Source organism: Schistocerca americana, chromosome X (assembly GCF_021461395.2).
Source record: "Schistocerca americana isolate TAMUIC-IGC-003095 chromosome X, iqSchAmer2.1, whole genome shotgun sequence".
NCBI lineage: Eukaryota > Metazoa > Arthropoda > Insecta > Orthoptera > Acrididae > Schistocerca > Schistocerca americana.
The window spans coordinates 527,123,243-527,411,600 of record NC_060130.1 but is presented as its reverse complement, the minus strand read 5'-3'; the positions used below and the strand labels follow the sequence as shown (position 1 = coordinate 527,411,600).

At 41.5% G+C, this 288,358-nt stretch overlaps 1 protein-coding gene across 1 annotated transcript; it reads left to right on the top strand.

Moving 5' to 3' along the window:
• The first annotated feature begins 73,249 nt into the window (after positions 1–73,249).
• LOC124556819 lies at positions 73,250–211,369 on the top strand. The gene is made up of 6 exons (XM_047130834.1): positions 73,250–73,280; positions 73,367–73,488; positions 84,981–85,101; positions 85,181–85,262; positions 195,881–195,931; positions 210,716–211,369. Exons 2-6 carry the CDS (start codon positions 73,404–73,406, stop codon positions 211,082–211,084), a joined length of 708 nt encoding a protein of 235 aa, XP_046986790.1. The 5' UTR covers positions 73,250–73,280; positions 73,367–73,403; the 3' UTR covers positions 211,085–211,369.
• Positions 211,370–288,358: the final 76,989 nt, after the last annotated feature.

The following is a 288,358-nucleotide window of genomic DNA, read 5'->3' as shown; positions in this document are numbered from 1 at the left end:
TTTAGGGATTTTCTAAATGGTAAGTTTACGAATCTGAAGGTGTGAGTGATATGTGAAATGTTTTCGTATTCATATTCGATTGGTGGCGCAGTGGGATCTCTATTTGTAATCTTACACCTCCCCGTAGGATTTCTTATTCACTTTCTAATGAATGTCGGTATGATTCCGTTAACAACGGTGATTGTGCAGGTCTTTTGCTGTTAACCGTAGCAAGTGTCACAAGATATGGTGTGAAACAATAGCACGTATTGGCATATAGCATTTCTCCAAGCTTGCTTATTTGTATGATAAGTGAGCTATTGCCGACAATCGTCGAAAGATTTATTCAAATATGTGGGGTTTTTGATTTTATGAAGTTTCCTCCGAAATATTTCAGACAAAGTGAGGACTTCGAGCATTTTATATGAAGTGGCAATATGGCAGGAAAATTGAACAATTTGTGCGCTAAACAGTGTATACTACAAAATACTTCACACCATACATCTACGTGTTACAATAAAATTGCCCCTGAAACTGTACAAATTGTTTCCAAACTGTGATATTTTAACCCCAGTTTCGGCAAAAAATTCTAACAAACTGTAACAAATTGCTCCGAAACTGTAAACAAGATGATTAACCTTAGCACAGTCCGCATGGGAAACGACCTTAGATGATGATACTGAGGGTACTGACACATTCTGCATGGTCCCAAGTTTACAATTCGTTGGTGAATCATGATGGTGATCTACGATTTCATGAGTAACGTCAGATCCAAGATAGTGATCCAACATAGTGGACTTGCAAATTTTGTGCAGCCTCTAAAGTTGCCATTTCAGAACAGTTCGTATAGTTTCCATGGCGCTGTAGTCACCTTCCTCCAGTAATCATCACAGCGTCCAGCTTTACTAACTATAAAATCAAATCGCCACTTGCGCTCTGTACACCATGATGTAAGGTTGATTATCATCATGAAGTGATGTCAGATGTCCACCACCTCCAGACAGAGATAACATAAACTTTTGGATGTAAGTACTAACCCATTCCTCTCTGAATGGTTATTATTGTTATCCAGTATGGCGTGTATGTATGTTACTCCAGGCTCTTTTATTTCTCCTTCAGCTAAACTGCTCCCTGACGTAGACACTGCACTGCCTGATACAACTGAGCAGCAGTAGAAATCAGGCAAGTGTACAGATACTCTCAGCTGAGTCATTTCAGAATAGTGTCAGTCGGCACTACTCATCAACTGACTGACAATGGATCAAAGCGTACTAACGTCAGGTTAGTACGCTTGGTCACACCCTGTTTACCGCATACCGCGCACTGCGTGACTCACGCTCGCGGTTTAATGAAGCGTGAGTTATTACGTTGTCATCAAATCACTGCAGGATATGGCGTCATAAGATAGATAAATGCATGAATCTAAATAGATACTTACTTATGTAAACGGACCCAAACGGACACTGGTGTGAAGGCAGGCTTCTTTGACGATTGTGTCTATACTGCGAATTTTTCGGAGGAAATTAATTAAGACTTAGAGATTAGATTTTGTCCTTTTGATATTTACCTACGTAGCTCATTTGTGCTTACATACTCTATCATTGTATAGATGTATTAAGTTTATCATTCATTTACTTAGCGGTGCCCCCGACGCGACGACGCTTGGATCAAAGTATTATTACTTACTCTTTGGAGGATTTTGTGTTGATTTCAGCCGTTTAAGTTTTATTTTATGTTTTTTAAACTTTATATTTTGTTTTTTTAGTAGGCACGGTAAGATCGACACTATACCCTCACATTCACACAAACACTTTCCGGGACGAAACACGGAAATGCGACACCAGATCTTGCTTTGTTAAAATCTGCGTATTCTGACAATAAATGTATTTTCATATATATTATCACAGTTGCAAGATTTTCGCGATTAATATGGCACGTGCGGTTTTGGTTTCAACCTAAAATTGTTATTCCGACTTTTTTTGTTTTGTTTTGTAAATAAACGTGATTACATTCAGTTCAGTGTTACTTTAGGCTTTGTGATTTTCAAAGCCGGGCGCTGTGGCCGAGCGGTTGTAGGCGCTTCAGTCCGGAACCGCGCTGCTGCTACGGTCGCAGGTTCGAATCCTGCCTCTGGTACAGGAATCACCTTCCACGGACCGAAACCTGAATGATCAACCGACCTGGCCAGTGGTGGAAAGTAGTACGCTAGAGCTACTGAACACGACAGACACTGACGACAGCAAGATGGCAGTTGATTCACTTATCGTACCGACCAAAGCATTTGTCCCGGCGAGGCGTGAGTCAGTGCCATCTTCTGACAATGAAGGCCACGTATGCAAACAGCGATGACCGAAATGCCGAAAGCGCCGTCGTCGGACCGTGTCGGGACACGTGTCGGAACACGGCGGTTCCCATTCGGACGGGAGAGAACAAGTGGCCACTCAAAAAGCCAACCGCGAGGCTAAGGCCGTTTCCACTAACTCCAACCTTGCAGAACAGACGGAGAAACATGCAGCGTTCGACTACCAGCCCCTTGAAATAAACAGTGAGCAGTAGGAATGTACCAGTGCTGGGAGCGATGTGGCTCGATCCCTTCCTGTAAAACATGCCGAGCCTATAGAGCATGAACAGACATCCGCGTCCGCCTCGTTTGAGAGACCCAAGATCCCGATCCGGAGCTACCTGATGCACCGCCGGATCATGCAGCATAAGCAGCACAACGAGAACCGCGTTCGGCGGGGGTGACATCACTTCCGGTGTTCGCTTCTCTCCAACATCGACATGGATAACCTCGCCCAACCAACGCGTTGCCAGGCTTACCGCCTGGCGACAATGAATACCAGCATGTTAAGTTCTCCTGTCAAGATCCAATTTTGGAAAGAATTAATACGAGTAACTGGAGTTGATTTTGCTTTCCTGCAAGAAGTGAAAACGACCGCACTCCCGAACTTTTATGGTTAAGCAACATACGTGACGCCCGATGGCGTTGCAGACACCGGAATGGCAATATTAGCGCGTGATGGTATTGAAGTTTCTGACGCCACGTATCTTCCCTCTGCTCGGGGAATAGCACTTACGGTGCTCAACACCCGATTCATTAATGTTTACTCGTCGTCGGGTACCACCAGACATCACGACCGCTCCGGATTCTACTCCACGGATGTCGCCCCGCTTTTCTTCGGACGGAACGAAAACAGCGTCTTCGCCGGTGATTTTAATTGCGTACTTCACCCACGCTATATGCCCTTTCCGGAACTGTGTGCGACGATCCAAGAACTTCACTTGTGCGACACGTGGGAAGAAGTTCACGGTAATCGCCCTCTCCACACTCATCTTACCAGTCATTCGTCCAGGTGACTAGATAGCATATATATGTCGCAAGGCCTCACAGAAGGAGTGGTGGCCGCCGAACTATGGCCTCACGCCTTTTCTGATCATAGTGTCTAATTCTGCACTATACATCTCCTCCCCCAACAAGTCTGGCGCAGCAATGGCTTTTGAAAGCTTAATATAACTCACCTCCAGAACCTGGATTGCCGTCGGCAAGTTGAAGCAACGTGGACTGACTGTGAATACCGTCACCCCCGATAAACCTTGACTCTGGAGTGGTGGTTCCGCTGTGCCAAACCGGCGATTCGCAGGACACTTACGCAGTTTGGCAAAGATGTGGCTGCGTGGCATCAGCAGACCCTAGACTTCTACTACGCGGCACTCAGGGACCTCGATACCTTACCCCCTTCACCAGGGAGACAGCATGACCAACGCAGAATGAAGGTTCACATACTATCATTAACCAAGCACCTACTAGAAGGTGCCGTAGTCCGCTCGCGACGACACGACAGAACGGCCGCAGAGGAACCCACTATGGACCACGTTGTGGCGGATATGCGCCGACATAGCCAATCACACAACTCAGGACACAAGACGGTCGCTCCTGTACGACCCAAGCAACCATAGTAAAAGCGATGGAGGATCATTTTCGTCATCTTTACCAGGAAAGAACCGTAGATGACGAAGTCACTACAGAAGTGTTACAGCAGGTAACACGTACTATCGATGAGGCTACAGTGAATGCACTAACGGAGGAAGTCTCACTAGAAGAAGTCGAAGACGCCCTGGACTAAGGTGCGGCCAAGAAGTCTACTGGGCCTGATGGACTGCCAATCGAATTCTACCGGACCTTCCGTGCCATCATGATGCCTCATTGGGTTATAATGTACCGCGAACTTATGTCCCCAGACTGTGTTGTGCCGCCAACGTTTGTAGAAGGACTTCTCATATCGGTACACAAGCTTGGTGGAGGGCGATCAATTAACGACTATCGGCCACTCACAATGCTGAACGCCGACTGCAAAATTTTCGCCAGGCTTATGGCGGTCCGTATTAAGACGACTTTGCTGATGAGTCTTAAAAGCACTTACTTTAGTTCAAAAAGGGGTCCCCTACTCAGGAACACTCATCTTCAATAATTTGCCACCAAACATACAAAATTTAGTTACAAATAAAGATCAGTTTAAAAGGAGCCTGGAAGACTTACTAGTGGCCAACTCCTTCTACTCCATTGACGAATTTTTTAATAGAAACGAATGATGTATTGGATATATTCATACTATTAGTAATGTTATTTCAGCTTAAAAAAATTGACATGTTCTAAATCCACGAGGATCTCCTCAGCACGGATCTATGGAACGAAAAACTAATCTAATCTAATCTAATCTCGCCCCAGTACCGACGTCGCAGGGGGGACAAGCCAACATACACATGGCCACCGGTAACTGCAGGGACTTAATAGCGATCGCCTCTGCATGCCGTCTGAGAGCGGCGATCGTCTCCATCGATTTCAGTCACGCCTTTGATAGAGGGCACAATAACTATCTTCTACGAGTGATGGACCGTATGGGATTTCCCCCTGCCCTCATTGACACACTCTGGCGTCTTTGGACCGCAGCCAACTCACACGTCCAGGTCAATGGAAGGACGGTAGGACCAGTACCCATTAACACGTCTCTAACACAAAGTTGTCCACTTTCTCCGTACCTATATGTAGTCGCACTCGAGCCACTCCTCGTGGGGCCTTAACCACAGGCTATCAGGCATCACGCTCCGGGACGCCACCTTTCGCTATAGGGTATACACTGACGACCTGCTACTGCTGGTTCGTTCCAATGATGAAGTTCAAAGCGTACTAACCTGGATCGAGCGATACGGACAGCCTGCAGGCAGTCTTCCGAACATCAACAAGTCAGCGGCGTTGGATATTGGACGTGGTCTCGGACCGGAAATCCTCGATCCCCTCCCACCAGTTTCTGATCTGCGATATTTGGGAATCACGTTCACGAAGGATGTACACAAAACAACTGCAGCAAACTATAGACGGTTACTACGAATCACACACGCCATGGTGCGCCAGAACCTGCTCTGGGACTTCAATCAACTACAACGTGCTGAATATTTGTACCTCTACATGGCATCAAAACTCAACCATGTGGCACAAGTCCTCCCACTACCGATGCAGATAGGTCGCCGGCTTCAGGCGGCTTTCAGTTACTATATTTCCGCAGGTCATATATTTAAAGTACGATACGACGCTCTCACCATCCCAGTGCACAAGGGGTGGGCGGGGGGGGGGGGGCTAAGATTGGTCAACTTCAGGGCAAGAGTAGCTGCCCTTCACATGAGCAACATGTGGAATCGATGGAGAAGATCCTTCATTCTTGAATACAGCTATGTAAGCTCAAACTTCCCCGCCACACGTCCACCAAAGGCAAAAGATTTTTATACCAACCTTCTGCGGGCTGTTCCACATAACGTGGTGGAAACCAAGTACCTTACAGTTCATTGGTCAAGAGTGTGGAAAACGATACACCACAACTTTCTGTCTACCACAGTACGTTCGAAGTGGTATCAGATCGTCAACAAACAATATGCAACACGACAGCGGCTTAACGCTATTGAACTAACAGACTCTCCTTAAGGCCCAGATTGTCACTTCTTGGACACCGATGAACATCGTTTTAGATGCGTGTCATCGTCCGGAGTTTGTAGACTACCACAGGAGATATTAGCTTGTTACCTCCGGGTCACGCCTGATGTGATTGACCCTGAGACCCTCCTCTGTCCAGATGAATCTTATTTTCCTGCCGCAAAATATCTTGCGCTTACATGGTTCAAGGGACTTATCGTCGCCTATATCTTTAGCGACGGAGAGAAAGAGCAGCTTAATTACTGGTGGTTCCCAAAAAATGCTCACAGTGCCCTCAAACGCACACCGAGATACCGTACGCTCTCCCAAAATTATTTTCGCAGCGTTTTCGTTAACCCCCCACTCAGTTGGGGAGTGCCAAGCTGCGGTTAATGTTCTGTGCCGCATCACACTTATGGCTGAACGTCCTGCCTTCTCAGTAATGCGAGGAGAACGAGACTGGCTAATTCATGGATTGCTGTTTTCCTCGAGGCACTAGTGAAGCAGAATGCCTCCGTTGCAGATACCCTTCAAAAGTGCTGTTGAAGACATCAGATACCGATGGCGATAGCGATGTACGAAATGGAGCCCGTTACGTTTACTGAAGAACTTTTTTTCGTTGGAATTGCATTAGTGATTTACATTTTTTTGTGTGTATTCTTTGAATGCCACCTTTGTTGTTGTAACATTCAGTTTCTAGAATCATCATTTGTACCCATTTCCTAAATGTCATCATGCAAAAAAACACACAAAAGTGGTAACACAAAAAAGTGGTAATCGCAAATATAAAAATTTAAAAAAATGGTAAGGGTTACCGCTCGCGATAAGTGGGGAATCCGGGTTCGAGTCCCGGTCCGGAAGAGATTTCCGTTGTCATCATTCCATTCTACCTTATGCACAGTTCTGAACTCATTTAATGTATTTCGAAAGAATAATGTTAACCATAATTTTAAGTTGGGCTGTTGCTGTCCGTAAGTTTCAAAGGATCACTGTAGAAAAAGTTGTCGTTTACTTAGGTAAAAGTACTTTTGTAAAATGTTAAACTCACGTGGCCTTAAGTCACGTAAAATGCCTGCAGGCTGTTGCTATTTGTTAATTCAATCACAGAAAGCTGCTTAATCATCCTGATCATAGATCCGCTTTAGCAGAATGGAAAAAACTGACAAGCAGTACATGAGTACTTTAATTTTGTACAAAGCGTCGTACTTCATTTCTTAAAAATATTTGTAGATTTCGAATACTTAGCAACACTCCCTTCAAGTTACTATTAGTAATTAAAATGCATTGAACACTGCCATCGTCCTTTAAGATTGTCACTTACGCGATTTACGTGTTTCTTTTTTTTCAAAAAATTGGTTCAAATGGCGCTGAGCACTATGGGACTTAACATCTATGGTCATCAGTCCCCTAGAACTTAGAACTACTTAAACCTAACTAACCTAAGGACAGCACACAACACCCAGCCATCACGAGGCAGAGAAAATCCCTGACCCCGCCGGGAATCGAACCCGGGAACCCGGGCGTGGGAAGCGAGAACGCTACCGCACGACCACGAGATGCGGGCGTGAAAGATTTCTCAAATGCTAAATTTAAAGTTTCAGCTTTCGATTTGCTGTCTTCCGTTGCCAGGCCAGACTGATCAGTGAGTGACTGGATGGAAGCCTTCGACCCGCTTACCGATTTTACGTAAGACCACAATTTCCTTGGGTTTTCAGCAAGATCTTTTGCTGAGGTATGACGGTGGTAGTGGTTGAATGCTTCGCGCATCGCTCTTTTTACAGCAACACGAATCTCTACTAATTTTTGCCTGTCCTCATTCTCCCAGTCTTTCTTGTACCGCGAGTGCAACTGCCTTTGCTTCCTGAGCATTCTCCGAATTGCGCTATTAAACCATGGTGGGTCTTTTCCGTACGTAAGACACTTTTTCGGCACATACTTATCCAATGCGTGATTTACAATGTGTTTAAAATTTGCCCATAATTCTTCCACGTCCAACGTACCGGAAGTAAATGAAGCCGATTCATTTACTAAGTGGGATGCTAACAACTGCTTAACTGCTCTTTCTAGTAAGAATACTCTCCTAGCCTTCCTGACCGACTTTTTAACTTTCGTAACCATAGTCGTAATGAAAACATCATGATCACTAATCCCGGTCTCAGCACTGACACCGTCGATGAGGTCTGGTCTGTTCGTGGCTACCAGATCTAAAATATTTCCATTACGCGTTGGCTGTCGATTTAGCTGCTCAAGACAGTTTTCGGATAATATGTTAAAAAGTAATTCACACGACGGCTTGTCTGTACCACCTGTAATGAATCCATAGACATCCCAGTCTATACTAGGTAGGTTGAAGTCGCCTCCGACTAATATATCATGATCTGGGTACTACTGCGATACAGAATGTAGACTCCCTTTGAATGATTCTAGAACTGTCACGGTGGAACCTGGTTGCCGGTAATAACACCCCACAATTAACTTTATTTCCCCTAGCCCTGTTAAACGTGTCCAGATAACTTCACAATCACACTCTACTTCGACCTCAGTGGACACAATATTTTTGTCAGCTCCAATGAAGACACCACGTCCTAGGGACTGAGGACCTTAGCAGTTAAGTCCCATAAGATTTCACACACATTTAATTTTTTGAACACCACCTCCTGCGGTGTCAAATCTGTCTCTCCGATACACGTTCCAACCCTCACTAAATATTTCAGAACTTTCTATCTCAGGGTTCAGCCAGGTCTCTGTCCCGAGAATAATTTGCGCGCCACACGCTTCCTGGAGGGCAGTAAATTCAGGAACTTTATTCCGAACACTCTGAAAATTTACTGCTAATATCTTGATAGCTGAAGTGTCTTTAGACTGAGCGCGTCCTGATTTCCCTGCCTGCACGTCGACTGGTGCCCCATGTGCACGCCACAAGTACTCTGCTACCCGAGTAGCCGCTTCCTTTGTGTAGTGCACCCCTGACCTATCTAGGGGCGTGCTACAATTCCCAACCCAAGAGCGCAAGTCCAGAAATCTGCAGCCAAGACCGTCGCAGAGTCGACGAAGCCTCTGGTTGAGACCCTCCACTCGGCTACAAACCAAAGGACCCAGATCCACTCTGGGAACTATGCTGCAAATAGAGAGCTCTGCTTGCACCCGGCGTGCGAAGCTAGCGGTCTTCACCAAATCCGCCAGCCGCCTGTACGAACTGAGGATCGCCTCAGAACCCAAGCAACAGGCATCGCTGGTGCCGACGTGAGCAACTACTTACAGACGACTGCACCCCGTACGCTCGATAGCCGCAGGCAAGGCCGCCTCCACATCTCGGATGAGGCCCTCCGGCAGACAAACCGAGTGCACGTTGGATTTCTTTCCAGCCCTGCACGCTATGTGGCTACTTGTCATTTCGGATCATCGGAGGTCTCTATGAATAAAGATTCCTTGGGCCATATTTAAAGACTAGTGAGGTGTTACGAACACTGGGACATTGTCAAGATACTCAAAAGCATGAAGAGCTACAGAGGATTGGGCGGCGGAAGAAGTTTTTATCAACAGGTAACCCAACGACATCTGAGATACTTCACTTCGCCAAATTTGTCTTCAATTTTTTCCACAAAAAAATAAAGACTTTCTGGCGTTGAATGTGTCGTCGTCCGTCCCAGAACAGACCAATAGTGGGGAAAGTCCTTCACTCCAAGCCGGCCAGCGTGGCCCTCCTCCCAGAATATAAGCAGGGAAGGGAAGGCTGCAGGGTCATACGAAGCAGCATTCAATGATCCATTACCAATCAAAGGGATGGCCATAGACGAACGACCAGATTTTTGGAACTTGGTATGCTTCATGAGCAAAGCATTCGCCATGATAACACCGACTCCAACCAGGGGATCTCACTATTGGCACCTACCAGCCACTGCAAGGGCCGTCTGACACTGGTCAGAAGCTTGAAAGCTGTGCAGTGTTAATGACTGACAGGTGTAGTGAGATCAGAGCTTCACGTATGTGATGTAAGCCCATAGTGCTTTCGAGATAATTAATGATCACCTTCACAAGCTTGACTGGATTTAGATCATGTGTATAATGTTGCCTTTTGTTCATTTCTGATAGCTTTACGGATATATAGTCCAGACTCTCTAAAGAATGTATTAGACCAGCAGGGGAAGCTCAAGGAGAGCATTATTGCCATCCCAGAAATTCGATGGACAGGGAGTGGGGTATTGGTAAAGAAAGAGGGCGCTATGCTCTATAGCTATGATGATAACATACATGACTTTGGTACAGGTTTCCTTGTTCATAAAGATCTGAAACACTGGGTGATGAAATTTACACCCATTAATCCAACGATATCAGTAATTAGAATTAAGGGAATTTCCTTTAATTATAGTATAATTAATTGACATGCACCAACAGAAGAACCTATTGAAGACCTAAAAGATGATATCTATGATGCCCTTGAAAAAGCTTGTGATAAGTGTCCAAGGAATGGCATCAAGATTGTGCTGCGTGATTTAAATGCACAACTTGGAAGAGAAGACATGTTCCAGCACGTAATTGGAGCCCATAGTAAACATGGATCCACTAATAGTGGAATAAGATTGATACTCTTGGCAGCCTCCCGGAATATGATAGTGGGATATACCGGGTTTCCCCGTAAGTAGATACACAATGGCACATGGAAGTCACCTGATAGTGGATCGATCAATTAAATTGATCGTGTAACGATAGACCAGAGGCATAATCTAACTTGTTGGGTGTTCGAACCTTTCGTGGCCCTAATGTGGATTCAGATCATTTTCTTGTAATGGCCAAGATAAGAGCAAGGATACCACATGCTCAGAAAGAAAGACATACTACACTACTGGCCATTGAAATTGCTACACCACGAAGATGACATGCTACAGACGCGAAATTTAACCGACAGGAAGATGATGCTGTGATATGCAGATGATTACCTTTTCAGAGTACTCACACAAGGTTGGCGCCGGTGGCGACACCTACAACATGCTGACATGAGGAAAGTTTCCAACCGATTTCTCATACACAAACAGCAGTTGACGGGCGTTGCCTGGTGAAACATTGTTGTGATGCCTCGTGTAAGGAGGAGAAATACGTACCATCACGTTTCCGACTTTGATAAAGGTCGAATTGTAGCCTATCGCGATTGCGGTTTATCGTATCGCGACATTGCTGCTCGCGTTGGTCGAGATCCAATGACTGTTAGCAGAATATGGAATCGGTGGGTTCAGGAGGGTAATACGGAACGCCGTGCTGGATCCCAACGGCCTTGTATCACTAGCAGTCGAGATGTCAGGCATCTTACCCGCATTGCTGTAACGGATCGTGCAGCCACGTCTCGATCCCTAAGTCAACAGATGGGGACGTTTGCAAGACAACAACCATCTGCACGAACAGTTCACGACGTTTGCAGCAGCATGGACTATCAGCTAGGAGACCATGGCTGCGGTTACTCTTGACGCTGCATCACAGACAGGAGCGCCTGCGATGGTGTACACAACGACGAACCTGGATGCACGAACGGCAAAACGTCATTTTTTCGGATGAATCCAGGTTCTGTTTACAGCATCATGATGGTCGCATCCGTGTTTGGCGACATCGCGGTGAACGCACATTGGAAGCGTGTATTCGTCATCGCCATACTGGCGTGATGGTATGGGGTGCCATTGGTTACACGTCTCGGTCACCTCTTGTTCGCATTGACGCCATTTTGAACAGTGGACGTTACATTTCAAATGTGTTACGACCCGTGGCCCCACCCTTCATTCGATCCCTGCGAATCCCTACATTTCAGCAGTACAATGCACGACCGCATGTTACAGGTACTGTACGGGCCTTTTTGGATACAGAAAATGTTCGACTGCTGCCTGGCCAGCGCATTCTCCAGATCTCTCACCACTTGAAAACGTCTGGTCAATGGTGGCCGAGCAACTGGCTCGTCACAATACGCCAGTCACTACTCTTGATGAACTGTGGTATCGTGTTGAAGCTACATGGGCAGCTGTACCTGTACACGCCATCCAAGCTCTGTTGGACTCAATGCCCAAGCAAGGCCGTTATTACGGCCAGAGGTGGTTGTTCTGGGTACTGATTTCTCAGGATCTATGCACCCAAATTGCGTGAAAATGTGATCACATGTCAGTTCTAGTATAATATATTTGTCCAATGAATACCCGTTTATCAACTGCATTTCTTCTTGGTGTAGCCATTTTAATGGCCAGTAGTGTATAAAAGAACAGTACAATGTTGCAGCACTGCAACTAACAGAAACTTACGAATCGTATTGTCAGAAAGTTTCTCAGGACCAAGAACAATAAATAATGCGAGACAGTAACGACATAGAACAAAAATGGCTGACTATAAAAAGAGTTATAGACATTTCAGCTAAGGAAGCACTAGGGTTAGAGAGAAAATCAATAAGGCCCACATGGTTTGATGAAGAGTGTAAGAGACTGATGAAAAGAACACTGCATGCCAAAAGACATTACAAGCGAACTTCACAAGAAGCTTGGTGGAGTCTTACCGAGAGAAAACGAGGATCGAAAAGATGACACACCGAAGAAAGAAAAGGGAATGGACTAAGGCTGAAATAGAATGAACGAACTGTTCAAGAAGAAGAATGACACAGGGAAGTTCTTCATAAAAGTAAACAATGCTAGAATACAATTTGCTCCAATAACCTGCTTGATTAGAGATGAAGAAGGAAGCATAATATGTGAGGGTAAACAGACTTTGGACAGATGGCGAAGATACTTTAATGACCTGCTGAATCGAGTGATAGAGCCAGCAGAGGATATCTCTAATGATGGCCTAGGTGACCTAGGGTTAGAGGACGTTAAAAAAGCTTTAATGAAACTGAAGAATAACAATCATTCCTTCAGAATTGCAAAAATTTGGAGGGGAAACATTAGGGCAGTCTCTGTTTGAACTTATCACTCTAATATGGAAACAGGAAAGGATACCAGATGAATGTAATGAAGAAATAACATGTCCCATACATAAAAAGAGCGACCGAATGGAGTGTAGAAACCACCGTGGAATCAGCCTCTAGAACCTGGGGTACAAGGTGTTATCTAATATTATCTTTGATCGGCTACTCCGATATGTGAATAAAGAAACTGGAATATACCAAAGCGAATTTCGACGAGGAAGGTCAACAATAGACCAGATTTTCAATCTGCGCTAAATTTTGGAGAAAACTGTTGAATATAGAACTGGGACAAATCACCTCTTTATTGACGTTAAGACTTCATACGGCACCATCAACAGAATGCAGTTGTTTCACGCCTTACAGGAGATGGGGATGCATGGAAAGCTCCTGAGAATGGTTAAAATGATTATGTCTGACGTAAGAAGCTGAATTCGAGTTCAAGGAAATTATTCAGGCCCTGGAAATAAAAAATGGGCTACGTCAAGTAGATACGCTAGCATAATTATTATTTAATGTAGCACTCGAAAAGGTGATTAGGGAAGCAGGCCAACAGACCAGACCTTCTACTCGTCAGTGCAGATTTTATCATACGCAGGTGACGTAGACATCATAGCACGCACAGTACCAGCACTGAAAGAAGCTTTTACAGCCTTAAGCCAAGCAAGTAAGAAGATGAGTCTTATGATAAATGAAGAAACTATAGGGCATATGACATCGGTGGTGACGTGGAAAAGACAGCTTCCCTGACTCATGGCACCAACGTATACTTTGTTGAGCTGTTCTGGCGTCATGATCGACCACACCTTGATGGAGCTGTGAGGTGAATCAATGTGGGGTTAGGGATGGCTCTGAGGACAGCCAACTTTGCTTATGTTTCTCTGGGACTATCAACAGATGGGGTTTCACTAGGCATGGCCTACATCTAAACAGGACTGGGAAGGAAAGATTGGTACAGCTGATTCATGAAAGTATAGAGGGAGGATCTCGGGCAACTCATAATCGAATACCTGTTGTCACTGGTAGGAAAAGTAGGTCTTTTTTAGAATAAATCCAGACAACAGGTTCCCCTGCTTGAAGAGTATCTCCAGCAGTTTAAAATACATTGAAACACTCACTCACAAGACAGATTTTAACACTTCAAACATCGCATATACCAGATGTCACAAAGAAAAACAAACCATTGGGAAGAGTGACATGGGGCATTTCACAGACTTAACAATCCTCCATCAAAACATGCAATCAATAAAAAATAAAATGCAACTATTAGAAGTGGAGCTACAATCTTTGAACTGCTCAGTAGTTTGAATTACTGAGCACTGGCGTAGAGACACAGATATCCACCATGTAGTATTATCATTACATGAAAGGGCAAACCCTTACTACAGAACTAATTCAAAGGGGTGGAGGATCATGTATCTATATCAGGAAAGGAACACAGTTCGAATCAAGACATGACCTCTACATCTACCTACATCTACATCCATACCCCGCAAGCCACCTGACGGTGTGTGGCGGAGGGTACCTTGAGTACCTCTATCGGTTCTCCCTTCTATTTCAGTCTCGTATTGTTCGTGGAAAGAAGGATTGTCGGTACGCTTCTGTGTGGGCTCTAATCTCTCTGATTTTATTCTCATGGTCTCTTCGCGAGATATACGTAGGAGGGAGCAATATACTGCTTGACTCTTCGGTGAAGGTATGTTCTCGAAACTTTAACAAAAGCCTGTACCGAGCTACTGAGCGTCTCTCCTGCAGAGTCTTCCGCTGGAGTTTATCTATCATCTCCGTAACGCTTTCGCGATTACTAAATGATCCTGTAACGAAGCGCGCTGCTCTCCGTTGGATCTTCTCTATCTCTTCTATCAACCCTATCTGATACGGATCCCACACTGCTGAGCAGTATTCAAGCAGTGGGCGAACAAGCGTACTGTAACGTACTTCCTTTGTTTTCGGATTGCATTTCCTTAGGATTCTTCCAATGAAACTCAGTCTGGCATCTGCTTTACCGACGATCAACTTTATATGATCATTCCATTTTAAATCACTCCTAATGCGTACTCCCAGATAATTTATGGAATTAACAGCTTCCAGTTGCTGACCTGCTATTTTGTAGCTAAATGATAAGGGCTCTATCTTTCTATGTATTCGCAGCACATTACACTTGTCTACATTCAGATTCAATTGCCATTCCCTGCACCATGCGTCAATTCGCTGCAGATCCTCCTACATTTCAGTACATTTTTCCATTGTTACAACCTCTCGATACACCACTGCATCATCTGCAAAATGCCTCAGTGAACTTCCGATGTCATCCACAAGATCATTTATGTATATTGTGAATAGCAGCGGTCCTATGACACTCCCCTGCGGCACACCCGAAATCACTCTTACTTCGGAAGACTTCTCTCCATTGAGAATGACATCCTGCGTTCTGTTATCTAGTAACTCTTCAATCCAATCACACAATTGGTCTGATAGTCCATATGCTCTTACTTTGTTCATTAAACGACCGTGGGGAACTGTATCGAACGCCTTGCGGAAGTCAAGAAACACGGCATGTACCTGTGAACCAGTGTCTATGGCCCTTTGAGTCTCGTGGACGAATAGGGCGAGCTGGGTTTCACACGACCGTCTTTTTCGAAACCCATGCTGATTCCTACAGAGTAGATTTCTAGTCTCCAGAAAAGTCATTATACTCGAACATAATACGTGTTCCAAAATTCTACAACTGATCGACGTTAGAGATATAGTTCTGCACATCTGTTCGACGTCCCTTCTTGAAAACGGGGATGACCTGTTACCTTTTCCAATCCTTTGGAACGCTACGCTCTTCTAGAGACCTACGGTACACCGCTGCAAGAAGGGGGGCAAGTTCCTTCGCGTACTCTGTGTAAACCTCAAAGGGGTGGAGACTTAGATGAAGTATCAATGTGTGTACCGAAACAGCACATAGGGATTATGCAAGGCCTCCACAACCTCAGTACAGTAAGTGAAGACACACGCTTTGTAATATCAGCTTTGAATTAACAGGGCTTGATATCACCAACAAATTAATCGCTTTGTGTGTGTACAGATCTCCCAGTTGTAGTGTGGACACTTTTTTCAATAAATTAACAAAAATTCTAGATAAAGCCTCGAGTACAAAGGTCAACATAATTCTGTGTGGGGACATTAACATCAACACTAATATCATAAATGAATCCAGCAGCATTTTCATTAACGTCCTTCAAAGTTTTGGTATGTCCCTATTGGTCAATAGTGCAACAAGGGTTACTTCAATGACTGTATCAGTAATTGACCATGTGGCCACAAATATAGGCAGGGAAAAACGTGATGTCGCCGTAAAAGTTCTTGGACAATCAGAACATCTCTGTCAAATACCAACAGTAAAATCAGACATCGAATCTTTCCCTAAACTACAAGCCTACAAACGACATCTATCAGAAATCAAAATAAGAGAGTTTTCAAAAGAACTAGAAAAACAAAGCTGGGATTACGTGTATAAGGAAATCAATGTGAATATGAAATTCTCTAAATTCCCCACATTGCATAAATTGAAGTTTGAAAAGGCATTTCCAAAAGTATGCATGTCTGTATCAACATCTCACAAAAACGGATGGATAACAGCAGGTATTAAGAAGTCCTCCCAAACACTTAAAAACTTCAGTTCCATAAAAAAGATTCACAACGATCCAGAATTCTTAAATTTCTATCATAGACAGAAAAAGATCTATAGTAAGGTGCAGACTGCTGCAAAAACGTCATTTAATGACAAAATAGTATATAGTGCAGAGAATAAAAGCAAAGCAGTCCGGAATGTTATAAAAAAGGGAACCAGGGAAAGGCAAACAAGTGCAGAATGACATACTGCTAAGGGAGGGGGATAAGGTAGTAAATGATCCACAACACTAAGCAAACTATGCAAAAGAGCATTTTTCAAGTATTGCAGAGAAGTTACAGCAAAAATTCCCCAAAACAAATATAACACCTGTAAATAATGTTGCACTAAACACAATGATGTTACTTCCAACCACAGAGAATGAAGCCAACAAAACGTTTCAAAAACTAAAAATTAAAACGTCAGTATACTTAGATGAGGTACCAATGTGTGTACTGAAACAGTGCATAGGGATTACGCAAGGCCTCTTAACAAATATAATAAATGAATCCTTCACATCAGGGACATTTCCAGAGCAGTTAAAACAGGCAAGAGTTGTACCTTCGCTTAAGAAAGGTAATGCAGAAGACAGAAAATTACCGGCCCATTTCCCTGCTGTCACCATTCTCAAAAATAATAGAAGCAATTATGAAAGACAGATTAATGAATTACCTGAATAAATACAATCTTTTAAGCGAATCGCTGTTGGGTTTCCGAAGTGGCAAAAATACGGAGTCAGCCATAGTAGAATTCACAAAAGTTTTACTTGATGCTCTTCATAAAGATGAGTGTGTCACAAGAATAGTTTTGGGTCTTTCTAATGCTTTTCATACAGTTGACCACAACATTCTATTACATAAATTAGAAGCATTAGGAATAGGAGGGGTAGCTAATGACCGGTTTCAATTATACCTAGTAGATAGGGTACAAAGAGTAGAGATAACACATACTTCAAATAGATATAAACATTTAGTAAAACTCTTATCAGAACCAAAATACATTAATATAGGGGTTCCACAAGGCAGCATATTAGGACCAATACTATTCCAGATATACGTCAATGACTTTCCCAGTAGTGTTACTCATGGTGAAAAAATTCTCTTCGATGATGACAGCAATATTATAGTCACTGAGAAAACAAGAGAACTCCTTGCTGAGAAAGCAAATGAAACTCTCAAGGAAGTTTATGATTGGTCATTAAGCAATAAAGTGACATTGAACATAAAGAAAACTAATGCATGAATTTCAGTTTGAAGAGGAAAAATAACTATGTTAAATTAAATGTAGATGGCATCTCTATAGACTGTGTAACAGATGGAAAGTTCCTAGGAGTGAGTATTGATTCTCAGTTGAAGTGGTGTGAATACGCAAATGTACTTCCAAACAGAATGTGATCAGCATGTTATGCCCTTAGAAACCTATCAGCAGTGTGTAACATGCAGTGTCTTTTAGTTACATATTATTCGTATGTACACTCAATTCTTAGCTATGGCATTCTTTTCTGGGGAACAAAGGCACAAAATATGAATACAATTTTCAAAATCCAGAAAAGAGCCATAAGAGTAATAACCAAAAATACTAGTCAAGCTCATTGTAATGATTTGTTCAAAACAATGGCGATTTTAACTGCTCCATGTGAATACATTTATCAGTCAGTTGTACACATCAAAATTAATATTGGTAATTACTGCACAAACAGCTCTGTCCATGACCATGCAACAAGAGATAGACTCAACTTACATCAACCAATAAAAATAAATATAAAACTCAAAACAGCATTTTCAACCAAGGCATAAAACTGTACAATAAATTACCAAAGGGATTAAAGAAATTGCAAAAATACACTTATTTAAAAGGGCAGCTAAAAATACCTGTTATGCAATACATTTTATACATTGAAGGATTACTTAGATAAAACAGAGTAGGGGATTGATAAAAAATACAAATAAATAATAATACTGGTTATAAAACATCCAACATTCCACATAACACCTTAACTTTATGTTTTTTCTTCTTTTTTCCTTTCTAGAAATACAGGGTTATTACAAATGATTGAAGCGATTTCACAGCTCTACAATAACTTTATTATTTGAGATATTTTCACAATGCTTTGCACACACATACAAAAACTCAAAAAGTTTTTTTAGGCATTCACAAATGTTCGATATGTGCCCCCTTAGTGATTCGGCAGACATCAAGCCGATAATCAAGTTCCTCCCACACTCGGCGCAGCATGTCCCCTTCAATGAGTTTGAAAGCATCGTTGATTCGAGTTCGCAGTTCTGGCACGTTTCTTGGTAGAGAAGGTTTAAACACTGAATCTTTCACATAACCCCACAGAAAGAAATCGCATGGGGTTAAGTCGGGAGAGCGTGGAGGCCATGACATGAATTGTTGATCATGATCTCCACCACGACCGATCCATCGGTTTTCCAATCTCCTGTTTAAGAAATGCTTCTGCTTTAGCCTTTTCCATAAGATTTTCCAAACCGTCGGCTGTGGTACGTTTAGCTCCCTGCTTGCTTTATTCGTCGACTCCCGCGGGCTACGCATGAAACTTGCCCACACGCGTTCAACCATTTCTTCGCTCACTGCAGGCCGACCCGTTGATTTCCCCTTACAGAGGCATCCAGAAGCTTTAAACTGCGCATACCATCGCCGAATGGAGTTAGTGGATATTTGTTGAACTTCGTCCTGAAGTGTCGTTGCACTGTTATGATTGACTGATGTGAGTGCATTTCAAGCACGACATACACTTTCTCGGCTCCTGTCGCCATTTTGTCTCACTGCGCTCTCGAGCGCTCTGGCGGCAGAAACCTGAAGTGCGGCTTCAGCCGAACAAAACTTTATGAGTTTTTCTACGTATCTGTAGTGTGTCGTGACCATATGTCAATGAATGGAGCTACAGTGAATTTATGAAATCGCTTCAATCATTTGTAATAGCCCTGTACTTACCCTCAAGCTAGGCATAGCACAGTACTAACACATCTCCCTCTTTCTGAGTTCAACATCTCACTAATTGTGGTGGGATGCTGAGTCAGTTTTTCAGGATAGCTAATGAGAAGGTGCGGTACAGAAAATGATCCAGAGATCACCAGTGTGTGTGTGTGTGTGTGTGTGTGTGTGTGTGTGTGTGTATGTATGTGTGTGTGTGTGTGTGTGTGTGTGTGTGTGTAGTGAGTGAAGTGCTATGAAACAATGTGGGTATAGTGTATGCGGTGACTGATAGCGAGATATGAGTGAACAGTGCGGCCTTATATTTTTAATAGTTATTTGTAAAAAAAAGTACTGTATACCAGGAGTAAATCTAATAATTGTCGCTAACTAGAAGTCTTTAAATATATGTGTATATGAATTAGCTTATTTTAAATTGGTCTAAACTTGTAAACAGTTTTGCACGTCCTATATCCCTGTAAAAAGAGATCTGTGGATGAATAAAGCTACTACAACAACAACAACTACTACTAAATACATGGCCTGTTGGAAAGCATATCAACCCAATATGCTGCCAACTTTGTGTAAATGTATACACATTTGAAAGTGTTGATAGCTTCAGGTATCTTGGTTGCACAGTCACTTGTTTTAATGACATATCGACTGAAATTAAGATTAGGCCGATATCAGCAATATGGCATATTTCGCCTTGAGTAATTTATTTCAGTCAAGACTCTTCAGCTGCTCAAAAAATTCACTATTTCTAAAACCCGTGTTAGATCAGTTCTCGCCGCGCGGGATTAGCCGAGCAGTCTAAGGCGCTGCAGTCATGGACTGTGCGGCTGGTCCCGGCGGAGGTTCGAGCCCTCTCTCGGGCATGGGTGTGTGTGTTTGTCCTTAGGATAATTTAGGTTGAGTAGTGTGTAAGCTTAGGGACTGATGACCTTAGCAGTTAAGTCCCATAAGATTTCACACACATTTGAACATTTTTTTGAGATCAGTTCTCACTTACGCTTCGGAAACATGGTCCTTGACGGAAACCGATGCAAGGCTGCTAAATGTATTTGAGAGGGAAGTTTTGAAGAGAATAATTGGTGCTTTGTATGACAGAACAATGGAGGAAAAGGTACAATGCAGAATTCTACATTATATATGCCGATGCTCCTGTAACTAAAATCATACTATCAGGAAGGATAAGATGGGCAGGTCATGTGGCAAGATATTGGAAATTTGGAAGTTTATCGTAAGATCTTATGGGACCACACTGCTGAGGTCATCGGTCCCTAAGCCTACGCAGTAGTTAATCTAACTTAAACTAACGTACGCTATGGACAACACACACACCCATGCCCGAGGGAGGACTCGAATCTCCGACGGGGGGAGCCGCACGGCCATATGGCAGGAATGTGGGAGTCTGAGGTGATAAAGATTATTCTCTTTGGAGCTCCAGAAGGACAAGGAAGGCGAGGTCGACCTCGAGCAAGTTGGCTGGATGGAGCGGAAGAAGACCTACGGAAGCTCGGATGTAGAAAGTGGAGGAGGGTAGCACGTAACTTTGACAGATGGCGGAAGCTCGTTGGGAAGGCCAAGGTTCATCCTGGACTGTAGCACCACAGAAGAAGAAGAAAAAGAAGAAGTGCGGTGTTGTTTGACACAGTTTGGTCTCAGGTTTCAGATTTTGGCGCCATGGTTAGACATTTGACAGTTACGGCACTTGGTTGGGCTTTTGGTGATCCGTAAGTTTCAACTTCGACTTGGTAGTGAAGGAGTGATGTGAGTTCCTATATACGTTTCGCATCTTTTGTGTGTGTATGTGTGTGTGTGTGTGTGTGTGTGTGTGAAACCTTATGGGACTTAACTGCTAAGGTCTTCAGTCCCTAAGCTTACACACTACTTAACCTAAATTATCCTAAGGACAAACACACACACCCATGCCCATGAGAGGACTCGAACCTCCGCCGGGACCAGCAGCACAGTCCAGGACTGCAGCGCCTTGGACCGCTCGGCTAATCCTGCACAGCGCATCTTTTGTGTTTTCCAGGTGTATTTGGAAGTTAGTTGAGGTATTTTCTCAGTGCTGCCTTCATCTAGGATTGAAAGCTGTGCAGTATTAATGGCTGACAGGTCTAGCGAGATCAGAGCTTCAAATATGAGATTAAAGCCTATAGTGCTTTGGAGACCATTAATGATCACCTTCACAAGCTTGACTGGGCTTAGATCAAGTGTATAATTTTGCCTTTTCTTCATTTCTGATGGCTTTACAGCTCTCTCCGAAGTTGGATGAACCGTTTACAGCCGAAATATTAGCACAGGGTAAAGGTTGGTCACGACAACAAACTCGCTGTTTTATGGACCAAGTAACAGGAATTCTTTAAATTGATGCCGTACTGATATTGAACACTTGTGACTATATTTCATAACAGGTGCTTATTGTTACATCATTCAAAATTTCGGACTGCGGTCAAATGCAGGTGGAATGGTATTCCACCAAGTGGTCAACGAGTGATTATAATTGTTCCTGATGTAAGGATCAGAATTTCCGCAGATTCTCTGAAAGATCTTTTTCTAGCGTCTTTCTGCATATGATGTCGTTGATACCATCTATAAATAGTTTTGTAATGATTCCTAAACATTTGTACATTTTATATCTACATTTGTAACAGGACATCAGCACAATTTCAAGATTTATCAAGCCTCAGCCGATGGTGCCAACTGTATTCTTTGTCAGAGAACAGCCCAGAAACTGTAGTTATTCTTTAAAAGTCAGTATTCTGTCGCCTGATCGCAGCTGTAATAAAAAGATAACTGTCACTAGATAGACCAGTTTGAGCAATTTCTTTGTGTAAGAAGTAGAACCTGTGTTCCAGTTCCTTTAACGATGGAAAAATGTGTGAAGACATCTAGGAAATGTGTGAAGATATTTACGAAATGTAAAATAATGGCACCTTTCATTAGGCTTAGTATTTATAAACGGTTGACTACTTCTACTAAAAGATCGGTATTTAAAGTATGTATTTATGGGAACAGGTAGTAACGCAGAAAGTTATTACGAGATAACATTCGTTGCAGTAAGACACGCAGCCGTCTAGTAACGTGGCTGCAGGATGGCTATGTTGTCTCTTTTTTTTCCGCACTGCTCACAGCACAGCTGACGCTGCCGGCCGTGAGAAATGCATAGCGTAAATAACAGTCAGTTGATACGAAGATTCATATCCCCTACGAATCTAAATAATCCATATTAGTTATTATCCGATTTCGTTCAAATTTGATACACAGCCTTATTAATGGAATGATGCTGTTAAAATTTCAGATTTTTATTTATTATAGGCCCAGAGATAAAGAGAATTACCTAAAAGCCCTAAAACCTACGCTTGTTTTTTAAAACCAAGTTAGATTGACTTTCATTATCATTTGAAGCCATTACAAAGTTGTCAGTGCACAAAAATCAATTAATTACAATTTTCTTTTTAAAACTTTAGTCACTTTGCGTTACGTAATACAAAAATCGCTCAAAATTATTATTTGATTATATTTTGTTGCGTAAGTGCGTAAGAATGATTGAGAGAGTGTATGTGGGACATAAGTTAAAATTTAATATTTTATTTTACGTAAAACCTTGTACCAACGAACCGTGGGAAAGTTATGTTGCAACCAGGATTCAGATGACATATATCTGAGTGAGCATACTTTTGTACAAAAGCAGCCAGAATGGCCATTAGAGGCGAAATAAGTTTATTTATCAATTTTAAGAATATTTCGCACTTTGCTAATCTTGAATAAACCAAACACAAGAAATTGAAGTTTTGCTGACATTAATTACTATCAAATTAGTGATTGGATAAGTCAAGATTTGGCACGAGAATGATCAGAGAGGAACGTTCTGATTTGTCGTTTAGATCAACAGCCAATCAGAATTAAGCTGTTTCCATGCGAGTAGAGGAGTGGGCAGAGAGGATAGTGCCTCGAGAGAGTCGCTTGCTAGCCGGTGACGGATAACACGATGTAAGATCGCTCCTTAATAATACTCTGTAAGATGAGGAAATAGTGAGCTAATTACGGTTCGAACATATCGTGACTGAATCGACTGGAGTTACGAACATTTTAATGAAAGTTCGGTGTTTCTAAGTTAAATGGCTCGAGAGATATGAGAGTGTGAACTTTCTGGTCATAGTAACACCTCCACGTGGCGTGTTTCGTGCTCTGTACGGAATATTTTGGCGAGCACTTCTCACAAAGAAGACAACTAAAACGACCAAACGTTTTACCCGCGAATAGTTGTGGGTCTGTGACTGGTAGAACGTGCAGATTAGTCAGGTCGGACTTGCTAAAATTCTGGCTGCTTCTTCGAGTGAATGTTTGTTATACAGACAGTGAACTTTCAATGATAAGGTTTCACCATATCAAATACGGACTTGATAGCCGTTTCATGTGTTTCAATATGAATAAAAAACAGAGTTAATCTAATTTCAAACGATTTTCTGCAAGCGGACTGAATATCCCGAACGCCAGATTTTTTAATCATGAACTTTCAGGAACTGACTTTCAACTAGAGTTACGCGGCCCCTGTGTGGTAGGTATTAAGTAGTGGTTTCATCATCGCTGCTTTACACTGCCTAGCACGTATCTGCCACCACAGAGTGAAGGGACAGCGGCAAAAATCCTATCGAGGTAGGTGGACTGAACGACAGCGGTAACAACAATAAAGATGACTGACCCCGCTTCTCCGTAAGGTTCCTGGAAACAAAAAGAACTGCTCTCGAAAAGTATTTCACTTCAGGCATCGAAAGTAAACTTCTGCAAGTTAAAAAGTCACAGAAAAGATACGAGACCAATGCAGTAGATGAACTGAAAAACATATTCTATCACCATTAGCTATTCAGATTCATTAGGATTTTGGACTACGGTTTCACATCATGCTGTAACGGAACATGTCAGACGGTAAATCTCTACTGGTATCCACTTAGAAAACATTCCAAAACATCCACATTTTGATGGACTCACCAAAAGGACTGTATATCAGCTTACAGTTCAGATAGAGGAAAGTAGGGTAAAGTGGTCAGGGCGTAAAAAGTGACCATTTCGTATCTTTCGTCCTGAACAGTGCTGCTGTCTGCTGAAAGGTGTTAAAATTAGTCCTAATACACATCTTCACTGTTGACAGTGTTCTGTTATGTTTTAGCAAAAAAATTTCTGATTTTCAGCTGTCTGATGTCAGGCAAATCATTTATATTATTCTTGTTGCCTAACTTAAAATCAGAGTAATACTGGCATCAAGATGCCTAGAAAATGTGTACATACAGGGGACAATGCTGCAATGGAAAATGCTGTTGAGGGCGAAAAGAACAACAACATGCCTTCTTTTACAGTAGCGAAAAAATTTTATGCTCCACGTAATACACTGAAAAAGGAGGATTCTACGAAAAAATGGAGATGCAGTAGGTGGTAAAAACATTGTGCAAGTTTACAAAGAGTACTCGAATAACCATAAAAGCAAGAAGGCCAAGAAGAGCAGTGTTCGAAGTCTACACCCCATTCGCGTTACTTCAGCCGAAATAGGGTTACTGCTCACTTTCGGAGTATGTATGTCTGCAATGACAACGTTACCGGATTTGGTTGGGAGAAGTGGCTACTACAAAGGGCTTCAGAAAAATGGATATAAGTCCTATTTGTTACACATTTTTACTTGAAAATATTTAGTGTGTTATCTGATGATATGTAGATCCCAAATATGTAAGCTGTAAGATTGTATCAGTGCATTCCTTTATCCTCAGAGCGGACAATTTACCCCACCTTTCACTTCTGATTCCCTATTTTCGGGCTACCACTTCCATTAGCAAGTCCTCTCCAGCGTATCTGTTTCTCTGTCTCTCATGTCACTGAAAAGTCTGATTTTACCTTATGTATTCCTGCACACATGGGCTGTATTTCCTGTGCGTTAATCATTCACCATGTTTATTGATGACAGGTTGTACAATGCTGTCACGATCTTTAGCAAAAAGGATTATCTTTCATGCCGTTTTTCCCGGTCTGTTCACTGAACATAAACCGTAATGTTTTTTTCTGAGGTTTCAATGGCCTATAAAATTTCTCTACACAAGGAATTTTAAAATATTTCAAATGTGACATAAGACTGGTTTTCTGTCATTCTACTACTTTATAGATGTTCTTTCACGTCCTACAGACAGTATGATACAATGACCCGAAGTTTCTTAGACGAATGACTAGTAGTGTATATTATATTAAGAAAACTGATTCAAAGATGATGTAACTTATTTAGAAATATTTCTAATGTAGTGCCCGTTCTACATTACAAATATTGTATAGAATAATTGCAAACTTCATCCCAATGAACATTATTGAAACTTTCTCTTCCGTCTTTCATTACACGGTCATTCAACAAGGTAACTGTTTTTTCGTATGTGTTTTTAAAATGAACGCGAAGTTATGTTATGCAACGCTAATAAGTTTGTGTCATTATCTGAGAATAGATTTACCGTATGATAGGTATGTGTTTGTTTGACTTCTGCTCGTTCTGCAAATTTATGATTCACATTACAGAGTGTAAACATAACTTTTTAATACATACCACAGGGTGGCGTACAGAAAGTGGAGACAAACAGTTTGAAATGGGAGAATTGTGCTCTACCATAGCGGGAAAATACGACAAAAATGGTTCAAATGGCTCTGAGCACTATGGGACTTAACTACTGTGGACATCAGTCCCCTAGAACTTAGAACTACTTAAACCTAACTAACCTAAGGACATCACACACATCCATGCCCGAGGCAGGATTCGAACCTGCGACAGTAGTGGTCACGCGGTTCCAGTCTGTAGCGCCTATAACCGCACGGCCACTCCGGCCGGCGGAAAATACGCCAACTAGGCCCATAGAAACACCACCTAAACTAGAGCTCAAGGGCTTCGTGCGAGATTTACAGTTTTCTCTGGTTCTCCTCTAGTAAACTGTTAGTCCTAGAGAAAAAATGAGTAGGATTTCTTGTAGGAAAATTAATGTGGTTTAATTATGTACTGAGATACACTATTGCTACAAGCCGCGGTTTTAGAGTTATTCAAGAAAAACGTACCAAAGTCACCGTCAAACGCATCCCCGTCCCCACACTTACTCCCTCCGTTCACCAGTAAGGATTTTTAGTATGAGGCTCAGGCTACCCTTTCTGTTACTGTCGAGAACTTAGTGGCTGCACAGATTATTTCCACATTAGACTTTTTTGTGTTCATTGAGTGGGCTAGTGGTTAATAGGCAATTTCGTTGATATTGCTATTTAAACTTTCCCGTCACAGTAATGAGAAGAATAGGACTTTTTTAACGTTGGTTGCAAAGTAATTACATTTATAGTTCGATCTAAACTGAACTACATGCACTGTAGTGTCATAGTAAGAAGGTCAGAAGAAACTAAATAATTTGTTAATTTTATGCTGTTAAAATTCACGAAATATGTACAGAAAAGTAATTTTTACAATTTGTAAGCACACAATTAAGCCGACAGCGTAATAATCCAAGACCAAGAAAGATCGAATAGTCTAAGGGAAATAATTCGTGTAAACGCAAATTTTTGGGCTGTGGTGGAAGGGACGACCATGAACAACATGCACTATGTGATCAAAAGTATCCGGACACCTAGCTGAATATGACTTAAAAGTTTGTGGCACCCTCCATCGGTAGTGCTGGGTTTCAGTATGGTGTTGTCCCACCCATAGCCTTGATGACAGCTTCCTCTCTCGCAGGCATACGTTCAACCAGATGCTGGAAGGTTCCTTGGGGAGTGGTAGCCCATTCTTCACCGAGTACTGCACTAAGTAGAGGTATCGATGTCGGTCGGTGAGGCCTGGCACGAAGTCGGCGTTCTAAAACATCCCAAAGGTGTTCTATAGGATTCGGGTCAGGACCCTCTGCACGCCAATCCATTACAGGGATTTTACTGTCGTGTAACCACACCGCCACAGGCCGTGCATTGTAAACAGGTGCTCGATCGTGTTGGAAGTTGCAATCGCCATCCCCGAATTGCTCTTCAACACTGGGAAGCAAGAAGGTGCTTAAAACATCAGTGTAGGCCTGTGCTCTGATAGTGCCACGCAAAACAACAAGGGGTGCCAGCCCCCTCCATGAAAAACATGACCATGCCATAACACCACCGCCTCTGAATTTTACTATCGTCACTACACACGCTGGCACATGACTTTCACTGGGCATTCGCTGTACCCACACCCACCCATCGGATCGCCACAATGTATATCGTGTGTACTCCAGACAACGTTTTCCACTGTTCAATCGTCCAATGTTTACGCTCCTCACACCATGCGAGGAGTCGTTTGGCATTTACCGGCGTGATGTGTGGCTTGTGAGCAGCCGCTCGACCATGAAATACAAAGTTTTCGCACCTCCCGCCTAACTGTCATAGTACTTGCAGAGGATCCTGATGCAGTTTGTATTTCCTGTCTGATGGTCTGGATATATATCTGCCTATTACACATTACGGTTTCAGGCTCTGTTTCCGGCTGATACTGAACTTCAGCCGGACATGGCTGCTTGTCCTGTTCCAGAGGGTGCCCCTCAGTCTGCAAGATCCGGGTGGTCGCAGAGGGTGGGCTTACTGGTAGTTGGGAGCTCCAACGTCAGGAGCGTAATGGGGCCACTTAGGGATATGGCAGCAAGAGAGGGGAAGAAAACCAATGTGCACTCCGTATGCATACCGGGGGGAGTCATTCCAGATGTGGAAAGGGTCCTTCTGGATGCCATGAAGGGTACAGGGTGCACCCATCTGCAGGTGGTCGCTCATGCCGGCACCAATGATGTGTGTCGCTATGGATCGGAGGAAATACTCTCTGGCTTCCGGCAGCTAACTGATTTGGTGAAGACTGTCAGTTTCGCTAGTGGGATGAAAGCAGAGCTCACCATCTGCACCATCGTCGACAGGACTGACTGCGGGCCTTTGGTACAGAGCCGAGTGGGGGGTCTGAATCAGAGGCTGAGACCATTCTGCGACCATGTGGGCCGCAGATTCCTCGACTTGGGCCATAGGGTGGTGGGGTTTCGGGTTCCGCTAGGGTAGGTCAGGAGTCCACTACACACAGCAGGCAGCTACACGGGTAGCAGGGGTTGTGTGGCGTGGACTGGGCGGTTTTTTAGGTTAGATGGCCTCGGGCAAGTACAGAAAGGGCAACAGCCTCAAAGGTTGCGGGCCAAAGGCAGGACATAAGGGGACCAAGCAGCAATCGGTATTGTAATTGAAACTGTCAAAGCTGCGTTGGTAAAGTACCAGAACTTCAAGCGCTGACAGAAAGCACCGAAGCTTAGATGGTTATAGGTACGGAAAGCTGCCTGAAGCCAGAGATAAATTCTGCCGGAATTTTTACAAAGGCACAGACGGTGTTTAGAGAGGATACATTGCATGCAACCGGTGGTGGCATGTTTGTCGCTGTTAGTAGTAGTTAATCCTGTAGTGAAGTAGAAGTGGATAGTTCCTGTGAATTATTATAGGTGGAGGTTACACTCAACAACCGAGCTAGGTTAATAATTGGCTCCATTTACCGAACTCCAGACTCAGTAGCATTAGTGGCAGAACAACTGAGAGAAAATCTTGAATACATTTCACATAAGTGTTCTCAGTATGTTATAGTGTTAGGTGGAGATTTCAATTTACCAGATACAGATTAGGACACTCAGATGTTCAGGACGGGTGGTAGGGACAGAGCATCGAGTGACATAAGTAGGGGGACAAGGGGCATGTCACCCGACTCTCCATTGTTGTCAAATTTATTCGAGATGGCGGCGATGACGTCATCCAAGATGGCGCCATGTAGACTTGGCAACAGTGCATGACGTCATGCAAGATGGCGGTTTTTGGTGTGAGAAAAGTCCAATTGTGCTACATCCACTAACCTAACTGTCAGAAAAAATGGTGGGAAGTTTGAATTTTGGTGGGAAAATAGTCCAGTTCTACTACGGCCATTAACCTAAGCATCCAGAAGAAAAAATGGTGGGATGTTTGAATTCCAACAGGATAATGCATGCAAAGACTGTACTTGTCAATATTATTATTATTATTGATTAACATTCATTATCATTCAATATCATTCATTATCATTTATTAACATTCATTATCATTCATAATCATTCATTATCATCCATTATTATTTATTATCATTCATTATCATTTATTATTATAGGCCTACCTCCAGGAGAAAATATCGCCAAATTCAAATTCCAACACGACATTCTCTCGAAAACTGTACTTCTATGTATTATTATCATTTATTATTAATTCAAGATGTCCGATTTTCTCAGTGAGAAAGCCATTCTCCTTACATCCATAACAAAAATCTATCGCAAGTTCAAATCCCCAACACCACAATTGATCACATGTACAAGCTTTCTCCATCACTTACCTTGTTTTTCACTGGTAGCCTATCAGAATTGTGTCAAATAACAAACTGCATTTATAGTAACGTAATTCACATCCTTTGATTTTGCAGGGGTGGAAGGGACTAAAGACTTTATTTCAAGCAGTACGGTCATCACTTGTTCTCCAACACAGTCAGCACACACATCTTTGATATCGCAGTGCAGTCACCACGACGTCCGCACTCCAACTGAATTAGTTCAAATCCTCGCCACCCCCTGGCCAGCGCGCGGAGACAATGCCTACGCCTGTCACGTGAGGCGGCCAGCGCACCAGGTAGACAGCGAGCGACGCCTTGTCTTCTCACGACGTGCATTCGTCGCCGCCACACGTTTCCCACCAAAATTGACTCCCTCAGAGCTGAATCACACAACGGTCGGCCGTTTCCCTGCAACACTTCCGGCACCACGTTCAAACCTGTCTATGCCGTCCTCACACAGCCGTTCGCCACATGTCCCTGTGCGAGCGAGAACGCAGTGCTACACTTTTGGCGGCAAAGTTTGCTCGACAGTGGAATCCGCCATGTCTGTATAACATCACCTTTGGACCGCACTAGAACGCCCGCTAATAGACTCGCTCTCGTGCGGCGTAATAACTGTACAATTGCTGCGCTGCCACCCCGCTTACGTCACACCCCCTCCATACACACGACAGACATAGCCTTCTGTAAATACCTGGAAAATGACTCTTTATTTCAGACATTACGGTCATGCAGGTGTGTCCCAACTGACTTCTCCATGCTCACACAGTGAAACTCCAGAGCGCAGCTGACGTACGCGCGGCCGGCTGAGCCCGCTCCCTGGCCGGCTGACGTCAAGCAATTTACAGTACCCGCCCAGCCCCCATGACCAGCACGCCAGGTAGACAGTGGCACCTGAGGGCCTCGCCCATGAGCACTTAACACCGGACACAATGTTTCCTGTCGACCGCGTGCCGTACAAGGGATACGTTTGGCGCCAGAGTTTGACCAACAGTGGAATGCACCATGACCATCTAACAGCGCATTTGCTCGTCGTGAGAACGCTCGCTAATTCACTCTCACCACCCCGCTATATTAAATAATTCGATTTACAATTTCATACACATATTCAAACGTCTTCAACTCCCTAATATCAACTACTTTTCGAGGACCAGAACACCACCCCCGCCTCCTCTTAGGAACCAGCGCCAAGTTTGAAATCAGCCAGTAAACAAAGCTCTTGCGCTTCCGCCACCAACCTAAGAAAATTGTTTCAAACTAAGCCACCAGCACTCATCCTCTTCCTACACGTTTCTGGTAAATGGACCCACACTGCACTACATTCACGAATTTACTTTATTTAAGAATGGAGTATATATATTACGCCGACATGTCCCACATCATACAGACCAGCAAAACACTCCTACATAACTCATTTATCATGTTCTAGACACACGCTTGCTAATTGTAAACAGTTAAAAATAACTCATAGCACAGCCTACAGACATGCGAACCGCTCGTAAATAATGCAAAACATTTACCTCCAAATAGCCAAACAACTGCTAATTTTCGCAAATAATTTCAGTGCATAGGCCGATGGAAGGAAGATTGAGTGTAATTTATTTATTTGCTACATATCTTCTTCAAACTTTTACTTCTCATAGGTTTCGATATGTAAGGCTGACATAAGGCAGTTTCTGAACTACACTTGGCAATACAACCACACCCATCAAGATATTCATTACAATCCCGACCTGTAACTCCTCTACAGATAAATTTGTCCAGTTATTTGTCTACTCACACACATTCTGATCAGATTGCCGTTATTGCGCAAAAACTGCTCAGACTGAAGTGTGCTGCTCGGGGAAGTAAGGAAGGGCTGTACTCTATTTATTTGGAGCCCTTTTTTTTAGTCGTGGAGTATACTTGTCACAAAACACCCGCACTGATCCCACTGTGGTCATCTGGCACAGGCCACAAACACGTAAACAACTCCTAATTTCACCGCACAATACCAAACAGCTCTTAAGTAATGCAGTACACAATATCAGCAGACGAGCTGTGTACTCTTAAACTCTCCAAATATAGCACCGCACAGTGCACAGACATACTCGCAAAATAGTGCAACAGACGCGCCCAAACACCACCAGCTATGAAACCGACCAAAAGTCTCTGCTCGGCCCTCCCCAAATAAGACCTCAACACAGTCGTATTCGCACCTATCACCAGAGAAATTGATACCCCCTATGTGCCTTAGATTACGCTCCAAGGTAGGCCGCGCGCGCGTGCGGTTGGCGGGAAGGGGATTCCAGAGACTCCAGCCAAATCCATCTTACCAGCGCGCCCTCCTCACAGCCGACACGTGTGAAAGCTGCATTGTTCTTCTCATGTACACCGCCGGCGTCTCAGGTCTGGATCTGCCTTCACGTCTATTCTCAGAATAGCTCATAGCTCGTTGATATACTCGATTAACGCAGCCGGGTAAACATTTACTACTCGCAGGCAACCGAGATGGTGACGGAAAAACCAAATCACACTGATCTGCGCTGCAGGCGCGTGTAATCATTGAGAACACTATTTATTTTTTTCGAACAACTTATTTAACCATACAGTGTATCTATCACGCTATCACAAAACACCAATCCTAGATGCGCCCTGGGCCATGTTGCACAGCCCACAGACACGCACCCAATCATAATTTCATTACACACGATAGCAAACTGCTACTAAATAATACGCTCAGTACTCGTAAACTATCCTAATAACGCACAGCAGAGCCTGCAGATCCGCTCGCAACATAACTCAGCAGGCGTGCGCAGGTACCCCCCACTCCGCACCCTGCCCACAGGATCGTGAAGTCACCCATCCGTCTGATTTCAGACCATTCACAGCCCCTGCTCGGCTTCCGAAAGCGTGAGTCGGCGCGGTCAATGCGCTCGTCATTAGTCAAAGCACACACATATGTCCGTCCAGGAATGCTATCCATCACAACCCCGAGCCGCTACCACCGAACGTGGGTGAAAGTCAACTTTATATCAACGTATCATAATTATCAAAGCGCAGACTCCATACGTTAGATACATCATAGCAGCACATGTCTTTACCTCCTATGACCCTGTAGCACACTGCGCATTGCTCCTCACACGACATTATACGGCCCTTTAATTAAACATAACTACACATCCCTGCTCTCGCTTCGTCGCGTGACCAGCCATCTAAAACCTTCTCAATATTATTCTTACTTTACAACATTTTTTTTTTTTAAATAAGATCTGATTTACACCTCCCACCGCCCCTAACCTCACACCTGTCCCACAATCAACATACACAAACGTCCTCAACCCTATCTTGACAGTCATATATCACCCCACAAACCATGTCAATCAATCAATTTGCCATTCTCATTCCCTCTTTTCGAATTACAAACGTAGCCTCTATCTAAACACCAATCAACTCATCTTTCTCGCACTTTCAATAGTAAAATTAATTTTACACACACCCAGAAATACCAAACGCAATTAAAGAGTCAGACTTTTATACAGAGCATCAAGCACATATGACAATATTCAAAGCCTGGTCCATATTTACCACCTCCACCTTGAATGAAATATTAGTACCATTGCCTTAACATTCTGCCAGCACTCGATTTGTACCTATTTTCTCCCCTCTTAACTGTTGTCACTAGCAGTCGAATATCACTATCTATAGATTACATAAATTTCCACATAAAAAAAATCTCGCCCCGCTGTTTAGAGACTCCTAAATCCGAACACATAGCATCATTCAACTATCACTTGCTCTTAACTAATAACTCATTCATCAGGTCTGGGGGCAAGGTCACCCCTTTCTTTCTTTCTATCTTTCTTTCAGCAGCAGACAGCTATTTTTTTACAGTGGTAGCTAAATTGCGCCACAACTTAGCATCACCATTCGCTAAACCTATCTTCAAATACGTAAACACACTTACTCAATTACACAGCGGTTCCATTGAGGACATGACCTTCAATATTACAGTTCTTAATCCAATAACCACCGAAACAAGCACTAAATGCTCAAACTAATCCCATAGCGCCTTACAAAGCGAGTGTCAAAGCCACATACCTGTCCATCTAAACAGCCGTCCACTCACCCCAGGACCAGAATGCTGAAGTGGGCCCTCCCTATACCTGCTCTCCAGCTATTGTCTAACGACATACAGTGCACAAATAGATTCCTGAATAGTGCAAATCTCTATCTCCCCCTCACATCTCCAACAGGACATGTAAACAGTGTGACCCCCAGCTAGCGAACCCGACATCATTCACCTTTTGCTGACAATATCCACTCACAAATCTTAAACATTCTCATATATAAAACCATATTCACTCCTGCCAAAACTCACTTAATAATAAAAATGCATTCTCCCTTTCTAAGCATAGATCAGTATGCATTTATCTTCACCCATCTGATCTCTGCAATTAAAGTCGGAGAAAGACATATCTGTTACTTTTGCAACCTGTCTATTAACAGAACGATCTCAGTTACTACAACAGGACCTTGTTTTGAACTATCGCCGGAAATGCGCGCAACGTTGTACGCCTCAAACTAGGTACAAGTACAACAGATCTTCAACACCCTATCATCTTTATCCTCTTCCATCAAACAGTGAAAAAGTCACGAAGGCACCAATGCGATCCACCTCCAGCGCAGACCAACGGAATTCACAATACCTCCCCGAATAACTCAGAGAGCGACCATCCAAGAATTCCTAACAGCTCGCCAAGTCCGACACCTCAAACTGCAGATGCCTATATGAACAACATCACATTAAATATATAAATATAAATTGCCAAGTGTAGTGCATTACTGGAGTTCAGAAACCACCTTATGTCAGCCTTACATATCGAAACCTATGAGAAGTAAAAGTTTGAAAAAGATATGTAGCAGATAAATAAAGTACACTCGTTCTTCCATCCATCGGCCTATGCACTGAAATTATTTGCGAAAATTAGCAGTTGTTTGGCTATTTGAAGGTAAATGTTTTACATTATTTACGAGTGGTTCACATGTCTGTAGGCTGTGCTATGAGTTATTTTTAACTGTTTACAATTAGCAAGCGTGTGTCTAGAACATGATAAATGAGTTATGTAGGAGTGTTTTGCAGGTCCGTATGATGTGCGACATGTCGGCGTGATATATATACTCCATTCCTAAATAAAGTAAATTCGTGAATGTAGTGCAGTGTGGGTCCATTTACCAGAAACGTGTAGGAAGAGGTTGAGTGCTGGTGGCTTAGTTTGAAACAATTTTCTTAGGTTGGTGGCGGAAGCGCAAGTGAGCTTTGTTTACTGGCTGATTTCAAACTTGGCGCTGGTTCCTAGGAGGAGGTGGGGGTGGTGTTCTGGTCCTCGAAAAGTAGTTGATATTAGGGAGTTGAAGACGTTTGAATATGTATATGAAATTGTAAATCGAATTATTTAATATAGCGGGGTGGTGAGAGTGAATTAGCGAGCGTTCTCACGACGAGCAAATGCGCTGTTAGATGGTCATGGTACATTCCATTGTTGGTCAAACTCTGGCGCCAAACGTATCCCTTGTACGGCACGCGGTCGACAGGAAACTTTGTGTCCGGTGGTAAGTGCTAGCGGGCACGGCCGACCGTTTGTGGGGGGACCCTCAGGCGCCACTCACCGCCGCATGGAATTATTTAACATAGCAAGGTGGTGAGAGTAAATTAGCGAGCGTTCTCGCGACGAGCAAACGTGCACTGCATGCCGTCAACAGCAAACATCGTGTTCATTGTTAAGTGCTCGCCGGCGGGGCCCTCAGGCGCCACTGGCTACCTGGCGCGCTGGCCGTGGGGGCTGGGCGGGCACTGTAAACTGCTTGACGTCAGCCGGCCAGGGAGCGGGCTCAGCCGGCCGCGCGTACATCAGCTGCGCTCTGGAGTTTCGCTGTGTGAGCATGGAGAAGTCAGTTGGGACACACCTGCATGACCGTGATGTCTGAAATAAAGAGTCATTTTCCAGGTATTTACAGAAGGCTATGTCTGTCGTGTGTATGGAGGGTGTGTGACGCAAGCGGGGCGGCGGCGCAGCGATCGTGCAGTTATTACGTGCGTGAGTGTGAGTCAGTTAGCGTGCGGTCTAGTGCGGTCCAAAGGTGCTGTTATATCGTCGTGGCAGATTCCACTGTCGAGCAAACTTTGCCGCCAAAAGTGTAGCACTGCGTTCTCGTTCGCACAGGGACATGTGGCGAACGGCTGCGTGAGGTCGGCATCGACAGGTTTGAACGTGGTGCCGGAAGTGTTGCAAGGAAACGGCCGACCGTTGTGTGATTCAGCTCTGAGGGAGTCAATTTTGGTGGGAAACGTGTGGCGGCGACGAATGCACGTGGTGAGCGGACAAGGCGCCACTCACAGTCTACCTGGCGCGCTTGCTGCCTCACGTGACAGGCGTAGGCAGTGTCTCCGCGCGGTGACCAGGGGGTGGCGAGGATTTGAACTAACTCAGTTGGAGTGTGGACGTCGTGGTGACTGCACTGCGATATCAAAGATGTGTGTGCTGACTGTGTTGGAGAACAAGTGATGACCGTACTGCTTGAAATAAAGTCTTCAGTCCCTTCCCCCCCTGCCAAATCAAAGGACGTGAATTACGTTACTATAAGTGCAGTTTATTATTTGATGCGATTATCATAGGCTACCAGTGAAAAAAAAAGATAAGTGACGGAGAAAGCTCGTACATGTGATCAATTATGGTGTTGGGGATTTGAACTTGTGATAGATTTTTGTTATGGATGTAAGGAGAATGGCTTTCTCATCGAGAAAATCGGACATCTTGAATTAATAATAAATGATAATAATACATAGAAGTAGAGTTTTCGAGGGAATATCGTGTTGGAATTTGAATTTAGCGCGATTTTCTAGTGGAGGTATGCCTATAATAATAAATGATAATGAATGATAATAAATGAAAATGAATGATAATGAATGACAATGAATGATAATGAATGTTAATAAATGATAATGAATGTTGATGAATCATAATCAATAATAATAATACAGACAAGTATGGTCTTTGCATGCATTATCCTGTTGGAATTCAAACTTCCCGCCATTTTTTCTTCTGGAAGCTTAGGTTAGTGGACGTAGCACAACTGGACTATTTTCCCACCAAAATTCAAACTTCCCGCCACTTTTTCTAAAGGTTAGGTTAGTGGAGATAGCACAATTGGTCTATTTTCTCGCCATAATTCAAACTTCCCTCCATTTTTTCTGAAGATTAGGTTAGTGGATGTAGCACAATTGGACTATTCTCCCGCCAAAATCCGCCATCGTGGATGATGTCATGTGCTGTTGCCAAGTTTACATGCCGCCATCTTGGATGACGTCATCGCCGCCATCTTGAATAAATTTGGCAACAATGGTGAGTGGGGTGTCACGCCCCTTGACCCCTTACTATTATACTGAGTGCACTATCCGAAAATTACCTCGAGCAATTAAACAGAGAACCGACTCATGGAGATAACATCTTGGACCTACTGATAACAAACAGACCCGAACTTTTCGACTCTCTAAGCGCTGAACAGGGAATCAGTGATCATAAGGCCGTTGCAGCATCCCTGAATATGGAAGTAAATAGGAATATAAAAAAGGGGAGGAAGGTTTATCTGTTTAGCAAGAGTAATGGAAGGCAAATTTCAGACTACCTAACAGATCAAAACGAAAATTTCTGTTCCGACACTGAAACTGTTGAGTGTTCACGGAAAAAGTTCAAGGCAATCGTAAAATGCGTTTTAGACCGGTATGTGCCGAGTAAAACTGTGAGGGACGGGAAAAATCCACCGTGGTTCAACAACAAAGTTAGGAAACTACTGCGAAAGCAAAGAGAGCTTCACTGCAAGTTTAAACGCAGCCAAAACCTCTCAGACAAATAGAAGCTAAACGATATCAAAGTTAGCGTAAGGAGGGCTATGCGTGAAGCTTTCAGTGAATTCGAAAGTAAAATTCTATGTATCGACTTGACAGAAAATCCTAGGAATTTCTGGTCTTACGTTAAATCAGTAAGTGGCTCGAAACAGCATATCCAAACACTCAGGGATGATGATGGCATTGAAGCAGAGGATGACACGCGTAAAACTGAAATACTAAACACCTTTTTCCAAAGCTGTTTCACAGAGGAAGACCGCACTGCAGTTCCTTCTCTAAATCCTTGCACAAACGGAAAAATGGCTAACATGGAAATAAGTGTCCAAGGAATAGAAAAGCAACTGAAATCACTCAACAGAGGAAAGTACACTGGACCTGACGGGATACCAATTCGATTCTACACAGAGTACGTGAAAGAATTGGCTCGTGTACCGCGAGTCTCTAGAGGAACGGAAGGTTTCAAATGATTGGAAAAGAGCACAGGTAATTCCAGTCTGCAAGAAGGGTCGTCGAGCAGATGCACAAAGCTATAGACCTATATCTCTGACATCGATCTGTTGTAGAATTTTAGAACATGTTTTTTGCTCGCGTATCATGTCATTTCTGGAAACCCAGAATCTACTCTTTAGGAATCAACATGGATTCTGGAAACAGCGATCGTGTGAGACCCAATTCGCTTTATTTGTTCATGAGACCCAGGAAATATTAGATACAGGCTCCCAGGTAGATCCCATTTTCCTTTACTTGCGGAAGGCGTTCGATTCTGTTCCGTACTGTCGCCTAATAAACAAAGTAAGAGCCTACGGAATATCAGACCAGCTGTGTGGCTGGCTTGAAGAGTTTTTAGCAAACAGAACACAGCATGTTATTCTCAATGGAGAGACGTCTACAGACGTTAAAGTAACCTCTGGCGACCCACAGGGGAGTGTTATGGGACCATTGCTTTCACATTATACACTCCTGGAAATGGAAAAAAGAACACATTGACACCGGTGTATCAGACCCACCATACTTGCTCCGGACACTGCGAGAGGGCTGTACAAGCAATGATCACACGCACGGCACAGCGGACACACCAGGAACCGCGGTGTTGGCCGTCGAATGGCGCTAGCTGCGCAGCATTTGTGCACCGCCGCCGTCAGTGTCAGCCAGATTGCCGTGGCATACGGAGCTCCATCGTTGTCTTTAACACTGGTAGCATGCCGCGACAGCGTGGACGTGAACCGTATGTGCAGTTGACGGACTTTGAGCGAGGGCGTATAGTGGGCATGCGGGAGGCCGGGTGGACGTACCGCCGAATTGCTCAACACGTGGGGCGTGAGGTCTCCACAGTACATCGATGTTGTCGCCAGTGGTCGGCGGAAGGTGCACGTGCCCGTCGACCTGGGACCGGACCGCAGCGACGCACGGATGCACGCCAAGACCGTAGGATCCTACGCAGTGCCGTAGGGGACCGCACCGCCACTTCCCAGCAAATTAGGGACACTGTTGCTCCTGGGGTATCGGCGAGGACCATTCGCAACCGTCTCCATGAAGCTGGGCTACGGTCCCGCACACCGTTAGGCCGTCTTCCGCTCACGCCCCAATATCGTGCAGCCCGCCTCCAGTGGTGTCGCGACAGGCGTGAATGGAGGGACGAATGGAGACGTGTCGTCTTCAGCGATGAGAGTCGCTTCAGCCTTGGTGCCAATGATGGTCGTATGCGTGTTTGGCGCCGTGCAGGTGAGCGCCACAATCAGGACTGCATACGACCGAGGCACACAGGGCCAACACCCGGCATCATGGTGTGGGGAGCGATCTCCTACACTGGCCGTACACCACTGGTGATCGTCGAGGGGACACTGAATAGTGCACGGTACATCCAAACCGTCATCGAACCCATCGTTCTACCATTCCTAGACCGGCAAGGGAACTTGCTGTTCCAACAGGACAATGCACGTCCGCATGTATCCCGTGCCACCCAACGTGCTCTAGAAGGTGTAAGTCAACTACCCTGGACAGCAAGATCTCCGGATCTGTCCCCCATTGAGCATGTTTGGGACTGGATGAAGCGTCGTCTCACGCGGTCTGCACGTCCAGCACGAACGCTGGTCCAACTGAGGCGCCAGGTGGAAATGGCATGGCAAGCCGTTCCACAGGACTACATCCATCATCTCTACGATCGTCTCCATGGGAGAATAGCAGCCTGCATTGCTGCGAAAGGTGGATATACACTGTACTAGTGCCGACATTGTGCATGCTCTGTTGCCTGTGTCTATGTGCCTGTGGTTCTGTCAGTGTGATCATGTGATGTATCTGACCCCAGGAATGTGTCAATAAAGTTTCCCCTTCCTGGGACAATGAATTCACGGTGTTCTTATTTCAATTTCCAGGAGTGTATATAAATGACCTAGTAGATAGTGTCGGAAGTTCCATGCGGCTTTTCGCGGATGATGCTGTAGTATACAGAGAAGTTGCAGCATTAGAAAATTGTAGCGAAATGCAGGAAGATCTGCAGCGGATAGGCACTTGGTGCAGGGAGTGGCATCTGACCCTTAACATAGACAAATGTAATGTATTGCGATTACATAGAAAGAAGGATTCTTTATTGTATGATTATATGATAGCGGAACTTAACACTAGTAGCAGTTCCTTCTGTAAAATGTCTGGAAGTATGCATGCGGAACGATTTGAAGTGGAATGATCATATAAAATTAATTGTTGGTGAGGCGGGTGCCCGGTTGAGATTCGTTGGGAGAGTCCTTAGAAAATGTAGTCCATCAACAAAGGAGGTGGCTTACAAAACACTCGTTCGACCTATACTTGAGTATTGCTCATCAGTGTGGGATCCATAGCAGGTCGGGTTGACAGAGGAGATAGAGAAGATCCAAAGAAGAGCGGCGCGTTTCGTCACAGGGTTATTTGGTAAGCTTGATAGTGTTACGGAGATGTTTAACAAACTCAAGTGGCACACTCTGCAAGGGAGGCGCTCTGCATCGCGGTGTAGCTTGCTGTTCAGGTTTCGAGAGGGTGCGTTTCTGGATGAGGTATCGAATATATTGCTTTCCCCTACTTATACCTCCCGAGGAGATCACGAGTGTAAAATTAGGGAGATTCGAGCGAGCACGGAGGCTTTCCGGCAGTCGTTCTTCCCGCGAACCATACGCGATTGGAACAGGAAAGGGAGGTAATGACAGTGGCACGTAAAGCGCCCTCCTCCACACACCGTTGGGTGGCTTGCGGAATATAAACGTAGATATAGGTGTAGATGTAGATGTACGATCGTCTTTAACTGTCTGCGGTCTCTGTCAGTCAACAGACGAGGTCGGCCTTTAGGCTTTTGTGCTGTACGTGTCCCTTCACGTTTCCACTTCACTATCACATCGGCAACAATGGACCTATGGATGTTTAGGAGTGTGAAAATCTCGCGTACAGACGTATGACTCAAGTGACGCCCAAACACTTGACACGTTCGAAGTCCGTGAGTTCCGCGGAGCGTCCCATTCCGCTTTCTCACGATGTCTAATGATTACTGAGGTCTCTGATATGGAGTTACTGCCAGTAGGTGTTAGCACAGTGCAACTAATACGGAAAAACCTATGTTTCTGGAGGCGTCTGGGTACTTTTTATCACATTGTGTACTAAAAGTTCTCACCAGAGGGGTGGGGGGGGGGGGGGGGGGGGGACGTACGAATCGGTGGATTCCGTTACTAGCCAAGGTTGTCATCAACTATCCAGTCGAATTTTTAAGCTCACTGGAAACGGACTGCTGCCTCACTGTCTCCGATTTAAAGTCGTATAGAAATCATAATGTTGCGAAATTTCAACCAACCACTTCTTTTTATCGGCATCCATCTTGCGGCAAAGAAACTGTTCAGCAATGTCATTGAAGCAATAATTTCCAATGGAAGTTACAAAGGAGAAGACTTTTGGATACCACGCATCTCAATGATTCCAGCGACATGCCATTTCACTTTAAACGCCTACAGTTTCTGGTACAGCATGCATACGCAATGACAGTGTACAAATCACAAGGGCTGTCATTGAGTGTTCGCGGCATTAACCTCGAAAATCCATAATTCTCACATGATCAATTGTATGTGGTCTGTTTCCATATCAGAAAATCATCAGCTTTGTTTTTTTATGTGCCAAACAACTAATAAAAATGTCGTATTCATAATGCATTGCAGAGAACGAAATGGTAATGTCACAGCAAACCATGCAAAACAAAGCATATCTTTGTTTTTCATTGTTTACTTGAACATGGACCTTGCAATCGAAATTCAAATGTACATAAAACACAGTTAGATTAACTATGATTTCAAATTTAATATAAGGAAATAAATCATTTGGTTGATACGAAGTTCTGAATTAACTGAGACTTAAATTCTGGAACAAAAACACCTGGTTCCACATTGATCACACTCCAGGCAGATCACACATTTCCAGCATTTCAGTGTAGTAATGCAGATAGAATTCATCTCGCACGTAAAATTTCCTATTTGCAAACTTTTGAATGTGTTCCTCATCAAACTTAATATCCACTACCACACAGTCTTTAACAGATATAATGATCAGTCAAAAACACGTTTTTCCCTCATTTTTCACTTTGTTTCCATATTTCCGATAGCTTTTCACAGATTCACAAAATAATCAGATAAAAGTATTGAAATTTGGATAGGACAACGTCTGTTGGGTCAGCTAGTCATTGAATAAAGATAGGGCACGTAAAGACACTAATGCCAGAGAGGATGTAGCAAACACACATAAGGTTGGAGATAGTAGTGATTGCAGAGGCAGTACTATCGGCCGGCCGTAGTGGCCGAGCCGTTCTAGGCGCTTCAGTCTGGAACCGTGCGACCGCTACGGTCGCATGTTCGAATCCTGCCTTGGGCATGGATGTGTGTGATGTCCTTAGGTTAGTTAGGTTTAATTAGTTCTAAGTTCTAGGGGACTGATGACCTCAGAAGTTAAGTCCCATAGTGCTCAGAACCATTTTGCAGTACTATCCTCTGTGCATACTCTTTATTACAGGTACTCTACGTCTGAAGTGTAAAAAGACAGGCGCTAGGCCGTTCAGGGCAGACGATCACAAGGCAGTGTGGCTCTAATGCACAGGGCACACCCTCTGGACCCCTCGGAAGTGGCCTCTTTCAGAGCATAGCAGCGAGCTTTGAACAGACAGTTGGACTGGTACAGGACACGCCATTGTCCGACATCAGACAATGCGGCTAAATTCATCTACAGTGGTATAAATACGTACTACGCACTCTTTCTGCTGGCCCTGCCCACAAACGGCATGTGCGTTTGTAAATTGATGAGAAAAAACACCCAATGGTTTGAAGGAATCCGGAGAATCAATCTTCCACCGTTCACGAGTATGGGCTGCGGAGGGAGACAACGTCTTAGAAAGCTAACGAGAAAACACTGCCCGCTGAAATGTGGTAACGGTGCAGGTGACTCTCCTAGGTAAACCTAAGAGAACAGAACCTATTGTTTTGTATTCCCACAAAAGTGAAATCGCATCGGCAGGAAGAAAAAGACTTCTCGTTGAGTGGAAAAACACACTAAAGAAGTAGATTAGAGGAGGTGTCAATACGGAGATAACGGAGGGATGAACACAACCTTTTAAAGTTTATGCTGTTGGCAGATTTTGGCGGGAAAGCCGGATATTGGTCAGAAGTGAAAAGAAGCGCGAAAGAGTTAGGAACAGCGCAGTCCGTGAGCGCAGTGTACACATGCCGAGGGAGGAAAGCAGAAAAAACAGGCTGGAGATACAGGAGACACAGCTGAACTAGATTTTTTAGGAGTCGGTGGGTGAACGCGAAAACAGCAAGATCAGAGGCACGTAGAAATATAGTCAGATTCTGTTTTAAAATTTGGTGGAAGAACACAGATGGGAGGTAGTGATTAGGGTAGATTAACATTCGAGCAGGGGGGGCAGAGGTCAGCGGGATACATACCCAATGGCACTGGCAGCGACGCACCATGAGTTCTACGGGTCGATGGCGGATGATGCTGCAGCATCATGCACAGAACAGAAAGGCTGAACGGTCTGTTAGTTTGAAGAGAAACCGTGGCCTCCGTAATGGTCATTCTGCACAAATAATACCCTTATCTTCATTCACTGTCAGTTCAGCGTCATAAAATAACTCCTTACCTACTATACAGTTTTACGTGTCTCTGAATTGTAGGCCACGGCATATCTTCATTAAAGTGCTCACTCGTCACCAAATGTAGCCAACACATAATGATGACTGTTAACCCACGATCACAGACATTAGGACTCACAGACGCCTAGAAGTTGGAGTCACAAATAATTTGTTTTTGGGGAAGTGTGCTTCCCTAGGATTCACAGTACCTATAGCATCAGCAGGTCTAGACGTGCCTTCATTGTTGGCACATGCATTGGACTGATCGTTTCACACTCAGTCCACGTCAAACCCTCGAGCCAGTCTTGCAGACCACATGTCTGTGTTTATGTGACATTTTAGTTCCAGCAAAATGTTGCTTTTTTTTAATATGATGGACGCCTTTGTCACTGACGATCTGAAATTTGCTGGAATGATCAGGAAATCTTTGAGGACTACATTAACAACTATGATGCAAATAGTGACGTCAGTAGTGACTGTGATACTGATACAACTCGTAGCCACCATTGATAGCTAACATTCAGGCCTTTTATTTGTTGATTGTATTTTAACTTTTAATGTTACCCTTATGAATATTGATTTTTAATGTGTTAGAAGAGCATATTTAGCAGTTTGATAAGTTGAATAAATTTAGTAATGGAGCCTAATTATAAAATTGGATTTTGTAACTAGGCTTTTAATATTTTTCTTCCTATTTCCGTTCAATCGATTTTTTTTTCAGTTAAAAACTATTTGTAATTTGAAACTTCCTGACAGATTAAAACTGTGTGCCAGATATAGACTCGAACTCGGGACCTTTGCTTTTCGCGGGTAAGTGCTCTACCATCTGAGATACCCAAGCATGACTCACGACCCGTTCTCACGGCTTCAATTCTGACAGTACCTCGTTTCCTACCTTCCAAACTTCACAGAAGCTCTTCTGAGAACCTTGCCCGAGAAAGGCCAAAGTCCCGATTTCGATTCTCGGTCCGGCACACAGTTTTAACCTGCCAGGAAGTTTCATAACAGCGCACACTCCGCTGCAAAGTGAAAATCTCATTCTATTTGTAATTTGTCATATACCTTCTCCTGTTGCTACTATTAGTAACATTTAAAAAAAAATGTGAGTAATTCATCCTAAATTGTTGGATCTGTAAGAGCACATATCTCTGGTTGCGTTATTAAAAACGATGTCTATCATTATTAATTAATGTGAAATGTAGTCTAGTAAATAATTAAGATGAGATTTTGAATCTAAATTGTTAATCCTTGCAAAATACCACGTTATTACTGGAATAACTACTAAATATTGTGATTGTTGTTTTTAATCACACAGCTGTTAAATCCTCTGTCATAGTAAAGAGTTAGAGAAGAATTAAAGAGAAAAGAGACCACATTCAGGGTATATTACCGCTAGTCGTTACCACCAGATCGGGTTATCCAAAAGCCATTGCATAATTTCATTAATCAGCATTTTACTGTGAGGAGAGTTCCTTTATGAGGGTCAGGCTATGGAAACCTCTCCACGGTAGAAGTTACTCCGTCAGTGGGTGCAATCTCACATTTGGCATACCCTGCTCTATTCGGTACCATGTGATATTTTTATCACATTCAGAACAAATTAGGTATGTATTGATTAATGCTACCAAAATGTTGGGCAATTGGAAATAAAGTGTTTCCTAATAAGACAGAACTGCAAGAGCGAATTTAATAGTTCGAAACTTCTTTCGACTTATACTTCAGTGTGTTTACACACCGAAGCGCCAAAAAAATTGGTATAGGTATGCAAATTCAAATACAGAGATATGTACAATGGCAGGTTACCAAGATTTAAGTGAGTCTGAAAGTGATATTATAGTTGGCGCCCGAGCGATGGGAAACAGCATTTCCAAGGTAGCGAGGAAGTGGGAATTTTCCCGTACGATGATTTCAGGAGTGTACCGTGAATATCAGCAATCCGATAAAACATCAAATCTCTGACATCGCTGAGGCCGGATAAAGTTCCTGCAAGACTGGGACCAACGATGACTAAAGAGAATCATTCAACATGACAGAAGTGCAAGCTTCCCACAAATTGCTGCAGATTTCAATACTGGGCTATCAACATGTGTCAGCGTGCGAATAATTCAACGAACCATCATCTATATGGGCTTTCAGAGCCGAAGGTCCACTAGTGTACCCTTGATGACTGCACAACACAAAGCTTTACGCCACTCTTGGGGCCCGCATCTCGTGGTCGTGCGGTAGCGTTCTCGCTTCCCACGCCCGGGTTCCCGGGTTCGATTCCCGGGATTTTCTCTGCCTCGTGATGGCTGGGTGTTGTGTGCTGTCCTTAGGTTAGTTAGGTTTAAGTAGTTCTAAGTTCTAGGGGACTGATGACCATAGCTGTTAAGTCCCATAGTGCTCAGAGCCGTAGTGCTCAGAGCCACGCTTGGGCCAGTCATCACCGACATTGGACTGTTGATGACTGCAAACATGTTGCCTGCCCGGTTGAGTGTCTTGTTTCAAATTGTATCCAGCGGGTGGTCGTGTACGGGTATGGAGACAACCTCATGAATCCATGGCCCCTTCATGTCAGCAGGGGACTGTGCAAGCTAGTGGAGGCTCTGTAATATTGTGGGGTGTGTGCAGTTGGAGTGATATGGGACGCCTAATACGTTTCTGACAGGTGACACGTACGTAAGCATCCTGTCTGATCAACTGCATCCATTCATGTCCATTGTGCATTCGACGGACTTGGGCAATTCCACCGGGACAAAACGACACCCCACACGTCCAGAATTGCTACAGAATGATTCCAGTAACACTCTTCTGAGTTTAAACACTTCCGATGGCCACCAAACTCCCCAGACATGAACATGCTGTTTAGAAGAGATCTCTACCCCCTCGTACTCTTACGGATTTATGGGCAGCCCTGCAGGATTCATGGTGTCCCTTCCCCACAGAGCTACTAAAGACGTTAGTCTAGTCCATGCCACGTCGTGTTGCAGCACTTCTGCGTGCTCAAGGGGCCCTCCACGATATTAGGCAGGTGTACTAGTTTCTTTGGCTCTTCATTGTGTATGTATATGTTGGTCATGGTGGCAACACCATTTGTTGACTGGAATATGGCAATGACCACCGTTGTTGCATTTTCAAAGAATATATGTAATAGATGCGTAAGGAGGATAGGAAAATATGAAGCGATCATATTAGTCATTAATCAGTGCCATTAAAAGTATATAGAGAGGTTCCGGGGAATAATGCAACAAATGCTTAAAACTACGGGTATGGATGATGCAACAGAAAGAATCAACCAGTGAGGCAAGTATCAAACTTTACCAGTCCACGAAGGCCACATCGCGTCTGAAGAAACGATAGCGCTCATTCCAGTGGTGCGGACATTTTACATCACATGAGTCACAACACGGAAGATGGGGTAATACGAATGATCAACGGAGGAACAACTACAGTGGCAATCAGATCAGCGAGAATATGGACTAGAGACGAGAAGGGAACGAACGTGCACGACCACTACAGTAAGCCGAAATTATGAAACCATACAAACCTGACCGTCATCAGAACAATAACTCGCGGGGTCCCAAACAAAAGACTGGACAGACCTGTGGGTCAACCCGGAATGGAAAAGGAGATAAATTTTATCGCGCGTGAAGACCTGTGACAAGAACGGACCTGTGGATCAGACTGGAATGGAAAAGGAGATAAAACATATCGCACATAAAGTTCTATGAGAAGGGTTGGCAAAGGAGAGAAAGGTTACAGAGGCGAAGAACATACATCCAGTAACATCGGGCTTAGCTCCCGTGACAGTTTTGAAGAATAACGCATCAGCAGACAAAATCAGAAATAATCGATTTTCCGCAGAGGCTAAATCAAAGACATAGGGGATTAATCGAAACAGCACTTAAAGATATAAGAACATCGGTGACAAAGCGGAAAGGGAGGATGGATAATAGCGTGAAGGTGCAGAATGATGAAGTCGGCCGAAATCTTTTAGTACGATCACATAGGCTACCACACAAACCAAAGGTGGTATGCCACAAATTCTTTCCACTATATTTTAGACCACTGAAGATGTGACACATATATACGTCAATGTCTAGGAAGTGGAGACGATCAAGACAGACAGATATGAGGTAAACTGCTTATCAGCAATGTGAAACCTTTCAGAGAGCAGCTTGAGAATGAGAATCGAACATGTGGAAGATGAACAGAGTGACACAATAGGGTAAAATGTAGGCATAAGATAGTGAGACTTGTGACCGTAAATGGTAATAGATGAATATTTGAATGGCGACGTGAAGAGTGAGAAGAATAACTGTATGGTACAGTGTAGCTTCGGAAATCTAATAACAGTAAGGAGCAGTCAGTAGAGAGAGTCAGTCTGACTCAGAAAGAACTACGTTGTACATAAGGTAATTAAATGGTAAGAGAACTACCTGAGCCGAAAAGAGGTTGGACTAATCGAGTGAAATTGGTAGGCTCACGATAGTAATTATGCTTAGAACTGGGTTGACGCATTCCGAAGTGAAAATGAGATGGTGCGTTTGTATATTTAGGAGATGATGTTTATGTGTATCCACACCATGGGAGCGTAAAGACGTGAAAAATATAGGAAACTGTAGACCCACATTGAGAGCATGTGTGGTTGAGGATGAAAGAGGGAAGAAACATATGTGTATAGGCTTAAGACGCATCAAAATATTTATGAGGTAGGGAACAAATGGGTTTCCTGAAGAGTAGTTGCGGGAAGAGAAAGATAGACGAAAAAGTAGACTTATGAGGAGTTCGAATGAATGTAATTCGAAAAAAATGAATGTAGAACAGGTGAGGAGTTCTTACGAGTTAGAAACTTGAATATGTTTGTTATGTTATGTGAGTATAATAGCCTTATGTATGCCGATGAGGAAAAGAGGAGTGGAGGTGGAAGAAGAAAGTGGATACACTATACTCGAATCCACCGATGGCCATGACGTAATTTAAAGAGGACATCCTAAAATACCCACTAGGGAATACAGGTCATTGTACAGGCCAATCAGTTAATTACAGAGAGGAACCCCTGCAAACCCACACCATTAAGAGTAACTTCAAGTAATGTGATACTGTTGTTGTTTTCTGTTGAAAGTTTTCACAGGAATGAGGTAGTTACACCAGTACGTTGACACTGAAAAAGGGGCAGGCCTGTAAAAACTATCTGGGGTAGAATCAAAATGACGGGTGCTGAGGATACAAAATTTGTGCTGAAGGGGAGATACAACTGACAAGTAAAGGAGAGAAAAGCCAAGCTTGGCAAGTAAGGGTAGTTTTTTCAGGTGATGGTACAACATTGTCACGGGGTTATGACTGGTAGAAATAGTAACAAAAAAGAGATAAAGAGTGAGCCACTAATATGATATGCCTGTGAAGGGACTGGTATGCAAACAAATAACATATGATGCTAATGCATGACGTCAAAAAACATAATTAAACCAATTAAATGGCATTTATGATTGCGTGAGGGGCATGAGTGTGTGAATACCGATGTAGATCAAATTGAAAATAGTGGTGTAGATACCACAAACAGGTACTTTAAAAACGAGCTTTGTGACAGCATATGGCTACTCTGTACATTAAATATGATATGGTGCTGATAAAATGGAAATTAAAACCATGCAAAAGCGTCTTACTATGGTAATTAATATTCTGCTTATAAACTGAAAACCTGTAAATGTAGCTTTAGATAATGAACTATTAATGGTTAAAATAGGGTTCCTGAGTGACGAGCAGAGAGAAGTTGGCAAGGGCCCCTTTGGAACAGGCACAGTATGGCATAGCAGGCACGAGGGCTTGCGGGGTGGCACCCACTGCCCTGGAAGCGACATGCAAGATGGCTGTCGTCCTAATCTTAGGGCGACCACCCATTGAACGATTCTAAATGGCAGCGTAACGAGGTCAGGCGGCGACGTTTTTGTGCGACTACCAGCCCGTTGGCATCAGCTGAGCCAATGCCACAACAAGGAGAATCAGCAGCCCTCTTGGGACCTGAGCGGGATGTGGCAGGTCGCCAGTCCAGTGAGGTAAACGGGTGGTCACATCACAACAAGCACTCGCACCTGACCAAAGGCAAATGAAACCACCTGAAGCAGCAGATACAAGGCAGCAACTTTGTCATGACAGCAGAATAACTATGACGAAATGAGGCAGCCCTTCCCTCTGAGGAGGACATCCATCGGCCAGACTGCAAGCCAAATAGTACCAGGATGCTTGTAACATATATAGGTTTTCTCTTATTGAGAATTCCCACTCACTTTCGACTGTACAATGCGGCTTTGAAGAGCGACCCATATTTTCTGTGGAGGGACTTGCTCTACTTAGAGCCCTACATTACCTTGCAGCATTTGCACAGCAGAAAACAAAAACAAGGACGAGTTAAAGAGTGTATTGTTACACCATGGATGGACTTCCTACACATATACTGGTACTCCGTCCACGAGATGCCGCACAGGGATACATAAATACCTGGACTAGTACCCCTGCCCGCCACATGTTTGCTGAAGTGCAGGGCGAAGGACGTCCGACGTCGAGAAGGTTCACTACTGTGAAGGAAGGATGACTGCTATAGTCTGTCTGTAAACTCATAAGCGAGCAACAGAGATCCCACTATGTCCACCCAGTTACGTCACAAGACGCTTCTGCAGGCTGTTTCACAAAGTTGTACCGGCCCTTACGCGGCGTGTACTTTAAATCTGTGGAGACGAAGGGTAAAGACACGTCCAGGTAGCATTTTTTTAGATGAATGTGCTAACACTATATTAACATTATAGACGAAATTATGCTGTCGTAGGAACAGAAGTAAAGATTCATACTGGGTGGCCAGAAACAGTCTGAAAAGTTTGTAAGGGTTCTACAGGGGAGGTTGCACTGAGAAATAATTGTTAAAAAAATTGATACGTTCAACGTTTCCGAGTTGTTTAGTATACAGCACCGAATTACTGTTCATGTGAAGGCATGCTCGTCTACCATCCGTTACCAAAATGTTGGTTATATTCCGATAGAATTTTGAACCCCATATAGTACTATTAGTCTGTAGGATTTAAGGCTTATTCTTACTTTGTATTGCTACTAAGCGGTAGACGTTTGCTTTCAAGAGGTGCACTGGATCGCAACATCTCTTGCTACGAGTGGAATGTTTAAACAGTAACGAGAAATTTGTAATTTCGCATGTTATATTTGTCCCATTCGCACCAATTTTTTGTCATTGTGGTGGTAAACATGCAGGAAAAGTATCTGTACGATCTTATGAATATTGAATATTTAATCTATTGTCAACTGTCAGAAACGTACATGTGTTTTGGTAGTATCAACCGTTAATTATTTTGTATAAAAATTAGTTAGAGAATGTGTATTAAATTTTGTTCAAGGAATGGAGTAAAGTACATCAAAGTCTTAGAAGCGTTAAATATTGCTTTTAGTGAGTCTGTTACGAGCAAAACAAGGGTTTGCAAGTGGTATAAGCGTTTCAAAGAAGGCTATGTGCACGTTGAAGGTGACGAGTACCCTGGACGTCCTAGCACACCAACCGATGAAGTCGTGGGATTAGTGACAGAAAAGACCATGAAAGATCGCCAAATCGCAATCAGAGAAGTCGGTATTGATGTTGGCGTCAAGCAATCCATAAAAAAGTCTGTATTTGCAGCGGAGGAATTCGTAGTTTTCGCACCACAAAAATGTACCTGCTCACATTTCTTTGCGTGTTCTGAAATTTTCGCCCAAAAACAATATATTAATGATGTCCTAACCTCCATATTCACTCCACATGTTTTTTCAGAAATACTAAGAGAATTTTAAATATATTATTTATTTATTTATTTATTATATTAACTTAACAAGCATGTTGTTGTTGTGGTCTTCAGTCCAGCCACTAGTTTGATGCAGCCCTCCATGCTACTCTATCCTGCGCAAGCTTCGTCATCTCCAAGTAACTACTGCGACCTACATCCTTCTGAATCTGCTCAGTGTATTAATCTCCTGGTCTCCCAATGTGATTTCTATACTCCACGCTGCCCTCCAATATTAAATTGCTTATCCTTGGAAGCCTCAGAACATGACCTACCAACCGACCGCTACTTCTAGTCAAGTTGTGCCACAAATTCCTCTTCTCCCCAATTCTATTCAGTACCTCCTCATTAGTTACGTGAGCTACCCATCTAATATTCGGCATTCTTCTGTAGGACCACATTTCGAAAGCTTCTATTCTCTTCTTGTTTAAACTATTTATCGTCTATGTTTCACTTCCATAGAAGGCTACACTCCATACAAACACTTTCAGAAAGGACTTCCTGCCACTTAAATCTATATTCGATGTTAACAAAGTTCTCTTCTTCAGAAATGATTTCCTTGCCATTGCTATTCCACATTTTATATCCTTTCTACTTCGATCACCATCAGGTATTTTACCCTCATATAGCAAAACTCATCTACTACTTTAAGTGTCTCATTTCCTAATTTAATTCCCTCAGCATCACCTGATTTAATTTGACTACATGCCATTATCATCGTTTTGCTTTTGTTGATGTTCATCTTATATCCTCCTTTCAAGACATTGTCCACGGAAGTTCAACTGCTCTTCCAGGTACATTTCTATCTCTGACAGAATTACAATGTTGTCGACAAACCGTCAAGTTTTTATTTCTTCTTTATGGATTTTAATACCTACTCCAAATTTTTCTTTTGGTTCCTTTACTGCTTGCTCAAAACACAGACCGAATAACATCGGGGAAGGGCTACAACTTTGTGTCACACCCTTCCCAACCACTGCTTCCCTTTCATGCCCCTCGACTCTTATAACTGCCATCTGGTTTCTGTACAAATTATAAATAGCCTTTCGCTCCCTGTATTTTATCCCTGCCACCTTCAGAATTTGAAAGAGAGTATTCCAATCAACTTTGCAAAAGCCTTCTCTAAGTATACAAATGCTAGAAACCTAGGTCTGCCTTTAATTAATGTATCTTCTAAGATAAATCGTAGGATCAGTATTGCCTCACATGTTCCATCATATCTACGGAATCCAAACTGGTCCTTCCCGTGGTCGGCTTCTACCAGTTTTTACATTCTGTAAACAATTCGTGTTATTATTCTGCAGCCGTGAACTGATAGTTCGGTAAATTTCGCACCTGTCAACATCCGCTTTCTTTGGGATTGGAATTATTATATTCTTGAAGTCTCAGGATATTTCGCCTGTCTCCTATATCTTACTCACCAGATGGTAGAGTTTTGTCAGGACTGGCTCTCCCAAGGCTATCAGTAGTTATAATGGAATTTTGTCTACTCCCGGAGCCTTGTTTCGACTTAGGTCTTTCAGTATCATATCTCCCATTTCATCTTCATCTACGTCCTGTTCCATTTCCATAATATCGCCCTGAAGTAATTCGCTCTTGTAAAGAGCTTTCCCTTCTTTGCTTTGAACTGGTTTTCCATCTGAGCTCTTGATATTCATACAAGTGCTCCTCTTTTCTCCAAAGGTTTCTTTAATTTTCCTGTAGGCAGTATCCACCTTACCCCTAGCGATATATGCCTCTACATACTTATATTTTTCCTCTAGCCATCCCTGATTAGCCATTTTGCACTTACTGTCGATCTCATTTTTTAGACGTTTATATTCTTGTTTGCCTACTTCATTTACTGCTTTTTTATATTTTCTCATTTCATCAATTAAATTTAGTATCCCTTCTGTTACCCAACGATTTCTACTAGCCCTCGTCTTTTTACCTAGTTGATCCTCTGCTGTCTTTACTATTTCGTCTGTCAAAGCTACCAATTCTTCCTCTACTGTATTTCTTTCCACTGTTCATCTCAATCGATCCCTAATGCTCTGTCTGAAACTCTCTACAACCTCTGGTTCTTTCAGTTTATATAGATTCCATCTCCTTGAATTCCCACCTTTCGCAATTTTTTCAGTTTTAATCTGCAGTTCATAACCAATAGATTGTGGCCAGAGTCCGCATCTAACAATTTAAAACCTAGTTCCTAAATTTCTGTCTTGACAGTATATAATCTGTCTGAAACCTTCCACTGTCTCCAGGCCCCTTCCACATATACAATTTTCTTTCATTATTTTTAAACCAAGTGTTGGCTATGACTAAGTTGTGCTCTGTGCAAAATTCTACCAGGCGGCTTCCTCTTTCATTCCTTATCCCCATTCCATATTCACCTACAACTTTTCCTTCTCTTCCTCTTCCTACTATCGAATTCCAGTCGCCCATGACTATTAAATTTTCGTCTCCCTTCACTATCTCAATAATTTCTTTTACCTCATCATACATTTCTTCAATCTCTTCGTTGTCTGTGGAGCTAGCTGGCATATAAACTTGTACTACTGTGGTAAGCGTGAGTTTCGTGTCTGTCTTGGCTACAATCATCCGCTCACTACGTTGTTCGTAGCAGCTTACCCGCCCTCCTATTTTTGTTTTTTTTATTCATTGCTAAACCTACTCCTGCATTACCCCTATTTGATTTGGCATTTATAACCCAGTATTCACCTGACCAGAAGGATTGTTCCTCCTGCCACCGAACTTCACTAATTACCACCATATCTAACTTTAACTTATCGATTTTCCTTTTTAAATTTTCTAACCTACCTGGCCGATTAAGGGATCTGACATTCCACGCTCTGATCCGTAGAATGCCAGTTTTCTTTCTCCTGATAACGATGTCCTCCTGAGTAGTCCCCGCCCGGAGATCCGAATGGGGGACTACTTCACCTCCGGAATATTTTACCCAAGAGGAGGCCATCATCATTTAACCAAACAGAAAAGCCGATTGCCCTCAGGGAAAAAGCATAGATGAGATTTAAACGCGTCGCTGAGAGGACTAAAAGCTGTCTCAAAGATAGAGATTCAGAAGTGTTTTGAGTTTAGAAAGAGTGTGTAATATGTAATGGGGAATATTTTGAAGTGAATAACATTGATGTAGACTCATAAATAGAGTCAGAATTATCTCGAATATTCACCATAATAATCCTGTTGCTTCCACTAACATTGCCCTCGATGCTGTCACTGCCAGGATCGAGACATTTTCTAAAAGTAATTTTGCTGTTCTCCCACGTTTCGTCGACATGAAAGAACTTTCCACCTTGTTCTCATAACTGCCATACTTATATCGAGTGTTTTGAATCGACAATCAAGTAAATCAGTTCTCTCTACTAAAACATTTCTTTTACTTGCGGATCTCTTCCAGAGAAGTCCCATTCGATGCAGTGTCTTGTGCAAAACAAATTTCTGGCAAGGAAAATTGATAAAAAATTGGAAATTTGTTGTAAGGACTATGGGACCAAACTGCTGAGGTCATCGGTCCCTAGGCTTACACACTACTTAATCTAACCTACGCTAAGGACAACACACACACCCAGATTGTTGCTATGGGATAAAAATAAGTAATATAAAATAAATTTTGAATGATGCTCTACCACTAACTCTAGTAGGTTTATTGGGACACATGTTATTCTATACACCTCCCTGACCACTACAGTCTTATATCGTCTGGGGAACACACGCAGTGTTATAACATTTCACTACAAAAATACGAGATCCAGTTGTTTACACCTTGTTAGAATAAAATTTTGAGGGCTGTCGTCACATATTGTCACAGTTAATAATATGTAAAAACTCTAATATGGATTCAATGGAGAGTTGACTGACCACGAGGTACACCGTTTAACGTCAAACTACGCAGCTCTCTGTAACGCTACATTGCTACCGCGTCGTGCACGGAACAGAAAGGCGCACGACCCGTTAGGGCGGGCGCACGTGAGACATTACTGTCGTGCAACCATTTCGTCTTCGTTGCTCTCCTGTTGCTTCGGTTTTTGAGAGCTAGCACACGATGAGCAACTCTTTCCTGACAGCGTATCCATTTTCAAAGGTTTCTATAGTGCTGTCGACCAGTGCACAGAGATGGATTGTTTTGATACTGCAGGATCTGTGCTCTTATCATTCGACAAAGGACAAAACAACAGAAAAGGAAGTTTAGGATTAACCCGCTTATGTCTGAAAGACTAAATAAATGTAAATTCACTTTAATATTTCAAGAGCTAAGGTGTTACCCACAGAAATTCTTCAGTTATATCCGTATGAGTTCAAATGGTTCAAATGGCTCTGAGCACTATGGGACTTAACATCTGAGGTCATCAGTCCCCTACAACTTAGAACTACATAAACCTAACTAACCTAAGGACATCACACACATCCATGTCCGAGGCAAGATTCGAGCCTGCACCGTAGCGCTCGCGAGGTTCCAGACTGAAGCACCTAGAACCGCTCGGCCACAGCGGCCGGCTCCGCATGAGTGTAACGTCATTTGACGAGCTAGTCACAATTCTGGCACCTGCCATCACCTACCAAAATACAAATATGCGAATAGCGATTACACCAAAAGAGAGGCTTGGTGTTACACTACGGTAGGTTGCATGAAATTACATATTCTTTATGTAGCTTGATATTGTTTATTGTTTGAGAAAACCAGTTAATAACAGTAATCGTTACATTTTGTATAAAATATATTCAAAGCAAATGACTGAAACGGCAGAAAATGAGTGCAGGTGTAAAGTTGCGTGTAGTTACATCGTACATAGTTTCTGATCCATCTGCAGGCACCGAAAAATTAGTCAGGTATGAGTTTACACTGTCGCAATCATGAGGAGAAGTAAGGGCGGTGTATGAGCTGTTTCCAGCAGTAGGTTGATTGACAGACGTAGATGTTGCAGTAAACACTCGCATAGGGGTGGAGAAGCTAAAATACCGAACGCCACCATTGAAACTATCACATGTGTCATTTGGTAGACACGTGTTCTGGAAACGTCTTATTACCTGAAGAATATAAATTTGTGCATCGGTCATTCGGTGTGCGGGTACTGCTTTCAGCATAGGTACAAGAGACAATGCAAAATGTGTTGCAGGGTCATTCACTGATAAATCAGTTTCTTTCTTCTCTCGAAGTATATCGAGCAAAGTTTCTTCGTAACTCTTCTTCTTCTTCTTCTGTTTCTTCTTCTCCTTCTTATCTGGATTGAGGGAGGTATGTGGAGAACGAACAATGGATGGCCTTTGATCGATCTGTTTCCTCAGGTTCCTCATCGCTTACTACTGGTTCGGCATTTCCACTCGTTTCACGACCTTCTACGGTTGGTAGGAGAAATAAAAGTTGATCGTAAAATTTGCACTTTCGGCGCTTTCCGTCTTGCCCAATTTTTGCTCACGCAATTCTCCTGCAAAGCATGTTCTTAGATTTTTCGATCTTCGTTGCACCAGCGTTCCTAGGAAACAAAGACAATACATTGAAACGCTTGACATTGTTGTGGATTTTAATTTATTTTCATGAAATAAAAATGAAAACTATTATAATACAATTACTTTAAATCATTTACGAAACTTCATAAATTATTATAACTTCTTTTCAGGTATTTAGCAACTGGATGAAGTTTCAACGATCCTTCATACAACTACTTGAGTGGTGCTAGCACAATCAGCAAAATAGTGAAAGCAACACGCACTAAAAAATATGCAATGTTTTGCAACCTATGATTATGCCAGAGAAATGTGAAGAAGAGTGATTGCACATTGCTAAACAATTCTATAAAAATACCCATTTCCCCAGCATCATATGTGCTATAGACGGAAAACATATTCGAAAGACACAAACTCAAAGTTCTGGCTCAGATTTTTTTTAAAAATGGTTCAAATGGCTCTGAGCACTATGGGACTTAACTTCTGAGGTCATCAGTCCCCTAGAACTTAGAACTACTTAAACCTAACTAACATAAGGACATCACACACACCCATGCCCGAGGCAGGATTCGAACCGGCGACCGTAGTGGTCACGCGGTTCCAGACTTTAGCGCCTAGAACCGCTCGACCACCCCGGCCGGCAGAATCTTTTTTTTTTAATTAAAAAAATTATTTTCTGTGGTGTTGATGGCACGGGTCGATGCGGAATGTCAATTTGTCTTCATAGATGTTGGTGCAAATGGAGCAGCAGGTGATTCATCAGTTTTTAATAATTCGAATATGGGCAAAAAGCTGCAACGTAACCTTCTGAACATACCGAATGACCGAACATTGCCTAACGATCCAGAAGGTAAACTAATGCCTTTTTATTTGGTTGCTGATGAAGCTTTTGGTTTATCGAGGCACATTCTGAGCCCATCTGGTAAAAAAACGCTAACCCTATTATAGAAAATTTTCAACAGTAGGGATACAACTACTCTTCGTATGGTTGAATGCACATTTGGCATACTGGCGAACAAATGGCGTATTTTCCATAGACCTCTTGATGTTACCATCGATTTCTGCGATACGATAATCAAAGTATTTTGTGTGATCCACAATTTTGTGTGCAGAAGAGATGGAATCAGCTTTACAGATATAGCTTATGAATGTCCACTGCAGAGTATAGACACACTGAACACCAGGCTAGAACGATATCTGCTGTCAATATACGTAGCTATTTTGCAACCTATTTTATGTACCCTGGAGGATCTGTCCCATTATAGTACGATGGACTCTGGTTTCACTACGACTCGACAATATTGAAAAACTTAGTTGTTCTGTCCACAAAACATTATTAAGAAGTGTGATATAATAACATTGTTAAAATATGTCAATAAAAGCAACTTTTTAAAATAAAAACTTACCTGCTTCCTTTTTTTTTGTACTGTCCCCAGATCGTACTCCACACGTTTACACATACTTCCTCCCATAGTTTGCTTTTCAAATTAGCGTCAGAATAATCTTTTAAGGTTTTATTGAACAATGCAGGCCTCTTCTCTACTTCATTTATGAGCAGTTTACTATCGATGTTTTCATTCCTCACAACAGCCATTTTACGAACTTCAAAGTTTCCAACTGCTCACAACAGAGACGGCACTACGTAGTCGCACGTGTGGGCGCGCACGTATAACCTGTGGAAGGGGAGACAGGACGGAGACAGTTGCGTCGCAATTCTGTCGGCGGCCAGAGCAACTGAAAAGTTGTGTCGCTACCGCGTCGCTCCGTGTGCGCTCTTACATATTATTGTACAGAATCTGTGGAAAAGACGAGACAGTTGCACGACAAAGTGTCCCCCGTGTGCGCGCGCCCTTAGTTGGACGAGAAGCGGCGGCCTCTGTAGTGGTCGTTTTGCCACAGTGCTAACATTATCTCCATTCACTGTCCGGTCATCGGCCATGCAATCACTGCTTTCCTACCATACAACTTTGAATGACAGATCGCGGCATAGCGTCCTTGAACTGCTAACTCGTCACCAAACCTTGCCAACATGTAACGATCATTGTCAACGTGAACTGTTGTCTAGTAATTAAGATGAAATTGTGAATCATAATTGTTAATCTTCGAAAAATTTAACGATACTACTGGAATAAATTCTTTAGTCTTTGAAAAATATAACGTTATTACTGGAATAAATTCTACTTACTGTAATAGATTACTTTGATTTCATAGCTATTAAATCCTCTGTCATAGTAAACGGTTACAGAGGGGTTACAGGGACCACTCTCAGGATACATTGATTAGGGTCCTTAACACCAGAGCGCGTTATTCAAAATCGATTGTGTAACCTTATTAATTAGTATTGTACCTTGAGAAGAAATCTGTTGCGGGCTCAGACACTTCAGGTCCGGCTATGGAAACCTATCTAATGCAAAAGTTTCTTAATCGGGGGGGGGGGGGGGAGGGGGGGGGAGTAGGGCTTCGCACCCTCAGTAGTCTTTTCCTTTTTCCTTGCTTAATCATCATAATTTTAACTTAGCATCTTATAACCCTGTCCTAAAATCTAAATTATGTTTCTTTTGTTTTGCGATTTTCTGGACATCCTGGCGTTATGTATATTTCCATGGAAAAAGCTCATGAGTACCCTTTTCTCTTCTCCACTGCGTTCTGCACTAGTTAATCTCGACTCATATTATGGAGGAGGCGGTTTCAAATCATCCTACGGCTATCCAGTTCTAGGTTTATTTGTGGTTTCCCTACACTGCTTAAGCGATGGCTCCTCTGAATACGGCAAAGCCGCCTTTCATCGCCATACTTGTCCTTTATGAACTTGTGGTCTATCTCTAATGGCCTGTCATGTGATTAATCCTAATCTTCGCCGGCCGAAGTGGCCGTGCGGTTAAAGGCGCTGCAGTCTGGAACCGCAAGACCGCTACGGTCGCAGGTTCGAATCCTGCCTCGGGCATGGATGTTTGTGATGTCTTTAGGTTAGTTAGGTTTAACTAGTTCTAAGTTCTAGGGGACTGATGACCACAGCAGTTAAGTCCCATAGTGCTCAGAGCCAGCCAATCCTAATCTTCCTTCCTTCCTCTCACAATGAAATCACATTCTACATGTAGGACATTTTAAAGAGTTTCTATTTGGTGTACATTCTGTTTATGATCACCATAAAGCTCTATTGTATAACTGAACATACGTTATATCAGTGACTTACAATTTTTGACGGAGACAGAATGTGTGAAAACAGCGTGCCTATTCAAGAATCTGCCTCAACTTCTCATTCTGAGTAATCAACTTACGACTCGAAAATAACGTCAGTCAGTCTATTGTGAGTACGACGTTTATCGTGTAAATTATGCCCCTTTAACGGGAGTCGTTACGTTTCGTTACAGCGAGAACTTGAGTCACAAGACGGCTATAAGCGACGGCTGACTGTTGCGAAACTATGCACGGGTGGAGAGTGGTACATATACGGGTTGCGGTAGTCTGTTGGCAGCAGTGCGTAAGCAGAGAGGTGGAAGTCGGTGCTGCGCATCCGTCGAAAGAGCGATGGTTCGAGTTACGTTCTCTTTCGCAGTCTTTGCTGTGCTCTGTGAGTAAATATGAAACAAGGGGAAAAAATTCAAAGCTTGAATAGTGATTAATATTTCTTGTCTGCGAACAGATGCGTTGCAAATATACATCGTAAAATATGAATGGGTTAACGAGATATTTTTCTTTCGTTGTGCTTGACTATCAGAGCATTGTTGTCATTTTGTGCTTTTTCGGGAAAGTTTTTCACTGTCGTTTGTTTTTAAAAAAAGACACGTTTAGAAGAAAATTTATGTCAGTTTGAGAGATTTCACCGACAGCTTTTTTCCTCTTAGATATGTTGTTACGCGTATTTGAAGACTTGGTATACACAATGAAACTAATAGCTAGATACACGTATGGTATGGTGGTAATCAAAATAATTACTAGATAATTGTTACCTACGAATAGCTACTGAATGACGTAAGCAAGTAGAATATCCTAATTATAGCACGTCTTTTATTTGAAAATGCAAGTTTTCAACTCCCTTTCAGTGCACTAAAATTTTCTCGAGTTTCTTGCCGTGTCATTTCGCAGTGTGTCCGTCAAGTTTCGGAAGCATATACTCTACTTCCATGTTCTGGCTTCTTCCCAATACAAGTCGCTGACACATCGCGGCAAGAAACTCGAGGTGATTCTGTCATCTTGTATATTTTAGGCAGTAAAGAAAAAGCAGTATTATATCTTATTACAACTTGCATTTAGTCAGTCATCGCTAACTGTTTCTTTCCGAAGTTACATCACAACTTAGGACATTTAGCGCCACTACGGGAAAGTTGCAGATACAGTTCTGTGTTTAGGTAGATACATCAACGGGTTCACTTAGCAGTCTAAAGGCAGCAAGATTTTAAATAAATATTTTAACGACTAGCAAAATTCTTGTTGGTAACGTATTGGCCACGTAACTAACAAGGTGATGTAGCTCTGATACTTAGATTATGATTTAATTCTGGTGCGATTTGTGTATTCTACGAATGGATTTCGTCTCATTTCCGGTTACGATTCTTTTGTTTTTAGGACGATATGTTTCCATATATGAATATGGACGGCTAGGGACGGAACTCATGTTCCGACCGGGGAGGGATGGCGAATGTAGTTGACCATGTCAACCCCGGAATTTTAGTTGAGTCATTCACGGAAGCCAAAGTGAATCTAAATCTCGATCGCCCTCCTCCCCAATGAACGTCCAGTATTTCACCACAGCGACAACTAGCTTGGTATTTTTTGACAGTAAGACTACTTTCAGTGGCATTATGCCGAGTGTTATGGAGAAACATTTCATAATGAGAGTTCAGTAACTGCTACAGATTAACGAGGAACCAGTTTGCAACTAAGCCGCAATAATTCAGATACATAGAAAATAAAAGCTACCATTACACACAAGTATACGTGCAGAAAATTCCTCAGGCGTTCTTATGCTCTAAAAGATTCAATTGCCAGTATAATTACTTTTAATAGCAACAGAGCGTCGGAGTTATTAGCACTGTTACAGATAATAGTGCATCATACGCACGTTTTGGGGTAGCCTTTCTCCATATTAACTTCTGTCCAAACGCTTAATGTAATTCCTCATAGTTGACGAACGATATACTGTACGTACATCATATGCATCAAACCACTCGTTGGGAAAATCTCTATCGCATAACACAATGTTTCTGAATTTACCTCACGAATTTAGTTAATTATAAAGAAATGTGTATTACATGTGGAGAAAATGTTGGCAACGATGATATCTCTGAAATTACAAGTGGCTGAGCCAATCACATACTCTGATTCATAAGTCGTCGTCATGGGGTGTCGTCTAGACCAGTGATTTTTAGAATTTTTCCTCTGGGCCCCCTTCAACAGCCTATTTTATTAATGAAAATAGTCATTTTTTTACTTTCTTTTTCTTATTCTCTGTTTTAGAAAATCGGTTTAGAGACATTTTACTCAAAGGAAACAAAATTAAATGACTTACTACAAGGAAAATACGGAACAATTGTTTATATTTGTCACACTTTGAGTTTTTCAAAAACTATGAAATGAATAATATTTCAGCACAGGATTATAAAAAGCATTAAAAATCTAAATTACAAACTTCAGTGTGATGGATAAACTTCCTTTTGAGAAGAAAGTTTCTCAACACGGGGTGTAATAATAGAAACAACCACTCGAAATTGATTGCATTTTCGCTGAGCATTGGGAATTCCAAGACGCTAACAATGACACATCATTATAGTGAATTATAACAAGTGAGATCAATAAATTGTTCCTGCTCTTTTATATTTAGACATGAAAGTCCATGGGGAATTTATGAACGGATTTTTAATCAAATTAAATTGATCAAAATCGTCGCTGAAATACGTTCCAAATTGAACTTTTAGTGCTGCAAGATAATGAAAGAGACAGACTTTTATCTCCACGGGAAGCATTGGTTTACCTGTGTTCTCTAACAGTGACGCTAGAGTAGGGAACATATTTAGCATTCCACTTTCCATTCGGTTTTGCCACAGCTCTAATTTCATCATGAATGCCTTCATTTTTTCATTCCAAGATAGTACAGTTCCTTGATAACGTTGAACTAAAGCGTTAAGAATATTTAGTTTCTCAAAAATGTCAGTGACGTAAGCTATTTTCAATAGAAAATCTCCGTTGCTGGAACAGTCTGCCAGAGGACGACTTTTTTCTCCTTTAAGAAACAGAATACCCAGTCCTCACTTCAGACATTCTTGTTATTACTTTAATCCTTCAAAGCCATAAATCATTACTAAAAAAAGTGTGTTCAGCATCCATCTCCTCACATAGCACTTTAAAAATTTATAGACTTTGCCTAAACAATATTAACTGCTTCCATAACCGTTTGTAGCATTTCGTGACGTGCCTCCCGATGTATGCTGCAGTGAGTCATGACTGCATCAGGAGGTACAGCTTTAGCTTTCGCTTGCAGTCGATCATTAATTCCAGACACTGAGCGAGCTCCATCTCCATAATCGATTGCACACATTGCATGATATCCCGATTTTATTAAAACGAAGTACTGGTCATGTGAAAAAGGCTTTGAACCGCAACTGCTCACAGAAAGGCAATTCTTCTCGAACGTTAAACTCAGTAACGAAATGAAAATAAGCAATCAAATGAGTATCGTAATGAATGTCTGTCGCTTTGTCCACTTGAAGTGCTAGTAAATCATCAGAAATGTCTAAATTTCTCTACTCACGGTGTCATTAGAGACAGGAATACGTTTCAAGTGTTGACCAAATAAGTCACCAAACATTGTTGTACTATATCAATCGCTGATGGTAAAACTAGGGTTTCTACGTCCGTGTGTGGTTTCTTGCACGTATGAGTTCTATGCGAAATTTGGTAGGAGGCTAAAAGGGCCTCAGATATCACATTCGTCGTTTTAACAAAGTTCTTCTGAGTTGACAATGAAACATTTAGCTTCCTGGTAGGAAATTATTTTGGTTTTCCCTTTAATTCAGGATGTTTGGTTTCAAGACGTCTCTTTCACTTACTAGGCTTCATGCTGTCAACAGTTAAACACGTGAAACAAATTACACACTACGGATTTTCTTCGCCATGTATTGTAATTTTCGTGAAGTCTAGCAGTAACTAGATTAGTTCTCATCAGACCTTCTCATTTTCGCCTTTGGAATATCTCCCTCCCCTCCACCACTTGATCTACCATTGGTGCCTTCATGTCTGTCGCTAACCAAGAAACGCTTCGTACTGTGGTCAAGTCTTCCTCGTGAAGTCTGAAAGATTGTAAGGATACGTCGAGATACACGAGCCAAAGTTTGCACTGCGCGCGTTAGTCAAGGATACAGTCACAGAGCAGCTAACAAAGGGTGATTTCTCCAATGTCCGACGTCACCGAACTCACCAGACCATTTCAAACTATGCTAAAAGTACGATCGCGGTTTCACTGTCGCAGAGTGCCTCTGGCGTAACACAACGGACGAAATTCAATCCAGATCAACGGCATCTTCTTTCCATATCCTCAGCTTATTTTCCCCCTAAATTGTCACCAATGCCAGGGCTCTCCGGCATTGTTCGTTACTAATTTTTTTTATACCTCACACTCTTGCACGCCATTTGCATGTCCCCTGGGGGTCGCACCCCACAGCTTGAGAACCAGGGGTTCTCAAACTTTTTCCGTCGTGCATCACTTCCGAATCATAAACTACTTTGCAACCCCCCACCCAACCCCATTTTTTCTGTCCTCAGCACTTCTCATACTTCACTCAAAAACAGTCCACGATATCCATTTACTTCTAATTACTGCAACTGTAGGTTACAACAACAACGATATAAGAAAGGGTCCTGTTGGCATATCAGAATTAAACATTTTAATTATCGTATGTTTGTATTACTCAGAGGTAGTGAAAGTTAAGAATTCCAACCAGTTTATAAACAACCATATCTGCATGTGCAGTTATTGGAATTGAGAAACATGTGTATTAAATCACATGCTTTTGTTTACCAATTAGTTCACAAATTAGTTAGTTAAAGTTCAACGGTTTCCATCTATACAGTTTTTAATTCATTTAGATTCTTTTAGTATTAAAAAGATCATACGTACAAATGACGACAGGATAATAGTTAACGTTTAAATGCCAATTTATAAACATTTATACTCTAACTGATCATACAGAAAGGAAATAAACAAAAGTAGAAGCGCACACCGTTCAAGATTCCGTAAGTTTTTGACATTTAGACACATATTGTGATTGGTGCGCTTGAATTTATGAAGGTAGCAGATCCAAGTTTGGTTGAGTCTTTGAAACAGCAATTCGCAAATCTCCTTCCAGCTGCAGTCGAGGCAGATATTTCGTCTTGATTAACGCCATTGCGGAATATGTCGAGTCACATAAGTAAGCTAATGCCAAGGGTAATACCACGTCCACTGCCAAATATTCAAATGTGTGTGAAATCTTATGGGAGTTAACTGCTAAGGTCATCAGTCCCTAAGCTTACACACTACTTAACCTAAATTATCCTAAGGACAAACACACACACCCATGCCCGAGGGAGGACTCGAACCTTCGCCGGGACCAGCCGCATAGTCCAGGACTGCAGCGTCCACTGCCCATCCTGCCAGAATGGGATATTCATTCCGTGTCTGCTCCCAAAAATTTTCGAGAGACTTGCATTTAAATTAATTCCGAAGCGTTCCATCATTTGAGATGTCTATTTGCTCTTCCTGTTCTACTGCTGACAAATGGCCTGTTATGATCGTATCGAACGGATTGTGGATCCAATGTAACTGAGATGAAAGTCTTGGAAATTAATCCTCGAGTTGTTAAGGAAGGTTCTAGAGATGTACCGGTACTGCGCCAGTTCTACTACTTTTACCCTCTACCAGATCATTTTCCTTCACACAATTCTTCAGATAAGAAAACGTGTTTTAGCTACCCTACTCCATCTGGGTTTTCCGAAATCCAAGTTTTCTCTTAAACGCAAACTCGCTTCTAAAGAGATTACTATTTCGGTCTTAAAGTGATACGTTAAGATTATTCAGTGTATAGAAACCGTCAGCCAAGTAGCACAATATTAGAACCCATTTTTCATCCACAAACAGAGCCGCGAGTGTAGGAATGATATTCAATAGGAAAAGACGAAGTTCATCCTTCAGCTCCACAACGCAACAAATGTAGAGTTTTACCACGAGTCAAGCAACGTATCTCCGTGTGCAATAGAAGCGAATCATGAGTAGAGCCCATCTACTTGCAGAGAATGAAAAATAGCCTATTGTTCCGCACCAAATTTACAACATTGACTGACTGACTGCGTTGTTTAAAACTTGGTCTTCCGGGTATACTACTTACGAAGTCAATGCTTCCTTGTGTATCATGCAATGTCTGAATTTTACAGAAGGTGTAACAGCTCATGCTCTTGCCATGAACCCTTGTTTAGTTCCAGTAAATGATGCACCTCGGTCGGTACGTATATCCATTCCATTTGTCGATGGCAGATTATTGTGAGCAAAAAAAAGGAATTCATAACAAAGAAAACATCTTCACCTGTAGTCCTTCCTTCCAGAGCTTTACAAAATAGAAATTCATCGTGCATTTCCTTTCCATAATAGTAGCTTACAAAAACAAGAATTTCGAGCTATCATGAAGTCGTGGCAGCAATTGATCTTTTTCATGTCAGAGGCTATTGCATCAATATGACGAAGCACTGTCATCTGAGAGTGGTATCAACTTCAGACTCTCGCCAAACCTTTCTCCATATGTGATCTCGCACATTTAAACGGCTGCGAGAAGAAGTACTTTCTCACCTTACTGTGTGGTCATTTCGATTTTGCAGTTAAGTAGGACGTCGGTCCCCCCCATGAACCATGGACCTTGCCGTTGATGGGGAGGCTTGCGTGCCTCAGCGATACAGATGGCCGTACCGTAGGTGCAACCACAACGGAGGGGTATCTGTTGAGAGGCCAGACAAACATGTGGTTCCTGAAGAGGGGCAGCAGCCTTTTCAGTAGTTGCAGGGGCAACAGTCTGGATGATTGACTGATCTGGCCTTGTAACATTAACCAAAACGGCCTTGCTGTGCTGGTACAGCGAACGGCTGAAAGCAAGGGGAAACTACAGCCGTAATTTTTCCCGAGGACATGCAGCTTTACTGTATGATTAAATGATGATGGCGTCCTCTTGGGTAAAATATTCCGGAGGTAAAATAGTCCCCCATTCGGATCTCCGGGCGGGAACTACTCAAGAGGACGTCGTTATCAGGAGAAAGAAAACTGGCATTCTACGGATCGGAGCGTGGAATGTCAGATCCCTTAATCGGGCTGGTAGGTTAGAAAATTTAAAAAGGGAAATGTATAGGTTAAAGTTAGATATAGTGGGAATTAGTGAAGTTCGGTGGCAGGAGGAACAAGACTTTTGGTCAGGTGATTACAGGGTTATAAATACAAAATCAAATAGGGGTAATGCAGGAGTAGGTTTAATAATGAATAAAAAAATAGGAGTGCGGGTTAGCTACTACAAACAGCATAGTGAACGCATTATTGTGGCCAAGATAGACACAAAGACCATGCCTACTACAGTAGTAAAAGTTAATATGCCACCTAGCTCTGCAGATGATGAAGAAATTGATGAAATGTATGACGAGATAAAAGAAATTATTCAGGTAGTGAAGGGAGACGAAAATTTAATAGTCATGGGTGACTGGAATTCGTCAGTAGGAAAAGGGAGAGAAGGAAACATAGTAGGTGAATATGGATTGGGGGGGAAGAAATGAAAGAGGAAGCCGCCTTGTAGAATTTTGCACAGAGCATAACTTAATCATAGCTAACACTTGGTTCAAGAATCATAAAAGAAGGTTGTATACCTGGAAGAATCCTGGAGATACTAAAAGGTATCAGATAGATTATAGAATGGTAAGACAGAGATTTAGGAACCAGGTTTTAAATTGTAAGACATTTCCAGGGGCAGATGTGGATTCTGACCACAATCTATTGGTTATGAACTGCAGATTGAAACTGAAGAAACTGCAAAAAGGTGGGAATTTAAGGAGATGGGACCTGGATAAACTGAAAGAACCAGAGGTTGTAGTGAGTTTCAGGGAGAGCATAAGGGAACAATTGACAGGAATGGGGGAAAGAAATGCAGTAGAAGAAGAATGGGTAGCTCTGAGGGATGAAGTAGTGAAGGCAGCAGAGGATCAAGTAGGTAAAAAGACGAGGGCTAGTAGAAACCCTTGGGTAACAGAAGAAATATTGAATTTAACTGATGAAAGGAGAAAATATTAAAATGCAGTAAATGAAGCAGGTGAAACGGAATACAAACGTCTCAAAAATGAGATCGACAGGAAGTGCAAATGGCTAAGCAGGGATGGCTAGAGGACAAATGTAAGGATGTAGAGGCTTATCTCACTACGGGTAGGATAGTTACTGCCTACAGGAAAACTAAAGAGACCTTTGGAGAGAAGAAAACCACTTGTATGAATATCAAGAGCTCAGATGGCAACCCAGTTCTAAGCAAAGAAGGGAAGGCAGAAAGGTGGAAGGAGTATATAGAGGGTTTATAGAAGGGCGATGTACTTGAGGACAATATTATGGAAATGGAAGAGGATGTAGGTGAAGATTAAATGGGAGATAAGATACTGCGTGAAGAGTTTGACAGAGCACTGAAAGACCTGAGTCGAAACAAGGCCCCGGGAGTAGACAACATTCCATTAGAACTACTGATGGCCTTGGGAGAGCCAGTCATGACAAAACTGGTGAGCAAGATGTATGAGACAGGCGAAATACCCACAGACGTCGAGAGGAATATAATAATTCCAATCCCAAAGAAAGCAGGTGTTGACAGATGTGAAAATTACCGAACTATCAGTTTAATAAGTCACAGCTGCAAAATACTAACGCGAATTCTTTACAGACGAATGGAAAAACTGGTAGAAGCGGACCTCGGGGAAGATCAGTTTGGATTCCGTAGAAATGTTGGAACACGTGAGGCAATACTAACCTTACGACTTATCTTAGAAGAAAGATTAAGAAAAGGCAAACCTACGTTTCTAGCATTTGTAGACTTAGAGAAAGCTTTTGACAACGTTAACGGGAATACTCTCTTTCAAATTCTGTACGTGGCAGGGGTAAAATACAGGGAGCGAAAGGCTATTTACAATTTGTACAAAAACGAGATGGCAGTTATAAGAGTCGAGGGGCATGAAAGGGAAGCAGTGGTTGGGAAAGGAGTGAGACAAGGTTGTAGCCTCTCCCCGATGTTATTCAATCTGTATATTGAGCAAGCAGTAAAGGAAACAAAAGAAAAATTCGGAGTAGGTATTAAAATTCATGGAGAAGAAGTAAAAACTTTGAGGTTCGCCAATGATATTGTAATTCTGTCAGAGACAGCAAAGGACTTGGAAGAGCAGTTGAAGGGAATGGACAGTGTCTTGAAAGGAGGATATAAGAAGAACATCAACAAAAGCAAAACGAGGATAATGGAATGTAGTCAAATTAAATCGGGTGATGCTGAGGGGATTAGATTAGGAAATGAGACACTTAAAGTAGTAAAGGAGTTTTGCTATTTAGGGAGCAAAATAACTGATGATGGTCGAAGTAGAGAGGATATAAAATGTAAACTGGCAATGGCAAGGAAATCGTTTGTGAAGAAGAGAAATTTGTTAACATCGAGTATAGATTTAAGTGTCAGGAAGTCGTTTCTGAAAGTATTTGTATGGAGTGTAGCCATGTATGGAAGTGAAACATGGACGATAACCAGTTTGGACAAGAAGAGACTAGAAGCTTTTGAAATGCGGTGCTACAGAAGAATGCTGAAGATAAAGTGGGTAGATCACGTAACTAATGAGGAGGTATTGAATAGGATTGGGGAGAAGAGAAGTTTGTGGCACAACTTGACTAGAAGAAGGGATCGGTTGGTAGGACATGTTTTGAGGCATCAAGGGATCACAAATTTAGCATTGGAGGGCAGCGTGGAGGGTAAAAATCGTAGAGGGAGACCAAGAGATGAATACACTAAGCAGATTCAGAAGGATGTAGGTTGCAGTAGGTACTGGGAGATGAAGAAGCTTGCGCAGGATAGAGTAGCATGGAGAGCTGCATCAAACCAGTCTCAGGACTGAAGACCACAACAACAACAATAGGACGTCGGTACGTCTAGCGATTCTCTTAGGCCGTTCTTAGGAACTGATACTGAGTTTTTGAGGAATCTGACAGTTTTTTAAGGTTTTGCTTATGACGCTTAAAAATTTCATGGCTGGATGTTTTGTCTGTAGGCATCTCTTTAGTTTTATTGGCTTCAAGCTATAGAGCATTGTGCTCGTTCCTCACTACTCAAAAGAATGCTGGCAAAGCCTAATGTTAATCAATTTGATATTTATGCACTTTGGTTTTGCGTGTAGAGCTAGCGTTGCTGATAGCAACCGAGGGCCGGCCGCGGTGGTCTAGCGGTTCTCGGCGCTCAGTCTGGAACCGCGCGACTGCTACGGTCGCAGGTTCGAATCCTGCCTCGGGCATGGATGTGTGTGTTGTCCTTAGGTTAGTTAGGTTTAAGTAGTTCTAAGTTCTAGGGGACGTGTACTAGAATGCAACTCCTAGCCAACTCGCTACCTTTGAAGCCTGGCTGAAATCGAGTGGACAGTCACAGTGTCTGTGATTGACAATCTATTCTTGCAGTCACTGTTGCAAGGAAGTAATAGTCACATTGTCAAGCGGTTTATTGTCAATGCTGGTCGTTAAATGTTAGCGTTAAATGTTAGGTAGGCAGTTAACCCAGCAGGTAGACGGTTGCAAGGGCTGCACGATGAAATATTACTCACAATTGTTCTCAGCACTGCCAAAGGCCTTACCGCAATGGTAGCACCGGTTCCCGTCGTATCACCGAAGCTGTTGTGCTTAGCAAGCACTTGTATGGTGAGCATCCGGTATGCCGAGCGCTGTTGGTAAGCGGGGTGCATTCAGCTCTTGTCACGCAAATTGAGGAAGTGCTTCACTGAGCAGTAGCGGCTCCGTTCACGAAAATTGACAACGGCCGGAAGAGCGGTGTGCTGACCACTTACCCTCCGTATCCTACAGTCTGAGGATGACACGGTGGTCGGTCGGGACCGTTGGGCATTCCGAGACCTGTTCGGACGGAGTTTAGTTTCACTTTTCTCAGCACTCCTGCTCATATGATCTGCTGGTCAGTTCTCGTGAAATAAGACAGAAAATTAACGCTGGGGAGCTCCTACCTTGGTTCATGCAAATGAAATCTGACTCCAGCGATATTTGTTCACCGGGAGTCTTTCACTTACGAAATATGAAATATGAATATGTCAATGAAAGCCATCGCCCCCTCTTTTAGTCACTGCCTCCTCCCACCCGCCTCCCCACCAGGGGAGCGCGCCAACAACTTCGAGAAAAATTTTCTTGGGAGAAAAGATTAGGCGGCATGGTGACGTTTCCACAGTCACACTAGAGCTCAACGTTCATAAATATACTTGACAGCCAAGTTCACGTATTTATATACCACCTCTGTTTTTTTTTTTTTATCGAGTGGTGTGTTAAATGAACAAGTACATAAATCACAGCTACTTCAGTTGCTACTGAGAAACTAAAGTTTTGATATGATGATACTTGTAACTCACAGAACAACAAAGATGAGACCAAAAGCCACTTGTTCTCGAATAGTGACATTAAAATTTCGTATTCCTTGCCGTACGTACCAAATACACATTACACCTCCCTTATTTGCTAAAGGCAATTTAAGAAGATTATCTTCCATCATCTCACCAACTGAAATAATTACTCATTTTTGAGATAATTATAGAAGTTAGTTATGAAACACCACACTGCATATAATTCATTTATTTTTACATGTACTGGCAGTTCTGCTTAAAATGACGATATTAATAAGTCGTCATTGGAATCAGTCAACCCAAAGATATTCCTTGGTACAAATTGTAGGGATATGTGCATGTGGCTAGGACCTCCAGCTGGGTATACCAGTCGCCTGGTGAAAGTCTTTTAACTTGACGCCACTTCGGCAACTTGCATGTCGACAAGCATGAAATGACGATTAAAGCAACACAGCACCCAGTGCCCCAGCAGAGAAAATCCATGTCACTGCTGGGAATCAAACCGGGTCCGTTCACATTCAGTTGGACGCTACTTTCGTGACTTGTGTGCCCTTAAAACCAATGGCACCTGGTTTCCTCAGAACGGTCACCAATCCAACTATTGGCTGATCATAATGTTGCTTCACTTCAGAGGAAACCAGTTATGTCATATGAAACCGTGGCCTAGTGTAAGCCTTTCAATTGGATGCCATTCAGGCGACTTTCATATCCTTAAACCCATTGGCACTTGGTTTTCCCCAGATGATCACCCATCCAAATATTATCTAGGTCCAATATCGCTTAACTTTGGTGATTGTGCGGGAACTGGATTGGCCAAAGTGACAAGGTCGTTTGTTACAGGGATATGAAATGGAATGTTCACATATCCTCAGTCTTAGGTAAAGTGGACAGTGGACTTCGTTTTATTGGGAGGATACTGGGAAAAGGTAATCAGTCCACAAAATTGCTCAAGTTTTTGGTACTCAAACCAAACAGAATTGTCAGCATATACTGAATGTATACAATTAAGGACAGTACATATGGTCACAGGTTTGCTTGACCCATGGGAAAGCATCACTTAGACAAGAAACTGAACTGGCAATCATTTGACAACAGATGCTGACTATCATACAAAACCCTACCATACATAAGAAGTTTAAAGAGCCAGCATAAAGTGAGGAATCAAAGAATTTACTAAAACTGCCTATGTCCGATATGGGACCCAAAGACAAGATTACACTAATTACAGCACATATAGAGACATTTAAGCAATGATTCTTTACTTACTACATACTGGAATAGAATGGGGGAAAGCCCCAGTAAGTGATAATTGGGGAAGTCTGTTCCATGCATGTTACAGTGTTTCATAGAATATAGATGTAGATATATTTTTACTGAGTTTTTTGGTGTTATAATGTGCATTTACTTGTCATAATTATTTGGTTTTCTGAACTTATTGCAGCATATGTGGTACTTGGTAACGAAGATTTTTTATTGTGTCAGCGAGCAACTGAAAGTGAGGAACTGATGCTCTGCAGTTCCAACAATACATTTGAGTTGATTCTGTGAGTACCCTAAGCCACACGCTTTCTGTGGGTGACACTTCCTTACATACTCATACTTACACAGTGTGGTGTTTTTCTTAAAGCAGTTCTGACAACACCAGTCGCCCTTGTGATTCAGAAATTATGATATGTGGAATTAAGACTTGTACTGGTGAAAACAAAGGCTTGTCAGAAGAGATTCACCATAGTTCACAGCCATCAATTACTGGTAAATGAAATTTTATTTCTTGTGTGTGTGTGTGTGTGTGTGTGTGTGTGTGTGTGTGTGTGTTTTGTTTAGCTATTGTATCAATGTATTCTCAGTTTTTTTGGCATTATTGATTAATAGTATGCTTCTGGGTATTCTGGTGAGTTGTTGTTTCCATTTGGTATACAGTATTTCAATGATCGATCAACCCATCATCTTCAGTTGCTGTGAGTCTTGCTGCCTGGACTCCAGCCATAGCACTCGCTACCTAGAATTCAACAGTCAGCCTGGTTCGAGTCCAGGCAGCAAGTACATGTAACAGGAAAACTCACAACACCTCAAGAAAATGGCTGGGTCAGTTTTTGAACTGCTGTGCATAAAATGGAAACAACGTCTCACCAGAAAGCACAAAAGCTCACTATTATTGTGTCATTATTTAGTCTTTCTTTGGGTGTGAAATATTATGTGTACCTATCTTCTCCTGTGCAAGTAATAGCTGTGATAAGGACCATTCTGTTTCATGCATCTTATTAGATACCTTCTTCTCAGCTTCTTCATATTTTTGGTTTTTTTCTGTTTCCTTCTGAACGTTCAATTATCTCACATCAAGTTTTTGTATTCATAGTTCTTCTTATTTGTGCATGTCCCTAATGTAATGATTTATTGTGACTCCAGCTTTGCAGCTGAAGAGCAAGCCCCAATCACTTCATCTCACCTTTTTCCAGTGTCTTTATTTCTTAATAATGCTCCTGCTTATGTAATTATATTCTAAAGATTTTTCTGAACTCTTGTCATGGGCCCACATTTCAAGACTAATTCTACACAAGGTAACATAGCGCTATACATGGAGCTTGAGGTTTCAAAAAGCCAATTTTAAATCTTGGTCCTTTCATCCCAATTTAGGTTTCCTGTAGTCTTTTCTTAACGATTCATCATAAAAGCAGGATAATTTCTTTAGTAAGTTATTGACCAGTTTCTTCCCCCTACCAATTGAACACCCTGTAATGATAGCAATATTTAATTTGGCCTCATTTGATTTTTATTGGATGCTGCTGGATTATACTGAATGCCGAAAATATATTGTAGAAGCAATACAATATTGTGCACACATGTTATTTACTCAGTGTTTGTCAAGCTTAACACATAACTGTTGACCAGTATATCACTTCTGTATGATTTTTCAGTATGATAATGCAGTCACTCATTACTGTATCTCTATGAGAACAGAATTTTACAGAAGATAGAAATGTTGTCAGAGTCAATTTTATTTCATTAAACAAGGTACACACAATAATATTTTTCTTGCCCTAAGAAGGTATTTTGCTTCTTTGAAATAGCTTTCTCAGTTTTGATGCCTTATGCATTTTGCACTGGAGTCTCATTAACTTAATGCAGAAGTACTAAATGCCTTCACAAGAATTTTTGTCTCTGCTAATATTGTGTCAGCAAAACATCTTAAATTGTTTCAATTTCAAGAATTATTTTCTTAATGGCATTATTGTGTTGAAAGTATGACCACTGGGATACATGTACACACGTTAGACTCAATAATTCTTTCCCTTCATGTACAGCAGTGTTCCAGAATCATAGTGTAATAATGTCTAGTCAGGATTAGCTTCAGCATATGGTCACTGCTGTTGTTTACATTGTGGGTGTTAATGTCAGTATAAGTTGCTGACTGATATGTGTTCTTTTCTGTGAGGTCTCCCAAGTCAACAGCAGCTGAAAATTTTGGGGTGTTGGTTGGCAACTCAAAATAATGAAATTCTGTGCAGTGTCTTCTGACCTGAAATCACACAGGATGTTAAAGAATTATGTGGTGGATACATATATTATCATCTAGAGTAGCTTTAATCTTTAGGGAAAAGTGAAATATTAGTGGAGTCCATAAAGGGTTCTCTGAGTCTGGTAAGACACATGTATACTTTTACAGTGAGCAGCAGCTCATTATTGTAGCATGTTAATGTGTCCTGTATCTTACACATTCTACCACTGGACTGGTCTGCATTCTATACACCATACACCCACATTTCTGTAGTTTCATATGATCAGTGTAAAAAACATATACACCCCTTCAAATAACCATACCAGAAGAACTTCTCAAAATTGTCAAGTACTGGTATCCAATAAACATGCTTATTGCTCCAAATGAGTAATTTTTGAAGATGGTATTTGTGTAAGACATGGTTACTAAGTACAATCTTTCAAAATCCTGGGAAGTTGTAACTTCATACAGGTACAACATCAGGACTCACACTATGGAGTTAAAACACCCAAATGCTCATACAAGTTACATTTTGCTTCCACATCAAGAGATCCACAATAACACTGAATGAAGTATAAGACAGTACAAAGTATCATTAACCATAGAACACACCACTAATACAGTTTTGTAAGTGAGCATACATGAAGCAAGCAAACAGGTGAGACTGAGGGCCCAGCGCATTCAGCTTATATTGACCTGTTGTGTACATGGCACACTGCTTGCTGCATCTAGGCTGAAAGTCAACCTGTCTAGGTGGGCTGTAGGAGCACTTAAATCATGTACTGTTTGATTATGCATGCTCACACTATAGGGTTTCAGAACCCCATACCCTTGGGGTCAAGTGTTCATTGTGGAGATTTCCATGTCTTCATTGGTAGATGATGATGGCTGGAGCAGGTGTTGTGCTATCACACGAGAATATGGTCTCAAATGGTGTGGTGCAGACAGATGTGGTACCCACTCCCCCACTGCTGATGATGGTGCTATATCCATATCCACACCCAGAGAGGCAATTAGCATTGGAGGCATCAGAGAAGCTGACAGCATCAGCAGTGACAGGGGCTTGGGGGATGGAGGTGTCCCAGTGCTGACTACTCAGCTTGGTAGTGCCCAGAGGGAAGATGGTGCCAGAGCTGGAGGAGGCAGGAACCTACATGAACACAAGAACCTCTCAAGGGCTTCCTCAGGCGGAAATTGAGTGATATATTTTTTCATCTGTGTTTTGAATATACAGACCAGCTGCTGCATCTCTCCATTGGACTGGGGTGAAAGGGACAGGTGGTAATATGCTGGGTGCCACTCTTTGTACAAGAATCTTCAAAATCTTGAGACACAGACTGTGGGCCTTTGTATGTCATAAGCGAATATGGCAATGGCACTTGTATTGTGCCCTGTTTGGTTACACGCACTCATGCTATGGAGTTAAAACACCCAAATGCTCATACATTGTGTTCATGAACTTCTATGAAATATTGTCACACTGACTAAAATTGTACTGGATGGCAACTTGCTTAACAGTAGTCAGCTTGCACCAGGTGATGATCCTAGTACTCAATCAATTATCTTGTTGTAATGCAGTATGGTCTCCATTTTTTTAGTGGCATCACCATTTTGATAAATGGATAATGACTTTTTGTGACCTAGTCACATTCAATGACTGCTTCATATCTGTAGGAAAGTGAAAAATCAAAACACTACAGTCTTAGAACTAATATCTGTATGAACCGTGTTGGCTTTTCTTGATATATCTGTAACTGGTTCCTACATATGTATAAAGGTCCTCCATTTATCATAAATATGTAGTTTATACATTCTGTCACTTACACTTCTACGGGCATGTATCAGAATTAAAAAGATATTCAACAGATTATTATTTCATAATTATTTTTATTTCATGTCGCAAATTTCCCTGTTTATCACTGAAATTGCAGAATTCCACCACTCAGAAGAAATTGATATTTCCTCCTGTATAACTTCTGTCAGTGACAAATCACTCTTTCTACCCATGCCAAAATTATTTAATTATCTCTTATACACTTGCCTGTGTGTGAATTTTGCTTTAAATGTAGCAACTGTATACCAGAATAATGAATTCATCTGCACAAAACATGCTATTTGTTCATCACAAATTATATGCATTTCTCATCCAGTTTCCTGTTATAGTTACCAGTATAACTTGATGGTTCACAGTGTAGTTGCATGCTTTGTGTATGAGCACTCATGAGGGATTGTGGTCTGATAAATTTTTAAAATTTATGTTTTTAATGTAGCCCACATGACTAACGTGTGGAGCACCATAACACACAACAGAAAACAGTATTCACACTAGCTTTTGAGCACTAGCTTTTTTTCTAGCAATAGTACACCCATTCACACACACAATTACACAGACACTATACTGCAACTCCTATGGCCATGGCAAGATTAGTGCTAGGCTTACCATAACCAAGGAAGTCTTCATTTTGGCAACTGTGTGGTTGTGTGTGTGAATGTTTGTACTGTTGCTACAAAAAGAACTAGTGCTCAAAAACTTGTTTAAATTCCATTTTCTGTTATACAGTATATTACTGTGTTCCACACATCATTGTGCTACAGGTGAGTGGTTGCCTTTCCCTTATTTTACCTATTGCCCCATCCAGAAATTTCCTTTATTGTTATTAAAATACTACTTCACAACTGTATGCAGATTATTTACATGTTTTTTTATAGTAATGCAGATAAGGGAGATATTTTTCTAATATAACATGAGACCAATATCTGTTGTACTCACACTTGGCAGGAATGAGATTCACATCCCCAGCCAGGGATCCAGATTCAGGTTTTCTGGGGTTTCCCTCAATTTCATTCCTTATTCTGCCCAATCTGAATATATATATATATATATATATATATATATATATATATATATATTATTATTTATTTATTTATTTTTTTTTTTTTTTACATAAGCAACTTTGGCAAAGGGAAGATTGTTATGGTCCAGTGCTTGGGGACAAGCATCTGAGAAGTAACAAAGTTTGTCAGCTGTTCAAATGTAGCTGTCACGAGCATGATAATGGTTGAAGGATGGTGAAACCATGAGTTGCCAAACAGGTGTGGTCAACATGGGAACATGTTGGGGTCATCTGCTGTAGAGCGTCATTTTCAACACCGTGCATTAAACAGTCTGCTCAAAACAAGTGTGCCTGCATCAAAATCTTTCTTTGTCATTAGATTTGCCATCAATTGCCACCTATCCTGCCATACAACGAGGGTAGGCCTCTGACTTCTATGCTCTGGTGATCATCACATACAGCTCCCCATATTCACCTAATGACATCGGCAATTATGACTGCAGTGGGCATGGCAGCATCAAGACTGGACCATGGATTATCAGAAATGAGTTGCCTGGTTTGATAATCATGTTTCTTGTTATGTCAGGGAAATGACCATGTACAGATGTACCATCACACAGGCAAATAGCTGATCAAACTATACATTCTGTCAACACAAGCTTGCTGGGAGCAATATTATGTTATGGGGAACTTTCAGCTAGGTTTCCATGGGCGCTGCGATGGTAATCAAAGGCACCATCACAGCTGTGGACTGCATTAACACTTTTGCAAACCTTGGGTATCCCTTCTTACTTGATATCTTGTCTGACAGGAGTGAGACCTTCTAGCAGGATAACTGCCCATGCCACAAGGCCGGACTAATGGTATTGTAGTATGATGAATATGATACTGAAATGACATTGATGTTTTGGCCACTAAATTCATTTGAACTCAACTGAACTGGTCTGAATACATGGGGAACACTATCAATTTGCCTGTTTCACCTTTGAAAACCACTAGACTGTACATTATATATAGGGAGCAGTCAAAAATGGGCAGACGGAAAAAAAGAAAATAAAGTGTTTATTATTTGAAAAGCAATCCTCATAACTCTTAATACAGTTATCCCACAGTGAGACAAGAAATTGCATGACTTTATGTAAAAATGTTTGTAGTTGCCTACAGGACCATGATTGTGAGTGTTGCAAGGTTGTTTCAAGTATAATGAAAAAATTTTTCTGGGAATCCCCTATACATCCATCATATAGTCCAGATCTCTCCCCATGCGATTGCCATTTTTTTGGAGCCCTGAAGAAACACATTTGTGGCTCATGATTTGTTTCCGATGAAGAGGTCCGTGCTTTTGTACAATCGTGGTTCCATAGGCAACTGCAAACATTTTTCCATGAATCCACTGATCAACTTGTCTCACAATGGGATAAATATATTAACAGCTATGGCAGTTACTTTCGAAATAATAAACAGCTTACTTATTTTTTACACATATTTCTCATTTTCATTTGACTGTCCCTTACACACAGATATTAATAAACAGCTTACTTATTTTTTACACATATTTCTCATTTTCATTTGACTGTCCCTTACACACAGATATCTAGTGCCTCACATCTCTTGGAATCTACCTAGAATGTGACAAACCAAGGCATGCAAAATCATTGTTGTATTACATTCCGAAGGTGCATCAACATGCTATTAAGCAGGTGACCATAATGATTTGGCTCTTCAGTGTATTTCCTTTACTTTCAGCTCTGTTACTGGAATGAGAAGTGATGCGTATTGCATGTCTAGCTTAGGTGAATTGTTCTTGTACATTGATATAAATGGTGTTATATGACAGTTTCAGATGTAAAACCAAATCTGTCAGAAAGTTTGATTCCTCAGTTTCAAATAAAGATATATCTGTGCTTTTGTGTCACACGCTGTTCATATAAAGCCTGTAACAACTGTTTCAAATCGAGTAAAAGAGCATGGAGTCAATGTAGTAAAACATAAAATAATAGGAATATACAGACTACCTTGTGCAGATGTACTCCATTTTCTCAACAGCTTCAGCACCATGATTAGGCCAACTGGTCCTAATGACCTTACTATACTTGAAGACCTTAACATTGATGCAAACTCCAGCAGCATTGCTAACATGAAACTAGTAGATGTATCAACTTCATATCATCTTAGAAATATAGTTACCATGGATACCAGAGTCTCAGATTCTAGTTCTACCAGGATAGATTATGCAATAATTAGCAAAACTACTGAAGACACTGCTAAGCTTAGTAACATAGACCTTCATTACTCAGAACACATGCACAGCAGATAAAATATAGAAAAACAGCTCCTAAAATAATACCAAAAACGTTTGGAAAGAAACGATTTATGAGCAATACTACTATCAACTCTCTGAAAATTAAACTAGCTGAGAAGCGGGATCAGATCTACCGTGTGGAAGGATCAGATAACGAATGGGATGAGTTCTATAGCACCCTATTGAGACACTCTGATTCCTGTTGTCCCATTAAAGAAATGCAGACGGGGCCAATACACAGTCAGAGGGAAAGAAATAACAAACTCTGATTTCCATCCAGTCTTGCTGCACTCAAGCAAAATGTTCCTGTCCTGGATGTCCTGTACAAATCAATCAGACTGTACATTTTCAAACAAAAATATAACACCGCTAAGAAAAAAACCTTTAAATCAGAACTTTCAAGCCTTAGAAAAGAAGTCCATGGTAATGAAACCTTTCATTCTACAAATGTGAGAAAGACATCATGGAAACTGATCAATAACTATTGAAAAACCTCCACAGCTAGGGACAGTAAATTCTTGTGCATTATACAGGACCATGAAGTTATAAAAGAACCCAAAGCATTATGTAACCTTTTTCATAAACATTTCATATCACCAACAGGAAATCCAACACACACCTTATAAATGCATCAAGAGATACCAAAGCACATCCCCCTAGCAATAAGTTTTGAATATAATGAGATTAAAGAAAATGACATCAGAAAGATAATCCTCACATTAAACAACAAGTACTCAGCTGGATGGGATGATATGTTGAGCTCAAACATGTATAAAAGAAATAGTTAAACCACTAATGCACCCCATAAACTGTAGTATTAGAGAAAGCACTTACACTAGTAGTTTAAAAATAAGCATTGTTAAACCAGTGCATTAGAAGGGGTGTACAAAAGAGGTTTCAAATACCACCCCTTACCAATATCATTGATCCCTACCTTTAGTAAGGTTTTTGAAATGGCTCTCCTTCCTCAGCTCTCTGCTTATTTTATAAAGATCAGATTACTAACAGAAAAACAGCATGGCTTTAGGAAAGGTCAGTGTACAACTACTGCAGTTGCTGAATTGCTCCATAAAGTGTACACTATCCTAGATCTAGGTATGAAGACAGCTGGCATATTCTTAGACCTTTCCAAAGCCTTTGTCTCAGTCACCCATGGGTTACTCGTTAATAAATTGAAGACTTACAACATCAAGGCCTCATCTACGCAATTATTGACCACATTCCTGACAAATCACAAAAAATGTACTAAACTTTTATGTAAAATAGATAACAAGGTAATAGATTTCCATTCTTCTAGAGATACAGTAATCCAGGGAGGTACCACAGGGATCAATCCTTGATCCCTTTCTCTTCTTGGTTTATGTCAGTGACATGATACAATGATTCAACTCACATTTAGTAACCTGTGCTGATGACACCTTCTTACTTTGTGAAAAAGACTTGGGGACATTACACTCAGTTGCAACTAAGGGTGTGATGGAAGCAACCACCCATTTTCTACATCAGGGCCTTAACACCAACACCAGTAAATCTCAGCTACTAACATATAAAACAACTGGTTCTCATGAGTGTGAAACAAACAATATTTGTGGTATTACATCAGCAGAAACAGATAATATTAAATTTCCTGGTGTCCAACTGGACCAAAATCTCCCTTGGGTAAACTTTATTACTTTTGAGTGTGAGAAAATCTGAAGTAGCATGTACCTTATGCATCAGTTTGCAAAAATAGCTCCAATCCTAACACTAAAAATTGTTTATTATGGAACAGTAATTATGGTATTGAACTGTGGGGTTGTGCGGCAGACCTGCATCTGAACAGAATGTTAGTGTTACAGAAGAGAGCCATTAGGTTACTGCATGGACTGAAATCCAGAGAGTCCTGTCTTGAAGCCTTTGTTCAATACAATTCCTTGTATTTGTATAAATGTATTATATTTTTATTGAACAGTTAAATTGCAAGGATACACATAATTATGATACCAGAAATCAGGGGAACTACTTCAGGCAGAGGACAAAATTAAAAATAACTGACAATAGTCTTCATATTAATGGACATATATGGTTCAACAAAGTGCCACAAGCTTTGAAAACTTGTAAATCAAAACTGTTCCAAAGGAAGTTAAAATCCTTATTACTATTATTATTATTTCTTTCTTTTCTCAGCCGTTATGTCTGGTCAAAAATGGAAAGTGACGCCGTCCTTGATCAAGCATGACTTCCTTTTAACTGTACGGTATAAGTTATATTGCATTTAGGAACTTTTGGGTAATTGAACATGTATCAATAATTACGGATTTCTGTAGTTGTATATATAAGTTTGGATGTAGCTGTATTGCATTGATGTACTGGTGGTTATTGTGTGGTATGACTCCTGTAGTTGATAGTATAATTGGTATAATGTCAACTTCATCCTGGTGCCACATGTCTTTGACTTCCTCAGCCAGTTGGATGTATTTTTCAATTTTTTCTCCTGTTATCTTTTGTACATTTGTTGTATTGCTATTATTATTATTATTATTATTATCATTCCCCTTTAGGAGAGCAATTGAACTTGAATTCATAATTTCATCTCTGGAGGTTTTTCTTCTTTGCTTCCCAGAAACTCTTCATCCTCTCAGATTGCTCCTTCTTCCATTCTTCTGTCCATTTTTTACCACGCTGGTATGATGATCTTTCCTCAAACTTCACACTTGTGATTTTATTCTGGCACTCAGTGCAGTCTTAGAGATTTTTTATGTTGATCTGCTGTAGATCCCTCTGGACTTCTTTCAGCCATTCTGTGCTGCATTTACTCTTTGCTATAATACTGAAAAGTTTCATTGCTGTTCTGGAGTCTTCCATCCTGTGGATATGTGTATAAAGTTTGGCTCGGCATTTTCTGATTTTGTCTGTTACTGTGTTGATCTTCATGTAGAGCTCGTTTTGTGTTCTCTTCATCCAAATGCCAATTTTCTTGATAGCCCCATAAATCTCTCTCAGAATTTTCTGTGCTGCTTTTCTATTTACCTAATTTTTGAATGACCATCAATCAGCATTGTTTCAGCTGTGTAAATAGCTTCTGTAAGAATCAATGTTCTCTAGTGCCTTAATTTTGTGTCTGTCAAAATGCACTTCTTGTTGTAATGTATCCATGTTAGCTTGCAGGCCTTCTGGAGCTTGGTGATTCTTTGTTCATTGGCGATTCGGTTCAATTCTGAGGACTTTATAGTTTCTCCGAGGTATTTAAAATGGCAGACTTGTGCAATTTTGCCATTTTTTGTTATTAAAGGGATTTATTTTCTGGCTACCTCTCTCTACATTTGGCTTTTAAGAAATCTGTAGTCTGCTTTTTTCTGAAATTGTACGTAGTTTTTCTCTGCCTGAATTGCTTCTGTTTTGTTATTGATGATAATTGCAATATCATCAGTGAAAGCAAAGCACTTGACTTTAATTTGGTTCTCCTTTTTGATACAAATTTTGATGCCCTTTACATGAAATTCCCATTCCCTGATGATCTTTTCTAGAACAATATTGAAAAGCATTGGGGATATTCCATCCCCTTGTGGGAATCCAGTTTTGTTTTCGAAGGGTTCTTAGTAAATAAGTGTATATATTCACTAAGTAAATTCTAATCTACTTGTCCTCTCTTGTACCATGTAAAATAATAAGAATACTAAGATAAATGTATGTACCAGTATCGAATGTAAGTGCTATCTATAGTAATTTGCTCAGCATATATATATATATATATATATATATATATATATATATGTGTGTGTGTGTGTGTGTGTGTGTGTGTGTGTGTGTGTGTGTGTGTGTGTGTGTGTGCGTGCGTGCGCGCGTGGGTGTGGGTGTGGGTGTGGGTGTGTGGGTGTGTGTGTGCATGTATGTATGTATGTATGTATGTATGTATATAACATTTGCAATAGACACCAGCTTGATAGTATACATGCAAAACATGTAAATAAATGAACTGATTACAGCTTGTTCTTAAAGTGTATCCAATGTGGACAGGCCACTTCTAGAAAGTTTGGGATATCACTAAATGTTAGGAGCCATGCAAAGAATCCACATGTAATGTTAAGATGTAGATGATTTTGGTTTGATTCATGTGTATGGTTTGGTTACAAAGGATAAAAAAATTTCTATTCCTTTTCACATTTCAGATACAGCTCTCGAATTTATAAAACTTGACTTGGAAATACAACAGAAATACTTATGCCCCTTTTGCAGTTTGGTATGATTCTGCATCATCATTTAAAGCATACAAGCTGCCATATTAAATACATCAAAAGCTGCATAACATATCCCAAATGTTGATACAGGATTTTCTTCAATAGCTGCATGCCTTTGTAGAATAAGAAACAATTGAATATCGGTTGCTGTTTACATTATTTTTGACACATGATCATTTATTTCAAAATGTAAATACCAGCAACTTAAATTAAAAATTAGATTACCCTGTAAAAGTTTCTACTTTTAATACATAGTATAAACTTTTAAGTTTAAATAAGAGTCCTTAAAGTTCTTGGGAAATGAATAAGGCTTAAAATATATTGAAATATAATGGTTCTGCTCTAATGTTGAAAGAGTAATGTGATAATGTGACAGAGAGAAACAATTCTTACAGGCACTAGTATGAAGGATGTATCTGATGAAGATGAAAACTGCAATTGTAACACAAATAACACCCACTTTTTTGTTGAACAAGAGATGATGAAAGAGGCAAAGCACCACTTCATGAAATGCAGGTAAGCTTGTAATTATCTATAATGTAACACTTGTATTTGCAGCATGTAAGTTTTGTATTCATTTTGTTCCTTCTGGTAGGGTGCGACAAGATTCCAAAAATGGCTGTAAAGGTGTATCATGTGATTGGAAACTTATCAACATTACAGAAACTTCAGAGGAAGTAAGTCTGTTCATGTATAAAAGTTATTCTAAGAATCTGTCATTGGAATGCTTGTAAAAATCTCATGCATTCAAACACCTGTCTGATATTTTCTTGATACCTGAGTACTTTCATTAATAAGGAAAAAGGTCATAGTTCATGCATTAATGCAAGTAACACAAGATGAATAACAAAAAATAAATATTCCTCAAATTTTGAAGCATCCATAGAGTTGTCAGCCAACAGAATATTTAAACATTTTGCATTTACATGTGTGAGGGTTGCCATGAATGTTTTCAGAATGCAAGGGTTCAGGCCTATTGTTTACAAAACCAAGAAAGACATGGTGACAGAACACAACATAATACACATTTTCTCTTTCTCTCTCTCTCTCTCTCTCTCTCTCTCTCTCTTTCTTCCTCCCTCCGCCACTCCCTGCTCCCTCCGATTCCCTGCCTCCCTCCCTTCCCCCCTCCCCCACAGATATATACACACAGGGCTGTATAAAGTACAAAAATTAAATGAATGAAGTTTTGTTTCATTTGGAAGATTACTTGCACAGAATTCAATAGCAGCTTTCTCATGCTGAGTCTCATGTAATTCATACGTTCCATAAATTCTGCTACTGAATACAATGTGGTAGTGCAGCTAAAATTTATGAGAGATGGTGTTTGCTTTAAGAGATTATTTTATTTTGGTTCAGTGAATTCTCACAGGGAATAAATTTCTTTGAAGAATAACACTGGTATAGGCTTCCTGGTAGCAGCTGTTATAAATGAAAATACATTTCTTTTTTACTGGAGAATTTTGCAGAGGATAGCTACTTCAGTTACTTGTCCATTTTGCTCTTGGGATTGAATCTGTAGCTATCTTAATAATGTGACATAAGACACTCGCACTCCGAGAGAAGTGCCATCAATGGTTATCACCGGAAAGTCAAAAGTTAATGTTCTCTTTACTTACAGATAATTCAATGTGACTGTAACACTCTCACAAAGAGTTGCAATGGTTTTCTGTGGTTAGCTCTTCCATGATGCTGCTCACCCAAGAACAGTTGCAACACATAGTATTGGCAATCATAATAGCACAAACACAGGTGATAAGGCAGTCATCATAGCTTTGAACCTTTCTAAATTTTAATAACATTCCTTAAAATGCAGATCTAAGAGTCACTTGCACAGAATCTTGTTTCACAGTAACAACAAGCCTACTAGCTAAATAGTCAAAACTCCAAAATTTGTGAGAGAACTGTAAATTCAGTTTTATACCTCATCACATTAACCTCAAATTGTACATCTTACATCAGGTAAATTCCTAAAAAATACGAAATGAACATTGATTCTGAAATGATGTCTCTGTGACTGCACTTATCTATGAAGCATTCTTGGAAAACATCTCTAATGTGGTATATCCTTCAGCCTGTATTGAGTAGTTGGTAATAATGCACTGATGCCAGTGAAAAGTATCAGTAGTAGTAGCTTTATTCATCAGTAGATCTCTTTTTACAAGGATATAGGACATGTCAAAGTATTTACAAGCTTAGATCAATTTAAAATAAGATAATTCATATACACATATATTTACAGACTTCTAGTCAGAGACAATCATTAGATTTACTCCTAGTATACAATACTTTTTTTACAGAAAACTTATTAAATGTATGGAATGTATTTAATAAGTTTTCTGTAAAAAAAGTATTGTATACTAGGAGTAAATCTAATGATTGTCTCTGACTAGAAGTCTGTAAATATATGTGTATATGAATTATCTTATTTTAAATTGATCTAAGCTTGTAAATACTTTGACATGTCCTATATCCTTGTACAGAAAACTTATTAAATAATATAATGCCACACTGTTCACTCATGCCTCACTATCAGTCACTGCACACACTATACACAAATTTTTTCATAACACTTCACTGACTACACACACACACACACACACACACACACACACACACACACACACACACTGGTGACCTCTGGGTCATTTTCTGTACCGCAACTTTGCATTTGCTATCCTGAAAACCTGAGTCAGCATCCCTCCATAATGAGTGAGATGTTGAGCTCAGAAAGTGGAAACGGTGTTAGTATTGTACTATGCATAGCTTGGGGGTAGGCATTTCTAGAAAGGAAAAAAGAAGGAAAAAACATTAAGTGAAGGTGTTATGTGTAATGTTGGATGTTGGATGTTTTAAAATCATTATTATTATTATTATTATTTATTTGTATAACATTTTTTATCAAACCCCTACTCTGTTGCATCTAAGTAATCCTCCAATGTATAAAATGTATTGCATAACAGTTACTTTTCAGCTGCCTTTTTAAATAAGTATATTTTTGCAATACCTTTAACCTGTTTTGGTAATTTATTGTACAGTTTTATTCCTTGGTAGAAAATGCTGTTTCGAGTTTTATGTTTATTTTTTCTTGGTAAATGTAAGTTGAGTGCATTTCTTACTGCATGGTCATGGACAGACTGTTTGTGCAGTATTGTGCAGTATTTACCAATGCTATTTTTGATGTGTACAACTGACTGGTAAATTTATTCACATGGAGCACTTAAAATCCTCAGTGTTTTGAACAAATCTTAACAATGAGCTTGGCTAGTATTTTTGGTTACTATTCTTATGATTCTTTTCTGGATTTTGAAAACTGTGTGCATATTTTGTGCATTTGTTTCCCGAAAACGAATTCCATAGCTAAGAATTGAGTGTACGTATGAACAATATGTAACTAAAAGACACTGCATGTTACACACTGATGATAGGATTCCAAGGGCATAACATGCTGATGACACTGTGCTTGCAAGTACCTTTGTATGTTCACACGACTTCAACTGAGAACCAAGATTCATTCCAAGAAATTTTGCATTTTTTACACAGTCCATAGAGGTGCCATCTACATTTAACTTAACATTATCATTTTTCCTCTTCAAACTGAAATTCATGCACTAGTTTTCTTTATGTTCAATGTCACTTTATTGCTTATTGACCAATCATAAACTTCCTTGAGACTTTCATTTGCTTTCTCAGCAAGGAGTTCTCTTGTTCCCTCAGTGACTATAATATTACTGTCATCAGAAAAGAGAATTTTTTCACCATGAGTAACACTACTGGGAAAGTCATTGATGTATATCAGGAATAGTATTGGTCCTAATATGCTACCTTGTGGAACCCCTATATTAATGTATTTTGGTTCTGATAAGTGTTTTACTAAATGTTTAGATCTATTTGAAGTATGTGTTACCTCTACTCTTTGTGCCCTATCTGCTAGGTATGATCAAAACCAGTCATTAGCTACACCTCTTATTCCTAATGCTTCTAATTTATTTAATAGAATCTTGTGGTCAACTGTATGAAAAGCCTTAGAAAGACCCAAAACTATTCTTGTGACACACTCATCTTTATGAAGAGCATCAAGTAAAACTTTTGTGAATTCTACTATTGCTGACTCCATATTTTTGCCACTTCAGAAACCAAACTGTGATTCGCTTAAAAGATTGTATTTATTCCGATAATTCATTAATCTGTCTTTCATAATTGCTTCTATTATTTTTGAGAATGGTGACAGCAGGCAAATGGACCAGTAATTTTCAATGTCTTCTGCATTACCTTTCTTAAGCAAAGGTACAGCTCTTGCCAGTTTTAACTGCTCTGGAAATGTCCCTGATGTGGTTTCATTTATTATATTCCTTAAGGGGCTTTGTATAATCCCTGTGCATTGTTTCAGTACACACGTTGGTACTTCATCTAAGCCTACTGACATTTTACTTTTTAGTTTTTGAACAGTTTTATTGACTTCATTCTCTGTGGTTGGAAGTAACATCATTGTATTTAGTGCAACATTATTTACAGGTGTTATATTTGTTTTGGGGAATTTTTGCTGTAACTTCTCTGCAATACTTGAAAAATGCTCGTTTACATAGTTTGCTAAGTGTTGTGTATCACTTATTACCTTATCTCCCTCCCTTAGCAGTATGTTATTCTGTGTTTGTTTGCCTCTCCCAATTTCCTTTTTTGTAACATTCCAGACTGCTTTGCTTTGATTTGATTGATTGACTGATTTTAACAGGGAAGCTACAACAGTTTAGGTCTGACCCACCACCGCCGCACCAAAACTAGGTTTTTTGTGCAGTATAGCTCCCTGTATATCTAGTAAAGCCAACCAGTGCCCTTAAATAGTGCAAGGAGTCCCTCTAGCAGTTTTTTGTTAGACACAATTTCTTAAGGTGTAGTTGTCCAGAAGATTCTGTATCTTTTACTCTCCAATGCCATGCATTTGAAGATTAGATGTGATGCAGTTTCTTCACCCTCATCACAGATCCTACATTTAGGGTCCTCTTCCATTATACCCCTTGTGTGTAGGTGTTTTATGAAATTCCCATGGCCTGTCATCAGTCCAGTCATGAGATTGATGTCTTTCCTGTTCAATCCCAGGATTACAGAGCTTCTTTCAAAACATGGCTTGGGAATCATTACCGTACCATGTTGTTGTTTGTGGATCTTGGTCCAATACCTATTGTCAGGACAGATTCCGGTCCAATAAATGGAGTTGTTGCCCCCATCCTAGCCAATCTATTGGCTTGTTCATTGCCACAGATCCCTGAGTGGCCAGCGACCCACACTAGGTTTACCCTATTGCTTTCCCCTAGCTCCAGCAGAGCCCTGTGGCGTTCTGCAACAATCTTAGATCTTGTTACAGGAGCTGTCAATGATTTCAGGGCTGCCTGGCTGTCTGAATAGATGAATATGCTATGGTCATTGTAGCACCTACACATATTCACCTCCACACATGCCCTGATTGCAGTAATCTCAGCCTGGAATACAGAGGCCAATTTTTCCTAGCGAGTTGATGCTCTCCAGTCTTGGCTGAACCCCATTCACCCCTGCACTAAGGAGTGGTCTGGTTTTGACCCATCGGTGAACCAAACGATGTTGATTTGTTTTCTACCACTACTCCCTATTTCCAATTATTATGCTGCAAGGCTTGTCGAAGCAGTTGGGAGCTATTATATAGTCGACAGGCATTTCCCCAACAATTCCTGCATTTACCTCACTCACTATGTTAGTGTGTGATTCTGGATATCTGAATGAGACCCAGTTTTTGCCAGTTTTAAGTCTGTGTGCCCCAGCTGCTGCCTCCATCTTGAGCCAAAGGTGAAGTGGCGGCATATCCAGCATGGCTTCCATTCGAGCAATTGGTGTGCTGCTAATTCCACCTGTTATGGCTAAGCAGGCCAATCTCTGCACCTTAAAAAGCTCCTTAGCAGCAACCTGCTGTTCTACCTTCTTCCACCACACTACAGCCCCATAGGAAATCCTAAGTCTAACCACTGTGGTGTATATCCAGTGCATAACCCTGGAGCTTAGGCCCCAGGTTTTGCCACAAGCCCTCCTATGACTTACTAGAGTACTTTTTGCCTTGGAGCAGATGCTCTTAATGTGAGGGGTCCAAGTTAGCTTCTCATCCAAGGTTACCCCTAGATATTTCACTATCCCCTTTACAAGTAGAGTTTCATCAAAGAGCTTTAGATTCCAACTTGAATGTTGAATATGTCTCTCCATAAATGGCACCACAACAGTCTTCTTAGGATTAACTCTCAGATCCTGTTTAATCCACCATTTTTGCACAATGTCCAATCCTCCTTGTGCCCCATTTCTAACTGTGTCAGTGAATTTGCCAATTATTGCTATGAACAAGGTCATCTGCATATCCTTGGCAGAAGCATTGTCTATAAATTAATTTCTCGATGAGTCCGTTCACCACTAGATTCCACAATAGAGGAGACAAAACTCCTCCTTGTGGGCAGCCTCTAGTGGTCTTAATTACCATCTTTTCGTTCATCAGGGTAGCCTCTACCTTCATTCCACTAAGCATGGCCCTGGTCCACCTACATATAGTGGTCCCCAGGCCATGCACCTCTGCTGCCCTTACCATGAAATCGAAGGTCATGTTACTAAAGGCCCCCTTGATATCCAGGAAGATGCAGAGGGCTGTTTCTTGGAAGTGAAGTGATTTTTCCACCTTCCCAACGAGTTGGTGGAGAGCTGTCTCACATGATTTAATTTCACTACTGAAAATATCCCAAATCATGTGATCATCAGTGGAAGAGACTTTAATTATCTAACAGTTCATTGGGGTAATTAAATTTTTGTAAGTGGTGGACATGAAAACTTAGCCTCCAAAAAAATTACTAAATATCTTCTCTGAAAAACCTAGAACATATAGTTCAGGAGTCTCTCATGATGAAAATATATGGGCTCTATTACCAACAAACAGACCAGCTCTCTCTGAGGATATCCGTGTTAAAAAAGGTACCAGTGATCTTAGGGCAATTGCAGCAACAATGATTACTAAAATACTAAGATGACTAAAACAAAGAGAAAGACCTACGTGTTCAGTGGACTAGATTAAGAGACATACTTGCCATATCAACTTGTCTCAGGGCAGAAGCATGCAGAAAAAGAGTTGCTTCAGTATGAAAGAAAATTGCTCCAACACCTGCGTGTACACATAGTACAACAGTTCAGCATAGGAGGCACTTTCCATGGGACCCAGTCACATAAAAAACAGCAACCACAGAAAAATAGGTGTAAAGCTAAGCACAGAGCTACACATAGAAAGATGTTTAGTGATACAAATCCCGCTGTCAAAAAGGCAATGAATGAAGCCTTCAATGACTACCATAGGAGAATCTTGTTGAAGAGATTTCACAAAAAAAAGTGGGCAAATGTAAAAGCTGTCAGTGGCAAAGCTCCACAGTTAGCATAAAGACAATAATGGCTAACATGAGAACCATAGTGGGCTGCAAAGCAAAAGCATAAATGCTGAACTGCATTTTCAAATGTTGCTTTACAAATGATTAATTCTATCACTACTACAAAGAAGAGTGATCTAGGTGTTAGCGTCTTTAGCTTTGAGAAATATCTGAAATCACTAAATACATGGTACAAATGGTATAAGCACAGATATTCCTACTGGTGACTCAGGACAGTGCACTGAACAACATTACATCAGTATTTACATCATTTGCAGATTGGGTTGTACTTCTAATTACATGTGGCAAGAGCAAGCCATTAGTGCTTAAATTTTTTTCTGGGTAGCAGGTCAGCTATTAAGGTATGGATGCATGGAGGCAAGGCTGTCAGTCAATACTGACTGGCATAGTCCACTTAGTGCTGCAATTATCACCATGCAGCAAACATCAGTTTATAAAGTTTGTGACATATTTGTGGGAGGATTGTTCAATGGAAGGAAAACCAATTGACACAATGATATGTGTAAATGTCAAGGTACCACACATAAATTTAACTCTTTCCTTAACACATTTTCATGCTCTTTGAGAGTTGCTTTCCATTAGAACATTCTAAATGGGGTACTAGCAATAAAAGGCAGCCCAAGTGGCTGACTACTAGGATAAGGATATCATGTAGAACAAAGTGGGAATTATATCAAAGTGTTAGAAGTACTCACAATCAAGATACAGTAGCCCATTACAAACAGTATTGTAAGGTGCTTAAAAATGTTATTAGGAAGGCAAAGAATATGTGATATGCAAATAGAATAGCTAATTCACACGATAAAATTAAAACCATATGGTCAGTTGTGAAGGAAGTGTCTGGTCGGCAGAACGAGGTCGCTGATGTATAGTCAATTCATAGTAAAAATATTTCTGTTGCTGATAAATCAGATATATGTACAGTATTTAACAATCATTTACTTAGCATTTCTGGTGAATTAAATAAAAATTTAGTTTGTACGGGGAATTATATAACTTTCTTGGGAAATGCCTTTCCAAGATTGATGTTTGAAATACTCCTCTGTGATACAGACAATGGAGAGATTGAGTCAATAATTATCACTGAAGACTAAGGATTTTCATGGATATGATGGAGTGCCTAGCAGGATATTAAAGTACTGTGCTGCACATGTTAGCCCTGTATTTAGCTATATTTCTAATTTTTCCTTTAGGAATGGTCAGTTTCCTGAATGGTTAAAGTACTCAGTAGTAAAGCTGCTTCATAAAAAGGGAGAAAGTGATAATGTAGACAATTTTAGACTTATTTCTATGCCATCAGTGTCTCTTAAAGTTATTGAAATGGCTGTGTGTGTCAGGACAATTGATCATTTTATGTCACATGATTTGCTATCAAATGTGCAGTTCAGCTTTAGAAGTCATTTAACAACTGAAAATGCTATATTCTCTTTTCTCTGTGAGGTCCTGGATGGGTTAAACAAAAGGTTTCGAATGCTAGGCATAATTTTTTTTTATTTAACTAAGGCATTTTTGATCACCAAATATTGCTCCAGAAGTTGTACCATTACAGATCATGGGGAGTAGCTCACAATTGGTTAACCTCTTACTTTAGCAACAGACAGCAAAAGGTCACTATCCACATTCTTGAGAATGGCTGTGATGTAGGGTCTGAGTAGAGTACGGTCAAGCGCAGGGTGCCCTGGGGATCAGTGTTGGGGCCACTCCTGTTCCTTATTTGTATAAATGATATGCCCTCTAGTATTATGGGTGACTCTAAAATATTTATGTTCGCTGATGACACTAGCTTGGTAGTAAAGAATGTTGTGTGCAACACTGGCTCAGTTGCAAATAGTGCAGTTCATGACCTAAATTCATGGTTTGTAGAAAACAAAATAACGCTAAATCACAGTAAGACTCAGTTTTTACAGTTTCTAACACACATTTCAATGAAACCTGACATTTTAATTTCACAGAAACGGCATATGATTAGTGAAAGTGAACAGTTCAAATTTCTAGGTGTTCAGATAGATAGTACACTGTCGTGGAAAGCCCACATTCAGGATCTTGTCCGAACACTTAATGCTGCCATTTTTATTGCTTGAACAGTATCTGAAGTGAGTGATCGTCCGACATGAAAGTTGGTCTACTTTTCTAATGTCATATGGTATTATATTTTGTGGTAACTCTCCTCATTGTAAAAGGATTATTGGCTCAGAAATGAGCGGTGTGGGCAATAAGTGGTGTATGTTCACAAACCTCTTGTCGATCCGTGTTCACAAGTTAGGGTATTTTGACATTGGACTCCTCAATATGTATGTTCCTTGCTGTCATTTCTTGCCAACAATATTAGCTTATTCCCAAGAATAAGCAGCTTCCACTCAGTTAATACTTGGCTGAAATCAAACCTGCCTTTGGATCAGACTTCCTTAACTCTTGTGCAGAAAGGCATGCACTATACCGCTACATCCATTTTCAACAAGCTACCCCCCCCCCCCCCCCCCCCCCTGAACCATGGACCTTGCCATTGGTGGGGAGGCTTGCGTGCCTCAAAGATACAGATAGCTGTACCGTAGGTGCAACCACAACGGAGGGGTATCTGTTGAGAGGCCAGACAAACATGTGGTTCCTGAAGAGGGGCAGCAGCCTTTTCAGTAGTTGCAGGGGCAACAGTCTGGGTGATTGACTGATCTGGCCTTGTAACACTAACCAAAATGGCCTTGCTGTTCTGGTACTGCAAACAGCTGAAAGCAAGGGGAAACTACAGTCGTAATTTTTCCTGAGGGCATGCAGCTTTACTGTATGATTAAATGATGATGGCGTCCTCTTGGGTAAAATATTCTGGAGGTAATATAGTCCTCCATTCGGATCTACAGGCAGGGACTACTCAAGAGGACATTGCTATCAGGAGAAAGAAAACTGGTGTTCTAGGGATCGGAGCGGGGAATGTCAGATCCCTTAATCGGGCAGGTAGGTTAGAAATTTTAAAAAGGGAAATGGATAGGTTAAAGTTAGATATAGTGGGAATTAGTGAAGTTCGGTGGTAGGAGGAACAAGACTTTTGGTCAGGTGAATACAGGGCTATAAATACAAAATGAAATAGGGGTAATGCAGGAGTAGGTTTAATAATGAATAAAAAGTAGGAGTATGGGTAAGCTACTACAAACAGCATAGTGAACACATTATTGTGGCCAAGATAGACATGAAGCCCACGCCTACTACAGTAGTACAAGTTTATATGCCACCTAGCTCTGCAGATGATGAAGAAATTGATGAAATGTATGATGATATAAAAGAAATTATTCAGGTAGTGAAGGGAGACGAAAAGTTAATAGTCATGGATGACTGGAATTCAAGAGTAGGAAAAGGGAGAGAAGGAAACATAGTAGATGAATATGGATTGGGGCTAAGAAATGAAAGAGGAAGCCGCCTGGTAGAATTTTGCGCAGAGCATAACTTAATCATAGCTAACACTTGGTTTAAGAATCATGAAACAAGGTTGTATACATGGAAGAACCCTGGAGATACTAGAAAGGTATCTGATAGATTATATAATGGTAAGACAGAGATTTAAGAACCAGGTTTTAAATTGTAAGACATTTCCAGGACCAGATGTGGACTCTGACCACAATCTATTGTTTATGAACTGTAGATTAAAACTGAAGAAGCTGCAGAAAGGTGGGAATTTAAGGAGATGGGACCTGGATAAACTGAAAGAACCAGAGGTTGTACAGAGTTTCAGGGAGAGCATAAGGGAACAATTGACAGGAATGGGGGAAAGAAATACAGTGGAAAAAGAATGGGTAGCTCTGAGGGATGAAGTAGTGAAGGCAGAAGAGAATCAAGTATGTAAAAAGATGAGGGCTCATAGAAATCCTTGGGTAACAGAAGAAATATTGAATGTAATTGATGAAAGGAGAAAATATAAAAATGCAGTAAATTAAGCAGGCAAAAAGGAATACAAACGTCGCAAAAATGAGATCGACAGGAAGTGCAAAATGGCTAAGCGGGGATGAATAGAGGACAAATGTAAGGATGTCGAGGCTTATCTCACTAGGGGTAAGATAGATACTGCATACAGGAAAATTAAAGAGACCTTTGGAGAAAGGAAAACCACTTGCATCAATATCAAGAGCTTTGATGTAAACCCAGTTCTAAGCAAAGAAGGGAAAGCAGAAAGGTGGAAGGAGTATGTAGAGGGTCTATACAAGGGTGATGCACTTGAGGACAATATTATGGAAATGGTAGAGGATGTAGATAAAGATGAAATGGGAGATATGATATTGCGTGAAGAGTTTGACAGAGCAATGAAAGGCGTAAGTCGAAACAAGGCCCCGGGAATAGACAACATTCCATTACAACTACTGACAGCCTTGGGAGAGCCAGTCCTGACAAAACTCTACCATCTGGTGAGCAAGATGTATGAGACAGGCGAAATATCGTCAGACTTCATGAAGAATATAATAATTCCAATCCCAGAAAAAGCAGGTGTTATCAGGTGTGAAAATTACCAAACTATCAATTTAATAAGTCACAGCTGCAAAATACTAATGCGAATTCTTTACAGACCAATGGAAAAACTGATAGCAGCTGACCTTGGGGCAGATCAGTTTGGATTCCGTAGAAATACTGGAACATGTGAGGCAATACTGATTAGATTATGGAAAGGCAAACCTATATTTCTAGCATTTGTAGACTTAGAGAAAGCTTTTGACAATCTTGATTGGAATACTCTCTTTCAAATTCTGAAGGTGGCAGGGGTAAAACACAGAGAGCGAAAGGCTATTTACAATTTGTACAGAAACTGGATGGCAGTTATAAGAGTCGAGGGGTATGAAAGGGAAGCAGTGGTTGGGAAGAGAGTGAGACAGTGTTGTAGCCTCTCCCCGATGTTATTCAATCTGTATATTGAGCAAGCAGTGTAGGAAACAAAAGAAAAATTCTGAGTAGGTATTAAAATCCATGGAGAAGAAATAAAAACTTTGAGGTTCTCCGACGACGTTGTAATTCTGTCAGAGACAGCAAAGGACTTGGGAGAGCAGTTGAACGGAATGGACAGTGTCTCGAAAGGAGGGTATAAGATGAACATCAACAAAAGCAAAACGAGGATAATGGAATGTAGTCGAATTAAGTTGGGTGATGCTGAGGAAATGAGACACTTAAAGTAGTAAAGGAGTTTTGCTATTTGGGGAGCAAAATAACTGATGATGGTCGAAGTAGAGAGGATATAAACTGTAGACTGGCAATGGCAAGGAAAGCGTTTCTGAAGAAGAGATATTTATTAACAACGAGTATAGATTTAAGTGTCATGAAGTCGTTTCTGAAAGTATTTGTATGGAGTGTAGCCATGTATGGATGTGAAACATGGACGATAAATAGCTTAGACAAGAAGAGAATAGAAGCTGTCAAAATGTAGTGCTACAGAAGAATGCTGAAGATTAGATGGGTAGATCACATAACTAATGAGGAGGTATTGAATAGATTTGGGGAGAAGAGGAGCTTGTGGCACAACTTGACTAGAAGAAGGGATCGGTTGGTAGGACATGTTCTCTAGGCATCGAGGGATCACCAGTTTAGTATTGGAGGGCAGCATGGAGGGTAAAAATTGTAGAGGGAGACCGAGAGATGAATACACTAAGTAGATTCAGAAGGATGTAGGTTGCAGTAGGTACTGGGAGATGAAGAAGCTTGCACAGGATAGAGTAGCATGGAGAGCTGCATCAAACCAGTCTCAGGACTGAAGACCACAACAACAACAGCAACCACTAGAATTCTAAAATCTTAGCAGTAATCCACGTGCTTTCAAATCAGAACTGAAGAGTTTCCTCATGGGTTACTCCTTCTATTCTGTTGAGGAGTTCCTTAAAAAAAATTAAGCTGATTCATGTTTTATTGTTGATAGCGTTTACTTCAACTTATGGCTTGACTTTTTTTGGTTCATAAGCATTTTACTTCTATCTGTTATTAGTTTTATGTTGTAATTTCATGTACTGATGTGTTCCATGACCTTGGAGATTTGCTCCTCAATTTGGTCCTATTACATTTGATGTGTATATAAAAAAAATTAAAAAAATTAAAATAAAAACTAAAAATACCTGCACTTATACCCTTTACACCCTATGCATCTAAGGCATTAGGGCCCAATGAAACTGATATCTAATTCTATACCTAACTGGGAATTTTTTAACCCCTATTTTAACAGTAATATACTGTAGACAATTTTAACAGTAGACTTTGCCTAACAATTGTATGGAAGTTCAGATTCCATTCATCCATGATAACAGCATAAGTGCTCCACAAAACTACCATCCGACCTCAGACATCTATCTACTACATAATCTTATGACATATTCTGAGCCTAAACATAACATACTATCTCAAACAGAAGGACCACCTCCATTCCAACCAGAATGAATTCCAAAGACATTGGCCACGTGAAACCGTGCTCAGTTTTTTCTCGCATAACATCCAGATATCCGTGGATTCCAGCAGTTAGGTGGAGGGCAGCGTGGAAGGTAAAAATCATAGAGGGAGACCAAGAGATGAGTACATTAAGGAGATTCAGAAGGATGTAGGATGCAGTAGTTACTGGGAGATGAAGAGGCTTGCACAGGATAGAGTAGCATGGAGAGCTGCATCCAACCAGTCTCAGGACTGAAGACCACAACAACAACACAGGTGGTTGCAGTATTTCTTGGCTTCCAAAAGCCATTTTCCTCAATACCACCACAATATTTATTAAAAAAACTATGCTCATATGAGGTATCAAGCAAAATTGGCAAATTGTTTTAGCATTTTGTTGATAGGAAGGGTGTAGCATGTTATCTTGGGTGTAAATTCAATTATTTTAGATGTGTCTGAAGGAAGTGTGTTGGTAAACAATCCTGTTGCTGTTCTGTTCTATACTAATGCCTAAGCAGACAACATTAAATGTAACACAAGACCTTTTGTAGATGCTGCATTTATCAATGAGGCATATTCAGAAAGTAAGTGCACTAGATTTTTATATATGTTTAATAAAAGTGTATTTGAAAACCAAATTGCAGGATGTTGTTGACTATTTTTTCACATAGTTGCCATCACATTCAATGCATGTGGTGGTCCATGGCACACGCTTCTTTAATCCCTCCTTGAAGAACTTTCCCCACCAGCTCCTTCCTCCACTTTTGAACCTCTTTCTGCACTTGCTCATCACATGAAAATTGAATTTCACTCATGTGTGCCCTCAGGGAGGTAAAAAGACGATAATCTGAAAGCACCAAGTCAGGGTAGTACATGGGGTGGTGCAAAATATCCCAACCAAATCAGCTACAGAGCATCTTGGTGGCTAAGGCAGAGTGAGTACAGACATTGTTGTGCAACAAGCACACTCCTCTTATCAACATTCACCTTCTTTTGTTTTGAAGGCTCCTTTTGACTTTTTAGTGTCCCACAATTTTGTTTTGCATTATTGATGGTGTCCCCTCTTGCCCTAAGGCAGAAATTTTACCAAAATTGTGCCTTTTCAGTACCTTAACACTGAGATCTCTTTCATGGTTTTCATATTTTTTGGCAAATCAGGAACTGGTGTACCATTATTGTAAAAACTGTATTTCTGTTTCAAGTGCATAATGAGCCATCCATGTTTAATCTCCACTTGAAATAGTGGTCAGAAGATCCTCACCTTCCAGCTCAAGTTGCTCAAGAAACTCACAAGTGTTGTAGACCTGATTTTTCTTGTGCTGCCCTGTCAGCTTTTTTGGGATCCATCTTGCACAAAGCTTCCAGTATCCCAACATTTTTGTGAGTGACTTGTGTAAGAGTTCTAGAGAGTTGTGGAAACATCACAGAAATTTCATCCACTGGCAATCAGCAGTCTTCACAAACAGTTTCCTTGATTTTTTGCACCAGTCCATCAGTCAAAATAGAATGTCTTCCACTCTTCTGTCATGAACATTTGCTTTGCCTCCACTAACTCCCTACACCACTTAAACACAATTGTTATGGACAGAGTATACTTATTTTCTGAACATGTTCCAGATAATGAAGTACTGTCTGAGAAAAGCTGCAAGCAATAACTTGATACAATTTTAAACTGGTGCCAAGATTATTGACTTGCTTTACATTTGCAGAAATGTAGAATTGTGCACTTCAAAGTAACTAACATTGTATCGCTACAATATCGATGAGTCATAACTGGAATCAGTCTACTTGTATGATTACCTGAGTATAACAGTTTTAAAGACATGAAATGGAATAATTACATTGGCTCATTTGTAAGCAAATCAGATGGCAGACTTCGTTTGATCAGAAGGATACTGGGACAATACAGTCTGTCTACTAAGGGGAATGGTTACAAAACTCTTGATGCGTCATTGTAGAAGAATGCTTAAAAACTCTTGATGTCTCATCATTGAGTAATGCTCAAATATGTGGGACACACAACATAAAGTACTAACATGGGATATTGAATATATTCAAAGATGACCAGAATCAAGAGACACACTGTTTTGATTAATGGGAGAGTGTCATGGATATACTGCACAACCGAATGTGCAGATGTCTGAGGATGGATGCCAGTTATTCCATGAAAGGAAATTTCTGAAGTTTCAAAAACTAATATTTAGTGCACATAAATGTCTTAACCATCTATTGATTAGTCTTGCAGGGATGATGAAGACAAGATTGGACTAATTATATCACCCACAGAGGTGTTTTAGCAGTTTTTCTCCCCATGCTCCATATGCTACTGTTCTTGCAGAAAAACATCTCATTCTTGTTGCACATGATATCATAAAACCCACAGTTTGAGTAATTTTTTCTAGAGTTTCAAAAAGGTTTCAGTTTAGTATCACACTGATACCGGCTAAAGAAAATTTATTCATGTGTAATATCTTGTCTGGTTTGCTTCTATATTGAAAACTCCATAACAGGCAGGAAACATCTTCTATGGAAAATTATCTGCAAGCACAACAAAATAATTCTAATAATGCCCATGGAATGTATGGTAAGTTACTTGAAGCTCATATTCTATATTAATGGGTTACTTGAAAGATGTTACATGCAATCTCAGGCAGCAAGTAATTTGTAGAAAACTGAGAAACTGAAGTGACAAAAGTTATGGGGAAACTCCTAATATCATGTGAGACCTCCTTTGCCTGGCATAATACAGAAACTTGGTGTGGCATGGACTCAATAAGTTGTAGGATGTCCCCTGCAGAGATAATGAGCCATGCTGCTTCTGTAGCCATCTATAATTATGTAAGTGTTGCGTGTGCATGAACTGACCTCTCAATTAGGTCCCACAAATGTTCAATGGGATTTACGTAAGGCAATTCGGGTGGCCAAATCATTCACTTGAATTGTCCAGAATGTTCTTGATACCAGTTGCAAACAGCTGTAACCTGGCAACATGGCACAGTGCCATTCATAACATTAAGTCCATGGATGGCTGCATATCGTCTCCAAGTAGCTGAACTTAACCATTTCCACTGAATTAGAGGACCTACTGTATTCCATGCAAACATAACCCACACCATTATGGAGCAACCACCAGCTTGCGCAGTGCCTTGTTGACAACTTAGGTCCATGGATTCCTGGGGCTCCACCACACTTGAACCCTACCATCAGCTGTTACTAACTGAAACCAGGACTCATCTGACCAAGCCCATGGTTTTCCAGTTGTCTAGAGCTCAACCAATATGGTCATGAGACAAAGAGAGGTGATGGAGATGATGTTGTGCTGTCTATCCATGGCTTTCATCACCTCACTGTATTCTGTTAATGAAAGAGATTACTTACAAAATACTGGTATGGCTCAACAAGCTTCCCTGCCTCATGAGGAAAGAGAGAGAGTGAGTGAGAGAGAGAGACAGAGAGAGAGAGAGAGAGAGAGAGAGAGAGAGAGAGAGAGAGAGAGAGAGGGAGAGAGAGGGAGAGAGAGAGAGAGCACAACAAAACTTAAAAACCACCACTGTGAGACAATTAAAGAGACATGCATATCTTTAACAGTCTGTATCAAAAACTGCAAAATCCAGTGTTCTGAATATACTTTATTTTGTGGCTGTAGCTTCCCTGCAGATGAAACTGAGACTGAAATCCATACACACTGACTTACACAAGCAATAATCCTTCCAATACAGTGATCTAGAAATGGAGCAGAAGAAAGCCTAACATATACTACAATAAAAAATATTCCTTTTAATGCACTTAACAGTGAGTCCAAGAGTAGCTACATATGTGAAACTGTCTATATATCTTCATTATGAACGTATGTTTAGTCTGGTGTTCTATAGGTGAATATGACAAACATTAAATAAGAGACATTTCAGAGAAATACAGTCCTATTAACCCTGATGCAGTTTTCCTTTGTGCTGTCACATCAAATCAAAATACATTTTTTGTCTACTGCACACAAGTTAATTTTATCCATATAATCAAGGTGGTGATGAGTAGCTTTCTGACGCCCACCTGCTCAACTGATAACTACCTAATTGTAATAATAATTCAGGTAAGATGCAGTAGCTGTTTTTCTGCAAGAGAAGCTTCAGTAGTTACAGCATCACGTTGTTAGATGGGGACTTATTGGAGAGTAACATGAGGAGCATGCTGATGAGAGAGCTTTATATTTACTGTTATCACCTACCTTGGGAAGAGTTTGAAGTTAAGAGTACATATCTTCTTATGTCACTTCATCCACCAGTCATAATACCTTTTTGGGTACAACCAGGTTCCAGCACTTGTCTCTTACCCTAAAGTGTTCTAATCTGGAGAAAGTGAAGAAGGTATAGCTGAATTAGTTTGTACTTAGGTTTTTGATGTTGTTAAAGTTTTGGGCAATTTCTCCCAGGCTCTTGCTGCTTCTTGTGCAAGTTCATAAAAACAGATTTTGGTAAGAGGTTTGACATTCGTCTTGAAATAAAAATTCTTGGACATGATGTCATTTTCCACCTGATGATATACTTTCAAATTTGGATACACTTACATTGTTGGTTACAATATACACATGTATTAGTGATGATAACTGTTTTTAGAGCAACCCTCAAAACATATCCACTTCCTAGCCATGCTGGGTAGCCCTGCAGTCTGAGGCACCCTGCCACAGTTCATGCAGCTCCTGCTGTTGGAGGCTCGAGTCCTCCGTCGGGCATGGGTGTGTGTCTTGTCATTAGCGTAAGTTAGTTTAAGTTAAATTAAGTAATGTATAAGCCTAGGGACCAATGACCTCAGCAGTTTGGTCCCTTTGCAACTTACTACCATCCACTTCCTATCATCCCTGACAACCAAGTGTATCATCTTTCTCAAGACATGAAAGACCTCGTAGAACTTCCAGGTTCAGGCTGGAGTTTTATTATGGATTTTGTTTGCAAGCTTTTGTCACAGTTTATTACTACTACAAAAACTAGAAAAATGTGAACCTTACATGTAGAGAATAATGCTTACATTAATTATTGGTAAATATGTACAAGAATATGATTATATTGTATTGACTTCGGCATGTTTTCCACTCTGATTGTCAAGTAATTCTTTTGTAGTTTTGTGTTTTTCTACATATAGGTTATATCTGTTTTGTTTTCCAAATCAGGATTTACAACAATGAAAGTAATTTTGGTGCAAACAGTTTTGTGAATCAATGATGCTTTTTAATTCAAAATTATAATGCCATTTTCATATTTAAAATGTAGCTACTTTCTATTTGGAATAGAACTGACGAAAACTAGGAAGCATTTCAGTGTCTCTGTATCCTAACTTTTCAGACAAGACATAAAGTTCCAAAAGATAATTTCATTAATAATTTAACAATATTCTACAGTTTGTAATTTTCTTGTTATTGAAATTAACAAGGATATTCCTATGATGTGCCAAAGGCTCTGCCACAGTGGTAAAACCAGTTCCCGTCAGATCACCGAAGATAAGCACTGTCGGGGTGGGCTAGCCATTGGATGGGTGATCATCTGGTCTGCCGAGCACTGTTTGCAAGTTGGGCACACTCAGCCCTTGTGAGGAAAACTGAGAGGCTACTTCATTGAGAAGTATCGGCTCCAGTCTCATAAACTGACATATGGCTGGGAGAGCAGTGTTCTGACCACATGCCCCATGATATCCACATCCAGTGTCGCCTGTGGGCTGAGGATCACACAACAGCCAGTTGGTACTGTTTTGCCTTCTGAGTTCTGTTCAGACGGAGTTTAGTTTAGTAATCCTATGATGTCAGTGTTCATAGGTTTGTTTATATTTAATATGCATTCCTTTTCTGTTCCCAAAATTTATGTCTTCTTGGTAACTGTGTGGTTGCAAATTTGGTTGCAAGTCCACTATGTTATCTGTCGAAATGTTGTGTGAACCATTTGAACAGATTATAAAGATGAACTAGAAAGTTTTACTGAATCTACCAGTATCCTCTCCATAATGTTGCAATCTATACTCTGTGATCCAGGCAGAGGGTCCATCCAACTCTATGAGTTATATTAGGGATTTTTCTCATTCCATTTCCATATAGCATGTGGGAAAAATGATTGTTTAATGCCTCTGTGCATGTTGTAATTAATCTAATCTTATCCTCACAATCCCTCTTGGAGTGAAATGTAGGAGGTTATAGCATATTCCTAGAGTCATCATTTAAAGCTGATTCTTGAAGCTCTGTCAGTAGACTTCCTCAGGCTAGTTTCTGTTTATTATCCTGAGTCTCCCAGTTGTTCCTTCAGCATCTCTGTGACACTCTCCCATGGCTCAAAGAAACCTGCGAAGATCTATGCTACCCTTCTCTGTATATGTTCAATAGCCCCTAGCAGTCCTATTTGCTGTGAGTCACTCACACTTGAGCAATATTCTAGGATGGTATGCATGAGTGATTTACAAGGAATCTCCCTTGTAGATTGACTGTATTTCTCTAGTATTCTGCCAATAAACCAAAGTCTGCTATGTGCTTCACTTATGATGGAGCCTATGTGATCATTCCACTTCATGTCTGTACTAAGTTTTACATGCAAGTATTTGTATGAGTTTCCAGTTTACAGCTATGACTTACTGATATCATATTCAAAGGATACTATGTTTTTTTTTGTGAAGTGCATAATATTAAACTATTGAATTTTTAAAGCAAGCTGCCAATCAATGCACCACTTTGAAATCTTATTCAAGTCTGATTGAATATTTGTACAGCTTGATTCAGGCTTTATTTTATTGCAGATAACTGCATTATCTGCAAAAATTCTGAGGTTACTATTAATGTTGCTTACAAGGTCATTAATATAGAACATGAACAGCAAGGGACCCAATACATTTCCCTGAGGAATACCTGAAGCTATTTCCACATCTATTAATGACTTTCCATCAAAGTTAGTGTACTGCATAACCCCTCCCAAGAAATCCTGAGTCCAGTCATATATTTTGTCTGATACCCGTAATGACCATGTTTTTTATAATAAATGTAGGTATCATACTGCATCAAATGCTTTTCATAAATCGAGAAATATTACATCTGTGTGACTGTCTTGAGCCATGGCTTTCAGAATGTCATGTGAGAAAATTGAGAGTTATGTTTCACGTGATCTATGTTTCTGAAATCAGTGCTGGTTGGCATGGAGGTGGTATTTCTGCTTGAGATACCTCATTATGTTTGATCTAAAAAAATGTTCTAAGATTCTGCAATAAATGGATATCAAGAATGTTGGGCACTACCTGTGAGGATCACTTCTGCTACACTTCTTGTAGACAGGTGTGATCTGTAATTACTTCAAACTACTGGGAGCAGTTTTTGTTTGAGGGGTCTACGATAGACATAGTCAGTGGAGGGACTAGCTCATCTGCAAATTGGATAAAGACTCTGATGGGGATTCCATTGGGCCCTGGGGCTCTGTTCAAGTTTGACGTCTTATGCTGTCTCTGAATGTCGCTGACACTGTTACCTATTTCATTTGCCTTTTCAGTGGTATGAGAAAGTTGGGCCAATAGAGATGGGTTTTCCTTTCTAAAGGAACATTTCAAAACTGAGTTAAGTATTCCTGCTTTTGTTTTGTTAATCTCAATGTCTTGTCAATGAGTGATTCAATACTAATGTTGGTGCCTCTAACAGCCTTTACATATGACCAGAATTTCTTTGGGTTTTGTGAAAGATCATTTTACAATATTCAGTTACAGTAGTCAATGAAGGATTCATACATTGCCCTCTTGACTGCCAAACACATTTCATTCAACATCTCTCTATCTATAGCCCTATGCTCTGGTTCATGCATATCATGCAATATTCTCTGTTTGGAAGTTTCTCTACAGTGACTGTATACCATGGAGGATTTCTATTATTATGACCTGTTCTACTGGGTAAATATCTATCCAGTGCATAGTCAACTATCCTTTTCAAGATGAGCCACAGTTTCAATACAGGCTCCTGTCCTGAGCTAAAAGTTTCAAGTTCCTCATTGAGGTCTAGTTTGCTGAACATATAAACCTTTCTGCTTGTTTTGGTTGCTCTTTGTGTCTTTTACTCATTGTTAGTATAACTGGTCAAGGTCACTTATACCATTTTTGATGTGGGCTTCCTCAAAAAGATATGGTCAGTTTGTTGCCATTAGATCAAATATATTTCTGTCATGCATGGGGTTCTGAACTGTTTGTTCGAGGTATTTTCAGAGAAGACATTTATCCATGTTTCACAGGATGTCATCATGCCCACCACTAACAAAACTATAACTACCCCAATTCATTGTTTGATGATTAAAAGTTTCCTCCAATGATTACGGTATTATTAGTGAAATTATGTACAAGCAAACTGAGGTTATCTCTGAAGTTTTTGATTGCACCAGGAGGAGAGTCTCGTGGTCGATAGAAGGACCTTATTATTATATTTTGCTCACCCTTGATACTGTGTCTTACATGGACACTCTCACATGTAGCTTCAATTTATATCTCAGTGGATTTGAATTTCTTGTCTGCTGCAACAAATACACCATCTCCAGTTCCCTATCCTTTTGGTATATGCTTAAATTTTCCCTATGGATCTTACTACTATCCACTTTGTTTTAACCAGCTTTTTGAGAGTTTCATCCTTTTTATGAGTACTTTAATCTCTGGTGCTTTGTTGTTAATGATTCACCAGTTAACTACTAGAATTTTGATACTCTCATCTGCAGGAGGCATTTCTTTGAATCTTACACTGGTAGTTCCTGGTTTCCCATAGTGTCATTATCTGGACTGGATGGAGAGTTGCCTACTAAAAGTAAATAAAAAAAGACTCTCACACAGTCAGCTACTTGGGTATCCCCCTCTGATGCCACAGCTTACTTTATCACACAATCCTCAGAGTCTCGGGTTCAAGCCTTCCACTAGACGAAGAACAGGCAGGTCGTGATTTGTTCTGGGCACAATGCAGCGTATTGTGAACTTCACTGAAACTCTGTGAGCAAGGATGATATTCTAAACCCTTACTGCTAGTGACAAGAATGACCCAGGTAAGAGTTTGGAGACCAGACAGAATGCATCAGTTGCCCCAGAGCATGCAGTTTGCTACAGCTGAGATTGCTAATAGTATCATACAGTGCTTAACACTATCATTCTCACGGTACATCCTGTAAGATGCCTCAAAATGCATTGTGGAACATTGTCCTCACAAAGATATTTCTTATTATTTTTGTGATCACAAACAGAAAACAGCACATGCTTTCACAAGTGTTCATATTGCTAGATTAGTCCTGTGTCATCTTGAACTATATGTTAACCTCAGGTATGTATTCCATGGCATTATGCTTGTTGCTATGTTCCAGAGTGGGATATCATGCTTGGTTGCAAATGTTATTCTTTGGACCTCACTCAGTGTTAGTGTTCAGGGCTACTACAAGTAACACAAACAGCAGTAACCAATTCTGCAAGAAATTTAGAGGCCTGAATTGTGGCCTTATGAAATATTATTCTAACAAGTCAATACCAGATCACATATTGCTGACAATACCAAAATATTTTTTTCATCACAGCAGATATTAAATACTTCTTGGCAGGCATTTCTTGCAGTTAGTATTGTCAGCCTGGGACTAGCTCATCAATCAAACCAACAGGTCAGTAACAGTGTACTGTGGTTGCAGAACATAGTAATCTGGATGACAACATTTATAGATGTCCTCGACACTTCTTTCATTCCAAACCTTGATGTAATTAAATGATTTCTGCTAAAAATGTTTATTTTGCCCCAACTTCTGTGTCAGTTATATTTATCAGCAGTAGCTACACATCACATGGTTTAGTAGTTCACATGTCAATCTCGGAGCACAAATCCAAGATTTTGAGGCTGATTCCCACTTTCCCTCCATCATTTTCTAGAATTTAACATGACTGATTCACGATACATACCGTGCTTGTGTCAGCACACTTGAAAAATGTGAAACAGGATATCAGTTGGCATTGGATATCCTTTGTAAATAACTTTCAGTCCATGCTTAGAGTGATTGTGTTGTTTTATAACCACCCATAGGTCATATGACTGATTGTTTTTAATCAGTCCTACTATGTGTATTTTTATATTTGTTTGAGGTTTTATTCATGCTGAAAATTTTTGTGAAACAAATTTCTTTGTGAAGCAATACAACAATGGATGGAAGACCAGAACAGTTACCAAATTATATTATTAATTATTAGTAACTGAAACTTTTTGAATCAAGTATGTGAAGTACTTTATGAATAGAAGCCACATGATTTCAATAAAATCTCAACTTCAAAAAGCCAAGAATCAATTTACAATGAATGTGCAGTGCAAGGTCGAGTAGAGCTGTGGACAGAGAAATTAAAAGGTGAATCCAATTTCTGGAAAAGATGAAGATTTTGGTTGTTATTCATGACACTTTTTGCTCGCATAGCTTTTACCCATGAACCATGGACCTTGCCGTTGGTGTGGAGGCTTGTGTGCCTCAGCAATACAGATGGCCGTACCGTAGGTGCAACCACAACGGAGGTGTATCTGTTGAGAGGCCAGACAAACATACGGTTCCTGAAGAGGGGCAGCAGCCTTTTCAGTAGTTGCAGGGGCAACAGTATGGATTTTTGACTGATCTGGCCTTGTAACACTAACCAAAACGGCCTTGCTGTGCTGGTACTGCAAACAGCTGAAAGCAAGGGGAAACTACAGCCGTAATTGTTCCCAAGGGCATGCAGCTTTACTGATGGTTAAATGATGATGGCGTCCTCTTGGGTAAAATATCTGGAAGTAAAATAGTCCCCCATTCGGATCTACAGGCGGGCACTACTCAGGAGGACGTCGTTATCAGGAGAAAGAAAACTGGCATTCTACGGATTGGAGCGTGGATTCTCAGATCCATTAATCGGGCAGGTAGGTTAGAAAATTTAAAAAGGGAAATGGATAGATTAAAGTTAGATATAGTGGGAATTAGTGAAGTTCAGTTGCAGGAGGAACAAGACCTTTGGTCGGGTGAATACAGGGTTATAAAAACAAAATGAAATAGGGGTAATGCAGGAGTAGGTTTAATAATAAATAAAAAATAGGAGTACGGGTAAGCTACTACAAACAGCATAGTGAACACATTATTGTGGCCAAGATAGACACAAAGCCCACACCTACTACAGTAGTACAAGTTTATATGCCACCTAGCTCTGCCGATGATGAAGAAATTGATGAAATGTATGATGAGATTAACGAAATTATTCAGGTAGTGAAGGGAGACGAAATTTTGGTAGTCATGGGTAACTGGAATTCGAGAGTAGGAAAAGGGAGAGAAGGAAACATCGTAGGTGAATATGGATTGGGGCTAAGAAAGGAAAGAAGAAGCTGTCTGATAGAATTCCGCACATAGCATAACTTAATCATAGCTAACACTTGGTTCAAGAATCATAAAAGAAGGTTGTATACATGGAAGAATCCTGGAGATACTAGAAGGTCTCAGATAGATTATATAATGGTAAGACAGAGATTTAGGAACCAGGTTTTAAATTGTAAGACATTTCCAGGGGCAGATGTGGACTCTGACCACAATCTATTGGTTATGAACTGTAGATTAAAACTGAAGAAACTGCAAAAAGGTGGGAATTTAAGGAGATGGGACCTGGATAAACTGAAAGAACCAGAGGTTGTACAGAGTTTCAGGGAGAGCTTAAGGGAACAATTGACAGGAATGGGGGAAAGAAGTACAGTAGAAGAAGAATGGATAGCTCTGAGGGATGAAGTAGTGAAGGCAGCAGAAAATCAAGTATGTAAAAAGATGAGGGCTCGTAGAAATCCTTGGGTGACAGAAGAAACATTGAATGTAATTGATGAAAGGAGAAAATATAAAAATGCAGTAAATTAAGCAGGCAAAAAGGAATACAAACGTCGCAAAAATTAGATCGACAGGAAGTGCAAAATGGCTAAGCAGGGATGAATAGAGGACAAATGTAAGGATGTAGAGGCTTATCTCACTAGGGGTAAGATAGATACTGCCTACAGGAAAATTAAAGAGATCTCTGGAGAGAAGAGAACCACTTGCATGAATATCAAGAGCTCAGATGGAAACTCAGTTCTTAGCAAAGAAGGAAAAGCAGAAAGGTGGAAAGTGTATATAGAGGGTTTATACAAGGGCAATGTACTTGAGGACAATATTATGGAAATGGAAGAGGATGTAGATAAAGATGAAATGGGAGATATGATACTGCATGAAGAGTTTGACAGAGCAATGAAAGGCGTAAGTCGAAACAAGGCCCTGGGAGTAGACAACATTCCTTTAGAACTACTGACAGCCTTGGGAGAGCCAGTCCTGACAAAACTCTACCATCTGGTGAGCAAGATGTATGAGACAGGCGAAATATCATCAGACTTCAAGAAGAATATAATAATTCCAATCCCAAAAAAAGCAGGTGTTGGCAGATGTGAAAATTACCGAACTATCAATTTAATAAGTCACAGCTGCAAAATACTAACGCGAATTCTTTACAGATGAATGGAAAAACTGATAGCAGCTGACCTTGGGGCAGATCAGTTGGGATTCCATAGAAATATTGGAACACGTGAGGCAATTCTGATTAGATTAAGGAAAGGCAAACCTATGTTTCTAGCATTTATAGGCTTAGAGAAAGCTTTTGACAATGTTGACTGGAATACTCTCTTTGAAATTCTAAAGGTGGCAGGGGTAGAATACAGGGAGTGAAAGGCTATTTACAATTTGTACAGAAACCAGATGGCAGTTATAAGAGTCGAGGGACATGAAAGGGAGGCAATGGATGGGAAGGGAGTGAGACAGGGTTGTAGCCTCTCCCCGATGTTATTCAATCTGTATATTGAGCAAGCAGAAAAGAAAACAAAAGAGAAATTCGGAGTAGGAATTAAAATCCATGGAGAAGAAATAAAAACTTTGAGGTTCACCGATGACATTGCAATTCTGTCAGAGGCAGCAAAGGACTTGGGAGAGCAATTTAACGGAATGGACAGTGTCTTGAAAGGAGGATATAAGATGAACATCAACAAAAGCAAAGCGAGGATAATGGAATGTAGTCAAATTAAGTCGGGTGATGCTGAGCGAATTAGATTAGGAAGTGAGACACTTAAAGTAGTAAAGGAAATTTGCTATTTGGGAAGCAAAATAACTGATGATGGTCGAAGTAGAGAAGATAGAATATGAAGACTAGCAATGGCAAGGAAAGCGTTTCAGAAGAAGAGAAATTTGTTAACATCGAGTACAGATTTAAGTGTCAGGAAATCGTTTCTGAAAGTATTTGTATGGAGTGTAGCCATGTATGGAAGTGAAACATGGACGATAAATAGCTTGGACAAGAAGAGAATAGAATGTGGTGCTACAGAAGAGTGCTGAAGATTAGATGGGTAGATCACATAACTAATGAGGAAATATTGAATTGAATTGGGGAGAAGAGGAGTTTGTGGCACAACTTGACAAGAAGAAGGGACCAGTTGGTAGGACATGTTGTGAGGCATCAAGGGATCACAAATTTAGCATTGGAGGGCAGTGTAGATGGTAAAAATCGTAGAGGGAGACCAAGAGATGAATACACTAAGCAGATTCAGAAGGATGTAGGTTGCAGTAAGTACTGGGAGATGAAGAAAACTTCACAGGATAGGGTAGCATGGAGAGCTGCATCAAACCAGTCTCAGGACTGAAGAACACATAAACAGCAACATGATACATTTACCCCTCTTTAAATGTTTCAATGTAAATTCCTTTAGGACAAAGGAACATAATAAAGAACAGTGAACTCTCGACACCATGTCACCTTCTACATCTACATCTACATCTACAGATATGCTCCGCAAGCAACCATACAGTACGTCATGGGGGTACCTGCTTCAAATGATGGTCCTTTAAATTTTCTCAATAGTGTTCTTTGAAAAGAATGTCAGCTTGCCTCCAGTGATTCCAATTTGACTTCCTGAGGCATCGAACCTACCAGTATCAAATCTAGCAGCCCGACTCTGAATTGCTTCAGTGTCTCTTCTTTCAGTCTGACCTGGTACAGATCCCAAACACTTGAGTAGTTCTCAAGAATAGGTCACACAAGCATTCTATTTGCTGTCAACTTTATGTGTAAACCACACTTTCCTAGAATTCTCCCAGTAAACTGAAGTCGACCTTTTGCCTTCCCTACCACAGTTCTCACCCATTCTTTACATTTCATATCACTTTGCAACATGACACCAAGACATTTAAATGACCTCATTGTGTCAAGCGGGAGACTATTAATACCGTATCGTAACACTGAAGGTTTGTTCTTCCTACCAATCTGCATTAACTTAACACTTTTCCACATTTAGAACTAGCTGCCATTCATAACACCAATTAGTAGTTTAGTCTAAAGGGTCTTGTATCTACAAACAGTTGCTCAATGTCAACACCTTATTGTATACCACAGCATCATGCACAAACAACTGCAGATTGCTGCTCACCCTGTCTACCAAATCATTTATATAAAATCAAACAATGGAAAATTCAGGATGGTATGTAACAATATTATGAAAAGGATAGTTGCTACATACCATATAGTGTAGATACTGAGCTTCAGATAAGCACAACAAAAAGACTGTCACACAATAAGCTTAAGGGGAGAGGAGTGGAGAGGGGGGTTAGGTTAGTGGAGGTAGCCCAAATGACCTGTCTTTCTGCCAAAATTCAAACTTCTCACCAAAATCCGCCATCTTGAATGACATCATCAGATGACATCACAGCTGCCATCTTGGATGACATCATCGCCGCCATCTTGGATAACGATACTTAGGGAAGAACATACTCTGTCCCTCTACTTCCCACTGCTGTCAGGAGCATCTCCAGGCATGCCTTCACAGGTAATTAGGGCTCATTTCGAAGCAGGGCTCATCACTGAAGACAGTTCTACTACAGTCAATGAGACACAGACCAAGGACGTTTTCGGAAATGCCCCAGACATTGGTGGGAACCAAACCTGTGCGCTACCTGCCATACAGCCCGACAAGCAAGAGTTAGATCTCTTTGATTCTCATCTGCAGCACCATTGCAGCACACCAGTAAGCTGTACGAACCCAAGGAATTAAAACTGAATGGAAGAGACCAGACTTAAACTCAACCAAGTAGTGGAGAAGAGATAAGTTTTACCCTTTTGAACTTCATGAGATAGTGCAGCTGCCCCATAATTTGAAAATGTATGATCAAATGATTGCCTGTATCTGCTGAGAGTGTGGTGGGAATGTCAGTCAACCTGCCTTCAGCTCAAAGTGGTTTGGCACGCACGGGATGTTGTGTCAGCTCCAATAGTCTGAGGGGGGGCATTTAAATGTGGGATGACAATTCAGCACCATGCTGAAGGAAAAGTTGTCAAAACCTTGCCTGGCTATGGAGGCCATAGCTTGGCTGGAATGAAAACTTTGTCTCATTTCCACAGTTCAAGGCATGAGAAACTATATGAATTTGACAGAAATAAACTTTAAATCCTGCAGATCACCACATAAATGATGCAGTATCATGTGAGTATTATAGTTACACCTGTTAATGGGAAACTACATGATGCAAATTGGCCCAGAACTGGCGATATAAGTCAAGCAGGTTTGTGCATACACTGGAGAAGGGCACACACAAGGTTTTTACGCTGAAGTTGGGGAAGTGTGACCACCTGTTCATTTTACAATGGCTTTTGTAAACCAAAACACTGCTCATTTGTCTCTAAATCCCATGCTTCACTTGTAAGTAAAAGCAGGAGTCCACAGGGAATAGTCGAATATAGTCAGTGAGATTCAGGGATTGCAAATGGTGGCCGGGACTTTATCATGTCCTCCTGTCCCGCACTGGAAAGTGGCCATAGAACAAATTGTCATGTGTCCATAAGGTATTCAACTAACACATTGTAAGAAATGAACTGAAGTATATTTCAACGTTGTTATGTAAGGCAAAATACACGAAAACACTGTGGAGATTTTAATACACGTTGGTGAAGCAAGCACTTTATGAAATATGTGGTATGTCAGAGCATTTACATCTCAATACATGGAGAAACTAAATTACGTAGTAGGTGCAATATCTGTCAGTACAATGCAACACACCATGGCTACCTCTACTAACATAAGAAAATGGCGGGAAAGAAAGGGCGCTTGGGCTACCTCCACTAACCTAAATCATCCGACCGCCAGCTCTTCCTAGGAAATGGTGGGAAGAGGACTCAGCCTGTGCTGGACATAGGTCTCTATTTTGCATGCACCATTTATTTAAACAATTAGAGGCAGTACCACCATCCAGTGTGTTCGCCACAAGGCCCAGAGTTCAACAGACCTAGTACACAGTACCACCACCAGAGGGCACTGTTGTCCGTTCCATGATGTCGTCCAAGATGACGGTCTGGGGTGGGGGAAAATGGTGGTGGCGGGAAACAGACTGTTCACCACGAGGTCTGAGCCTAGTACACAGTACCACCACCAGAGGGCGCTGTCATCCCTCCTATGACATAATCCAAGATGGTGGTCTAGGGTGGGGGAAAATGGCTGGAAATGGACTCAGCCTATTCTGGATAGGATGGACATAAGTCTTTATTTTGCAGACAGTCTGTACTGAGGCAGTACAGCCATCCAGTGTTTCCAGCATTAGGTCTGGAGTCCAACTGACCTAGTACAAAGTACTGCCACCTGAGGGCACTGTCGTCCCTCCTGTGACATAATCTAAGATGGTCTGGAGGGGAAAATGGTGTGGACAATGACTTGGCCTGTGCTGGGCTGCTGGAGAGAGTAAGGAGTGTACTTTATGTATTTTTGAACAATCTATTTTGGGACGCATTTCTGATAGTATATTTGTCACACTGATACAAAACACACGCTCTGACATGCTTGGGTTCACGCCACACAGCCTACAGACCTGCAAACTACCAGTAAATTACCGAAATATCGCGTGTTAAACGCTCTGCAAGCAACTCCTAACATACCGAAATAATGCACTACACAGCTCACAGACATGCAAACGACTCATAAATAATGTAGTACACTGATGTGCAGAAATGAAATCAACACTTATATTGTCAAAATAATGCAGTACACGGCATCGCACATATAACGCTCTGCCAACATACAACGCTTAAACAGCCAGAAACAATGTAGTCCACAAACACTCACTGCATGTAAAAACACTTTCAAACTATTGTCAATGTACCAGATGCTCCATGGGTGCGCGCACGTCAACGCCACCATGAGCCACCACTGGATGCAAGCCACTCTCACACCGCTCCCGACAGCATGTGAAAGTCACATCTACAGTTAAGGTTCTTTGATTGTTATACTGACGTCACATGTCTATCTAACTAAGCACCAAGTCATCCCCTGGGCCGAGCACGTGTGTGTTTACCCTTGCTGACACAACTGGACGGGAGCAAAGACCTATTTTCAGGGCGTTTCTTGTTATTCTTAACCATCTGCTATTACATCATATAGATAAGGAAAGGGACTTGCTACACTTTCAACTACCTAGTTTCAATTACTTTTAAGGTCATCTGTATTCTGAATGGATTAAGTGGGTGATTGAATGACCCTGAAAAGTAGTTGAAACTAGATAGTTGGAAGTGTAGTGAACCCCTTTTCTTGCCTATATGAATAAGGTGGAATTTTGTCCAGACATATACTGTGACACTGAATATAGACTGTGATCACTGGAGTATATAGTATCAGACCAGCAGTGCAGTTACACATTGCTGATGATACAGCCTCAAAATAAAATTACCCAGTTTAGAAAGCGATTTCGCTAAGGAACGTGGTATGAAACCGGTATTTCCGACTCCCTCATGCCACCACAGCTAGATATTTCTAAAGTATTTGAAACATATTCTGTCTCAATGCCATGTCAGAGGTTCAGTGATATATCCACTGGGCTATAGGATATGGTTGATTGAGTAGGATCACAAACAGTAGATGGTGTGCTGATTCAGGTCTTAAGAAATGTAGACTAACTTTTCAGATCTCTAATGCCAAGCTATCCGCTACAAATGCCGTCTGGGATTTGGAATCAAGTCCCTCCATTCATGCACATACCTGTGTTGGATCCTTTAATGATTACAGCCACTAGTGAATCATATTTCTGATACTCTCATATCTGCAAACGAGTCTCCTCTCTCGAAACGATCTGCTACAGTAAATTTCCAGCGTCATTTTAGATAGTCCCTATGGATCATGCAAGAGCCCTCACAGACTCTGCACTACCATTCCTGCAGCTTTGCGCACGTGATCATTCCAATGTAAGTTGGAACTGAGTAGAAGTCGGAGGAAACTATATCTACCACCTTCTGCAAATCGTGTAGAAACATGCTAAGCTGCATTACTGCAACAGGACTGTGTTTTGACCATTCGATGTAAACAGGAACTGAGAGAAGGACAAGTATTTTTGCTACTGCACAGTGGTGCACCCCCAAACTACATACGAGTACTACAGATCCACTTCTATTTGCATCTATCGCCCTAAGATGCTATCTTCGTTATTCTGTACCATCCATCAGAGAAAACTTACAAACTATAAAACCTTAACTAACTTCATCCGTTAGACAATTAGATAAGATTTTTACCGCATCTGTCTCCTCCTATATATCGAAAACAAATACCGCATGCATGCAGGAATCGAGCACATGTGACGATCCTATTAAATATACAGACACTGGTCAACTGAACAGACTAGTTTATAGTTTCATCACCTGTACTGTTGGAGGATGATCGTATCAAGTGGACTATACTGTAAGTCGCAAGAGACGCCCCCTATGACCCTGTCTCGTTTGAAACATTGTTTTTTGCTGCTCTAACACGCATTTTTACACTGCCAAGCATTTTGTTTTTCTGCCACGACTTAGAGGTCTGTATCAGGTTCCAAAGTGACATTAAGACGTCCTGATCCATGGCCTTTCACAGACAACAAGGACATCACTCCAAAGTACTGTTATCCAAGACGTCACACTGTGACGCGATTGACAGCATTCAAGATGGCCGCTGTGACGTCATTCAAGATGGCTGCTGTGACGTCAGTTGATGACACGATTACTGTTACCCAAGATGGCTGCAAAGTGCCACACCCCCTACCAAGTGCCTCCCCCCCCCCCCTGGCGGGGGGTTCGAATTTTTGAGGGAAGATAGGTCAAATGGGCTACCCCTAGGCGCCACATGGTGTAAATCATTCCTCATCCCACACACTGGATGATTTTAAATAAAAGTCATTTACAACATAAGGAAATTGGAAGAGTTTTGCGGCGTTGGCGTGGGTCTCCAAGCTACATTTAAACTCATCTGTCACATTGGGGAACAACTGATTGCTCTGCATTCCATTTCGACTGATTCCTCATATTGCAGTCATTACGCGATCACTGTTTCAGTGCTAGTCATCCCCAGAAGGTGTCACCCTTCCACAAAACTCTTTCTCCAACTGTAACAAACATTGTCAGCCAGTACTTGTATGATAACCAATAGCGTGCCAGTGGACCCCCCTCCCCATGTACTGTTGTGTGAACAATTTTACCAGTTTTACAGCAATTTCAACCCCTACCAATGATGTGACAGCATGTTTCCTCCTTTCAGTATCATAGCTAAAGCACCTCCTCCCCACTTTGCGAGTATCATTGCGAACGTGAATAGATGACTGTGCAGTATGTCCATGCATTGTTAATTCTCGAACACATCCATCATCGAAGTATATCAGACAGTGCTCTACATATTTCTAACACGTCGTACTTAGTGCTTAATTTACGATCTATCTCTATGCTGATGGGAGTCACAGAGCATTCTCGTTGTCTTAGGGTAAAATTAATGAGTAAGAGACCCCCTCACACTGTCATTGACCAACCTGCCCTGCAGCACCATTACCGATTTAATCTACAGCCTGTAACACAACCGGCGGCGCGTGCTACCTGTTTCCTGATAATTGAAGTTTTAGTCTTGCCACAGAAAACCAAGTATAACGTTACACAGAAAGTTAAATACCAAATGTGACATAAACCTACAATATAGCGTTACCCTCTGGGAGGAATTTTGAAATTGACCATGTGTTAACCTAATGGTTAGAGGGTATCGAACATGAATTTCGTACTATGGCAATTGATAGAAAGGAGGAAGACTTTAATTTTGTAAGAAATGCAAGCAATAGAGCTCCCTCAAATGAAATAGTAAAGGGTCGCCAGCCTAATTAGGCACAATAATGTGAAAACATTATTTTAAGTGGATTTAGATATACTCTTGCAAAAGGGACTTTCATAAATTCTTTCTTAGTTAAGTGCAATGAACACACACAACTACCAGGCCAAATGCACAGTGGATAGCAGTAGCTATTAATATCTTAGGTTAGCAATCACAGAAATTTAAAAGAGACTTTACTCCTGTTAACTATAATTACTACCTCAACCATTAATTTATTCAGCACAATATGTTCTCAAACATCTCACGAGATTAAATGGCACCCGACAAGAGTTCAAGTTTGACTAACACATGCATATCACAAATGCGATAAATTACCACTCTCCTAAGACATTTCATTTTCACTCAACTGTGGAAATGTTCCAGATTTCAATAGCAAAAGCTGAATTGAAATTAAACTTTTCCTACAAGCAAACATTAAAGTGGGGGCCCATAAATTATTCCTTCCTTTATAAGCAACTATGCACACATTTCAGAAACAACTTGCATCACATAAATACTGAATTACAACCCCACTTAAGATTATTTAGTCCTCAACGCTTTATAACAAATTGTACTTGAAGTATTCTTATTTAGCTTCGAAGATAAATTCAAGGTAAAGTAAAGTTTCAAATAGGTTTAACATTATGTGCCTTTTTCATTACTTGGTAAGCAAGTGATTTTCATTATCAACATTTGCACTCTTTAGCACTAAACTTTGGCGCAATCAAAGTAGTAGCAATTCAAAGCAAAATAAAACTTTTTAACAAGTTTAAACTAATGCGCCTCTCTCTTTACCTATGAAACAAATGACTCAACTAGCAACTTTAATATACTTTAAAATTGTAACTTAGGCACATTTAAAGACAAACAAATTTGCATTTTTTCATAAACAGGATACTCCGTCTTAGCACTTTTAGAATGGGACCCTGCTTGGTATCATGAAGAGGACAGTTTCAGAGTACAAATACAAATATTGTAACACTTGAATTATTATTGCAAAAGCCCATACAAGCACACTGGTTCTTACTGCCATACATATCTGTTTTCCAAAGTAGGTGAAGCAGTGGCACAATAGATGTGGCAAGCACATGGTTGGTATCAGGTCTCCTTCTGGAGGTTTTAAGCTCTATTTAACACTTCTTGACGGCGTATTCATCTTCTTTAGAGCTTTTCCAAATGCGAGAGCACCATATTACAGCCAGAACCACGTCCAAGGCCATTCCATCATAGATCTGGTTTCAGAACGCCTCACTAGGAGCCTGCGGTGTTGACTATTCCACAGCTGGCCACTGACTGTCTAACCCACTCTCTCTTTTGCCACCCAGGTAGACCGCCCCTTCCACCTTTTCTAGCGTGCCAATCCCCTTCTGTAATAAAGGGGGTTCCCTATGTCTTTTCTATTTCACAATACAAGATATCGAAGTATGAACCAGTTTTCTACATACAATTTTGTTTTTTCCAACAGACATATTTAATGAAGTTTCATTATTTAAGCACACTTTTAAGTTAAACCAAATATACATCACAAATTTCCATTTCCCTCCAACAATTCAAAGATCTTAACTCATACAGAATAAAGACTTCATAATAAAATTACGCTGTACCAATTACTCAAATCGATAATGGTGTTACAAACCGACCAGAAGTGGACCGCCACATTCCACGTCTCATGAATGACTGGGGCTTGCCGAGTCCAAGTGCACAAGATTTCTTGAGGTGCACCCATGTCGAGGATGTTAGCACTGGTTTGAAAGTGCCATGATATAATAGCAGATGGTTAAGAAGAACAAGAAACAGATGATTTTTATGCATGATTATTACTCCAGAGTCTAGGATCAGTACCTGGAAGGTATTGGCAGGAGAGAATATAAAGGCTACAACGTTCCGCACTTAAAACGGGATGTTAGATCACTTGCGTTTCCGACCTATCAGTCATATGGAATATAGCACTCTTAATAATCCAATGTAAGAAATATATTTCAAGCGTATGACATGGATCCTTCTTCCCGGTTTCTCTACGATAAACTATGTTATCGAACCATAAAACGAAAAAACTACTTCCCTAAAACATTGGCTTTGTGTGATACAAGCATAATACGGCTTTCCAGAGATGTGTAGCGTCCACTTTCCACATCTGATCGCACTTTAGAAATTATACTATGCCTGCATCAGCCCTATATAAAATTATCGTTAGTAACAGGGAATACCTCGTACAAGGAAACAGATAAACGCATAGCAGCAGCGTCCTACATGTGAAAATTACAAGTCATTCCACCACTAACTCTGTAAACAGCACATCGGTCAGGCAAATGTATACACGGGGATTGCAGTGCCTCACAAGCATCTACCACTAACTTAGTTATAAAGCTGAAGTCTCGATTTTACACCCAAGATGCGGTAGGGAGATGGAGTACATCACATAAAACATAGTTCGTTTAGAGAAATGTGTCAAGTTTCAAAACACTTGAGATGGAAGTCCTCTGATGACCGACAGGTTTACCGTTAACGATCGCAAGAAGACAGTGCTTTAAATAACATACAGAACACGTGGTTGTATACAAGTCGAATGCAGGCTATGTCACACGACTGATGAATCCTGACAGGACAATGGAAAAATTGACCTACAGCAACTTCTACTTCTCTAGAATGCATCATCATTCAATCGATCACCCCATTCACTCTCTGTCAGTCTGTAACACAGATGCATGTAAGTTTAGAGGCAGATGGGTCTCTGTCTTCCTGGAAAGCGTCAAATACAGTAGTCAACTCACGTGTATCACTGGTACCTCAATAAACATACAGTGTAATGCTGCCTTGATGGGAAAAAATTGACTGCTTCCCTGATTTCCTTTGCTTCCATGTCGACGTTTTCTGGGATTCCTCTTGGTGCTGCATACTTGTTCCCATGTACAAATTGCTATGCGCCAACCAGAAGATACGCAACAACTTCCTCAATTTCTCAGTGTGGCCGAGCGGTTCTAGGCACTTCAGTCTGTAACCGCGCGACCGCTACGGTCGCAGGTTCGAACGCTGCCTCGGGCATGGATGTGTTTGATGTCCTTAGGTTAGTTAGGTTTAAGTAGTTTTAAGTTCTAGGGGCTGATGACCTCAATTTCCCTGCACCGTCATTTTTTCCACTTCTATCAATTTTATGTCAGTTTCATCCATACGATCATCACATAACCTCTCGTTCTGTGTTTTAAAATTGCTTGTAAATGTAGTACCACTGCCAATGCCTAGCCCACATGGGCTGATCGGGAGGCGTAGTACAGCAATGTACCTGATTGTATCCAGTCACCTCCACATTTGGAGAGCGTTTGCTGTTTTCTGTCCGTAGGGATGATTTGGAATCATATATCAGCGACATCGGTATTGGTGAGCGGAAATATCAGTTTACTTTTTTTTCTTTTGTCGAGTTTTTTCATGTAAAGGTCTTCGCAGATGGGATAAGTTTCTAGTTACTCTGCGGTTTAAAGCACACTCCGCCTAGCTAAAGTTTCGGGTTTCTAGAGAGATAATTTCCAGCCAATATCTTCAGAATTATATTGCGTGATCGATACTGCTATGAAAGCAATATTGATATGTGTTTGATATCAAGAAGCACCGGTATGATATTCTAGCAAACCATGCGAAATTAGATGTGTTCTTGTAATCACAGATTCGGGAAATGTGTGTAGAAAAGCGAGCAAACAAGCAGGTCCGGACCAGAAACAGTAACGTGTTTGTGCCAAGGGGGAAATGAGTCAGTCTTTGCACAACAGTTCCGAGAGTGACTTCAATCCACTGAGGGTGCTCTGGTCAGACATTGGGACTGGATGACTCCCGACCTCGCGGGAAATATCTAGTGCCAAGAGTATACCTACTGTGGATGTGCTTATGCTGTCTCACAGTATATGTACGAATGGTATAAAAGGGGTGATTTTGTCTACATCTACATCTACATTTATACTCCGCAAGCCACCCAACGGTGTGTGGCGGAGGGCACTTTACGTGCCACTGTCATTACCTCCCTTTCCTGTTCCAGTCGCGTATGGTTCGCGGGAAGAACGACTGTCTGAAAGCCTCCGTGCGCGCTCTAATCTCTCTAATTTTACATTCGTGATCTCCTCGGGAGGTATAAGTAGGGGGAAGCAATATATTCGATACCTCATCCAGAAACGCACCCTCTCGAAACCTGGCGAGCAATCTACACCGCGATGCAGAGCGCCTCTCTTGCAGAGTCTGCCACTTGAGTTTATTAAGCATCTCCGTAACGCTATCACGGTTACCAAATAACCCTGTGACGAAACGTGCCGCTCTTCTTTGGATCTTCTCTATCTTCTACGTCAAACCGACCTGGTACGGATCCCACACTGATGAGCAACACTCAAGTATAGGTCGAACGAGTGTTTTGTAAGCCACCTTCTTTGTTGATGGACTACATTTTCTAAGCACTCTCCTAATGAATCTCAACCCGGTACCCGCCTTACCAACAATTAATTTTATATGATCATTACACTTCAAATCGCTCCGCACGCATACTCCCACATATTTTACAGAAGTAACTGCTACCAGTGTTTGTTCCGCTATCATATAATCATACAATAAAGGATCCTTCTTTCTATGTATTCGCAATACATTACATTTGTCTACGTTAAGGGACAGTTGCCACTCCCTGCACCAAGTGCCTATCCGCTGCAGATCTTCCTGCATTTCGCTACAATTTTCTAATGCTGCAACTTCTCTGTATACTACAGCATCATCCGCGAAAAGCCGCATGGAACTTCCGACACTATCTACTAGGTCATTTATATATATTGTGAAAGCAATGGTCCCATAACACTCCCCTGTGGCATGCCAGAGGTTACTTTAACGTCTGTAGATGTCTCTCCATTGATAACAACATGCTGTGTTCTGTTTGCTAAAAACTCTTCAATCCAGCCACACAGCTGGTCTGATATTCCGTAGGCTCTTACTTTGTTTATCAGGCGACAGTGCGGAACTGTATCGAAGGCCTTCCGGAAGTCAAGAAAAATAGCATCTACCTGGGAGCCTGTATCTAATATTTTCTGGGTCTCATGAACAAATAAAGCGAGTTGGGTCTCACACGATCGCTGTTTCCGGAATCCATGTTGATTCCTACATAGTAGATTCTGGGTTTCCAAAAACGACATGGTACTCGAGCAAAAAACATGTTCTAAAATTCTACAACAGATCGACGTCAGAGATATAGGTCTATAGTTTTGCGCATCTGCTCGACGCCCTTCTTGAAGACTGGGACTACCTGTGCTCTTTTCCAATCATTTGGAACCCTCCGTTCCTCTAGAGACTTGCGGTACACGGCTGTTAGAAGGGGGGCAAGTTCTTTCGCGTACTCTGTGTAGAATCGAATTGGTATCCCGTCAGGTCCAGTGGACTTTCCTCTATTGAGTGATTCCAGTTGCTTTTCTATTCCTTGGACACTTATTTCGATGTCAGCCATTTTTTCGTTTGTGCGAGGATTTAGAGAAGGAACTGCAGTGCGGTCTTCCTCTGTGAAACAGTTTTGGAAAAAGGTGTTTAGTATTTCAGCTTTACGCGTGTCATCCTCTGTTTCAATGCCATCATCATCCCGGAGTGTCTGGATATGCTGTTTCGAGCCACTTACTGATTTCACGTAAGACCAGAACTTCCTAGGATTTTCTGTCAAGTCGGTACATAGAATTTTACTTTCGAATTCACTGAACGCTTCACGCATAGCCCTCCTTACGCTAACTTTGACATCATTTAGCTTCTGTTTGTCTGAGAGGTTTCGGCTGCGTTTAAAGTTGGAGTGAAGCTCTCTTTGCTTTCGCAATAGTTTCCTAACTTTGTTGTTGTACCACGGTGGGTTTTTCCCGTCCCTCACCGTTTTACTCGGCACGTACCTGTCTAAAACGCATTTTACGATTGCCTTGAACTTTTTCCATAAACACTCAACATTGTCAGTGTCGGAACAGAAATTTTCGTTTTGATCTGTTAGGTAGTCTGAAATCTGCCTTCTATTACTCTTGCTAAACAGATAAACCTTCCTCCCTTTTTTTTATATTCCTATTAACTTCCATATTCAGGGATGCTGCAACGGCCTTGTGATCACTGATTCCCTGTTCTGCACTTAAAGAGTCGAAAAGTTCGGGTCTGTTTGTTATCAGTAGGTCCAAGATGTTATCTCCACGAGTCGGTTCTCTGTTTAATTGCTCGAGGTAATTTTCGGATAGTGCACTCAGTATAATGTCACCCGATGCTCTGTCCCTACCACCCGTCCTAAACATCTGAGTGTCCCAGTCTATATCTGGTAAATTGAAATCTCCACCTAAGACTATAACATGCTGAGAAAATTTATGTGAAATGTATTCCAAATTCTCTCTCAGTTGTTCTGCCACTAATGCTGCTGAGTCGGGAGGTCGGTAAAAGGAGCCAATTATTAACCTAGCTCGGTTGTTGAGTGTAACCTCCACCCATAATAATTCACAGGAACTATCCACTTCTACTTCACTACAGGATAAACTACTACTAACAGCGACGAACACTCCACCACCGGTTGCATGCAATCTATCCTTTCTAAATACCGTCTGTACCTTTGTAAAAATTTCGGCAGAATTTATCTCTGGCTTAAGCCAGCTTTCTGTACCTATAACGATTTAAGCTTCGGTGCTTTCTATCAGCGCTTGAAGTTCTGGTGCTTTACCAACGCAGCTTCGACAGTTGACAATTACAATACCGATTGCTGTTTGGTCCCCGCATGTCCTGACTTTGCCCCGCACCCGTTGAGGCTGTTGCCCTTTCTGTACTTGCCCAAGGCCATCTAACGTAAAAAACCGCCCAGCCCACGCCACACAACCCCTGCTACCCGTGTAGCCGCTTGTTGCGGGTAGTGGACTCCTGACCACCACCCTATGGCGCAAGTCGAGGAATCTGCAGCCCACACGGTCGCAGAACCGTCTCAGCCTCTGATTCAGACCCTCCACTCGGCTCTGTACCAAAGGTCCGCAGTCAGTCCTGTCGACGATGCTGCAGATTGTGAGCTCTGCTTTCATCCCGCTAGCGAGACTGGCAGTCTTCACCAAATCAGATAGCCGCCGGAAGCCAGAGAGTATTTCCTTCGATCCATAGCGACACACATCATTGGTGCCGACATGAGCGACCACCTGCAGATGGGTGCACCCTGTACCCTTCATGGCATCCGGAAGGACCCTTTCCACATCTGGAATGACTCCCCCCGGGATGCACACGGAATGCACAGTGGTTTTCTTCCCCTCTCTTGCTGCCATTTCCCTAAGGGGCCCCTTTACGCGCCTGACGTTGGAGCTCCCAAACTACCAGTAAGCCCACCCTCTGCGACCGCCCGGATCTTGCAGACTGAGGGGCAACCTCTGGAACAGGACAAGCAGCCATGTCAGGCCGAAGATCAGTATCAGCCTGAGACGGAGCCTGAAACCGGTTCGTCAGGCAAACTGGAGAGGCCTTCCGTTCAGCCCTCCGTAATGTCTTTCGCCCCCTGCCACACCTTGAGACGACCTCCCACTCTACCACAGGTGAGGGATCAGCCTCAATGCGGGCAGTATCCCGGGCAACCACAGTCGTAGTCCGATCGGGGAATGCATGGGACGAGCTGGCCGTCCCTGACAAACCCCCATCCGGACCCCCACAGTGATGCCCATTGGCAACAGCCTCAAGCTGTGTGACCGAAGCCAACACTGCCTGAAGCTGGGAGTGAAGGGATGCCAACTCAGCCTGCATCCGAACACAGCAGTTGCAGTCCCTATCCATGCTAAAAACTATTTTGCAAAGAACGTCTGAACTAATCTACAGAGAGCGCAAACAAATCGACAAAATTTAAACGGTTATTAAAATACAAGATTGCCTAGTAAATGCAGTAATGCTGCTACTTGCGCACTGCTGACACTGCTCGGCGGTGGAAGGAGACCACGCGAATTTACACTATTCAGGTACTAAAACGCGATGCTACAACTCTCAAATACTATAATACGCCCGAAATTTATGAATTAAACAATGCAAGTACCAAAACACACAAAGAAATTAAGAATTAAACTATGTAACAAATGAGTGAGCTAGGAGTATACGACTTGCTGCTGCAGCTGCTTATCCAACGGCGGCAGGGAGCACATTAACTGTGACCAACCGACACTGGCCGTTCAAAACAAAAACAGAAGACAAACGGCTACGCGAATTTACACTATTCAGGTACTAAAACGCGATGCTACAACTCTCAAATACTATAATACGCCCGAAATTTATGAATTAAACAATGCAAGTACCAAAAACACGGAAAGAAATTAAGAATTAAACTATGTAACAAATGAGTGAGCTAGGAGTATACGACTTGCTGCTGCAGCTGCTTATCCAACGGCGGCAGGGAGCAGGATTTGAGTTATATGTGTACTACATCGACACGGTACAAGGTGATATATTGCTGGTTTGGAGACTGCTTTCACGCTCTAATGTTGAAGCTCCTGTGCTCAGTCGGATAGCAGTTTAATTGAGTAAGAGTCTTTCCATATTTGACAATATGTAGAGCACTTTGCAAGGTGTAATTGCGGGTGCAATATGGCTTCCTGTATAACATAGTTTTTGTGGATGAAACTCTCCTCTCCAGAAAGAAAGAAACAAAAAAACTGATGGTGCTTCCACACCGGCGGCATCAGTGATTCTCTGGGTAAATTCGATAACAGCCAATCATAATCTTCCATTCATTCACAAGACATCCTTTGTGTTGGGATATAGTAGTCTCTACATAGCAGTGAGAACGTTTGTGTATGTTGAAAGCAGGAAGGGTAAGACGTGATGAATGGAGTGCACATTAGGACCGTGAGGAAGAATGAATTCGGCGATATTCTGGGCTGTTTTCTTAAACAGATTCTGTTAGGGCAAGTATTTCCAGGCATAGACAAAAGCTCCTAGAAAAGCATGCATTAACTATTCCTGGGATACTACACAGTTTCCGAGAGGTCGACTTGGTTCTTATTTTACGCAGCCACATGACATCAGTATAACATAGAGAACCTTTTTAGATGCTCTTGCAGTGATGTGTAGCTACATGCGTGCATTTCACGGGGATGCATCAGTTGCACTGGGTCAGGTAAGCAAGGGTGGACACAGCTCTAATGTGCCATTAGGATCGCGAGGAGGAGGGGAAGGAACGGATTTCTGCAGCGTCTGCGAGGGTGAGTCACCCTGTAAATAGTCCTTCAAACCCCTCTGTTCGCGTCAGCAACGGTGCCTATGTGAATACTTATTTCGACAGGAATATCTCAGGTATCAAATATGAAAAGGATGACTCTGTCTCATGCTTGCAGGACCCAAACGGGCACCTGTGCATATCTTGGCTTGGTAGCTCACTGTCGCATCATTACTTCATGGGGGCTTCCAGTGCATCGTGACTTATGGGAGCGTGTGCGATAGTGTCCTGTGCGGTCCAGAGGACAGGGGGCGGCTGGCAGTGCATGTGCGTGTTGTTTACATGTCTGTTGCATTATATTGCTACCAGGTCTGTAGGCTGTGCTATGTGCTATTTGGACAGTTTACGAATAGTGAGAGTGTCAGCTAAGCGTTCTACATGCGTTATTATGATAATTTATGAGTTGTTTTCATGTCTGCACTTGAGTGTACTGCATTATTTTAGCGAGTCACGAGTAGTATACAGGTCAGTATGCCGTGTGCTGCATTATTTCGATAACTTACGACTTGCTTGCGTGTCTGTTCATCAGTGTACTGCAATATTTACGAGTAGTTTGCAGGTCATCAAACTGTGTATTGTGAACCAAAGCACGTCAGAGCGAGTGTTTCGTATCAGTGTAATAAATGAACTGGATGAGATCCATCCATAAATAAATTGTTCAAAAATAAATAAAGTACATTCGTTCCTCTCTCCAGCAGCTTAGCACAGGCTGTCATTTTCTCACCATTGTCTGCGCCATTTTCCCCTCCAGACCAGCATCTTGGATTACATCACAGGAGGCACAACAGTGACCTCTGGTGGCAGTACTGTGTACTGTGTCAGTTGGACTCCAAGCCCCATGGTGGACACACTGGATGGAGGTACTGCCTTAAATTGATTAAATAAAGACTGCCTGCAAAATAAAAACTTACATCCATCCTATCCAGTAGAGGCCAAGTCCTTTTCCCCTCCAGTTCCTAAGAAGAGGTGGCGGTTGGGTGACTTAGGTTAGTGGAGGTAGCTCACGTAATGTGTGTACTGCCTCTATTTGTTTGAATAAGGACTGAAAGTAAAGACTTATGTCCAGTACATGCCGAGTCCTTTTCCCCTCCAGTTCGTAGGAAGAGGTGGTGGTCGGATGACTTAGGTTAGTGGAGGTAGCCCAAGTGACCTATCTTCTCGTCATTTTCTTAGGTTAGTATAGGAAGCCATGGTGTGTTCCATTATCCTGATGGGATTTGAACTTCCCACCATTTTCTGGGGGGGGAGGGGGGGGGGGATGGGGGTTAGGTTAGTGGAGGAAGCCGAATTGACCTATCTTCCTACCAAAATCCGCCATCTTGGATAACAGTACTTGCATCATCAGCTGACGTCATGGCCGCCATCTTGGATAACAGTACTTGCATCACCAACTGACATCATCTCTTGGATGATGTAATCAGCTGACATCATAGCCACCATCTTGCATGAAGTAATCAACTGACGTCACAGCCGCCATCCTGTTTGACGTCGCTGGGGCCATAGGAACTCTGCTCCACTACTGTAGTATACCAACCTGACTGCTACCTGCCACTGAATCTGACAATCAGGAGTGACGGCCTGGGGTGCCATTTCTTTTCACAGCAGGATCCTTTTGGTAGTGATTTGCAGCAACCTTACAGCAGAGCGGTGCTTCAGCGATATTCTACAACCCTGTGTGTTGCTGTTCATGGCAAGCCGTTCTGGGCCTGTATTTCAAACAAGATAATCCCCCCCACCCGCTCCCCCCCCCCCCCCCCCCACGCATACACAAGGCGAGTGTTTCTACTGCTTATCTTGGTGGTTGCCAAACCCTACTTTGGCCATCAGGGTCGTCGGATATCTCCCCAATTGAGAACGTTTTGAGCATTATGGGCAGGGCCCTCCAACCATTTCGGGATTTAGACAATCCAACACGTAAATTGGACAGAATTTGGCTCGATATCCCTGAGGAGGACGTCCAACAAATCTGTCAATGCCAAGACGAATAACTGCTAACATAATGACCAGAGGTGGACCAATACTTTACTGACTTGCTCAATGTATGATACTTATTTTCTTGAATTAATCATTGTTTTTGGGTTATGGAAGCTTGGCCTTCAGAGGATCGTCTCAGAAAACTGAAGATCCAAATAATAGAAACTTCCTCAGAATGTCAGTGTTCTTGAGTCACTACAGTGCAGTTCTTGCAAAACGCATTTGCGAGGTCAGTAAAGGACAGAAAGCTGGAAAGTGCTACAAGTGCATTCATTATCTGTCAAATGAACGGCTTTGGAATTTGCATATTGTAATCAGAATACAGGAGTTGCTACTGCACATTTAATTCGACCAATACCTGTGAAACTCTCAGTTTCTATCAGTGTATCCCGCAGACAAGGTTATTATAACAGAGGTTATACGAGAAGATGCCATGAAGTAGTTCGGAAACATTTTCTTCAGTGGAATTCTCCTGCAAAATTCTCTCTGTGTGTTTTTAATACCCTTATGAGGTGTACACGCAGCTGAGAACTGTCATAAAGCATTAATTTTTTTCGGAGTGATTCAACTTCCTTGCAACCTGTTCGATTGCAGTCCTCGACAATAGGAAAATCTGAAACAGAGTATTGGAAGTTGTTTATATTCCATGTCTAATACCCACTCGAGCGCTTACGTTGACCAGTAGCAGTTCACTTGTGTAACATTGCCATTGCTGTTGAAACTCTCAGTAAGTTAAATATGTCAGCTGAAAAACATTTTATAATAAGATTTTTTTATTATGGTACACCTTTAAGTTGTTTAATCGTGACGTCAATTCGTCCAAAGTGGTTGGTACTAGTTGAATACACAATCAAATTACGACAAGCTCAATTTACTGCTATTGATATTGAGATAAGGCACCTTCAGGCTAATTGATTAACGTAAAACGAAAACTGGAATACTGTCCTCGCTGAATCTGAAGTAGTTGCCAATGAAATTAATACCGATTCTGAATTTTCGGAGGCGCGAACTACGAAGAGGAAATAATTTCATAATGAAACGAAATATGAAGTGACAGATGTAAATTAAGAAGGTTCGTTCAGGATCCATTTTCACTGTCATACTGACAATCTATTGTCTAAATTGAAAACCTGATGTGCAGCAGTGATGATTATAGATGAAACAGTTGGATTTTTGCGGAAATACTGAGAGGTTGATGATCGGGTCACTCAGGCATGTAAGTTGTTTAGCAGTGAATACCATAATGACGTCACAACAGATTAATAAGAAGAAATCAGGCGTCAGAAAACTATTCATGCGTCAGACTTTGGGTACATTGCTTTGTAATAAGTAACCTCTTGGATAAAATACATGAGTTCAAAATTTCAAGTTATGCACATCTTTTACGCTCTTCAATGGATATAACTGAAGCAGAAATGTCATTCAACACTCTGACTCATGTTGAAAACCATCTCAGATTAACTATGCATGATTTTTGGTCCTCGGCAACTGAACATAATTTGACAGGACAACTATAATTTGATACTGTGATTCAAAAATTTGCTGGTGCGAGGGAACGAGTGGGACAGAAGATTCCATATCACTGCGTTACCAGCATCAGACATGCGTCAATGTACATAACTACACTTTAGTTCAGAAACAACGTTTAAATTGTAATACCTGAAAGTAAGTAAACATATTTTACAGAAGATATTCTGTGACTTATAACAACAAAGTGAATGCAGCAATTTATTGTTTCCATTGTAGGGATAACGGTTAAAACAAAAACATCTAAAATCTGAATGATGAGCACTGACTTTCGCGTATATTAGATTAGATTAGTACTTGTTCCATAGATCATGAATACGACACTTCGTAATGATTTGGAACATTTCAGGTTAATAAAAGGTGTCCATACAAAATATTACATTACACGAAATATTACATGACACTTAATATTTTTAATATTTTTTTTATTGGATGGGGGTTTGGAAATTACCCACTTACTATATCCAAAAATTCATCTAACGAGTAGAAGGAGTTGCCATTCAGAAATTCTTTTAAATGCCATGTGGCTATCTGTCAGACTTTTGATGCTACAAGTGGCCGAGTGGTTCTAGGCTATTCAGTCCGGAACCGCGCGACCGTTACGGTCGCAGGTTCGAAGCCTGCCTCAGGGAATGGATGTGTGTGATGTCCTTAGGTTTAAGTAGTTCTAAGTCTAGGGGACTGATGACCTCAGATGTTAGGTCCCATAGTGCTCAGAGCCATTTGAAATTTTTTTTATGCTATTAGGTAAGAGACCAAAGAGTTTTTTGGCAGCATAATTTACCCCTTTCTGAGCCAAAGTTAGATTTAACCTTGAGTAGTGAAGATCATCCTTTCTCCTAGTGTTGTAGCCATGTACACTGCTATTACTTTTGAATCGTTCGGATTGTTAATAACAGATTTCGTAAGTCAATATATATATATATATATATATATATATATATATATATATATATATATATATATATATATATATAGAGTGAACATCCCTAGCTCTTTAAATAAGTGTCTGCAGGATGATCTTGGACGAGCTCCAGCAATTATTCTGATTACACGCTTTTGTGCAATGAACACTCTTTTACTGAATGATGAGTTACCCCAAAATATGATGCCACACGAAAGCAGAGAATGAAAATAGGCGTCGTCAGCTAATTTACTGAGATGTATATCGCCAAAATTTGCAATGACACTAATAGCATAAGTAGCTAAACTCAACCGTTTCAGCAGATCTTCAGTGTGTTTTTTTCCAGTTCAACCCATCATCAATGCATACACCTAGGAATTTTGAATATTCTACCTTAGCTACCGATTTCTGATCGAAGTCTGAATTTATTAATGGCGTCATTCCATTTACTGTGTGGAACTGTATATACTGTGTTTTGTCAAAGTTTAATGAGACCCCATTTGCAGAGAACCACCTAATGATTTTCTGAAAAACATCATTTACAATTTCTTCGGTTAATTCTGGTCTGTTGGGTGTGATAGCTATACTTGTATCATCGGCAAAAAGTACCAGCTTTGCATCTTCCTGAATATAGAATGGCAAGTCAAAAATATATATTAAGAACAGCAGGAGACCCAAGACCGAACCTTGCCGCACCCCATTCTTGGTTGTTCCCCAGTTTGAGAAATCACCAGTTTTTTGGGTATTACATGAACTGCCTATTTCAACTTTCTGTACTCTTCAAGTTAGGTATGATATAAACCATTTGAGTGCTGTCCTATTCATACCATAGTACTTGAGCTTATCTAGAAGTGTTCCATGATTTACACAATCAAAAGCCTTTGAGATATCACAAAAAATCCCAACGTATGACTTCCGGTTACAGACCATTTAATGTTTCATTAGTGAAAGTATATATAGCATTTTCCGTTGAAAAACCTTGAAACCTTTCTGGAAACCAAACTGACATTTTGTTAAACTTTATTTTTAGAAAGGTGTCAAGCTACCATACAGTATCCCCTTTTTTGTGCAGTGGTTTAACAATGGCATACTTCAGTCTATCTGGGAAAATACGATAATTCAGAGAGCTGTTACATATGTGGCTAAGAATCCCACTTATCTCTTGGGAACAAACTTTTATTATCCTGCCGGAAATGCCATCATTTCCATGTGACCTTTTATTCTTGAGAGAGTTTATTATCTTCCTAATTTTAGAAGGAGAGGTGGGTGGAATTTCAATTGCATCAAACTGTGTGGGTAAGACCTCTCCATTAACTGCCTTGCTTCTTCTAATGAACATTTAGATCCTATTTTCTCTACAACAATTAAAAAATGATTTTTCAAAATGCTTTCGACTTCCGGCTTGCTTGTCAAGTTTCCATTCGCTTTGATGGTAGTGCCGTGATCCTGTACTCTTAGTTGCCCTGTCTCCCTTGTAATAATATTCCAAATTGTTTTGATTTTGTTATCAGAGGTATTAATCTCAGACAAGATGCACATGCTTCTGGACTTTTTAATAACCTTTCTTAATGTAGCACAGTAGTTTTTATAATATTTGGCTGTTTCTGGGTCATTACTCTTTCTTGTTGTTAGATGCAGTTCCCTTTTGTGGTTACAAGATATTTTTATTCTTTTAGTAAGCCAAGGTTTTTTGCATAGTTTCTTATAATTAGATTTCACTACTTTCTTGGGGAAACAGTTTTCAAATTCTCTTACAAGTGTATCATGAAACAAGCTATATTTAAAATTAGCAACGGGTTCCTTGTACACCTCATCCCAGTCTAACTGCTGAAGAATTTCCCTGAAATTTCTAATTGTTGAGTCATTAATAGATCGCACAACTTTGAAGAGTAGTTTTGAATTACTGAATGGAGCTATGTCATATACTGTAACTCGCTGAGCACCATGATCAAAAAGGCCATTCTCAGCAGGACAGGAATTCATGTTTTCAAACTTATCTTGGTCTATAAATGTGTTATCTATCAATGTGCTGCTGTCCTTTGCTACCCGAGTAGGAAAGTCAATGACAGATGTGAAATTGAATGAACCGAGGAAGACTTCCAGGTCAATCTTCCTATTACACTCTTTCAGTGAATCAACATTGAAGCCCCACAAATAATAATTTGCTTTGCCCTATTTGACAGATAGCACAACAAGGCATCCAAGTTTTCCAGGAATAAATAAAAGTATCCTGAAGGGGACCTATATACTCTTACAATTATAAAAGAGCCGTCCTGCAGTTTAAGTTGACAGGCACATGCTTCTATATGTTGCTCTAGACAAAACTTTTTTGTATCTAAGCTTTTTACACAGTGATAACTTTTGACATATATAGCAACTCCTCCTCTCACCTTATTCTCTCTACCCATACGTGCAGCTAGTTTATAACCACTGATATATACCTTTTCCATGTCAGACACAATGTGATGCTCAGACAGGCATAGTATATCTGTTACATTATCAGTTTCAATGTCATCTAAACAAACCAGGTGCTCATCTACTTTATTCTTCAATCCTGGAATATTTTGGTGAAAAATGGTAACATTATTTTTTACTTTACTTTTGTGAGAATCTACTTTTTTATTTAGTCTACTAATTTTTTGGTTAAATATGGTGACACTAATATTTACTTTACTGTTGTGAGAATCTTGTGAGTTTCGGACGTCTTTAGCACCTGCATGCCTGAACTTCTCATTGGACACTGATATTAGTCTATAAAAGAGGTACATCAATTAGTACTAGTGTCCCCCCTTATGGATTTCGCTAACAACCCTCCCAGTTTACCCTCCCCTTTCCGATTGAGGTGTAGGCCATGCCTCGTGAAATACCTCCCTGTCAATAGCCTCGACAGGAACCAATCCAATGTCTGACAGAGTGGCCGCCCTACGCAACTGATCCAACTCCATATTTACCCTTCTGACAGAGCAGTTCAACTGGGTCTGATCATGCCACACGAAAGCAAGCACCAGCCCAACATTGGTATGGGTCGTTGCAGAGGCTATTTTCACCAGGTCACACTCAATACTGTAGCCCTGATCCCTATCAGTACTGTTTCCCACTCCACCCACTATCATCACATGATCCTGCTTTGAGAAACCCTTGCACAAGGAACATATATCCTCTACCACCTGAGTAAGACATGCACTTGGCTAGAAAAAGTTTGTGACCTGGTACCTGTCCCCTAATTTTTCCTGCAAAATCTGGCCCACACCTCTTCCATGGCTGCTACCTAGCAACAGAACTTTCCTCTTACTTTCTACTTTTTTTTTAACAGTTGGTTTCCTAGTGAGATTCTGTTGCATCTTAACTACATCTACTTCTACTGGAGCCTTTTTCTTACTTAACTGTGGTAGCAAGGCAAATCTATTGGTTGAGCCAATTGCGAAACTGTCAGACACTGTTCTGTTTATGTGGCCCCTGTTCCCAGCTACCACTTCCCACCGCTGTTTACCCTTCTCTCCCCTTAACCTCTTCAGTTCCTCCCTCGCTCTGTCCAAATCAGCCTGTAGGGCTCTAATTTTCTCCTCCTGTTCAGTTATAATCCTATCTCTTGAGCAAGCTCTGCAAAAGAATGGAAGAGTCTCATTTGCTTCCCCAATTCCCAAGCCGCTACAATTTCCCCAGTGAAACCACCTGTCACAACAGCTGCACAAAACCCCTGAAATAACTTTTCTACTGCAGCTCAGTTTGGAAATTAGTTAAGAGATTTACTAAGTGATAACGATAATATATCAAATACAGATGTAAAAGGACACTAAATGAAGCATTTGCAGATACTCTATTAGTGATACGTAACATTTATGTGTATGTCCTCTGTGACATCAGAAAATCAGTAACAGTTACTCTGATACGCCCGTACATAATTTTTCTGCTCTGCGTCGGAACAATCTGCGCTATTTCTTCGTGGGCCCCTGCTTTGTAAGTAAAATGCAGTGACATGTCGCAGTCTATATAACTTTTTGGAGTGTTTACAGGTCCTGTAATACAGAATTACACTGCATCCAACACGCAACCAAACTTAGTGCTGCTAATCGTAGCTTGATCATATACGGCGACGTACAGCGTTTGGTGGAGGCGGTACGGAGGACAGGCGATGGCTTATGGTACAGGACAGAAGCTGGTAGCAGAAACAGCAAGATGATCTCAGGAACAAATGGTCAGGGACGTGAACATGGAACAGGTTTAAAGTGGAATAGGAAAAGGTTCTGATTGAATAAATCCCTGGAAGAGAGTGGATTAAGGCAACCAAGTCTATATTTCATCGTTGAACTCAAAATCGGAGTGGATTCTTATATTCTTCCATCTGTAATAGACTGGAACAGCCATCAGTCCTAACAATCGCGAATTTTTTTGTAGTCCTCAATACCAAAGTTGTTTTGCATTACAACTGATGATTGTCCAAAACATTGCCAAATAGACTGTGGGCATTTAAATTTTGTTGTAGTTCGCATCGAATGTATTCCTCTCAAAAAAATTTTTAATCTAATCTTCGTTTTGTTATAGTGCAGGTGGAAGTAGAGCATTGAATCTGTCCGAGGTTTGCTTTCAATTACGAAATTATCGATAAAATTTAAGTTTATACCTGATGAAAAATTTTAAACGTATGACACTGACTCCACAAAAGGAATAATTTCTAGAAAAAATTCTCTGAAAAATTTTCATTATTCTTATAATTAATTGATTTATAGATCCACCTGCAAATAAATATCATTAATGATGACGTATGTTCATTTAACAAATCATCCACTCGCAGAATCTTCTTCATTCTCTCAAGAACATTTATGGAAATATATTTCAACAATTATGCCCATAATATGAAACACACAAACTGCTATTCTTAAAATGTTAATTAAAATTCTTAAATTAATTCTCCTGGTAGAGAAGGCATAAAGAAAAATCCAAAAATTATAATAATTTTCTCTCGCGCAACCAGAGAGTTTCTTCAATTGTTTGCAGCAGTAACATTATCGACTGTTGCTTCATTTCACAGTTCATTTGTTTTCTCGCGCGAGCAGCGCACATCATACACACAGCGAATTTACCTACATATCCCGCACTGTTCAAGTTTCACACGCAATTCTCACACAAGTGCCGTGTCTTGAGGAAATGTAGATGCTCTTTCATTGTATATCACTATGGCTTCTGCTCATAGTCCACACTTACAAACACTAGTAATTAACAAATCCTTCTACCTATCTTAAAATTTTGTGCTAAACTATCACAGGAGTAATCTCACTGTCTCTTAACCTATCACAGGAGTAATCTCACTGTCTCTTAACCTATCACAGGAGTAATCTCACTATCTCTTACCCTCTAAACAACATAAACATCTTGATATTTGTATACACATTCGACTCATAGTCAAATTCCGCTCTAAATTCTTCTCCATATTTGGTATCACAGATCTACAATCCTTCAAAAATTTCTTAATATCATTATGCGGGAATAATCCCTTTATTCTTTTCGATTCGGGATATGCCAACAAGTATGATCCAGGATTTGGTATATTTACAATAACATATGGTCCCGTATAAATAAGATTCCATTTCTTTATGTTCTTCATCAGTTTCGACGAATGGATGTGTCACCTCAATAAAACCTTTTCTCCAAGACAAAATGTCTGAATCTGGTGAATCCGTTTATCATATGTCAATTTCCGTTGTATTGCCTTTTTAGTTAAATTGACAAGTTCGAGTCGAATCTTTTCCTCCCATTTTAAATTCTGGTCTTCATACTTTGGCAGATGGTTTATCCAGAAGTTCTTTTGAATCTGACTAAACATAAGCTGTTGGAGTAAAGTTAGTTGAGGTATGTGTCAGATTATTAAATATTTGTTCAAATTCAGACAAATAATAAGCCCATGATGTTGGTTTACTGTGACAGTATGTACGCATGAATCGGCCTAATTCTCGGAAAACTCGTTCTATTCGATTACCTTGTGGATGATAACATGATGTCAAAATTTGTCGAATACCAAGCTGTGTTAATGCTTGCTTCCGTTTAAATCCGGTAAAAATTCTGGCATTATCTGTAATTATGGATTTCGGTAAACCTACATGCGGAAGATAGTCACGCACCAATCTCACTACAACAGCTCTGGCAGTAGCACACTTTAATGGATATAGTTTTACACATTTTGTAAAGACGTCAAAGAATCCAACAATGAATTTGACTCCTCCTCTTGATCGTGGGAGAGGGCCGCAGATAACACAAGAAATTCACGCCCTTGGCTCTCGTGGAATAATTGAATGCAGAACATGCTTACTACCTCTATTATCCAGTTTTGCCTTTTGACACAGTAAACAGTTTTGTATTTAGAATGAAATTTTCACTCTACAGCGGAGGGTGCGCTGATATGAAACTTCCTGGCAGATTGAAGCTGTGTGCCGGGCCGAGACTCGAACTAGGGACCTTTGCCTTTCGCGGGCAAGTGCTCTGACCCAGCTACCCAAGCACGACTCACGCCCCGTCCCCACAGCTTTACTTCTGGCAGCTAGAATTTTTTCAGCTCGGTCACAGCACTTGCCCGCGAAAGGCAAAGGTCCCGAGTTCGAGTCTCGGTCCAGCACACAGTTTTAATCTGCCAGGAAGTTTCATATCAGCGCACACTCTGCTGTAGAGTGAAAATTTCATTCTAGAAACATCCCCCAGGCTGTGGCTAAGCCATGTCTCCGCAATATCCTTTCGTTCAGGAGTGATAGTTCTGCAAGGTCCGCAGGAGAGCTTCTGTAAAGTTTGGAAGGTAGGAGACGAGGTACTGGCAGAAGTAAAGCTGTGGGGACGGGGCGTGAGTTTGGTTGGGTAGCTCGGTCAGACCACTTGCCAGCGAAAGGCAAAGGTCCCGAGTTCGAGTCTCGGTCCGGCACACAGTTTTAATCTGCCAGGAGGTTTCAGTTTTGTAATGTTTGGTGCACTTTTCTCCGAATATTCGGAAAATAACAGTATGCTCCTATTTTATTGGCGCATTTGATCATACCAAAATGTCCCCATGATAAGTGGGTAAACCATATTAATTTTTCCTCATATTCCTTCGGGATACATACACACCACCGTGGATTGTTGTCCTGTCCACATCTGAAGAGTAATACTCCATTTACTAATTTATAATGAGCTGAAGTAGCCCTTGAATTTTGTTGTTCCTTTAGTTGAATTACCTTCTTCCATCGAGGGTCCTTTCGTTGTAAATTTCCCATATCTCTACAAAGATGTACATAATAAGTTTAGTAGATATTGTCCTGCAACAGTAATACTGGAAAATCCAAAGTATTTACTGATTCTATTTCCGGCGTTAAACCTTCTGGGGATCTTGACAGTGCATCCGCAATAATATTTTCTATGCCAGACACATGAATAATTTTCAATTGGTACTTTTGTAGTGTCATTGTCCAACGCGACAGTCTGCGATGTAATAATTTACATGTTTGAAAAACGGTTAGTGATTGATGGTCACAATACACAATCGTTTTCGGACCATATAAATAATAGTTAAACTTCTTGAATGCCCAGATAACTGCAAGTGCTTCAAATTCTGTGGTCGTATAGGCTCTTTCACAGGGCGATAACACGCGACTAGCAAATGCTGTCGGGCAGAATATTGGTACCCCTTTTATTTTCCTTATTTGGAAGAGACAAGCACCTAATCCAACATCCGATGAATCCGTGGACAGACGGAACTCACAGTTAATATCAGGGTGATATAATAAGGATGCGTTAACGATTTGGTCTTTAATGTCTCGAAAAGCTAGTTCAAATTCTTCAGTCCATTGCCATGGCACATCCTTCCGTAGAAGCCGGTTTAATGCCTCAGAATTTATGACTTGATTCTTTATGAAACGACGGAAGAACGATGCCATACCTATAAATCCCCTCAGCTGTCTTTTATTCCGTGGTGATGGAAAATTTCGAATTGCACTTATCTTCTTCTCGGTAGGCAGGATACCTTTCGCATCTATCATATGTCCTAAGGACTTAATTTGTGGTAAAGCAAAATGAGACTTCTGTAAGTTTACTGTAATTCCGGTTTTCTTGAAAACAGCACAAATCCTTTCCAAACTATGCAAATGCTCTTCCCATGTTGTCGTGGCTATTAATAAGTTGTCAGCAAACACAGTTATACGACTACGCAATTCTGGTCCAAGAACATAATCCAACGCTGTAATAAATATTCCGGCACTAATATTAAGTCCGAACGGGACAACTCTAAATTGGTAACTTCTCCCGGCATAGATAAATGCGGTATATTTCCTAGTTTCTTCATCCATTTGGACCTGCCAGTGCGAACTTCTCAAATCAACACTAGTTAAGTACGAAACATCCTGGAAATTTTGAGTTAATTCATCTATATTTTCCGGATGAGTTCTTACAGATACTATTATTTTATTTATCTCTCTCGCATCCAGAACTAATCTTACGTTGCCTCCAGGTTTTGGAACGACTAAGAGCGGAGAACAATATGGACTAGTTGATGGCTCAATCAAGTTCCACTCTAACATTCTATTTATCTTCCTTTGAACAGATTGTTTTAAACGCCAGGCGATCGGATAGTGCGTGTAACAGTAAGTCTGATGTGGCTTCATTTGTAGGTGACAAATATACCCTTTAATAATTCCTGGTTTCTCATCAAAAATCTCTTCATATGCCTCTAACAAATAATGAAGCTGCTGCCTTTGTTCTCCGGTAAGCTGATTTGATTCACTAGCTTTTATCATTGTTGTTTGGTTAAAGTCCTCCTGTTGTATCAAATCCTTTGAAAGCTCCTTCCAACGACCGTTTGTAGTGTCAATTTATTGAATTATGACACCGCGACAATATTTCTCATGCACCATCTCCTTTCTATTTAAATCCAGTGCTATCTCTTTTCCATTTAATCTAAATTTAACTATTCCTTCCAAAAAATCAATCTGACAATCATACTCCTGCATACTCCCAATACCAAGAATACAGTCCACTAATAACTTCTCCACTACAAGGAACATGCATTTTATTGCTACATTTCCCATTTTCATTTCTAATTGTGTTTGTATTTTGACATTGGGAGAACGTGCTCCAACAGCTCCGATGATTTTGCAGTTCTGTACTGGCAAAATTGGTACCTTCTTCTTCCTAGTAATTCTCCTAAAAAGAGCGCCTGAGATGACACTGGCGGAAGCGGCGGTGTCTAATATCACATTCGTTGGAACTTCCTCTATTTCAACAAATACTTCAGATACCGGAACAGTCGATCTGTCAGTATGACACGTTATTAAATTCTTTGTTAACTTTTCAGTCAACAGCTCACCATCATTATATCTTAACAACTGCAATTTTACTGTTTCGCCCCTAACAGATCCCATGACCGCTCCTCCGGGGCACGATGCGGTCATGTTTAGTTTGACTGAGTGTTGGTCCGATTGCTATTTGTCTCTTCAGCTACTTCAGTGATTATCGGTTGTTGTGGTGAATCCGGTCTATATTGTCTTGATTGATTCGTGTAACTATTGTTATTGTTTTGCTGGTGTTGGCAGATCTGTCTTGTGTTCCCATACATTGGATTATATCGATTAAAATTCCTATTGCTCTTAAAATAGCTCCTCGCTGCACCATTACTAAAGTTTCCATTATGGTAATAATTATTCTTTTCATTTTGTCCATTTCTAAGTATCCTCGGATAGTGTAGTTGGTTATGATTATTGTGACTGCTACCATTACTGCCATTCCCATTCGACTTGCAGCTCGGATTCGCTTCTATTGCTCTGCTTTGATATGACGTTTCTCTTGACCTTTTATTGTCCTCCTCAATTATATCAATATGATCAAGCGTAGTCATAAATGAGTCTATATCCTTATCATTTATATATAACAGCTGATTCCTTATACTGGTGGGTAGTCTGGACTTGAGTATCCTAAGTATATCCGGCAAAGGAATCGCTACATCCCAATACAAAGATGTATTAATGTATTTCTCAAAATATCTCATTAGAGATCCTCTAGAAAATGAGAAAGGCTCAGGATATAATACTTCCTGCCTAAGTCTTTCTTGTATTCCAGCAGACCAATATTTTGCTAGAAAAGCCTGCTCAAATTCTTTATAACATTTACAAGAAGATGTTTGTTCGGATGCCCACAATGCTCCTGATCCTTGTATATATCCAGATACAAAACCAATCTTTTGCCATTCTGTCCAAGATCATGGAAATAGACTCTGAAACTTCGAATAAAGACTACAGGATGAACATTGTTTTTGTCGGGCTTAAATATTTGAAATTGTCTTTGTTTAATCATCTTTTCCTCAACGGTACTACGATTCCGAAAATCATCCTGTTCTTACTCTTCCCTGTGGCTATCCGTTACATCGAATCTAGCTTGTGACGTTCCAGTTCTGTCTACATCGGATCTTGACGTGGACGGAATGTCACGCGCAGATTGAGAATTTTGTTTCCTACTTCTCGCTGTTTCTAAATCCTCCTGCGAGAGATTTAGTGATCTTTCGATATTTTCTTTCCAACGCGAGAATTCTTCGCCTAGTTGTTCACGAACTTCCTTTAACCCTTTGTTGAAAAAATTCTCTTCGGAACTCTCTTTCTTCCATCGTTTCCGAAGGAAAATTTTGCCGCTCTAATGTCATTTCTGGAAACTTTCCCGCAAGTACATTCATTCTATGTTCCACTGTCGTCTGTTTTTCCTTCACTTCGTCAACTTGCTTCTTTACATTATCTTGGGATTCTATAATTTCTGCTATCATAGCTACGGAACACTGTATGTCGTCTTGAGGTTGTATTACTTGAGGAAACAGTTCTACTTGCTTTTGTATCGTGTCAATTTTGACGGATACATATTCGGTTAGTTCCGCTTTTAATTTACTATTGTTTTCTTGGCATTGTTGGCGGACCTGCTCAATTTGAGCAATAAGATTCTGTTCGATCCTTTTTGCCTGTTCTTTTATTTCCAGTGTCTGGGCATTTAATCTCCCATCTAATTCGGTAAAGGTTGCTCTTAATTGATTTTGTAATTCTGTTTGATTTTCGGCTAATTGATTTTGGAGTTCATTTTGTGTGCCTGATAAGTCTCGTTTTACTTCAGATTGAATAACGGATACGTCTCGTTTTACCTCCGCTTGGCCTTATGCAAAATCTCGCTGTACAACGGACAAGTCTCGTTTTACTTCAGACTGTATAATGGATAAGTCTCGTTTTATTTCCGCTTGGGCTTCTGCAAAATCTCGTTTAATTTCTACTTGAGCCTTCGTGAGATTTGACACATTTTCGGCTAATAGAGACAACTGTTGCATAATAACAATTAATGGGTTACCCACATTCTGATCAGCTGTCGTCTGAATGTTTTCTAAACCAGCGGGATTATTTATGTGGTTACCACTAACCACAACAGTCTCAGGATTGCTATCCGTGGCTTCTGCTTCAGCGCAAACAACTGAAGGCTGTAGCACGTCTCGTTGCTGATTCAATGACATTTTAAATGCCGCTCTAGTCAATACCATTAAATAACTGTCAATATCAGGTTCTAGTCACCAAATACTGTTTCAAAATTACCGTCGTAGACGTTTAACTTTCAAATTACTTCACAGAGGGTATAAAGTTCAATGTCCAGATACGAAAATCACGCAATATACAGTTCTACAATCTAACTACTATCTGGAAAAAAGTTCTTTCTAAATTAATTTCAAACTATTTTAACTACAAAATGTAAAAATTGGAATTATCTGGCCTTGTTCTGAGTATAGGTCTTGTCCAATAGTTGAAATCGTTCCTTGGTATCAACAATCTTTTACTATGGGTACAGAATCTCTCTTCAGATTAGTTACCTCTCGTTCTCGTTGATTTTCATGAAACAAAAAATACATATATTATTTAACAATCCGAGAGAGTCCTGTCCTGTCACACTGGCGCCACTGTAATTTTTCCTCCTATCTATGTAATTATGTAGTTCTCAATTCGTTCGAGCAATCAATCATTCATAATAGGAAACACAGTCATAACTCAGTCACCCAAAATGATTCAGAAATTTTACTTGTTAGAATGAAATCAGGCGATGATTCTTCTCCTGTGCAGACTCGTGCTTTGCGGCAGTCTTCTAATCTGTACAAATAAAATGCCTCGTATTTTGGGAGCGTTGTATAATCAGTCGGGAAACCACAGATCAAGCGGATATTTGGCTTTGATGAAGTTTAACCTTCCGAAGACGTAATGGAGCTCTTGGATTATTAAATGCAGGTTCGTATGCAGTCTTCCGAAAGTTCCCTTCTGCTTAACAACTACGCAATATATCGATGAATATCATTAATTCTCAAATGTCAAATAATGTAACATTATTTGACATTTAATAAATAATGTAACATTATTTGACATTTGAGAATTAATGATATTCATCGATATATTGCGTAGTTGTTAAGCAGAAGGGAACTTTCGAAAGACTGCATACGAACCTGCATTTAATAATCCAAGAGCTCCATTAAAAGGGAAATATATATATATATATCCCTTTTAATGGATATATATATATATATATATATATATATATATATATATATATATATATATATATATATCCCTTTTAATCGTACAATTTCGTATCAGTTATCTTTTGTCATAAATCTCAATATTCAGATTACAATTCTTCAAACAATGATCAGGGTAATCGGCACGAAGACAATCTCGGAAGCTTTTTTCTAACAACCGCCAGAGAGAGTACTAAAAAGAATAATTATGCGCTCATGGCATAGCTATTGTATGAAACTACTTTGTGCATGGATTCTGCGAGTATGAAGATAGAAAATTAGTAAACGTCATTCAGGGGTAGAATTGTATCAGAATAATTCACCAAATATAAAGAGATATTACATAGTTACTGGCAGCCAGAGTGTAGGCCTTGAGTCCTTGACGTTTCCTCCTCCAGCTAGCCGTTTAACACATATGCAGGGTGCAGAGTCTCTTGACTTCTCGGATGGGAGTCGCTGTGGCTGACAGCGCGGAGCCATACAAGAGATGGCGGCGGCTGCTGGGCCCTAAGGTAGCTGGCAGCGGTACGCTAGTATGGGCATTTGGTGAGCAGACTTATTTTCATTTGCTGCAGTGTGGGTTACTTATTTAGCCCAACACTTAGAAGCGTTTCTTTAAAAAGAGTTAGGAAGAGGGTCTCCGAAAATAATGTATTTCGTTGGTGCATAAGTTCGTAGAGTTTTCGTTGTGATTGTTGGTATTCCGGTTGTTATGGCTTTGTTCATCGATTGTCCTTTTATCTGTAGTTCATTGTTGCTAGTTGAGTTTACATACTGTCATTTTGTCATTTGGAGATAGTGTGTGGGGCTATGGAGGTGTTTGTTACAAGGGGGCACAGCATGCTGCATTTCAAGCTGCGTTTCAAGAAAAGTTCTAACATTTGAAAGGAACACAGAGAGCGTAAATGGAAGAGTTATTGCGAGAATTCCAAGATCTGGTTTTCCGCAAGGACTGTTGCCTGTGACACCAGTAACGCCGCACAGAATCCCAACAGGGAAAGAACTACTGATATATCTGAGACCTTACAGAATACCTCAGTCACAGCAATCAGTCATGGCTGATGGGATAATAGAGGAAAGTAGTATCGTCTGGGAGGCAGGAATTGTAATCGTGCCCAAGAAGTCGAGGGATGGCTCCAACAAGTATAACTTCTGTTGCAGTTGTCGAAATTTAAATATCAAAACTATTATGGCTGTGTACCTGATTCTGTACATCTTTGCCATCAGTTAGAAGCTGATCCAGAGGACAAAAAAAATAGTGCATTTTCAGCACCATGAAGACATTACCAATACAAAAGAATGGCTTCTGGATTGAAAAACGCACCAGAAACCTTTCGTTCATTATTGGACAGGGTAATGAAAAGATTAAAAGCAAGTCAGTGTTTGGTGTATCTTGACGACATAGTCATTCCAAGGAATTTTCAGGAACCTAGGTAGCGATTAAGGGAAGTATTTAAGAGGTTATTGACAAGTCATTTAACACTGAGCACAGGAAAATGTCATTTTCCATTGGAACAGGTATATTATCCTGGTCATATCACCAGTAAGGATGCTGTAAGGACTGATCAGAGATTAGTACATTTAGTGCAGGATGTTTCAGTATTTGAAACTACTAAGAAGTTGCAAACTTTTCTCTGTCTCGGATATTATTATAGGAAGTTTGTGAGGTAATTTGTGGATATAGCGTAATAACTTACACAGTTGTTAAAAAATGGTCTCAGGTTTTCGTAGGCGGAAGAATGTCAGGGAATGTTTGCCATCTGAAATTGGTTGAGGAAAAAATGTGTTGACTTACTTAATAAACACCTCTCGTTCTATGTGTTGTGGAACTGCCAGGAGAAAATGAAGTTTTTGATGCAATATGTTGTCTGCATCTAGTCTGGTGTTCGTTTTTCAAGACTTCCAAAAGGAATTTGTGTTATCATGTCATACATTTAATCATACTCTATGGTGTGTCTTAATTCAGGTGATCAATGGGCAGGAATGTCTACTTGCATTTATATCAAAACAGTTAAATGGAGTGGAAACAAATTATTCCACAGTGAAGAGAGAAATGCTGAGCTTGGTGTACAGAATTAGGAAATTCAAGGTGTTTGGGGACCGTGCTGGTTTGAAGTGGTTACTAGGTTTGATCGGCCCATCCAGTATATTGACAAGATGGACATTGAAACGCAGTGAATTTGAGTACGAAGTAATCAACAGACCAAAGAAAAGACATAGAAATGCAGACATCTTTGGCAGAAAAGTAGCAGTAATGCAAACAATAACTCCATGACCTTGAGGAATTGCAGACAGAGCGGAGAGACTACAAAGAATGTAAACGGTTTGACAAACAGCAACAGTTCGGTATGTGTGACAGTTTGTTGTGTAGAGAGACGAAACTGGGGCTGCCAGCAAAGTTAAAGGAGGAAATGCTGCGTGGAAAGCACAGTCATGTGTTGTCTGGCCGTGGATGTTGTAGAGTGATGCAGCAGAGAGTGGTGGCTCAAATGGTTCTGAGCACTATGCGACTTAACTTCTGAGGTCATCAGTCACCTAGAACTTAGAACTAATTAAACCTAACTAACCTAAGGACATCACACACATCCATGCCCGAGGCAGAATTCGAACCTGCGACCGTAGCGGTCGCTCGGCTCCAGGCTGTAGCGCCTAGAACCGCACGGCCACTCCGCCCAGCAGAGTGGTGGAAAAATACTGGTGGCGAGGAAGAAAAAATGATGGCAGTCTATAGGTTAGGAATTGTATTCAGTGTACACAGCGTGCAGATCTGAATAGAAAATGGGCGTCCCTACAAGGATTTCCAGAGGCCACAGAACTATCTACTTTAATTAGGGTAGACGAGTGAGGACTGTCCTGCAAACACCAGCAGGTAATCGTTATGTATAACCGCAATTCCTTGGTCTGCCAGACCTAAGGAGCAATTGTGTCGATTGCTGAAATTTAAAAAAAAAAATTAATAATGAGTCGTTTTCATTCTCAAACAAACGGAAGAATGGAGCGAGTTCATCGAACGATTGGAAGAATATTTATTTATTATGTGAACATATATCATTGAGACTGGGACATTTACTTATCTTTTGTAATGAGTGCATACAGTTCCAAAGTACACACTAGCACAGGATTGTCACCGTTTGGGGTTGTGTATGGGAAGAAAATTCCATCATCATTCGACATGATTAAGCAGAAGGGTAGAAGTGGAGATTCATTGCGAGAATTTGCTAGCAAAGTGAAGGATATATGAAACAAAGTACAATGAAGCGACTGGATAACTTACTGCAATACAAGATGGGCCAATGGGTGAGGCTACCAATCCTGTATATGCTGAAGGTGAATACGAAGAAGTTAATGACATGTTACCAGGTTCCACATCAAGTAATCGGGACTAATACCAGTTACAGGAAAACTACAGTTACTATCAGGGTCAACAATTGTGCATCTTTGGCGTCTGCGACTACTCAGCGGAACTCCAGAACTGATGCCATAGGAAAAGACTGAACCAAAGAAGATGAAGCAAAAGAATATATGATGGGAAGAGGATTCTTCGATATTTCATCCTCGATATGCGTTAAAAATATTTTTCATGCTTTTTTATTTTGGGGATATTCTGCTTTTCTTGTGTGTTGTATAGTGTTTTTTGTATGTTTCATTGTTTCCGCTAAGTCTGTGTCTTTATACAGGGTCGAATTTATTTATTTTGTAGTGAATTGTACTGTTCAGAGACATCGGGCTCCCAAGGGGAGGGGAAGTAATGAATGCCCCTGTCCACAGGTTGCCATAAGGAGAAGGCAAAAATAAGAAGAATGAATGTTTTGGCGGCGCTGTACCTCTTCACTAAGTGAGAAGCAGGGGAACTGGAGAATCGTCACGTGGACAGAGTAGTCCTATTTTCAAACAGTAGGACGTAGTGCAATCGAGCCACAAATGGTCTCTGAGTCTGGTATTTAACGTGTAGGAGTTACAGAATCAGGTCAGGAGGATTGAGGAAAGTTGAAAGGGAATATTACTGGAAATACAATTGATAGTAGAACTGAACAGCCAGAACGTGCCATTTTACTATCATAAAGCAGCACTGTACCCGTGGTCTAGGGGTAGCGTCTTTGATTCATAATCAGATCGTCTTTGGTCCCGGGTTCGATCCCCGCCACTGCCTAAATTTCGATAAATAATGAGTATTAGCGGCCGAAGACTTCCGGCATAAGAAGTCAGCCTCATTCCTCATTCTGCCAACGGCCTTGTCAAATAGGCCTAAGGCCATAGGCATAAATACTTGACCAGGTCCACTCGAGGAGCAGTCTCAGGTCGCACCTGATGAAGGTCACGAGCTACGTGACCGAAATATCGTGCAAGTACGACGCTGATATCCGGCAGAACACCCGACAACCCAAGATGTCATTAGATCGCCGGGAAAGCCTGAAGAGTTACAGGTGTAGGATTCGTTATGAATAGGAAGGTAGGGCAGAGGGTGTGTTACTGTGAACAGTTCAGTGACCGGGTTGTTCTAATCAGAATAGGGTGTCCATTCGTCCCGTTTTTCCCGGGACAGTCCCGTTTTTTACCAAAATGTCCCGCTGTCCCGAAAGCTTTTTGGGGGACGCTCAAATGTCCCGTTTTTTTTATGATTCCTCTTGGCTAGAGTGTTTTACGCTACTGGTTGTTTGACTTGCTATTAACTGCGCAATTATTTACGTTAGGAAGGGTGTGATGACTTTCAGCATACCCCCAAACATGTACCGAACTGTCAAAAATCGCAAGTAATTTTAAACGAACTATAGGTTACGAATAACAACGAAGATTCTTCTAAATCGATTCACTGAATCCGTCCTTTCGGTCCAGAGATACTCTACACCACTGATACTAGCTCTCTGGCTTTCGTCACCACATTGTTAATGTTTTGCACTGTGCAATCACTGTTTCACTATGCCAAAACGAAAGTGTAATTTTAACAGCAATATAAAAAGCTAGTTTCTTTTTATCACTGGTTGTGGAGAAACTGTAGAATGTACGTTGTGCAGATCAAAATTTGCTATAGGTCATGGTGGAAGGTCTGACATTGTGAATCACATTAAGACGAAGAAACTTGGCATGAGTGATCAAACGAAAAGAGCAAATAAATGCGTGAGTGACTACTATGTTAACTTAAAATCAGTAACAGAAATGGATAGGCAGTTGGCAGCACAAGAAGTTACGTTTGCATACCACAGTGCAATGCATAACCATAGCTTTAAGTCAATGGACTGTACTACAGCAGTTGTTAAAAAACTTTTCAGTCCTAAATTCACATGCAGACACACAAATTGTAATGCAATTATTTCAAATGTTATTGCACCGTATGCAGCTCAGCAGGTTTTAAATGAACTGAAAAGTGCTACATTCATTTCTGTACTGATTGATACATGGAATCATCTGAATTTGAAGTTGGCTCCTCTCCTTATCAGGTATTGTCTCCCTGAAAATGGCATCACGGTGAAAGAGCTCGAATTGGTCAATTTAGCTGGAGAAACTTCAGATTTACTTCAGAATTATGTGCTGGAGGTTTTAAAGAAGTATGATTTTGAGGGAAACGTGATTCCATTTTCTGCAGACAACACTAACACCAATTTTGATGGTAAGCAGAGGAAAGGAAAAAACAAATTGTTCTATAAACTGCAACAGAACACAGTGAATAATACAGTAGGTGTTGGCTGCCCAGCACATGTGGTGCACAATTCCTTACAAACTGGCTCTGATTGCCTACCCATCGACTGCCAATTAATTGTAAACAAAATCTACCAGCATTTCCACATATATACAGCAAGGGTTGAATCTCTGAAGTCATTCTGTAAGTCTACTGAAACTGAATACAAAACTGTACTTGGGCACAGCAATGCTACCAGCATTGGAAAAAATTGTATGGATATTTCCTGCTTTGAAATGATATTTCATTTCTCTTGATAAGTGTCCTGTAATCCTTAAACAGTTTTTTGATAACCCTGTGTCTATTGTTCTTCTACATTTTCTTGTTAGCCAGCTAAAACCTTTCTCCACAACAATTAAATGTATTGAGAAACGAGAAATCACAATAGTGGAAGTTTATCAAGAAATAAACAAATTATTGGGCCAATTACAATGTAGAAAATCTGAAAGATTTCTCACATCCTTTGTACATGAGACTCTAAGAAAGCTGGAAGAAGAGGGTGAAATTACTGTAGAACAATTTCATATTTATGCTGACATCTTCTACGACTCTTGCATTGAGTATATTAAAGAATGGTGTTTACCATTTCGCACACCTTTTAAAGCATTTGACTGGGTTAATACTCGAAAACGAGCAGCTGCAGTGGAAGGATATTCAGGACTGTTGTGTTTTCGTTAAAAGTATTGTATCAAATTTTCCTGTTGATGAAGAGGAATTGTTCGATGAATTTTCATGTGCATAGAACTTCATAAAAAGTGAAGAGGGAGACAAAGAAAGCGTTAGTGCAACGTGGTGTAAAATATTTGCTTATTTCAAAAGCTAAAACATTAACATGAAAAACATGATTCATTTGGTGGAGTTTTGTCTGGCAATTCCTGGGTCAAATGCTGCTGCGGAACGTGTGTTTTCATCAGTGAACTCTTTGTGGTCAGATGAAAAAAAAAAACAGAATGAAAGGTGAAACAGTGAGGGCCTTGCTCACTGTCAAAACACACTTTAATGGTGTATCGTGTACTGACTTTTATGATACAATTTCAAACGAAAATGCACTTCTCGATAAAGTACATAAAAGTGAAAAGTACGGTGATACTGTGGCAGAATAATTGTAAAAAGTGATTTGGGATCATCTGAGTGCACGTTGTAAAGGTAAACATGTATGTGTATTAAATTTAGTCAATACAATATTTTTGTCCCGTATTTTTTTCTTCAATGTCCCAGGTTTTTCTCTAATTTATTTTAAATGTCCCCTTTTTCAATGAAAATGAAATGGACACCCTAACTCAGAATCGACAGCAGACCAACACCGACAGCGATAGTTCAGGTATACATGCCGACGTCGCAAGCTGAAGATGAACAGATAGAGAAAGTGTATGAGGATATTGAAAGGGTAATGCAGTATGTAAAGGGGGACGAAAATCTAATAGTTATGGCCGACTGGAATGCAGATGTAGGGGAAGGAGTAGAAGAAAAGGTTACAGGAGAATATGGGCTTGGGACAAGGAATGAAAGAGGAGAAAGACTAATTGAGTTCTGTAACAAGTTTCACCTAGTAATAGCGAATACCCTGTTCAAGAATCACAAGAGGAGGAGGTATACTTGGAAAAGGCCTGGAGATACGGGAAGATTTCAATTAGATTACATCATGGTCAGACAGAGATTCCGAAATCAGATACTGGATTATAAGGCGTACCCAGGAGCAGATATAGACTCAGATCACAATATAGTAGTGATGAAGAGTAGGCTGAAGTTCAAGACATTAGTCAGGAAGAATCAATACGCAAAGAAGTGGGATACGGAAGTACTAAGGAATGACGAGATACGTTTGAAGTTCTCTAACGCTATAGATACAGCAATAAGGAATAGCGCAGTAGGCAGTACAGTTGAAGAGGAATGGACATCTCTAAAAAGGGCCATCACAGAATTTGGGAAGGAAAACATAGGTACAAAGAAGGTAGCTGCGAAGAAACCATGGGTAACAGAAGAAATACTTCAGTTGATTGATGAAAGGAGGAAGTACAAACATGTTCCGGGAAAATCAGGAATACAGAAATACAAGTCGCTGAGGAATGAAATAAATAGGAAGTGCAGGGAAGCTAAGACGAAATGGCTGCAGGAAAAATGTGAAGACATCGAAAAAGATATGATTGTCGGAAGGACAGACTCAGCATACAGGAAAGTCAAAACAACCTTTGGTGACATTAAAAGCAACGGTGGTAACATTAAGAGTGCAACGGGAATTCCACTGTTAAATGCAGAGGTGAGAGCAGATAGGTGGAAAGAATACATTGAAAGCCTCTGTCTGATGTGATAGAAGAAGAAACACGAGTCGATTTAGAAGAGATAGGGGATCCAGCATTAGAATCGGAACCTAAAAGAGCTTTGGAGGACTTACGGTCAAATAAGGCAGAAGGGATAGATAACATTCCATCAGAATTTCTAAAATCATTGGGGGAAGTGGCAACAAAACGACTATTCACGTTGGTGTGTAGAGTATATGAGTCTGGCGATATACCATCTGACTTTCGGAAAAGCATCAAACACACAATTCCGAAGACGGCAAGAGCTGACAAGCGCGAGAATTATCGCACAATCAGCTTAGCAGCTCATGCATCGAAGCTGCTTACAAGAATAATATACAGAAGAATGGAAAAGAAAATTGAGAATGCGCTAGGTGACGATCAGTTTGGCTTTAGGAAAAGTAAAGGGACGAGAGAGGCAATTCTGACGTTACGGCTAATAATGGGAGCAAGGCTAAAGAAAAATCAAGACACTTTCATAGGATTTGTCGACCTGGAAAAAGCGTACGACAATATAAAATGGTGCAAGCTGTTCGAGATTCTGAAAAAAGTAGGGGTAAGCTATAGGGAGAGACGGGTCATGTACAATATGTACAACAACCAAGAGGGAATAATAAGAGTGGACGATCAAGAACGAAGTGCTCGTATTAAGAAGGGTGTAAGACAAGGCTGTAGCCTTTCGCCCCTACTCTTCAATCTGCACATTGAGGAGGCAATGATGGAAATAAAAGAAAGGTTCAGGAGTGGAATTAAAATACAAGGTGAAAGGATATCAATGATACGATTCACTGATGACATTGCTATCCTGAGTGAAAGTGAAGAAGAATTAAATGATCTGCTGAACGGAATGAACAGTCTAATGAGTACACAGTATGGTTTGAGAGTAAATCGGAGAAAGACGAAGGCAATGAGAAGTAGTAGAAATGAGAATAGCGAGAAACTTAACATCAGGATTGATGGTCACGAAGTCAATGAAGTTAAGGAATTCTGCTACCTAGGCAGTAAAATAACCAATGACGGACGGAGCAAGGAGGACATCAAAAGCAGACTCGCTATGGCAAAAAAGGCATTTCTGGCCAAGAGAAGTCTATTAATATAAAATACCGGCCTTAATTTGAGGAAGAAATTTCTGAGGATGTACGTCTGGAGTACAGCATTGTATGGTAGTGGAACATGGACTGTGGGAAAACCGGAAAAGAAGAGAATCGAAGCATTTGATATGTGGTGCTATAAACGAATGTTGAAAATTAGGTGGACTGATAAGGTAAGGAATGAGGAGATTCTACGCAGAATCGGAGAGGAAAGGAATATGTGGAAAACAGTGATAAGGAGAAGGGACAGGATGATAGGACATCTGCTAAGACATGAGGGAATGACTTCCATGGCACTAGAGGGAGCTGTAGAGGGCAAAAACTGTAGAGGAAGACAGAAATTGGAATACGTCAAGCAAATAATTGAGGACGTAGGTTGCAAGTGCTACTCTGAGATGAAGAGGTTAGCACAGGAAAGGAATTCGTGGCGGACGGCATCAAACCAGGCAGCAGACTGATGACCAAAAAACTGCTAATGCATGACTGCACGTAGTAATAAGGATGCCAGTAACAGCCAAGCATGCGATATGCAGATATTATACAGTGCACGCCTGTCCCATGAAGCAGGTACTGTTTGGAAAATTTGTGCAAGTAAGGAAAGAAAAAGAAGGAATGCTTTAGTGGGAGATAGTAATCAAGACACGGTGACGTCCAAAGAAGAGCTTCAGTAACACCGGAGCAGAAGGATCACCATATGTCTGATACACTAACTTGTGACAGGAGGTAGTACATGCATAATACAGTTGTTCAGAGGTAAAGCCAAGGGTCGACCATGTCAGAAGGAGGTAACTAAACCTAAATCACATTTCTTGTGGGTAGGAATACTTTGGTTATACTCGGTATATGACAATTAAGTAATAGCCACCAGTTGCTGCAGGTGGGGAAAACTGATACAAATAGTATATTTATAGCTGCAGAGTAGTGGGTTGCTAATTAAAACGCCTAGGTGTGACATAATGGGATCCACATTCCAATTGACAAGTATCATCACATGAGTTACTCTGCTGAATGTGCAGCAGCTAAGCTGTTGTAGTCAGACGAGCCCTTGGAAATGTTATCCCAGCAGAACCTTCCAGCCAAGCCTGGACCATTCTTTACGTCAGATGATAGCTTCACAGGAGAGGAGGATTATGACCGAGCAGGTGTTGCACCATGTGAAACAATATTGGGACAAAAGATGTCGAGCGACAGTGACCTTGACTGCCGCAATTACAGGCACCATAGTGACTCTGATCTTACTTTGCCTGGCCTCTGCTTATCTGGGATGACGAGCCAGACACAAAGGAGATCCAGGAACGATTCGAGTTCCCGTGGACTAGATTCGCCTAGCTAGGGATGGGGAGTAGGTGTTTTGATTCAGTTTTAACATAATAACTGCGCGCTATTTACGAGCAACAGACTCAGTAGTAATACTACTAGCTTATAGATGAGGATATAACTGAGCCAAAGTGAGACCCAAGTGCACAGGTCATCTCTGTGGAAGAGGGCAATATAAAGCTGCGTTCAAAGTATTAGCGGAAAAGTAATAAGAATTGGTAAGTTAGCCATAAGAAGGGTTCCGTTAGCCACCACAGACTGGACGCAACCTGTATGGTGACATCCAGGTTGCATTGCGAAGGCAGCTGATTGCAGAAGAAAACAGCATTGCACAGCTATAGCCACCACAACGGGTGAAGTGATGTGACCACATCAGGGCTGGTGTCTTTTATAAATGACATGACTAGCCATGAGTCTTAGGGAAACAAATGTGCTACAGACGGGTATAAATAGAGCTGTTTTTTGAGGAAGGGCAGATACGTCATTGACTCGTCATCCAGTCGCCTTTTCCTATTCGCCACTGAGTTTTGCAGCACAACTATGATGCTGGCTGGACTGCGTCAAGCCACGGGACGCATGAGCATCGCCAGCAGTAGCCATGGGTTTGAATCCACGTTGCAGTTGCTGCTTTCAGCGCTAAGTTGTTGATGGGACATAACAACCCAGGGCCGCCTTCCTGACGCTGTTGTCGCCTACTGCCAGCAGCACTGAATTCCAATGGGATCTCGGCGTCACAGCACTAGCTCCCATCTGACTTCTGTCTAGGGGCAGGACGTCTAATCCTGTGCAGAGTAGTCTCGACCCCTCACCCCAGTCAATGCACGTGGGCTAGAGGGAGTTGCCCAGAGGGGGGTCTGCCATTGCCAAGATAAACAATGCACAACGTCACAGCTATAGTCTAGTGGGATGCCAACTATCAACTGGTCTTCCGTTAGCTCTGACCGACGCCAACACATCGTTTCGGGTGTACGCAGTACGTCACCACTGTCCAGGGTAATCAAGGACCGACATCTTTGCCTCAATGAGCCTCAAAGCAATGTGTACCAGAGTTAATAAAGAGACTGTTTATTGTCAACAGTTTTTGACTGAGTGGCTTCATGAAATAATTTGGTGTGTTGTCTAGTTAGAACAGCGCCTAACACACAAGTAGGAAACATCATGAATCCACCAACCAATAGCATTAAACGAATTTTATCCGTTGTGTCAATATGTGTCTTAAGGTTTTAGAGTGTCACAACATGAGGTGACGTCAAGTTCGTGTGATCAACTTTTTATACGTACAGGTACATTGCTGTTTCTAAGGCTAGAGATATAATTGCAGACATCTGTCTGTGATCTTGCAGCTCTGTCTCCATCCCATCCTTAACCTTCATGAACTTTTCTTTCCTCGCGGATTTTTTTCCCATCATACAATGAGAACCATAAAATCCTTCATTCTCTCTCAAGAATAATTATACTTTCGACTGGTAAATGATTACCCAAAGCAACTGAAAATCCGAAAAACATGCTATAAATTCCGAAACATTTCCTGAAAAGTGGTATGCAACTGATAAATAATTATAGATTACATGAACCTAGACTGGCAAACAAAATATGACCATTCACTTCTGAATTGAAGTGCATCACACAGGCAATTCTTGAAACAGTGGATGGGCTTTATTGGTACCTAACCATGTTCATCATAACATTCCACGTGCTTTCCCTCTCCTACAATAAATTATTAGGTTTAATGTTCCGGACAGGAAGATTTACCATGTATCCTTCCTTCCTGTTCCTTATGTTTCCTGTTTGTAGCGTTATGGAATTAGGCAAGTAGCAACTCACTCAAAATCGAAAACATCACAAATAGTCCGTTCACTTTATGCGATTTTTATCCTTAGTGTCAATAAATATTCTAATATTTAGGAGTCATGACTGGAATTAATGCCATGATCATCTGGAAACTTATAAGCTCGTATTATTTCCTAGCAAACAAAACAGAACTACAAACATGTGATGTATTAGGTAATGACTTGTGCCTGCTCTACAGAGTTATTCCTTTAGGTATTAGGAAGACCAAAACTGATCTATGTATTTGCCTGTAAGACAGTCAGGCCTCTCCATTGTTACAGAGATGTGTAGCTGTTCTTTGCATTCTCAGCTTTATCAGCTTGGAAACAATGGGTATCACCGGATTTTTCCGCACTCTCGATACTAGGAAAAATGTCTGGGAAGTCTGAGCTTTCACCAGCCATACCTGTGAGTGCATAAATATAAAAAATTAATACGTTTTCCAGTATCATCATGCTACCCAGTCTTGGTTCTGCAGCAAGTATCCAACGCCAGTAACTTACCTGATGAATCGATTACCACATGGCTAATAACCAATCATCCATTCTCTCCCCCACTAACACTTGTTCTCTTAAACCAACAGTCTTGTAATGCGCATGCATTCTATAATAATTTTGAAAGGTATTTTGCTTATGACTGTTAGACAGTGATCCAGGTGCTCAGCACAGAATTACCCAAGCATGAAGAGTTGTAACAATGTATAAAGGACTTTGATATCGTTTTAAGTAGAACCAAGACGATTATATTGACCAAATAAAATAGAAAATCCAGATTTAGGCCCTCAGTCCTCACATAACCCACAATTACGCATCCCGTATACCAAACATCTCAGATACAATATTTAATGTGCGTACAATAACACGATGAGTTTGCGTAATGTTAAATAATTAAAACTGTAGACAGACAGATAATAACTTGCATTAGATCCCCCCTCTCCTGACCTGTCAAACACAGGTTACTCATGTGCAGTATCTGCTTTATGAACCATAGTGTCGTTCAGACGGAGCGTAAAATATATTGCAACAGGTTTTTCATAATAATAATAAGATGGCGCTTATGGATAATCCCTGCATCGTCTTCACTGTGCTGTTCCAAGATTCCATTAAAACACTCGTTTTTTAACTTTGAACATATTCACTTTCTAGTAAGAGTGAATTTCTTTATTTAAAAAACAGTGATGGATGGTTGTCAAATGTTAAACATTAGGGCAAAGACAAGTACTCTTAGGCCTTCAGATAATGTTTCCAGGTGGCTATAACATATCAGACGTGACAAGCAGCCGCGCGACCGCTACGGTCGCAGGTTCGAATCCTGCCTCGGGCATGGATGTGTGTGATGTCCTTAGGTTAGTTAGGTTTAAGTAGTTCTAAGTTCTAGGGGACTGATGACCTCAGAAGTTAAGTCCCATAGTGCTCAGAGCCATTTGAACCACTTTTGAACGTGACAAGCCTAAATCTTCTGCACAGCAGTGACATGACATGGATGACGTTCCGACTTACCATATTTCTGGCCCTCTCCCAACAATGTGTTTTAATTCTACTCCAAAGCAGTCAATTGCATATGTGTCTAATACACTAAATTTTCCATTCCTGGTAATGCTAGAGAGTAAATCCGAAAAGATTGATTAAAATTACGATTACTGAAAAATAAGGTATACGAAATAGTATTAGTTGTTGATCTAGTTCACATGGATGAAATGTGTGTCACCTGTGATGTGTGCAGAGCCCTTTTGTCCTCTATCAGCGAACTTCTCGTGATTTCGTCTGTAGTAGCCTCAATATGTGATCCATGCGTATTGCTTTTTCGTTTATCGAGTCATACTACTTTACAAAAAATTCAAATATTTTACGATTCCAAATGCATATAACTAGCACCTCATATTCACTGGAGAGAATACCACAGCATTCAGAATCAGAATGAAGAGTGCCTTAAAAATCACATTCCACAATAATGAAACAACTGGGGTAAGAGTACTTGACATACATGACTGTGCTTAAACTGACACACAATATTTTTAGCGCAACGCAATCTGACTTTCAAAAATCCCTACAAAAGAATGGCCCTGACTAACATTAACCTATACGTTTCACAAATCACTTACCTCACAAAAATCTTGGTTACTCTAACTACTGCAATACAGCGAGCGCCACTACTGCCAGCTAAATAAAAGATTCAAACTACGGAAGGCACTAACTACTGATAGGCATAGTTAGCAAATGAAAGATTTTTATAGAGAGCAAACAATGTATTTACCTTAATAGTCATCAAAAGTCATAATATATATAGCAGTTCATGACATCCAGTCTTACAAATTTCAAAATTCCGCCATTTCTCTCCCCACATCCACCACTGCTGGCGGCTCACCTCCAACTGCGCAACGCTACGCGCTGTTAACATCCAGCTGCCCAACACTACAATGGCAGATAACAATGCAAACTAGCCACAGACTGCACACAGCACAGCCAGTGATTTTCATACAGAGCGCTACGTAACGTTGCCAATAAGAAAACTTATACAGTCTACCTACACTTTTTCACCCTGCGTACAGAACTAGCAGTGTATCAGTCTAATGCATGCCTACCAATTTACCTTCTCAATAGACTTTTACAGATGATAATCCATTGTAAATACTGCCAGGTAATTTGAGAAGTTCATAACACAGCTTCTGTGTTGTCCACATTACTCATCACATATTGGGAACATATTGTAAATAATTCTAGGTAATATGAAGAATACTTAGCATACCTTATCTGTAATACTTGTATCACAAATGTCAACGACCTCATCTCGTTTTATAGCCATAATGAGTATTGAGCATAACATTACTACTTCCTGTCACTCTGCCCTCCAACCCCCCACACACATACACAGAACTAGTGGGAATACGACGATTTCGTCATGTCTCTAGAAAGTGATGTCAGTTGTTCTCCTATATGTAGTCGTTTCATGAAAGACCTACAGCCCCTCTCTACTTCATACTCTGATTCCTCCATCTGTATAATGCTTTTTCTTACTAAATGTGGAAGGAATCTAATGCAATTAGTTAACGTGGACATTGATTGCACAAACTGCTGGTGTACTCGTCTAAAATAAAGTGTTCTAAGATCTTTACCACTGAGATTACATAAGTGTAGGCGGGGTAGATATTGAGGGCCAAGAGAATGTGCATTATTTTGTCGAAATCCTCGTCCTAGTTGTACTTAGAACAATACCAAAGTCATTCATACATTACAACAACCCTCCATAATAGGATAACTTTCAGTGGCAACATTACCACTCTCTTCCATAAAATTGCCATTGTTGAGCTGTACAGTCACTTGGAAATGGCATCTCGCATTATGGTAGACATCAGGGCTGATACTTTAATAAATATACACTCCTTTAGTTTTCATTTTGTTGTGTAGAGTAACACCAGAAATACAGAAGCCACATGCTTGTTGCTTCTCGTTGCTGGAGCCACGACCACACTGTGCCCCTGGCCCTGTGGTATATACATGACAGCACAACAAAGTACTGTAACTGGGTCGGTAGTTTACAGATGTCATGCAAGTCCAATCAAATTTATAATGTATTATCAGAAGTTTGCATGACTGGAAATGTTGTAATCTTGCTCTTTACCCAGAGACTTATCCTACTGGTAGAAATGATCGTCATAAGAAAAAGGTATTTTCTGTTGGAAATGGCTCGAATGGCTCTGAGCACTATGGCACTTAACTTCTGAGGTCATCAGTCCCCTAGAACTTAGAACTACTTAAACCTAAGGACATCACACACATCCATGCCCGAGGCAGGATTCGAACCTGCGACCGTAGCGGTCGCGCGGTTCCAGACTGTAGCGCCTAGAACCGCCCGGCCACTCCGGCCGGCCTGTTGGAAATACCCTGATCATATTGTTATGCTGTTATGCATTCTGATGTTAGTCCTATACATATACACATACTAAGACAGACCGGAATGTAATCTAAGCCAGCAAATTCTGCAGAAATAAAGTAAATACGCACAGGTTGACACTTGGCCTTTGTGGAAGTGGATGGATGTCTGGTAATCAGGACTGATAATGGGTTATAAATCAATGTCCTGTGTGTGTATAGTTTTAATTACTTAATGCAAATATCGATTACCAAAAAGCACTGTTGACAGTTCTATTGTATGCTATACCTTGGTGAAATTCTATGTTGTGCATTTAGATGATTGTCTATTCGTTGCAAGCAGACTGCATTTGGAAATCGGTATGGCATACATATGCATCACAAGAATGATGGTTTAAGAGAACATTTGTTAATAGGGAGGGAGTGTGTGACTGGCTATACGCTTCATGGAAATCGATCCATCAGCTAAGTTACAAGGGTTGGATACAAGCTGCAGATCCATGAATGGGTAGCATGATGATACTGGGAAACATGTTTATTATTTACAGTTATGTACTCACAAGTATGGCTAATAAAAATTCAAACCTCCCAGACATTTTTTCTAGTATTGAGAGTGTGGAAAAATCCAGTGATACCCACTGTTTCCAAGATGGTGAATCTGAGAATGCAAAGAACAGCTATACATTTCTGTAACAATGGAGAAGCCTGACTGTCTTACTGGCAAATATATAAATCATCTTTGGTCTTCCTGATACCTAAAGGAATCACTCTGTCGAGCAGGCACATGTCATTACCTTATAAACCGTATGTTTATAGTTCTGTTTTGTCTGTTAGGAAATAATACGAGCTTATAAGTTGGTCAGATGATCATGACGTTAATTCCAGTCATTACTTCTAAAAAACATTAAACCTAACTATTTATTGTTGTAGAGGATAAGCACTTCGACTACGAAGATGAGCAAGGTATCAATGTAGGTCACCCACTCTAACAAAAATAACCTGTCTCACGCACAGACCTGTATTGCATTCCAATCCAGAAATGTTGGGACACATCATGTTTACTCATCCTGGTCGATCTAATCTATAATTATTTATCAGTTGAGTACCACGTTTCAGGAAGTGGTTCAGAATTTTTAGTACGTTTCTCAGTACTTAGTATGTAAAAATATGTCAGGTCACGTGATTTGCTAGTCAATGCGAGACCTTAACAAGGTTGGACTAATGAAGATGGGATATAATTTCCGTGCAACCGTGAAAGTTACACAGCAGAGTATGAACTATAAGAGTAAATCACGATATGCAGGGATTACGGACTTTTTTCAAATGAAGTGTCGCATTTACAACCTTACAAGAGAAAGAAATAAACCATTTAGTAATATCCTAAATGCCGACTTTTCCTCAAGGCAGCATCAGGCATATATGAGCAGTGTAATAAAGATAAAAAGTTTGTAACTATTTACGGTCGCCTTTACAATGAGTTCTGTGGCTGCTTTGAAGAGCACATAGGTGTCTCTACCACCCTATGTGAGCTATGTGAGCTACGCTACTGGGTATTGGGAGACCCTGCATGCAGCAGGCGTGCACTTCATGTCAGTGCAAGGAATTCTGGACCATTGTGGACTAGCGTGACACAGACGTATGACTTCCTATTTATTAGTTTTGCATTTTTTTGGCAGTTTCTGGCAGGCAGTGCATATGTTTTGAAGCCTGAAGCCCTGGTGGCTCCGCCCCCCCCCCTCCCCCCGCCCAGCTAGCACGGGGCCATGCACAAGACAGCGACAGCAGTGGTTGCTGGAACAAGTGGTTGTTGGGCATGATTTATGGCATTATTCTTTTTCTTTTTTAACTATGTCTTCATAAGCAAGTGGGTATTTGGTTCAAATGGCTCTGAGCACTATGAGACTTAACATCTGAGGTCATCAGTCCCCTAGAACGTAGAATTACTTAAACCTAACTAACCTGAGGACATCACACACATCCATGCGCGAGGCAGGATTCGAACCGGCGACCGTAGCGGTTGCGCGGTTCCAGACTAAAGCGCCTAGAACTACTCGGCCACACCGGCCGACCAAGTGGGTATTTTTTGTTAAAGAATGCATTATGTGATTTATTATACATTCAAGTGCCTTGTATGTAACTGGAATCTTAGTGCGGGGTCATACATTGTAGTTTGTACAGAAAACTTTCTGACATTGTTAAATTGGAGAAATTCTAGTTTCCTTTAACATACACTATGATGTTACACATGAACGGTAATATAGTAGTGATGTAGATTTGCTATTTACTGGGAGTTTGTGTGTTTAACTATCTTGTTATGAAAGGTTAATTGTAAATACTTTTCTTTTTATTTGGCCTGAGGACTCTGGTTCACAAAACACGATATAGCCCATTCATGAGCTTTAGTATTCAAAGTGGGACAGTTGGAGAAGGGAGGGGAGCTCGTTTCTCATTGGTTCAGTGAGAAACTGGAAAGGGGGAGCGCTTAAACTGTTAACAACACTTATCTGCGAAGCTTTCCACAGATCTCTACTGGTGAATTCGTAGGTGCCAGTTAGTTAGAGCAGGTTTGCTGAGCTGCATGGTACTCCATGAATCCCTAATTTAGTAACAGTGTCTTTTCTGCCATCAACCAGGTCTTTTCACATCGGGAACCATCACAGATAGGCCTACATTGTTCGAATAACGCAATTTTTCCTACTACTGCTGGGGTGCGATGCGCTGGCGTTATATTCGCTGACTGATTTGGTTTTGTTGCTGCAGCCACAGTTCAGAGGCTGTGGCAGTGGCTGCCACGACTCCTTGAGGAGTGTAATTCCCTACATGCATTATCCTTGGTGCATTCGACACGCATTATCCGGCAAAGGTAGGGGCAGCAACCGACAGTCTGATTCAAATTACTTGATAGTTGACACTTCATGCATTGAAACTGGTTTCCTCCAATCAGAGCTCTCAGTGTCACGCCAAAACCGTTCACCATTGCCAAACTACCACAATAATCGGTCATTTCATTTCCAATTCCTTGTTTGGCATTCTTTCTTGATGTGTTGGATCCAGGATCACGAGGGTGGCGCTTTTATTTCGTATTTCATCATGCATAGTAACCACACACACACACACACACACACGCACACACACACACACACATAACGATGTTACACATTTCATACACAGCACTAACTAAACACTACTGATACTTCTGAACAAACTTGATTCAGTGTCACCTGTGTGGTTAACATAATCACAGAGATTTGGTTACATTAGATTAACTTCGCATGACATTGCACGAAACTGAATTTTTAAGGCTGCAGTTCGCCATTGCGGCTGGGAGATGATAGTCAAACATACATCACTGTGACTCAATACTGCACTTTTTCTCAATGGTTAGTGCATTAACCTGCCATGCTGGAGGTAATACATTCGAATCTCATGAATTTCTGCAATTTTTTTTTAATTTGTTAATGTATTCAAAATAGCTTGATTTAGTGTTGCCGGCCGAAGTGGCCGTGCGGTCGAAGGCGCTGCAGTCTGGAACCGCAAGACCGCTACGGTCGCAGGTTCGAATCCTGCCTCGGGCATGGATGTTTGTGATGTCCTTAGGTTAGTTAGGTTTAACTAGTTCTAATTTCTAGGGGACTAATGACCTCAGCAGTTGAGTCCCATAGTGCTCAGAGCGATTTGAACCATTTTTTTAGTGTTGTCGCTGCCATGATGAAAATAATGAAGTTTGATTTACCATTTTTATTCAGTTAATACGGTATGTTTAGATGTTTTTTTTTTATTTCTGACTCTTTGCCATTTCCTTTTCTTCGTGGTATTGACCTTTTTATTTGCTCTTAGTTTTCTACTAATCATTCTGCATTCGTTTGGAATCTGCCTGTGTCACCTATAATTTGCACCCAAGGGCCAACGAGTACTGCTCATCGGCTGTGGTAATGCAACAGCTCTGTAGCCAGAGAGAGGCTAGTTTCAGGTAACCAATGATAGCTAGAAATTAGTTTTCTTTTAACACTGAAACTTAACTTTTCCTGTCTTGAGTTTGGTCGTAGAGATTAGCTTTCATAGCCATGAAAAAGGCGATCACAATTTTAGTTCTGCCATAGGTTGTTGATCACAGCTTTCTCAGATACATTATCCATCACTAGGTTGTGGTTAGCTTAGGACAGGAGTTTAAATTCAGGGCTACAAAACGTATCTCTTGCCGCAGTTCAATCATCGCTCAGTTAAAATCATCTGTAGACAGAGCATCTCTCATTTCTGACATACCTTGCGGTGGCCACTGTAAACATAGCTCAGCGTTACACATTAGCAGCATTTGTGAAGTGATTTGCCGTGTTTGTGTGTTACCTACAACCGAACGGTAGCTGGCAGCTGATGTGACAACGCCGTAGCAGCAAGTGACAGAAGTCAACTATGAAGTAATTTTAAATGATCTAAAATAATCTAGGTGTGTATCTGTAGCAGTGTGTGATTACAGAATTTCGCTGTGATGTCACGCATTAGTGTCTTCTGTCATACATTCTGATAATATTTACCGAACTTTTCTGTGATGTCATTATGTCTATTAACAGGAGAACATGCTGGTTTTAATACACTGCTTGACAAAAGTTGGGGTACTATCGTAAAATGTAGTGTATGATACTAGAGGTCTCGTTGATCCAGTGAGGGCTGGTGTACACTATTGGCGTGCTTTGTGGCCGTTTTTCAGTCATGTGAACATACTACTGCCACGGTGGTGCACCGCGAGCAGTCCAGTATCAACAATTGCTTCATTTAGTTTGTGATCAGTGCTGCAGTGACGTGTCATGTAGAGGCCAACAACACTTTGATGGAGTCAGGATAGTGGCTTCAGTTTTGGCATATCACATCCAGCAAGATGTAGACGATCGGTTACATGTCACTCAAAATGGTGTGTCAAAGGTGAGGAGTAAGTACAGAGAGATGGGAAATGTGAACAATAGACCTTACGGTGGTCGTCCTCGCACGGCAACACCAGTGCAAGATCGTTTCCTGAAACTGTCGTCTCACAGGTGACCAAATCAAGTGCCAGAAATATTGGAAATGATTTTACCCGGGCAACAGAGATTCATATAGAAGACTGCATTTGGTTGGTCTTTATTCCAGAACACCAATACGAAATTTTGCGCTGAACTAACGGAACCGACCCAATCAAATGACCTGGGCTCTATCAGATCAACACTGGATCATCACAGAATGGAGTAATGTCATGTTTGCTGATGAGACCAGAATTATTTTGCGAGTGGACACTAGACGTGTCAGGGTTTGGAGAAAGGCTAGGCAACGCCAGGAACGCCGATACGTTCAAGAAGTCCATCCGTTTGCAGGTGGAAGTGTAATGTTCTGGGCGACAATAATGATGAACGGCGGACCCCTGTAATTCACATATACTCCAACTTGACTGGTCCCCTATACCTCTAAGTGGTCCTATAAACGGTTGTAAAGCCCTACAGACGTGAAGTCAGTGAGAACTTCATCCTAGTCGATGACAATGCAAGACCACACCGCACTCTAGCAGTATCTCGGTATCTTCAAAGATGCAACATCACTCGAATGCAATGGCCAGCATGGTTCCCAGCCTGTAAGTGAGCATGCATGGGACCTGTTGAAGGCGGCCATTGCACAGCGTCCCAATCCACCTTACGATCTTCAGAAGCTCGTTCAAGCTGCTATTGATGAGTGGGACCTCACATCCCAAGATAAACCCGATGGTCTCATCCAGAGCATGCCTTGCAGAGTGCAGAGTGGAAGAACTAATCCATACGTAGTAAGGACATACTACAAGAGACTAGTAATCATCAGATAAAGATTTTCACTGTTTTTGTTTTCAAGATGTACGCTTAGGAGAGAATTTGCTGTGTTTTGTAATGATTTTTGTAACTAACCAAAATCATTCTTGTTTTCTGAAGGAACTGTGTTTATCTTGTTGATAAGGTATTGTACAAACCTCAGTGCGTGTACTATAAGAACTCATTGCAGTAAACTGTATGATATTGCAGACTTATGTTGAGCTGTGTATATACACTACTGTGTCACACACACTAGCACTGCAGGGTTGGTTTAGCAAGAGTTTATTTGTTTATCTAGTGGTGACAAAAGTAATGGGATACCACTTAAAATCGTATCGGACCTCCTTTTGTCCAGCTTAATGCAGCAACTCGACGTGGAATGTACTCAACAAATCGTTGGATATCCCGTGCAGAAATGCTGAACCATGCTGCCACTATAGTTGTCAATAACTACGAAAGTGTGGTCAGTGCAGTTCACGAACTGACCTCTCGATTGTGTCCCATAAATGTTCGAGGGGACTCGTGTCCGGAGATCTGTGTGGCCTAATCATACTATAGAACTATCCAGAATGCTCTTCAAACCAATCACAAACAGCTGTGCCTGGCAACATGGCACTCAGTCATCCATAAAAATTCCATCGTTGTTTGGTAACATGAACTCCATGAATGGCTGCAAATGGTCTCCAAGTTGCCTAACATAGCCATTTTCAGTCGATGATCAGTCCACTTGCTCCCGAGGACCCAGTCCACTAAATTTAAACACAGTCCGCAATATTATGGAGCTACCACCAGCTTGCACATTGCGTTGTTGACATCTTCAGTCTATGGCTTAGTGGGGTCTGTAGCACACTCGAAACCTACCACCAGCTCTTACCAACTGAAACCGGGTGTCATCGGACAAGGCCATAGTTTTCCAGTCGTCTATGGTCCAATTGATATACTCAAGAGACCGGGAGAAGAGCTGCAGGCGATGTTGTGCTTTTAGCAAAAGCACTCGCGTCGGTCCTCTGCTGCGATGGCTCATTAATTCTTAATTTCGCTGCTCTGTCCTAACAGAAATGTTGTTCATACGCCCCTCATTTGATTCTGTATTCTCAGCACACTCTGGAAACTGTGGATCTCAGACTATTGAATTCCTTCACGATTTTCGAAATAGGTTGTCCTGTTTGTCTAGCTCAAACTGCCACTCCGCGTTCAAAGTCCGTTAATTCCCTTCGTGTGGCCACAATCACGTTGGAAACCTTTTCACGTACTGCCAGAGTAAATGACAGCTCTGCCAATGCACTGCTCTTTTCTACTTTGAGTACGCGATACTACTGCCATCTGAATGTGTGCATATCGTCTACCCATGGATTTTGTCACCTCAGTGTGTCGTGCAGTGATATTCCTTTAACATTTAAAGACTTTGCAGGAGCGTACCGGTATTTGTTGTTAAATTAATGTTCTGCTGTAATTGTTAACACTGCATTTAGGACAGAGTTGCCAGTATTGAGAAACAATCAGAAAACATTTCAACAAGTTGTTACGAAATGGCAATTAATTACGGGCTTACTCATCTGTTTTCTTATTTTACCAAGGGGAGGGGGGCATGACTAATCTTTGCTGGTATTTTAAGTGACAAATTTCGTATGATTGAAATAATAATAATAAAATTAATTTATTATTTGTGAGGATTACACAAACTCTGTTCCTCTCCATACAGAACACATACATTGAATGGAAAAACTCATCTGATTGGAATAACAATAAATTTAATTTGTTATTACAATTAATTTGTGGTTGAAGCTCTTTCCTTGAACACATTTGCTTCTTAATACGTAATAAGGAAATGTGGTTCTGCCTTGAGCAAACACTGATGTTATTATTTTAGTACCCAAACATGTTTTGGAGCAATTTGTCCATCTTCAATGGATTCATTAATTCCCTGTTAAATAACGTATAAATAATGTATGCATATAATACTTAACAATTCTTCAAAATTTTCAAAATTTTAGAACCAAAATAGCCCTAAAGTCACTATATTATGTTGTGTTGTAAACAAAGGTACGCAATTTTGATCTTTGACTAGAATTTTTTAGGTTACAGAACTAGTTTTCGAAAAATATGTTGAAGAATATGCAGATTGTGAGTAGACTTCGTGAAATGGTTGGTGGGGGAAGGGGGGGGAGGACACTATGTACGTCAATGTGTGTACTTAATTTTTATAGCTGTGTTTTCATGCTTCAATAGGGCAGCTGAGTGGAGGCTCCTAACACACGCTGTTTCACTGGCTATGTATTGTTCCACTTGTTGTGCCATCTTGTTCAGTGTGCTCTGGGCGAGGGTTTTGGATTTTCCAGTGACATTGGGCTTTGTGTGTATGTGTGTGTGTGTGTGTGTGTGTGTGCGTGTGTGTGTGTGTGTGTGTGTGTGTGTGTGTTTCTGGTCCATGAGATTATCTGTATGTGTGTGTGTGTGTGTGTGCGTGTGTGTGTGTGTGTGTGTGTGTGTGTGTGTGTGTGTGTGTGTGTTTCTGGTCCATGAGATTATCACCAAATATGGAATGACTGCTGTCCGTCTTCTGCATTCAGTGTACGACCATTGGAACTGGACTCGCTATAAAAGATGAGAAGAGAGAGGGAAAGCTAGAATCATATTGCTCCTGGGGGATGGTAAGGCCTTACCACATTTTAATGTGTTCCCATTGGTGGGTGAGGACAGATGTTTCCCACCAATTTTATATCACCATGTAACTGGTATCAAGTTACGTCATGAACTTGAATATAACAAGTCCAATGGCCACAGGTGTACGGGTAGAGCAGGATTCTCCTGGGTGCTCTTGGATGTAATTCGCACAATTGTATGCTGTCACTGGAAGTTCTTATCAGTGACTTTGAGGTAAGATCGTTATCACAGCCAGAACGCACCCTTGATATTCACTACTTACTAGTTACAGTGTTATCTTATCAGTAGGGCCAGTTCCAGTGATTTTGCCGGACCCCTTGGCACCTGCTCCTGGCGTTTTGTGATATAGTCGAACTTTTCCACTATGTCTTTCAACGACGACGTTTTTCTTTCACATATCACATTTACATTTACTTTTTTTTGGCATGATTACGCCTTTAAACCAACAGTCAAGTGTGGGACACAAGTCAGTGAAACAGAGATGAGCAGTTTACACTGTAATACTCCTTGAGTTATAACTGTAAAATTAAATATGTCCATCAGAACTAAATTATATCCCTCGCAGGGCATATAACTAAAATTTGTTCAGTTTCTCTTCTTCCCTGACCAAAGTGGAGCTGTTTGTACGCCTGCCTTATAATAAGGATTTTTTTTTTTTTTTTACTTTGGCATCCAAACATTCAGCTAGCTCATGTGCAGTCGACAACATTGTCAGGCTACACAGTCGTGCGTGGCCCATTGTAGGCATCAGGTACTATTTAGTCATTTCAAACTTAGAAAAATTTCTTTCTACATTTTCCACTGTCGCCGACTGCGTTAGCACGATTCGAAATATTAGACATACATTTGGCGCAGGGATGTAGCCTCTCCCCGATGCTATTCAGTCTGTATATTCAGCAAGCAGTAAAGGAAACAAAAGAAAAGTTCCGAGTAGGTATTAAAATCCATGGAGAAGAAATAAAAACTTTGAGTTTCGCCGATGACACTGTAATTCTGTCAGATACAGCAAAGGACTTGGAAGAGCAGTTGAACGGAATGGACAGTGTCTTGAAAGGAGGGTATAAGATGAACATCAACAAAAGCAAAACGAGGATAAAGGAATGTAGTCGAATTAAGTCGGGTGATGCTGAGGAAATGAGACACTTAAAGTAGTAAAGGAGTTTTGCTATTTGGGGAGCAAAATAACCGATGATGTTCGAAGTAGAGAGGATATAAAATGTAGACTGGCAATGGCAACGAAAGCGTTTCTGAAGAAGAGAAATTTGTTAACATCGAGTATTGATTTAAGTGGCAGGAAGTCGTTTCTCAAAGTATTTGTATGGAGTGTAGCCATGTATGGAAGTGAAACATGGATGATAAATAGTTTAGACAAGAAGAGAATAGAAGCATTCGAAATGTGGTGCTACAGAAGAATGCTGAAGATTAGATGGGTAGATCACACAACTAATGAGGAGGTATTGAATAGAATTGGGGAGAGGAGAAATTTGTGGCACAACTTGCCTAGAAGAAGGGATCGGTTGGTAGGACATGTTCTGAGGCATCAAGGGATCGCCAATTTAGTGTTAAGGGCAGCGTGGAGGGTGAAAATCGTAGAGGGAGACCAAGAGATGAATACACTAAGCAGATTCAGAAGGATGTAGGCTGCAGTAGGTACTGAGAGATGAAGAAGCTTGCACAGGATAGAGTAGCATGGAGAGCTGCATCAAACCAGTCTCAGGATTGAAGACCACAACAACTACAAACAACAACATTGGCGTAAGCCGCACTCTTTCATGAGTTTCAACGTACTGGAGACAACAATTGTAGCGCGAGACCTGTAGCAACAAACACAGCGAAGTACTGCATTGACAGTACATCTGCGGTTCAAAGTGGAAGATAATGGACAGTGAGTGACTTACATATTAATCGCCGCGTGGAGTTTCCGCGAGGTTTAAGGCGCAATTTCGCGGAGTGCGCGGCCCCTTTCGCTGGAGGTTCGAGTCCTCCCTCGCGCATGGGTGACTGTGTTGTTCTTAGCATAAGTTAGTTTAGGTTAATTTAAGTAGTGTATAAGTCTAGGGACCGATGACCTCAACAGTTTGGCCCTTAGCAATTCATACACACTCACACACGCACACATATTAATTCCTTATTCGCTGAGAAATAGTGTATAAATCACCAGTGACTATTTAATGTGGATTAAATCTCACTTTGGCTCAGAAAGGGGTGAATCATGCTGCCACAAAAATCTTTGGACATCTGTCAAATAGTATTAAAAGTGTCACAGATAGCCAACCAATATTTAAAAGCGAATTAAAAGAATTTCTGAATAGCAACGCTTTCTGCTCAATAGATGAATTCTTACCTATGAAGTAGTAACTGTAAAAAAAAAGTACTAATTATTTTGTGTTAAAAAACTTACGTTAAACTGACATGTTCGACATCATTACGAAATTTCGTATTCGTGATCTATGGAACAAGGATTAATGTATGTATGTATGTATGTATTCATTGTACATAAAGGAATAATGCCTATGGTCGGATACCGAGAACACAATTGCTTCCTACTTGCGACGACCATGATTCATGGCTCAAAACAAGCAGCTTTGAAAGCACTATCATTTACTGTAGTGAAAAGTAGCAGTTAAATCTTTAATAAAGATGTTGAAATGCAAACTGTGTGAAATACAACGAAACTGGATAAACTGTTCATGCAGTGCAGTTTAGTTGCTTCAACTCTAAAATAAGGTTTGGTAGATTTCTTCTGTATGATCCTATATTAATATCTATAAATTATGGCTACAATACCAAGAAAGGACAGGGAATGAGGGAAAACTTAAAAGAAGTTAGAGACAAAGTAGAAAAAGTTTTAGAGGAACACACCCAGAAGAGCAGTATGTTAATGGCAGATCCAAAGGAGAGGGATGGTTGGGGGTGTAAGCCGTGCGTCTTTCCACCCGTAAAAGTGACTTAATCACAATGTCTCGATTCAAAAGAGTATGTGACATGATGGGCAGTGCATATTTTACTTAATCTTTATTTATTTATTACGAAGTATTTTTCTCAGTAGTACTGCTATAGATGTTTAAGGTTGCTGTATCTGTTAAATTATCGTATGCTGACGCTTACCTTTATTTCTTTATTACAAAGTTTTTCGCTTCTGTCTGGGCTTTGAAGCCCTCATAGGTACATTTGAAATGATGTGTAGACATATGGTTGAAACTGAGTTGGCAACATTGCCACTTGCAATCGTTGCTGTTTTGAAAGACGTGCATGCAATTCCAAGTCTAATTTCCAGATTTTGTGTATGATTTGTATTTCCAACTTCTCACACTTCTTCATTCACGAAAAACTTTCGTTGTCTTATTTAGTTCATTCTTCTGAGGCCATTGTAAAATTTAAGATTTTGTCGCCACCAAAAACTTTCCACCCAGGATGATGGCACGGTTCGACCTACTCCCCCTCCTCGTAGAGCGGACCCTCTCATTAGGGGCCCATCCTTGAGTACTGCTGGGGTGTTTTGTGATCCAGAATATACAATAGGTCCAGAACGAGATTTTCACTCTGCAGCGTAGTGTGCGCTAACATGAAACTTCCTGGCAGATTAAAACTGTGGGCCGGAGCGAGACTCGAACTCGGGAACTTTGCCTTTCGCGGGCAAGTGCTCTACCATCTGAGCTACCCAAGCACGGGTCACGACCGTCCTCATAGCTTCAATTCAGGCAGTATCTAGCCTCCTACCTTCCAAACTTTACAGAAGCTCTTCTGCGAAACTTGCAGAAATAGCAATCCTGGAAGAGGTCTTAAGCTACTTCCCAACCGTTCTAATCTCGAACAGCGCGTGAGAAAAACCAACATTTAATCTTTCCATGAGAGCTCTGATTTATTTTATTATGATGATCATTTCTCCCTATGTAGTTGGGCACTAACAAAATATTTTCACACTCTCATAAGAAAGTTGGTGATTGAAATTTCAGGAGAAGGTCCGGCTGTAGCGAAAAACGTCTTTGTTTTAATGACTGCCATCCCTATTCGTGTATTATACCCATGGAATTCTCTTCCCCACTTCGCAGTAATACAAAATGAGCTGCCTTCTTTGAACTCTTTCGATGTTCTCTGTCAATCCTAACTGATGGGGATCCAACACTGGAGAGCAATACTCTAGAAGACGACGGACAAGCATGGTGTAAACTTTCTCTTTAGTAAACCTTTTACAATTTCTTATGTGTTGTACCACTCTCAGTCTTTGATTTGCTTTCCTCATAAAATTATCTATGTTCTCGTTCCAATTAAGTCATTCGTAACTGTAATCCATAAGTATTTAGTTTGTGGCCTTTAGATTTATGTGATATATGGGGTTACTGAAATATTGCGGATTATGTTTAGCGCTAATGCGGATGAATCAACTTTTCATGATTTAGAGTCCATTGCCACTTTTTGCGCCATACAGATATTTTGTCTAAATCATTTTCCAATTCGTTTTGATCATCTGGTGATGTTACATGACGGTAAATGACAGCATTATCTGTGTCCCGGAACTACCGTTTGGGATAGGAACAGTCAGTTTCGGTGCAATATTTCTGAGTGCGCAAGTTATAGCCAGGTGCGGGCCTGTTTACAGTGAGTTGCTCACCAGCAGTTGCGAAGTAAAATAGAGGCTACAGGCGCGTAGAAACGCTGGAAAAAGTACACACAGCCGTATGTATGGCGCAAGTCAGAGGCAGAAAGGCCCACTGGCCAACCTAAGTGTTATGAACACGTGACACGGAGCGGCGCGTTTAGTGAAACCGAGGCACACAGCCGCATATAAACAGTTGCTGTTTTACTACCAAAGCATTCAAGTGTGGCAGCTCTCCTGGATGGCGGGGCGTGTCAGACCACTGGCTACAAGCAGCAGCAGATTGGGCGCCAGCGCTGCAGTCCACGACAGGTCACTGGTTCGACCCTCCAGGTGAACACGGTCCACAGCCAGCCAGCGGCGGGCCACACCACGGCTCGCTACAGCGTACTTGTTGCCTCTGCTCCCAACACACGCCGGAGGAATCCCAAGGCGAGGGCCGCAGATTCGGACGCTGGATCGCAGGTGCTTGTTGTCGGCACAATCTTAGCCACGCCGGCGAGGAAGCACATCGCCGGCCGCCTTACAGCTCTCCTGGGCGGTAGGGACAAAGACCGCTGAGTCGACTGCAGACGCATCTGCATCCTGACGTCGCCACAACTCCGTGGCAGAACAAGGCCGACACACCGCACGACGTTGTACGGGTTACTGAGGCAGCCATTCCGTGCCAAGCCGTTTTGCAGACGTTGAAGTGGTGTCCTCAGCATTTTGGGACCCAGTGATGCCGACCGAGGGGAATGCGGCACTGTAGTTGGAAACAATAAATCATTTGGAAACCTCAGACGATTCTTAATATGGTGCCTTCCACCTCTTCCCGCTACATTTGGTGTTACTGTTACATTCGATGTCAGAAGCTGCCACTACATTTGGTGTCAGAATAGCGGACATCGTCTGTACAGTACAACGTTCGAGCTCACCGCCTGCACTATAGTCACAAGATGTGAGTTTTGACCAGTTTTCTTTTGAGTGTTGGACGTTTTCTTTCTTTTTTGTGTTTTTGAGTATTGCTCATGATAGCCCATTGTAGATGTTTCGCGTGAGCATAGTGTTTTTTTGTCAGAATAAGTGTTAGTGTGTTTGGGGCAGTAAGACGTTGCTTTTCGTGGCATTTGATTACTTTTTTATTGGTTTATGATGATACTGAGTATGATGATATGGAACTGTAGGAAGTCGGGTTATTCTTGTACTTAAATGTTTTGTTTCGTGACTAACTGGGAACGAAAGCAACACAATGGCAGGGTCAGAGACGCTAGGTGTGTCAGAACCAGAGGCGGCACAGCTTTTGTTGGAAAAGGTAGCACAATTGGCAGCGCACAGTGTGCAGTTGAGAAGTGAATTAACAGCAAGAAGTGAGCGGCAAACTGTATTGGATCAGTCGTTTTTGCCTACAGTTCCGCAGCAGGTGATTGATCCAGCTACTGCGAGTTTCATTATTCCATTTTCTGGCAAGGCATCTGAAGATGTGCGTTCGTTTGTGGAGGACTTGGAAACTTTCTGATGTGACGAATGGTTGGTCGGATGAACAGTTGTTACATGTATCCAGGATTAGACTAACGGGTGAAGTGAAGACATATGTAAGGTGTTCTGAGGCCTTACGGAAAGCAGGACAGTTTAAGCAGTTGAAGGATGGGATTTTACAAAGTTACAAGAAACAGAAAAGCGCTTGGTACTTTAGGGAGAGCTTGAGCGCAATGACGGAGAGACAGGGGGAGATGGCAGAGAAATTTGGGGACAGTTGGGTTAGAGCGACGAAGTGAACGGTGTTCTGTTGCAGGAGGCCGAGCAAAGGGCACTTGATGTATTTTTGTGGGGGTTACCGACTAATATATCGCGGAATGTGCGTGAAGGGACTCCGACAGGTTTGTAATCGGCCATTCAGCTGGGAACCCAATATGAGGAAATACACGTGGCAACGGGGGTACGTGATAGACAAACAGTGTTTACAGCAGGTATTAAATGTTATAAGTGTGGTCGTACGGGACACGTGCAGAGGCAATATACCCAGTCACCGAGGAATAGAGGAAGGGGTGGAAATCAGCAGCGTGGAGGACGGAGAAGTGGAGTTAGTATAGGTGGACAATCGTTAAACGGCAGAGAGGGCCCAAGACCCACCTAAGGGAGCTCCCGTTTAATTTCAATGCTACAAATACGTATGCAGAGGTGGAATGTTCAGTGGTGGGATCCATATGAACTAAAAATTTCAAGTTTTTGTTGGACACAGGGGCGCAAGTGTCAGTAGCTACTAAGACTTTCATGGGACGAAGGAAGTTAGACCCACCACGTTATAGGTTGCGTTGAGTGGGACCACCTTTGGGGTCAATAACAGTTGACTTTCACATAGGGAAAGTCCGATTTGAAGCATGCATGGAGGTAGTACCATGGGTAAGCAAGGGCTACGACATAATCCTAGGAGTAGATTTCTTGCATTAACATCATGCCAAAATTGAACTTGGACAACGAACTGTGAAACTTGGTGGAATGTTATTTCAGCTAGGGGAAACTGTTGTCGATACAGAGCTGTCGCGAGGGGCGTTCAACGTAATGAACAAACCAACTGAACCGCGTACATTAGCATTAAGGCTTAATTCGCATGAATGTGTGTCTGGTGGCAGTCACTTTGTGTGGAATCGAACCTACCTGTGGGTACAGCACGTGTTATTGGACTATTGGAGGATAACGAATTTTTGGATCCATTAGGTTGTTTTGTGATACGTAGTATTTTACGCGTACAAGAGGGGAACGAAGGGCGCGTAGCTCCCGAGAACGTGGATAATTTTAGTTCTGTAGACGCGAATTTGAGAAAAGGAGTTTTAGTACCAAATTTGGATGTGCCAGATGACGAAGAGTGGTGTTCGAGAGGTAGGCGAAGCGATCAACCACTAACTGCCGATAGAACTGCATCGTGTGACGAAATTAAGCATTTGAAAGAAGGAGAAAGAGAGCACATGGAAGAATTATTGTGGGAATTTAAGGATTTGTTCTTTCCGCAAGGACCGTTGCCAGCAACTCCATTAGTTCAACATAGGGTACCAACAGGGAATGAAGCACCGGTTTACTGTAAACCATACAGAATACCGAGGTATTTGCAGCCGATTGTGGAGGATTTCATTGATCAGCAGCTTGCGGATGGTATTATAGAGCATAGTAATAGTTGCTGGGGAGCGGGGATCTGTCGTTGTGCCTAAAAGATCTATGGATGGAACTAAGAAATACAGGTTCAGTTGTAACTTACGATACCTAAATAATAAGACAGTAACGAACGAATATCCCGTTCCAAACATACTGGAGACTTTGGATCACTTAGGACAGTGCCAGTACTTTTCTACGATGGATTTCACAAGTGGTTATCATCAGTTAGAGGTGGCTACGGTGGACCGTCCAAAAACTGCTTTGCCTACTCCAGGAGCCCATCAACAGTACATCAGAATGCCATTCGGTTTGAAAAACGCTCCGGCAACGTTTCAGAGGTTGATAGACAGTGTCTTGAGGGGTTTCAGACCCCAGCAGAGTCTTGTCTATTTGGATGACATTATAGTGTTTTCAAGTACATAGTATGGAGCAGCAGAGGGAGTGGTTAAGGGAAGTCTTTATGAGGTTAAGAGCAGCTCGTTTGACGTTGAGCCTGGATATGTGTCATTTTGCATTACAATAAGTAAAACATTTGGGTCATATTATCAGTAAGGACGGAGTGTGAACAGATTCGAGGTTGCTACAGGCTGTAAGGGATTTTCGGGAACCGAAAACAGTTAAGGAGGTGCCGTCATTCATCGGAATTGGCACTTTCAATCGAAAGTTCGTGAAGGATTTTACGGATTTAGGACAGCCCTTGACGCGATTGTTACGGAAGGGTGTGAAATTTGCGTGGACGGAAGCGTGTCAGAAAGCGTTGACAAATTCAAAGAAGTGTTAACATCATTTCCAGTTCTTGTGTTTCCAAATTTTGAAAAGGAGTTTATACTAGCATGTGATGCATCGAATCAAGCATTAGGGTGTGTTCTTAGTCAGGAAATTGATGAGAAAGAACATCCTGTAGCCTGTGCGTCTAGGCAGTTGAATGAAGCAGAGAGGAATTACTCAACAACAGAGGAGATGCTTAACGTAATATATGTAATCACATATTTTAAATGTTATTTATATGGGAGAAGATTTCGTATAGGGACAGATCATGCACAAGTCTGGGAAGAAGCACGATAATGCGGATGAACTAAGTAGAAAGGTGGCAAAAGCAGGTCATAGGTTGTGACCTAGCAGTATAGCAAGAATTACAGAACGTGGACAATTATTGTAAATTGTATCGGACACAGCCACAATTTAATATGTACGACGGTCTTCTGCGCAAGGAAACGAAGCTAGGACGAAGGGTAGCAGTGCCAGCGAAACTGAGAGATGAAGGTTTAAAGGAAGCACATGATCACGTGTTACCTGGTCAGGGCAGGCGTAGAGCGACGAATAGGAGAGTGGCAGAGAGGTATTGGTGGAAAGGTAGGAAAGCAGATGGTGATCAGTATTTCAAGAATCGTATACAATGTGCACAGAGAACAGATTTGAGTCGGAAACCGATACAGCTACAACGATTGCCGGAAGCGACATGTCCAATATCTATGTTGTGGATTGACGTCTTATGACCGTTCAGGCGAACAGCATCAGGGAAAAGATTCGTTCTGACAATAACAGATCATTTTTCGAGGTATGTGGAGATCGTGACTATGCCAGAGCAACAGGCAGCAATGGTCGTGCAGGCATTAGAAAATTACTGACCAAGGGACCAACTTCGGATCTAATGAAGGAACTGTGTAAATTGTTGAACGTAAACAAGTTGACGACGAGCGCGTTGCATCCATAGGCCAACGGAAGGACAGAACGGTTACACAGAACAATCGGAAGATGCTGAGATTTTACGTGGGTTGTCGTCACCGTCAGTGGGACGACTATTTGAAACATATTGTACGCGCACGTAATGCAAAAATTCGTACACATACCGGTTTGTCTCCACATGAGGTAGTGTACGGGCGAAAAATGCCGTCACCGTTTGATTTAGTGAAGCTACAAAAAGGAATGACCGGTGAATCTGGACGTCAATTCGCGAGAACAATTCGGGATGCTTGGAAATAGGTAGAAAAGGCAAATACGAAGGCTTTGGAAAGGCAAGAAGACGCAGTGAAGTGGAAAGAAAGTTCACCGCAGTATAGAGTGGGGCAATGGGTAATGCTATCCAGCCCCTCTACGCAAAAATGGAAAACGAAGAAGTTCCTCGCGAGGTATCAAGGGCCATACCAAGTAGTTGAAACCACATCTCTCGTTAATGTTAAGCTTCAGCTGCCAACTAGAACAACAGTAGTACACATTGGGCAGTTACGGCCATTTAAGGGCTACCATGATGTGATTCCAGGCATGTCACAGGAAGGAAAGAGGAAGAAAGAGAGAGTGAAGAGAGGTGCTAAGCACAGAGAAAACCAGGAAGATAGAGTACGGCACGATGTAGCGTATGTTTTGCGATCCAGAACGTAGTGGAGTATTCATAGTTTTTTTTTTATTTTCTTGTTCTGTGTCATTGGGTTTGCGTAGATTAATTAGACATTGTATTTTCATATGTTGTATGTATTTTGGAGTATTGTGAGCCTGCTAAGGACAGCAGTCTTTTTGAAGAGAGAAGAAGGGTGACGGTCATCTCTATCGTCAGGTCACTGAAAAGGGGAACGTTGAGCAAGTTGGTAGAAGTAAAAACTGAGGAGATATTGCTCATCTCGGCAGTTAACAGCCAGTACGCCGAGATGACAAGGGAGGAATTACGAAGCTGCCATAGAGGGATGGTAACGGTATGTCCAGCCAGGATGGTAAGCACCAATCCGGACATGTGCACGGTGCGGTTACTTTTAGCCAGAAAGAAAGGAATAGACTGTCCAAGGGACGTCATGGAGCCAAAATTGAGCTTGTAACGGGTCGGGATGCATTGGATCTTCTCCACCTACGAAAATATGATAGTAGTAGCAACTTGTTTTGAGCGGGGAGTATTTGCAGAAGCGAAACGTATAGAGCTCGAGGGGAGCGGAATTTTAGTCAATGGAACTATGTGTAACATAATAGGACCAACCTTCCATCTGCCAGTGTCAGTTTCAGGAGACACGAAATTGAATATTACACAGCCACAGCAGTACTGGTAAGAAGCCACTTTAAAGTTTGGCCAAGACAGAATCTGACCTTGTTAAATCAAACTCTGGAGTCAGGTCTGTTGAGATCCATAAACCAGTTCACTTCAGAGCAAAAGGGGTGCATATCAGCCGAATAGCTTGTGCAACATGTCGCTCAGTATAGGGAAAGGCAACGGCAAATAACTATCTTTTTGAGCATCTCTATGCCAAGTGTCTTCGCAGTCTTAACTTTGTTATGTGTTGTTTTCATTCTGATCAGGCGGAGAGCCAATTCCAGGAGGTAACCAAGGGTAGTCCAAGTCCCAGTGGATTGCACACCAAGGGCGTGAGACGAATGGGTAAGGGGTTGATCGAGCAGTGGTCGTCCAGTAAGGTATTTTTGCGTTTTGTTTCATGTCATGTGTTTTAAGAGTCACTAGACCACATTTAAGTTTGCTAAAAGTAAGGAAATATGTCACAGATGCCGACCCAAGCAAGTTAAGTATTAGTTAAAGTTCGACCGGGTCTTTCTGAAGGTGGAAATAATGTAGCGGCATTACAGTGTGGGATAGGAAAAGTCAGTTTTGGTGCAATATTTCTGAGCGCGCAAGTTATAGCCAGGAGTGGGCCTGTTTACAGTGAGTTACGCTCACGAGCAGTTGCTAAGTCAAATAGGGGCTACACGGGTGTAGAACCACCAGAAAAAGTACACACAGCAGTTTGCATGGTACAAGTCGCAGGCAGAAGTGGCCAACTGGCGAACCTGTGTTATGAGTACGTGAGGCTGAGCAGCACGTTTAGTAAAACAGAGGCGCACAGCTACATATGACTAGGTGGCGGTTCACTAACAAAGCATTCAAGTGTGGCAGCTCTCCTGGATGGCGGGGCATGTCACACCACCGGCTACACACAGCAGCAGATGGGGCGCCAGCGTTCCATTCCATGGCGGGTCGCTGGTTCGACCCTCTGAGTACAACAAGGGGATTCAAGTGTGACAGCTCTCCTGGATGGTGGAGCGTGTCATACCACTGGCCACACGCAGCAGCAGATGGGGCGCCAGGGCTCCAATCCACGACAGGTCGCTGGTTCGACCTTCTGAGGCAAATGCAGGGTCTGCAGCCAGCGAGTGGCGGGCCACACCACTGCGCGCTACTGCGGGCAGGCTTGTTGGCTCCGCTCCCAACACACGCTGGAGGCATCCCAAGGTGAAGGCCGTAGATTCGGATGCCTGATGGTGGGTGTTTGTTGTTGCCGCAATCTTAGGCACTCCAGCGGGGAAGCACGCCGCGGGCCGCCTTACAGCTCTTCTGGGCGGCAGGGACGAAGACCACAGGGTCGACTGGAGGCGCATCTGCATCCTGACATCGCCACAACTCCGCAGCCGCACAAGGCCGACACACCGCAGGGTATTGCATGGGTCGCTGAGGCAGCCATTCTGCACCAAGCAGTTTTGCAGACAGCGAAGTGGCGGCCTCAGCATTACGGGACCTGCTGACGCAGACCGAGGGGAATGCGACACAGTTTTTGGAAACAATAAATCAATTGGAAAGCTCAGACGAGTCTTAATACAATGCCTTCTACCTCTTCCCCCTACATTTGGTGTTGCTGTTACACTCGGTGTCAGAATCTGCCACTACACTGCAAACAGTCTACGAGAATTGCTCATATTGTCTCCTGAATCGTTTACGTTGATTAGGAACAACAGAGGACCTTGGGGAACCGCATATATTTAATCTGTTTTACTCAATGACTTTCTGTGAATTATTACGAACTGCGATCTTTCTGACGGGAAATCATGAATCCAGTCACACAACTGAGACGATACTCCATTTTTTTTGGTCATCAGTCTACTGACTGGTTTGATGCGGCCCGCCACGAATTCCTTTCCTGTGCTAACCTCTTCATCTCAGAGTAGCACTTGCAGCCTACGTCCTCAATTATTTGCTTGACGTATTCCAATCTCTGTCTTCCTCTACAGTTTTTGCCCTCTACAGCTCCCTCTAGTACCATGGAAGTCATTCCCTCATGTCTTAGCAGATGTCCTATCATCCTGTCCCTTCTCCTTATCAGTGTTTTCCACATATTCCTTTCCTCTCCGATTCTGCGTAGAACCTCCTCATTCCTTACCTTATCAGTCCACCTAATTTTCAACATTCGTCTATAGTACCACATCTCAAATACTCCATAGGCACGCTATTTAATTTGCAGTCTCTTGTGATGAAATCTCACTAAAAATTCTAAAAATATTGAATCAATTTCACGTTCCCTGTCTATAGCACTCACTTCTTCGTGAGAATAAAGAGCTAGTAGCATTTCACAAGAACAATATCTTCTGAATCCCTGTTGTCTATTTATCATTAAATCGTTTTCTTCGAGATGATTTATAATGCTCGAGCACAGTATATTTTTCCAAAATCCTTCTGAAAATCGACGTTAGTGATATCGGTCTATAATTCAGTGGATAACTCCTGTTTCCTTTCTTGGGTATTGGTGTGACTTGTGCTTTACAGTCTTTGGATACACATTTTCTACGAGCGAGTGGTTGTATATGATTGTTAAGTACGGAGATATTCTATCAGCATAATCTGAAAGGAACCTGACTGGAATACAATCTCGACCGGAAGCCTTGCATTTAAGTGTTTTAAGCTAAGGATATCTGCTTCTAAGTCGCTCACGTTTTCAATTGTTATTAATTCGAATTCTGGATTATTTTCTTTGCCTTATTTTATGAAGGAATTTCAGAAAATTGTGTTTAGTAACACTCTTTTAGTGGCTCTGTCATCAATAACATCACCATTGTTATCGCTCAATGAAGTTATTGATTGGGTCTTGCCACTGGTGTACTTTCCATGCGTCGAGAATCTCTTTGGGTTTTCTGCCAGATTTCGAGACCGAATTTCGTTGTGGAAACTATTAAACACATCTCACACGGAAGTATGCGCTAAATTTCAAGCTTGTGTAAGCCTTCACCAATCTTGGGGGTCTTGTGTCCTTTTAAATTTGGCATGCTTTTTTCGTTGCTTCTGCAATAGTGTTGTGACCTGTTTTGTGTACCATGTGGGATCGCTACCACTTCTCATTAGTTTATGTGGTAGATATCTCTCAATTGATGTTGGTACTATTTCTTTGAACATAATCCACATCTGGTGTACGCTTACATAGGCATATGGAAAAGAATGGAGACTGTCCCTTACCAAGGTGTCAAGCGAATTTTTATCTACTTTCTTAAGTAGATGTATTTGGCGTTCAATTTTGGTGTGTCTAGATGTTTTGGTATTCAGCCTAGTTCCAACATCGTTGCGGTCTCTAAAACCTGTATCTGTCATGATGCTCCCTATTTGGGCAGGATTATGTGTTGCTAAGAGGTCAAGAGTGTTTTTGGTACCATTGACACTTCGAGTGGGATCTTGAATTAGTTATTCAAAATAATTTTCTGGGCAGGCGTTCAGTACGATCTCGGACGACGTTTTGTGCCCACCACCGATTTTAAACATGTGATTTTCGGCAGTATATCGAGGGAAGATTGAAGTTACCACCACCTATATTTGTATGAGTGGGGAACCTATTTGAAATAACACTAAAGTTTTCTTTGAACTGTTCAGCAACTGTATCATCTAAGTCGGTAAATGGAACCAGTTATTAATTTACTTCTAGGAGGTATCTACTTCAATTTCACTACAAGGTAAATTACTTCTGACAGCAATAAGCACTCAACCGCCAACTACACTTAATCTATCCTTTCTGAATACGGTTATTTCCATTCTAAAAATCTCGGCTGAACTTATTTCTAGGTTTAGCGAGCTTTCCATGCATATAACAATTTCAAATTCTGTGCTTCTTACTAGCACTTAAGGCTCTGGCTCTTTTCGAACACGACTAGGACCGTTTACAACTACAATACTGATTCGTCCTATGTCAACCCTCTTTGTCGTGCACCCATCGAAACATCCCCTTCCTGCTCATTTCCGAGACCCTCCAACCTAAAAAAAACCTCCCAGTCCGCTCCTCACATTTCCCGCTACCTATGTTATCGCTTCATGTGTGTAATGGACTTCTGATCTATTAAACTCAACCCGGAAACCCACCACCCTATGGTGCAAGTCGAGGAATCTGCAACCTACATGGACGTAGAACTGTCTGAGCCTCTGATTTTGACTGTCCTCTCGCCTCTGTACCAAAGAACCTTAGTCGATTCTGTCAACGAGACTACAGACGGTGAGCTCAGCCATCATCTTGGAAACAAGACTGGCAGTCTTTACTACTTCATCTAGCCACCCGAAACCAGAGGGAATCTCTTCCAATCCAAAGTGACAGACATTGTTAGTACCAGCATGAGCCACGACCTGCAGCTGGTTGCACCCTGTGCCCTTCATGGGATCTGGAAGCACTCATTCCACATGTTGAATTACTCCTGCCGGTATACATACAGAGTCACATTGAATTCCTTCCCTTCCTTCGCAGCCACATTACGCGCCTAACTTTTTAGCTTCCAACTACCAGTAATCCCAACCTCTGTGACTGCCCAGTCTTTGCAGACCGTGAAGATTCCTCTGGGACAGGGCGAATGACTTCATCTGGCTCAGGTACTTTGCCAGCCACAGATAGCGCCGGAAACCTGTTCGCCAGATGAACTGGGAAGGCCCTCCCATAGGCCCCTCAGGAAGTCTTTTGCTACTGGCCACACCTTGGAACGACCTCCCACTTGACTGTGGGTGAGTGATCAACCTCAGTGCGAGCAGTATCCAGAGCAACTATAGTAGTAGACCCACTGGGGGACACATGGGTCGCGCTGGACATATCTTGGATTGCCCCATCCGGCCCTCCACAAAGATACCCATTGGCAACAGCCTCAAGCTGCGTGACCAAAGCCAACGCCACCTGGAGCTGTGAGTGAAGGGTTCCCAACTCGGCTCGCATCTGAACACAGCAATCAAAGTTCTTATCCATACTACAGACGGCCTGACAAATACACATACACGCTCGAAATATAGGTAGCTGAAGCTAAACAACACTGACGAAATGTAATTTTTATGAGAAGCTGTCTCAGCTCAGAGTACTCGTAAATATAACTCGCAAACGAAAGCTGTACTCTCCTTTATGTGAAGCAGGAACGCAGGTTACCTCTCACTGACGGTCTGTCACTGACCTGGCCTAACCAAAACAAAGAATAAATCTCTGCGATACGAGGACAGACACAAGCGTCGGTGCAAACGGGATTACTTTACTCTATTCGGCTATTAAAACGAAAGCCCTGTTCTAGTAAGCACACAAACACACAAGAAATTAAAATAAAATTAACTATCATCTATACAAATAGCTGAAAACAGGTCGCTCCTGTTTGAAGGTCGTAAATATAATTCGCAAACGAACGTTGTGCTCGCCTTTATTTACAGCAGGAACGCAGGTCCCCTTGCACTGACGCTATAATATGTAATTAAAACACTGAATTTGCAGATCCACACTCAAAATTAACGACAAACTAATTTTTTGTTGGTACGTGATGAATGTTAAAGGTGGTGCACTAAATAGAAGAGTCTCTTTGCGCTCTATTGAATGAAAGTTTTAGATTTTATGTACTTATTACTACTCTCGTGTAACGAGCGTCTTTATGATAGGTCGAATTCACATTTCATTAATTTAGTGAGACATCACTTAATAAATTACGCAAATAATACATGATTACATAGGGAAAGGTATATGGGATGTCACGGTGCATCCATTTTTTGTGTAAGTGTGGAGGATATGAAGTTCTTCTCGTATTTGCATAATTTAAAAGACGTAACACAGGGATTAATTCAATGAATAAAATATGTGCAGATTTGTACCTCTCAGTGATAGTAGCTTCTGTACTCAACTGTTATCCTACACCTTTGTTGTAAAGATCGCATAAAGGGTTAAACAATTTTTAATTTCTAAGTTTCTTATAATATTGTTCATTCATAGTGCCTATGTAGTTTTTATATTATAATTCATATTCAAGTCTCAATGCATACACCTTAGTGCCACGTTTACACTAATGTGATAGAATATGTGAATTATTAGATAGTTTCAAAATATTACTTAGTATCAATTGTCTACCATTTTGCTGAAACCACCATGTTTAGTGTCTCAGCCTTCTTCACGCTTTTCATGCGAATGGTTGATTCCCTCTCTCCCAGGGACCTGAAACGAAACTACACGTATACCTGTGGTACACCTCGCCACAGCCGCTGCTGTCCAGCTGTGCTCAGCCATGTTCCCATAGAATCGGCCACACTGACAGATCACCAACATATGTGTTTGCTCACTTACCAGCAGCTTGGGAAGTCTGTAGGAATGGTTTCCTCCTTTACTGAAAGGATAGTCGCATTTTAGAGTTTCTTAATGCGTTTTCTTTCAGTCTTTAAGTAGTAAATTATCCAAATTAATGCAATATTTGTTGCTATTAGCTCACGGCAATAATGTGAAGTTTACTATTGCGATTTTCTGTCTAAACAACAGAGCTGGCAAACTCACATCTCAGTACTTCAACTTAGTCAGAGTGTGAAATGGCTCCATCTTATGTGGAATTTGCAGCGGAATTACAAACTTTATCTAGAGAGTGTAACTTGTGGTGTGTGTCATGCATTGTTTTGTACATACAGCTCGTCATTCATAAGGTCCTTTCCATTATATCGCTTGAGAAGCAGTTAAAAATAGATTATTCAGCTTCTCGGGGTCATGAGGTCTTACTATTTAGCCCAATCATCTGAAGTAGCTGCTGCTTCTTAACAAACATTCAGAGACAATATTGATATTTGTACGCATTCTAGTAGCTAATGTTATGAATCAGGTAAAGAGACAAATAATAATCAGCATTCATATCATCTGTTTCTGTTTCTTAAAATATGCTGTCATGTGCAGTCCCAGAAATGTGATGTAATGTAGCAACTAAGTTAGCTAGCATGTTGCCCACCGCAACATTCGTATATAATCACCAACATTAGCACGTACAGCACCGTCAGGCTCCAGCATATGTGGCATGTAACAACTTACCCACGAAGTTGTATCATCTCGGCCCTACATTTTTATAATACGGAATTTGTCTGTAACTGTTACATTAAAACAAGTGATATCAGCGTTCAAAATATGATGCAGACTGTGGTTACTCTCACAGGCTGGACGTCCTAGCCAGTGTGTGCCTGAGCAAGCTACCACCAGTATCACAGCACAATCACAGCACAACACACCACTCCTTGTCATCACACCAGTCTTGTCAGTAAGTAGAACGCCAACGAAACTGATAGTCAACCTGATAACGTTACTGTGAAATGGAGTTGGACACAAGAGCTACTGTCCCTTTAATTAACCGCTACACTTATCAACACACTGCCATTTCAAACATCCAGCTTCCACACTGGCAAGTAGTTTCCTGCATCCACATTGGCAAGTAGCTTCCTGCAGTGGGCAGTGGATTCCACCAAGGGGTCAAATCAGAGTTAAAGTATATTTTATACATGTGGCTTCAGCTCTTACAATATTTGTAGTTAATTCAACAGCAGCAGCTAAAATCTATTGCTTAGGCACATTTATGTAATCGGTATTCCCAGTCGATAGCCAGTATTCTGCACCATGTATAAGGAATTATTTAAACCAGACTTAGGTGTAGAAAAGATTTCAAGATACTTGTCTTGGTAAAATCCGTCTATACAACCACAGTTCTGATGAGCACCGCCAGTACCATTCACAGTGTGGGTAATTGAGAAAATTAACAAGAGGGTAATACGTTTCAAAAATGTACTTCACTGGTGTCAAAAACGTTGCCTATTCGTGCAGTTACATGTATGACTGCAAGCATTAATACAACTGAAAATCTGCCTTCAGTCTGTTCTTCGCCTAATAATGAACTCATCTGACCAGTGATTTAGATTAGCAACTGGGTGGTACCGTATGAGATAGGGGCCATTCTGGAACATGAGCGCAAAAGTGACGCAGAGCAACCAGAAGTCTTCATACTGAAAAGTCTCACCTCAGTAGAATGTAATTATTTAGAAACTGTAAAGGAGATACTGGAAGTAATTTATTCAGTAAGGAAACTTCCTTGTGCATCTGTAAAGTTTGAAGTGTCACTAGATCATGTACCACAAACCATTACTCACCATGTTTCGCCACCATTACCTTCCAGAGAAAACAGCACAGTACTTGGAAAATTGCCTGTACAGACACATTTTTTAATGTGCTCAACAAATGTGTGCAGGAGGCACCGAGGGTGTTGCCGGAAAGAGAGGTCTCAGAGGGCTCCTGGGATCTTCTGCCATTACACACGTGCCCCCCGTCCCCCAACCCCATCAACTGTGATCACACCACAGGTGGAAGTGCAGCAGGACGGCTGAGAAGTCATATACGCTCTTTGCTGCTTCGAATCACCTTCAAATTTCGTTCAATGGTTTTAAATGGTCCGTAGTGGTCCTACCCCACATGCCAGGGCCAAAATTACGGATGCACTGCATTCCATAGGAGTGCGATCACTCACAATGTGGTTGCAGGCCCACGATGTCGTTAGAGAAGGGCTGAATTTTCCGGGGGTTGTCAGCACGGTCAAAGGGTGTCAAGAACGTTGTTCTGTTGCACATCGCACTGCAAACTGTCGTTCCGACTGCGAAATGTGTGGGAGGGGCTTTTTCCATTGCGCCCTTTATGACACCCCCTGAGGTTTTTTCACGTCGACATTGAGTGGCGGTATCTCTGAAATGTTTCCCTCGGCCATACATAAGAAAACGGTGCGATTACAACGCTGGGCATCGCGATTCTGACCTTCATCGCACAGGCATCAAAACAAGGCTTGATATGTGGGTAAGAAGGGGTGTGACGACCTTCTGATCTTGTGACACATCCACGGTGGCAATGGACAGAATGGTGGAGAAATTTGGTGCCAATGTAACATCATTAACCGACCTTACATTTCACATTAACTTCTGAGCTTCGGCATTTTTTCCGCATGTGTCGATGTCCTGCAGTTTGAAGCGTCGCCGAACCCGAGGATCACGTAGCTGCCAGCCAAGCTTTGCACCGTTACAGAGGTAAATTGTAGGCACCACTGATCCAATTTTTCTAAAAATCGATCCTTTAATTGGCTATGCAGTGTGTGTTACTAAAACTCTATCCCGGAACTCAGTACCAATTGCAATGTATAAGCAATAAAAATTTTCTTTCCAACATTTATTAACCAGATCTAAAAATTTTAAATTCTGTCATAATCTACTCAATAAGAGGTATACAATGAGGTGACAGAACGAATGGAATAGTGATGTACTCAGGTGACTCATGTGAAAAGGCTTCCGACGAAAATTAACAGACTTTGAATGCGTAATGGTAGTTGAAGCTAGACGCATGGGACATTCCATTTCGGAAATCGTTAGGGAATTCAATATTCCCAAATTCACAGTTTTCATAGTATGCCGAGAATACCAAATCTGATGTAGTACCTCTCACCATGGACAACAGAGTGACCAACAGCCTTCACATAACGACCTAGAGCAGCGGAGTTTGTGCAGACTTGTCAATGCTAATAGGCAAGCAACACTGCTAGAAGTAACTGGAGAACTCAAGGTGGGACGTACGACGAACGTATCTGTTAGGAAGGTGTGGTGAAATTTGGCGCTAATGGGCTACGTCAGTAGACTACTAACGCGAGTGCCTTTGCTAACAGCACGACATCGCCGGCAGCGCCTCTCCTGGGCGCATGACCGTATCAGTTGGACCCTACATGACTGGAAAACTGTGACATTGTCAATAGAGTCCCGATTTCAATGGTAAGAGCTGATGGTAGCGGTCGAGTGTGGCGCAAGCCCCACGAAGCCATCGGCCCAATCAAGGCTGTCACCAAGGTAATGTGCAAGCTGGTGGTAGCTCCATAATGGTGTGAGCTGTGTTTATGTGGAATGGACTGGGTCCTCTGGACTAACTGAACCGACCACTCACTGTAAATGGTTATGCTCGGCTACTTGGAGGCCATTTGCAGCCTTTCTTGTTCCCAAACAATGATCGAAATTTTATGGATGACACTGTACCATGTCACAGGACCACAGTTCTTCGCGACTGATTTTTGAAGGGCATTCTGGACAGTTCGAGACAACGATTCTGCCACCCAGATCGGCCGATAACCTCAAAGAACATTTATGGGACATAATCAAGAGGTCATTTGGTGCACAAAATCCTGCACCGGCAATATTTTCACAATTATGGACAGCTACAGATGCGGCATGGTTCAATATTTCTGCAGGGGACTTCCAACGACTTGTTGAGTACATGCCATGCCGTCCTACGATTGTGAAATGGAGGTCCGACACGATATTAGGCGGTATACCATGACCTTTGTCTTCTCAGTACAATCTTACGTTATGTTTAACACAGTAACACAAGTATTTCTAGTTTCAAGCTGTATTTTGGTCTTGAGGCAGCGTAACTGAATGCCCGAAAATACGAGAAGCTCATTCATCCAGTGGTTATGTTTGAGAGCACTTGGAGACTTCCAGCAAAATTTTCCATGTAATTTTAAACCCTTATGAAACTTTTTCTTGCTGTCACCCTGCATAAAGTGATGAAAGGAAAAACATTTATGGCTTACTGTATTTTCGCTGTTCCTACAGTAAAATTTCAGCATCAGGCGTGACGTTTTAATTTATTACTTCTGTATTACCAACTCTGTTCACAAAACAGTTTTAGAACAGTATCCGCATAGACCACTGAATGTACCTGCCAAATCATATCATTGTATGACAAAGAGAATGACGCCATAAAGATATATATGCGCGAAAAATTAGGTCTTTGCTTAAAATGCTGTGCAAATTACCCAGTTTACAGTCAGCCAGTAATTCACAAGGTGAGCACGTTGTGACTTCCAACTCACTTTAAGCATAGCTTCAAACCTTTCCTAAACTTCTTTTCGCTTACACACATTAAGACAAATATTTAAACATTAACTCATTTGTAAGGTAATCAGACGGAAGCGTTTTTATACACGGGACTATGATTCTTTAAAGAATCGTGGATTTACTGGCATTCATTTAACACGATAATTAATACGTTACCTACTTATTTCAACAACAAAAGTCTTACCGGTTTATCATCACACTGGCTAGTATGTTTCCGTAATTGTACACTTTGATATATCAGCTATATGTAGGATGTTCTAGACACATTTAGTACGTATGGTACATATTATAATCGCATATGTTCTACACACGGCTTTGTTGCACTTTTTCTTAAGTCACTGAAATCTGCTAGACACACTTAGCACATGTGATTTCTATTTTACGTGCACATTTTCCGTTCGCCGCATTGTGGTATTTTACACAATTGTCGATGGTCTTGCTGCCTTTGCAGAGGCTGATATTTGGCACTCCAGCTCTGCAGATGGTTTTGGTCTTGCATCCTATTCTTTTGTCTGTTCTTCTTCCTGCTCCCTTCAGTTCATTCACCAGCTAAAGCATGAACTTCTTCCTTTCCATTTCCCTGTTCGTTACTATTTTTTTGATGACCCATGCATTTATTGCCGATATGACCAAGATATTTTAGAAGATACACATTGGCCGTCTCCAACATGCAACTTTTGTAATATTTTTATGGTTTATTTGCTAAACTTGTCCACCTTACATTTTACTGCACTGTTGAATGATATGGCTTCAGGTTTCTTCTTATTTTCTTTATTTACTACTACTTTGGCAGGCAGTGTCCTCATAAGAGTGTAATATTTATTCTTATTTTCTTGGTACTCCGTCATGTCAGTTGCTGTCAGACTGTACAGGATGGTGCTGGAGTGTATTTCAGTATTTGGCTTCGTATCTCATCAGGGATTGCACGATAGTACGTGTTCATTGTACCAACTAATGAAGTTTCCCTCTCTTTGAGCTTCTTGAGAAATTGAAGAGATATGAAGATGTTGCCTGAGACAAAGAGCGCGGTGCTCTCCAAGTGGCTGCTTTTGTCTATGCGTGTCCTCTTTTCCGAGGTACTCGAAAACATTACATACATACTTTTTCCCCACATCGGCACCAGTCCAGTATTTGAAACCATATTTGTCAGCTTTGTTGGGCATGAATTGAGTGAACCTGTATGTTGTTTTCTTTGACAATATTTTCTCGTCTATGGTTATATTATCTCCAGGGTGGTAAGAACGAATACTATTTTCCATGAACTTTCCCCAAATTTCAGATACAAGAGCGAAATTGTTGTTTTGTCACGTGTTCAGCTCAGAGTGATTTTTCATGAATCGGAAATATCTGAGAAGCTTCTGAAATCTGCCTCTTCGCATAATATCGCTGATGAATGTAGTTTCCTAAGAAGGCGACCAACTGTTATCCGCAGATATAACTTTCGTGCAAATGGCATCCCGAGCATACACGACGGCTATGAATTTTTCCTATTCTTCAAGTGCCGCAGTCCAGTCATTGTTTTTCAGCACTCTTTGAGCATTTGATTCTGTGTATGTCTTCATGAGACTTAAGCATTTCTCCGCCAAAAATGAGGGAAAGTACAGAAGACAGAATATTGTCTAGTCGTTGACAATCGTAAATACTGGGATCTCGTGTTTCCTACAAACCGTTGACAGCCGATGTTCTTGTAGAGGATGAAAAATTGACAACCTCCTACATGGTTCCATCCCTAGCGAAGATCTTTGTAGAGGCATTAAACAGGGCCTGCTGTGTTAAATGAGATGGGTTTTGACGTAGATCAGCATCTGAAACTTCCTCCACTAACCCCAACTCGTTCACAATGTCTTCATATTCAGTTGTCCCTAGTACAATATATTCATCTTCATCAGTGAAATCAGTTTCCAATTCAATGTCGGAATTGTCTAAGAGACGTAACATTTCTCCATCAGAAAGGTCTCACTGTCGAGACATGTTCGAAAACATTTTTCACGTACAAACAATATTTCCTGAATGATTCGATATAAACTGCGGCGGATTGGAATGTTCATGTGTTAAGACGCCACAAGAGGAGCATCAATACCACATGACTGGAGATTGTGCCCACTTCATTGTTAGATTGCTTACATGTATTCTCAACAGAAATTACGGCGGAGTCAAATTGACCCTTCCGTCGTCCTAGGTATATCAAATGAAATCTCCAAAGAAATATAAATACTTTGTGAAACCTAATACAATATTACAAAAAGGTGAAAAAATTAGGAAAAATTGTATGATTTAATGAACAAAGTGTACAAATTTCGATATGACATTGAACAACAAAAGTGACATGAGTCGTTCTGACCCCTTCCGCCGTTCTAGTGCTATACAGAAGCTGCCATGGTGGTTACTTTGAAGAAAATTAAAATTTTAAAATATGTGTCTATTTTGTATCAGCGCATGAATGGTAGAGATGGCTCGTTTTTTAATTTAAAATATTTTTGGTACATGAGGCACATTATCGCGTGTGACGCCAAGAAATTAAAATATGCTAAGTAATAAATATCCAGAGTTTCAGCGCACCCGACAACAGAAATTATTGTAGTTTCACAAATCCGTGTCGAATTTGCTTGAGGCAAAAGTACCTTGCAGCAGCTGATTTCATTCCTAGTCTTATCAGAGTAAAATGTCTGACTTCGTCAGTAATGTACGATTACCTGTAAATGTGCTACAGCCACATTACACATATTTAAATTGTTTTTAAGCAAAGCTGTGTCAATAATACCATTGGTAAATTGACGTTTTGTACTCAATATCAGTTGAGGTATTATGTGTAATGCATATTACTCGGTCAGCTTTCCCGCTCTATGACAAAAGCTGCAACCCTCTGCCACTAGAGTCTGCAGTGTAGCGTGCAACATGGCAGTGTGAAACATAGCTAAATCGGTGTGCGAGAAAACTGAAAGCACGAATTCGAAGAGGTCATCCACAAGTAGAGCACCCTCTCTTTCAGTATGACAATGCTGGACCACACACGAGCGCTGCGCCATCTCCAACAATCCAGCGCCTTGGGTTCACTGATATCAATCATCCTCCAAACAGTTCCGACATGACTCTATCCGATTTTTATTTCTTTCCAAAACTTAAAGAACACCTTCGAGGACTTCATTTTGAAAGTGTTGGAGCGCTGCAAGCATGAAACATTCTACAATGACAATATCAACAAACTGATCTCTCGTTGGGAGAAATTTATTCGTCGCCATGGTGCCTACATTGAGAAACAAATATTTAGGCGTGAAGAATAAAGATGCCCAATAAAGTACGTTTTATTTAAAAGGACTTATGAGTTTTCACATAAAAATTTAGGTGTTCTACTTCTCAGAACGCCCTCGAATTTTTATTTTATGAAGATAATTTTTTTATGTTGATAATTCCTGATTTATGAACCAATTACGCGAAGTTTATATGTATGAGAAATCATATTGAAATGCACATTTATTTCTAGGTTTTATTGATGCTGATAACATACTTCCTATGGGGGGCCACAGTTTAGGTCACAGTATTGTTGCTACACATGACATTATGACTTGAGTCACGCTCAATATCCACTCAGCTTTGTATCCGGCCAGTTTCAGTTGCCTTTTGCAAACTATTCATGACCCTTCAGCCGGCCAAGGTCGTATTTTCTTGCCATATGGAGCCCAGTCAATTTTTACTGGGTTTAAATAAACCACACAGACGACTACGAGGGTTGAAACTTTAATAGTTTATTTAAAACTTGTAGAAAATATGTACATGTTTCGAAGATGTACTGTCCTTCGAAGTAATCACCAGCAATGTGTATAACTCACTGCCAGTGATATGGAAGTCGTAGTACTCCCTTAGCAGCACCAATTGTGTTGAGAGTTCGAGTGGAGTGGTCTATTGACCGATGAATCTCGGTAACAGTTCTGAAGTGAATGGCATGAAGTGCTTCCTTCATCTTAGGAATCAAGTTGAAGTCACAAGGCCTTCTATCTGGGGAATGTTGTAGGTGCTACAGCGCTCTCCAACCCTATTGTTCGAAAAATCAGTTATAACTTTCGTCATATGCACCCAGTCACTGATCTGCAGAGTGATGGACGGGTCTTGCAAAAAGTGTCGACACTTCTTTCTCTAAGCTGTTCATTTTTGAAAAACAATTTGCGATCCGCTACGACCTCCATATCTCTGGCAGTGGGTTATACAAGGTGCAGGTGACTACTCTGAAGAAAATTAAAATTTTGAAACATGTGTCTATTTTGTATAACTATTAATGTTCCAGCCCTCATATTTTCTTTTGCATAATGAGAAGCTTTGTCTTTATCTGAGTGTGACATTTGAATGTATGGGAGATGTTCAGAGGAAAAGATACAAAACAACACTGTTAGTTTCACAGAAATCTTTATTCAAAAGTAGTCACCAGAGGCCTGAGCAAAATTATGCCATTGTTTCACGAGCCAAAGAGTTCCCTGTTCCCAGAATTCCTATGACAGTTGTCAGTCATCTGGAAGTCCATTGAAGTCGCAGGCGACATATTCGGGCTGTAGCACGGATGCTCAAGCTGCTCCCGCTTCAAATTAATCATTACATTTTGTGTGACATTGGAAACATTGGGAGGCCCGTTATCGCTAAGCAGAATCTCTCCCTTCGTGAGCATTCCAGATCGTTTGCTCTTGATAAACTTGCGTAGACTACAGAGTGTCTCACAGTACATATCACTGTTAATGGTTTTTCTGTGCTCGAGGAATTCGATGAGTATAGTATTTCGAACCTCTAAAGAGACGATGAACATCATCACCTTGTCTTCTGAGGTCACAGGTTTGAATTTGTAGGGGGACGTGACGACATGACATTAGCGTCCCTAGATGTCTCACCTCGTTATTTGCAATAGGCATATGCAAATTTCAGCCGCTTTGGTTGTGCGACATTTGGCAACTTTGCATTTTAACACTCCTTATTATTATCTGATGTGTATTTACGATGTGGAAAGGAAATTATTTCTCAGAAAATTTTAATCAATAATTGGGCTTCGTTTTCAGAATGAGGGCGGTCTGGATGTAACTGACTGTATGTGCAGGAATACCTGTTTGGTAAGTGAGAAAATTTTTCTACTAATTCTAATGGATGATACTGTGTGCCTAATTAGATACTTTGTGCCAACGAAGTTGGGTCGTAATGCTGTAGATTCTGTTACCAATTTGTATCACCTTTACTGTTGTAGGTTACATAGTGTATATGAACCAAGTGTAGTGATGGTACCAGAGATGGCAGTAAAGTGCTTTTAGTGAATGCAAGTACCAAGTCTTGTCATTATAGTGTTCTAGATAATGATGAATTATATTTTAGCAAGTTAGTATTAAAGTAGTGTACGCTCTGAACATTACTATATCTTCACTGTAATGTTCTGGTTAGCAGTTTATCAAAAATATTAGTGAGGCATACATCGGATAAAAACGTGTTTTGATGTTGACATTCACTTAATTAGATTACAACCAGTAGCTACTTAAAAAATTACTTTCAAAAAGTGCTAACAGGAATCTTTTCACTGACTGATTTTGTGCTTTCCCCTCATTCATCTATCACAATTCTTAATAAATTTTATAACGTGCTAGTAGGAATCAAAGTGACCTGTATGGTGAATCACTGTTGCAATAGTAAGAAAATTTGACCATGTTTTAATTTTCCTGAGCCAACCATGATCCGGTAGAGACATTTCTTTCCTCAAGAAACCTTGTTGTTAGCTTCTGTAATAGTTACTCCAGAACTGGTCTTTCGTGATGAAACTGGGAGTGAGAATATCTTACCCTGTGAAATTTTTCTCCTCCCACTGAGTAATTTGTATTTTTCTCCATGCTGTATCCATTACATTTCCTTACTTTTTTCTTTTCAGTTACAGCACATGAACTTGGGCTCCTGAATATTGTCATTTTCAGTGCTTGTGGAACATTTATTTCCAATGATCCTACTGTTCACAAAAAATTATCTTTTGTTCCTACATTCGCGTACATATCGTTTTATGAAATCTTAAATTTTTTTCTGTACTGGTGTATCATCTACAATATCACTTTTCTATGTTTACTTTTCGTGATGTCTCAAATCAGTTTGCAGTTTCCTTACTTTAAACCTTTTCATTGTCATTAGAAGTTGACAACCATCTTGAGTTCTACTCAGATCAATAACCTCAATGCCTACATTAAGCTGTTTCCCCTTCAGTAGTTGAGATAGTTGTTGGTATTATTCGAGGTTAAGTTCAAAAGTGGTTGAAATGGCTCCAAGCACTATGGGACGCAACATCTGAGGTCATCAGTCTCCTAGACCTAGAACTACTTAAACCTAACTAACTTAAGGACATCACACACATCCCGCCCGAGGTAGGATTCGAACCTGCGACCGTAGCAGCAGCGCGGTTCCGGACTGAAGCGCCTAGAACCACTCGGCCACAGCCGAGGTTAAGTCAAAAATATCTGCACATCATTATTATAATTCATTAAAGAAACACTTTTAATGACATAATTTGTCAACAAAGTCGCTGTCATTTTCATTGCAATTGACTTATCATTGCACAAGTTTTTCAATACCAGAAACAAACCGTTTTTCAGTCGAGCAGCAAGCCACGTTTGTACTGTTTGCTTCACCTTTTCATCGTGGGTGGATCTGAAGCCTCTTAAATATTCTGTAAGTGATCCAGGGAAATGGAAATACTACAGAGCGAGATCAGGACTGTCTGTACGATGCTACAGTACCTTGAAAGTGCTTCTTAAGAGTTTGATGAGTGTGCATTTTCGTGGAAAAAAATAATGCAATTTAACAATTGACCTCAGAGTTTCGAACTGCAAACTTCGACTCAATGCAAAGCTTATAACCGTAATGCCATTAGTTTCTTGATGATTGAGCCTGCAGTGAAATATATGTCTCGAAAGGACTTGGTAATTAAGATTCCAGTATCACTATTTGGAACATTTATTGATTATTACGGCAGCTGTTTCGGCAGATTTCCATTTTCAAGTACGTCTACGTTGTCCTGACGTACATATAACATCTGGTGTGACTGCATCTGGTGACTTCTCGTTATACGTCACGTGAAATCCTAAAATATCGATTTGACATCGATATTGTGCTATTTTGTATAGTGTGGTATAATATTTTGATATAATATTGTGGATATTCCCTGTAATTTTTTGGCAGTTTACATCATAGCCTCACACCACCTGAGTCGTGGATGTCGCACTCCGATGGGGAGCGCTTTCCTGTTGAGACTGATGCCTCTCCATGGCAGATTTGTCCTGAAATGAAGGCTCTTGGATGATTCCTTGCTCTCTCATCGTGACACCAAACATTGGTCCCGCCATCATGACCCTCTGTGGAGTAACGTGAGTCATCCTTGCATAGCATATGAGACCTACATTCCAAACCTCATTCCACATGCTATGTGCCAAACTCCAATGTGGCAACACAATATCAACGTGTATAGGTGGGCACCTCGATTGACATGCGTGGAAGAATGCATCATAACCAAAGGCGTCGCCGAACTGATTGTGCCAACACCACTTGACCAGTAGCAGCAGTATGGCGATCGACTAGAGTCCATGCTGTTCCTCATCAGTCCTAGATTGCCTGATGCTCAATAGCACTATCTTCCTGCTCTATAGTCCAATGGCATGTGCTCTGGCCAGGACGTCACGTGGTAAGTCGTGTCTCCTAATGTCATTGCAGCGGCCTGGATACCACACTCTGTGACACGCCTAACACATCCACAATACACTGAGGTGACAGAAGTCATCGGATAGCGATAACCACATATACAGATGACGGAAGTACCGCGTACACGAGGTACAAAAGAACAGTGGATTGGCGGAGCTATCATTTGTACTCAGGTGATTCATTTGAGAAGGTTTCTGACGCGATTGTGGCCACGTGACAGGAATTACCAGACTTCAGTGTTGAATGGTAGTTGGAGCTAGACACATGGGACATTCCATTTCGGTAATCGTTACGGAATTCAGTATTCCGAGAACAACAGTGTCAAGAATGTGCCGAGAATACCCAATTTCAGGCCTTCACGTAATAATCGAGAGCAGTGGCGTTTGCATAGAATTGACAGTGCTAACAGACAAGCAGCACTGCTTGAAATAACCGCGTAAATCAATATGGGATGTAAGACGAACGTATCCGTTGGGACAGTGCGGCGAAATCTGCCGTCAGTGAACAATGGCAGCAGACGACTGACGCTAGACACTTTGTTAAAAGCACCATATCGCCAGCAGTGCCTCTGCTGAGGTTGTGACCATATCAGTTGGACCCAAGGCGACTGGGAATCCGTGACCTGGTCAGATGAGTCTCGATTTCAGTTGGTTGGAGCTGATGATAGGGTATGAGTGTGGTGCATACCCCATAAAGCCATGGGTCCAGGTTGTTAACAAGACACTATGCAAGCTGGTGGTGGCTCCATGATAATGTGAGCTGTGTTTACGTGGGATGGACTGGATCCTCTGGTCCAGTTGAGCTGATAATTGAACTGAAATTTGGAGACCAACAGCAGCCGTTCACTTACTTCATGTTCCCAAACAACGATCAAATTTTTATGTATTACAGTACACCATGTCACGGGCACAGCTGCACTACACTGGGCAGAAGAAGGTCCGACACTATATTCGTAGGTATGCTACGACGTCCGTCACTTCAGTGTATAACGCTGTGGCCTGGTTTTCCATACAGAGCAACGGCTTGGATAACCTTAGCAGAAGACAGCAGTCCCCGTAACATATACCTGCAAAACCAAATATATATTCCACGTTCTCTGCACTGAAATGAGTGACAGTGTAAGAAACACATCCTTTGTCCCACATTCGTTAGTGTGCTCTGACAACAGTGACGATAATATGCGAAAAGAACACACTTCGCCGTGCTGGAGCTGTCAGTAGAATGATTTGCTTGTCCATCAAAACAAAAGAAGCAGGGTTGCTCTACGACCGGCACTAACGTTTGCTGACCGTATGCGAATTGTAATGTGTGTTGAAAGGGTTGGCTAATCCACCGGCGCCTATTTATCACTGAATGGCCTCAAAAAAGTTAAAGAAGTGGCACCGAGGGTGTTGCCAAACTGGGTGGTAGTAAAAGAATAGTTTGCCGTTTTATTTGGGCATGTGTCAGTGTGAATTAGTGAACTAATATTTTATGTGTGTTGTAGCTGCCTCTCGACCTCCTCCAGAAGCAAAAGTATATTACTGTGATCTAGGCTTCTACGACATACTTCGAAGGTATCAAACAGCACAGTGCTTTTGATCCTGATAGATACCGCATCTTATCCAAGAAAGTCCTTAATCTTCAACGCTCAGTCGTCCGCTTGTCAGGGTCATGAAGGTGAATTTCAGACAGCGGTCTTAGAAAGCCCTTTTGTAAGAGAGTTACACTGCAGCGAAACAAGCAGCATACAGTGTGACCTAGTGGGTAGAGTTGATTGCTCTCATGGGGGTTGCCAGTTCAAAAATGACTCACATCTATCATTTGTTATTTAGTATTTATCAGATTTGGAAGGTTCTTGAAATATCTAATGTTTGTATATTCTGAAATATTCAGTGTATGTATAAATAGCGGCATTCTGGAATATTCAAAGTCTGTACAAATAGTAGCTGTCTCCTTCCAGGTGACAGTTCTGTACTGGTTGCACGTTGGTGTCAGTAATAAACGTGCTTCCAGTTGTAAGTGTTGAATTTTACTGATGACCCTGCCCTCGGATTTGCACTTTCCTTTGGTTTCAATAATATATACTTTTTGTGAAGATGCCAGATACACTCTAAACATCTATGTCATTGTGACACCAATTGGCCAAAGAAAAGCTGTCACCTACGTGACAGGAACCGCAATACAAACCGTACATAGTTCCTAATACATGCGTAAGACTGATGTATCCTGAAACAGCAGTAAAAAACTTCCACATGAGGCCTGCATCTGTGTTTCTCAGCGATGTTAGTTATCGTATACAATAGGTGAGATACATGAAGATTTTGGCTAATGCGTTCTGTTACTTTGACGGCATAGCCCGGAAGTGGTACCTGAACAATGAAGAGATGCTCAGTAGGTGGGGCAAATTCCTGGCCTAACTGAAGCAAACCTTTGGCGAAAATCAGCAGCAAGTCCACACCCATCTGTCATTTGTTATTTAGTATTTATCAGATTTGGAAGGTTGTAACTATTCAAGAACAAGACCCAACGTCATGGAGAAATGACACAATCGTACAGTCAGAATGTTTTGACTTTATGCCACTTGATGAATATAAACGTGACGAAAGACGACAAAATCTCGCCCTTGATAACAGGAGTCCCAGAAGACATTATTAACCTCTTACGGTAAAAGATGTCACAAAAACGGAGGTATTCGTCAGTTGCGCCATTGAATTGAGGAAATGCAACATAAAAAGAGTCGATGAAAGAGGTATGACCAACTGCCGAATGTGGTCACTATGGCGGCTGTGCAAGACCATTGTGAGCTCGCCCTCTCATACGCCAGATAGTCAGAGAAAAGATACAGCACTGACTGTCGGCTCGATACATCATAAGAAAATTAAGTTTTGAATTTAAGGTCTGACAATCCCGTAAAAGAATCTAATTAGCATGACTGAAATATTGACTCACTAGGTCTTATTAAGACTTGAATATCTCCTTAAATAAAATGTGTCTATAGTTAATGCTTAGGTCGTATTACTCAGGTAACCATTGAACATAAATTCTTGTTGAACAATGAGAATAAGAAAAATACAGTTCGTATTTTTTTTTCAATTTCAGGTAAATTTTGTATGTGGATTATATAAGGTAGGAAAAGAAAAAATGTAGCTCTGTCAGGAAAAAAATAAAGGTTAGAATATCTATTCCACCTTGTCATGTTTCATGTTTCTGTTGATGTTCTCTGCTCCTCTATTCATCTTCCATGACTGAGGAGCTGTACTCACAGAACTGGCTTGTGGATGAATTATATTCGTGTGGCACTCTTCTAATGTATTTTAGTATGGCATCAGCCTTTCATACAACAAGTTCTGTATGGTTATTTTCGTTGAAACTGTTCCTACATCGACCACTGAAAAATAGCTGTTGTAATTTTCTGCAGTGACTGGTGACAAATCATGTAGTCAACTAACAATGAATCTATTCGCCTGTTTATCTGGACTCCACTGTATGAATTTAACACGCGTATTAACGTCCTGTTCCTGGACACACATATATATCCTCTCCAAAACTATCAATAAATTCTTCAGGGCACATTTCAGTACATACTTTTATGCCCAGACGAAACAACAAATGTTTGGTCATAACTGTGGGTCCTTTCATTGGCCTGGCTGGTGGCACATTGAACTAGAACATATGAAATATTAGTTCACTTTCTTCTTCTTCTTCTTTCGATTTCGGCCATCTTTGGACCACGTTCAACAATTCACTTGCCCGGCTTTTTGATCTTTTTTTCTCTCTTCCCAATATTTCCTCATCATTTTCGAGTGGTTCCTCCTCCGCTCTTCCGACCATTTCCTGTTATTATTCTTTAGTTTCGTTTCTTCTGGAAAACACTTAATTTCGTTCACTATTTGTCTAAACTTTTCCCTGTCCCTGATTGACTCACGGGTGACATTAAAATAGGCCAAATCCTTTTTCACCATCTGTATCCATTTATTGTTGGTTTTTTCGTTCCTGTTACTATGTTCAAACACTTTTCTTGTTAGTCTGTTTCCATCCATCCTCGACAGGTGACCATAAAACGTTAGTCTGCGTTTACGCATTGCCTCACTCACTTTCTCAATAGTTTTGTATATTTCCTTATTACTCTTTAGCTTGTACTCTTCTCCAATCTTTCTCGGTCCTAATATTTTTCTCAAAATTTTCCTTTCTTTCTTTTCCATGTTTTCTATTTCCCCCTTTTTGTTAAGAGTTAGGCACTCCGATGCATACAGGCATTCTGGTCTAATGACAGTTTTATAATGTCTTAATTTAGCTTGAATCGAAATGTTTTTTTTTTGTTATATATGTCTTTGGTTTTTTGAAAAGCAAATTCCATTTTCCTTGCTCTCGCCTGGTTTGCACTCTTGTCTAAACCATTCACTTGAATTATTTCACCTAAATACTTAAATTTTTCTACTCTCTTAATATTGCCGTATTTAGTAATAAAATTTTTCTTGTTATTTCTATGATTAGACATATACACGGTTTTTTCAAATGAAATCTGCAGTCCAGCTCTGGCCGAAACTTCTTGTAGTTTCTCCAGGTAGTTCTGAGCTATTTCTTCGTTTTCTGTAACTATTGCCAGATCGTCTGCAAAAGCTAAACAGTCCACTTCTATTTTTTCTTTTTTTCTTCCGATTCTGATGTCATTCTTGGTGCCTTTGAGTTCTTCTTTCCATATTCTCAATATCTTTTCCAGTACGCAGTTGAAGAGGATTGGGGATAAACCATCACCTTGTCTAACACCTGTTTTAATTTCGAACTTCCTTGAAATTTCACCCATAAATTTAACTTTGGCCTTACTGTTTGTTAGCGTCTGTTTGATAATTTGAATTGTTTTCTTATCGACCCCAAATTCTTCCAATACTTTCAGTAATGTTTCTCTATCTACCGAGTCGTATGCTTTTTTGAAATCTACAAATACTATTGCAAATCTCTGGCCTCTTGAGATTCTGTAACGAATTAGTGTTTTCAGGCTAAATATTTGTTCAACACAGGATCTACCTTGTCTAAAACCTGCTTGATATTCACCTATTTTTTTATCCAGAACTGGCTCCACGATTTGAAGTAATTTCCTTGACAAAATTTTGTATCCTACTGGTAGCAGCGAGATCCCTCTATAATTATTAACATTCATCTTATCCCCCTTTTTGTGTAGTGGGTGTATCAGGGCACACTGCCAGTCTTCAGGAATTCTTTCTTCGTCCCAGATCTTCTTAAACATATGTTCCAAAACTTGTGGGAGGTTGGTATCCATTATTTTTAGGATTTCTGGTACTATGGAGTCTTCACCTGGGGCTTTATTGTTTTTTAGACTGTGTATTATGTGTTTTATTTCTTCAGTGTCTGGAGGTTTTGACTCGGTATTAGTATTTCGGTGGTTTTCAAAACTCATTTTATCTTTGGGTGGTTCACAATTTAGTAGATTCTCGAAATATTTTGCTAATATTTCACAATTAGTCTTGTTTGTCGAACCTAGCTTGTTCTCTTCATCTTTAAAACATAAATTTGGGGATTGGTATTTGGTTAGCTGTTTTCTAAAAGTTTTGTAGAAATCTCTAGAATTATTTCTTTTAAAGTCTTCCTCAATCTGTTCTAGGTTATCCTGAAATTGTCTTCTTTTTTTATTACGGAAAAGCTTGGCTGTTTCTCTTCTCTGGATTTTAAAATTGTCAAGATCTTGAGGATCTTTTGTGGAGTTCCATTTCTGCCACAATTTCTGTCTCTTCTCCAGGTTCTCATCACATTCATTGTCCCACCATGGATGTCTTCTTACTCTTTTCACGAGACAATTTTCTTTTGCTATTTCAACTATTTCGTTTTTGATCTCCTCCCATCCCGCTTCCTTATTTATTGTGGATATGCCATCGCTATCTTTGTGCAATGCTCTTTGAAACCGTTGTTTAATTTCTTCATTTTTTAAAGTTTCTGTGTTATATTTTGGAATTTTGTAAAAGGTTTTCTTCTCTTTTCGAAATGGGAGTGGTCTGAATTTAATCGTAGTCAGATAGTGGTCTGAATCAACATCAAGGCTTTTCAGCACTTTAGTGTTTTGAATTTCTTCTTGACAATGAAGTGAGATAGCCACATGGTCAATTTGGAATTCTCCGAGAAGTGGATTTGGTGATCTCCATGTTTTAGTTTTTTGGCTCAGCTTTTTGAAATGTGTTGTCATTATTTTCAAGTTGAAATGCCTACATACCTCTATAAGCCTTTCTCCATTTTTTGAAGTTCTTTTGTGACCTGGGAAGAGGCCTACTGTTCCATGGTATTTTTTCTCCCTTCCTATTTGTGCGTTAAAATCGCCTACTAACATTTTTATGTTCTTCTTTGAGCATCTATCCAGTTCCATTTCATGTATCTCCCAAAATTCTTCAACTTTCTCCGGGTTATTTTTGTTGTCCTGGTTTATGGGTGCATGACAGTTGATTATAGAGTATCCTTTGTTTTTACATTTAATCTCAAGAATGGATAGTCTCTCAGAACTCGAGTAGAAGTTAGTAACTGAATCTAAAATTGAGTGATGTACCAGAAATGCTGTTCCCAGGTATGGCATTTGTTTCATTAAGATTTTACCTGGTTTTCCTTTAAATAAACGATAGTTTTCAAAATCTAAAGCAGTTTCATCTAAAAACCTTGTTTCTTGTAATGCACATATTAAAATTTCTTTCTGGTTCAGCTTTTCAATCAATAATTTCAATTTTCCTACTTTAATTAGAGAGTTTACATTTAGGGTTGCAAACATAGTTGCTTTCTTAAATTTCAGTGTTGAGGGCTGCATACATGTTGGTTGGGGTCCTCCAAAATCCTTTGACCCCTTTGCATTGTTTCTACGAACAACGGAGGATTTGCCATTCGGTCTACCTCTTGGAGTAGTGTCTATCTTTGACGACGTTCCCATCATGCTTTGCAGTAATTGTTGGATAATAAATTGGGGGATCGGGTTGCCCCGAATCCGAAATTAAAACCAAGGTAGTAAGCCCTGGAGTTAGCTCTTCCGCTCTCTCTGCCGTTGGGAAATTGTTCCTCTTCCGCCATTGAGACCGTTGGCTGGGTTTCACCTAGTAACCCTAGGCAGGGGCCCTATGACAGGGTGCTACCATCTGGAGCCGGACGGACCCTGGTTTTTTTACGAGGTTGTTACTCCTCCCCCTCCACACTTCCCCATCCTCTTGTTTTTAGATGGGCCCGGGCTTGGGACCGGCTTGCGGCGGTGTTATTAGTTCACTTTATTACTTGAATGAATAAAAACATTTACTTGTCTTGATATAATCCCTTGGCATAGTAATTCTTGAATATTTATGACTATCATTGACTATTAAAGCGTCTGTAGATACAATCACAAACACTTTTTTAATGTACAGTGTTCAACATTTGCAGGAGTACATTTCCATCTGAGACTTGAATAACACTTTACAGCTACTCGATGATGTTCACTGCTTCAACTGAGGCTATGTATTGGACCGACTGCTTCCAAACTCTCCTCTGTGTTGACTTTTGTGTGAGGGCGCTTCAGTGCTCAGAGGGTGGGTGTGTCTTCTTCACGCTCTTTCATACATCATAGCCGATAGTAGTGAGACGTCAGTGGTATCAATGTGCATAGCCAGGTTTGATGCGGAGCCGCAATCTTTACGCGACACTACATGTATTATGCTGGATACTCCGACAGTGTTTAAGTTTATTCTGATATTCAAAGGTACACATTATCACTGTCATGTTTCTTACCATTATTTTCAGTTTTTAATTGTTTTTGTACTGCTACTCAGTAGGACCCTTGTTACATGTCAACGTGAATCTGTTGACTGGCATCATCACATTCAGTGTACAATGACACCAGTAAACAAATTTAAATGTTACTGATGTATCCTCTACCGAAAATATTTTTAGATGGCTTATTAAGACCCACAATTGATCAAGAAATAGAAATATTCACTGTGCTCAAGATTCTTCAATACCATTCATATACATAAATCAAAAAAAGTTCATTGTTTTTCGTGTCAATGGAACATCAGCCTTTTTGGAATACTATGAGAATTTCTTCTTGCACAACGTTTTCTTTCCATAAAACAAGGTGGTTAAAATACTGGACTCAAATTCTGAAGTAACATCCAGATTTATGGAAACTACAGGTACCTTAAATCACAGACCAGGAGTAGTGGTGCTATGGTTAAGAAATTGAACTCACATATGGATGGAAAGGGTTCCAAATTCCCATTTAGGTTTATGTTTTGCTTCTTCTGCAGGTTGATACATTCTTGTTAGAATCCTCCTTTTTCTCTCTCTGACACGTACCTCTAGCTTGCTTCTTACACAGTGATTCAGGGTGAACCTGTCTGTGAACTTTTCGCTTTGTCTTTACGCGATATTCTTCCTGTTTTGTTTATGGTACATTACTCAGTGATTCTGAGAGTTTGTCTAGTGGCTCTGTCTTTGATGTCTTGTTTATGGTCAACTGTGTCGTCCTTAATATACCTTTCCGTAGGCTCCACCATCTGCGTAAATTTGTGTGAAGACAAATTTATGGACACATATGAATATATAGATGAACGGTTGGTGATAAAATGCCTATAACATACATGAACTGTATTCGCAGTTGTGAAAATGAACAAATATCAGCCATAGGCCCATGAAGGAATGACGACATTAAAAATTCGTGCCAGACTGGGACTTGAACCCGGATTTCCCGCTATAAGCAAATGGTCGCCTTACCACTCTGGCTATCCATTCTCGACTCACAGCCAGACCGAAACTTCCATATGTCATCGCTCCTGTATCACAAGTTGTACTCGTACATAATATGTAGTTGTTGTACGAAGAAGGACATTTTAATTGAAAGGCACTGGCTAACATTGGCTGCCAAATACGATATTGCAGTGCCTGTGTTGTTAAGAAGAATGATGCAATGTTGTTTCCTTGGTAACGTGTGCATGTCCAAAGGCATTTTGCATCATTCATCTTAGCAACATAGGCACTGTAATGTCGTAAACGTGTACAAATTAGTTCAAAGAACAGAGATAGTACCTCTATCCCTGTAGCCGGGAATTGTATAGAACTGTATAACTCTTTAGCCAGAAAACTGTGATTGTAACTACAGAAGTAGAAAACTGATTTCTTCCTTGGCCCTGAGCCACATATATTATCTTTTATATTCACGCTCTACCTTTCGAAACTACAAGTTCCATCATTTAGTGAGAAATAGAAAACGGTCAGAGGTGCCAAATCAAATAAGGGATTAAAATCAAAAGACACCCAATAACTCAACTCAAGGTAGACTCAACAGAACAGAATGAGATGGAGATCTATAAGAAAATGTTTGTAACTGACTAGTTGTGAAAACCTCTATATATGTTTTATATCTGACAGCCTCTCATGTGTTTCCTTTCATTTGCGGTTTCTCTTCCACAACTTACTTCTTCCTGCCTTTCCTTCTAGTGCTGATCAGTTTTTTCTCATATGTGGTTCCATTTACAGCCTCTCGTGCTGTCTCCTTTAATATGATCGGTTTATGGATAACTTTCATTTTATCGTTTGACTACTTTCTATTACTCAAACCAATGATTTTCTACAGCTGATACTTTCAACACTTAAGTCTACGTGATTATTTATATGCTTGTCTATATAACATGATACTACTTCTACCTTCGTTTCATTATAGATTTTTTAACAGATACTGCAGAAGTGCATTTTTGAACAATGGACATATCCTTAATTGTCACTGAGTCAATCTAAATAGTTGCCCTTAACCCTTCCAGACATTCTGTTTCATTTCGGGCCTGAAAATGTTGTCATTTTGTATTAGGCAAGACCCATTCTTCAAATTTTTTTTAGTGTAGCAGAAAACCAAAATTAGACTACCCAAATCCAAGTTATGAATCGTCACTATGAAAGACCCTGTGACTTACAGGCATAATTCTCCAATGTTTAAGGAACTATTTATTGTGCGCTTTTAATCTCAAATCTTATTGTGACATCGGTTTTTGAAGGACTGGAACATTTAACTAATATACACTTATAAACTATAGAGTGCAGCAATCAGTCGTCCTTTTTTAGATTTTATTACACAAATCCAGATTTCGGCTAGTAACGAGCCATTCTCAATGCACTATTTTCTATTCTCAGTGCATGTAAGTCCCTGTTGCTCGGGCATCAGTCACAGTTCTTTGACTGACGCCCAAACAACAGGGACTCACATGCATTGAGAATAGAAAATAGTGCATTGAGAATGTCTAGCTACTAGCCAAAATCTGGAATTGCGTAATAAAATCTAAGAAAAGGACGACAGATTGCTGCACTCTATAAATTATGTCACGTAACAGTCGCTGAGTGCACCCACTTTCCGAATGGAAGCTAACCTGATTTAACTGATATTCTTGTACAATAGTTTGTTTTGTATGGAATTGAAGAAGGAAGTTGTGCCCTCTTGCTATACATAGATGAAGCATGCACTTGGCACACTGGATGTGTGCGTTAGTTTTTCAACCACGATTTTTGCATCTAGTCGCCGACTTTTGGTGATCAAAGCATGGCAAATGGCGCACGGAATCATATCTGATGTCCTCTACCGGTTAGTTTCTTCGCTTTGCACATACATATAATGGTGTAGCTTCATTTTAAGATCTGCCTCTCCTATTTTCAGTCCATTTTTGTGCCAAAATCCACGATTCTGCAATATATTCACGGAAACTGTGTACGTACAAAATTTTCTTTTCGGGAAGCCCAAGATATTTTCCCTCATACACATATATACCCCAGCCATGAGTTAGTTACAGGAGTATCTACGGCCTGAGTAAACATGTGCTGTGTCAACTTTCGTGATCAAATAAATGTTCTGTACACTGAAATGAAAAAGTTTTACCTGTCAAAAACACCAGTGGAAGTGTTGTACAGTTTCACAATCTCAGCTCTTGGAACATCAATGTACAGTTTATTCTTATTATTCCAACATATACAGATATACTCGTTTCCAGTGCCTTTGAAGTTTGATCTGAAGTCAGTGAGCTGTTGCCAAACCTCGTTGGGAGGATTACAGCACCATGATCGCTGATAAACTCCTGCATAAATCCTTGTGGTTACTTTTTCTGTATATTTGCATCAATATATCAAAATCAGGTTGACTGTCATGATAATCATCCTCTAACTCATTCTGTTCGAGATAATCTATTGTCTGGGAAATTTAACATTGCTGTAAGCTACTGTAGAAAAATTGTCACCGTATTCAAGTTCTTCAGCAACCGATATATCTCTGTTTTCCAGAATTTCTGAAACATCTTCCTCACCGAGTTTTTCTTCATAATTACTGAAATAATTCCAAAGAGATACTAAAAACAAACTTATGGAAAAATAGAGCAAACACTTGCAATTGACAAATTAGTGAAACGTCAGTTCTCACAGGAAACCAAAGATGAGGAACTTTGTCTTCTGTCATTGACAATTTTCTCAAACTTTACCATGGAAACTGTAATTCCTCCAACTTATGGTTGTAGCTAGTTTTGAAATATTGAAAACGTCTTTCAACAGGAAGGAAATACCAGAACTTCGCTGAACATTTAGGAAAAAAAGTGCAGTTGTAAAAGCCAAATAGTCACACTCTCTGTGCACGGCTGACACTTTACGCACGTTGTATAAGTTCAAATACGGATCAACAGATCGCACAGGCATGCATACTTGTAGAACAGAATATCCAAGACACATTACTCTATGTGCAGTGCCTTACAAACTTTTTAGAATGGGTATATTGACAGAAAATAGAATCGTCCACAGCAGTGGACGAATGCACTAAAAATGTTTTTGTATGAGTTATTAAGAAACATTATACTGTCTTCGAAACTGTGCTATATGTGTCATTTTTGGCAAACAGCGATGGGCTTGTTGTTTTATTGGCAATTAAAAGAATAAGAAAATACTCGACAATTTTAATGTAAGCCATGCTTTCAAAGTAAAAGAGCTGAACACTAGTAGAAAATTTTTCTCATCACCTAGCAGTTGCTTGTTAGGCCTGACTTGAATAGGAAGTTGCAATTCTTATATGCATATTTATTCATAGAAACCATTTAACTTATTTTTAGTTACACAATTTATTTCAACAGTTATAAATAAATTTAGAGAAAAATTACGTATTTAAATATTAATTCAAACCAGACCTTCTAATTCTGGTACATTTTTCTTTTCAGGCTCTCTGTCAGCTAAAGCCTTTTGTACGATGGGAAGATTCAAATATTGATGTGTTGACAGCAATAGGAATAATGGCATTTGTATCTGTCACATCGCTAGTTGTCTGCTATATCTTTGATCGCTGTATAAGAAGAGAGAAAACACATCCTTATGTAGAAGCCAGAGAGATGCAAACAGTATCCCCTCAGATGACTGGACAACAACCTTCAACGTCTGCAGAACGTAAAGATAACAATCAAGGCAACATAACATCAGTCAGTGAAAATAGACCAGCTGATGAAGGAGCTGAAACTGTAGAGTGTAATGTAATTCTTCATAATGCTCCCAAAGAAAGTGATACAGATGTTTCCCTTTTAGAAGAAATATAATAATGTTCTCAGTAATCATATTGTGTAAACAAATCAGAAAAAATTCAGAATTGAGGATTTTGAGGAGTAACCATATGTACACCACTTGTAGAAGTATAAATTTGGAAATTACAAAGATAATATTTTAAAAAATAGTTTGCATAAGCTCTTTCAATAAATCTAGCATTACTTAGGTGCCTTCAAATCTTTGTTGATCTCAACAGGTATTTTTCAGTGTGAAGAAAATTAGTCTTCTATAAGTCATAAGGTACCATCTAAACAAGGAATCCAAACTGAAAGCTGAAATCCAAACAGTTAATTTGTTAATTGAGGACGCTGACAAAAATGAAACATGTGCAGTATGTCAGACAGTCAAAATGAATAATACTTTATAGTCATAAATATGAGTCTTACAGATGTAAGAATGCCAAGCATCAGGAATTTTAAGAAATTAAGTATACGTGAATTGTTCTGTTAATTTTGTATTAATGACATCTTATAAATGTTGAATAAAATTGTGATGCAGTTTTCAGAATAAATACTATGATTTGTGTCAGTTTCAGTTACTGTCTAAACATAATGATAAACTGAACACAAATTACAGGCAGTTAATGTGGAACCTGTGAGTAGACCATAACAACTACCAACACATAACATATTAGACATCAAAAAAATTTGAGTGATTTACAGACCAAATAGTCAAAAAGAAAATGTAAACTACTACTGTCACCCATAGAGAAATCTACACAATTCATGGGGAGTAAATTAAATATTGATTATGAAATGCATCAGATTGTCAAGTAATAATTTAATAAGTAATTATGAGGGTAAGACTCAGACAAAACACTAATTTGGACAACTGATTTTTTTAAGTACCGTTTTGCATGGCACAGTTGATATAATGTATCTGCTGAAGCATATGGTAAATGTTTCAAGAGCTTTTAAATGTTGGTGTCATGGTATAAAAGATTTTGTTTTTACTGGAATTTATAAATTCTGATACCCAAGGTTGTAGAATCAATAATTTGTTTAATTGCTGCAGATAGATGACAGCAGTTTCTTGTTTTTCGCAAGCAAGCTGCAAATTCAGTTTTAAAGGCATAAAATAATTATCCTGAGAGGAAAACATTCTAGGATCCCAAAATAATCAGGTAGCTGATCTGCGTACAAATCATAGAGTGAATGAAGCTAGTTCACACACATACTGTAGCTGCAAGGGAGAGAATTTTTGTTTCCACTTGGCAATGATTAGAGAAACACTTCGAATTAATTTAGGATCAAAAATTTCAGAGATATGATCGAGATGATTGTGCTGGAGTTCTTCGCATATCAAGGTCACCACTCTCAGAAGCAAAGAAGGCCCACGGTGAGGCTGGGGATCTTTAGTTTTTGTCACAAAGGAGTGTAATGTCATTTAATGGATAGCAAGTATAGAATCATGTGAAACAAACTAGACTAATTTCTGACACACACACACATATCGGCAGCTGCAGGAAACCTAGGACAAAAAATATTGCGTGTATTGACACTTTATTGCTTGCATCAAAGAACCATATTGCTTTGTTCCTTCTTTTATGAAACAACAGAGAAATTTAACTTACAGCGAGGTAATTACTGCCCCATTTTTTCTCCTAATTCTGAACTGAGTGCTGCAGTAAGTATGGGCAAGCTGATGTAAATACATGCTTATCTTCTCATGATAGTCTAGCTTTAATTACCGGAGATAACTTTTCTGGTGTAAGTATGCTATAGACAGAAAATTCCTTTTACACTAAATAATTTCTCTGACATTGCCTTACTGATTCTACACACTATTTCCCACCTTCCTAGCTGACATCACAGTAAGCAGGGTAAGCAATATTTTCGTTGCAACTGATCAAGAAGTGATCTTGGAAACTACGATTCCATTTTGTTACATCAGACATCTGATTCATACATTCTGAAACTACTCTAGTCTTCCCATATTGTCACTGCGGTCGTGTGTGTATTCAAAACTCTATTGTTTTATTTTCGAGTGTTGATATATTACTTACTAAATATTCTGTACATTTTCATTCGACCATCGCAAGAGGAATTTACTGGACGTGTCTAAAGTTTCTTACCAGACACGGTTACTCCTACTAATTGCATCGCTCAAGGGGATATGTATCACCAATTTTTTCAGGTTGGTAGTTAATTTTGAAAACAGCACCAGCACTTGCGTATTTCTTGTTTGATATATTCAGCTGTAGATTATTTCATGATGTTGTACAAGTGTAACTATTAAATGCAATGAACCACTCTGTGGAATACCAGCTGAGATGATTTTCATTTCTTTATTGTATATTATCTACAGCTAAAGCAGCTCAACTATGCTTGCTGCAACACTCATAAAATTCTTTCATTAACTTTTCTGTTAATACAAATAGATCTGTTACTTCAGTTTTTCTCTTCACTGTCCTTCATACATTGCTCTGTTTACTACAACGTTTCAGTTCCAACAGAATGATGTGAAGTTGTGCAAGTAGGTCATGAGTAGTCCACCTATAGCTGACTTGGTAAGGCTCTAAGTTCAAGTCCTTGTCTGACACACATCTTTAATCGGCGAGAAAGTTTCAAAGCAATCCACACAAAGCTGCAGAGTGATCAGTTCTTCGTGGAAATATTCCATAGACTGTGGATAAGTAATTTCTCTCCAACATTCTTTCTTCCAGAAATGCTAGTCCACAAAAATACGTATAATAGCTTCTGTGATTTTTGGTTGGTAGGAGAGAGATATTGGTAGAAGTAAAGATTTGAGGATGGGTGTTGTATCATATGGATAACTCAGTTGATAAGAGCATTACCCACAAAAGACAAGGTTCCTGGTTCAAGTTACGGTCTAGCGGAGTCTCCATCTGCCAAGAAGTTTCAGCACTCTTTTTCTTGGAGTTCTTGTAAAATGACTAGGGCAGGTGGTTAACATGTGAAGTATGTGGCACACGTTTTGAAAGGGGTTATGGATGAGGGCTGCTAAGTTAAGGGGCAGAGCTCAACAGATGGCTTTCAGATCATGTTTGACATAGGGGAATTTAAACACTAGGAGAGCGACACTTCTGCTGGAAGAGGTTTTGTGCTAAGCACACCACACTTTGGGATAACTGTGGGGCTACTTTGATCATGAAGCCCTCAACAACTGCCACTAGTCATTGACACTGTATTTGACAGAAACTAAATTACGCATATTCTAACTTAGTCATCAAAAAATTAAATGAACCAATTTATTTGTTTTGATGTACCAAACTTAATGAAACCTTATGGCAGTGCCCCAGACCACAGTTAATCAAGCTATAGCATTTTATCTATTTCCTAGTTTTACAGTATGACAAGTAAGTGAATCATACAGCAGTTAATATTTCATTTGGTTATATTATTGAATTTTGTTTACAAAAATGTAGCATGACATCAGCACAATGTTGCCAGTATCCTGCACCATCCTTGTCATGCCTAAAATGAAATGTGTAATTCTAAGATAAGTTTACTTTAGGAATTAGGGATTAATTAAGAGAGAATTTGCTAAACGTATTTGGCATTTCAAAATGGAGTGAGATATGTTACATTTAATGGAACCACTGGACAGCTTGTAATAAAAAGGAAATTATTCATAAGCCATATTAATTTAACAGGTAACTTTTATGTATAACGTCTTTATTTATTTATTTACCCCATTCATCATACGTAGAACAGTTTGCCACATGATACTGGACTTGACTTAAATCTACTGGGTTCAAAGTAAAATAATCAAGATTGCATGTAGACTTACATTCCTTAAGGATACAGGGTACTTTCCCAGCTCAATGTTACGTAAAAATCAACACCTATTTCTTTCAGATACTGTTTTTAATACGTATGTTTTACAGATTTTTTGTTGTCATCGGGTAATGCAGTACACTTTCTAAACAAATTAGATGTCTTTTAAATATTTTTGAACCTGCTTAGGGTTATTAAAAAATTAGAAAGAAATTGATGCAATTATTTTCCAAAATTCTTCCTCCAATTGAGACCAAATTTTTACCAGATATGCATGACATGGTGGCTAAGGTACTAGACCTGTTTAATTCCACCTATTATGTATATTACATTAGACGAACTGCACCTCTTAATGGTATAAACCAATGAGAAAAACTCCTAGGTACTTCGTATATCTAACATTTTTTCCTAATGAAAATGTTATTTTTTCTATAATTTAGTTGATTCTGGAAGAAAGCTTAGGTCTACTAAATAAGTATCGGCTATTGCAAGTTACAGAAAAAAAATTAGAGCAATGCTTTATAACCTTTAGGAAATATTTGGCCCTGAATTCTGAAAAATACTACTTGCAGGGAAAGTGTGAGTGACCATATGAGTGTAATTAAACTGTACCTCAGAACATTCCTGAAGCATAGTCTTCATCCTGCAGCATTTCTTCACCTTCTAGCTTCCTCTTGGCATTCCCCTTAGCACTTCTTGCGTCTTTGGTAACTTGAAGAGCGAATCTTTCAACATCGTGCACCCATTGTCTGTCACACACAAGCAATTGATCTTCCATAATAGAGCCACATTGTCCGCCTCCATTAGCTAAGTGGTCAGCGTGGTGATATACCACGCCAAGGGGTTGGGGTTCGATTCCTGGCTGGGGCAGGAGATTTTGTCCACTCAGGGACTGGGTGTTGCGTTGTCCTCATCATCATCATTTCATTCCCATCTCCGACGCGCAAGTCTCCCAACCAAGCAGTAAGTACTTCCTTCAGCGGCCGAGCTTCCCCGAATGGGTAACTCCTGGCCCACTATGCCATACTCTCATTTCCATTTTCTAGAGCCACATTTTATGCCTAAATTTCTCAGGACTTCCAAACTTCTTATCACTCCAACATTGAAACATATCACTGCATCTCGTACACCAACTTTTAATGCATTTAGTCCTACAAAAACATTCTTGGGTAATCTTTCCCATATGCAATGGTTGAAACTTTCATTTGTATTCTGAGTGCCCTCATGAAAATATTTACTAAGCAAAACATGGTCACTCAGGTTTTTAAAAATTGGTTTTATTTCATTGATAACAGGCTCACGAAGAGGATGCTTTTGATGGTATATTTGACCACTTTCTTTTGCTTTTTGGTAACCACACCAAGAATCTGCTCCTTTCGGGCAAAGTCCGTGAACAGAGTGGTCAGCTGCGGACAACTTATGAATTAGGTGGCCCATAAAGCTTTTCTCATTGGTGTAAGCCATTAAGAGGTGCAGTTCGTCTAATAGCCAGTCCATAATAACTCTGAAGAAAGTCTATTTCAGTTCCTGCCAATCTGCCTTGGCCAGACTGAGATTTTCCATCAGATGGCAACTTTCCTTTCATTTCTCTTCGTAGCTTCCTCAATCTAGCACCCATCCTTTTTTGCACTTGACCACAACACCTCTGTATTGTTACCAAGGTATCACCATAAACATAGAACTCATTAATTTTATTGAAAGCTTTACAGTCCTCATCTCCTAGGTACTTCGTATATCTAACATTATAAATGGGCACCGACATCTGAAATATTTTTATAGCTCCATCACACTTCACACCTCCACGGTAACCATCATAATTCTTAGAACACTGATGTTCAATATTTACTTCAGTGTTACCATTACAGGTGTGGCAGTAATTAGGTAAGCACTCAACATCAACAACTTTTCCATTCTCCAGAGAAGTAGCACTTACACACCATTCAAGGAACCATGTCCTCGACGTTGTCATGTGCCATCAAGTGCAACAGCAATGTCCATGGTTCCACTAATATTTACAGTTTCTTCTACGGCGCGTTTCATAGACACTTTAGATACAACCATTAAGGTACCTGAAAATGTTTTTAGGTATTTGCTGATCTCACTGGGAGGAGGAGGAAGGTCCATCGAACCATAACACGTTTTAGCAGCATTTTTTCCTTTTCCTACAGCACGCATTGCATACACTAACTTAAAATTCACATCATATTAATTATGCACAACCTTCGAAGTCACTTTCGAGGTAGATTTAATGCAGGATCTACACAGAACAACTAATTTTGACGCTAAAACCTTCCTGCTATTTTGTTGTTCAGTTATTTCTAGACAGCCTACACCATCACATTTTTACATTTCGTCACTTCCTTTATCAAAGAAGATAAGATGTCCACATCATCAACAACAAATCCACTACGAACAGCGTCATTGTTAACACAAAAATCTGAATCACCGCGAGGTATGCCATGTGGGAGTTTCTTCCCTGAAGGTCTGATGGATAGGTTACTTTCAACAGTGTGGCTTGCTTTGTTTGTGAACCGGTTACCACGGAATTTCCTTTTATAGAATTTCTTGATGCGTGGCATAGTTCGTATTTATTGCACACTAAGCGATATGTACTTCCACAAATATATGCAGCGCTTGGGCAACAAACATTCAGTAACACATGAACAAACTGCTTCAGTGAAACAAAAGTAAATACTGGTACACATAACCATTTACAGTAACCTGCACTGTTACCAACACATACAATGTATCATACGTATAATCGTTGGAAACAGAGAAAGTTCACAGTTCGTTTCGATATAATACTGGTTTCTGTAACAGAAATAAAAGGGACGTGGCGGCATACATGACTGTAACTTTAAAATTTGGCATATATAGGTCATTTTTCAATTTAAACCCTATAATGTATATAACAATGTAACCAGGAAAGACTATAGAAATTAATAAAGTCATAAAAAAATTCGATTTTTCCACCATTTATAAGTACCCTGTCTCCTTAAAAAATTTCATATGCTCAGGTTCGTGCATTCACTAGGTGAATGGAAGTCGTGGTAATGAAAACATTCTTTAATTAACTTTACAAACGTATTTATATTTAGCAAACATTTTAAATCATTTGGCAGTTCGTTGAGAAGTTTTATTCCCACATGGTAGCTACCTTTACCGAGAGGGGTATTGCAGTGGTTACCACAGGTGTGGGCTTGCATTCAGGAGAGCGATGGTTCAAACCTGTATCTAGCCATCCTGGTTTACGTTTTCTGTGGTTTCTCTAAATTGCTTAAGGCAAATGCTGGGATGGTTCCTTCGAAAGGTCATGGTCACTTTCCTTCTCCATCCATCCCTAATTAGAGCTCATTTTCCATCTCTAACGTCTTCATTGTCAATGGGACGTTAAAAATTAATCTCCTCCTCCTCCTTTTCCAGTAGGTAGCATTCTGAGACTATATAACTTCGCTTTTAATCTAGTATTGCGATTGTGTAATTGACAATTTTTTTCTTAATCTATTTAAAAAAAACACACATTAGTGTGTTCAAATCATACATGTGTCATAATGATAGCATACTCAGTGTTTTAAGTAATGATCCAGTTCTGTTTTATTTAACCCTAGCATTACCAACGTATTTTTTGTTACATGTAATACCAACGGGGGGCCTCAAAGGCCCATAAAGAATACCACAATTTATTTTATCATAAATCAAGTTTATTTACTTCTGATACCTCTAATAACAATTCAAAATGCTTAGACATTGTTTTTGTATACTGGATAATAAAAGATGTTATTATAATAGGAATAAAATGAACAAATCACGAGATTCAGTTTATATATTTTTTGGAATAATGTTTCAAAATAGTGTTTTCTTATAAAAACGACTTTTTTAATTCGATACACTACATGAAGCAAACAAAATTTACTGTCTCATTCTGCAACGCATTTTTCACACAACACTGTCTTCCTGCAGTGTTTCCCACAGACGTGTTTGTGGCACTGAGAGCAGGTAACAGTTGACTTTCCCAGCTTGTTGTACTTGATCTTTTTAGATGCAGCTTCTTGGCAGCATAGGTGGCACCGTCCACGTGTTCCTGGTTCTGCTGTTGAGGATGATGGTTCTACAGAGCAGCTGAGCTTCCGTTGTGTGATGCTTTCCATTGCCATTATTACTGGCTTCTGAAGTCCATACAAATTTTGTGCCCGTTTATCTACTTGAGATCTTATTAGTTCGAGACCTAAGTTAGTGATAAAAACTCTTCTGCGGTTTAGCAAATTCTTTTTCCAATTCGGAAAGTTGAGGAGGAAGAGTGAATATGATTTATTGCTGCTATGTCAATGAGTGTGTAGAAGAGGGACAAAGGCCATCTTCTTGTTCCTCTCTTTGTGCTGTAGTGTCTTGCCATCTGGTCTATGGTGTCCACGCCTCCCTTTGTAGAATTATAAAAAAGATTTATGTTAGTCTTTTTTGAGTCTTCATCCAACACCCCTTCTGAGTGATAAGTTGAAAGCATCAACAGCAGTCGTTTTGGCTTCTCGCGGACTGGCGTTGATGCGAGAGTCACTGGTGGCCTCTGTGTCTGAGGGTCAGTATAAGCAAAGATGGAAGAGTGTAAACTGCGGCCAGTTATAGTCTTCAGCTCTTCAGGTATGTGTCGTCTGTTAGACTGTAGGGTGCCAACAAGTGTGAGGTGAAAATCATTCCATAGAGTCTCAGCAAGCTCCACTGAAGTATAGTACCGATCTGTGGTAACATTACGGCCTGATTTTTCAATAGGTTTTATTAGTCTCTTTACAATTTCCATCGGTCCATTTGAATGCTGTGTATTTCCTGACTTGCCTGTATAGATGTCCATGCTGATCACATATCTAGTCTCAGAATCAGACAGCATTCGAATTAGAATGCCGTATTTTCCAGGTTTTTCTTTTAGAAACACCTTGAATGGACAGCGACCACGGAACAAAGACAACATCTCATCCACTGTTGTATGTAGACCAGGAATGAAATACAATGGAAGTGAAGAATTGAAGCTTTCAAAAATTTCCCTCATTGTAGCAAACTTGTCAGTCTGGCGACGAATTTCTCTTGTGTTCTTATCATCAAACCTCAATATTTTAGTCAATTCGAAAAATCGGGTCCGACTCATTGATCCATAGTACACTTGTCGGCCCTGAAGCAATGACCATAAATCTTGGACAGGTATCTTATTGTCATGATTTGAACCCATGATTAGCAAGAGTCCTATATAACAAAATAACTCATCTTCATCTGTGTGCTGAATACCTAGTCGAGAAGCCTCTTCATTTGAGTGTAGTTTTATTAGATTCATAATTTGAGGTGTAAAAAAGAGCTCTATAGCCTCTTTCGGAGACGCAATTCTTCCTTGTTGTCCTAGCCCCATTCTTTCTCGCACTATATTTTGTACAGAACGCCGATATTGTCGAGATGGCTTCGTAATATACTCTCGTCCACTTTTTGCAATGAATTTATCACATTCCGTATCATTATCATCTGGTGGATTGGCTTCAACCTCATCTTCATTCTCAGACGATGAATCAGTTCTAATTTCTTCCACATCATCATCCACTTCACTTTCCTCTAAATCTGATTCGTTCAAAACTTCTTCTAGCACTCTTTCAATGGAACTATCACATAAACGATGTCTACTCATGTTGCTAGTTCAACAGCAGCAGAATCACTGAAAATAACAATGGTCCGCTTCATAATAATATGTCTGAAGGCAACAATGCCAAAATTCGTTTCATGGTAAGAATTTGAAACGAGAGACTCAACCTCGTAAATCTTTCCTTGCTATTACCAACGGGTGGGCTTCTAAGGCCCACAGAGAATTAAATCAAGTAAATGAATTTTAATTACATTTTTATTCCGAAATTCTGTAATGACTCAATAGTACATTCAATAACGAACAATTACCTTTGCTTTCAAGTTCATATATCAAAGGGTGTGGATACAACATAGAAAAACTGAGTCAGTGGGCCTACGAGGCCCCCCCGTTGGTAATGCTAGGGTTAATCTTAATCATTCTGTTTTGTATATTGAAGGACCCTAGAGGTTCTGCGCAATTTCCTGCGAATAAGAGGCCACATTTCATATGTGCATAATCACTTATCAATGAGTGCTCATTTACACAATATTTCACGTCCCTTTAAAGCTAAAGCCTGTACTCAGCGTTAAACTGATGAATTCAGAATATTTGACATATGCTAGGCGTCTCTCTATTCATATACCAAGTTCTTTCTGCATCAGCATTTACAATGAGATGATTGTTGATGTAGTATCTGTTGTGTCTAGCAATCCCGCACAATCGCTTCACTAGACAAACAATCAAACAACTCGTTTAATGAGTTTTTTTACAGTAAGGCAATTACAATACCTAACTTTGATAGATCTGTTGCAAGCAAAGGGCGACATACTAAATAATCACTCTGCTTCAGAATAAACAAACACAAGTCTGTGCTACATAGAGATAGCTAACGAAGTAGCTAATGTTGAAGCTGCTATCGAAGAGGGTTCCACCAGCTGGGCGCGGCGATTATGTCCTCGTCGCCTAGGGGCGCTGCTGTTCCGTTGTCCTACTGGAGGGAGGTCAGTCAGAGTGCGATTGATTGACTTCTTCTCATAGCATTCTCTTTCCTGTCATTCCTGACAGGTGTGCCAGAGTTGACTTTACGCTGTAACCTCATCCCCCCCCCCAAAGCGATGGACCATCGTCGTATATGGAGTACGACAATGGGGAAGGGAGGCAGGAACGTGGACGCTCTGATGGACCGGAAGCTGGGGCTGCAGGGGACGTCAGACTTCTGGTCATACCCTGGCATCCCGGCCTTCGCTCTGGTGGAAATGTCCCCTGGAAAACTTCCAGAAGAGAACGTGTCCACCTACTGAGGCCCATACCACGATGTAGAAGGCGTCGGCTGCTGGGGCTCCATCGGTAGGACGAAAGGAGGCAGAAGATGTGAAGGCTCCGTCTTGAGATCGTCCCGCAGTGTCGTGATGATACCCTCAGATGGCTGCTGTGGTCGCGCTGTCCTCAGAAACCGTGAATCTGGGGAAGAGACACAGAAGGATCACCATACACATGATAGTGGCGAATTTTATTGTGATGTCGGCACTGCAATCCGTCTGGTCCTAATATGAGATACATGCATGCGCCAAGTCGACGAAGTATCACACCACGCGCCCACCGTCTGCTGCTGCCGCTAAAACCCCTGAAAAACACAATATCATGTGGCGCGAAGCGATACTGGCAGCCTTCCTTCAGAGCCGCATGCTGAGGAGGGTGGAGCAGGTGCAGCAGCGTCCGATGGCGTCGTTGGTGAAGCAATTCGGCCGGCGATGGTCCATCTCGTGGACGTTAACTATAGGAGGCGAGAAACAGTTGCAATGCTTGATCACTGGTGTGCGCGGTGCTACGTTTGGCCATTTACTGCTTGAAGGTTCTGAAAAATCGTTCCACTTCGCCGTTGGACTGTGGATGGAACGGTGCGCTAGTTACATGCTGTATGCCATTGCTTTCACAGAATGTTTCAAATTCATTTGACGTAAAATGAGGGCCATTGTCCGCTTCTGTGGCTTCAGGCAAACTTCTAGGCGGAAAATAGAGGACAACGCCTGAAATGTGCTACGTGACGTTGTCGAGTTCATTGGTACACCAAAAGGAAACTTGCTATAAGGGTATACGAATTTTCGTAAAATGCCCCGCAAAGACTATGTGCTCACGTTGATATGGTGATAGCGACTTAGGCCAAGCAGAGAATATTTGTGGCGTAGTAGACTGATTTTCGGCACATGCGTGACACAGTGACGTCATCTGTTCTATTTAGATGTCCATACCCTGCCTAGTACAATGTCGAGGCGCCAACTCTTTCGTACTAACAATACTCAAGTGTCCTTGGTGAAGTAACTGCAACACTGTTTTTTGCAATGCTTTAGGGATCAACACACGTGACTATCCACTGTCATTTTGAATAAGAATCACACCTTGCTGTATAGCGACACTTTGCCTACATGCAAAGTATTGGCGCACTACAGAGTTCTTTATGCTATGCAACGAGCGAGGCTAAGACGTGCGAATGTATTTTAACAAAATGTTCAAATATGAATCAGCTTCAGTGGCCTGTGCAATTTTCTTATAGTTCAGCAGAAAGGATTGAATCAATTCAGAATAGTGTGCATCGATGTGACAACAAGATGTAGCAGAAGTGCGAAAGTATCAGGGCCAATCGGAAGACGTAAAGTGAATCTGCGTTACCACGTCGAGCTGTCGCATGGTACACAATCTCGTACTTTTATTGACACAACAACAAAGCCCATCTTTGCCATTTTTGGGCAGTTCGTACAGGAACCTGTTTCATTGGATGAAACTAGGAGTGCAGTGGCTTGTGATCCGTTAGTAAGCAGCGTTTTTTGCCATACAAATAGTGGTGGAATTTGGTGACATCGTGCACAATAGCCAATGCCTCTTTCTCCATTTGTGAACAGTTACACTGAGCTTTGGACAACACTTTTGATCCGAAAGCAATAGGCCTGTCTTTATCACCAAATCTTTGCGAAAGCACTGCACCGATTCCGTAAGAGGAAGCGTCAAATTGCAACACAACTGGATTGTCAGGATCAAAGTGAACCAGGCATCGAACATTGAGCAACGACTCTAAGTTTTTGAAAAGCTTTTTGTCACTCATCGCTCCAAACAAAGGGGAGGCTCTAGCGACGCAAGCGATGCAGTGGGGCTGCGATTTGTGCAGCATTCGCTATGAACCGAATGTAATAATTCATTTTCCCTACGACTGACTGCAATTCTGTGACTTTGCTAGGAACTGGCAGGTCCTATGCGGCTAAAAAATGTGACTGAAGAGGATGTACACCTTAACTGTTTATGACATGATCAAGATACTGCAACTCAGGTTTTAAAAAATCACACTTGTCCAATCTACACTTTAGCCCTGTATCAGATAACACACGAAACAAAGCACCTATATTTGCAACTTGTGCTTCAGGTGCACGACCTGTTACGACATTATCGTCCAAATATTTTTAACAGTTTGGTAGTTGAGCAGTCAGCTGTTCCAAATACCGTTGGAAAATGGCGGGTGGCGAATGCGGAAGCACTGCCAAAAGGCAAACGCAAATAGTTAAACAAGCCCAAATGGGTGTTCACAACACACACGGTTTGAGATTCTTCATCTAGTGGTATTTGCAGATATGCACCATGCAAATCAATTTTTGAAAGGTAACGACCATCGCCTAATCTGTCCATTGAGATCCTGTGGGCGTGGTAATGGATAAGTATCAATTACAGTTTGCAGGTGGACTTTAAACTTAAAGTCAACACATAGACGAGTGCGACCCGAAGGTTCAAGGAGCAAAACCTGCGGACTTGCCTACTGACTAGCTTGAATGGGCGCAATAGCTCCGATATCTTGCAATTCTACATCTACATCTACATCCATACTCCGCAAGCCACCTGACGGTGTGTGGCGGAGTACCTCTATCTTAAAGTTCAGCAGCCAGTTTGTCCCGCCATGCAATGGGAACAGTTCTGGCCCGGCAAAATTTCAGCTGAGCATTGTCTTTCATAGTAACATGTGCAACAAAATTGTTAGCTTTGCCTAAACCTTCAAAAAAGAGTTCATGGAATTATTTCAGCAAGCTAGCTACACTCTCTTTTGCATTGAATGCAGTCACTGACAACACATTATCCTGAACGTGAAAGCCGAACAAATCAAACTAATCAAGGCCAAATATTTCCTCACAATCGCGCGATTGTAGCACAGTGAAAGCCATAGTTTGCATATGCGAGCGATACATGGCAAGCCATATACATTTTCCGACAATGGAAATTTCTTGTCCATTATAAGCTGTCAGATGCATATTAGATTTAGACAGAAGTGGAGAGCCTGACAGTTCATTTGTGTTACGATTCAGCAATGTAACAGAGACACCCGTGTGCAACTGAAGTTTTAGATGTTTTCCACTAATATGCATATGGCCTAAACCTTTGTTGGACTGGCGTAACACTGAAGAAAATCTTTGCTAGCTAGTTTTGCTAATGCCTGCAGCCTGCTTTGAATACATCGCATTGATTACATGGGCCTTGTGACTTTATTTTCGTGAGTGGGCAGAATTGTTATGTTTTTTAGGTTGCGAACACACAGACTGTATGTGACCTTGCCTGCCACAAGCGTAACAAAGTACTTGTCTGGACGGGCATTGGCGTTTGTGCCGTGAATAGCACCGAGGGTATGACTTAATTCTATCTAATGGTGTAGCCGCCTGTTTAACGAACTGTTTATGTGTCTCGGCACACGTGTGCTGTGGCTGCCTACTGGGCTGGTCATGAGAAAGGGACGACTCAATCTGACAAATTATTGGCTGCTCAAATTTATCAGCCTCTACGACATCTGAATCATACTGATCTAGAATTTGCACTACTTGATGAAATGATGGATCTGACTGTTTCAAAATCTGTTCTCTAAGTTTGACATCAGTTGCATTGTACACGATCACATCACACCGCGTAACATCTGAATATAAAGCATCACAAGCACATTTGAATTTTCGTTTCCTTGTCATACCCTGCAAATCCGTTGCCTACTCACGATAAGTTTGTTCTGACCTTTTCTTGCAACGAAAGAATTGGTACCTAGCTGCCACAACGTTCACTTGTTTTCATAATAGTTAGTTAGAGAGCCTACAATCTGATCACAGGAATGTTCACTCGGAGTGGCGTTAGGGAACGATTTCTGAATGAAGTGAAAGACTGCATTTCCTACCATCGACAAAAAGTAATGTAGTTTCATTGTAGCTGGTACTTTGTGAGCAATGATGTGGGCTTCATGCTGTTGCAACCACTCGCGCCATTCCTCTCGTTTTTCGTAAAACTGTTCAAAAGGCAGTTGGCACTCGGAGGTACTAATGGTTCAAATGGCTCTAAGCACTAAGGGACTTAACATCGAGATCATCAGTCCCATAGACTTAGACCTACGTAAACCAAGCTAACGTAAGGACATCACACACATCCATGCCCGAGGTAGGATTCGAACCTGCGACCGTAGCAGCAGCGCGGTTCCGGACTGAAGCGCCTAGAACCGCTCGGCTACAGCGGCAGGCTCGGAGCTACAGTTGTAGCACGTTGGGTATCGTCTCTGGCTTGGCTGGCCAGTAACTGCTGTGTCTGAAATAGAAACATCTGTACGTTGCATCTATCGCTTGCAGCTGAGGCCCCTGAGCAGGGGGTGGGCGAGGTGAGTTGCTCATTTTGGAATAGGTAACTGCAATTAACAGACAATGCAACGCCCACCTGAAAACACTGAAAAGGAAAAAAAAGCACTATAAGAGTCAATGTTAAAACAGGTAAACACACCCGTGCAAAGAAAAGCCAAGGTAGAATTAACGTGCCAGCAAAACACAAAATCCCACAACAAACCAAAACAGAGAATCTGTGCTAACTGGCGGCTCTGGGTTGTCGCTATGGTATTCATTCAACTCGTCGCCAATGTTGTGGTGTCTAGGATTCCTGCACAATCGGTTCGCTAAACAAACAATCAAACAACTGGTATTACTGAGTTTTATTACGATAAGACAATGACCGTACTTAACTTTGTTAGATGTGTCGCGACACACAAAATAATCAGTCTTCTTCAGAATAGACGAACACAAGTCCTTGCTGCATATAGATAGCTAACGAAGTGACTAACGTTCAAGCTGCTGGCGAGGAGGGTTCCAGCAGTTGGGCGCGGCGCTTACGTTCTCTTCACCTAGGGGCCGCTGCTGTCACGTTGTCGTCCTGGAGGAAGGTCAGTCAGCGTGCAATTGGCCGACTTCTTCTCATAGCATTCTCTTTCTTGTTGTTACTGATTGGCATGCTGGCGCTGACTTTACGCCGTAACAGTATCAGGGTAATGCAATACATTATTTTGACACTTTTGATTATTTATTGATACTTTTTCCCCTCTTGTTCACTGGGACCTGATTGTAATTGGCTGATTAGCTCAGTTCCAACCGAATTTACTACTTGCAGGATTTATTCATTTTTTGCTGCCTTTACTAATAATGTAATAATGTTGTGTCATCAACAACTAGTATTGTTTTATGCGAATCAGCATGCATGTCCAGGTCACTGACATGCAGCAGTAAAGGAAGAGGACCTATTGCTGACCCTTGAGATACCCCAATGGTGACGGAGTATTTTTCTGAAAAATATTCTGATACTGTTTGTGAAGTTAAACCTTCATCACTTATGCTTACTCTTTCCTTGCAGTTACTAAGAAACGAGCGAGTCCATTCATCTGATAGGCTAAAATGCCATAGTATTGAAGCTTGTTTATGAGATTTCTATAGCTCAGTTCACGAAACCTTCCGTAAATATAAAAATATAGCTGTTGTTTGCTGTTCATCATCAGCTGCTTTCATAGCAGTGCTCATGCATACATTAATAGCTACCTCACTTGATTTGTTACTTCAGAAACCAAGTTGGTAATTTTATGTTCAATTTTTCCTTATAAACTCTGTTAACTTCCTGTTCATTACTTTTTCATTGCTTTAGAAACTGGGGTGGCGAAGCTTTCGGCTCAGGGGCCACGCTTAGCCCTATTGGCGAAGTGCTCAGCCGCATTGCACATTCCCTGCCCCCCCCCCCCCACACACACACACCCACACGCACACTGCGCCTCGGTGTCTGAGCCTGAGGAGGGGAAAAAGGGGAAAATTGTGAACGTGTCGCATTTAAATGGCAGTGCAGTCACACTGCATAAGACTTGGTTTTACATTTCAACTTCTCAACAAAGTGCATCACAAAAAATGTTAGTATTAATTAATTATTTTTGGCTCACTGATGACATTGTAATTTTTATTTGGTACGTAATGTCAACATATGGACAGATGCAGACGATTTCACAGATTTTCTCACCCAAGTTTCCTCGTAATTGTGACTTATTGAGTTTCAGAACCGAGGAAAAGTCTTTCACAGAAATATGTATTTCAGCACTAGCAACATCATTATAGAGGCGTGGAAATTCTGCTTGAGGAAAGCAATGTTGATGCACTGGACAGTTTTAATGTAAAGACTTGTCATCAAAAGTGGAATTACCCCGCAAGTCAATCAGTTGCATCTGCATGTGCACAGAATTTATGAGAGATGCCCTGTGTATGAAACTAAAATAACTATTGGAGACCTTAGTGCACAGATTGCTAAAGAAGAACATTAACTCCCAGCAATAGGGAATCACAGCCTCCTTGAATACACAAATGACAATAGCCACAGAGTCATTCAGTTTGCGCTGTCACATAACATGGTTGTAGGTAGCACTACGTTCCCACACAAAAGGGTTCATAAAGCAACATGTTGTAGCCCTGATCAGCGTACCTTCAACCAAACTGATCGTGTAATTATTGATGGCAGGCATTCCTCAAACTTACCAGATGTACGATCTTACGGAGGAGATTCAGACCACTATATTGTAATTGCGAAACTAAGAGCTCGAATATCCAATGCAAGAAAAGTCAAAGGAACACCTCAAACTAAGCATATAATATATGTATGTCCAGCATATAATATATATATATGTCCAGCAATAGATAGGGAAGTAAATACACTACCACAGAGTTGCCAAATATTTGCAGAGATGTTGCCAATTCTTAGGTGTGCTAGAAGCAACTCCATAGCGAAATGCTTATTGCCCTCGCCTTTACGGACGTTCAGAACGGAAAGCACGCGCAATATTTTTTATACGTCATTAACTCCTGATAGTTTCTATTGTCGCCTTTTAGAGCATCTGTGTTTAAGGCATTCAGTTGGATTTATTTCAAATTTCCCCATTTTTTTGAAACTTTCCGGCGTGGAAGGTAGCTGTTGATGCCCTTGTTATTGTCTGTCTTTTCAGCGTATGGATAGTAAAACTAGTGTTATTACAAACAATTCTTCTTGGGAGACAGCCGCAACAGTACAAGCTGATTTTGTAAACTGAAGGAACCGCACAACAGTTGATGACGATCAATAGTGAAACATGAAGGAATTTTCAAGAGAGATTCAAAGAACACAAAGACAATGTCAGTTCAAAAATGGTTCAAATGGCTCTGAGCACTATGGGACTTAACTTCTGAGGTCATCAGTCCCCTAGAACTTAGAACTACTTAAACCTAACTAACCTAAGGACATCACACACATCCATGCCCGAGGCAGGATTCGAACCTGCGACCGTAGCAGTCGCGCGGTTCCGGACTGCGCGCCTAGAACCGCTAGACCACCGCGGCCGGCACAATGTCAGTTCCAGGGCAGCTTTGACCATGCATATGATGGAATACTAGCATCATTTCCAGCAGGTTGGTGATAATTTAGTGGTCTTATATACTGCAGAGAAAGGTCATATGCTTAACGTGCTGGAAGAAATAGAAATTTTAAGGCTTCTCCATTCCCATCCTCTTGATACTGTTGATTAACGCATATACCTGTGTCATAAACATATTTAAATTAATTATGACATAATTCAGGCCACTTAATTTTCTTTCTGTATTTGGTTATATGTAGGTTACACAATATTGTTGCTTGTATCTTTGATGTACATGTTCTCTTTCCCCCTAATATTGTGTGTTGCGACTTTTCTCCTTGCTCCCCCCCCCCCCCCTCGCCATTTTAATTGCGATTTTCGCGATGTTGCAGTTTAAATCGTTCCACCTATCATAGCTCTAGTTTATAATGCGCCTACGACACGAGCCGTGTTTTATTGCATCTTAGATACTCCGAGATTCAGCTGACTCTTGTTTTCTCGTTGTAATGCCGTTTTGTTAACTACCTTGGCTCTCGTTTCATACTTCAGACACGGAACCTTTTTCTCCCTATTACAACATTGGGGTGGAAAGATGACCTCAGTCGGTTAAGTGTTCCGTCTTCCTTTTTATTGATTCATACAGAAATTCTTACGTGTGTATAGTTGCTTATCCGTATATTTTAATTTTTTGAGGCTTGCTTGCCTTAGCCTTATAATTTAATCCTTTTGGTTCACACTAGACGATGGAATTTTCGTATTCTGAAAACGGTCGTGTGAGCAATAAAAATGTCGTTTGTGGTATCGTCCAGATAGAGCAGCGCCACACCAAAGTCAGCAAAGTAAATCGATACCACAGACATTAGCGAGGATTCTCCACAATCGCAATGCACAATAACAAATGCTAGACACTCCAGAAGACACGCTTTTCCCCTCCACACAGCAGCGCCCTCCCACTTAGGTCAAGATAGTGTCAAACGAGCAAGAGCTCAGCCCAGTTTGTGACCTCAGCTTCAGCAGTCAACATCATCTAGGCGGACAAAGTTAGTTTAAGTCTCAGTAGAACATGTACTTGAGTTAATGTTGAATATTCTGTTTCAAGCGAAGAATTTGCTAGTGTATGCATCAAGTGATGCTTTCATAGTTAATGACAGCTGTAAATATTCTGCCCTCTTCTGTGGCAAAGAACTGTCTCAAGTGTTTTTTTTATTCATTCATATAATAAAGTAGTCCGCAGCTCGTGGTCTCGCGGTAGCTTTCTCTCTCTTAGAGCACAGGGTGTCGGGTTCGATTCCCGGCGGCGTCAGGGATTTTCACCTGCCCCGAGATGACTGGGTGTTGTGTCGTCTTCATCATCATCATTCATCCCCATTACGGTCAGAGGAAGGCAACGGCAAACCACCTCCATTAGGACCTTGCCTACTACGGCGGTGCGGGTCTCCCTCATCGTTCCCCTGAGCTGTCAAGAAACATGGAACTTCATTTCTATATAACAAAGTGAATTCATATTTCATCTATTATAGTTAAAAATTTACCTTCTTCCAAAGTACTCAGAGAACTCACACTTATGGCCAGACGATTGAATTAGTTTCGTCTGGTTGCAATATTGTTGATTCAGCAACTGTTGTGTGCTTCCCACAATTTACTAGCGATATTAGCTTAGCTCGTGCAGCATACAGCACGTGAACCACTGAGGCACATAACTTACCATCACGATTAGAATTTTCCCAAGGAATTAAAGATATACTTCGATAGTTTGCTATAAAAGCTTATTTCAGAGGAATAAAATGTAATTGGAAATCAATCCTTGACAAACACGTCCGAAGCTGTAAGATATCCAACACTTTTGCACTTCAAAATCGACTTGTCTAGGGGGAAGTCTTGTGTCACTTAGACATTCACTACTACCACCAGAATGCAGAAGTATGTTGGTGAAGATGAAAGAAATAAGAAATGCAGTCAACTAATCATTCGATGCCACTGAGCAATCAATTCATCTCATGATTCAGAAGAGAAGGAACTGAGAACTATGTTCATTGACACAGAAACTAAAGTGCAGGTGTGGGCAATGTGACATTCTGCTCCTTCGCACCCGGTGCTTATAATTAAACTGCTCTGAGTGTTGCAGAGCAAGTTGTATACATCGTAGGATCGAGAAACATCGTGAGTATGTTCATTAATCGGCGCGCTCGCCGAGCATGCTGAAAACAATAATAATTCTACTTTCTTCCACCAGGTTAAAATATAGTGTTGTAAGCAGTCAGCCGGCCACTGGTGGCCGAGCGGTTCTGGCGCTACGGTCTGGAACAGCGCGACCGCTACGGTCGCAGGTTCGAATCCTGCCTCGGGCATGGATGTGTGTGTTGTCCTTAGGTGAGTTAGGTTTAAGTAGTTCTAAGTTCTTGGGGGCTTATGACCTCAGCCGTTGAGTCCCATAGTGCTCAGAGCCATTTTTTTTGTATGCAGTCATAATGTGGTGTGGGTGCTGGAAAACGGAAGGAACGATACAGCACATGATAGCGGCGGTTCTAGTACGTTTATTAGGTAGGATATGGTCACGCGTTACGTGTTTTCAGTAAAGTCCCCCCATTCAGCAACATGATTCAACCGTAACTCGGCATGGTCGACAGTTGGTCGCTGCATATCTGGTGTAATCAGAGCGATATGTTGTATCCAGAATGAGATTTTCACTCTGCAGCGGAGTGTGCACTGATATGAAACTTCCTAGCAGATTATAACTGTGTGCCGGACGGAGACTCGAACTCGGGACCTTTGCCTTTCGCGGGCAAGTGCTCTACCATCTGAGCCACCCAAGCACGACTCACGCCCCGTCCTCACAGCTTTACTTATGCCAGTACATCGTCTCCTACCTTCCAAACTTTACAGAAGCTCTCCTGCAAACCTTGCAGAACTAGCACTCCAGAAAGAAAGGATATTGCGGAGACATGGCTTAGCCACAGCCTGGGGGATGTTTCCAGAATGAGATTTTCACTCTGCAGCGGGGTGTGCCCTGATGTGAAGGTAGGAGACAGTAGCCACGTAGCGTCTTGTATCATACACAAATTATGAAAATAGAGTTACCAAATACTGGCCAGGGCATTGCATAGTCCTGACTACGCCAGCGGCAAGAAGAAAGCTTTTTCACAGCTGGAATCTTTCATGACTGGATTCAGATATCCCAATTTAGAGACACAGTGCTTTCTAAATTTCAGATACGACGATTGGCCACGTAGAGTAGAAAACTGAATAATACTCAATTGATTGTTAATTCAATTTTTGTGACTGTCTACTACTTTCAGAGTCTCATTTCCAAACCTGATTCCCTCAGCACAGCATGACTTAACCCAACTACAGTTTATTGTCGTTCTTTTATGGCTGCACATGAAAAGAAATAAAAGTATAACCTACACATAATGTTTAGCATGTAGTCACTCAGGAAGCTTTGTCAATAAAAGTGAACAGCATTTCTGAACGACCTATTCAGTTTACAGTACACTTCAGACTGTAATAAACGAAATACCAATAACAGGAGCAGGTTTACCATATTGAGCATGGGCAGGGATGAAGTGGCACCCTGGAGCTGGTCCAGTTTTCTCCGAATTTATTTCGTAATAGGCTAAAAGACACTCCAGATGTAATCGTTAGAATACCTTGTCAATACAGTCTTATGAAACATATCTGTTGTCAGTTTAAATTAAGGAAATATTAAAGAAAAGGTTTGAATATTAATTTCAGAGGGAATAAATTTGAATTTAGTCATTACTAATTTTATTATTTTGGCATATAATAACCTGTTTTGGCATTATATAAACTAGGAATTGCACATTGGTGAGGAACAACGCAAATCAATATGCGTAAAGCATCCAAGTACTAAACAGAAAAAAAGAAAATGGCTAAGTTGCACATTACATAGACACAACAACAGTCAAGCTACACAGAATTTTATCCAAATAAAGATTAGGCTGCCAGTCAGAAGGGTCTACACACCAATGGAAACGATCTTCGCAAACAAGCACACCATGTTCATTTTATACATTGTTAAATCATTATGAACAAGACTGAGCAATTTTCCTTTCCAGTGCACGTGGACACAAAAAGCATCTCCTTCTGCGCATTTTTCTTTGATGGATGATATCCATTTGCTGGCCCCTTTTAAAGCCACATCTAGCCAATTCTTGCAGGACATTGCTTTGCAAACTTGGAGTTTTGGCCCCGGTACTCCATATGTGGACGAATAAATTCTAGGGCCAAGTCTTTCAAGAAAATCCTACTTAGATATTCCATTGTGGTGTTCTGGATGTTTGTACGTGAATAAACAAAAAACATTTATAGCTTTAACATCCGTTACATTAGCCCATAATACAAACGTCCATCTCCTTGTCTGTCTTTTGCACGTGTATGCCTTTTGGTCAACAGAATCCACACCTGATTTTGTTTTGTAATAAAATGAAATCATTTCTGGTTTACTCTTTCTGTTAGTTACATCAACTGTGGCGTCGTGATGCATGACCACACGCCTATGCTTCTTTGGTACATAACTCAAAATAGTCAATCATCTCTGTATCCAAATGTTGAAGAGAGAAACTTTGGTATGGCGAAGAGTATCGACTGCTGTAATTTAATCCTTCCAATAAATATTGAAACAGGGAAACACTGGTAAATTAGTTCTCCACTGCGATATTGGTTGAGCTTCCTCTAAGCGTTTTTGCCAGGGTCTTCATCACATGAGCTTGCAGCAATATCATGATCGGGGTGATCTGGATTTTTTCCTGAGTACACTAGTCATTGTATAGCTTATGATGTCAATCAGTCACAGAGTCAGAATATCTTTGTTCCATATTTTCCTCACACGCTTGGAACAAATTGCAGGAATCTACAACGCCATCTGAAAGGCACTGGCTGCTCATCTATTGCGTAGTTCCCTCTTGGATGAAATCTTTGTCTTCAATTGTCTATGAATAGTTCCCACATATTGTGGAAGCTGCCATTTTATCATCTTGGCATCTTTATAGAAAAAGTTGCCATATAAACAGGGTTACCAGTAAAGTCGCGAAATAATTCTCTCATATGGAACTCTTATATGGACATCCCAGCTTCCGCAACCGCGAGCTCATAGGAGAATTATACAAATGTGTTGATATCCTCGTTTGTGACATGACGCCATGTCTGACGTTGTAAAGCTGCGGGGTATCATCTTTCCATATTTGTGCAATGAACTATTTCATCCACAATATTATTTGTGATGAAGCAACTCCAAGCACATTTTGGTGTTTGTGTATTTGTTGCCCTTAACAGGACCTGGATAAATTTTCAGTACATTATGAGTAAGCATCCTGCTAGAAGGACGTGTTATACCGAGCGTGGTGGCTTAGTGGTTAGCATTTAGGACTCGCATTCGCGAGGACGACGGTTCAATCCCGCGACCGGCCACCCTAATTTAGATCTTCCGTGATTTCCCCAAATTGTTTGAGGTAAATGATGGAGGGTTCCTTTGCAAGGGCTCGGCCGACTTTCTTCCCCATCCTTCTCTAATCCGATTGGACCGATGACCTCGCTGTTTGGTCGCCTCCCCCAAATCAACCAACCAAACAAGGAGATAATGTTTTGTTCCAATGAGTTCCATCGCGTCCGATACAAAAATTTGTAGGCTGGGCTGAACTTGCTACATTATTGGTATGTTAAAGCTGGGTTGTGCTTGTTATATTATTTATATTTGCAGGCTGGGGTGTCCTTGCTACATTATTTGAATTTGCAGGCTGCGCTGTGTAAACAGGCCAGGCTATGCTTGGTAAGCCTACATCACTTATATTCGAATATTCATCAGTACTTTATTCGGATTCTGAGCTGTCCGATATACACTGATCAGCCAGAACATCATGACCAATTACTTGCTACCTTTTTCCTCGGTTAGAAAGAAAATCTAAGAAATTATTTTATCAGCGAAAGCGAGAAGAAAGAAAAACACAGAGAATAACAAATATAATTAATTACATCAGCTATGACAGCAACACTTTTCGCTTCTGAGTCAACTCCAACAATGAAAAGGAAGTCCATTGTTGTTGTTGAGAGAGTCTAGCAGGTGTAAAAACTACCAGTATAAAAATATCACAGGTACTAACATTGATAGACCGACAGAAAATCGTTAGCTAAAGCACTAGATTACAACAGGCCTGAAAGGCCCCATCACGCATTACGTGCATAGCTTTAAGAAAATACATTTTTCCTACAATCTTGGCTGTATTAAATATAATTTTGTCATGTTTCTGAATCCTAGACGTACTTTTAAGAATTACATAACATAGGGGCTAATTACATCTACATCTACATATACATTTATACTCCGCAAGCCACCCAACGTTGTGTGGCGGAGGGTACTTTACGTGCCACTGTCATTACCTCCCTTTCCTGTTCCAGTCGCGTATGATTCGCGGGAAGAACGACTGCCGGAAAGCCTCCATACACGCTCGAATCTCTCTAATTTAACGCTCGTGATCTCCTCGGGAGGTATAAGTAGGGGGAAACAATATATTCGATACCTCATCCAGAAATGCACCCTCTCGAAACCTGGACAGCAAGCTACACCGCGATGCAGAGCGCCTCTCTTGCAGAGTCTGCCACTTGAGTTTGCTAAACATCTCCGTAACGCTATCACGCTTACCAAATAACCCTGTGACGAAACGCGCCTCTCTTCTTTGGATCTTCTCTATCTCCTCTGTCAACCCGACCTGGTACGGATCCCACACTGATGAGCAATACTCAAGTATAGGTCGAGCGAGTGTTTTGAAAGCCACCTCCTTTGTTGGTGGACTACATTTTATAAGGACGCTTACAATGAATCTCAACCTGGTACCCGCCTTACCAACAATTAATTTTATATGATCATTCCACTTCAAATCGTTCCGCACGCATACTCCCAGATATTTTACAGAAGTAACTGCTACCAGTGTTTGTTCCGCTATCGTATAATCACACAATAAAGGATCCTTCTTTCTATGTATTCGCAATACATTACATTTGTCTATGTTAAGTGTGAGTTGCCACTCCCTGCACCAAGTGCCTATCCGCTGCAGATCTTCCTGCATTTCGCTGCACTTTTCTAATGCTGCAACTTCTCTGTATACTATAGCATCATCCGCGAAAAGCCGCATGGAACTTCCGACACTATCTACTAGGTCATTTACATATATTGTGAAAAGCAATGGTCCCATAACACTCCCCTGTGGCATGCCAGAGGTTACTTTAACGTCTGTAGATGTCTCTCCATTGACAACAATATGCTGTGTTCTGTTTGCTAAAAACTCTTCAATCCAGCCACGCAGCTGGTCTGATATTCCGTAGGCTCTTACTTTGTTTATCAGGCGACAGTGCGGAACTGTATCGAAGGCCTTCCGGAAGTCAAGGAAAATGGCATCTACCTGGCCGCCTGTATCTAATATTTTCTGGGTCTCATGAACAAATAAAGCGAGTTGGGTCTCACACGATCGCTGTTTCCGGATTCCATGTTGATTCATACAGAGTAGATTCTGGGTTTCCAGAAATGACATGATACGCGAGCAAAAAACATGTCCTAAAATTCTACAACCGATCGATGTCAGAGATATAGGCCTATAGTTTTGCGCATCTGCTCGACGACCCTTCTTGGAACCTGGAAGTACCTGTGCTCTTTTCCAATCATTTGGAACCTTCCTCTCCTCTAGAGACTTGCGGAACACGGCTGTTAGAAGGGGGGCAAGTTCTTTCGCGTACTCTCTGCTTCCTGCCGCCGTTGGATAAGCAGTTGCCAGCAGCAAGTCGTATACTCGTAGCTTGCTTATTTGTTACACAGTTTAATTCTTAATTTCTTTGCGTGTTTTTGGGTACTTGCATTGTTTAAGTCATAGATTTCGGCCGTATTGTAGTATTTGAGAGTTGTAGCATGGCGCTTTAGCAGCTGAATAGTGTAAATTCGCGTAGTCGTTTGTCTTCTGTTTTTGTTTTGAACGGCCAGTATCGGTTGGTCACAGCCAATGTGCTTCCTGCCGCCGTTGGATAAGCAGCTGCCAGCAGCAAGTCGTATACTCTTAGCTCACTTATTCGTTACATAGTTTCGTATAGGAGGTGTAATTTCCAGTTTTAGTTACTGTAATCGTAAATTCAGGCAGATTGTAGCGCAGTCGTTAGCCATTTGTACACGTTAGTTCATACATTCTTTGCGTGTTTCCCTTGCGTTATCTAAGCACGGACTCGTGTTTCAGTAACTGTTGTTCAACAGCGATTAGAATGGACAGGGACTGTGATTGCTGTGTTCGGATGAGGACTGAGTTGGCATCCCTTCGCTCACAGCTGCAGGCGGCGCTGACATCGGTCGTGCAGCTTGAGACTGTTGCCAATGGGCACCACTGTGGGGGGCCGGACTTGGGTATCAGGGGGATGTCAACCTCGTCCCGTCTGTCCCCAGATCGGTCTGCCGCTGTGGTTGCCCCGGTTGCTGCCCGCAGTGGGGCTGAAACCTCGCCTGTGGTTGATTGGGAGGTCGTTGCAAGGCGTGGCAGGCAGTGAAAGTGTCCCCGGAGGCTGATCAGAAAGCCTCCCCGATGCGTCTGACAAACAGGTTTCAGGTGCTGTCTCTGGCTGAGCCAGATGCAGCAGCCTGCCCTGTTTCAGAGGATGATTCTCAGCCTTCAAGGTCCGGGCAATTACAGAGGGTGGGCTTATTGGTAGTTGGGAGCTCCAATGTCAGGCGCGTAGTGGGGCCCCTTAGGCATATGGCGGCTAAGGAGGGGAAGAAATCCAGTGTGTACTCCGTGTGCATTCCGGGTGGAGTCATTCTGATGTGGAAAGGGTCCTTCCGGATGCCATGAAGAGCACAGGGTGCAGCCAGCTGCAGGTGGTGGCACATGTCGGCACTAATGACGTGTGTCGCTTTGGATCTGAGGAAATTCTCTCTGGATTCCAGCGACTATCTGATTTGGAGAAGGCTGCCGGTCTTGCTTACGAGATGAAGGGAGAGCTCACCATCTGCAGCATCGTTGACATGACCGACTGCGGACCTTTGGTCCAGAGCCGGGTGGAGGGTCTGAATCAGAGGCTCAGACGGTTTGCGACCGTGTTGGCTGCAGATTCCTTGACTTGCGCCATAGGGTGGTGGGGTTTCGGGTTCCGTTGAATAGGTCAGGAGTTCACTACACTCAGCTGGCGGCTACATGGGTAACGGAGGATGTGTGACGTGGATTGGGCGGTTTTTTAGGTTAGAAGGCCTTGGGAAAGTACGGGGTGGGCTGCAATCTCAAAGGGTGCATGGCAAATACAGGACGTCCTTGGATCAAGGAACAGTCGGAATTGTAGTTCTAAATTGTTGTAGTTGCGCTGCGCTAATAGAAAGCACAGAAGCTGAAATCGTTATAGGTACAGAAAGCTGGCTAAAGCCTGAAATAAGGTCTGCGGAAATTTTTACAAAGTCTCAGACGGTGTTCAGGAAAGATAGATTAGGCAGAATTGGTGGTGGAGTGTTTGTGTCTGTCAGTAGTGGTTTATCTTGTAGTGAAGTCGAAGTAGATACTCCGTGCAAATTGGTATGGGTGGAGGTTATACTTAACAGCCGAAACTAAGTTAATAATTGGCTCCTTCTACCGACCCCCAGACTCCGATGATATAGTTGCTGAACAGTTCAGAGAAAATTTGAGTCTCGTAACAAATAAATACCCCACTCATACGGTTATAGTTGGTGGGGACTTCAATCTTCCTTCGATATGTTGGCAAAAATACTTGTTCAAAACCGCTGGCAGGCAGAAAACATCTTCCGAGATTGTCCTAAATGCTTTCTCCGAAAATTATTTCGAGCAATTAGTCCACGAACCCACGCGAATTGTAAATGGTTGCGAAAACACACTTGACCTCTTAGCCACAAACAATCCAGAGCTAATAGAGAGCATCATGACTGATACAGGGATTAGTGATCACAAGGTCGATACAGCTAGGCTCAATACCATTTCTTCCAAATCCACCAGAAACAAACGCAAAATAATTTTATTTAAAAAAGCGGATAAAGTGTCACTAGAAGCCTTCCTAAGAGACAATCTCCATTCCTTCCGAACTGATTATGCAAATGTAGACGAGATGTGGCTCCAATTCAAAGGTATAGTAGCAACAGCAATTGAGAGATTCATACCTCATAAATTGGTAAGAGATGGAACTGATCCCCCATGGTACACAAAACACGTCCGAACGCTGTTGCAGAGGCAACGGAAAAAGCATGCGAAGTTCAAAAGAACGCGAAATCCCGAAGATTGGCTAAAATTTACAGACGCGCGAAATTTGGCACGGACTTCAATGCGAGATGCTTTTAATAGGTTCCATAACGAAACATTGTCTCGAAATTTGGTAGAAAATCCGAAGAAATTCTGGTCATATGTAAAGTACACAAGCGGCAAGACGCAGTCAATACCTTCGCTGCGCAGTACCGATGGTACTGTTACCGACGACTGTGCCGCTAAAGCAGAGTTATTGAACGCAGTTTTCCAAAATTCCTTCACCAGGGAAGACGAATGGAATATCCCAGAATTTGAAACACGAACAGCTGCTAGCATGAGTTTCTTAGAAGTAGATACCTTAGGGGTTGCGAAACAACTCAAATCGCTTGATACAGGCAAGTCTTCAGGACCAGAATGTATACAGATTAGGTTCCTTTCAGATTACGCTGATACAATAGCTCCCTACTTAGCAATCATATACAACCGCTCGCTCACCGATAGATCTGTACCTGCAGATTGAAAATTGCGCAGGTCGCACCAGTGTTTAAGAAGGGTAGTAGGAGTAATCCATCGAACTACAGACGTCATTGACGTCGGTTTGCAGTAGGGTTTTGGAGCATATACTGTATTCAAACATTATGAATCACCTCGAAGGGAACGATCTATTGATAAGTAATCAGCATGGTTTCAGAAAACATCGTTCTTGTGCAACGCAGCTAGCTCTTTATTCGCACGAAGTAATGACCGCTATCGACAGGGGATCTCAAGTTGATTCTGTATTTCTAGATTTCCGGAAAGCTTTTGACAACGCTCCTCACAAGCGATTTCTAATCAAGCTGCGGGGCTATGGGGTATCGTCTCAATTGTGCGACTGGATTCGTGATTTCCTGTCAGGAAGGTCGCAGTTCGTAGTAATTAACGGCAAATCATCGAGTAAAACTGAAGTGATATCAGGTGTCCCCCAGGGAAGCGTCCTGGGACCTCTGCTGTTCCTGATCCATATAAATGACCTGGGTGACAATCTGAGCAGTTCTCTTAGGTTGTTCGCAGAAGATGCTGTAATTTACCGTCTAGTAAGGTCATCCGAAGACCAGTATCAGTTGCAAAGCGATTTAGAAAAGATTGCTGTATGGTGTGGCAGGTGGCAGTTGACGCTAAATAACGAAAAGTGTGAGGTGATCCACATGAGTTCCAAAAGAAATCCGTTGGAATTCGATTACTCGATAAATAGTACAATTCTCAAGGCTGTCAATTCAACTAAGTACCTGGGTGTAAAAATTACGAACAACTTCAGACCGAGCGAGGTGGCGCAGTGGTTAGCCACTGGACTCGTATTCGGGAGGACGACGGTTCAATCCCGCGTCCGGCCATTCTGATTTAGGTTTTCCGTGATTTCCCTAAATCGCTCCTGGCAAATGCCGGGATGGTTCCTTTCAAAGGGCACGGCCGACTTCGTTCCCCGTCCTTCCGTAATCCGATGAGACCGATGACCTCGCTGTCTGGTCTCCTTCCCCGAAACAACCAACCAACAACTTCAGTTGGAAAGACCACATAGATAACATTGTTGGGAAGGCGAGTCAAAGGTGGCGTTTCATTGGCAGGACACTTAGAAGATGCAACAAGTCCACTAAAGAGACAGCTTACACTACACTCGTTCGTCCTCTGTTAGAATATTGCTGCGCGGTGTGGGATCCGTACCAGGTGGGATTGACGGAGGATATCGAAAGGGTGCAAAAAAGGGCAGCTCGTTTTGTATTATCACGTAATAGGGGAGAGTGTGTGGCAGATATGATACGCGAGTTGGGATGGAAGTCATTAAAGCAAAGATGTTTTTCGTCGCGGCGAGACCTATTTACGAAATTTCAGTCACCAACTTTCTCTTCCGAATGCGAAAATATTTTGTTGAACCCAACCTACATAGGTAGGAATGATCATCAAAATAAAATAAGGGAAATCAGAGCTCGAACAGAAAGGTTTATGTGTTCGTTTTTCCCGCGCGCTGTTCGGGAGTGGAATGGTAGGGAGACAGTATGATTGTGGTTCGATGAACCCTCTGCCAAGCACTTAAATGTGAATTGCAGAGTAATCATGTGGATGTAGATGTAGAATCGAATTGGTATTCCGTCAGGTCCAGTGGACTTTCCTCTGTTGAGTGATTTCAGTTGCTTTTCTATTCCTTGGACATTTATTTCGGTGTCAGCCATTTTTTCGTTCGTGCGAGGATTTAGAGAAGGAACTGCAGTGCGGTCTTCCTCTGTGAAACAGCTTTGGAAAAAGGTGTTTAGCACTTCAGCTTTACGCGTGTCATCCTCTGTTTCAATGCCATTATCATCCCAGAGTGTCTGAATTTGCTTTTTCGATCCACTTCCTGATTTAACGTAAGACCAGAACTTCCTAGGATTTTCTGTCAAGGCGGTACATAAAATTTTACTTTCGAATTCACTGAACGCTTCACGCACAGCCCTCCTTACGCTAACTTTGACATCGTTTAGCTTCTGTTTGTCTGAGAGGTTTTTGGTGTATTTATATTTGCAGTGATGCTCTCTTTGCTTTCGCAGTAGTTTCCTGACTTTGTTGTTGAACCACGGTGGGTTTCTCCCGTCCCTCACAGTTTTACTCGGCACGTACCTGTCTAAAACGCACTTTACGATTGCCTTGAACTTTCTCGATGAACACTCAACATTGTCAGTGTCGGAACAGAAATTTTCGCTTTGATCTGTTAGGTTGAAGGGATAGTTAATTCATTCTCGCCAATATGATTAAAGGGATAGTTAATTCATTCTCTAGCCTGAATGGCCCCATCATGAATCCAAGATTTGAGTGGTATTTCAGTTGTGGTTAATTTGTATTTCAGGTCTCTCTTGATGAGATTCTGAATGGATTCCGAAATTTTCTCGTTGTTGCTTGCCTCATTGATTTCTAAAATCGTTACTTCGTCTGACAATCAGAACGTGGTGCAGACATACAGAAAGCTCTTCATTGTTGTAGAGCATGCTGTTTTAACTGCAAATTGCTCTATACAGCGATTCGAAAATAATGTGGTGTACTAAGACATCACACGAGAAGAGTTTGCTGCAATTGGTACCAGAATTACTGTCGACGTCCGTTCGCAGCAGGAACATCGCTGCGCGCGTACCAATCACGCTGCCCGCGAAAAGTACGCTCCCTGGAGCAGCAGCGTCGCCTTGGAAAGACACGAGCGCTTAAGTGACTGTGCACGAGTAGAAGTCGTGAATTACAAGTTGTAAGTCAGTCAAAGCCCTGCTAGGGAGCTCCTGCGGAACGTTCATCGTGTCGGTTTCGACAGATACACCTGTCATCTTCTGGTCTTCAAAATTTTTTGCCGCTAAACGTGTTCATTGTGAGTTAAAGCCTCATGCCATGTTGGCGTTATGGTGGATAAAATATAGCACTTCATACAAAGGTTTGTCAGAAACAAAACATTTACAATTAAAAACCACAATGTTCACATTGTCATGTCCGTATACATAGCGCTCGTAGATGATTTTTAAGAATTAACAATGGTCTGTGAGCGCTACGTATACGGACATGGAAATACGAACAATGTGTATTCTAACGGTAAATGTTTTATTTCTGACGTTCCTTTGCATGAAGTGTTACATTTTTTTGTCTACCATACTGATGACATGGCATGAGACTCTGACTCACAATGAACATGATTAGTAACAACACGTTTTTGAAGACGAGAAGATGACAGTTATATCTGTCGAAACCTGTTGTCAAAAATAAAGATGAATTTATACGTTCTTGGCCATTGAAACTTCTTTTACTACGTAAAACAGACCACTCCTTCTGATTTCTCAGCACGAGAAAATTGAAACTAATCATTAACAAAATCTAGTATCTTGCTGGAAACTTTGTACGGCATTGTAAAACAGATGACAAATGAAGCGCTGGAGTTGATCATCTTGGGTGCATCTTACAAAATAGCAAAGCTTGCTGGGTAAAAGTGTTGCCAACTCAGTTTCTACCTTGCACCTACACAACACTTGAACTGTACGTATGCCAGCTTGAAAACCCCTACAGCAGCAAAAAACTTTGAAATAAAGAAATGAAGAGAAATGTCAGCATAATACAGCATAGCGTTTCGTATGTAGCAGCTTCAAACGTCTATAATAGTATCACTGAGAAAAACGCTTTGTGGGAAGTACACAAAGAATAAGTAAAATATGCACTGCCCTTCACCTGCCGTATTCCTTTTGAATCCACAAATTGAGGGTAAACGGGGTTTACACTTGGAGAGGGTCATGGCATCCTCCCTCCACCATGCCCTCAGGTTTGGATCTGCCATGAATACCACTTACATGGCTCTTCTTCTTGCCACACTCTTCTAAAATAGTGTTTCCTGTTTTGTCTGTAACTTCTTTTAGGTTTTCCATCATTTCCTTTTATTTCTCGGTGTTGAAGCCATAACAATATACATTAATATTAAGGTCATACTGAAAAAAAAACCTATGAAATTTTATTCTGGAGCTGATCAACTATAACGTAGACCTAGAGCTACAGCACGCTCTGTTTATCCAGTTTTGTCGTCTTTCACACTGTTTGGGGTTTCATCAGCTCTATTTAGAATTTAACTGTTACCTTTTCGTACAGGAAATAAAACTGCTTCAAAACTGCTTGTTTTGAAGTATGGTCGCCTTGTGCCTGAAAGCATGCCTTCTCGACGTCCGACCGTAGCCGTTTTCCCTTAAGTACTACAGACACACTAAATAGCGATTTATACGCTTTTTTCAACAAATAAAGCTTTTATATCTATGTGACTCGCTGACCTATGGCCCATTTTTTAGGGCAGAAGCGTCGACGATACCACCGACTGTACAGTACTCAGCTTTACTTATGGCTACAGGTCTCGCGCCACTATAATTGTTTTCTCCGATATTGCTACTCCATCTCCATTACAGTGCTTGAGATTCTTCTTCCTCAGTTGTTGTTTTGTGTGTGCCTTTCTTCACATACGAAATTTGTAATACGTTCAGAAAACAGGACATAAACCTTGCGAACAAAATAAGTAACACAATACAGACAGAAACAGGTCTCTAAACTAAAATCAAAACCTGACGGACACTGACCATCTGGCACCTACCAATTCAGTTGCAGAGACTGTAAAAAAGTCTTGAAGATGAGTGGTAGGATATTAGACACAACATAGATTGATCACATCAAGGCTTGGAAATGCTCTAGAAATCACTCAGCATTTGCGGGCTGCCTTAAAGAGGAATACCATAGCTCAAGCACAATAGAAATGATATGAACTTCGTAAAAATCACTAAAGATATACACCTCTTCCCTTTTCAAGAAAACTTCCATATACAGGAAGTATTAACACATAATTAAGTTAGTCCACGACCAGATAAAAAGAAAGACATCATATAAAATAAGTGAAAAATCACGCAATGAGAGAAAACTCTTTTGCTTTCTCATCTCTCATCTTCTGTCACATTACCACGCCCCCCTTCCATTTCACCTCTTGCTCCTCACTCTTTGCCTTCAACACCCCACCTCTACCTTACATTCAGTTATTCAATCATCTCTCGCCAACGTCCCTCTCCCGCACCGCCACCCCCAACCCCCACCACCCCACCCCACCCTGACCTCTGTCATTGCCACCTCGGACCACGATCACATCATACTCATTCTTCAGCTTCGTCACAACACATTCTGTTCTCATACACATTAAACAAAGACATAATAACATATTTAAACTATATAACACACATATGACAAAGCACAAGGAGAATACTTTTAGATCAAAGCAAAAACTAGTGGTGAAGTTGGTAAGTTAATAACACTACATAAAACACACGAGGCATACGTAACCAGACAGATACAAACAAATAGTAATGGTGCATTTTACCTCAGAAAACACATAATTCTTAACACTACATAAAACACACGAGGCATCCGTAACCAGACAGATACAAACAAATGGTAATGGTGTGTTTTACCTCAGAGAACACGCAGTTCTGCAAAACAATGTGGAATTAATCCAGAATCAAGAGAAGCAAATGCAGGTAGACAGCGTTTCCTGACGTGAGTGAAAACTAGGCATAAAATACCATACGATCTCTTTTTCGGTCTAGAAAGCAAGCTGATCTGTAAATCTTTTTCATTATAGACGACTGATGATGTTTTATATCAATAAAACTGTTACGGCGTAAAGTCAACTCTGGCATGGCAGTCGGGAACGACAGAGAAGGCTGTGGGAAGAGGTCAGCCAATGGCAGGCTGACCGACCTCCCTTCAGGACAACAACACGGCAGCAACAGTATCTAGGTGAAGACGATATAAGCGTCGCGCCCGACTGGTGGCACCCACTTCGATAGGAGCTTCAACGTTAGCCACTTCGTTAGCTCAATCATCGTAGCCTCTTCATTAGCAGTCTCTATGTATCTCAGTTAGAGATCAGCTGTCATTGCAGTTCAGTTAACAGACTGTTGTTAGTAGCGGTCGCTAGGACCAGAAGTGTTACTTTTGTTTGTCTATTCTGAAGAAGACATTATTTTGTATGTCATCCTTTGCTTGCGACATCTGTGTAACTGCATTTGAGGATGATCTTGTGTAAAGGACTACAAGAATTCTCAGATCAAAGTTAAGTATTTGTATTTTTCTTGTTGTAATAAGACTCATTTATATGAGTTGTTTGATTGTTTGTCTAGTGAACCAAGTATGCAGGATTCCTAGACACAACAACATGGTGACGAGGATGGGATGTACGAATAACATGGTGCCGACGATATAGGAGGAATAACGTAGTGACAACCTGTTAACGCTTCGAACCCAAGGCCACCAGCTGCCACTGATTGTCTCTGTTCTGTTTTGCCATGGGCTATTGTGTTTTGCTGGCGCCTTAATTCTACCTTGCCTTTTCTTTGCAGGGGTGTGTTTACATGTTTAAAAGTGTCCCTTATAGTGTTTTTTCTATTCAGTGTTTTCATGTGGGCGTCACAAAAATTTTCTTTGCTTGTGTGCCTGTTTTTATTGCTTGCATTGTCTGTTTATTGCATCTGCGTATTCCAAAATGAGCAACCCACCTCAGCTGCAAGCAGTAGATGCAACGCAGCCAACACAGATGTTTCAATTTCAGACGGAGCAGATTGCAACCCTTCTAAACACGGTACAGCAGTTGCTCGCCAACCACGCAACAAACACAGCGTGACCACCCGACCAACATGCAACAACAACTGTAGCTCTAAGTACCATACCGCCTTTTCGCCAGTTTAACGAAAAAGAAGAGGAATGGCGCGAGTGGTTGCAACAGTATGAAGCCCACATCATTGCTCACAAGGTATCAGGTACCGTGAAACTACGTTACTTTATGTCAACGATAGGAAGTACAGTCTTTCGCCACATTCAGAAATTGTTCCGTAACACCACTCTGAGTAGACTTTCATATGATCTCTTTCTCTTTCATATGATCTCTTTTTCTACCTAACTAGTATGACCAACAAGTGAATGTAGTGGCAGCTAGGTACCAATTCTTTCAAATGGTTCAAATGGCTCTGAGCACTATGGGACTTAACTGCAGTGGTCATCAGTCCCCTAGAACTTAGAAATACTTAAACCTAACTAACCTAAGGACATCACACACATCCATGCCCGAGGCAGGATTCGAACCTGCGACAGTAGTGGACACGCGGTTCCAGACTGTAGCGCCTAGAACCACACGCCCACTCCGGCCGGCTACAAATTCTTTCGTTGCAAGAAAAGGTCAGAGCAAACTTATCGTGAGTAGGTAACGGATTTGCAAGGTACGACAAGGAAATGAAAATTCAAATGTGATTGTGATGCTTTATATTCAGATGTTATGCGGTGTGATGTGATCGTGTACAAAGGGCTCTGAGCACTATGGGACTTAACAGCTATGGTCATCAGTCCCCTAGAACTTAGAACTACTTAAACCTAACTAACCTAAGGACGTCACACAACACCCAGTCATCACGAGGCAGAGAAAATCCTGACACCGCCGGGAATCGAACCCGGGAACCCGGGCGCGGGTGATCGTGTACAATGTAACTGATGTCAAACTTAGAGAACAGATTTTGAAACAGTCGGATCCATCATTTCATCAAGTAGTGCAAATTCTATATCAGTATGATTCAGATGCCGTAGCGGTTGATAAATTTGAGCAGCCACTAATTTGTCAGATTGTGTCGTCTCTTGCTCATGACCAGCCCAGTAGGCAGCCACAGCACACGTGTGCCAAGACACATAAACAGTTCGTTAAACAGGCGGCTACATCATTAGATAGAATTAAGTCATACCCTCGGTGCTATTCACGGCAGAAACGCCAATGCCCGTCCAGACCAGCACTTTGTTACGCCTGTGGCCACAGAGGTCACGTACACTCGGTACGTTTGCAACGGAAAAAACATATCAATTCAGCCCACTCACAAGAATGTACTCACAAGGCCCATGTAATCAATGCAATGTATTCAAAGCAGGCTGCAGGCATTAGCAAATCCAGCAAGCAAGTAGCTTCTTGAGTGCTACGCCAGTCCAGCAAACCTTTTGTTTCTTTGCATTTTAGTGGAAAACCTGTGAAATTTCGGTGGGACATGGGTGCCTTTGTTACACTGCTGAATCTTAACATATATCAACTGTTAGGCTCCCTACGTGTATCCTAAACTAGCACGCACCTGATGGCTTATAATGGACAAGACATTCCCGTTCTTAGAAAATGTACTTTTCCTGCCATGTATCGCTCGCATACGCGAGCTGTGACTTTCGCTGTGCTACAATCACGTGATTGTGAGAACATGCTTCCATCACATCTGTGTAATTGCACTTGTGGATGACCGTGTATAAAGGACTACAAGAATTCTCAGATCAAAGTAAGTGTTTGTAATATCTTGTAATAAAACTCGTTAATACGAGTTGTCTGATTGTTTGTCTAGCGAACAAAGTATGTAGGATTCCTAGTCACAACAAAAATGAAACGCGTTTGGTGACAAAAACACGCATTGCCATCTTGTTACAAAGACGGAATTAAAATACTTTAAAATATTATAAAGCACCACAGACAAAATGGCCACACAAACGAAGCAAAATTTTAAGTTCTCCATCAAAGAATTACAAAAAAAATTTTTCTTTATTGAAAGCTGCTAAATTTTGTAGTACGCTATACTTCTCGACGACACCGAAAATATTTCTGGTGTTGAACAAATGACATTGGTAGGACGTTTCGTTAAAGTGACTTCCACTGCTTTTGACACTTGTGTTACAAATACTGTGAACATTTACTTGGCTTTGCACTTGCAAGAGATGCATCAGGTTTGGGGTTTACGGAGATAGTCTTAAAACAATTAGAGAAATGAAAATACCTTTGGAAAACGTGAAGAGGAAGACAGTAACGGGTCTCATACGAAAGGCAAGAATATAGGAATGCAAAAGCGGATTTTGGATAAAAGATCCTAAGGCATTTTACTTCGCTGCTGCAATCATTCCCGAAACCTGGTTGTGAATGATGTTGCAAAGGCATCAGAATATGCAGTTCCATTCTTTCGATTGGTGAGAAAAATTTGACATATTTCCTGCGTCTACGCGACTTTGGGCGGTCTTGAAAGGTCATACACTGATGCACAAAGAAACTGGTATAGGCAGGCGTATTCAAATACAAAATAAACAGACAGAATAAGGCGCTGCGGTCGGCAACGCCTATATAAGACAACAAATGTCTGGCGCAGTTTTTAGACCGGTTATTGCTGCTACAATGACAGGTTATCAAAATGTAAATGAGTATGAACGTGGTGTTATAGTCGGCGCTCGAGCATCTCCGAGGTAGCGATGAAGTGGGGATTTTCCCGTAATTCCATTTCACGTGTGTGAATACCAGGAATCTGGTAAAACATAAATTCTGCGACATCGCTGCGCCGGCCGAGATGGCCGAGCGTTTCTACGCGCTACAGTCTGGAACCGCGTGACCGCTACGGTCGCAGGTTCGAATCCTGCCTCGGGCATGGATGTGTGTGATGCCCTTAGGTTAGTTAGGTTTAAGTAGTTCTAAGTTCTAGGGAACTGATGACCTTAGAAGTAAGTCCCATAGTGCTCAGAGCCATTTTGACATCGCTGCGGCCGGAAAAAGATCCAGCAAGACCTGGACCAATGACGATTGAAGAGAATCGTTCAACGTGACAGAAGTTTCACCCTTCCGCAAATTGCTCCAGATTTCAATGCTGGGCCATCAACAAGTTTCAGCGTGTGAACCATTCAACGAAACATCATCGATACGGGCCACTCGTCTACCCTTGATGACTGCAAGATACTAAGCTTTACTCCTCGCTTGGGGCCATCAGCACTAAAATTGGACTGTTGAAATGGAATGCCGTGTGACGAGGGCCTCCCGTCGGGTAGACCGTTCGCCTGGTGCAAGTCTTTCGATTTGACGCCACTGCGGCGACTTGCGCGTCGATGGGGATGAAATGATGATGATTAGGACAACACAACACCCAATCCCTGAGCGGAGAAAATCTCCGACCCAGCAGGGATTCGAACCCGGGCCCTTTGGATTGACAGTCTGTCGCGCTGACCACTCAGCTACCGCGGGCGGACAATTGGACTGTTGATGACTGGAAACAAGTTGCCTGGTCGGACCAGTCTTGTTTCAAATTGTATCGAGCGGATGGACGTGTACCGGTATGGAGACAACCTCGTGAATCCATGGACCCTGCATGTCAGCAGGGGACTGTTGAATCTGGTGAAGGCTCTGTAATGGTGTGCGGCGTTGGCGGTTGGAGTGATATGGGACCCCTGATACGTCTAGATACGACTCTGACAGGTGACATGTGCGTAAGCATCCTGTCTCATCACCTGTATCCATTCGTGTCCACTGCGCATTCAGACAGACTTACGCAATTCCAGTAGGACAATGCGACACCCCACACGTCCAGAATTGTTACAGAGAGGCTCCAGGAACATTCTTCTGAGTTTAAACACTTCCTCAGGCTACCAGACTCCCCAGACATTAACATTAGTGAGCATATGTGGGTTACTTTGCAATGTGCCGTTCGTAAGAGATCTCCACCCCCTCGTACTCTTTCGGATTTATGGACAGCCCTGGAGGATTCATGGTGTCTATTCCCTCCAGCACTACTTCAGACATTGATCAAGTCCATGCCACGTCGTGTTGCGGCATTTCTGCTTGCTCGCGCGGGCCCTCTATGTCATTAGGCAGGTGTGCCAGTTTCTTTGGCTCTTCAGTGTACATCTGCCCCAACGTTGAAGCCATTGAGTACAATCAGATGGGAAAGTAGGATTGATGTTGTCGCCCTCTGAAACTATGACGTAGGGGAGTTCTATTAGGTAGGCTACTGGTTGACATAAGCGAAGACGAAAATACGGATAGAATGGTTGCATATGAGGCTGGAGTATGCAAAACCTTATCTGTGATTTTGCGCTCCTTTGTTCAGTGGTCATATGGTATCATACACTGCTTAGTTGTCAGCAAAACTTACAACGTATTACCACAGACATATCGAAAAGTATTGACTTACTCAAAAACACAACACAGTATTTAACAAACTTCAAGTAATGCCTCAAATTTCAAAAGTACCTAGTACAGGAAACCCGACCGTAGGTGTACAACGCAGATACGAAAGAGACGGAAATAGAAACATTTCTATTATGAGGGAGAAGATGAGAAAATTGAAGATCCAGAAGTGCAGTACAAAACAGACTTTTACTTTAAAATACTGGATTTTACAATATGTTCCCTCAATAATAGATTTCAACAGCTCAAATGTAACAACGAGCTTTTCGATATTTTGTACGACATTAGTAAAGGCATGTCAGCTGAAATTCTAAATGACTAGTGTTCTAAACGCTGCGACAGTTTTAGTCATGGGCAGGCTAAGGACATTAGTTGTGTCGATTTGAACGATGAACTAAAATTGAACTCGAAATTAAATTCTGGTAGCACACCAATTGAAGCTTCGAGAATCATTCATTCAAGAAATTGACTTTGTGCCCAAAGTAAGTGTAGTCTTAAGAGTTTAGCTAACACTCCCGGTGACAGTGGCAAATGGAGAAAGAAGTTTTTCGAATCTTAAACTGGTTGAAACAAACCTGGACTGTGCGGCTGGTCCTGGTGGAGGTTCGAGTCCTCCCTCGGGCATGGGTGGGTGTGTTTGTCCTTAGTATAATTTAGGTTAAGTAATGTGTAAGCTTAGGGACTGATGACCTTAGCAGTTAAGTCCCATAAGATTTCACACACATTCGAACATTTTTTTGAAACAAACCAGAGGTCAACAATGGGCCGGGCACGACTGTAAGGGGCGGCAACGGTGTCAACTGAAAATGAGCTATGTTTCAACGAAGTCATATAGAAGCAGCACTAGCTGCAGCATATGAAAGAGTCATCTTGTCAGCAGCACTAGCTGCTGCTGACAAGACGACTCTTGCATATACTGTTATTTATATACATTTGACGATGCTGGTGCTAATTTTGCGTCTAACATTTGACGATGCCACCATGGCTGCAGTACATTAGGACATGTCTTTATAAAACAGGTATGCCTCTTCATACTTCAAGCGCAAAAATTCATATGTATGTCAGTAGTACGTTTTATTATGGTCTATTATATTGTTTTAAGCTGTAGACAGTCTACTAGTGTATTTGTTTTCCCACATTTTGCATAGACCGAAACCTGGTAGTCTGGTGGCAAAACATTTGTAATTATAGACGTAAAGTAAAGGAAATTTAGTTCCAGTTTTGCTGCAAAAGGTGCATGTTATCAATTCCTTAAGCTACTACATTAAGTGAGATGCTAACTGTCACAAGTTAGTAACGAATATTCACTCCTCTTATAATATTTCTCCTGGCAAACTCGCAGGAGTAGCCATAGTCCTCTGCGTCACGAATACCAAGTTACATCACCAACAACACAAGAGAAAATTTCTGAGCAGTTTCTATGCACCTGTTAGTGGCACGAATTTGTATTTTCTTCATAATACCGGTACCGAGAAACACGGGCAAAATTACGGAAGCAATGAACATGCTTGACAGTACACATTACCATGATAGATCTACACGTGAAAACTAATCTAAGTGCACAACTACACATTTGCCTAATTCTTCTGTTTTGTTTCTACTTCTGTAGTTATACATTCAATTTTATCTACTGAATTCACGATTTGGCATTGATGTATTAGTCCATTATCGATAAACTCTCTATATTCTGGTAGTATTTCTGATTGTCTAGTTGTGTATCACTCAATACATGACATAGCTACAGTCCGTTTGGAGTCAGCAGTGAGTAATATCTTACAGTTTCTTGATTTGATCAAGGGCTTTTTTCAGAAATTTTACGTTTTGTGAAAATATGCTTTACCACAGGCCAATAAGGGAAGTGCACAATTCATTCGTATTTTTCAATGGTGTAATCTGCTATCGGTTGGAAACACTCCCTTAGATCGCAATCTCGTAGCGCAGCTCCACTGAGGGCTGGCTGGAGTAGGCTGTGGACAGCGGTAAGGAAGTTACTAGCTTTCCAAAAAGTTTCTCATATTGCTAGTGCAGTTAAGACTTGGTAATAATTCTGACGATTTTTGGCACCTATGTGATCGTTCACTCACCTTCGAGATTGGTGCTGAAGTTTTCTTGTGATTGTGCCAAAAGTGCTTCCCACTTTGTGGAGTGGACTGTCAGGGTTTTGTAATATTTGTTTGTGTTTATTTATTTGATGTGGCGTTTGGAGGACATTGGGCTCATAGTTTTGTCCTTTTGGCCTCCACTTCTCTTATAAAGTGGCTGTTATACATAGTGGTACTCTACATTTACAATTCTTTGCTGGTTGAACAACCCCAACATTTTTTATGTACCGTGAGTCTTGACTAAGTAGGTCCACTTTCTCTGAGTTTTCTCGTGCGTTCCTGATTTTCCCTAACAGTTGGGATTCTGAGGCCTTAGTGTTCAGTCGTCCTGGTCCAACGTTTGGCGTCAGTCTAAGACGACGATTTTGAAGTCTCTGCGTGGTTTGAATGTGACTGCTGCTTGTCATTTCCCTGATGCGATTGCCATTGGTTGCATTAGCGCTTGATAAAGAGAAAACTTGGTTCTGATGTTAAGCTCTGTGCTGTCTAGTAGGACGTAGAGTGAGTAGACAGTTTTCGTGATCTTTGTCTTCTTTTCGTCGACATAGTCTTGTAAATTAGCTTTTTGTCCAGTATAATGCCCAAATATTTTCTTTTGTCCATCCAGTCCACTTACGTGTTTCATAGCAACCGCTTGGTCTAAAGGACTGGGCTATCCCGCACTGCTTTCCGGGTGGGAAGGCGTGCCCATCTCCGGCACGTATCCGCCCAGCGGATTACTGTCGAGGTCCGGTGTGCCGGCCGGTCTGTGGATGCTTTTTAAGGCGGTTTTCCGTTTGCCTCGGCGAATGCGGGCTGTTTCCCCTTATTCCGCCTCGGTTACACTATATTGGCTCCGCAAACACTGTCTCCACGTAGGCGTACCCTACAATTACTCTATCACACAAACATTGGGGTTTACATTCGTCTGGCGTGAGACGTTCCTGGGAGGGTCCACTGAGCGGCCGAACTGAACAATAACCCCAGGCTCGGTGTGGGGTGGCGGTGCGGTCAGTGGACTAGCCTGTTGTGGGGTTGTGAACCACGTTTCTAGGTCCCCATCTCAATACAATACATACAAAGGACTGGGCTTCTCCTTGAAAACGAGACCTCTTTCGTTTATTTTGCATTCAGCTTTATCTTGTATTTCAGTAGCCATTCTTCGGTAGCGTCTAATAGATCTTCACATGTCTTGATGGAGGTATCCAATCTTCTGTTCAATGATAGGGAGGCCTTATCAAAAGTGAACTGTCGAAATAGAGCGTGTGATAATATAGGCAGGTCATTGACGTAGATAGAGAAGAGTGTCGGAGGAATGACTGAGCCCTGTAGGACACTTTGTTTTGCGGTTTCGATCTCTGATTTCATATCACCGATGATGTAAAATTTGTTGTCAGTTAAGGAACTATCCACCAGTCTCAGGTGGCAGAAAGGAAAGTTTGTTGAAGCATTCAGTTTGATAATTAGAGAGTCTAGTCAAAGTCTGTTTAAAGCCTTTTCTACACCAAGAAAAATGCCTGTTTCATATTACGTTCAAATATTCTAGCTAGTATAATACGTTCGAGCATTTTTGATAGTGATGACAGTAAACTGGTGGTCCGATGACTGGTAGTCGCAAAACTACAAAAGAGCGAAGAACCTATAATAGGTGATTTCGAAAAGGAGAAGCTTTTCAAGCCACAGAGAAACCGTCGGTAGACCAACCAAACAATTATATGCAGTAATGATTGAAGCTGAAGAAATGAATTAAAGTATGTGCTATAGGCAGGACACGACCCCAAGTTTCCTTGTTTACTGGGCAGGAACACTAACCATTACACCACCTCCACAGCGCTGTAGCTATCATTGCTGCATGGCTACCCTTGTACAATCCAATGCCCTCCCTCACAAAAACTTCACATCTTCAGCTGAATAAAACATAAAAAAACCAATCACGAAGCGATCGTCTTGCAGTTCTATCCGAGGGCTACGATACTTAGAGAAGTCAAGAAACCCATAGAAAACCATACACCAGGAACATCAACTGAAGAAAGTGGGTTACATTTGCAAGAAAACAGAAATACGGTGGGTTTAATTTCTGGAAGAAGGTGGTATCTACTGACAAGAGGCCATTTTAATTATTTAAGGCAAGTGTATGAGCAACAGTATGGAGTAAAAAAAGAATTGTGACCTTGAAGAGGGAAATATAACAGCCTCAGGTAAACATGGATGGGGTTCGGTACTTGTCTGGGGCTGCATAAGTGCAAGCGATATGGCGAGATTTTTGTTTTATTGACGGAACTATGGTCCATAAGGTTTACATAAACATCCTAAATAAACACACCTGTACATCACATCTATACACAAGTATCAATAATATGGGTCTTTTAGAGGATTATAGCGACACACCATGAAGGAATTATCCGAATGGGCCGGAAATTGGTAGATGTGATGTGCACGTACGAACAAATGATTACAGTTTCAAAAAAATTACATGTCTTCCACCTGGAATCTCATGACTGGAATATAATTGTCTTCAGTGATGACCCCCACTTGGACTATCGCCCGATGACCAGCAAAGAGGTGTCTAGATACGCCCTGGCCAGTCAACCAGAGGTGATGGTGTGGGGTGCCATTTCATTTCCTAGAAAGATCCCCTTTCGTTGTCATCTGCGATACACTTATGACACAGTACGTCAAGATTTTCTATGTCCTGTTTTGTTGCGCTTCATGACAAACAATCCTGGGCTTACATTTTAGCAATATAATGCTCGAATGCACACATAGACAGTTTCTGTTGCTTGTCTTCATGCTGGACAAACCCTATCTATAACAGCAAGGTAGCCGTCTCTCTCCCAGTTGAAAACATTTGGGGCATTACGGGTAAGGCTCTCCAAGCAGCTCGGGATTTTGACTATCTATTGTGCCAGTAGGACAGAATTTGACACGTTATCCCCCATCAGGACATCCAGCAACACTATCAATCAATGACAAGCTAAATAACTGCTTGCATAAGACCCGAAGGTGGACCAAAGCATTATTGACTCGCTCAATTAGTAAAGTTCCTTCTCTTGAATGAAACATAATTTTTTTCAGAAATTATTATCATTTGTTTGTCTGGTGATGTAGACAACATCTACCGATTTCCATCCCATTTGCACATTCCATTTTTTAAGAATGTATTTTCACACATACAGCTCCAGATACATGGCTGTAGCTGTTGCATAACACTGCCCACTGAATCCCAACACCTCTGCAATCCCTAGACATTTTGCCAGTAGAGAATTTCCGACACGTACTCGATGAATATATGAAGAGTCATCTGATATTCAATAGTAATTATGTAAAAGACGGGTTTTAGAGGAACGGCGTAAAGTTGTAACGCAGACAACAGAATCTCTAGTGGAATCCACAACCAATGAGAATGCAAGATATTATTAAACGGGAAAATAGGACCTAATAACTACTAACACAACATTCTACTTTCAGTATTGTGGATGAATACATTTTTAACTATCTTTAAGTAAATGGAAATCTGTGCATTGAGCGCCAGCGGGTGCATGCCATGCTTGACACCAAATGCATGACGCGAGGCAGAGGTAAGGGTCACTTAAACTTCAGAACGATATGTTTTGGTCAAATACACTCATGAGACTATAAAGACAATGACAGAGTTGATATCTCCAAAATACATAAAATTATGTTATCACTTCCAAAAGTGCTTGTGTAACTTATTAAAATACAGCAGCCTACCTAGTTATCCTAATACATATGACCTATACAAAATATTCGAGGAAAAATAACTCAACTAAATTTCCTGTATTGAGTATGTTACGTTTACGTATTTAGCCGGCGATATACCTTTCAGTTCTCGAGAATGATTTGTGTTCAATTGAAAATGAAACAAATGAGCCCTCGGTCACACTTTTTTTAGTCTTATTGACCAGGTTTCAACACTTCTAAGACTGCCTTCATCAGAAATTAGACATGCAAAGTGGTTTATAACATTATTACAAATTTATAGAAGAAAAATTTTATGTATATATATATATATATATATATATATATATATATATATATATATATATAAAAGAACGTGTAAGTGCTGACTAACAGTACTAGACAGAGACAGTACTCACATGTCAAGTATAACATGAGCTAGAAGGGCTTTAGTCACAAAAATTCAAAAAGAATGTGTGAAGGTGAGCCTCTAAGGGCTGCTCATACCTGTACAGCCACAGGTAGCAACTTGGATAACCAACATTATTTTCTTATGCCTGTGGTTGTGGAGCATTTGTGGCTAATTGTCGTTGATCTAGCACTAGAGAGTACTCTAATAAATCTTGTTTTCTTTTTTTTTTTTTTTCTTAGGTAATCATTTGGGGATGTTGGCATTGAAAGTACCCGAGTAAGTACAAAGGTATGTACTTTTTCTTCCAATTAAAAAAGTCTACACTGTAACCACACATTATCACCCTAGCAACATCATGCAGATGCCACACGATGTACTTAGTCTCTTGCCGCTCTGCCTATAACAGTTGCACTAGGAGCTGGCAGTGGCCTCTGTGGCCGCCGCCTTGGCTCGCGACTGTCACAACCGGATCGTATAGACTATCAATCAACGACTGTTTATCGCTCCACGTAAAATCATAGAGTTACTTCGACATATTTTGCATACAAGTGCCTGAATGACTTGGATTATTTGTTTAAACGATGCGTTACTAGAAGATAGCGACGTAATCCGTTAAATAATGCACACAGTTATGCCAGCAGTCGACCAGCATCTATTCTGCAGTACATACACACATGCACGCCACTCTCATGAGCAGGTGGCTGGAGCAGTCACTCTGAATTATGTGAGACACTAGCTGGTGGTCACAGTGCATCTCTTGGTGGCTGCAGTGAACAGGCTGAAAAATTGTTCGTATAAACTATATATATTCAGAAAAATATCCAGACAACAATAGAGACATGTTTTCTTCTCGTCTGTATTGTGACGGAAAGCACTGCTTTTTTTCCCAAAAAGTGCCGAAGTGTACATCATCACATGCAAAATTGATCTAGTCTGTTGTTCATATAAATAACCGAAAAAAATTTAAACACGAAGAAGATGAACGGAAATGTCCCAGCTTCCCAATTCACAATATAGTCCTTAAGTGTGCTGTGCGGAATTTTGAGACCGTCGTTTCCGCGTTAATAGTGTGTCTCCTATCATAATTCTGTGCCGATAAACGTAGAACAACTAATCCAAACGACAGATATCTCGCCAGACAGGCAAACAGATAATTTACGTGTGGGAGTAAAGCACTTTCACGTCCATATTTCTAGTTGCTTTTTTCTGCCCTTTCCACTTTGTTTATGTAACACCTACGGCGTAATACTGTTTGTGATCTGGTTGTACTTGTAAGACCTAATCCAGACACTATCTAATCAAGAAACGGAAAACGGTGCCTATTGTTCGAACAAATTATTCCAACCATAAATGAATTACATTCTCTAGAAGCACACCATTGTTAAACAAATTCAGCGACACCGTCTCTCTAACACCTTTCAAAGACATGACGAATTAGATGTCGTACACAGTGGCTCCAACACCGAATGTCAGACACAGTAGCTAGAGGTCATACAAAAACAGCAAAAGACAGATTGGTCACAGTACATCCAGTCTCCTTCGTCAGTTTTTGGTGGGAGTAGGGAGACTAGGTTAGAATCTGTTTTAACTTTCGTGGGCACGATGGACACCGCGATGCCCTCTGTACTTGGAGACTTGGGCAGTTGTTGCTATTGAAAAGACGTGAATGGGTGTGGCTGAGCTACATCTGCATTGAAAAGAAAGTGGCAGGTACTGTACACTCTTTCCTCAGCTATTCATGTTGTTGTTGTGGTCTTCAGTACTGAGACTGGTTTGATGCAGCTCTCCATGCTACTCTACCCTGTGCAAGCTTCTTCATCTCCCAGTACCTACTGCAACCTACATCCTTCTGAGTCTGCTTAGTGTATTCATCTCTTGGTCTCCCTCTACGACTTTTACCCTCCACGCTGCCCTCCAATACTAAATTGGTGATCCCTTGATGCCTCAGAACATGTCCTACCAACCGATCCCTTCTTCTAGTCAAATTCTGCCACAAACTCCTCTTCTCCCCAATTCTATTCAATACCTCCTCATTGGTTATGTGATCTACCCATATAATCTTCAGCATTCTTCTGTAGCACCACATTTTGAAATCTTCTGTTCTCTTCTTGTCCAAACTATTTATGGTCCATGTTTCACCTCCATACGTGGCCACACTCCAAAAAAATACTTTCAGAAACGACTTCCTGACTCATAAATCTATACTCGATGTTAACAAATTTCTCTTCTTCAGAAACGCTTTCCTTGCCACTGCCAGTCTACATTTTATACCCTCTCTACTGCTACCATCATCAGTTATTTTGCTCCCCAAATAGCAAAACTCCTTTACTACTTTAAGTGTGTCATTTCCTAATCTAATTCCTTCAGCATCACCCGATTTAATTCGACTACATTCCATTATCCTCGTTTTGCTTTTGCTGATGTTCGTCTTATATCCTCCTTTCAAGACACTGTCCATTCCGTTCAACTGCTCTTCCAAGTAACTGCCATCTCGTTTCTGTGCAAATTGTAAATAGCCTTTCGCTCCCTGTATTTTACCCCTGCCATCTTCAGAATTTGAAAGAGAGTATTCCAGTCAACATTATCAAAAGCTTTCTCAAAGTCTACAAATGATAGAAACGTAGGTTTGCCTTTCCTGAATCTATCTTCTGAGATATGTCTTAGGGCCAGTATTGCCTCACGTGTTCCAATACTTCTACGGAATCCAAACTCATCTTCCTCGAAGTCGGTTTCTACCAGTTTTTCCATTCGTCTGTAAAGAATTCGCGTTAGTATTTTGCAGCCGTGACTTATTAAACTGATAGTTCGGTAATTTTCACGTCTGTCAACACCTGCTTTCTTTGGGATTGGAATTATTATATTCTTCTTGAAGTCTGAGGGTATTTCGCCTGTCTCATACATTTTGCTCACCAGATGGTAGAGTTTTGTCAGGACTGACTCTCCCAAGGCTGTCAATAGTTCTAATGGAATGTTGTCTACTCCCGGGACCTTGTTTCGACTCAGGTCTTTCAGTGCTCTGTCAAACTCTTCACGCAGTATCATTTCTCCCATTTCATCTTCATCTACATCCTCTTCCATTTCCATAATATTGCCCTCAAGTACCTCGCCCTTGTATAGACCCTCTATATACTCCTTCCATTTTTCTCCTTTCCCTTCTTTGCTTAGAGCTGGGTTTCCACCTGAGCTCTTGATATTCATACAAGTGGTTCTCTTTTCTCCAAAGGTATCTTCAATTTTCCTGTAGGCAGTATCTATCTTACCCCTAGTGAGATAAGCCTCTAAATCCTTACATTTGTCATCTAGCCATGCCTGCTTAGCCATTTTGCACTTCCTGTCGATCTCATTTTTGAGACGTTTGTATTCCTTTTTGCCTGCTCCAATTACTACATTTTATTATTTTCTTCTTTCATCAGTTAAATTCAGTATTTCTTCTGTCACCCAAGGATTTCTACTAGCCCTCGTCTTTTTACCTTCTTGATCCTCTGCTGCCTTCACTACTTTCCTCAAAGCTACCCATTCTTCTTCTACTGTATTTCTTTCCCCCATTATTGTCCTTTGTTCCCCTATGCTCTCCCTGAAACTCGGTACAAACTCTAGTTTAGTCAGTTTATCCACGTCCCATCTCCTTAAATTCCCACCTTTTTGCAGTTTCTTCAGTTTTAATCTACAGTTCATAACCAATAGATTGTGGTCAGAGTCCACATTTACCCTTGGAAATGTCTTACAATTTAAAACCTGGTTCCTAAATCTCTGTCTTACAATTATATAATCTATCTGAAACCTGTCAGTATCTCCAGGCTTCTTCCATGTGTACAACCTTCTTTTATGATTCTTGAACCAAGTGTTAGCTATGATTAAGTTATGCTCTGTGCAGAATTCTACCAGGCGGCTTCCTCTTTCATTTCTTACCCCCAATCCATATTCACCTTCTACGTTTTCTTCTCTTCCTTTTCCTACTGTCGAATTCCAGTCACCCATGACTATTAAATTTTCGTCTCCCTTCACTATCTGAATAATTTCTTTTATCTCATCATACATTTCTTCAATTTCTTCGTCATCTGCAGAGCTAATTGGCATATAAGCTTGTACTACTGTAGTAGGCGTGGGCTTCGTGTCTAGCTTGGCCACAATAATGCGTTCACTATGCTGTTTGTAGTAGCTTACCCGCACTCCTATTTTTTTATTCATTATTAAACCTACTCCTGCATGCCCCTATTTGATTTTGTATTTATAGCCCTGTATTCACCTGACCAAAAATCTTGTTACTCCTGCCACAGGACTTCACTAATTCCCTCTATATCTAGCTTTAGCCTATCCATTTCCCTTTTTAAATTTTCTAACCTACCTGCCCGATTAAGGGATCTGACATTCCACACTCCGATCCGTAGAACGTCAGTTTTCTTTCTCCTGATAACGACGTCCTCGAGTAGTTCCCGCCCGGAGATGCGAATGGGGGACTATTTTATCTCCGGAATATTTTACCCAAGAGAATGCCATCATCATTTAACTATCAGTAAAGCTGCATGCCCTTGGGAAAAATTACGACTTGTGTTTCCCCTTGCCTTCAGCCGTTCGCAGTATCAGCACAATAAGGCTGTTTTGGTTAGTGTTACAAGGCCAGATCAGTCAATCATCCAGACTGTTGCCCCTGCAACTACTGAAAAGGCTGCTGCCCCTATCTGTATCGCTGAGGCACACAAGCCTCCCCACCAGCTGCAAGGTCCATGGTTCATGGGGGAGTATTCATAAACAACACAAATTTTACGAATATACATGAGATGAAGAGAGAAACGTTCTGAAGATTACAAACAGTCTATACGACTTCATATAAATTCAGCAACAGACGTATGTCAATTAACCTTCAATGATTGTCATTCAGAAAGGCAAGAAAGGCAAACAAATTTTAAAATAACATACTCTGAACACATAATGTACCGAAAAATGGAATCACGTGCGGTACAATTCCTTTGCAAACCACCTCATATAACGGAATCACCACCCAACCGGCATAAAAAAACGCCAATAAATAATAATGTGTAGACAGCTAATGCTCACCTGCTAGAACCCAAAAAAAGAATCCACCACAGTGACTTTAAGCATAAGATACGTTCCCCTTCTCACTTCAACAAATTCTTTTTGAGGTTATAACATGCACCTAAAATTTCCGATAAAGATTTTGCCTACTTGTGGTCTCCAATAAAGCTGAAGTGTCAGTCCATATATTCTGAAGTACATGTCGATCAGGAAATTTTTCATCATCAGGATGCAACAGACTCCTTTCTTGAACTAAACTTATCAGCTTTTCACAGTCCACGTTCCATGTATGAGAACATCGGCTGATTTGACCGAAAATAGCAGACTAAACCGAACTTGTCCAGTCTGTATGTTCGGGTGATGAGATCGGATGGTTTTAAAACATCAGCCGTCCTCGGTCGATGTCAGAATCTCCCGATATCGGTGCCATAGCGATCGCAGCCTTACAAAACTTCGCTTCTTTTTTTTTTTAGTCGGTGTGAAAAACAGAATTTTTTGCGACAGTTGTATAAAATCTGGGGAGCTCTCATGGCTTCTTGCCTATGACACAGCGTTCTTAAGGTCTACAGTGCTAATGTCGGTAAGAAAGTAACGCTTCACACCCTATCGTCTGAAAAGCCAACTTCTTAACACGGGGGTTCCATTGGCTGAACTTCTGTTGTCACTTTTGTGCTGGGAGGGAAAGTTCCAGATGACTCGAAAAGCTAGCAGATGGTGCTTTTCCTGTATGCGGTGTAAATCTGTGATACAGTGGCTGATGCATATCACCTGCTGTGCGCAGTCTCGGACTGTGACGTTTCTCAGGTCTGAGACAATGTAGTGATCTTGGTGTGTGCACATATAGTGATTTTTCTGCAAGGAGAATGTCGCGCAGCAGCGCCTCTGATCTACAGCAGCAGTGCACCGCGGCGAACGTCCGTGTCGTTAATTAACAAATATATGATGTCATTTAATTAACAACCCATAACGATCTAATATAGAGGAGAAGAAGGAAGTTCATTTTCCGAATTATGAGTATACATCAGTTCACATATTATATAATTGGAGTTTTTCAATATACAGAGAGGCTCACATGGGTCCTTCGCTGCAAGTAGCCATCGACCACTGTCACTTCCGAGACCATATAGACAAAGTCTCTACAATTATATCTCCAATTGTTCATGAGCAGCATAGGCGGCATATGTTGCGTACTTATGTGAAGCCAGCAAGGGGGATTATGGAAGAGTGTGATGTGAATAAATAAATGCAAAGCTGTTTTTCAAAAAATAGTTTTTATTGATAATTTAACTTAAAAGCACTTGTACATTTTCTAAAGCACACATACAACTACTCTCGCTGTTGTCACCATACATTTTGTGAGGTAACGGGCGAGTTGTGGCGCCCTGGAAATATTCTAAGTTCAGAGTTGGCAGCCACCGCTTGGGCCGCAGGGCAAGACGCGGCTCGTTAGCAACCGCAGTATGCCGCACAACGGCCGGACCACGTGGTCCATCGGCCGCGTGGCTGGGAATTCCATAGTGACGCTGTGTCGGTGAAGGAGACACGCTGGGAGTGCCAAAAATGGCGGACTTTGTAGAATCATCAATGCAGACATCTCACAGTTCGTATAGAAGTTAATAGTAGCCAGATGAATCTTGGCACCTCAAAAAGAAACTTGTGCATTACCAAGTTATTAGCGAATGCGAATGTGAAATAATCTGGGTTAAGTTAAGTATCAAAGGTGGGTCAGATATGATAGTCGGATGCTTCTATAGACCACCTGCATCAGCAACCGTAGTAGTTGAGCGCCTCAGAGAGAACCTGCAGAACGTCGTGAAGAAGTTTCGTGATCATACTATTGTAATAGGGGGAGACTTCAATCTACCAGGTATAGAATGGGATAGTCACACAATCAGAACTGGAGCCAGGGACAGAGACTCTTGTGACATTATCCTGACTGCCTTGTCCGAGAATTACTTCGAGCAGATAGTTAGAGAACCAACTCGTGAAGCTAACGTTTTAGACCTCATAGCAACAAATAGACCGGAACTTTTCGACTCCGTGAATGTAGAAGAGGGTATCAGTGATCATAAGTCAGTGGTTGCATCAATGACTACAAGTGTAATAAGAAATTCCAAGAAAGGAAGGAAAATATATTTGCTTAACAAGAGTGATAGGGCACAAATCGCAGAATATCTGAGTGACCACCATCAAACGTTCATTTCTGAGGAAGAGGATGTGGAACAAAAATGGAAAAAATTCAGAAACATCGTCCAGTACGCCTTAGATAAGTTCGTACCGACTAAGGTCCAAAGCGAGGGGAAAGATCCACCGTGGTATAACAATCATGTACGAAAGGTACTACGGAAACAAAGAAAGCTTCATCATAGGTTTAAGAGTAGTCGAATCATAGCTGATAAGGAAAAGCTGAACGAAGCGAAAAAGAGCGTAAAGAGAGCAATGAGAGAAGCATTCAACGAATTCGAACATAAAACATTGGCAAACAATCTAAACAAGAGCCCTAAAAAGTTTTGGTCATATGTAAAATCGGTAAGCGGATCTAAATCCCCTATTCAGTCACTCGTTGACCACGATGGCACCGAAACAGAGGACGACCGAAGAAAGGCAGAAATACTGAATTCAGTGTTCCGAAACTGTTTCACTGCGGAAAATCGTAACACGGTCCCTGACTTCAGCCGTCGCACGGACGCCAAAATGGAAAATATTGAAATAAACGATATCGGAATTGAAAAACAACTGCTATCACTTAGTAGCGGAAAGGCATCCGGACCAGACGAGATACCCTTAAGATTCTACAGTGATTATGCTAAAGAACTTGCCCCCTTTCTATCAGCAATTTATCGTAGATCGCTGGAAGAACGTAAAGTACCTAGCGACTGGAAGAAAGCGCAGGTCGTTCCCATTTTCAAGAAGGGTCATAAATCAGATGCGAATAATTATAGGCCTATTTCGCTTACGTCAATCTGTTGTAGAATAATGGAACATGTTTTGTGTTCTCGTATTATGACGTTCTTAGATAATACAAATCTCCTTCATCATAACCAACATGGATTCCGCAAACAGAGATCATGTGAAACTCAGCTCGCCCTATTTGCCCAAGAAATTCACAGTGCCGTAGACACTGGCGAGCAGATTGATGCCGTATTCCTGGACTTCAGGAAGGCATTTGATACGGTTCCGCACTTACGTTTAGTGAAAAAAATACGAGCTTACGGAATATCGGACCAGGTTTGTGATTGGATTCAGGATTTCCTAGAAGAAAGAACACAACATGTCATTCTTAACGGTTCAAAATCTGCAGATGTAGAGGTAATTTCGGGAGTACCGCAGGGAAGCGTGATAGGACCTTTATTGTTTACAATATACATAAATGACTTAGTTGACAACATCGGTAGCTCCGTGAGGCTATTTGCAGATGACACGGTTGTCTACAAGAAAGTAGCAACATCAGAAGACTCGTACGTACTCCAGGAGGACCTGCAGAGGATTAATGCATGGTGCGACAGCTGGCAGCTTTCCCTAAACGTAGATAAATGTAATATAATGCGCATACATAGGGGCAGAAATCCATTCCAGTACGATTATGCCATAGGTGGTAAATCATTGGAAGCGGTAACGACCGTAAAATACTTGGGAGTTACTATCCGGAGCGATCTGAAGTGGAATGATCACATAAAACAAATAGTGGGAAAAGCAGGCGCCAGGTTGAGATTCATAGGAAGAATTCTAAGAAAATGTGACTCATCGACGAAAGAAGTAGCTTACAAAACGCTTGTTCGTCCGATTCTTGAGTATTGCTCATCAGTATGGGACCCTTACCAGGTTGGATTAATAGAAGAGATAGACATGATCCAGCGAAAAGCAGCGCGATTCGTCATGGGGACATTTAGTCAGCGCGAGAGCGTTACGGAGATGCTGAACAAGCTCCAGTGGCGGACACTTCAAGAAAGGCGTTACGCAATACGGAGAGGTTTATTATCGAAATTACGAGAGAGCACATTCCGGGAAGAGATGGGCAACATATTACTACCGCCCACATATATCTCGCGTAATGATCACAACGAAAAGATCCGAGAAATTAGAGCAAATACGGAGACTTACAAGCAGTCGTTCTTCCCACGCACAATTCGTGAATGGAACAGGGAAGGGGGGATCAGATAGTGGTACAATAAGTACCCTCCGCCACACACCGTAAGGTGGCTCGCGGAGTATAGATGTAGATGTAGATATTATTCGCACGACGATTCTGATGGTGTAATCAGATTTTCAATATCTTTATTAGTTTAAAGTTTAGTATCTGACAGGTAAATTATACAAGTAACACCCAGCAGCGAATTTCCAAAATATAAACGCTTCATCCGATTTTTTCGATCGCCGTGTCTTTAGAAAACTATTATTGTAAACCTAAATTGGTATGAATTACAGGCATGTAACTTGAATAGTACCTGACTTATTGGAGGTCAAAGTGGCCGATTACTATCGATCGCGTCAGGCCGTAAGTACTCCACACATACACGAAAAAAACGATAGAAGCATGCTTTTAAATATATTTATTCGTCTATGTCTTTGTTTATATCCGATATTTACTATTCATGAATAAATTGGTTAAATATTTACTGTGTGTTAGAAAGCACAGAGACATTAGGCTCCTGGCCTACCTTTTGCTTCTTTTCGTTTGATATATGTTTATTTAATTGTTTATGTATTTAATAATGTGTGTTACAGCGTGTTTATGGTCCAGCCGTAGGAATATTTATTTAATTTCATGTTATTTAAATGTAAATCCCGTATTTCGAATGTGTTTCAATACGCTTGTGAGTGTACATTTGCTTGGAGACATGGAGGGAGCGCTCTAGCCAATCACAGCGCTCGTTACTAAGGGAGGCAACTACCGAAGTGAATGGAGGGAGTACGGGACAGGACACAGAGTGCTGGACGCGACGGAGCGGCGGACGCACAGTCGCGGGAGAGACTTGGAGTGTGGAGCGGTTTGCTCGTGGTCGCGAGAGATAGAGATGCTTCCGAGTGCCGACTTGTGCAATAGTGAGATTTCCGTGGCTTCTACAGTGAAGACGCAGTGTGCGTTTAGAAGTGAATATCTCGCGAGCTATGTTGTTGTTTATAACTAATTACGTGCAGTAAGAATCTATTGTTTACCTGTTATTCAACTTATATTTTATTTAATTGCTGGACCATTGTCACCAATAAGTTTTTTTTACAGAAATATACCACATTCTCAAAAGTACTTCCACTATGGTACTCATCATTTAAAGTCGTTAAGGTAGTACCTGCAGATTTTATGTTATTGGAATCTTTCATTTATAGATTTATATGTTACATTCATAATTCGCAATTGCCGAGTGATAAGAACCTTCGACCATTCGATTCATGTGTGTATTCATATTGTATACTGTAGACTCAGCAGTATTTGGCCTGTAATGAGGCAACTACCAATTCCAGCCCCTAGACAACGAAACCAGCCAAAACTTTTAGTATTTCAACTCTGAGTCGGAGGGTGCGTAGTTATTTGAAAGCCCGCAATTTGCTTGAGTCTCCAAATTGCTGGACTCCCATATTCCTCGAGATTATGTTTTGATGTGCCTTTAACGTAAACTATGCTGTCATTATAACCCTAGGTTTGGAGTGATGTCACCATATTCTTATTTTATGCTCCACCAGCATCGCTTAGCTGGCAAGTCGGCCAAGTGATGATTCAACGAATCTTAGCACACTGTACTGTACTAAATGGGTTAGGCGAGCCAACGTTTGTGGAATAATTCGTTATTACAGGGTATCCATACACAATAAAAGTTCCAGTTTCAAAACGCTGTAGAAAGAGAACCACTACTCAGAATGGCATCCAGTCATATTACCAACGCCGGGAAAAACTTCCTTGAAAAAAAAAAAAAAAAAAAAGACAAAAGTCTTACCAATAGACGATGCTTTAAGGGTCTTTCTTTTTTTAGTTGTGCTGACGAACTGCTACTATTTGTAATGACTGGACTTCGGGAATGTGAGGCACTGCGACGATTTTCTCTTTATTTTCGCTTTATCAGAATATTGGGCTCGTTGGTCCTTGGGTCCTGCTGAGGTGTTTGTGCTAATTTGTTTCATTGTTGGGGAATTTATCCAGTATTGCGCAGTCTACTCGTACACCGTGCAAATGGGCAGGTGCAACAAAGTTGGTGTTTTCCAGCTGATGGGTTGTGGCATAGAGGAGGTCGATCTCATCTAGGAGTTTCCTTGTTGAGATGACAATGTTTTCTCTGATAGTAGATATGTTGAGTTCATGAAGGAGGTCTCCAGTCCTCACCCACCTCCGACTCCTCCAGATCAGACGGAGGCAACGTATTTGGACTCTCTGAAAAGGTCTTAGGTTAAAATTACAGATCGTTCCCCACACTGAGCAGCCGTAGAATAGTGCTGGGAGGATCGTCGTTCGATATAGCCTCATTGTAGTAGTAAAGCTGAGGTAACGGCCCACCAGTAGTGGGTCGAGTTGATGAAGAAGGTTTAACAATTCGATTCTCGCTGTCTGGTTCTCTGCTTTGAATAATAGCTTGCTGTCGAGCACCAGTCCCGGGCATTTGACTTGAGTGTCAAGGCATAAAACCAGTTCGCCACGGAGGTTGGGATGACACTGCGTGAACATTGTGGCTCTTGTCTTCTCTGCATCTAGCCAGATGTGATTGCCTGCTGCCCAATGTTTGGCGATGGCAAGTTGGCGTTGTAGTCTTCTGATGGTCTCAGTGACCTGACGGCTGTTGGTGAGCAGTGCGAATCATCTGCAAACTTGGCCAGCGACTCTTGAGGGAGCAGTGGTATGTCGTTGATGTGGATTACAAAAAGCGTTGGTGATAGAACAGATCCTTGAGGTATGCCAGCTCTAAGAAGTTTCACAGTGGAGTAGCTTTTGCCATGCTGCGGTGGTCAGTGAGGAAACTGTCGATACTCCAAAGAAAGTATTTAGGGATGCTGTCGAGATATGTAAGCATCATAATGTAAATGGGGTTGGTTACTAGTGACAGATGAATCACAGTGTGATTTCTACGTTTTTAGTAGCACTTTACATCATCTGTACTGTATAATGCACGTGACTGTACAAGTTCGGCACTGAACAGTTGTTGCACTGTAATGTAGGTAACCCCATCCACCATGGCACAGTCTTACCATATTAGATTGGAAAAGGGGTAGAACATATAGACAACCTCCCAGATGGTGTGACCCGGGCAACGCTGTAACATGGGACAGCGGCGAAAGGTCTACACAACTACGGCAGCCAGCCCATCCCACACAAAGTCAAATGGAGCATGCAAGGAATTTTACATGAAGAAACTGAATGTATGTCATTTCAACATAAAAGGCTACGCAAGGACTATGGGAGAAATCCTTGAAAAAATCTTAACGAAAGAACGAGTGACTGTCGCACTTCTAAAAGAGACCCACCTCACAGATGAAACTGTCATCCGACTCAAAATATCAGGTTTCACTAATGTGAGCTACATTGGCCACGACAAGCATGGTATGGCCACCCTAGCGAAGAATAATATCTTAAGGAATGTAGACACAATAATGACACCAGTAGAACACGCGATAGGTATAAAACTGGGAGAACTGACACTGTATAGAGTCTATAAATCTTCATCACATAAATGGTCCATGGGTGTCTTGCCCAAGGTATGGGACTAAATGACTGGGCAGACAACCAGGACCTACACCTCCTGTTCGATCCTAAGAACAAAGCGACCTTCAAACCAAAGGTTTGATGCACAAAATTCACAACTGACCTGACCTTCGTCACACGTGGCGCAACAGGCATACCCGAGCAAGCAAAGAGGGGGCTTGTTGAGGCTTTTCCGCGGAGCCACCACAACCCAGTAATAGTAGAGATCGGACTGTCAATCCCAGTCATAATACGCCCTCCAATCTCACGCTGGAACCTCAGGAAAGCTGACTGGAATAAATACCGGTCCTATGTCGACAAGACGATAATTATGATACCGCCGAAACCGGAGAACTACAAAATATATCACAAACCTGGTACACAAAGCAGCCTTAAATGCTATTCCATGAGGGTCAAGGAAGGAATAAACCCCCTGCTGGACGAATGAGTGTGAAACACTAATAGAGGAATTTGAGAAGAGTTGGGACACCGAGACTGCGAAACAACCGATAAACGCTATGAATAAGGAACAAAGGAGCAGATGGAAAGAGGCAATGGAAAATCTAGATATCACCCATTCCAGCAGAAAAAGCTGGGGGTCTATTGAGGAAACTAGGCGGTGCTACAGTACCTCAGAGACCGTCTCTTGGCACAAGTGCTTCTGAGATTTCAGCTGTCCTGAAACACACCTCCAGAATCCAACTAAGGGCTTGCGAAAAGGTGAGGTTTCCAGAAACCTGAACAATTTATTTGTCAATAATCCAACAAACATGGACATTGTGAAAGAAGTGGAGACAGAAGAGATTACCCAGGCTCTGAATCTAATGAAGAAAGGAAAATCAGCCGGAACTGCCGAGATCCTATCAGATTTCTTGAAGGAACTGGGAACTCTAGGAAGAAGGTGGCTCGACAAACTCTGCACAGAATGTATCAGTATGGATCCTTTCCCCAAGATGTGGAACGAAGAAAAAGTCATCGCTGTGCAGAAACCCGGAAAGACTGGATATAACCCAAAGAACTACAGACCAATACCCCTGCTATATAAGTCTTATAAATTATTCTAGAGAATATTACTGACTAGATTAACTCTGTACATTGATACCACCCTTCCAGCATACCAAGCCGGTTTTCAAGCAAGCAGAAACTGTTGCCGTTAAGTGCTGTCCCTTATAATCTACATAGAGAAAGGCTTCCAAAACAAGTTGAAAACTGGATTGGTTCTCATAGATCTTACACCAGCTTACAATACAGTGTGGATCGAAGGGCTGTTGTTAAAGCTAACTAGAATCACAAAATGTAAACAGACCTACACACTACTCAAGAACATGTTAACAGGCAAGGAAATCAGTCTCACTTCATGGCACGAACAACAAGAGCGTGTTTCTGAATAATGGTCTGCCACAGGGCTCGGCACTAACACCCGTTCTCTTCAACCTGTATATAGATGACATGCCAGAAACCAAATTGCTTAAATTTGCACACGCTGACGACCTGGTCATGGCATATGAAAGTAAAAATTTCAACAATCTCGTCGAAACAATGAATGCAGACCTGGAAGTCCTAATCACATATTACTCCAAGTGGCACCTACACCCAAACCCCAACAAAACATCCAGCATAATAATGCACCTTAACACAGAGAAACTCAGAAAATTACAGCTTTCTATGAGTGGACAGCAGCTCAGACACGAGAATAAGCCTAAATACTTGGGTGTGAAACTAGATCACACTCTAACATACAACGCACAACTAGAAGACACAAAACAGTAACTGAAATCCCGAAACGCTATCATTTCGAAACTGGCTGGAACGACATGGGGATGTGGGACGAGCACTTTGAGGACATCAGCACTAGCTCTTGTCAACAGCGTAGCTGAATACTGCTCACCAGTCTGGATGAGAAGTGCACACGTAGCTAAAGTGGACGTCCAGCTGACGGAGACAATGTGAATAATCTCGGGAACACTCAGGGCCACCTCCTGTGCCTGGCTCCCTATCGTAGCCAACATAGAGCCCCCTGAAATCAGACAATCACAGCTAGCCCTAAGAACCTACCAAAAAATCCTAGACAACCATGACCTCTCTATCCACAAAGATCTAATAGCTACAAACAGGCTTAAATCCAGGAGAGCTTTCTGGAAATTCGGCGAAGAGCTTCGAGGCTTCAACTCAAAAACAACCTGGAAGGAATTATGGACAGAAATTTGGTGGACGACCCCAACAAGAAGATTGACGGACTCAACCTCCCAAGTAAACTAAGGACAAATTTGCACCGCCTAAGAAGAGGTGTCGGCAGATGCAAGCCACTAATGAAGAAATGGGTCCTGTCAGACAGCCCTGAATGTGAGTGTGGTGAAAACCAGACAATCGACCATTTACTCGTGTGTGAAGTGTATGGATATGAAGCCGGCCGATGTGACCGAGCGGTTCTAGGCGCTTCAGTCTGGGACCGGGCGACCACTAAGGTCGCAGATTCGAATCCTGCCCCGGGCATGGATGTGTGATGTCCCTAGGTTGGTTAGGTTTAAGTAGTTCTAAGTTCTAGGGGACTAATGACCTCAGATGTTAAGTCTCATAGTGCTCAGAGCCGTTTGAATCATTTTTATGGATAGGAAGGTGATTTGAAAGACATACATAGACTCAGCGATTCGGATTTAAAGTGGCTCGAGAGAATTTGAAATGTTGTATAGTATTATAAGTGCACCGGTAAAGAGTATTGTTACCACAATTGTATAAGTATATTGTAATTAATGTAAGGATGATTGTCTTTGTATATACCGAACGAGTAAATGAGATGGGAAAAATCTGTTCTGAGTTGTCATGAAGCCTAAAATCCACGCGAAAAGCAAAATTACATTGGTTCTCAATTGCCTTTGAGCCAAAAACTGTATAAAAACGAAGAGGAAACCGGGTTTTAACATCCGGTTTGGGGTAGGGGACCAAACAGTGAGGTCATTGGTGGAGGATGAGAAAGGAAGTCGACCGTGCCTTTTCAAAGGCACCATCCTGGTATTGCCTGAAGTGATTTAGTGAAAGCACGGAAAACACTCTGTCCTGGGGCTGATACCACATAAAAAGCAAACTGACATTAGTTTCTAGTTGTCATGAGACTGGCTAAAAACATGTTCCACATTTTTCTGCCACAACTTGAAATCGAGAAACAACATGTTCTGCAACAGACTGGAGTGTCTTGGGGTTTCCATTCGGAATGTGATGCGCAATATATACCTTCAGCTCAGCTACATTCATAACTGGAGCTCTGAACACAACATCTTTCAGCTAACTCCACAACCAGATGTCACATGGACTAAGATCAGGTTATCTGGATGGCCACACTGTAGGGAAATGACAACTGATAACTCTAGTATTCCCGAAATGCCTCTGCAACAGTAGCTTCACTGGCTGTGTAATGTGCGGGGAGCGCCATCTCACATAAAAATGATCGCACCCACACATGCCCCCTATTGAAGTGTCGGAATGACATTGGTACGCAAAAGACTCTCATAGCTTTTAACAATGACCGTACAGGTAACAAGGCCCACAGGACTCATCTCCTCGAAACAATGCGGCCCTACGACAAATGTTGCCGTCAACCTGCACGACACTGTCACTTTTGCAGAATAAAGTGGTACTGGTTGACGTGAGTGCGGATTTTCTATTGCCCATATTCTGCAATTCTGCGTATGGACGCAATCTTGGAGATGGAAATGGACTTTGTACGTCCACAAAATATGGCCGTTCATTGTCCGCTTCCATGTGAGCAAGAAATGCCGGAGTGAACTTTTGTCTTGCTGGTAGGCCAGCAGAAAACAACTCATGAACATGGATGATTTTTGTATGGATAGCAATGCAGGATGTTTCGTAGGCTTTTATGCACGAGACATGTCCAGCGTTCGGGCAATTCCCCGTGCACTGCATGTTCGTACACCACCGCTTGACCCCTCCCGCAGTGCTGTTCCACAATTTCGACAGATGTCAGATCAACTGCTTTCCTCCCTCTGCAACGTTGCACTTCAAAAGAACCTCTCTTTTCGAATTTCATAATCGTTTTCTCCAGATCTTTACCAGACATCACACAAATGCCTTTCTCCATACCCTTGATCTGACATCTGTCGAAATTGTGGAACAGCACTGCGGGAGGGGTCAAGCGGTGGTGTACGAACATGCAGTGCACGGGGAATTGCCCGAACGCTGGACATGTCTCGTGCATAAAAGCCTACGAAACATCCTGCATTACTATCCATACAAAAATCATCCATGTTCATGAGTTGTTTCCTGCTGGCCTACCAGCAAGACAAAAGTTCTTGCAAAAGAACTTCATCAGCCAGAAGCGTGTGATCCCTCATGGAGACAGTCATGTTGGGCGTCTTGAACACAAACTGACGGGCAGTTGTGTGCCGCATATCTTTTAGTGTGCATATATTGACTCTTACGTTGCCATCCACTGGTGAAATTTTCGCTAGTTTTTTTTTTTTTTTTTTTCTTCCATGATGTTTCTCCATGTGTCAATAACATGCTGTTCGTTCAAAATGGTTCAAATGGCTCTGAGCACTATGGGACTTAACTTCTGAGGTCATCAGTCCCCTAGAACTTAGAACTAATTAAACCGAACTAACCTAAGGACATCACACACATCCATGCCCGAGGCAGGATTCGAACCTGCGACCGTAGCGGTCCCGCGGTTCCAGACTGTAGCGCCTAGAACCGCTCAGCCACCCCAGCCGGCCATGCTGTTCGTATTTGACGTCACTCTGAGCAGTTGTTCCCTTTCTACAGCGTTTTCAGATTGGAATTTTAATTGTGAACACCGTATACTTAACCAGTGTTGGAGAATGCAGGGAATGGAACATCTTTAAGCATACATTGTCCACAACCATAGTAAAACCTCTGTATACAAAAAACTATACTTGCACTCAAAGACTTCGTTATGAGATATGATGAATGTGGTGCAATACCTCTACATCTGTACCACACATTAACAACTCCAGTGAGAGGTGAGTAGTTTATGAGGCGATCATGTAGCAGTAACACATATGCTTCTGCGCCTGAAGGGAAGTTTTGTGATGATTCAAATTAAATACGTACGCCTGCAGTTTCATATTTCATTATCTCCTTTTGCTTTGAGCAATCAATCACAACTATGGGTGACAACTCCTTAAACATCTTAGGAACGAGCGTTTAACTAAATCCATCACCTTCATACTAAAAGGAGCGAAACATTGCATTCATGTTATAAAGTAGACCACCCTTGTTCTTGCTCCAGTCAGACTGTAAATTATCATATGGAAAATACTCTAAATTTAGGTACACTTCAGCGTGAGTAAGTTAACTGTTGTCAAGTTAAATCGAATGCTTTTTCAGATTCCCTCTCCTGTCTGTTTGCAGAACTAGAATAATAAATCGAGGCGTTTCTAGTTGAACAAATGACTTAATCGTCCATGTTTGTCTCGATGTCTCTGAGAGGACTGAATACTCATAAAGTTCTCTTTAACAGAAAGTTTATGGCAGATGGCCATTTGCATTCAACAAACTCAAAAGTTTCAGATACTATTAGTCTGCTACTGATAAAAGGAGTACTTTCCAGAACAATTTGTCGAACACAATTTTACCCTGCTCTTCTGGCCCTCCTTGAACGTATGAATTATTATCTGTAGCACATCGGACTAGAATCAGCTCCAGCTTAACATTCATAATAATACTTTTGCTTCTTCAAAGAAGACCATTAACGTTTCAAGTGGGATGCCGGCGCGAAAGCAACCATCTATCGATTAATCTATGAACTATCCACACTTTCTAATGCATTCAGGTCCAAAGTTGACGCCAAGATGTATGTTTTGAGGGTTGATGTGATTCGAACATTTCTTTAGCTGTAGAGCGCAGTACAATTAAGTACATGTCTCATTTCTTGAAACCGAAAGGCAAATGCGTGACATGTAATCTGCGATGTTGCTGATGGTGGACACCTTCCATCTTTCTCCATGGTCACAAATAATCCTTCCAAATACAGGAAACTGTTGCTTGGAAGTGTTAAGTCATCTTGAGTTTGAATAAGAATTCTATCGTCGTTGTTAAAGGTCGTCATAGCTAATAATTTGTGAGGCAAATACTCCTGCTGAATGCTTTGACCGTCATGCTGAACTGGAGTTGTTCTATCGAGCACTGTCATTTGGAGGTTTCACCCCTTCCATTTAAGAGACTCATATTCCTCTCGTGCTTCTGTGTTCCCCTTCTACCACTGAATAGTGGTGTTCTGATGATTGTGTGTGTCATATTTACATTTAATATTCATGATGATGCTTCACATGAAGATGTATTATAGTTTCATCACCATTAAAATCGATTAGATTCATGTTCTGGTGTATAATATTCACCTGAAAATGGTCTATGCCTCAAGTGTCACTGGAGGTATGATAAGTTACTGGGGGCTTCCACAATTTTGTAGCCTAGTTCCACTGTATGAAAAAATCTATAGATAGTGTGAATTAATATTTCAATAAGGTATGAATTCTCTGTCACATTACACTCAACCAGTATTGTGCCAACAGGATGAGCATCCACTTGTTGTTTCAACTCATAAACTTTGTCAGTATTCCCCTCCAACACCTGTCTTCTCAAAAAACCTAGCAGGGACCCAACTAAATTTTCATATGTAAAGTCTATTCTCTTGTGTGTCGCTTTTATCTTTGCTTTAAACATTTTAATCGTTGCGTGCAACTTCAAGCCTTGTACAAAACATTTCTTATACACATTCAAATCATCACTGTCATATTAGCCACGATGTATTACCACACCATGGCGCTCAGGGCCACAGCACAAAGTGTAAGTGTCCTGGTGTTCACTGGATAATTCTTTACCAAGGCAATCGTCCGTAGTATTGTCTGGTGTCACTTTGCCATCGACTTAGGTTTTACCACACCTAGCCCGAGCGCTGTTTTCTGAAATGTTATATAGAACTTCTTTTTTACTTTTTTATGCGTACTACAGCGTGTAAAAACTATTATTAGCTCCAGTCTCTGGTTTATTTTCGGTATAAGAAACCGGTCGTGTTTTAACTACCGAAAAATAAAAAGAACCTTACAACTGACGCGCTGTTGTCAACTTCTGATATAATGCTCAGTTGTGGATGTTACTCCAGCAAGATTGTTTGTAGTAATATACAACGCATGCCAATTGGAACATATTACCAATTTCTGTCTGACATCAGCAGCCATTAGTTTTAATAAAACGCATCTAGCATGTAACGCCATTCCCAGTTTTATCAGAAAACTGTTCAATAGAATTACTGGTAGCTCAGCATGTTACATTTAGCAACACATGAAAATTGAAATTATTATAGAAATTAGACGTTTATATTTAAGAAAAGATTATTTAAATAAGAAAACCTATGTAACTCAGCTTGAATTTTTGAAGTAACTGGCGCATTTTATTTTTGACGCCGCATGTGTGCATATTACATATCTCATTGATTGTCTCAAGGATAATGTTACAAGCTTTTATGTCAAGAAACTGGAAAGATTAGGTGTGAAGGTTGACTCTGTTTTAGAAGCTGTCCCTAAGTGTGATATTAGTTTCTAGCATATGGTTGAGAACCAAACTAGCATCGTTTTTAACTGCCAAGAAATGAGCTTTTTAAATAAACGGTTATCTCACAATATTGACTCTCAATTTAATCATAACACGGCCTCTTCGTTGGTGGCCCATACTATCGTCGCCCTGGGGCAGGCTAAATCTGATAACCCCACAAAAAAATAAAGCCATTGCACTAGAACTTAGCACGGAAAAACATCAAAATAAGAAATAGTACAATCCCTGCAAGAAGTATGTCCATGAGTGAGACCAATCCATTCTGTGTAACATTAATAGGAAGCTTCAGGGAAACCAAGCCCTCATTGTGCGAGCGGACGAAGGCCGCATATCAATAGTTTTATATGAGGCCGACTACGTACCGAAAGCACAGGACTTCATTAACAGAACTATTTTTTATAACATACTTATTTAACCCCACAGCTAAGTTCATTGCTGAAAAAGATGACTCTTAAAAAACAGATGCTTTATTTGCACTGTTTCAAAAAAAAAAAAAAACGCTTTGATGCTGATGAGTCCGAGAACGCCCACTTTCAGAGGTGTGGTGAAGCTCCATAAGCCACATACTCCTTTAAGGCCAGCTATCAACGCTATTAATGCCCCAGATTACTTATTGGCCAAGGAATTTCGAAGTTTTCTCAGTAATCATTATTTTTGCTTTGATGACCATTCCATTAAGATTAGAGAGGAGCTAATTACACACCTCGAACGTGTGACTCTAACCAGTGACAGGAATTTATCGAGTCTGGTCATCGTAAGCATGTATACGAATATACCCGGTAAAGAGGTGATTCCTATTATTGAATCCAACTTACAGCTGCACTCTCGTCTACATTCACAAAAAAGTAATGAATTCCTTAGTTCACATGATTACTTTGCCTTGAAAGATACCATGTATGGACTAACTGATGGGTTAGCCATGGGATCCCCCATTGCCAGGATAATAGCTAAAATTTACGTCAATCACATTGAACATCAGTTTTTTTCCACCCACCCACAGCACTTTCAGATAGTAGTATGTTCCAAACATACGTCGATGACATCATACTTTTGTATAACGGGACCGAAGCCCAGCAGCAACTTTATCAACACGATTTTTAAAAAAATGCACACCAGGATACAGTATACGACAGAAGACCACTCTGGCTCTACAGTCACATTTTTTTATTTGCAAACTACGTTATAGGACAGTAAAGTTCACTTTAATGTATTCAGGGAACCAACCACAACTAGTTCTATTATTCACTGTTCTTCAGTTCATCCAAAGCAGCAAATAATAGGTCTTCGTGCAATGCTTTACAGTGCAGCTGGAGTCCCTCTCTCAAAACAAAACTACCAATGTGAGTTGGATATCATTAAATTTTTAGCACATGCTAATGGTAACCAGCAAAAAGTTGTTGATGTTCTTCACCATAAAATGCAATTGAAAGCCGCTTCTAACAATCAGTATCGAACTACCTTATCACCTATGGATATTCACAGTAGCTTCTCAGTATATATACTCTCTTATGAAATTTGTTATTAACAACCAAACCCAATTCAAAAGTAATAGCAGTGTGCATAACTACAATACTAGGAGAAAGGACGATCTTCACTATTCAAGATTAAATCTAACTTTGGCACAGAAAGGGGTGGATTATACTGGCACTAAAGTCTTTGGTCACTTACCAAATAGTATCAAAAGTGTGACAGATAACCAACAAGTATTTAAGAAGAAATTAAAAGAATTTCTGAATGACAACTCCTTCTACTCCATAGAGGAAGTTTTAGATATAAATTAAGAAAAAAACAAAAATATTAAAAAAATAAAAAAGATAAAAATAAATAAAAATAAAAAATAAAGAAAAACAAAAAACACAAAAAAATAAAGTTGTTATATTAACTTAAGTATGTTGTTAAATTAACCTAATTATGTCATGTGTTGGAAAATTCGACTCGTTCCACATCATTACGAAATATCGTATTCATGATCCATGGAACTAGTATTAATCTAATCTAATCTAATCTAATCTAATCTATTAGTAATGATAACCCTAAACAATTTTTTTGCAGGATCCCATACGTAGGTGAACCTAATCTAACCCTTACCTAACCTAACATAATATCCGATAACATCGGCAAATGGCTTAGAAAAGAGGGGATTATATCCGCCTTTTACACACACACACACACACACACTCACACACACATACACACACACACACACCCAGTAAGATCGGGCACGTATTCAAGCACCACAAAACCAGAGAAGACAATCACTACATACAATCTGATGTGTCTCACATCCCGTGTAGTGAGTGTCTTTCCGTCTACATTGTCCAAACTGGCCACTCCTTTAGCGTACGGTTCAGAGATCTTCAGGACCTCAGCAATTCTGAATCCACCCTCACTAACCACATGAAGGATCATAATAATTCCCCTTAAAATATACATATGAATAGTAGCAGTGTACATATCCAACGTAAGGGTCCTGTTTTAAACATTTTAGAAGGAATAGAAATTATCCGCAGCATTAACCGTGATCTGGCACCATTTTGAATTACCAAACTTCGCTTAAGCACCCAGACATGAATAACTTTTCTTTGTTGAAGCAACGTCCAGCCTCATTTACTTCTCCTTATGGCTTCTGATTACTGTACGTCACACTTGTATACTTCTTAACAAGGTCAGTGTTTTCGCCTTTGCTTTCGTGGCCCTTGATTAGGCTATACATCATATCACTGTCTCCTATAGTGAGGTCTACAGGATCCACTCAATTTATTTTATATAGCTATAAAATGTCTCATTTTAATAGAAGTTTGAATACTCTTTTTATCCTATGACTACAGCGCATTTCTGTGCATCATTATTTGTGACCTCACTAAATTAAAATTTGACTTTCTTTCATTATGTAAAATTTCTCTCAGGTATTATCTCATGTAAGCCTCGTTGAGTCGTCGGCCTTTATTCATCAGGTTTTAAATTGGTCCTGCTTTTAATGTGTCGCTTTAGTGTTATTGCTGCTAGATGTTGATTGGTATAGTAGTTTTTGGAAGTGTGGACTGTAAGATTTTGCTACCTTTCGTTTTGTTCAGTAGCGAGATGTTTTGTAATAGGAGTAGCACATGTGTATGTCTTTTCAACTCATGACTGTGGCGTGTTTTTTTTTTCTTTATTGTGATTTCATTCACCTGCCCCATACGGGCACGGGAGGGCTGTCAGCGGCACAATCCGCCGCTCTTCAAACGAGTGACATGACAACTAAAACAAGAATAAATTGGTACATACATAAGGCGATAAAAAAGGGGAACATAAAACAGGGTAAGGGGAGAAAATGGAGGTAAAAATACACTGACATGGAGACGGTCATAGGGGGGGGGGGGCAGTTAAAAAGTCACCAGAAAGTTAAAAAACACAGTTGGCGATTCTTAAAACACAGAGAAGACACTGAATGCACATGCACAGATTAAAAGTGGGCCACAGTATTAAAAACACTCTGGAACAACACACATAAAACCCGTTTGGAACACACACAACGAAGAATAAAACTGCCAGGTGGGACCTGCTGAGGGAAAGGTCAGAGAGGATGGAAAAGGAGGGGAGAGCAAGGGGCAACAGGGGAAGCGGCGGGATGAAGAGAGTAGGGGCTTCAGCAGGTACACTAAGAGGCAGGAGACACGTGGGGCAGGACATGAAGAGGGAAGACAAGAGAGGAGCGAGTGCAGAGACACTGAAAGAGGCACAAGAGAGGGAAGGGGACTAGGAGGGGGAAGCCGCTCAGGAGGAGGGAGGGTCAGGAGAGGGAGCCCTGAGGAGGAGGCAGGAAGATGGGGTTTGAGTTAGTAGGAAGGGTAGATGTCAGGGCGAAGCTCATCGTCCGGGAGGGGTAGATGGTGGAAGTTGCGTTGGGAAAGGAGATGGAGGGTGTGAGGATGGAGAGAGGGTGGGACACAACGGTAAAGCCACGGCAACTGGTTGGGGGTGGAGAGGAAGGGAGACACCAGGGGGTGAGGGGGATCAAGGCGGCGGACAATATATAGTGTGCGGATGTGTCCAAGGAAAAGGAGAAGGTTGGGGAAGGGGATGAGGTCATAGAGGATACGCGTGGGGGACGGAAGGCGGATGCGAAAGGCGAGGCAGAGCGCATGGCGTTCGTGGATTTGGAAGGATTTATAGAACTGGGGAGGGGCGGAAATCCAAGCTACGATGGCATAACAGAGGATGGGGCGGATCAAGGATTTGTAGGTGTGAAGGATGGTGGAAGGATGCAGACCCCACGTCCGGCCGGACAGGAGTTTCAGGAGGCGGAGGCGGTTATGAGCTTTGTTTTGGATGGTAAGGAGATGGGGAGTCCAGGTGAGGTGGCAGCCGACTGTGAGGCCAAGGTATTTGAGAGTAGGAGTGAGGTGGATAGGACGGCCATAAATGGTGAGGTAGAAATCATGGAGGCAGAAGATGTGGGTGGTGCAGCCTATGATGATCGCCTGGATCTTGGAGGGATTGATATGGAGGAACCACTAGTTGCACCAAGTGTTGAATTGGTCAATGTGGGTTTGGAGGGTATGTTGGGACTGTTGAAGGGTAGGATAAAGGGCTAGGAAGGCAGTGTCATCAGCAAACTGGAGAAGTTGAACAGGTGGGGGAGGTTTGGGCATATCAGCAGTGTACACGAGATAGAGGAGAGGGGAAAGGACAGAACCTTGGGGCACGCTGGCAGAAGGATAGAAAGTACAGAAGTTGGAATTGTGGATAGTCACATAGGAGGGACGATGGGACAGGAAGGAAGCAACAAGACGGACAAAGTTGATGGGGAGAGCGTAGGTCTGGAGTTTGAAGAGGAGCCCGGGATGCCAGACACGGTCATAGGCGTTCTGGAGATCAAGGGAAACAAAGATAGCGGAGCGACTGGAGTTAAGTTGGAGGGAAAGAAGATTGGTAAGGTTTAGGAGCTGGTTGTTGGCAGAGAAGGAAGGCCGGAAGCCACATTGCGTAAGTGGAAGGAGGTGGTGCTGGTTAAGGTCGCGGTGAATACGGTGAGATAGCATGGCCTCGAAGACCTTAGTGAACACGGAGGTGAGGCAGATGGGATGATAGGAAGAGGTATCAGAGGGGGGTCTGTTAGGTTTAGGGAACAGCAGGACATGGGAAGTCTTCCACAGGTCGGGGTAAAATCCAGTGAAGAGGAGGACATTGTACAGGGTAGCAAGGACAAACAGGAAGGATGGGGGGGATTTCTTGAGGTGGAGGTAGGTGACACCATCACGACCAGGGGCGGTGTTGCGTTTGGAGCGGATGACGAGTGTGATGTCTTGTGCGGTGATGGGAGTGTCGATGTCTGAGGGGGGTAAACGATCCAAGTACTGGAAGCTAGGGGTGAGTGGGGGGACAGAGGTGTCAGTGCTGTCAAGGATGGTGAGGAAGAGGGAGTAATCAAAATGGGGATCGTCAGGAATGGAGAAGATCTCGGATAGGTGGGAAGCAAAATGGTTAGCCTTACTGAGGTTGTCAGGAAAGGGTCGATCATCATGGAGGATGGGGTAACGCAGGGTGGGATGACTCCCAGTGAGGCGGTGGAAGGCTGACCAGTACTTGAAAGAGTTGACAGGGAGGGTGGAGTTGAGGCGTGTGCATGTCTGGCGCCAATCCCAGCGTTTCTTTCCTGTAAGGAGGTTCCAGATGTGTCGCTGTAATTACTGGTGGTGGGTGAGAGTATCCAGGTCACGGGTGCAGAAGAAGGAGCGATACAGCCCTTGGGATTCAGGCAGAAGAAGGACAGCCTGTGGAGAAAGCGTAGGGTGGTGAGGGTGAGTGAGGGTGAGTGAGTTTGGTGGGAAAATCAGCCTCCACAGCATCAGTGATGGTCTTCTGAAGGAAGGAAGAGGCATGGGTGATGTCAGCAGGGTGCTGAAAGGTGAGGGGGTGGCTTTCGACCTGTCAGGCAATGGATTCCCGGTAGGCATCCCAATTGGCACAGCGGTAGTCATGGACAGACTTTGGAGGGGCAGCTGGACAGGTGGCTGCATGGGTGGGACGGGGGGATGAGATGGTGAGAAGGACAGGGTGATGGTCACTACTAATGGGATCGAGGACATCAATGGCGATGTGGCCAAGGCGGTCGGGGGAAGCGAGGGTAACATCAGGGGTGGAGTTACTTTCAGGATGGGTGTGCTGTGGAAGAGGAACAAGGTCACCATGGAGGGTGGCAAGGAACTGATGCCACCGCCAAAGGGTGGCAGGGTCATAGCTGTGGATGTTGTGGTCAGTGGCGATCACATAGGTGGAGAAGGTACTGTAACATGGGAAATGAAGTCAAAGGGGAGAGAAGATGCGGGGCAGATATAGATAGTTGCACAGGTGATGGTGAGGGAGGGAAAAAAGAGGCTGAGGAGAAGGTGTTCGGTCGGGTCATTGAGGAGGGGTGTGGCCGGATAGGGAGATGCTTGAGGTGGGCTATAGCGACCCCACCTCGGGCTAGGGGGAGGGGATTGTCAGTGTGGTGGAGGAGATAGGGGGAGGTGCAGACAACATGGTGAGGTTGGGGGAAGGTATCATTAAGGATGAAGTAGTCAACCTGGTGCTGGGAGAGGGTATGCATGAAGAGTTATTTGTTTGCAGGGAGGGAGCGAATGTTGAGGTAGAGAAGACGATACTGTTGACGTGCCAGGAGGCTGGAGGTGGGAATGATGCGGGAAGGGGAGAGAGGGCCTTAAACGAGGGTTTCGAAGCGGGTGAAGGTAAAGTGAACCTGGTCATGGGAGTAGGTGGCGTACGTGTTTAAGTGGAAAAAAGAGCGGGCGGCAAGGGAAATCTGCTGGAGTATGTGGGGGTGCTGGAAGGAGTCGATGTTCTGCAGGACGAGGGTGAGGAACCGGATGATGTCTTCTGCTGTAGGGGGAGGGCGGAGGGAATTGTTAGGGTGGATGGGTGGGTCGATGGGGCAAACGGGAACAGTAAGTTCAGGGTTGGTGGTAGGGGATTTGGCTTTGCATTTGGAGGAATAGGTGGGGTGATGTTCATTGCAAGTGTTGCAGGAAGGGGGGGGGGGGGAGGCGAGGTTGGGACACTGTTTAAGGAAGTGGGAGGCTTTACAATTGGGGCAGGTGGGGGGTTCTTGCAGTTTTGTGTGAGGTGGTCGTTGTACAGGAGACAGCGCTGTCAGCGGTAGGATTGAGGAGGGGAATGGGACGGGTCAACAGGGTGGCAGCGGTTGAAAATCAGGGCTCCTTGCATGAGGAGGTGGTCGATGGGGGAGGCGGACTCTGTAAATATACGCATGAGGAACATATGGCCAGAGGAGTTGTAAATACGGTGGGCCGAGCGGACTTCCAGGGCGGTGTGGGCGTTCAGTTCCGCCACCACCTTAGCCTCCGTGACCACAGGGCTGAGTTTTGTGATGACGGCGGTGAGGGTCGATGGACGACAAGGGGGTTAGACTGACGAGGAGAGGAGGATGTAAGGAATGGTGTCAGGGATGCATGGGGCCCAAAGGTGATGTGGGGAAGGCAATGGAGGAGATCAGTATGGAAAGAGGGAGAGGGAGACTTGATGAGAACAGAGTGTCTGTGAGAGATAAGTTGGGTGATGGGTGCATTGGGGATGTACTTCAGGATTTCAAGGGTGAGGGTGTGGGCATCAGGGTTGGCTAGGACGAAGGTATACATGGAGGGGGCTGGAGAGGAGTGAGGTGGGGTGGTGTCCATGGCGGGGTCAGCAGAAGGTGGGATGGGCAGGGGCTTTTTGGATGAGGGAGTAGAGGAGAGGTCACCACTGGGCCGTGAGGAAGATTTTTTTGTGGGTGTTGCCTGGGAGGAGGGATGAGAGACTGGATGGATGGGGAGGTGGTGGGAGGCAGGGCCCTCCTGTGAGGCAGTAGCACCGGGTGAGAGGGTAGGGCGCTCTGTGGCGGCGACTGTGGCGTGGCAGGCAGTGACTCAGGCAGGGGAAGCAGGGGTAGTTGCACGGGGGGGGGGGGGGGAAGTCGTCTGGGTGGGCGACAGGAGTGGGAGGGGGGTGGGAGCAGAGCAGGAGCAGGAGCAGCGGCAGGGACAGGGGAAGGAGTGACATACAGGTGGGGATACAGTCTATGGTGATAGATGGGGAGGAGACCGTGAGTAGGGGAGGTGGATGAGACGGGTTAATCCCAGAGTAAGCACCCCATGATGTTACAGTGGCGCAGGTGAAGGGGAGGTGTAGATGATGGTGGTAGTTGGGGTTGTCCATGATTACAGGCAGTGCCCATGGGCGACAGGAGTGGCCGAAGTACAAAAGGAACTAAAACGGGGGGCGGCGACGAGCACTGGGCGGCGGCGAGCACAGGGAGATGGCGGCGGCGGCGGCAGCAGCAGTAGTAGCAGAAAGCACCGAGAGGCGGCGACCAGGCGGCGGCGTCGTCGTCGGCGGCGGCGGCGAGCACCGAGAAGTGGCGACCAGGCGGCGGCGGCGGCGGCGGCGAGGACCAGACGGCGGGCAGCAGTGACGGAGTGCAGACGGGCAACAACACGACAGGCACGGTTGGGGCTCTTCCACGCCGAACATACGCCCTGAGTGTAGCCCAGGCAGTGTGAGTCCTCGACTAGGAAGTGAGGGAATCCAACCCTCGAATGTGGCGTGTTGCTCCATGTCGTCATATATATCTCCACCAAATTAAGAACTTGCCTGCCACTCGCGAAAAGGGAAAACTTTTCATTGAGTTTTAAGGTTGATGCATAAACTTTATGTCACCAGCTTCAGTTAGTCTTACTACAGTTCTGTACTGTCCCGGTTCAATATGTTCCTTTGCTTTTCAAGTGATTTTCAATGTAACGGTTTTTTCTATTTTGAATGTGAATCACTAATTCAGATTATGAACTGCCGAGCTAGTTGACCCCACGTTGTTCTCCCCGTCAACACATGGCAGAAGTTTTGGCCCTCTGGTTAACCATTTTGCCTCTCGGTTATAAAATCGCGTCCCGTACTCGTCCACCGCAGTGCTCGGGGTCGCAGCACAAAGTGTAAGTGTCCTGGTGTTCATTGCATATTTCTTTATACAGGCAATCGTCCATAATATTGTCTGGTGTCAATTTGCCATTGACTTAGGTTTTACCACACCTAGCCCGACGGCTGTTTTCTAAAATGTTTATCGAACTTCTTTTTTACTTTTTTATGTGTGCTACTGCGTCTAAAAGCTATTATTAGTTCCCGTCTCTTGTTTCCTTTCCGTATAAGACCTGATGATGGGCATGTAAGAGCCCGAAACCGGTCGTGTTTTAACTACTGAAAAATAGAAAAAGTCTTATAACTGAAATAGTGCTTTTAACCTCTCCTATAATGCCTAGTTGCGACTGTCTCTCCAGCAGGAATGTCTGCTATGTGAATGCGTTTATAGCACCCCACTAAGATTTGTAAACAGCCTATGGGAGCTTGCACATGACGTCAGGCATTATTTTGACGTGGGATACACATGTAACCAAAAAGTTTACAGTCTTTCCTTATGTTAAGCCACACAAACCTGTCCATCACTGGTCGAGTGTCGAGGTGTGCTAAATCGTGGAGCTGGTCAAAATGACACGAGGTACGAAGGGGTGCTTCTGATTTTATGGGGTCGCCTCCATCATAGGGTGAGATTCAATCGTTAGGTTCTTCGACAGGTATTTGTTGTCTGCTAGGGAGGTGAGTATTATTATATCACTTATTATGTCCGCATGTTCCCCTAAGTGGTTTAATAAAGTGTAATTTTAGTGCCATAATTGATTCACTTGATGCGAAGCTGTTGTCCACAGTGACAAACCACAAAGTAGATTGGTCTGGCTAGAAAGGCTGCGGTTTGAGGTGTGTCCTGTGGCCAGAAGATTGGAAGGGCAATGTTCGTAGCAGTAGACCAGCCGAGCAAGTATTGTCCATACAGGTATAACACGATGCATGGGAGGCATGCATCCGGCTTCATGGCTTGCAGAGTGATTTTGCTTGCACACAGTGTTGTTGTCTCTTCAATATTGATAAATCATCAATCCAACTGGTTTGCTGTGGCTTGGGGCATATCCCGATTTGCAAACTGAACAGGGTCCTGTGCAGATCAAGAATTAAGTAGTGTGTTATCTTCCATTATTTGGCAGTGTTACACATTAACCCTTTGAGTACTGCAGACGTAATATGCTGCGGCGCTCCACCTTGCCGCGGGGCCTGCGGACGTTGTTTGCCGCTGAAGTGGGCTTTCCCGTTGGTCCTGCAGACGGCATTCGCCGCGCGGCCCGGCCGGTACTTGAGTCCTAATGACAGCTTATACCGCAGCCGGTTCCACTGCCTGTGGACGTCAATAGCCGCTAAGGGCTGCATGCCGGCCCGTCGCAAGTTCTTTTGTCACGTGCACTCCCTGGGATGGATGTACCCTATTTATTGTTCTGTGCCGCTGTCCCTGCTATCTGGGAAACACTCTGCTACGGATTTCGCAGCTGTTGTTCGACATTAGTTCTAGCTGGTTCATGTGATCTGCATTCTGCTTCTGTGGTGTCGTTTAGCTATCTGCCGTTTCATCAGGATTTTTAGAGTGCTGTCACTTTTGAGCTCCACAGACAAATGGCACATCGGCGTCGTTGCAGTGACGAAGAGATACTGGAGACACTGACAAGGAGTGACAGCGAGTGTGGCATCTTCAATTAATGTAGTGACGATGAAGATTCATCGGAAGAATCTCGTAGCAATACACCTCCACGTACTTTACCTAGTAGAGCTCGCCAGGACAGTTCTTCTTCAGATTCTGAAAGTGAAGACGAATCGATCCGTACAAGGCCACGCCATAGTGAGAATAAGAAATTTGGTTGGCAAAAGCGTGATTTCAGTACAGCACTTCATGCATTTGATGACTGATCTTCAGGACATAATTGTTAACTAGCGCCTGATTCAAGTGTTCTGTCCTTTTTCATGCTATTTCTGTCAGAAGATCTATTGAAATTTATAGCATTTGAAACGAACCGGGTTTTCACTTTCACCATGGCAAATACGTCGGAATCAGTTATTCTCGACTATACACCTGGAAAGATACGGGTTTTGAGGAAATTTATAGCTTCGTTGCTATTTGGCTTCTCATGGCTC

Coding starts and splice junctions, on each gene's coding strand:
- LOC124556819 (XM_047130834.1), top strand. CDS start 73,404: ATGATATGTGGAATTAAGACTTGTACTGGTGAAAACAAAGGCTTGTCA. Junction 85,102..85,180: donor CACCACTTCATGAAATGCAG/GTAAGCTTGTAA, acceptor TCCTTCTGGTAG/GGTGCGACAAGATTCCAAAA. Junction 195,932..210,715: donor TGTGCAGGAATACCTGTTTG/GTAAGTGAGAAA, acceptor TTTTCTTTTCAG/GCTCTCTGTCAGCTAAAGCC.